Source organism: Phodopus roborovskii, unplaced genomic scaffold (genome assembly GCF_943737965.1).
Source record: "Phodopus roborovskii unplaced genomic scaffold, PHOROB, whole genome shotgun sequence".
NCBI classification, from domain to species: domain Eukaryota; kingdom Metazoa; phylum Chordata; class Mammalia; order Rodentia; family Cricetidae; genus Phodopus; species Phodopus roborovskii.
This window is the reverse complement of record NW_026126517.1, coordinates 4,992,959-5,281,316: the sequence shown is the minus strand read 5'-3', so window position 1 is coordinate 5,281,316 and position 288,358 is coordinate 4,992,959. Positions and strand designations below refer to the sequence as shown.

The 288,358-nt window shown below is 41.2% G+C and overlaps 2 protein-coding genes and 1 pseudogene across 2 annotated transcripts; 2 read left to right on the top strand and 1 right to left on the bottom strand.

The window, feature by feature from the left end:
• Positions 1-150,045: 150,045 nt before the first annotated feature.
• Positions 150,046-150,425, top strand: LOC127231389 (NADH dehydrogenase [ubiquinone] iron-sulfur protein 5-like). Its single transcript, XM_051196918.1, has one exon. It carries the CDS (start codon positions 150,046-150,048, stop codon positions 150,349-150,351), a length of 306 nt encoding a protein of 101 aa, XP_051052875.1. The 3' UTR covers positions 150,352-150,425.
• A 27,062-nt stretch (positions 150,426-177,487) lies between these two features.
• Eepd1 (endonuclease/exonuclease/phosphatase family domain containing 1) lies at positions 177,488-278,982 on the bottom strand. Its single transcript, XM_051196914.1, has 7 exons — positions 277,882-278,982; positions 221,152-221,203; positions 194,179-194,289; positions 190,538-190,672; positions 187,533-187,671; positions 183,082-183,276; positions 177,488-178,155 (listed from the first exon to the last, which is right to left on the bottom strand). The coding sequence occupies exons 1-7, from the start codon at positions 278,757-278,759 to the stop codon at positions 177,956-177,958; spliced, it is 1,710 nt and encodes a 569-aa protein (XP_051052871.1). The 5' UTR covers positions 278,760-278,982; the 3' UTR covers positions 177,488-177,955.
• On the top strand, positions 229,816-229,909 carry LOC127232056 (uncharacterized; annotated as a pseudogene).
• Positions 278,983-288,358: the final 9,376 nt, after the last annotated feature.

Genomic DNA, 288,358 nt, shown 5'->3' with positions numbered 1-288,358 from the left:
TACTCCACTGTGTAAATGGTACCACATTTTCTTTATCCAATTCTTCAGTTGAGGGGCATCTAAGTCATTTCCAGGTTCTTGCTATTACTAATAATTCTGCTATGAACATTGTTGAGCAAATTTTCTTGTGGTATAATTGAACTTTCTTTGGGCAAATACCCAAGAATGCTATTGCTGGGTCATGCGGTAATTTGATTCCCAATTTTCTTAGAAACCACAATAATACTGATTTCCATGATAGCTATACTGCACTTTTACCAGCACTGGAGGAGTGTTCACCTGACTCCATACTGTTCTCAGTATTTTTGATCTTAGCCATTCTGACAAGTATAAGATGGTGTCTCAGAGTCATTTTGATTTGTATTTCCATGATGATTAAGGATGTTGAGCACTTCCTTAAATGTCTTTTAGTCCTTTGCGATTCCTCTGGTGAGAATGTTCTGTTTAGTTTTTTACCACCTTATTCATTTGTGTTATTTTGTATTTTGATGTATAGTTTCTTGAGTTCTTTATAAATTTTGGAGATGAGGCCTTTGTCAAATATGGGGTTTTGGTGAAGGTCTTTTCTCATTCTGTAGGCTGACGTTTTTGTCTTATTGACAATGTCCTTTGCTTTACAGAAGTTTTTCAGTTTCAAGAGGTCCTATTTATTGAGTGTTGATTTCAGTGTCTGTACTACTGGTATTATATTTAGGAAGTGGTCTCCTGTGTCAATATCAGTAAATAGAAATATCTCCCATGCTCTTGGATAGGTAGGGTCGACATAATAAAAATTGTAATCCTGCCTAAAGCAATTTCCAGATTCAATGCAATCCCCACCAAAATCCCAATACAATTCTTCACAGACCTTAAAAGAATAATACTCAAGTTCATATTGAAAAACAAGAAATCCAGAATAGCTTACACAACCCTGTATAATAAAGGAACTTCTGGAGGACTCACCATCCCTAACTTCAAACTCTATTATAGTGCTAAAATAATGAAAACAGCTTGATATTGGCATAAAAACAGAGAGATGGATCAATGGAATCAAATCGAAGACCCTGGTATCAATCTAGACACTTATTAACAACACCTGATTTTTTTACAAGGAAGCCAAAATGGTACAATGGAAAAAGGGAAACCTCTTTAACAAATGGTACTGGCATAACTGGAGGTTAACATACAGAAGATTTTAAATAGATCCATATCTATCCTCATGCACAAAACTCAAATCCAAGTTGATCAAGGACCTCAACATAAATCCATCTACACTGAACCTGATAGAACAGAAAGTGGAAAGTAGACAGGAATGCATTTACCAGACTTTTAAAACTACTTGCATATTTGTTTATTTAATAAGCTGCAAGCCCATCTAATCAAGATGGAAATTGATGCATTGATCATACTCTGTGTCAAGGAAACTGTGTTCTTTTCGTTTAGCCACACTGAGTACCTTCTATTCACAGAAGTTGGCATGCCTCATAAATGTAAGACAATATAGTCTCCCAGTACCTTGCCCCATTAATTTGGAATATCAGTTCCACCTCATAATTTGCAGTTTGGTAAAATTCAGAAGTAACCATCTATAGCCTCATCTTCACCTAAGAGTAATGAAGATATGTCCCGTTTATTAAATATCTCTGTCAGAGGCTTCATGGGGATGCAGATGGCAAGCCTGGTAATTTTGAGGGCCCTGGCCTTTAATTTTGTCTGTACCTCCTAGTTCAATCTCCAGATCAAGCAGCTCTCCTTTGTCAAATCGTACAGACAGCAGCAGATGCTATATAGACCAGCACACACATGCTACTGGACTTCTGATTGGGAAGGGTTACAAGTATTTAACAGGTAAACTACATGTTGGCAAAGTAAGACAGCTTAGTTTCAGAGTCACCCAGACCTGGGTTAGAATATACTCAGTGTGTGACTCAAGGATAGCCTTGTGGTGTCTCTGAGTCTCTTATTATTAATATAAGATTGTTTCTATTTAGAGAATTGGATAATAAGATGTTTATCCAAAACATTTACAATGCATACTGTGAGCATTCATAATATTGCTGTCAATGCTGTTCTGCCACCACTCTCCAAGTAGAGGAACAAATTGTGTGTATACACATAGATACTAATATTGTTTGGAAACATCCAAGTAATATGCAAACTGGGACAGGAGTGCAGAATAGATAAATGTGTCAACACAGTCAACAAGGACAATTACTCTTAGAGAGGTGCTTGGGTGTCAGCATTTCAGCTCAAGAAGTGAGTAACATCATCCACTTCCGGGAACAACCTTTTGTGTTGCTTCCTTACCCTGTAAGCATAAGCAGGAAAGGATTTTTTATGTTTTCTTGCTGTCTTCTTTTCATACTTAACTCCTCTTCTAATGAGCAACTTTGTGAAAGCCAATCAGATATATAGCAACCTTATGTTAGAAGCCAAAGGGTATTCCTTTCATAATGGGCTGTGTGGTCTGAAATGGATATTGAACACTCAAATATGAGTCACCCACTTGTATCATGGAGACCCATCACATGGGCACTTCCCCAGTGACTGGAGGGAACCTCCCAAACACACATACAAGGGAAACCCACATAGTATAATCGAAGACTGGTGCAGGATCCATTCCTGGGGAGATGTAAATGAGCATCTACTCACTCCAGACAGAGCAGTAAAGTAAGGTCAAATCAGCAATCAAACCAAAGTCCAACTTGGAAAGCCAATGTATATATTGGGCTTGTTTACATAGCATAGACAGTGGTTTACTTACAGGATTCTGGGTAAGCCCAAAGCAGCCTCATCACAGAAGTCATACACCAGAATAGAAAAAAATTACTCCATAGCTGTTTAGATGAGGTCTTCCTCTTCTGTTGACCTTACACCCTCTCTATACTCTATTATATCTTCCTGGGAGCATGAACCCATGTGAAGCTAGGACACAACTCCGTAAAGTTGGGAAGTGCATGCCCACAGAAGATCCTGGAATATCAGGTGGAGGTCTATGAACCTCTCCACTGCTGTCTTCCATAAGAGAATACTAACTGGATGGATGTTGAATGCCTCTCCAAGTAGTCAGGGCTGCTCTGATGAAGATGGTAATAACAGCTGTGAGAGGATAACATTCTGAGTGGAAATTCCCTGAAGAGCTTCATTATGACATCATATTATTATTAAACCAGGAGACTAAAGCCTGAACCCCCCCCACACACACACACACTATTCATACTGTAAAGTCAGAGAAACCATTTAAAAGATTTGGAACATCACTAAAGAAGCTAGTTGTGTGTTCAGCTTGCAGTTTTTTGGAGGGGGTCCACCTATTTGCCTTGTTGGCATTGCATGGTGATTGAGGTAGGCACAGCAGGCTTGTCCCTATGACTTGGAGTACTGACAATCTCCATGTCCATGAGTGAATTAAGGGCTTCTTATGACCTCCTTCCTAAGGTTGGAGAACTCAGTGCTTAAGATAACTTGATTTTATAAGTGGGAAAATGCTTATATCATGAATAACCAATGTTGGCATCAAATACAGAAGCCACCAACATATCACCTATAACTATCTGAAACACACTATAAATTCACTATTTTGAAGTACTGTATAGTCACAGCCAGGCTTTGAAAATAGACTGCACTATCCCAGTCATGGAGAGGCTACAAAATGTTGATAGACTAGACATGTGATACTTCTTTTCCAGACTTAAGATGAAGTTGATTACTCAATTCATATTCAAGTTTAAACTTTAGTGTGGTCCACTGACTTCTGAATCTACAGAATAAATGGAAAATCTTAGTGAAAAGATGCCTGTCACTTGGAGAAATGTCTTAGTTAAATTATTAAACTACAATGAATAATATCTGAGAATCTTTTTCCATTCTGAGAAAATATTATTATTACAATATAACCTTTGCCCATCAGATATGAAAGAAAATATTTAAGCATTTATCCCACCTTTTGGGGAAATTTCGGTGTATTTCAGTTAATAATATACAGGTATCTATCTGAGATGCTAAATAGCCAATGTAAAGAAATTCTGGGTTTGGAAAATCGCTCAGTTATGTCATTCATGTGAAAGTTATTAGTATATTCAAAATAACATACAGAAAAATGTCTCCATAACTCCAAAGAAACATAGCCACAGACTGTCTTAAATGGACTATAGATGGACGTCACCATCTGGACAAACTGATCAAATTTAGTGTTGCTAGTGACAGAATATGTGCCTCCTGCTTCCAGAAATGATGCAGATTGAAATACCAAATGGAACACTTTTGCCAAGTAATAGCTAACCTCAGTCTACCTGATCATTAGAGTTAATTCTCAGTTTGTAGGACAGGGAATTTTCAAGGTACAACCAGGAAATGCTAGAAGGCAGGACAGCATATAACCAGGCTGATAAATGAATAAACAAATGAAACCACAAAAGAAGAAGGTAAAAAATCCTCAATGAGCCCCTTACCAGCAGGAAGTAGTTTGGAAAGAACGATGCCCAAATTCCCAAATATTGTGTATAAATGTTTGTTTTCATTTAATTGGACTTTGTTATATAAAATTAAATAAAAATAAATAAATAAATAAAAAATCCTCAATGAAAGAGATTAAAACACATCAGTCACACCAAACCAAACAAACGTTCAATTAAATTTTGATCTGAAAATGCTGCAAATGTCCCCAGGTGAAAGAGTTTGGAGCACAGATAGCTACCAACATTTCTAGTTTGAAAGAGGGACATCCACCATTGATTGGCTCATGTATTTGAAAACTTGATTCGCTGTAGGTGGCACTATGTGGGGTGTGTGGAACCTTTAAGATATGGGACCTTGCTGGAGGAAGGATGTCACTGGGGTTTAACAACCTCATACCACTTTCAGTTCTGGCTCTCTGCTTCATGTGTGTGATTGAGATGTGATCTCTCTATTTCCTGTTTCTGATACCATGACTTCCTGCTGTTCTATTGCTATACTTTATAGTCAATGAGTTTTAATAGAACTTAAACATTGTAAACATGTAACATTTCAAGATGCAAATTCACCTGGCATGAAGATCCAACTTGGCACAAAAGTAACCAGTGGTAACTATCTTTTAGTGGCCATTTGTATACACAGAGAGTGGGATATGGAAGCCTGAAATTCAACTGCCTCACAACTAAGTATTCCTTTGTTCATTTTGGAAGAGTTCTACACCTTCAGCCACAGCAAACAATGCAGAATCTCTAATGATCTGGCAGGCTTGAGGCCTTTGGGGGCTCCCTTATAGCCCCATCCTATACATGAAATATGGCTTAGACAAGATGTCCCATAAAACATGCAACGGTACAGTGGTGGCACTGAACCATCCAGTGAATGACTTCTAATAATTGCTTAAGTAGTGGTGTGGCACTTGACAAGTCATTTACTTAAAATATCTCAGCCTTGCCAAACTTTATTTTTGATAATGAACCCATATGATACTAAAGCTCAGTGAGTCAGTAGAATTAAACTGAATTAGGAATGTATCAACTAACCACAAAGATGAAACCATGTGTCTGTCTAGAGATCAAACTAATAGAAAAGCTAGAAAATCTTATTTCTGCATTAGCATTGCCAGTCAAAGTGTGACTAGTCAATAGATACCAGATGGTTTCTTGCTGAAAGAAAGTAAAATGAATTAATTTAAAACCCACTTTATTTTTCCTAGCTAGAAATACACAAAACCTCTCCTTGGCACAAAACACATTCGGGAAGATTGACCTATTTGGCTTTTAACCGCCTATTTCTGAAGCCAGGTTAGCATCTAAGTCTAGGGACAATGTAGGGCACTGGTGAAACAACAGCTCCTTGAACTTTGCTGGATCCTTATGAGCTTGACTACTTCTGCTTCATCTCAGCAAGCAGAGCCTCAGCCTGGGTATCATGGCGATGGTTAACCTTGATTGTTAACTTGACAGAATCCAGAATCACCTAGGAGAAACATCTCTAAGCATGTCTATCAAGTATCTTTTTTAACTGGGTTAATACAGGAAGACTCACTCTAAAATGGAATGACATCATTCCAGGGCTGGAATCCAAGACTGAATGAAATGAGAAAGTTAACTGAGACCACCATACATTTCCCTCTATATCCTGATGTGGGTGCAATGTGACTGGTTACATCACACTCCTAATGCCATGCTTTTCCCACCATGTCATAGACTCATGTAAAGAGTATGGTTTTTCTTCCCGCCGCCTGGTCTGGTCCTGCTGCCACGCCAGCCCCAAATAACACACAGAGATCTGTATATGATATAATTTTGTTGGCCAGTTATTAGTTTTTTTATAGGCTAGTTCTGTGTTAATTATTAACTCATTTTTATGTATTTCTACGTGGTCTTACCAGCCAGAGGCGGCTGGTGGTTCTAGTGTCTCCAGACTCTCCATGTTGATCCCTCCTTTCTCCTTCCTCTTTCCTCCTTGTTTCCTAGTCCCTCCTATCTTCCTTTCCTATTGGCCAACAGTGCTTTATTCATTAACCAGTATAAGAAACATATACAGAATGACATCTCAGGAAATAGGAAGAAATAAGGAGGGTGAAGATGGAGAGGCTGGGGAGACAAGACGCTGGTCCCTTTCCCCGATAAGAAGACCACGAGGAAATACATAAAAATGGGTTAATAATTAAGACAGAACTAGCCGATAAAAAACTAGCACCTGGCCAACAACATAATATCAAATACAGAGTCTCTGTATGTTAATTGGGACAGCTGCAGCAGCGGGACAAGAGTGGCAGCGGGCAGAAAAACCGTACTCCTTACACTCTACCCTTGAACTGTGAGTCAGGATAGACTTCTCTGTAGTATTTCAATAACAAGTAAATGTTCAATAAATTCTGAGTTACTTCTTGACTTTTATCTTTGCAGTGCTTATAATGGGTATACGCATTTTGCTTATTGATATGAAACTTTGTAGAACTTGTTTATTAGTTCTAATAATTTTCCTTTAAATATTTTCTATATGCATTATCATGTTGCCTACAGATTTTAGTACTTACTTTGACTTGAATATCTTTCATCATGTCTTCCTATCTAATTTATCTGGAGAAGACTTTAGATTCTATGTTGAGGAGAAATGGTGAAGGTGGGCATCTGAGTATTGCTCCTGATTCTAAAGGGAAGCACTGAGTATTTCACCATTGAATGTTATGTCCACTTTTGGTTTTCTGCCTATGGGCTTCATTATGCTAATGTAAGGGCCTTCCTTTCCTAAATTGTTGCAAGTTTTTATCCTGAAACAGGTTTGAATTTGCAAATGTTCCTTATCAATTGAGGTGATTGTGTAATTTTTCCTGTGTGCTATATTAATGAGATGTATGAGATTGATAGGGTTTTAACCCATGAATGATCCTACATGTCTTACAATATGTCTTACTTAGCCACAATATGTAAGTTTTTAATATAATGTTGAAGTTTTCACTTTGTTAAGAACTTCTATATTAAAATTCATAATGGGTGTTTAGTCATGTCTTTGGCTTTGATATTAATGTAACACTATCCTCAAAAGATGTTCTTCATCTTCATTAAAAAATTAGTTTAAAGATAAGTGATGCTAATTTTCCTTTCCATATTTGATAGAAATCACCAGTAAAGACATTGGAGTATTTTCTGTGTTAATATGATTTGATTAATGATTCAGTTTGTTTGCTGCTCAAGGATTTATTTGTAGTTTCTCTTTCTCAAGATTCAGTTTAGATACATATTCCTAGAAATTTTTCTTTTAAAATTTGGTTACTCAATATGTTGACGTGTCATTATCCATGGGGTGCTCATATAATTCTGTTTCTGTAAAATTAGTAAGAAGTCTCTCACTCTTATGATCTATTCAAATATTGTTATTTTCTTCTTAACCTAACTAAAGTTTCTGAATTTTGAAGAAAGTTTCCATTGAATTTTCTCTATTTTTTCTTATTGTATGTTTTTCAGTGTTGTCAGTTATGTAAGAATTGTAAGCAATGCATATCATCATATTGGTTCCATCCTCACTTCTCTTAGACATATTCCACCTTCCCTGCCTACCCAATTGTGTTTCTTCTTTTACATAAAAAATATGAAATACAATTTCTGCTGTCCATATACTCTCAGATGTGTGGGTTTCACTGGAGGATACTCTACAAAACAGGGATCTGCCCTTAGAAGAAAAACTTACTCTCCCCTTCCCAGAAGCTATGAACTGCCAATAGCTCATTAGCTATGAGTGTAACTTCTTACCCATCTCTCCTGTCCATGCTAGAATTTGTCTGGACTGAGCTTGGACAAATCTTCAGGATTCTATTTCAATTATTGTAAAAGTATATGTGTGATTGCCTTGCTGTATCCAGAAAACAATTTCCTTGTAGTCATTTACGATAGCTTTTGAACATTTCAAACTGCTCTTCTGACATGATTGCTGAGCTTGGGTAGACAGGGTATGCTATAGATGTCCTACATGGGGCTAGTCATTCTAAACTTTGCTATTTTTTGTTTCTTGATCAGCTGTGCATCTCTATGGTAAGCACCATACACTGAAAAGAGAAGTCACCTGAAGAAAACTGAGAGATGTACTGATCTGTGAGTGCAATAATACGGCCATTTCAGCAGAGTGATAATAGTACATTCTCCCCTAGAGTCTATGACCTGTCCAGTCACATGTTTTGGGGGATCCAACTTGTGGAGCAGACCTTATACCCAATCAGAAAATGGTTGGTTACTCCCATAATAATCGTGACATAATAATAATAATACCTTGCCATACTGGTCATTATTGTAACTCGCAAGGTTCATAGCTGAATAAGTTTGGTGATTCCTTTCCTAATCCAATAAATAGTGTGCATATTGACTTCCACAATTATGAAAGCAAGCTAGTAGGAATGAAACTTCCAGGTGAATACCATCATCTCCTTAAGTGTTTGGCAATAGCAAGTAATAGGAAACAACAGCAAATTGTACCCTCTGATATTACAGTCTCTGTGCTAGCCTTGAGTGCCAAAATTCTTAACTTCCTAAGTGCTGTGGTCCTTGAATAGGCCTTGGCTAATGGGACCCCTAGTCTTTTGCAGTAGTCAGTGTAATAGTTCTCTGCCTAGGGTCTCAGTCCTGACAGCTCTCAGGAATTCTGGTGACAAAGGCTTGTAGGTTATATCCTTTAGTTCCTCACAGCCTTTTAGCAGCGGTTGCTTTTCTTCTTGCCCTGGCTACTCTGAAACTGTACCCCTGCTCCATTAGTTTTCAGTGGACTCAGAATGACATTCACAAACTGGGCACTGGCCATGGCCAAGATGACACGAGCATATTCATTTCCTCCCACCAGTGTCTGGATTCTAGAAGGTGCACAGAATCTCAGGGTGCGATCAGTATGTAGTCTGCCAGAGGTGGAGCCACTAGGCGGGTTAGCAGTACCAGTGTGTGAGTCTAAGAACTCTGCAGGTGGCTCCTTCTTCAGCTGTCAGTTTGCAGTTGTCTGAGATTTTCTATGGGAAGCCAGGAACTGGGCTCAGAAACCAGATGGCACTAGTCTCTTTTGGTGTCTGGTGGTATCAGCTGTCAAGCTTCGGGGTGCTGCCCATCCTATCCTGTTCATAAGGTCCCATAGGAGCTTCAGTTGTCAAGCCTGTTCCAGCTGTCAAGCCATGGCTAAAGACCAGTGCTGAAGTGCTACTGTGGCCAGCACTTATCCAATTGTCAACCTGTGCCTGCAGCTGTCCTGCTGCTGCCTCACTTCCTTCTGCCACCATCCTTGACTCTGATGTTTCAGCTCAGCTGACACTAAGGAAAGGAAGACAGGAAAGGTCACTTGAGAGAAAAAGTCTATTGGATCTAATGTTGCTTCACCGGTGGATTTCGCATAGGAGATTGTCACCACCAGACTCAGTAAGTGGGCCTGGGCAACCTGCTTAAATAATCCAATTACAAGTATTTGGGGCAACCAAATTTTATATTAAACCATTTTATATCCAAGCAGAGCTGTTTGTTAGAGTCTTAAAAGCTTGGACTTTCATTCTGATTGCAGCCTTGCCACGTAATAGTGGTCCATTCACCAGAGAAATACTATCCTCCTAACCAAGGTGGAAAATGGCTTACTGAGGCTTATGATTAGAAAGGACTAGTCCAAAGAGTTTCAAATAACCCTGGCTGAGGCTGTGCCTTCAGGAGCTAGGCAATCAGCTGCAATATTTTGCTTAGTTGTCTCAAGGCATCCGTGGAGTGTCCAAGATGGCTAATGTTGGGATAGGAGTTGTCCAGCTGTCTGCTAGAATGACAGACGTTTTGTTTCAGAGATGCATTGGAAGATAAAATAGCTGTTATCACCAGCATATGTTAATTTCAATTTCTCCTCATCATTCTCTGTTACCAGTTATAGAGAAATTTACATGAATGTAAAATCAAGTGACCAAATATGAAATCCAAACCACCATAACCAATCATAACCCTGAACTATCACCACCTACAATCTGGTTTGTGTAGCAAGAAAAACTATAAACTCATCTGCATATTAGCTAGAAGTGGTATCCTCCTCAGTGCCATATGGAGCCCAGCATGGAGCAACAGGGCACTCCCTCACCATGATGGATTTTCAGAAGTGATTTTTCTCAGTCCTGTCTTTTTTTGTTTATTTTTTTATTTTACATATCAATCTCAGTTCCCTCTCCCTCCCTTCCATTCTCTCTCACTCCCTCCCTTCCTCCCTCCCATGCCCCCAAACAACCTCCCCTCCCATTTCCCCACACACACTCCACAGGAATGGTGATGCCTTACAGGAGGGATCAACACAATATCTGTCAAATCATTTGGAGGCAGGACTAGGCCCTCCCTCCTGCCTCTAGATTAAGGGGGTATACCTCCATGGGGAATGTGCTCCTAAAATCCTTTTGTGCACCAGGGATCCATCCTGGTTCCACTGTCAGAGGTCCCAGGCCTTTTTAACTGAGTCAGCCCAATGCTGGTTTCCCAGCTATCAGTCTGGGGGTCCATTAGCTCCTCCTTGTTCAAGTCAGCTGTCTATATGGGTTTCTGTAGCCTGGTCTTGTCCCCATTTTCTTATCACTCCTCCCTCTCTGCAACTGAATTCCACTTCAGCTCAGTGTTTAGCTGTGGATGTCTGCTTCTGTTTCTATCAGCTACTAGATGAGGGCTCCATGATGATAGATAAATTAGTCATCAATCTCATTATCAGATAAGGGCATTCATTCAAGGTAGCCCTTCCACTGTTGCTCAGATTGTTAGTTGGGGTCATCCTTGTAGGTCTCTGGGCATTTCTCTAAAGTCAGTTTTCTCTTCAAACCTATAATGGCTTCCTCTTTTATGTTCTCTCTCTCTCTCTCTCTCTCTCTCTCTCTCTCTCTCTCTCTCTGTCTGTCTTATTTTCTCTCGTCTAGTCCTCAATCTTCCTAGCCCCACATGCTTTCCTCTCCTCCCCTTCTCTTTCTCCTAGCTCCCTCTCCACTCACTGCCCCCCCACCCCACTCCCCACCTGCTCAGGAGATCTTGTTCCTTCCCCTTCTGTGAGGGACCTTGTATGAATCTCTTAGATTCCTCCTTGTATCCTAATTTCTCTTGTGGTGTGAATTATAGGCTGGTGATCCTTTGCTCTATGTCTAAAAATCCATATATGAGTAAGTACAAACCATGTTCCTGTTTTTGAGACTGGGTTACTTCATTCAGGATGGTTTCTTCAATTTCCATCCATTTGCCTGCGAATTTCAAGATTCCATTGTTTCTTGTTTTTTGTTTACTTTTTTTCCACAGAGTAGTATTCCATAGTCTAAATGTGTCACATCTTCTTTATCCATTCTTCAGATGAGGGCATCGGGGTTGCTTCCAGGTTCTTGCTATTACAAATAATGCTGCTATGAACATAGTTAAAACATAGTTGAAAGAGAACATGTCTTTGTTACATGGATGTGGATCATTTGGGTATATGCCAAAGAATGGGATTGCTGGGTCCTGTGGAAGACTGATTCCCTTTTTCCTGAGGAACAGCCATACTGATCTTCAAAATGGCTATACAAGTTTGCATTCCCACCAGCAGTGTAGGAGTGTTCTCCTTTCTCCACATTCTCCCCAACATAAGTTGTCATTGATGTTTCTAATTTTAGCCATTCTGGAAGGAATAAGATGGTATCTCAGAGTTGTTTTAATTTGCATTTCCCTGATGGCTAAGGATGTAGAGCACTATCTTAAGTGTCTTTCAGCCTTTTTGATTTCTAACTTTGAGAATTCTCTCTTCGGTTCTGAACATTTTTAATAGGGTTATTTGGTATTGTGGTGACTAGTTTCTTGAGTCCTTTGTATATTTTGGAGGTCAGCCCTTTGTCAGATGTAGGATTGATGAAAATCTTCTCCCAGTCTGTGGGCTGTCAACTGTACCCTTTGCCTTACAAAAGCTTCTCAGTTTGAGGAGGTCCCTTTTATTAATTGTCGACCTCAATGTCTGTGCTACTGGTGTTATGTTCAGGAAGCAGTCTCCTGTTCCAATTTGTTCAAGAGTACCTCCCACTTTCTCATCTAAGAGTTTCAGTGTGGCTGGATTTATGTTGAGGTTTTTGACCCATTTGGACTTGAGTTTTGTTCATGGCAATAGACATGGGTCTATCTGCAGTCTTCTACACACCAACATCCAGTTGTGCCAGCACCATTTGTTGAAGATGCTTTCCTCCTCCCATTGTATACTTTTAGGTGTTTAGTCAAAAAATCAGGTGTTCATAGATGTGTGGGTTAATATCAGGATTTTCATTTTGATTCCATTTGTCTACCTGTCTATTTTTGTGCCAATACAAGCTGTTTTCAGAACTACACCTCTATAGTAGAACTTGAAGTCAGGGATGGTGATGCCTCCTGAAGTTCCTTTATTGCACAGGGTTGTTTTGGCTATCCTGGTGAAAGACAAGAAAGTAAAGTTAAAGAAACCCCCCACTTGAAATGAAGGACAGACTAATCTGGAAAGCTAACCCAGACCAATATCTGTTCCTTGGAATTTGCTAACTTTCCCTCACAAGGCCCTGAGATAACAAGATACCAAGAATTCACACTGCCCCTCCTTTCTTGTGAGTCAGCAGGTGGTGAATAGCTAGTGTCCTTAAGAAATAAAGAGATAACTGTACCTCCAGTTTACCCAGACAAGATTAATTAGCACACCCTGAGGCCCTAAGGTCTGTTGACCCTAATAGCGAGACCATCCAGCCTCAAAGGGTCATGTACTCAATGGACAGAGGGTTGCACCCCCTCCCTAAACTTGTGGGTTTTACCTTTAAAAATACCTGTGCCTGGGGGATGGGGCATCTCTCTAGCCTGCATGCTAAGGGAGCCCGTTTGCGCAAACGTTTCCTGTCCATTAAAGCCTCTTGCATGTTGCAGCAACTGGACTGGACATTGAATTCTTGGAGGTACCAACCGAAACTGGGAGACTCCTCCTTCTGAGGGTCATACACTGGGCCTTTTGTTTTTCCATATAAAGTTGAGCATTATCCTTTCAAGGAATTCCTCCACACCCTTCCCTGGGAACTCCCTGGGTCAGTCCCAAATCTCTCTCTCAGTCCTGTCTTAAGAGATCTTTGACTCTGTGCCTCAAGCCTATTGGAGATACTGCATAAAACTGCTTGCTCTGCAGCTGCTGAGATACCATGCATCACCTCTCTGCTTCTCTCCATTTCATTTATGAAAATGAACATTGTCAGCTCTGTGATGTTTCAAAGAAAAAGACAATGAAATTGTCAACATCCATCCTTCTCTTGAATGTGGCACACTCTGATTGGCTAGTCAAATGGAGTTCCTTTCTTTGAGGTGAGAGGAAAGAGAAACAGGTGAGATCATGGGGTCACAGCAATGAAATTACTGTGCACAATATATAAGGGATGTGACATTATATATGTCTCAACACCTGTGTAATATACAAACCAAAGACTGAACTCTAAAAAGAACTATAGATTTTTAAGTAGTAGACGTGTATTCTTATTTTTTGTCAAGAATATTAAATTCATCTCACTGAGAAAATAGTAACAATAGGAAAAATGTAGGTGGGAATAGTTAGAATGCCTGACTGAGCTCAATTTTTGGTAAATTTAAAACTGCACATTGAGGTCTGGGGAAAGACTTAGTTGCAGGGTACTATTAAATCATAGAACTGTCCCTCTAAGTGTCAGGATGACAGACTGACAAAAATCAGGCCACACTCCCTTAAGTCTATCCCAAAAAAAAAAAAAAAAAAAACAGTCGGAAGCCTGCTAGAGAATTCAAGCCTGTGTAGGAAAAACAATCACAGCCCTCCACTGCAAAACTACAGACAGGGTAAGTTCATGAGTCTACCTGATGCCTGCTTCATGCCCCTTGACACATTAGCTAAGTCATGCTAAGTCATGTGGTAATGGAATTTTTTTATCACCCTCCCCAAAAGCTGAGAATCAGAAAGTCCCTTTGTTAAAGTTGGTTGAAGATCTTCCTTTCTGGCCCCCATAGTACTTACCATGGTGCTTTCTCTTCTAATAGGGCATCTTCCTAGGTTGTAAAGGGAAGGTGACCTCTCTCCCTCCCAGTCTCCATCGTCCTGTGTCCTAAGACTCACTCCATTCAAAACCTGACCATGGCTTCCTGTGATCATGAGACTCAATCTTCTTATAGAGATTTCTGAAGAGTAATACTTTTTTTGTTTTATTTTATTATTTTTTTAATTTTACATGTCGATCCCAGTTCACTCTCCCTCCCTCCCTCTATCCATCCATCCCTCCCTCCCTCTTACCCTCTCTCCTCCCTCACATGCACCCTGACCACCCTCCCCTCCTATCCCCCACCCCCATTCCACATGTAGGGCTATGCCATCCAGGTGGGGTCATGTAAATTTGTCAAGTCATTTGAAGTAGGGACTAGGACGTCTTTCCTGTCTCTAGGTCAAGGGATGTGCCCACAAGGTCCTTTTGTGCACCAGGAATACATCCTGATTCCACTGTCTGAGGTCCCTTAGACTGCTCAGTCCTTCTAGCTGAGACCCATATTCAGGGGTTCTGAGTCAGTCCCATGCTGGATTCCCAGCTATTAGTCTGGGGGCCCATTAGCTCCTCCTTGTTTGGGTCAGCTGTCTCTGTGTTTCTATAATCTGGCCTTGTCCTCTCTCTCTGCATCTGGATTCCAATTTGACTCAGTGTCCAGTTATGGGTGTCTGCCTCTGCCTCCAACAGGGACTAGATGAGGGCTCCATGATGGTGGATAAGTTAGTCGTTGATCTCACTCTCAGGGAAGGGCATTCATGGTTAGCCTTTCCACAGTTACTCAAATTGTTAGTTGGAGTCAGTCTTATAGACCTCTCCCTAGGTTCAGTTTTTTCTTCAAGCCAATAATGGCTCCCTCTTTTATGTTCTCTCTGTTCTCTCTCTCTCTCTCTCTCTCTCTCTCTCTCTCTCTCTCTCTCTCTCTCTCTCTCCTGTCTTCTATACCTACCCTGACTCAATCTTCCTAGTCGCACATGCTTTCCTCTCCTCCCCATCTCTTTCTCCTGTGCTCTGGGGGACTTGTCCCTTCCCCCTTTTGTGAAGGACCTTATAGGAATCTCTTAGAATACATCTTACATCCTAGTTCCTCTGGTGGTGTGAATTTTAGGCTGGTAATCCTTTGCTCTAGGTCTAAAATCCATATATGAGCGAGTACATACTATGTTCCTCTTTTTGTGACTGGGTTACCTCATTCAGGAAGGGTAATTTCATGTCAGATCCTTTCTCAGACCTGTTCTCCTTATTAATTCCTAACAAACACATACCTGGCATGCACAAGGTATTTAGAAAAATATGCATTGCATTTTAGTAGTGCAAAATTCTTTACATATCTGGCTGCATTAGGCAGAAATACATTACACCTGGAATCCCTAGTGCCCACACTTAAAAGGATCCCAGAAAATTTTCCTACCTGGCAATACATAGCCATCACATTCTCGTAAGAACCAGAGAGGAAACAAAAACCAAGGAACAAAACACCCACCCAAAAAAAAAAAAAACAAAAACAAAAACAAAAAACAAAACAATATATCAGGACCTAAAATTACAATCTTCCCAATCCCAGATGCCTAGATGTCAGCATAAAATCACAATCAATGACAGCCAGGAAATATATCTCCACTAGAACTCAACAATCATACCACAACATGCCATGGATATTCCAAAATTGCTGAAGCACAAGAAAAACACTTTAAAATCGTGTTTATAAACATGATAGAGCAACAGTTCTCAACCTGTGGGTCATGAACCCTTTAGGAATTGAATGACCATATCTTAGGTGTAGCATGAGACAATCTTGCATATCAGATATTTACATCATGATGCGTAACAGTAGCAAAATTACAGTTGTGAAGTAACTATGAAAATAACTTTATGTTTGTGGGTCACCATAACATGAGGGACTGGCTTTGTTAAAGACTCACAGCATTAGGAAAGTTGAGAATCACTGTGATATAGATTCTTAAAGAAGAAATGGATAAATCCCTTAAAGAAATCTATAAAAACACAAGCAATGAAATTAATTGAATGAAATTGTTTATGAACTGAAAATGGAAATAGAATCAATAAAGAAAACCCAAACTGAGGGAAATCAGGAAATGAAAATTTTAAGAATTTTAACAAGATCAACAGAAGTAAGCTTCACCCACAGAATACAAGGGTTGGCCATATTATAAAATGAAAGAAGTCATTCAGTCTTTCTTCCATTATGTTTTCAGAATCAAATTGAGTCAAACCTTTCTTTAAAAGAGAATTGCCCTTGGGAAAGCATGTTACTACTGAGAATAACCTAGGAATAAAGAGAGTGGGATCATATAAAGAGTCTGGCCCTTTATGTTCCCTCTTTCCTGAGGACTAGCTTTTATGGTACCAGAAGGGATGCTATGTAGGTTTCCAAATGAGGCAAGCATCCAACAGTCCTACCCAGATTTTGGTGCCTGTGAACCACAATAAAGATCAGCAAGGCAGAATAACCCTAAGGTGCACTAGTAGCAGTCATAGCTTGCCAATAGTCAACAACACACTAATTAGACTCAAGACTCACTCAACAAGAGGAAAATCATGCCTGGTTCTGGAAACCAAGCCAACTATCCATAGTTAGTGAAGTCATACATCATACATTCTATAAACACCAAAAACATAATCCCTAGTTGTTAGTTTGTGTTTTTATTTCTGTAAAGAGATACTATAACTCTTATAAGGAAAACATCCAATTGAGGGGGCTCACAGTTTCAGAGGTCCAGTCCATTATCTTCATGGCAGAGAGCATGATGGCATACAGGCAGATGTAGTGCTAGAGGAATGGCTGAGTCCTACATCTTGCAGGCAATAGGAAATCAGCTGCCACACTGAGCCTTATCCTGAGCATAAGAAACCTCAAAGCTGACCCCCACAGTAAACACTTCCTCAAACAAGGTCATACAAACTCTAACAGTGCTATACCTCCTACTAGAGCCACTCCCTATGAGGTTATTGGGGCAAGTTACATTCAAACCACCACAGTAATACATCCTAAATATATTTGTTCTTATGCACACAGATAAGTATAGACATTACCCCTTATAGAAGAAATTTCTCCCTGCAAGAATGGAGACCATTACAGAAAATCACAACCAATCAAAATGCAGAGTTGTAGAGTCCAGCCCCAAGTGATACATCTGCAGAACTGCCACACCTCAGACTCGGGTATCATTGCAGACCAAGGGGAAGTTTGCTTTGAGATTGTTTCCTAGTAATGTCAGAAGCTATATCCATAAAGTCTCACCAACATGATTGTCTGGACTTTGTAGCACAAATTCTAGTTGGTCTAATAATAAAAACCCAGAGATAGATATTGGGGTTCAAACTGAAGATCACAGAAGCAAAGCAGCCAGCCCATTAGGCTAAGACCAAAGAAGGATGGCAATGCTCTCCACCAAACCTCAGACTGTACTGAGACGGCACTGAGATCCTGCCTTATATTCCTCTCTATTAAAGGCATTCCTCTATTAAAGGCATGTCGTCCCAAGTGCTGAGATAAAAAGTGTGAGCTATATTTCTCTTTTAGACTGATTCATTCTCATGTACCTCAGGTTAGCCTTGAACTCACAGAGATCCATCTGCTTCTGTCTCCTGGGTGCTGGGATTAAAGGTGTGGCCACTACTGCCAGTCTTCTATGGCTAACTAGTGGTGTGTATGTGTGTGTGTGTGTGTGTGTGTGTGTGTGTGTGTGTGTGTGTGTGTGTGTGTGCAACTAGCTTAGGTCTTAACTAGGTAAGTGGCTAACAAGTGGCTTAATTCTGCACTCTGATCTTCAGGCAAACTTTATTTGCTATATTACAAACAAAATATCACTACAAGACTTAAAAAAGACAACAGCCAACAGATATGCTAAAGTGGATGGGGAAAGCCACAATGCCTCAGCACTACACAAAGAATTACAGGCAACCAGTTAATTCTGTGAACAGAAGACATAGTCTTCCCCAAGGAACAGCACATCCATTGGCTATTCACTACCACACGGTCTGCCTTGAAGGAGAGAATATATAGAAATGGTCAGCAAAAAAGTAACATTGTACAGACTGCACAGGCTGTGTTTGTTTATTTAGGAATATATGTATATCCATATACAAATGTATATGTAACAACAATTTTTTAAGCCATGAATTTGATAGAAAGCAGTGAGGGGTATATGGGAAGATTTGAAGGGTTGAAAGAGAAAAAGAAAATGAAATAATTATATAACATTCTCAAATGATAAAATAACTATTTTTTAAAAAGTTTTCTATGATGACTTCAGATCTGATAAAGTGCTTGTTTGATTAACTGTGTGATTCTAGCTTCATTATTTTCCTTTGGTATTTACAAGTTCTTTACAATAAAAGTTTTTTTTTGTTTTTGTTTTTGCTCTTTTGGAGGGGTTGTTTGGTTGGTTGCTTTTGGTTTTAATTTTTTTTTTTTTTTTGAGATAGGGTTTCTCTGTGAGTAGCTCAGGCTATTCCTGAACTCACTCTGTAGACCAGGCTAGCCTTTAACTCACATACAACAAAGTTTTAAACTTTTAAAAAATTTTTTGAAAAGAAAAAGTTAATGGCTTCATTCTTTCATGACTGAAATGCTTTCTGTGAAGGGTAAACTGTAAGGGAGACAAGAATCCTGAGCTTGTATATAATCAGAACTTGAAGGAGAATGCATGCCATGCAGAAAGAAAAAGGGGGAGTTTGCTTGGCTTTTTGAGCTTCTCTCTCCTAGAGCTGTTTTCTGAACTCCATTAAGCTGCAACAGGAATCCCTTTCCTTTTTTGGTTCTAAAAGCCTTTGTCTATGCTCAACATCCTAATCCTCAGGGCAGTGTGTACCAAAAGCACTAGTTCTCCCTCATACATGTTTAAAAACCTTATTAAAGACAAGGGCTAAGCAAAGCATCAGAGAAAAGGGAATGCTTACATACTGGTGGCTATATACAGTACAGTAATAAAGTTCTTCAAAAAGCTAAAAACAGAACTCCAGGATAATCCAGCTATACTACTGAGGTGGTGTGAATGGGAATGGCCCCCATAGGCTCATAATGTTTGCATGCTTGGTCCCCAAATGGTGGACTGTTTAGGAAGGATTAGGAGATGTTGCCTTATTGGGAAAGTGTGCCCCTCCTCTCCTGCCTGTGGATCAGATGTAAGCTTTTACTAACTACTCCAATGCCATGCCTTCCTGCTGGCTACCATTCTTCCTGCCATGATAGTCATGGATTCACCCTCTGAATCTGTAAGCAAGCCCCCAATTAAGTCCTTTGCTTTCTAAGTTGCCTCTGTCATGGTGTCTCTTCACAGGAATAGAACATTCCTTATATGTATGCAAATGGAATGAGATTAGTATGTTGAAGGACCAGCTGGATTCCTGCATTCATTTTGAGAACAGGGTATAAATACTATGGGATAGTTTAAGGACAGGAACCCTGATTCTTGTTACCTGGAAATGTCCTAGGTTTTGTCCTGGCATGGAGCCAGGAATTCCTAGATGGCTCCAGTTCCTCCTTTGACGTCTCATTATCATTCTTCTCTTTCTTGAGCTTCAAAGCTGATCACAAGGATGTAACTGAACCTGAAAGGAACCCAGACAAGAGTGGACAGCCCAACTGCAGTAAGCAGTCCATTTCCTCAGGTCTCACCCCAGTTTCTGCATCAGTCCTAACCAAATCCCTGGTCTAGTGGATCCAGGGTGTACCATTTCCATCCCCACTCCTGCTATTCAGGAGCTCTGCCTTCTTTCTCCTATGCTCCAGTTATGATCCTAGAATAAATCTTTCTGAAACTAACCTTTCTGTGGCCCATGAATTCCATTCTTGGAATTTGTGAAGCAAGAGATCAGAGTCACTGATTCTGTGGAAGTTTTGTGAGATTGTGAGCTTCTAGCACCATAACTACCAAGTTAAAGCTTACTTGAGTCCAGGAAGCCTCCATCACACCAAGGACTCCTTTCCATCATTTCAGTGCTAATTCTAATAGTTTAAGAGATTAAGATCAAGACAAATGTCCATCATTGGATTGATGGATAATGAAAATATGGTAAATACATACAATGGAATTTGACATTTTAATTTTTTATTTAAATGAAAACAAACATTTATACACAATATTTGGGAATTTGGGCATCATTCTTTCCAAACTACTTCCTGCTGGTAAGGGGCGCTGTCATGGGGGATTCTAAGAAGATTCAGAAATTCTGGCTGTAGTCTGTAAGGATGCTTTGTCCAGCTGTTTTGAATGTAGGATCACCTGGTACTCTGTTTCAGGTGGTCTGGCTTGATCAAACCACATTAGTCTGGAAGGAATCCACAACTTTTCATTTTCTCTGGAAACAAAAATAGAAATCCTTTTCCCCAGCAACATGTCCTTGAACTTAAATTTTGGAGTCAAAGCATTTTTTTAATTTAATTTATTATTTTACATGTCAATCCCAGTTCCCTCTCCCTCCCTCCCTTTTATGCTCTCTGCCCTCTCACATGCACTCTAACCACCCTTCCCTCACATCCCCTCACCCCAATTCCATATGTAGGGAAATGCCATCCAGTTGGGGTCATGTAGATCTGACAGGTCATGTGAAGTAGGGACTAGAGCTTCTCTCCTGCCTCTAGATTAAGGCAGTTATCCCTCCATGGGGGATGTGTTCGCAAAGTCCTTTTGTGCTTCAGGGATACATCCTGGCTCCACTGTCTGAGGTCCCTTAGACTGCTCAGTCCTTCTGGCTGAGACCCATATTCAGGGGGGCCTGAGTCAGTCCCATGCTGGCTTCCCAGCTATCAGTCTGGTGGCCCGTTAGCTCCTCCTTGTTCAGGTAAGCTGTCTGTATGTGTTTCTGCCACCTGGTACTGTCCTCTCCCTCTGCATCTGAGTTCTACTTCGACTCAGTGTTTATGTATGGGTCTTTGCTCCTGTTACCAACAGGCATTAGTTGAGGGCTCCATGGATAAGTTAGTTGTTGATCTCACTCTCCGGGAAGGGCATTTATGGTAGCCTTTCCACGGAAGCTCAAATTGTTAGTTGGCAGCAGTCTTGTAGTTCTCTAGACCTTTCTTTGTGTTCAATTTTATCTTCAAACCAATATTGGCTCCCTCTTTTATGTTCTCTCTCTCTCTCTCTCTCTCTCTCTCTCTCTCTCTCTCTCTCTTTCTCTCCTGTCTTCTATTCCTAAACAGGCTCAATCTTCCTGGTCGCACATGTTTTCCTTTCCTCCCCCTCCTTTTCTCCTACTTCTCTCTCCATTCACTGCCCCCCCCCCACTTCCCCTGAGCTCTGGGAGACTTGTCCCTTCCCGGTTCTGTGAGTGACTTTATATGACTCTCTTAGAATATGCCTTGCATCCTAGTTCCTCTGCTGGTGTGAATTATAGGCTGGTGATCCTTTGCTCTAGGTCTAAAATCCATATATGAGTGAGTACATACTGTGTTCCTCTTTTTGTGTCTGGGTTACCTCATTCGGGATGGTTTCTTCAAGTGCCATCCACTTGCCTGAAAATTTCAAGATACAATTATTTTTTTTCTGCAGAGTAGTATTCCATTGTGTAGATGTGCCACATCTTCATTTGACATTTTAAAAGTAGGAGACTCCTACCTGTGAGAAAACAGAGTGTAGTTTATTGACTTCAGAATAAAGAACCAGAGATGGGGCGAGATGTAAGGATGTTGGTCAAAGATTAGAAAACTCCAGACAAGAGGTGTGGTATTAATAGTGATATTAATAAATAATGCAACTTTTTAATTTCTTAAATAGTGGATTTTAAGTGTTTATGCATCTAATAGATGAAGAGTTGGATGTGTTAATTATCTCCATTAGTTTTTCCTATATTATATATATTTATCAAATAATCACACTCCACAGATACTTATAACTAATTCTCAGTTAAAAATAGAAGTAAAGTGAAAGCAAGCACATTGCTTATGAGAGATCGATTGTCAACCTGACATAATTAAGAATTGCCTGAAAGACAAACTTCTGAGAATGTCTGTGAGGGAGATTCTAAGAACAATGGTTCTCAACCTATAGGTCACGACCCCTTTGGAGGTCAAACTACCCTTTCACAGGGAAGGCATATAAGATATAGCAAAATACAGATATTAAGTAGCAACAAAGTAATTTTATAGTTGGTGGTCACCACAACATGAGGAACTGTATGAAATGGTCTCAGCATTAGGAAGGTTGGAAAACACTGGACTAGAATAAGTTAATTAAGGTTGAGACTTAACTTATATGGGGAGCACCAGGTAATGGATTGAGGTCCCAGACCAAATTGAAAAGAAAAAAGTGAGATAAATATCAGTATTCATTTTCTGCTGCCATGTCTTCCCGGCTAGAATGGGCTGTATCCTCACACTATAAGCAGAATAAACCTTCCTTATTGTTTTTGTTAGATATTTTGTTACAGCAAGAAGAAAGGCAAATCATACAGGAAAAGAGGATTGGAGGGGGTATTACTAGAATAAGCCTGGAATCGGGATTCTTTGGACTTGGGGATTTGTCTGAGGGAAGAATGTAGAAGGGCTTGGGACTTTGGGCCAAAAAAGACTTTGAAAGCTGCATGCAAGGTTTAACTAAAAATCTTGGTAAGAGCCCCAAATACTGGAAACCAAGAGAAACATGGACAGTGGAAGACAGTTCATTTCATCTCACAGAGGAACACAGATTGTCAGAAACTGGCCTAGATTTATGTTGAGGTCTTTGATCCATTTGGACTTGAGTTTTGTGCATGGCGACAGACATGGGTCTATCTGCAGTCTTCTACACACCCTCATCCAATTGTGCCAGCACCATTTGTTGAAGATGTTTTCCACCCCCACCCATTGAATTCTTTTATCTGTTTTGTCGAAAATCAGGTGTTCATAGGTGTGTGGGTTTATATCCGGATTTTCAATTCAATTCCCTTGGTCTACCTGCCTATTTTTGTGCCAATACCAGGGGCTGTTTTCAGAACTATAGCTCTATAGTAGAGCTTAAAGTCAGGGGTGGTGATGCCTCCTTTATTGTATAGGGTTGTTTTGGCTATCCTGGGTCTTTTGTTTTGCCATATAAAGTTGATTATTATCCTTTCAAGGTCAGTGAAGAATTGTGGTGGGATTTTAATGGGGATTGCATTGAATCTGTAGATTTCTTTTGCCAAGATTGTCATTTTTACTATATTTATCCTACCTATCCGAGAACATGGGAGTTCTTTCCATTTTCTGGTGTCTTCTTTTATTTCTTTCTTTAAAGACACAAAGTTCTTATTATATAGTTCTTTCACTTGTTTGGTAAGCGTTACAACAAGATACTTTATGTTGCTTGTGGCTATTGTAAAGGGTGATGTTTCTCTGATTTCTTTCTCAGCCTCTTTGTTATCTGAATAAAGTAGGGCTACTGATTTTTTTGAGTTTATCTTGTATCCTGCTAGTTTGCTGAAGGTGTTTATCAGCTGTAGGAATTCCCTAGTAGAGTTTATTGGGTTGCTTATATAAACTATCATATCATCTGCAAATAGGGACAGTTTGACTACTTTCTTTCCAATTTGGATGCCCTTGATCTCCTTTTGCTGTCTTATAGCTTTAGCTAGAACTTCAAGTACAATAATTAAGAGATATGGAGGGAGAGGGCAGCCTTGTCTTGTTCCTGACTTTAGAGGAATCGCCTTTAGCTTCTCTCCATTCAGTTTGATGTTGGCAGTTGGTGTGCTGTATGTTACTCTTATTATGTTTAGGTATGTTCTTGTTATCCCTGATCTCTGCAAGACTTTTATCATGAAAGGGTGTTGAATTTTGTCAAAGGCTCTAGGGAGATGATCATATGGTCTTTTTCAGTTTGTTTATGTGGTGGATCACATTGATAGATTGTCATATGTTAAACCATCCCTGCAATCCAGAGATGAAGCCTACTTACTTAGTCATGGTGGATGACTTCTCTGATGTGTTCTTGGATTCAGTTTGCCAGTATTTTATTGAGTATTTTTGCATCGATATTCATCAGGGATATTGGTCTGTAGTTTTCTTTCTTAACTACTTTGTGAGGCTTGGGTACCAAGGTTATTGTGGCCTTGTAAAAAGAGTTTGGCAATGGACCTTCTGTTTCTATTGTGTGGAACAATTTGAGGAGTATTGTTATTGGTTCTTCCTTTTATTTCTGGTAGAATTCTGCACTGAAGCCATCTGGCCCTGGGCTTCTTTTGGTTGGAAGGCTTTCAATGACTGCTTCCATTTCATTGCGTGTTATAGGTCTGTTTAAGTTGTTTAACTATTCCTGATTTAATTTTGGTAAGTGATAGTTATCCAGAAATTTGTCCATTTCCTTTGAGTTTTCAATTTTTGTGGAATACAGGTTTTCAAAGTATGACCTGGAAATTGTCTGGATTTCCTCTGTGTCCGTTGTTATGTTCCCTTTTTCATTACTGATTTTGTTAATTTGCATGTTCTCTCTCTGCTTTTTCATTAGTTTGGATAAAGGTTTGTCTGTCTTGTTGGGAGGGATACTCCCTTAACCTAGAGACAGGAGAGAATTCCTAGTCCCTACTTCAAATGATTACAGATTTACATGACCCCACCTGGATGGCATTGCACTACATGTGGAATTGGGTTGGGGGATGGGAGGGGAGGGGGGGTCAGGGTGCATGTGAGGGGGCAGAGAATGTAAGAGGGAGGGACGGAGGGAAGAAAGGAGGGAGGGAGAGGGAACTGGGATCAACATGTAAAATAAAAAATAAATAAATAAAATAAAAATAAAAATAAGGAAACTAGCCTAGAGCTCATGAACTTTACATTTTACAAAAGAATTTGGTAGTATTCTCCACTTCCTGAGAAATTTTTAAAATTTTTATTTATTTAAAAGGATTTTTTTTCATTTTACATACCAACCATAGTTCCCCTCCCTCCCCTTCACCCAATGCCCCCATCCCCCCCCCCCACTCAACCCCTACATCTACTCCTCAGTAAGAGTAAGGGTTCCCATGGAAGTCAACAAAGTCTGGCATACCAAATTGAAAGAGGACCAAGCAAGCTCCTCCTCTCTGTATCAAGGCTGAGCAATGTAGGTATCCTTCCACAGGGACTAGGCTCCAAAAAGTCAGTTCATGTACTAGGGATAAATCATGGTCTCACTGCCAGTGGCCCCACAAACTGCCAAAGTCACACAACTGTCACTCACATTCACATGGCCTAGTTCAGTCCTATGTAGGTTCCCTAGCTATTAGTCCAGATTCAGTGAACTCTTACTAGATCCTAGCTGGGGTGAGCTCTCTATGAGTTTCTCCATCATAATTTTGACCCCTTTGCTCATATAATCCCTCCTCCCTCTCTTCAACTGAACTCTTGGAGCTCGACCCAGTGCTTAGCTGTGGATCTCTGCATCTGCTCCCATCAGTAACTGGATGAAGGTTCTATGATGACAATTAAGGTAGTCACCAGTCTGTTTACAGGGGAAAGGCAGTTCAGGCACCCTCTCCACTTCTGCTAGGAGTCTTAGCTGCAGTCATTCTTGTGGATTCCTGTGAATTTCCTTAGTACCAGATTTCTCCCTAACCCCATAATGGCTCCATCTATCAAGATTTCTCTTCTCTTGCTCATCCTACAGAGATGTCCCTCCCAGTACTCAACCATCCCATTCCCTTATGTTCTCACTCCCCTTCCCCTTCACCCCTCTCTCCCCCCTTAGTAAATTACTAAGGAGACCTTATCTATTCCCCCTTCCCAGGGGTATCCATACATATCTCTCTTAGGGTCCTCCTTATTATCTAGTTCTCAGAGATTATGGATTATAGCCTAGTTATCCTTTCCTTTACAAACAATACCTACTTATGAGTGAGTTCATATCATGTTTTACTTTCTGGGTTACCTCCCTCAGAATCTGAATAGGGCTGAATTGAAAAAAAGGGGGTTGATTTATTTGATGGAAGAAAGTTCAGGATGGGATAGCATTAAGGTGATTCTCTGGGTAAAACATGATAGAAGGAGAAAATTTTGAAAAATGCACCATTCTGTAGGTAAAAGTTGCATACAAAGCAGATGCTGAGAAAGTAGCTGTAATTGTTAAGGGGATAAAAGCACTCAAGAGAAATCTCCTCCATTCTGAAGGAGTGGGGGCAGCAGGAAAGCTTACCCCCAGGGCAAGACCTAGAACACAGAGAAAGCTCCAACTGATGCAAATACAAATTAATGTATAAGGAGAAAGCCTGGAAGCCCTGAGGGTATCTAGGGAAGTAACTCATCTTCTGGAGATTTACAACTTGTCAGATGACCTTGCAGCAGAGGCTCATCTTGCAAAAGAGGACTGAAGCAGAGATCTTGGTGGGCAAGGGACAAAATATTATCAGGCATATGGGTATGTGGTATGTGTGCATCTCACAGCAGGACACAAGGAGGCAAACTTGGAGGATGCTGGATGTCTTTATCTTCCTTCCCAATATGGCCATATTGAATAAATCTCTTTTTACTTTCTACTTTTCACTATTAAAAACTAAACAAACAACAAAATAGGAGACAATACTGAGTAGATTCTTTGCTGCAAAGCAATCACTGAAGGAAGTATTTCCTAGAGTCAACACTGAAGGTGCACAGAGGCAGATGTAACACCAAAGGGGCAAAGAGTCAGGCTATTTCTGAGGCTGCCATCAGAGTTGACACCATCACCTAAGTAGTACTTGTTTTTTTAGGCCTTACAGAAATTATATTGAGGGATGGTGAAGGTTCACATCAAGTTTCCAGAAGGCCTCTGTGTCTAGAAATTGGATGAATGGATTAGGTTCACTTTAAGGAGGCCCCAAGAAGTCCTAAATTTCAATACAGACCAAATATCTTGGAAATGCTAGGACTATGCTATGTTCATCAAGGAAAGCATCAAGTGTGGAGGGTAACAAGCCTAATAGAGGCTATATGTGCTGTAGTAGCAGAGCTAGAGGGGAAGGACTACCTAGGATCTTTGAAGCCCAGATGATTCCATCAGTAGCAAAAAGTGATTAACTTTAGGACTTGGTGTTTATCTGTGTTTTGGCATTCCTTTGATCTGATAAATAATCCTTATTTGAATGAGAATGCTTATTCTGTGACATTGTACATTGGAATTGTGGATATATATATATATATATATATATATATATATGTATATATATATATATATGTGCATATATGTGTATGTAAATATATGTGCATGTGTGTGTGTGTGTGTGTGTGTGTGTGTGTAAGGAGTAGGTTTTTCCACCCGCTGCTGGTCTTGTCCTGCCTCACCAGCCCCAAATAACACACTGAGACTCTATATTTGATATAATGCTGTTGGCCAGTTACTTGTTTCTCATCAGCTACCTCTGTCGTAAGTATTAACCCATTTCTATTAATCTATGTATTACCACATGGTCTTATCTTACTGGAGAGAGAGGCTTCCGGTGTTCTGCTCTCTCCAACTTCCATCTTGACTCCTCCTTACTATTTCCTCTCTCCTCCTTGTCTCCTAGTCCCTCCTATCTTCCTTTCCTATTGGCCAACAGTGCTTTATTCATTATCCAATAAGAGAAACATATTTACAGAATGACATCTCCCATCATATATATATATATATATATATTTAAAAGATTTTCTTAACAGAGCCTTACACTTTTTGGCTTTTGGATGGTTTTGGAACAGTTAAATACTATGAGAACTTTGAAGTTGGGCTAGATGTGTTTTGCATTATGAGATAGCTGTGAACGTATGGAACAAGGAATGAAGTTATAATTTAAAAATTATATGGTTTGAGTGTCAAACTGACAAAGCATGGACTTGTGATGGTAATATTTTCAACTAGACAGGATCTAGAACCATTTGGGACAGTTCTCTGGACATGACTGGGAGGAATATTTTAGATAGTTAAATAACATGGTTGGCCCTGCTGGGCCCTCTGCTTGAGGTGAGTGTTTGACCAGCTCTTCTCCAACACTCACCTTCTTCTTGGAACTTCCTGGGTCAGCTCTGCACATAGTGGACACATCCCTCCACATGGGACCATGTGGAACCTCTATCACCTGACCCTTGCCCCCCCCCCTTTGCACTATGCTTGAGGTTAGTCTGGGACCAGTTCAGGACAAACCTCCCACATCCTTGCCCTGGAACTTCCTGGGTCAACTCTGCATCTTGACCCCACTGTGCCATCTGCTAGAGTGGTCCTGCCCTTGCACACTGGACCATCAAGAGCCTGCCCTCCCCTCATCCTTGGCCCTACTGCAGCCTCTGCTTGATAGACCTCCAAGAGATCTCCGACCATCCAGAGTTACTGACACTGAAGTCCTGACCCACCTTTACCCACCAGGAGAGGAGAGAAGGGAAACAGAGAGATGCCACCTGTACCCACTGAAGAAGAAATGGGAAGATGGAAGTACAAGATAATATTCAACAATAGAAAGACCAAGATGACACCACCAGAAACTAGGGACTCCACACCAACTATACCTGAACACACCAAAGCAGATGAAGCAGAGGAGAATGACCTAAAAATACAACTACATGAAAATGATAGAAGCCCTCAAAAATGATATGAGAAAATTTATTTAAAAATAGAATAAAAAACAAACAAAAAATGGAAGTAATAGAGGAAAAGACAAACCAAAAAAATGCAAGAAATCAACAAATCTCTTAAGAAAAGCCAAGAAAAAAACAATCAAACAGATGACAGAAACAATTCAAACAGTTCAAGACCTAAAAACTGAAATACAGATAATAAAGAAAACACAAACTGAGGGAATGCTGGAAATAGAAAAGCTGGTTAAATGATAAGGAACTACAGATACAAGCATAACCAACAGAATACAACAGATCAAAGAGAGGATCTCAGGCATTGAAGATAAACCAGAGGAAATAGACTCATCAACCAAAGAATATCTTAAATCCAACAGATCCTTAACACAAAATATCCAGGAAAATGTGGGACACCATGAAAAGACCAAACCTAACAATAATAGGTATAGAAGAATGCAAAGAAGCCCAGGTCAAAGGTGCAGAAAACATATTCAACAAAGTCAATGAAGAAAATTTTCCTAACCTGAAGAAGGACATGCCTATGAAAGTACAAGAATCATACTGAACACAAAATAGACTGGACAAAGAAAAGTTCCCATGCCACATAATAAGCAAAACACCAAATATACAGAATAAAGAAAGAATATTAGGAGAAAATATACAGAATAAAGAAAGAATATTAACACCAAATAATCCAATTAAAAAGTGGGGTACAGAACTAAATAGAGAATTCTCAATAGAGGAATCTAAAATGGCTGAAAGACACTCAACATCTTTAGCCATCAGGGAAATGCAAATCAAAACAACTCTGAGATACAATTTTATTCCTGCCAGAATGGCTAAAATCAGAAACACCAAAGACAGTTTGTGCTGGAGAGGATGTGGAGAAAGAGGTATACTCCTCCAATACTTGTACCGCCATTTTGGAAATCAGTATTGCAGTTCATCGGGAAAATGGGAATCAGTCTACCACAAATCCAGTAATTCCATTCTTAGGCATATACCCAAAAAAATGCACATTCATGCTCAACTATGTCCATAGCAGCATTATATGTAATAGCCAACACCTTGAAGCAACCTAGATGTCCCTTGACTAAAAAATGGATAAAGAAAATGTGGTAGCTATCTCTGCTGGTCCACTCTGAGTTCCTGCAGGCAAGATCCTCTGCTAAAGAAAGAGGCCTCACCTGGAGAATTCCAGTTTCCAGTGAGATCCGACTATCTATTTTTTCTAGTTTATCTTCTGTGCCTGAGATTCTCTCTTCCATCTCTTGAACTCTGTTGCTTATGCTTGTGTCTGTAGTTGCCGATTTTTTGCCCAGTTTTTCTATTTTCAGCATTCCTTCAGTTTGTGTTGCCTTTATTTTCTCTATTTCAGTTTTCAAGTCTTGAACTGTTTCCTTCACCTGCTTAATTGTTTTTTCTTGTCTTTCTGTAAGGTCCTTAAGGAATTTGTTCATTTCTTCCACTTTTTTGTTTGTTTTTTCCTCCATTTCTTTAAGGGATTTTCTTACATCTTCTTTGTAGGCCTCTATCATTTTCATGATGGTAATTTTTAAGTTGTTCCCTTCTGCTTCCTCTGCTTTGTTGTTGTGTTCCGTTCTAGTTGGTGTAGATTCCCTAGATTCTGGTGGTGTCATGCTTGTCTTTCTGTTGTTAGGTGTTTTCTTGTATTGCCTTCTTCCCATAGCTTCTTCCAGTAGGTATTGGTGGGGTCTCCCCCTCTCTCTATGGTACTTCCCCAATGGGGAACTAGTAGAAATAGATTCTTCGACCAAAGAAAATCATAAATCCATCAAATCCTTAACACAAAACATCCAGGAAATGTGGGACACCATGAAAAGGCCAAACCTAAGAATAATAGGCATAGAGGAAGGTGAGGAAGCCCAGCTCAAAGGTGCTGAAAACATATTCAACAAAATCATCGAGGAAAAATTTTCAAATCTGAAGAAGGACATGCCCATGAAAGTACAAGAAGCATACTGAACCCCAAATAGGCTGGACCAAAGAAAAAAGACCCCTCGACATATAATAATCAAAGCACCTAGCATACAGAATAAAGAAAGAATATTAAGAGCAGCGAAGGAAAAAGAACAGGTAACATATAAAAGCAGACCTATCAAAATTACACCTGACTTCTCCATGGAAACCCTCAAGGCCAGAAGGTCCTGGATAGATGTCCTAAAAGTTTTAAGAGAACACAGATGCCAGCCTAGGCTACTATATCCAGCAAAACTCTGAATCACTATAGATGGAGAAAACAAGATATTTAATGACAAAACCAGATTTTCCCAATAAATATCTACAAATCCAGCCCTACAGAAAGTATTGGAAGGAAAACTCCAACCCAGACTGGGAAAAGATTTTCACCAATCCTGTATCCGACAAAGGGCTGATCTCCAAAATATACAAAGAACTCAATAAAGTAGTCAACACAACACCAAATATCCCTATTAAAAATGGGGTACAGAACTGAAGAAAGAATTCTCAATAGAGGAAATCAAAAAGGCTGAAAGACACTTAAGAAAATGCTCCACATCCCTAGCTATCAGGGAAATGCAAATCAAAACAACTTTGAGATGCCATCTTACTCCTGCCAGAATGGCTAAAATTAGAAACACCAATGATGACTCATGTTGGAGAGGATTTGGAGAAAGTGGAACGCTCCTCCACTGCTGGTGGGAGTGCAAACCCATACAGCCATTTTGGAGATCAGTATGGCGGTTCCTCAGGAAAATGGGAATTAGTTTACCACAGGACCTGGCAATCTACCTCTTAGGCATATACCCAAAGGATTCACATCCATGCAACAAAGACATCTGTTCAACTATGTTCATAGCAGCACAATTTGTAATATCAAGAACCTGGAAGCAACCTAGATGCCCCTCAATTGAAGAATGGTTAATGAAGATGTATCTTCTATTAGGAATAGAAGACAGGAAAGAGAGAGAGAGAGAGAGAGAGAGAGAGAGAGAGAGAGAGAGAGAGAGAACATAAAAGAGGGAGCCAATATTGGTTTGAAGATAAAATTGAACACAAAGAAAGGTCTAGAGAACTACAAGACTGCTGCCAACTAACAATTTGAGCTTCCTTGGAAAGGCTACCATAAATGCCCTTCCAGAGAGTGAGATCAACAACTAACTTATCCATGGAGCCCTCAACTAATGCCTGTTGGAAACAGGCGCAAACACCCATACATAAACACTGAGTCGAAGTAGAACTCAGATGCAGAGGGAGAGTACAGGACCAGGCAGCAGAAACACATACAGACAGCTTACCTGAACAAGGAGGAGCTAACAGGCCACCAGACTGATAGCTGGGAAGCCAGCATGGGACTGACTCAGGCCCCCCTGATTATGGGTCTCAGCCAGAAGGACTGAGCAGTCTAAGGGACCTCAGACAGTGGAGCCAGGATGTATCCCTGAGGCACAAAAGGACCTTGCGAACACATCCCCCATGGAGGGATAACTGCCTTAATCTAGAGACAGGAGAGAAGCCCTAGTCCCTACTTCACATGACCTGTCAGACCTACATGACCCCTACTTGATGACATTCCCCTACATATGTAATTGGGGTGGGGGGATGGGAGGGGAGGGTGGTTAGAGTGCATATGAGAGGGTAGAGAGGGTAAAAGGGAGGGAGGGAGGGAGGGAATGAGGGAGGTTGGGAGGGAGGGAGGGAGGGTGGGAGGGAGGTTGGGAGGGAGGGAGGGTGGGAGGGAGGAAAGGAGGGAGAGGGAACTGGGATTGACATGTAAAATAATAAATTAAATTAAAAAAATGCTTTGACTCCAAAATTTAAGTTCAAGGACAAGTTACTGGGGAAAAGGATTTCTATTTTTGTTTCCACAGAAAATGAAAAGATGTGGATTCCTTCCAGACTAATGTGGTTTGATCAAGCCAGACCACCTGAAACAGAGTACCAGGTGATCCTACATTCAAAACAGCTGGACAAAGAAGCCTGACAGTCTACAGCCAGAATTTCTGAATCTTCTTCGAATCTCCATGACAGCGCCCCTTACCAGCAGGAAGTGGTTTGGAAAGAACGACACCCAAATTCCCAAATATTGTCTATAAATGTTTGTTTTCATTTAAATGGACTCGGTTATATAAAATAAATAAATAAAAAAAGAAAGAAAATGTGGTTCATTTACACAATGGAGTACACAGCAGGAAAAAAAAAAAATAATGGGATCTTGAAATTTGCAGGCAAATGGAGAAAACTAGAAGAAACCATTCTGAGTGAGTTAACCCAGTCCCAAAAGGCCCAACATGGTATGTACTCACACATATATGTGTTTTAGACATAGAGCAAAGGATCACCAGCCACTATCTTTCAATTGCTAGGATTGAAAGTATCCACACCATATCCACAACTGCTTCTTGCTAGATGAGTGAACTCAGGTAACCTCTGAGCCTTTAGTCAGTGATCAAGCAGGCTACATTATGCATATATGCCAGAAAAGCTTGTCTAGATTTAGGGAGAAGGAAACTCTCATAAACATCACTCATAATAATTTTGTTTATGTAATATGTGTGATGAACGAATCAAAATCAAGGACTTTCTCAGAACCTGTGTTTGCTCTCCTATCAGAGCATGTGAGAAGCCATATGGCTGTTTCCCAATCACCCAGGGTGAGAGAACTCAGATACGAGGAAACAGAACAGTAAAGAGAAGCCATTAATTCCTCCAAGATTATTTTCTCATGTGTTTATTTGTCCTTATGCACAGAAAGAAAGAAAAGATTTCATTACTGCTGAAAATGAATGCACTGATTACAAGGAAAACTGTAAATGCTGCCCGCAAATAGCCCATGGGTCCCAGCTTTTGTTTTTCTCCCCGAGCCCTCTAAAATTCTGGAGAAATTTGGGAACTAAAACCTGAGTCTGCAAATGGTCTGCTCTGAAGTCCCAATAAGGAAAACACACTGGGTCTCAAGTTCCCTCAGAAACCCAGTTTCCATACTCCATCCCAGAAAATCATTCTGCTCAGCATCACAGCTGCCACCCCTGCTGCCCACCAGGTGCTCCTCACCACAGCTGCCCACCAAGCTGCCTACCAGGTGCTAACATTTTGTCAGCAGTCAGCCATTTGTGGCTAGCAGATTGGCTCACTGCCTCCTTTGTATTGCTGTTGAACTTCTTCAGTTTGTCTGTAATGGAAAACAATTACAGTTTCCCAGGAATTGTTTTCTGAGTAGAGGGAAATGGATACATATGGGCTTTTCTGAAGAAGTTAATTAAAGACTCTATGTGATGCAGCAGATGATGCCACACTGGTTGGTCTGACACAGCAGGAACCTTAAGTGGTGGCACTGCAGTCACTTGCCCTGTATTACCAGTGCCTGTCAGGGTTTTCCCTGAACACCGTGTGGGGCATATTCCTTGGCTGAGGTTCCTCTAAGCTCTCTGAGTATGCAATGTTAGGAGCTAACACTGGGATAGCTGGACCAGAAGTGATGAATAGTCAACAAATTGCCAAACAGTAAGACCACTAAGCTGCCACAGATAATTCCAAACCTGTCTCCACACAGAATGTCCTGGTTAAAATGTGTGGATCAGAAAATGAAACCAAAGACATACCAGTAGGGAAGAAACACAACACATGCAATAGAGGAGGCATCTGATGGCTCAGATCAAGATTTTTTAAAAAGTGTAGGGTGAGAGTAAACAAAGTACTATATGCATTTATGAAATTCTCAAAGAACAAATAATTTTTTTAAATTTTTGTGTTTGGTTAAATGATTAGGATTCATTGTTTAATCTCTTCATATATTCTAATATGATAATATTGTTAAGCAATACTAGAAAACACAAAGACTTATCTGGAGGGAATAGGTCCCTGGAGGGTGTCCAGAAACAGAGATGGCTTTTTCCCAGTCTCTCCTGTCTCCTTTTGGCTTCATGACTGCATGATGTGAACAGCTTCCCTCCACCATGCCTCCTCCATGATGTATTTCCTTGTCATAGACATGACTCAAAATAAACTTGTCCCCCATTAAGGTATTTATACAGGGAATTTGTCACAACAGAAAAAAGAAAAAAAAAAAGCTAACCACCACCTCGTTCACTTTTCTACTGCTGAGATAAAACATTGATAAAAATCTATCTGGAGGAAAGAGTTTATTTGTTTTATAAGTTATAATCAGTACATCATTTGGTATGCAAGGTAGGAACTGAACCTGAGGCCATAGTAGAAATTGACTGGCTTGCTCTCCATAGCTTTTTCAGCCTTCTTTCTTATACAACTCAGGCCTATCTGCCAAGGGTATAGTTAGTAGGCTAGGCTCTCCCACACCAATCATAAATCAAGAAAAGTAACCAGAGACATGGTCCGGGTCAATCTGAAAAAGTCATTTACTCAGCATAAGTTCGCTGTTTCCAGATGACCCTAGTTTGTCAAAAAAAAAAAAAAAAAAAAAAAAAACAAGCACAATGACATTTCAAAGATTTTAGTTGATCCTGGAAACTTTTAAGACTTTTAACAATTACAAGGTTAGAATGAATGAATTTTGCTTGCAGTGAGACATGACTTACAATGTCAAGAATTGATTGAATGTTTGATCCCATTAAAATTCCTGTGTTGACTCCAGTCACACCACTGGACAGGTTTCCCAGACAGAAACTTAACAGAGAAACAAAGGAACTAACAGATGTTATGACTCAAATGGACCTAACAGACATCAATAGAACATTCCACTCAAACACAAAAGAATATACCTTCTTCTTAGCACCCCATGGAACCTTCTCGAAAATTGACCACATACTCAGTAACAAAGCAAGCATCAACAAATACTAAGAAAAAGAAAAAGAACAGAAATAACCCCTTGTATCTTATGATTAAAGTTAGAATTCAACAACAACTCTAATTGCAGAAAGCCCATAAACTCATGAAAATTGAACAATGCTCAACTGAACCATCACTGCGTCAAGGAAGAAATAAAGAAATAGACTTCCTAAAATTCAATGAAAATGGCAGCACAACATGCCCAAACTTATAGAACACAATGAAAGTAGTACTAAGAGGAAAGTTCCAAGTACCAAATGACTACCTGAAAATGGATTTCTTCCTACACCAGTAAATTAACAGAAAAACTATGAGCTCTAGAACAAAAAGAAGCAAACTCACCCAGAAGGAGTAGATGGCTCTGGAAATAATGAAATTGAGGACTGAAATCAAGGAAATAGAACAAAAGTAAACAATACAAAGAATCAATGAAACTAAAAGATGGTTCTTCCAGAGAATCAACAAAATAAGCAATCTTTATCCAAACTAACAAAAAGATAGAAAGAGAATGTCCAAATAATAAAACCAGAAAGAAAAAGAGGGACAGCCATAAAAACAGATACTGAGCAAATCCAGAGAATCATCAAGTCATACTTCAAAAACTTATATTCCACAAAATTAGAAAATTTAAAGGAAATGGACAATTTTCTGGGTAAGTACCACATACCAAAATTAAAGCAAGACTAGATAAACAAATTAAATAAACCTATAACCTCTAAGGAAATAGAAACAGTCATCAAAAGACTCTCAACCAAAAAAAAAAAAAAAAAAAAGAAAGAAAGAAAAAAGAAAGAAAAGAAAAAAAAAAAAAGAGCTAATGCCAATACTCCTCAAATTGTTCCACACAATAGAAATGGAAAGGACATTGCCAAACTCTTTTTATGAGGCTAAAGTCATCCTGATACCCAAACCACACAAAGACACTACTAAGATAGAGAATTACAAACCAATCTCCCTCATGAACATGAATGCAAAGAATACATGATAAAATACTGGCAAACAAAATCTAAGAACACATCAGAATAAAAACATCATCCATTAACAAGTAGGCTTTCATTTCAGATACGCAGAGATGGCTTAACATATGAAAATCCGTCAATGTAAACAAAAACATGATCATCTCATTAGCTGCTGAAAATTCCTTTGACAAAAACTAACACCTCTTCATGATAAAGGTCATTGAGAGATCAAGGATACAAGAAACATACCTAAACATAATGAAGGCAATATACAGCAAGTCAGAACAAGACACGGATGTCCACTCTCTATTCAATATAGTACTCAAAGTTCTAGCTAAAGCAGTAAGATAACAAAAAGGAAATCAAGAGGGTACAAATTGAAAAAAAAGTCAGACTTTCTCTAATTGCTGATGATATGATAGTATACATAAGTGATCCAAAAACTATTACAAGGTAACTCTTATACCTGATAAATACCTTCTGTAATGTAACAGGAAAAGTTTAACTCAAAAACATCAGTATTCCTCCTATATACAGATAATAAATGGGCTAAGGAAGAAATCAGAGCAACATAGTAAAAATTGCAATCTTAACAAAAGCAACGTATGGATTCAATGCAATCCCCATCAAAATTCTAACACAATTCTTCACAGACCTCTAAAGGACAACACTCAATTTCATATAGTAAAACAAAAAACTCAGGATAGCCAAAACAATCCTGTACAATAAAGAAACTTCTGGGGGCATCTCCATACCTACCTTCAAGCTCTACGATAAAGCTACAATAATGAAAACAGCTTGATATTGGCATAAAAACTGGCATGTGAACCAATGGAATTGAATCAAAGACACTTATATTAATCCACACACCTTTGAACACCTGATTTTTGACAAAGAAGCTAAGATTATATAAAAGAAAGCATATTCAACAAATGGTGCTGGTATAACTGGATGTTGACATGTAGAAGAATTCACATAGATCCATGTCTGTGACCATGCACAAAACTCAACTCTAAATGGATCAAAGACCTCAACATAAAACAACCATACTGCATAGAAGAGATAGTGGGAAGTACACTTGAATGCATTGGCACTTCTTTAATATAACAGCAGTAGCACAGACACTGAGAGAAACAATGAATAAATGGGACCTCCTGAAACTGAGAAGCTTCTGTGAAGCAAAGAACACAGTCAACAAGGCAAAACGACATCCCACAGAATGGGAAAAGGTCTTCCCCAACCCCACATGTGACAGAGGGCTTATCTCCAAAACACACAAAGAATTCAAGAAACTGAACATCAAAACATAAAATAATCCAATAAAAAATGGAGTGCAGGTCTAAAAAGAGAATTCTCAACAGAGGACTCTCAAATGGCCAAAGACACCCAAGGAAAAGCAGTGCAGGTATCACTGCCCCAATATTACAATACGGGAATGAAAATGAAAGGAGACAAACAGTATTTAAGGTAAAAATAAAACATGAATCTCTTAGGAAATGCCTGACTATTGCAGTGTACTTTATTATGCAAAGTTGCCCTTTCTGACAATCAGCAATGGAGATGGTAACAGAAGGCCTTCAGCGGGCAAACAAACACAACAGGGAACCTGCCCATAGCTCTTGTCTCTCTGCAAGATACATCATTAAGCCAGATACCTTATAGGGAATGTCCAAGCAGAATTCAGACTTCTGTGGCCTGTAGTCATCAGATCATGTTGTATGACCTTGAAAATTCAACTGCCAGTGCTGAAATCTTCATCATCTCTGAGAATGACAGCCACTTACATTGTTGGCCCAGTGCTTACTTTATGAAATAATGTATTACATGATTTATGGGTACAAGTTAAATGAAGGGATTTATTACACACACACACACACACACACACACATACACGGGGTGGGGGAGAGGCGATGAGGTAGAGATATTACTCTATGCTTCCTGTCCAATCAGCCCACACATGTAATGAGTATTATATGTTCATTTCCTTTTCAAGCCTCTAATTTCCTTCCTGTCAGATGTTTCATTTCCTGATGATTTTCTACCTTCCAAAAGGAGAAGGACCCTATGCCATGGCTTTTCTGAACTTACTGGTTTGGGAGTAACATAAATCATCTTGTCTGTGCAGATCCTTAACACCACTGATCTTGGGTCAGCTTTATCATCATTCAATATTCTATATCTCTTGCAATATTCCATGTCAACTGGATGAAAGAGGTGGCAGTAATGCAAAGGATTCACATGTGTTATAGAATCACAACCAAACTCTTCCAAGAGATGAGAGATACCACCCTCACCAAACCTGAATTATGAGGTGATACCATGACATACAGAAAATGTTTCCCGAATACTAGAGGCAAGAGTAAAGGACACACACATTAAAAGATATTGCTATAATGCCACACCCTCAGGAACTACACATTAGATTGTTGAATGAAGTTGGAATGTAAACCAGCGAGAACCACGACATGGACACCCACTTGACTCATGTCCAAGATGAGATTCAGGAGCAGAAAGGAATAAATAATACATGATTGAAAAATTACATAAGGGATAGTGTTATGTCTACCTTAAATAAAATATAATACATATAAGTATGTATATACATATAGAAAGAGTATAAATGACTCATGTCTCTTGGGGTAACAATATTGTCCCTCCAATGGGCTCCATACTCTTACCCACAACTCCAGCAGATTTACCAGAGGTCTGGCTGGATTTAGGAACCCAAGCAATCCCTCTACTGGGCTCCATACTCTGACACATAACTCTGGCAGCTTTACCAGAGACCAGGGTGGTCCTAGGAACCCTAAATAAAACACCATCCACCACATGTTAACATTCCTTAAAGCCTGCCCAACAACTGCATAATATACCTTCTCCCCCTGGAGTCCATATTCTGGCCTACAACTTCAGCAAAAGAGTTCTTCTTTTCCGGAGACCAGGCTGGATCTAGGGACCTAAGGTAAGACACTGCCCACAGCCAGCTAACACTTACTCAAGCCCAATCAATAGCTCACAAATGCACCCCATCCCCAGATGTCTATATTCCAGGCCACAATCTCAGCAGAAAACCAGAGGCCACACTAGGATTACCAGAGGCCAAGTAGGAGCCCAGAACTCCAGAGGCCACACAGGTATTGGGAACCACAGAGGCAAGTTTGGCACTTAAAACCAGAATCTTACAGGTTCCCAGTGAAGACATCCTACTGGACCTGAGGAATCAAAAGTCACTAGAACCCTTGGCCATTTAGGCCAGAAGGCCAGAGAGAAAATAGAAAACAAAGAACAAAACACCCATTCAACAAAGACAAACTCAGGGAGCAACACTTAGGCCTATAATCATCCCAAACCCATATACCTAAACACCATTGTAAAATCACAATAAACAACAGAAAGGACAATATGGCTCCATCAGAGCCCAGCTAACCTGAACTATCCAATGCAGCTGAAGCACAAAAACAAAAACAAACAAACAAACAAAAAACAAAAACAAAACAAACAAAAAAAATCCTTAACCTTAAAAACAACTGTATGCAGAAGATGGAGGCCCTTAAAAGGGTGGAAAAGATCATAAAGAAATTGATGAAAAGACAAACAAAAAATTGGAGGAAATCAATAAATCCATTAAAGAATGTCAAGAGAACTATAAAAAAAAATAAACAAGCAGGTGAAGCAAACTATTCAAGACCTGAAAAATAAATGGAAGCAATAAAGAAAACACAAACTAAGAGAAATCTGAAAATGGAAAATCTGGGTAAGTGATCAGGAACTACAAATGCAAGCATCTCCAATGGAATACAAAAAAATGGAAGAGAAAATCTCAGGTGTTCAAGACAATGGAAAAATAGGTTAATTTGTCAAAGAAAATGTTAAATATAAAAAATTCCTAACACAAAACATCCCAGAAATCAACAAAATTGTAGAAGAAAATTTCCACAAGTCAAAGAAGGACATGCCTAAAAAGGTACAAGAAACATATAAAACGCCAAATAAATTAGGTGAGAAAAAAGTCTTCACACTACATAGTAATCAAAACACTAACCATATAGAACAAAGAACAAATATTAAGAAGCTACAGAGGAAACGGGCTAAGAAACATATAAGGGCAGACCTTCTAGAATCACACCCCACTTTTTAATGGGGACTCTAAAAGTCAGAAGGGCCTGAACAAATGTCTTACAGAATTGAAGAGACCATGGATGCCAGCCCATACTACTATACCCATTAAAACTTTCATAGATGGAGAAACAAGATATTACATAACAAGGTCAAATTAGACAATATCTATCCACAAGTCCAACCCTACAGAAGGTACTAGAAGGATAATTCCAACCCAAGGACATGGTGTACTGCCATGAAAACACAGACAATAATCACATGGCACTGAAACACAAAGAAAGAAATTGCATACACACAAAAGCACCAGCAACAAAATAGCAGGAATTAACAATCAGTGGTTATTAATATCTAGCAATGTCATTGGACTCAATCCCCCAATAAAAAGACACAGACTAACAGAATGGATGCAAAAACAGGATTCATCCTTCTGATGATACAAGAAACCTCACACCTCATTATCAAAGATAGATATTACCTCAGAGTAAAGGACCTAAGGCCAACAATTAATAAAGGGATCTCATGAAACTTAAAGGTTCTATAAGGTAAAAGGATACTATCTAAAGGACAAAATGGAAGACATAAATCTTAACCAACCCCACATCAGATAGAGGGCTGATTTCTAAAATATATAAAGAGCTCAAGAAATTAGACATCAAAAAAAACAAATAGCACACTTAAAACATGGGGTATGGATCTAAACAGAATTTTCAACAGAAGAACCTCAAATGGCCAAGAAGCACTTAAAGAAATGTTCAACATTCTTAGCTACCATGAAAATGCAAATTAAAAGTACTCTGAGATTCCATCTTACACCTGTCAGAGTAGCTAAGGTCAAAAACACTTGTGGCAGCTCATTCTAGGGAAGTTATGAAGTAAGCAGAACACTGCTCCATTAATAGTGAGAGTACAAACCTACACAGCCACTATGGAAATCAATATGGAAGTTTGTCAGAAAATTGAGAATCAATCTACCTCAAGATCCTGCCATACCTGTCTTGGACACATACCCAAAGGACACCTGATCAACTATGTTCATAGCAGCTTCATAATAGCCAGGAACTCCAAACAACTTAGATGTACCTCAATGAAAGAATGGATAAAGAAAATGTGATACATTTACACAATGGAGTATTACTCAGCTGTTAAAAACAGTGACAGCATGAAATGTACCAGCAAATGGATGGATCTAGAAAAGATCATCCTGACTGAAGCAACCCAGACCCAGAAATACAAACATTTATAAGTGGATATTAGCCATAAAATAAATGATAATCATGTTATAATCCACAGAGCCAAATAAGCTAAGTAACAAGAGGGACCAAATAGGACATGTGTATTTCCCTGTGAAAGGAAACTGAAATAGACATCACACATGGATGGGTGGGGTGTCTGGATTGGGAGCAGACATGGGGACAGAACTGGATTAGGTGGAAGGAGGTGGAGAGAGAGAATATTGGGAAAAGACAATTGAAATCAGACATCTCTGGGATGAGCTAGAAACCTAGTGCAATGAAACCTCCCAGGAATCTATTAGGGTGACCACATCTAAGACTCCTAGCAATGGGGAATACAGAGCCTAGGTGGTTATTGCTTGTAACTAGGCAAGACTTCCAGTGGAGGGAGTGGGACACCAACTCAGCCACATAACCTTTGGTCTACAACATGCCCTATCTATAAGATATGCTGGGGTAAAGGTGGCACAGAAATTATGGGAATGACAAACCAATGACTGTTCCAACTTGAGACCCATGCCATGAGAGGGAGCCCTTCCATGGCAATCCCTGAAGGGCCAGAACTCAGAGGCTAGACAACCCAGGAACCTAGGATAGAACCAAACATGATTGACAAAACAAAAACTGCCAATGAAATGATTCCTAATGATTTCCTTCTACACTCATAGATGTTTCCTAGCCAAACTGGTATCAGAAAGACTTCATGCAGAAACTGATGGACACAAATTCAGAGACACAGCCAAACATTAGTTGGAACTCGGGGAATTCTGTGGAAGATGAGGGAGGAAGGATTGTGGGAGCAAGAAGGTCAAGGACACCAGAAAACAATGGACAGAATCAACCTGATCTCATAGCCCTCACAGAGACTGAACCAACAACGAGAGAGTTTGCATAGATCTGACCTAGGCTCTCTGCATCTGTTACAGATGTGTAGCTTGGTCTTCTTGTGGAAATCTTAACAGTGGGATTAGGGGCTGTCTCTGACTCTGTTACCTGCTTTTAAACCTTTTCCTCCTACTGGATTGCCTCTTCCATCCTTAATAAGAGAGGAGGTACCTAGTGTTACTGCAACTTAATGTACCAATGTTGGCTAATATGGGAGGCCTTTCTTTTCTGAAGAGAAAGGAGGAGGAGTGGACAGGGAGATTGAGGGAGAACAGACTGGTAGGAGGAGAAACAGGAGGGAGAGAAAACTGATCAGGCTAGAAAAATCATTAATTTTTAGAAATAATAAGAATAATACCCTTAACATCCATACCCTATCTAACAAAAACAAAAAACAAAAACAAAACAAAAAGCAATGCTGGGCATGAGAAACCTCCTTTTCATTTATTGATAAAGGGAAGGGAGCCCAAAAGACTCTTCAATACAATATAGGCTTTTGCCTTTGATTGACTCCTAGAAGCTAAAGGCAATGTCTATTATTAAAGGCACCATACATTTTGAACAAAGATACAAAGGACTCACAATGCATGACTTAAAAACCTCTCCTCTGAGGTTGAGCTTTCACAGTACCAGGAGGTGCAAGCTACCCAGGGAGAAAATCATTCAGTATTCATACTCAAATGTAAAGCTTATGGACCACAACAATGATCATGACAGCAAGATCTCCCTAAATGTAACAGTGGCACTTTTATCTTGAGTGGTAACCATCACTGTCTAATTGGACTTAAGGCCCACTGAATGGGAAGGAAACCATGGCTGGTACTATAAACCTAGCCACCAACCCATCACTAATGAGGTCATAGACCTCAAAGATTTTCCTAAGCCAGTAAAATTCCAAACTGCTTCTAAACTTTTGTCATCATGTGCACAAACAAGCATAGTCCTTACCCCTTACCAAAGAAGCTTCTTTTTGAAACAGACAGAAAAAGTTATGAAAATTGGTAACTGATCAAAATGCACAGAATAACTGACTGTGTTTACCCATCCCCAACTGACACATCTATAACTCAAAGTTAATGGAACATCACAGAGGAAGATTGATAATGCCAGAGGACCAGAAAGTCTGATGCAAGATTGAGTCTTCTAGACTCAATAGACAGGTTATACCCATGAAATCCCAGCAATATAACCAATTTAAAAAAAAATGTGTACAATGGGAACACCAGTATGGTTGTAGGGAATCACATGGGAGTATAAATAACCAAAAACTGCTGAGAGAAAGAATTAGTTTTCTCCAGAGATTAACATCCTAAGCAATTAAAGAATAAGAGGCCATTTCTGGCTATTACAAATAATGCTGCTATTAGCATTTGTTGAGCAAATGTCCTTATAGTATGATTGAACCACTCAACCAAAGAATGGGTAAGGAAAATGTGGTACATTTACACAATGGAGTACTACTCACTGGCAAAAAGAGATGACCTCATGAAATTTTCAGGCAAATGGGGGTGGGCGGTGGTAAGGGAGAACAGAGGTGGGATGAGAACAGGAGGGAACGAGATAGTCTAGGTGGGAAGGGATGCAGTGGAAGATCAATGGAAAAGGTAACTTAATAGAGAGAACCACTATGGGCTTAGGAAGAAACCTGGTACTAGGGTAACTCCCAAGAATCCACAAGGAGGGCCCCAGTTTAGACTCCTACCAATAGAGGAGAGGGTGCCTGAACTGTCCCACCCTTGTAATGAGACTGATGAACACCCTAACTTTCATCATGGAGTCATCATCCAGTAATTAATGGAACCAGATGCAGAGATCCACAACCAAGAACAAAGCTGAGCTCCAGGAATCCAGGTGAAGAGAGGGAGGAGGGAATATATGAGCAAGGGAGGTCAAGATCATGATGCACAAATCTATAGATACATATAGATACACTTGAACCAAGCTTGTAGAAATTCATGAACTTTAGACCTACAACTGTGAAAACTCCAGGGGACTGAACTAGACCCACTATATGTGGGAGAGAATTGTGAAGCTTGAACTGTCACAGGGGTCTCTGGCAGTAGGACCAACATAAAAACCTGGTCCATGAGCTAGCTTGTTGAAGTCCATTCCCTATGATGGGATGCCATGTTCAGACTTAATGCGTGGGAGAGGCACCTGGTCCTGCCCCAACCTATCGTGTCAGATTATGTTGACTCTCCATGGGACCCCTTATCTGTGAGGAGGAGTGGACTGGGGGTAGACTAGGGGGCAAGTAAGGGGGATTGCAAGAGGCCAGGAGTGGGAGGAGGAGTGGGAGAACTGTGGCTGGAATGTAAAATGAAATTTAAAACATTTAAAAATAGAAAAAATAAGACTAAGAGGCCATGAATTTAAAGGGAAACAGAGGGGACATAGGAGGGGTGAAGGGAGAAAGGGGTGAGGGTAGAAGCAATATGATTATATTTTATTTAAATATATATAATGCTCTATCAACACAGAACAAAGAATCACCACCCTATAATTCACACCTCCATAGAAACTGGGATACAAGGAGGAACCTAAGAGATTCATAAAAGACAAAAAGAACAAGATCTCCTGAGCATATTGGGAGTTGGGGGGGGGAGCTGGTGGCAGGGAGTGAAGAGGGAATTAGGATAAAGAGAAGGGGAGGAGAAGAGAACATGTGGGACCAGGAAGATTGAGTTGGGGGATGAATAGAGTGAAAAAATAGAGATACCATAATAGAGGGAGCCATTGTAGGTTTGAATAGAAAACTGACTGTAGAGAAATGTCCAGAGACCTACAAGGATGACCCCAACTAACAACCTGAGCAACAGTGGAGGGGCTGCCTTAAATGTCCTACCCTGATAATGAGATTGATAATTAATTTATATGCCATCATAGAGCCAGCCCTCAGCTCATAGCCAATGGAAACAGAAGCAGACACCCACAGCTAAACTCTGACTGAACTCCTAGAATCCAGTTGCAGTGAGGGACGAGTGGTGAGCAAAGGGGCCAAGACCAGGCTTCAGAAACCCACAGAGACAGCTGACCTGAACAAGGGGAGCTCATGGACCCCCTGACTGATAGCTGGGAAACCAGCATTATACCAACTCAGACCCCTGAACAGTTACAAGGCCTGGGGAGTCTAAGGGACCTCTGACAGTGGAATCAGGATGTATCCCTGGTGCAAGAAAGGACTTTGGGAGCACGTTCCCCATGGAGGGACATTCCCTTATCCTAGAGGCAGGAGGGAGGGCCTAGTTCCTACTCCAAATGACTTGACAGATTTTGATGATCCCTCTTGGAAGGCATCACTCTCCCTGTGGAATAGGGAGGGGTAAGATGGGAGGGAGTCTCAGGGGCATGGGAGGGAGGGAGAAAGACCTGGGATTGATATGTAAAATAAGGAAAAATAATAAATATATAATGCTAATTAAAAAGTAAGAAGCGAAAAATGAAATAAAGCAAACTTACATGTTTAAAAGAAAAAAGAGAGATACATATTTGTAGCTCTTAATTTGAGCTAACATTCTGAGTAAGTCACCCAAAAGTTATACGTTAGCATAACTGTAGTCTAGGATTATATGATTCTCTAAAAAAGTTATCCTCCAGCAAAGGTCCATTCTCCAGTCTTTTCTCTTGAACCCAGGCTCTCAGTTGATGCCACAGATGAGTGTCCTAAAATTCCTTCCTGGAGTCACATGTACCTCCACACATGGAGAACAGATATGAGCAGATGGTACTGAGGAAACATGGATAAAGACAAGAGTCCAAGAGCTCTTGTTTTATAGTGTTCTGGGATTCAAATGACCATTGGGTGTGGAAGCAATCTGGAGACACAAGATTTGTGCTCCCTTGCAACATAATTAGACCAGCTAGGTGAGAATCCTGGTGTATGTTGTACAAATATCGCTGGGCTCCATGTCAAAGCTAATAAAATCAGCCTTTGGAAGACAGCCAAAATTGTACTGTTCAAAACAAATGCGATTGATTATACATGAAATTAAACTTATGTGTTTAATATGTGCCTTCCTCCCCAAACACCCCCCACACACACACACACTGTGATTTTAGTTCCCTTTTAACAACTGCAGCAGAAAGAAATTCACCTAAGAGTTTGTACACCTAGGAGATATATGGTTTGCAAAGATTCTGTTAGTGCTTTGAGCTTCCTTTTCACTCAATTGATTGACTTCAGCCTTCAATTTGATTATTTCCTGGCATCTACTCATCTGGAATGATTTTGCTTCTTTTTGTTCTAGAGATTTCAGTTGTACTGTTAATTCTCTAATGTGACTATTCTCCAGTTTCTTCATGTGATTACTTGGTCCTATGAACTTTCCTCTTAGCATTGCTTTCACGGTGTCCCATAAGTTTTGGTATGTTGTGTCTTCAATCTCATTGAATTCTAGGAAGTCTTTAACTTCTTTATTTCTTCCTTGACCCAGGAATTGGGCAATTGAGCATTGTTCAATTACTATGAATTTGTAGGGTTTCTGTAATTTGTGTTGTTGTTGAATTCTAACTTTAAAGCATGGTAGTCTGATAAGATACAAGGTGTTTTCTTAGCTGTGAAAAATCTTTTTAGTTTTATGAGGTCTCATTTGTCAATTGCTGGCCTTACCTCCCTGGGCAAATGGAGTCCTGTTCAGAAGTTTTTCCCAAACCTGTAATTTTAGAGAACTGCCTGTGTTTCCTTCTAACTGCGTTGGTGTTTCAGGTTTCACATTAAGGTCTTTGATCAATCTGGGGTTAGATTTTATGTAAAGTAATAGATGTGGATCTAATTACATTCTTCTACATGTAGACATTGAGTTTTCCCACACAACTTGCTGAAGATGCTTGCCTTTCTGTTGTGTATGCTTTTGGCATCTTTGCCAAATATCAGATGGCCAGAGTAACATGTACTCCTGATTAGGTTTTCTATTTTGTTCTACTGGTCTCTATGTCTCTCTTTATGTCAGTCCCATTCTGTTTGTGTTCTATGGCTCTGCAATATATCTTGATATCTGGAATAGCAATCCCTCTTACCATTTCCTTTGGCTCAGGCTTTCTTTCACTTTCCTTGATCTTTTGTAGTTCCATGTGAATTTTTAGATAGTATTTTCTATTTGTGCATAGAATATTATGGTATTTTGATTGGGACTACATTGAATCTGTAAATTACTTTTGGTATAATTTTCAAAAACAAATCTGCATTTATTGAGATGATCATGTAATTTTATCTTTGAATTTATTTACATGTTTTTTTTTACTCAGTGGTAATTGCCCTTCCTAATGCTGCAACCCTTTAATACAGTTCCTCATGTTTTGGTGATCCCACAACCATGAAATCACTTCATTGCTACTTCATAACTGTATTTTGCTACAATTATGGATCATAATGTAAATATCTGATATTCAAGGTAACTGATATGTGACCTCCACTGTATTAAATCTGTTGACTTAAGTATGTTGTAGTAAAAATGAAATTATGACCTTTGAGGTGAAATGGGTGGAACTAGAAAATATTATATTGACTGAAGTAACTCAGATCCCAGGAAGACAAACATAACATGTTCTTTCCCACCTGAAGTTCATAGCTACAAAACCTCAAATGTGAACATAACCTAGAGTAACAAAAGAAACTGATAACATAAAAAGGGATTATTTGAGGAGCACTAATAGAAAGAGGAATGGGGAGATACAAGTGATATTAAGGAGAAAGTCACAAAAAATGGGGGGGGAACGGTAATTGAGAAAGAGAGAAGCAGGTCAACTTAGGAAGATGAGAAGGAAAAGGGAAAATACTTCAAAGATTGTAAAACTATAAAGGACCATATTATCTTTTATTTACCAAAATTTATATAAGATATATAAGTATGTATAAATACATTTTAATAAAGTTATGCCACTTATACTGGCAATTCCTCACAACAGCCATTGAATACGTAGCTAAAACCCCAATTCTAGGCATGTGAAACCCCCTTTTGGGTTTTTTTAATCAGAGAAATTCAAGAAAATCCCCAAATAATATAGGCTATTGCTGTTCCAATTAGTTGCTTCCCAAAGGCTGAAGGCAAGTGATCATCCATTTGTGCTGTTAGGAATTACCCCCACAAACACCTTGTGAGCCTGTGCTGAGTCTCAAACCTTTCAGGCTCATTGTAACTGTAAATCTTGATTAAAGTATTGGAAACATATCTCTTGCTGTTTCAAAACTTTGCGTTTTACCCTGCAGAACAGAAAGACAAATTGATAACCAGGAGTTCAAGTTTGCAAACATAGAGCAATCCCTTAGTACAGTGTGCTCAACTAAACCCATGAGGACCACAGTGCTGTTGACTAACGTGTTTCACCATAGACATTCAAAAAGTCCGTGGAAAACAAGCTTGATCTGTAATGATTTTAAGCCCATCCAAATCTTCTGTCATTTAAACCCATCCAACTCTACTCATCAATGCATGCAAACCAAACGGTCAATATGCACATATAATGTTGAATAAGTCCCAGATAGAACTAATAAATAAACAGACCCTGGCTTGTTGATAATTCACACTGTAATAAGACCCAGAAACTCCGTGTCTTGAAGTAAATTACACTCCTTAAAGCATTTTACTGTGCCTATAGGGGAAGAATTATGCAGGAATGAAGTGAGGACTTCTCTGAGACACTGCTTTGTGAGTTGGGAAAGTATATCCACACAGGTGTGGATGTGTAAGCATCTCCCCCGTGTCACTATGCCAGGGCTCTGGGTGTGTACCATGTGCTTTCTGATACACATATGGGCACTTCAGAATGGCTAATCCTTACCAAGCATTTATAATATTCTATGCCAAGTGCTATCCTGTCTTCCCTGAAGGTAACCCCAGTTTGTTCCCACCAGACTCTATCAGATAGATTCTAAAACTACAAAACTGACAATCATGGGTTAGTCATCTTTCCAATACTATTACAAAATACCTCTATAACTAAATTATAAGGAGAAAATTTTATTTTTACTTATGGTTTCACAGTCATCAGTCTATGATTGGTCACTTTCATTGCTTAAAGGTCACTGGTGGAGGTACCAGATGATTTGCTAGGGGGCATGTGTCAAAGCAAAATTTCTTACCTCAGAAGCCATATCCCATAAAGATATAAACAGCCCCCCCAACTAAAGTCTGCATCACCTTCTAACAGCACCACCATGACTACCAATGCTTTAACATAGATAGGGCTTTGTTTGGTGTGTGTACATCAAGATTCAAGCTATAGCTCCAGAAGGATTTGATTAGTATATTGGAAGTATCAGCTTACAGGTTGAGATGCATTTTGAAGGAACATACATAGTCTTGCTTCAGAATCCTGTTCTGCCTCCAGTGCTTACAAATAAAGAGACTGGTGTGCATATGTATTTTTTAAATTTTTAATAATTTCCTTCATATAATTACATATCAACCACAGTTTCCCCTACCTCCTCTCCTCCCCATTCCCTCCCCCCTGCCTCCCTTCTATCTCCCCACCTACTCCTCTTCTGTCTCCATTTAGATAGGGTAAGGACTCCCATGGGAATCAGCAAAGTATGGCATATCAAGTTAAGGAAGAACCAAGCTCCTCCATCCTTTATCAAAGCTGAATAAGGCATCCCATCATAGGAAATATGTTCCAAAGAGCCAGCTCATATATGAGGGCAGGACCTGGTCCCACTTCTAGGACCCATAAAAGACCAAGTTGCACAATTGTCACCCAGATGCAGAGGGTCAGTCTCATGCAGCCTCTCTACCTGTCTGTCCATAGTCTATGAGCTTTCACAAGCTCAGGTCAGCTGTCTGTGAGGGTTTCCCCATCATGATCTTGATATCTGTCCTTGCCTTGCTCATATAATCCCTCCTCCCTTGCTCATTTAAAACCCATCATCCCTCTCTTCAGCTGGACTCCAGGAATTCAGCCAAGTGCTTGGTTGTGGATCTCTGCATCTACTTTCATCAAGTACTGGATGAAGACTCTAGATGAGAATTATGGTAGTCATCAATTTAATTATAGGGGAAGGTTAGTTCAGGCACCCTCTCCACTATTTTAGAAGTCTTAGATGGGGTCATCTTTGAGGGTTCCTGGGAATTCCCCTGGCACCAGGTTTTTCCCTAACCCCATAATGGCCCCATCTATCAAGATGTCTCTTTCATTACTCTCTCCCTTGTTCCTTCCCCAACTTGACAATCCTGATCCTTCATGTTTCCATCCCCTATCCCCTCTGCTCTACTCCCCACCCTGTTTACACAGGATATCTCATCTATTTCCTCTTCCCATGGGGATCTATAAATCCTTCTTGGGCTCCTCCTTTTCTACCCACATTCACTGGGGCTGAGGACTGTAACCTGGTATCCTTTGCTTACATCTAATATCCACTTATAAGTAAGTACATACTTATAAGTATGGTTGTCTTTCTGTGCCCGGGTTACCTCACTCAGGATAGTTTTTGTTTGTACACCAGACATTCCACTTGCCCGGAGCTCAGCTTTCTTACTCTGTACCAGGATTTCGGTGTCTGCTGTGAAGCACATCACAGAAGCATTCTAAGCACAACTACGGATCAAAAGCCTTAGCAAAACTTCTGGTTTTATTTGTTGTTTTTATGAAATTGAATTAGGTATAATTATTTAAATGTTTAACACTCTGAATTATATTATGCTTTGCACAACAATTTTTTTCCTAAGCAGGAAAATGAAATCATTTCAGAAAGCAGGTCTTGTATTTAATAAATGTGATCCATCAAGGCCATGTTCTTATCACCACACTAAAGTAGAAAATAAAGGAGAATCTTTCCTACTGTACCCAAGACCAATAACATAAAGAACCCGGCCTCCTTTCAATGCACAGGACAAGCCACAACTGTGGCTGACACAGTAATTTCATCTACATCATCATCATCATTATCCCTAAAACTTGATAGCTTCATTTTTAGAACAGTAGGAAATTATATAAAACTTGGACAGAAGAGAGAGATGTTGCCCATGTCTTCCTAACTCCATAGAAAATGCCTTCTAATATTGCTAACATGTAGAATGCATGTAGTATGTTACAATTTAATCAATACATTGTTGTTAACTAAAAAGTCCATAGTATGCATTAAGGTTCACAGTATTGGTTTTAATTAAGCCATATGGCTCTTAAAATACTCTGTATTCTACTTGTTCACTGCACACATACACAAACACACACACACACACGCACACACACACACACACACACACACACACACACACACACACACACTCATACCCATGCACAGACACACACAATCATTCCCTCAAAGCCATGGTGTTAGAATCACAAAGTATGCCTTTAAGTTGGTCTTATCACTGGACAACATGTTCTATTAATTGGCTGGATCAACTGAGGACACAAACTCTTGTTCTCTATGGTGACCATTACCACTAAGAGGCTACCCAGATGTTCATCTCATTAGGTCCAGAGGGAAAAAAAATAAGAAAGATGGTTCTACTACATGAGGGACCTGAGGATTTAGATGTTGACACTGTAGAGTCATGGACAAAGGTCAATTTTGTTTACTTTTTTAGTCCAGAATTAATGCTGTGATTTTATTAAAACCTTTTTCTGTTTTCTATATTTCCACAGTATTTCTTCTTATTTGACTTCTAATTATATCAGGTTTTCCCATCTTAAACTTTTCCTAAGTTTTCAATTAATAAAAACAATTACACTTATTGATATTTTTCAGGGGATAAATCCACCACAAATTACTAAAACCCAGCCATTTTTACAACATAAACATAATTTTTATGACTCCAACTTAATAATATTCCCCTTACTATGTATTCTCTATTTTTATTTAAATTAGAAACAAGCATTTTTTACATGTCATTGTGAGTATCCTCTCACTCCCTTCCTCCCCTGCACCCCACCAAATCCCTATCCCATTCCCTTTCTGCTCTCCAGGGAAGGTGAGGCTTTCCATTGGGCAATCTTCCAAGTCTGTCCTGTTGGAACAGAGACTAGGCCCTCTCCTGTGTGTCTAGACTGAGAGAGTATTTGCTATATGGAATGGACTTCTAAAGTCCATTCATAAACTAGGGATAAATATTGATCTGCTTAAAGAGGCCCTATATATTGCCCAGGACTTCTGACACCCATATTTAGATGGGTCTGGGTCAGTCCTATGCTGGTTTCCCAGCTATCAGACTAGGTTCCATGAGGTCCCCCTTGTTCAGGTCAGCTGTTTCTGTGGGTTTCTCCAACCTTGTCTTGATGCCTTTGCTCATCACTCCTCCCTCTCTGCAACTGGATTCCAGGAGTTTGGCTCAGTGTTTAGCTGTGGATGTCTGCTTCTACTTCCATCAGATACTGGATGAAGCTCTAGGATTGCATATAAGACAATCATCAATCTCATTATCAGGGAAGAACATTTTAAAGTGGCCTCTCCCTATTACTTAGATTGTTAGTTGGAGTCATCTTTATAGGTCTCTGGTCATTTCCCTAGTGCCAGATTTCTCTTTAAACCTATACTGGCTCCCTCTATTATGGTATTTCTTTTCTTGATCTTCTCTATTCTTCCCCTGACTCAATCATCCTGCTCCCCCATGTCCACCTCTTCTCCCCTTCTCTTTCCCCAATCTCCCTCTCCACTCCCATCTCCACTCCCAATTTGCTCAGGAGCTCTTGTCCCTCCTTCTCATGGGGACCATGTATGTCTCTCTTAGGGTCTTCCTTGTTTCCTAGCTTCTCTTGAGGTGTGGACTGTAGGATAGTGATCCTTTGCTCTATGTCTAAAATTCATATATGAGTACACACCATGTTTGTCTTTTTATTACCTCACTCAGGATAGTTTCTTCTAGTTCCATCCATTTGCCTGTGAATTTCAAGATTCCATTGCTTTTGTTGTTGTTTTGTTTTGTTTATTTTGTTTTTGGTTTGGGTTTTTTGTTGTTGTTTTGTTTTCTGCTGAGTAGTACTCCACGTGTAAATGTACCACATTTTCTGTATCCATTTTTCAGTTGAGGAACATCTAGGTTGTTTGTAGGTTCTGGCTCTTACAAATAATTTTGCTATGAACATAGTTGAACCAATGTTCTTGTTGCATGAATGTACATCTTTTGGATATATGCCTAAGATTGCTGGATCTTGAGGTAGACTGATTCCCTCTTTCCTGAAGAACCGCCATACTGATCTCCAAAATGGCTTTATAAGTTTGCACTCCCACCAACATTGGAGGAGTGTACCCCTTTCTCCACATCCTCTCCAGCATAAACTGTCTATGGTGTTTTTTATTTTAGCCATTTTGACATGAGTAAAATGATATCTCAGAGTTGTTTTGATTTGCATTTCTCCCTATGGCTAAGGATGTTGAGCATTTTCTTGAGTGTCATTCGGCCATTTTAGATTCCTCTAGTAAGAATTCTCTATTTGGTTCTGTGCCCCATTTTTTAATTGGATTATTTGGTGTTTTGGTAACTAGCTTCTTGAGTTCTTTGTATAGTTTGAAAATCAGCACTCTGTAGCCCTACTATATACAGACAATAAAGGGGAGTAAAAAAGAAATCAGAGAAACATCACCCTTTACAATAGTTACAAACAAGATAAACTATTTTGGAGTAATGTTAACCAAACGAGTGAAAGACTTATATAAGAACTTTGAGTCTTTAAAGAAAGAAATTAAAGAAGATACCAGAAAATGGAAAGATCTCCCATGCTCATGGATAGGTAGGATAAAAATAATAAAAGTGGCAATCTTGCCAAAAAAAGCATTCTACAGATTCAATACAATCCCCATCAAAATCAATCCCAGCACAATTCTTCACAGACCTTGAAAGAACAATACTCAGCTTGATATGGATAAACAAAAGACCCGGGATAGCCAAAACAACCACTTACAATAAAAGAACTTCCAGAGGCATCAACATCCCTGACTTCAAGCTCTATTATAGAGCTACAGTCCTGGAAACAAATTAGTATTGGCACAAAAATAGACAGGTAGAGCAATGGAATTGAATTGGAAGCCCTGATATTAATCCACACACCTACAAACACCTGATTTTTGGCAAAGAAGCTAAAATTATACAATGGAAAAAAGAAAGCATCTTCAAAAATGATACTGGCATAACTGGATACTAGTGTGTAGAAGACTGCAGATAGATCCATATCTGTCACCATGCACAAAACTCAAGTCCAAATGGATCAAAGACCTCAACATAAATCCAGCTAAAATGAACCTCTTAGAAGAGAAAGTGAGAGGTACCCTTGAATGAACTGGTACAGGAGACCATTTCCTGAACATAACACCAGTAGCACAGACACTGAGCTCAAAGTTAATAAATGATACTTCCTGAAACTGAGAAGCTTCTGTAAGGCAGAGGACACAGTCAACAAGACAAAATGGTAACCCACAGAATGGGAAAAGATATTCACACTTCAATTTCTTTGGTTCTGGGGAGTAAAAAATAGACCTAACCATTGTCTGGAATGATCTGTTATGTGGGGATCACTTTGTACTTTGTTTTAGGTCATTTGTCTTTCTTCATCAAAGTGTCCATACTTACCTTCCTGAATCTGTTTAGAAGATCTAATGGCATTTATGTATCTAATAAAGGGACAACAGATATTTAGGCACATGTTTGCCCCTAATGCAGTATTCTTAACCTTCCTAATGCTTCAACTCTTTAAGACAGTTTCTCATGTTGTAGTGACCTCCAACCATAACATTATATTCATCGTTACGTCATAACTGCAATTTGTTGCTGCTATTATCTTAATGTATCTGTATTTTCTGATGGTCTTAGGCAATCCCTGTGAAAGAGTCACTTCAGCGCCAAAGGAATCATGACCCACAGGTTGAGAACCACCGCTCTAGGGTATTCACAGATTTTCTACCATGGTTCATGTCTTTACTCTACTGAAATCATATCTGCCCTATAATTCATATTCTGTCTACTGCCTTTTATTTTACTCATTTCATATTATTCTGAGTCCACTAGCTTCCATATTGAGGGATATGCTTAATGTACAGTCATCCTATTGGGGACATCCCAGAACCTCTGAAAACCAGTGCAGGTCTGTTGAGGATGGAAGGCACAACTCTTGAGATCTTCATAGGAAGGAGGAGGCCATCACTCTGAAGCATTTGACTGCACAGAAGAAATGCAAATATGATTGCTGAATGTAGTAGACAGTGTTCAGATGTAACCATGGGGGGAATGGTTGGATGATAAGCCCACTGGGCAGGGGCAATAATTGAATACTTTGAATATTACTGATCCCTGAAGTGTGTGGAATGGTACCTGGAATGTGGATGATATTTAAAAAAAAAAGTAATACCCTATTTATGTCAGTTTGGATCCTAGACATATAGACATAGAGAAATCAACTTTGAACTGACTAGAAAATGTCTTCTCTGTGTCTCTCTCCATTTCTCTGTGTGTCTGTCTCTCCCTCTCTCTCTTTCTCTTTGTCTCTTTTTCTCCCCTCTCTCTCTTTCTCTCTCTATCTCTTTGTATCTATTTATCATCGTCTTTCTCTAATTCTGTTTCTGTGCTTGTCTCTGTCTATCTCTTTCTGTCTCTCTATCATTTTCTATATCTCTGTCTTTTTCTGTGTCTGTCTCTCCCTTTATTTGTCTCTATATCTGTGTCTCTGTCTCTGTCTCTCTCTCTCTCTCTTTCCTGGCTTTCTTACATAGTAACAGACAGAAGGTGTTGCATAGGCAGATGGGAAAAAAATGAAAAGGAAAAAGACATCAATAATATTACTCATAGTTATTCCCTGCATGCTACAATGCTAATCTGCCTAGCAAGATGTACCCACTGTATAACAGTGGCATGATAGTTATAGGATTACCAACTGCTTTCTGATTGGATATGAAGCCCTCTGAACTGAAGACATCCTGCCCCAAAGACCATGACCATGGATATCATAAGCCCCCAGAGAAGACCCTACTAGTGTTGTCTTGCTATATATTCAAATTCTCAAACTGCTTTTGAATCATATGTTTTTACCTACACATTTATGTTACTTGCAACTGTGATCAGAGAAGCTTCAGTCAGTCAGGGACGTGAATGCAGTCTAATAACTTGTAAAAGTCCTGAGTATAAGTAACTATGTGTGCTCAGATGGGGATGAGTCATCTATATCAACCTTCCCCTTCCAATGCTCAGGGAACTTTGCAGATAAAAGGGTAGAAAGAATGTCAAAGCTGGTAGATAGGGAGAAGAGCTGTGAAATACTGATTTCATGATATGACATAGCTATTGAGTGCATCAACTCATAGCATCTGTGATTGCCTGCCTGAGACTTGCACAAAATCAAGCTATTCCCAATTCTATTATAGACTGGGAAGAGGCCACTGTTGATGGCTGCTGATGGATAACTGTTCTTTAGCAATGTGGCTGATGGATAACTCTTCTTTAGTAAATGACCCATGGTAGGTTACCTATGCCCCAGTCCATGATGCATACATGTGTGCACATTAGCATATGTAATTGGATTCATGTGGTCTTAAAAATAAATAAAATAGGATACAAAGTTGAGAGGAAGGGGAAATGGAGGAATTTAAAGGAATTAGTGGTACACAGATATAACCTAAAATCATCATATAAATATATGAAAGTTCCAAATAAAAATATACTATTTTTAAAAAAGAAAGGGAAAACACCCCCCCACCCAGGAGAATCAGAATGAAATTATCCTGAAAAGAGGACACGAGAGTAAGGGCATCCCAGAATTCAACAGGTAATCCATATTGACCTGGGGACATCGGGGGAATTATACTGCTAACCACACAGTCTGCCCCCAACAGTGGGTTTAAAGACTACTTCTTGAGGAATCATCTGAGTGAGACAGAAGGGCAGGAATTAAAAATCCCCAGCCCTTTCTGAGATGGTATTTCTAAGATAATTCTAATACTTTCTATGTACATCCCATATAGAAGGGTTGTAGATAACTGTTCACTTTACCATCTAACTCTGACCATTTGCTGTGTCCCTATGATAATGCTTTGATACTTGTGATTTTTTTTTATCCTTAGAAGCTCTGTTCATGATGCAAAGGGATGCCTTCTCTTTGCATCTGTCCATTCTGTCTGCCCAAACACAGAGAAGGGATTGCTATGGTTGTCTTCATTACACTCACAAACCTCAACACACATGACTTCCTATGGAGCAGTCTGTAATGCAGCTGAGGAGGCAGAAATGAAACAACCAACCCAGTACCTGCATCATTCTAAGCCATCTATTTATAAGTGAGACATCAGGCAGAACACATAATGTCTTTGACTTTCATGTTCTCTTTCACACAAAGAAGCAAAGTTTAGGAGGAATGTCTCCACTCCCTTTCTTATTTTGACAGAATTCCTGCTTAATCCTGCCATTTCTAAGGGACTAAGCTAACCATACAGACAGTAAAGGTTCAAAGGATAAAGATCTAATGATGTATATTAGGAAGTGATAGAAGGAAAGAATAAAGGGGGAAAAAAGAGAAGGGAGGGAAGAAGAGTAAATTTGGCTTCCGGGCCTCCAGAAAACCCCTCTAGTCAGTATACCACAAGGAAAGCACATGCCCAGTATCATTAAAAATAAGAAAGAAAGAAAGAAAAGAAAACTTAGAAAGATGAGGGTATGGAGGAAGAAAGCAACTTAGGGAGGTCTGCTTCCCATTGATTCTGCTAATCAGGGCTTGCTACTGCAGCTCTCTGACCTGGAAAGAGCATGCAGAGGAGAAGAGAGGTACCCTCCATCTGCCTGTTTCTCTCCAGTACCCCCTACTCTCTTGAACAACACACACACACACACACACACACACACACACACACACACACACACTCACATACTCACACACACAGAGGTGGGGGGTTGATTCAATAGACCAGATAGTAGTCCTTGTCCAGTCAATTCAGACTTCTCACTTTCTCTATGCCAAGTCCTCCCTTGCCCTCACCCAGTATCTGCAGGAGATAAGCCACATTTTAAATGAGCTGAGCATGAAAGGGCACCAGAAGGGATTATCCTGGATGCATTTACATGGAAAATTAGAGGCATCCTGCTTAGAAGGGAGTAGACATGGAGAAACTGCACAGCCAGCAACAGAGCTCCTAGTAAGACCTAAACTTTCACCTCTCAAGGGAGATACTGTTAAACCTTGTCCTTGGGCAATCTTGCACTCAGTCTCTGAGTCAGATTCTACTGGACCCTGTATCCAAACCCCAGCTGCTTCACCTGAAACATGATAATTGACAAGGTTTGATTCAGTTTCTTTGTTGGCGAAGTGGGAGGCAATAATACCTTTTGGATATTGTGACATAAAATATACATTTTGGATATTTTGGATATTGTGACATAAAAATCAATAGCATCAACCTGGTTACCTCTAAAATGATGCCAAAGAAAGACAATAACTTCCTCCTGCTACTAAGTAGAGATCAGAAGGTGACCCTAAAAGATAAATATAGGTGTATTGAAGAACATATCTTTACAGGGTAAGCACCCTTTGGTAATTCTCCTCACAATAAATCAGGTTATGATTGGTAGAAAGTAAATACAAAGCAAATGGGAATTTGGCCTAGCGAGCTATAAGGAGATACTATGAACTTGTAGGTTTCTAGCCTCCAAGGACAGTATATACTTTAGCACATGTTTCCAACCTGGCAAGTCTACATCATTCTAGCTATGGTAGCAGAGCAGGGGCAAGCCTCTCTAAACTGCTTGTGCTATTTCAAGCAGATGGAAAACAGAGTCCTGACACTGTTCCCAGAGTCTTGGCTATATGTTGCTCATAATCAGTCATCTTTGGATTGGCTGCTGATCATTGGTAAATACTTAATTCTGTACCAAGAGCTATCCCCTCACTCCTTTAAGGGGTCTTGTGTTCATTTAATCTGGAGAAAGCACCAGAAGGCAAGTTCATATGCTGAGTAGTCCCTTGATCTTCTCAAAGGCCTGTTTGGACAGATAGACTGCTGCCTTGGAATTTCCAGGTTAAGATCAACTTCCTGTATAGAGTGGGAAGGGAACAAAAGCTTCTTCCTTGGACCACTGAGTGTGTTTTCTCATTACTGCAATGTAACACCTGGCAAAAGCTACTTATGGAAGTGGGGGTTTATTTAGACTTGCAGCTCATCATGGTGGGGAAATCATGGCATCAGGTAATTAATTCAGCTAGCTCTTGATGCAACTATTCACACTGTGTCTGTTGTCAGGAAATGGGGCATTGACTACTCCTACTGAGATGGTTGTCTCCTTTTTGTTCAGTATAAGTCAACACAAATAATGGCACTCCCCATGTATTTGGTAGGTTGTCCCATCTCAGTTAACCTAATCAAAATAATCCTTCAAATGCATGTCTATAAGTTTATCTCTTTGATGATTTTAGATTCTGCCAAGCTAACACTGACTATTAACCAATGCACTGAATATCTATCTGCACAGAGAACTGCATTCCTATATCACCATGGTTATAATCAGACTCCTGAAAGTTGTCAAGGCTTCTGGGTCCTGAGCTGGGCCTCAGGCATGGTCTTCTTCAGTGAAGACTCAGATATTTTCTAGTAGTCATTCAAAACTCTTGGCCCATCTCATTCCAGGATATTTGCCAGAAAACAATAGCCCTGACCTTTCTACAAAAGCATCAATCAACCTTTCAAGGGCACTCCACCTGATCACACCTAGATTCACAGCCATCCTAAATGAGGGCTTACAGCCCAGTGAAACAAGACATGCTGGCATATGCCTGTAATTTTTCCATCCTCCAACGTGCCCAGAGCAGAATACCCTGACCCACAGGAGATGCCATGAAGGTTAATTCTGCCCTTGTCTTCTTTGCTGATATAAGATGCTGATGTGTGGCTTATAGGTGTGCTCTCAGCTCAAATTAGTCAGCCCTCTGCAGAGAGCCCGCCACTTTCCTCCCTTATCCCTTCCCTGATGATCTCACTACCCTGGCTTTTGAGGGTTTATTTATTCACCAAAGAACAAAACTCAGACCTTAGCATTTGCTCTATGCCAGTAAATACATGCTCAGATAGTGGTTCAGTGGCAGACAAGTTAGATAATTCGGCATTGTGATTCCTCTATCTGACAAAGTCACTTACTCTTATGAGTCACATTCCATAAAATGCGTTCATAAAACTCTCTGTGGACAGGACCTCCTGCAGGTAAATCTCTTTCTTGTTTTTCTACCACCCATCTTTGTATTACTTTTTCTTTTATCTTGGGTTTAAAGAGTAATGGTCGGAGTACTCATGCCATGGCCAGACCTGTTTGGCCTACTCTTTGTAAGACTCTCATTACCAGACTTACAAAGATAGAATCAGCAGCTGTGGAAAAAAAATGACATCATGAAATTTTCAGGCAAATGGATGGAACTAGAGAAAAATCATTCTGAGTGCAGTAACCCAGACTCAGAAAGACAAACACAGTGTTTACTCACTCATAAGTAGATATTAAGTGGAAAGCAAAGGAGAACCAGACAACAATCCACACATTCAGATAAGCTAGGTAACAAGTAGGATCCCAAGAGGTATGCATCTATCTTCCTGGGAAGGAGAAATAGATGAGATCTCCTGAGAAAACAAGGGTGCAATAGAGGGTAGGGGATGGGAGCTGACAAGAGGGAATGGGTGTTATGAGTAGTTTTTCCCTGCAGGTCTGGTCCCACCTCCATGCCTGCCCCAAATAACACACAGAGACGCTGTATTGGGTATAAAGCTGTAGGCCAGTTACTTGTTTCTTATCAGCTAGCTCTGTCTTAAATAATAACCCATTTCTATTAATCTAAGTATTTCCCATGTGGTCTTATCTTACCAGAGAGAGGGGCTGGCGTTGTTCTATCTCCATCTTCCATCTTAGATCTCCTCCCTACCACTTGCTCTTTTCTCCTAGTCTCCTAGTCCTGCCAATCTTGCTTTCTTATTGGCCAACAGTGCTTTATTCATTTAACAATAAGAGAAACATATTTACAGAATGACACCTCCCATCATCTCCTCTTTTCTGTCTAAATGAAAAGAAGGGTATTAACCTTAGCATAGTTCATTAAAACACTTAGTAAGATTTAAAGAAAATATTCTATCTCTACCCTACCTTTGTGGGTCTTATCTTTAATCCTAACTAAGGAAAACTATAACCATAACTATCTGTCTTCAACTCCATCAATGACCACAGAAGGATTATATATAAACTCTAGAAATGACAGAGACAACCCACTGCCTGGTCAGTCACCCGAAGTTTTCTGTAATCTTCCATCTGCAGCCCATAGGCCATAGTGTGACTGGCAGACTCTTCAGCAAAACAGGAAACTTTAAACTGTCTTCTTGTATTGGCAGTTTGTCAGTCACTTTTATCTGTGTCCTGCAGACTGTCTGGCAGACTCTTTCATGAAGCAGGAATCCTGTAGCAATGTCCATCTTGTATCAGCAGTCACTTTCCTGTGGGTCCTGCATGTCCAGTTTATACAACATAAAGTCAAACAGTATAGACAAGAGCAGTATCTTGTCCAAATGGCTAGTCTTGCCATTTTGAAGGCAAACTCCATAACGAGGTTCTTTGATGTCCATCTTCCTTTCTGATTGAGGAGCAATTGTGCCTCAATTAAGAAAAACCCTAAACCATTTTAAATGCCATATTCTGTAGATCTTGGAAAGGTTTGAAGAATATATCTTGAAAACCTAAGTAACTTAACTCTAAGTTTTGACTATCATAAGTAACTATCCATAATCTGTACTAATTTATACATTACATTTCTAAATGTGCTATATAAACACACTATCTAAACAAGAGGAGAAATAAATATACATATCACAAAATTGACCTTAAATTTGTATCAATAAATGAAAATCCATTCCAAAACAAAGTATTCATATCTATACCATAATTTCCTTTTTGCCTTTAAAAAGATTGGTTGTGGTCATTAACCATTTATAACCACCCATTTAAATAAAAACAAATATTTATAAATAATATTTGGGAATTTGGGCATCATTCTTTCCAAACTGCTTCCTGCTGGTAGGGGGCACTTTCATGGGGAGATGCAGAAATCCTGGTTGTAGTCTGTAAGGCTGCCTTGTCACAACTGTTTTGAATGTTGGATCACCTGGGACTCTGTTTCAGGGGGTCTGGCTTGATCAAACCACATTAGTCTGGAAGGAATCCACAGCTTTTCATTTTCTGTGGAAACAAAAATAGAAATCCTTTTCCCCAGTAACTTGTCCTTAGACTTAAATTTTGAAGTCAAAGCATTTTGAAAATATATAAATTGGATTGATCCAGCAGCATTTCTTTTACTAGCTGTTATTTCCTCAGCAGTCAAACGATACAAAGACACTATAAATCCATACAGTATCCAAATTCTCTCTGTGCTTTCCCTCTTTACATGGCTTTTTTATTACTCTATTTCTTCTACTTCTATTTTTTCATTTTTTGAGACAGGGTTTCCTTGTGTAACTTTTATCTGTCCTGGAATTCACTCTGCATACCAGGTTTATTTTGAAATCACAGAGATCTGCTTGCCTCTGTCTCCTGAGTGCCAGAATTAAAGATATGTGCCACCACACTCAGCTACTCTCTGTCTTTTTAAAACCATTTTATTCTTTTTCTCTCCCAAGCCTACGTATATTTTAAAATAACTGTAAAGCTTTAGTGTTTTTTTTCTTAATGTGGATCTATCTTTACTGTAAATCTTTATCTTTTTCTAGCCATGAGTCTTTATCTGGTAAACAACAACATTGCTAAAATGAAAGCCACAGCTGTATTAGCCACTGTCTATCCAAGATGGCAGCGGGTACTTTTACCACCAGAACTGAGAGCTGTGCTTACTGCCTTGGTCTATGCTACCATCCAGCAGCATGTTGCCAGCTTGGAGATGTGGTCACTGCCATTTTCAGCTCTCATACACATCATTCAGTTGCTATCAGAGCTCTTTAAAAGCCATGCAGTTTTTTTTTGCCACATATGCTTAGTCAGGAAACCTCCCTTAAAGAAGCTGTGCAAATCTCTGTTTGTCTCTTGCAAAGCAGAACCAAACTTAGAAAAATGCTGCTAACAAGAAGCCTTGCTTGTCTCTGATCTTTTGTTTCTAAAACCCTTTCTTAAGCTTTTTTTAAATTTTAAGAGAAAGTTCTTCAGTCCACGTTGGACATCATTATGTTATGAGTAAGGTTTTTCCTGCGGGTCCCACCGCCGCACCAGCCCCAAATAATACACAAAGACTCTGTATTTGATATAATTCTGTTGGCCAGTTACTAGTTTCTTATTGGCTAGCTCTGTCTTAATTATTAACCCATTTCTATTCTAAGGACTTCCATGTGGTCTTATCTTACTGGAGAGAGGGGCTGGCATTCCCTCTCTGTCTTGAATCTCTTCCCTACTCCTGCTTCTTTCTTCCTAGTTTCCTAGTCCTTCCTATCTTGCTTTCCTATTGGCCAACAGTGCTTTATTCATTAACCAATAAGAAAAATATATTTACAAAATGACATCTCCCATCAAATGGGTTGTTTGAGTTGGGGGAGGGAAGGAGTAGAAGAATAATGAAAGGGATATCTTGATAGAAAGCCATTATGGGGTTAGGGAGAAAGCTGGTGCTAGGAACATTCCCTGGAATCCACAGGTATAACCCAAGATATGACTCCTAGCATTAGTGAAGAGGGTACCTGAACTGGCCCTCCCCTGTAATCAAATTGGTGACTACCCTAATTGTCATCATAGAGCCTTCATCCAATACTTGATGGAACCAGATGCAGAGATCCACAGCCAAGCACCAGGCCAAGTCCAGGAGTCCAGCCAAAGAGAGGGAAGAAGGATTGTGTAGTATCCCATCTTTGTGGTGCCAGTCTGTATTAATCTGTGTTCACTGGAAGGGGGGGTGTGGATTGAGAAATTGAGGGGGGAAATGCTAAAAAGAGAGAGACACAGAATAGAGTCAGGAGGGAAATCCAATGAATACTGAATGTCCCGAGTTTATTCTTCAACATTCTTAAATGTCCCAACCAAAAAGGGGAACATGGCAAAAGACTTCTTTATCAAAATACAAGGAAGAAACAGACCTTCCTTAGTTATCCAAACATTTGGTAACCATGCCTTAGACTAAATTTCTCATATCTGGCCTTTAGGGTTAAGGGTAACCACACCTCAGAGTAAGTCTCTTGTTATTTAGATATGACTAAGACCAAAAATCCTATAGTTGCCACACCTTTGACATTGAGGTCTTACGACTTTAACCTTGGAAGAGTAAGGATAATTTTGAACTCTCTGACCTTAAGCCAAAATGAAGTGAAATCATTTTATGGGCCCCAACAATTCCCCCTTCTAAATTAAATTAATACCTGTGTTTCTGCCACCAGACAGATGACTGTAGTTTTGGCTGTTTCAAAATATAAATCTGCCTTTTTAAATTACATTGTATCTAAACACCCATAAGAATCAGGATTGTATGAGCAAAGAGGCACCAAGACCATGATGAGGCAATCTATAGAGACATCTGAACATAGTTTGTGGGATCTTGTGACCCCCTAGACCGACTTTTGTGGTCTATGTGGGATTGATCTGGGCCCTTTGTGTGTAGGTGAAAGTTGTGTGGCTTGATCTGTTTAGGGGGCCCCTGGCAATGGGACCAGGATCTGTTCCTGGTGTATGAACTGGCTTTTGGGGTCCCACTCCTATGGTGGGATGCCTTGCTGTGGGAAGAGGGGCTTGGACTTGTAGCAATTTAATGTATCAGGCTTTATTGACCCCCATGGGAGGCCTTACCATTTTGGAGAGGTGGATGGGGGCTTAGTTTCAGGGTAGGTGTGGGGAATGAGAGTAAGGGAGGGAGGGGAACTGGGGTTGGTATGTAAGATAAGAAATAAAATTTAAAACATAAAGGTGAGAGTCTGGTTCTTAGGTCAGCCACCATCTTCAATTATACCTAAATGTAACAGTGAGGAGAGGGGCAAAGATGTTTATTCAGGGTAGGTGCATTAAAAAAAGGAGCACTGCTAGAAAAAAAACAGGCAGTACCCTATGAGATATAGATCCAGTCCAAAAAAAAAAAATTCTGTACATAACTCCATTAGCTCAGGAACTGAGGCCAACAATTGACAAATGGGACTTCATAAAGCTAAAAAGCGTCTGTAACAGCAAAGGAAGCAATCAATCTAATGAAGAGGGATCACACAGAGTGAGAAAGAATCTTTGCCAGCTGTGCATCTGATAGAGAATTAATGTCTGGAATATACAAGAATCTAAAAAACAAAGAATCAGGAAAACAAATGACCAGGTTAATTAAAGCAGACCATGGATTTGAACAGAGTCCTTAAAATAAGAAATAAAAACCTCTAAGAAATACTTTTAACAGTGATCAGTAGCCTCAGCAATTACAGAAATCCAATTAAAACTATTTTGATATCTCACCTTCCCACAGTCAGAATGTAGGGGAAGAGAAACATTCATTCAATGTTGGTGGGATTGCAGTCCCTCTAAAAATTGGTATGGAGACTTCTTAAAAAACTGAAATAGATATACCATACGATCCAGCTATATAACTCCTGACAATATGATATATTCATTGCCATTCTATTCACAATAGTGGAAACAAACTTAATAGCCTTCAACAGATGAATGGATGATAAAAATATGATACATATGCACAATGGAATTTTATTCAGCTGTGAAGAACAATGTAATTATGAAATTTGCAGTTAAGTGGATGGAACTATGAAACAGAATAAGTAAGATAACCTGGACCCAGAAAAACAAATGCTGCCTGTTCTCACTTATTTGTGACCCTACTTCCAAATCTTTAGATTTGAGTATTTCACTCACACAGAAAAGTAAAATGGGACTATAAGGAGAGGGTAGAAAGAGTGACAATGAAGGGGATAATAGGACACAGCTGCTACTAAAGGCTATTAAAAACAAAGGGTGAAGATTTAATTAGGAAGAGGGATGAGAAGGCAATAAAAAGGGGGTGAGAGTAAGAAGAAATAAACAATAAAGATATTTGAAAAATTATAGGACAGTGTGTTGTTTCATATTTACTTAAAAGTACAGGGCTGACCATTTGGAATGGGATAGCCAGTTGGTTTGAATTTTCTTGAGAAAGATTATTCCTCAAACTCTCAGCACTCTTTGGTTGCCTGTAGTTCTTTGTTTAGGGTTTCCACATGTCTATCATGTTTATGCAATCATGATAATGAGTCCTTATGACATACAATTATCATCAGAGTGAACAGGTTGTAACTATGTATTTAGTAGTGTGTGTGTGTGTGTGTGTGTGTGTGTGTGTGTGTGTGTGTGTACATATTTAGCTTAGATGAAGTTAGTCCACTAAGTTTGATAATGTTCCCTCCAAAAGCCATAGACTATATAACAGGGAGAGAGGAGAGGATAGAGTCTTGGACCAATACCCATCTGTACCTACTGTACCGGCTGGAAGAAGAGATGGGAAGATGACAGTATAAGGACACATCCACAACGAAAGACTTATATGACATCACTAAAGTATAGAGATTCTACTCCAGCAAGACTTGAACATCCCAAGGTAGATGAATCAGAAGAGAATGGCCTTAAAAACAACTTCATAAAAATGATAGAGGCCCTCAAAGAACAGAAATGGAAGGCCCTTAAAGAAATGGAAGGAACAAACAAAAATGCAAGAAATCAACAAATCTCTTAAAGAAAGCAAGGAAAGCCAAGAGAAAATAATCAAACAGATGAAGGAAACAATTCAAACAGTTCAAGACCTGAAAACTGAAATAGAGACAATAAAGAAAACACAAACTGAGGGAATGCTGGAAATAGAAAAGTTGGGTAAACAATCCGAAACTACAGATCCAAGTATAAACAACAGAATACAAGAGATAGAAGAGAGAAACTCAGGCACTGAAGATAAACTAGAGGAAATAGATTTACTGACCAATGAAATATTTAAATCCAATAAATCCTTAACAAAAAAATATCTAGAAAATATGAAACACCATGAAGATACCAAACCCAAAAATAATGGGTATAGAAGAAGGCAAAGAAGCTCAGCTCAAAGATGAAGAAAACATACTCAACAAAGTCATTGAAGAAAACTTTCCCAACCTGAATAAGAACATGTCTATGAAAGTACAAGAAGCTTACAGAACACTAAAGAGAGTCTCCCAAAAAAGAAACTTCCCTTGCCACATAATAAACAAAATATACAGAACATACAGAAAACATACAGAAAAAAGAAAGAATATTAGGAACAGTGAAGGAAAAAGGCCAAGTAACATGTATCAGAATTATACCTGACTACTCCATGGAAACTCTGAAAGTTAGAAGGTCCTGGGTAGATGTTCTACAAACATCTGATCATGGATGTCAGCCCAGACTACTATACCCAGCAAAACTCTCAATCACTATAAATGGAGAAAACAAGATATTCCATGACAAAACCAGATTAACATAATACATGTCCATGAATCCAGCCCTATGGAAACTTCTGAAAGGAAAACTCCAACCCAAGGAAATTAACTATAACCACAAAAACACAGGCAATACATAATCCCAATTTACTGGAACCGCCCCCCCCCAAAAAAAAGCGAGACAAATATACTCACACTACCACCAACAACACCAAAGCCAAAACAAACAAGAATTAACACTCAATGGTCCTTAATTTCTCTCATGTTAATGGTCTTAATTCACCTATAAAAAGACACAAGTTAACATAATTGATACTAAGACAAAACCCATCCTTCTGCTGCATATAAGAAATACATCTCCACTTCAAAGACAGACACTACCTCAGAGTAATGGGTTGAAATAAGATTTTCAAATCAAATGGACCCAAGAAGTAACAGGTGTAGCTATCCTAATATGTAACAAACTAGACTTCAAACCAAAATCAATCAAAAGAGATAAGAAGGTCATTTCATATTCATCATAGGAAAAATCCATCAGTAAAAAGTCTCAATTCTGAACATCAATGCCCAAATACAAAGGCACCCACATTCCTAAAAGAAACATTACTAAAACTCAAAGCTTACATAAAACCTCACACACTTATAGTGGGAGACTTCAACATCCCACTCTCACCACTAGACAGGACCATCAGACAGAAACTTAACAAAGAAACAAAAGAACTAAATTTATGTTCCAATAGGGTTTATCAGACATCTATAGAACATCCCATGCAAACACAAAAGAATATGCCTTCTTCTCAACTCTACATGGAACATTCACCAAAATGAACCACATACTCAACAACATAGCAAACCTCAAAAGATACAAAAATTTGGAATAGACACCTGTATCTAATCAGACCACCATGCTTTAAAGGTGGAATTCAACAACAACACAAATTACAGAAACCCTACAAACTCATGGAAACTGAACAATCCCAACTGCAAGATTCCTGGGTCAAGGAAGAAATAAAAAAGAAATTAAAGACTTCCTAGAATTCAATGAGAATTAAGATAAAACATACTCAAATTTATGGGACACTTTGAAAGCAGTGCTAAGAAGAAATATCATTGCACTAAGTGCCCATATGAAGAGAAGAGAGGATAGTCACATTAGATATTTAACAGAACAACTGAAAGCTCTAGAACAAAAAAAGCAAACCCACCCTGGAGGAGTAGATGCCAGGAAATAATCAATTTGAGGGCTGAAATCAATAAGGTAGGAACAAAGAAAACAATACAAAGAATCAAAGTAAGAAAGATTGGTTCTACCTGTTGGAAACAGAAGCAAACACCCATAACTAAACACTGAGTCGAACTAGAATCCAGATGCAGAGGGAGAGGATAAAACCAGGTTGCAGAAACACATAGAGACAGCCGACCTGAACAAGGAGAAGCTAACGGACCCCTAGAGTGATACCTGGGAATCCAGCATGGAACTGACTCAGACCCCCTGAATATGGGTCTCCACTAGAAGGACTGAGCATTCTAAGTGACCTCAGGCAGTGGAACCAGGATGTATTCCTAGTGCACAAAAGGACCTTGCGGACACATCCCCCATGGAGGGATACTCCCTTAACCTAGAGACAGGAGAGAAGTCCTAGTCCATACTTCAAATGACTTAACAGATTTACATGACCCCACCTGGATGGCATTGCCCTACATGTGGAATTGGGGTTGGGGGATGGGAGGGGAGGGTGGTCAGGGTGCATGTGAGGGGGGAGAAAGGGTAATAGCAAGTGAGGGAGAGGGAGGGAAGGAGGGAAAGGGAGTGAGGGAGGAAGGGAGGGGGAACTGGGATCAACATGTAAAATAAAAGAAAGAAAGAAAGAAAGAAAAATCCCAAAAAACTGCCACAGCAGGTGAGCAAGTATGTATGTGTGTGTGTGTATATATATATATATATAAAGAAATTCAACAAGATAGATGAACCTTTATCCAAACTAACCAAAAAGCAGAGAGATGAAAATTAGCAAAATCAGAAATGAAAGGGGGGGGGGTAAAACAACAGACACTGAGGAAATCCAGAGAATCTTCAGGTCATACTTTGAAAACCAAAATATTCAAAAATTCAAAGGAAATGAACAAATTTCTGGATAGGTATCACCAAAATTAAAACAAGAACAGATAAGCTAGTTAAAGACCTATAACCCCTAGTGAAATAGAAGTAGTCATAAAAAGTCTCTACCCCCCCCCTCCAAAAAAAAAAGCCCAGGGCCAGAGAGTTTCAGTGCATAATTCAACCAGAAATTCAAAGAGCTAATAGCAATACTCCTCAAATTGTTCCAGACAGAAGCAGAAGGGTCATTGCCAAACACTTTTACAAGGCTACAATTACCATGGTACACAAGCCACATGAAGACACAACTAAAAAAGAGAACTACAGATCAACATCCCTCATGAACATTGATGCATAAATACTCCATAATATAATGGCAAATCAAATCAAAGAACACATCAGAGAAATCATCCACCATGAACAAGTTGGCTTTATCCCAGGGATGCAGGGCTTGTTCAACATATGAAAATCTATCAATGTAACCCACCATATAAACAAACTGAAAAAGAAAAACTATATGGTTACCTCTATAGATTCTGAAAAAATTCTTTCACAAAATCTAACACCCCTTCATGATAAAGGTCCTGAAGGGATCAGGGATAACAACATACCTAAATATAATAAAAGCAATATACAGTAAACCAACAACTCAAAGTGATTCCTCTAAAATTGGGAACAAGACAAAGTTGTCCACTCCATATCTCTTCAATACTGTACTTTGAGTTCTAGAGGAGCATTAAGACAAAAAAAGGATATCAAGGGAATACAAATTGAAAAGGAAGAAGTCAAACTTTCACTACTTGTAGATGATATGATAGTTTACATAAGTGACCAGGAAAATTCTACCAAGGAATGCCTACAGCTGATAAACACCTTCAGCAAAGTGGCAAGATACAAGATTAACTCAAAAAAAAAAAATCAGTAGACCTACTATATACAGATGTTAAAGGGGCTGAGAAAGAAATCAGAGAAACATCATCCTTTGCAATAGCCACAAACAACATAAATATCTTGAAGTAAGTCTTAAGTCTAACCAAACAAGTGAAAGACCTGTATAACAAGAACTTTGAGACTCTCAAGAAAGAAATTAAAGAAGATACCAGAAAAAGGAAAGATCTCCCATGCTCATGGATAGGCAGGATCAACATAGTAAAAAAATGGCAATCTTACCAAAAACAATCAACAGATTTAGTGCAATCCCCATTAACACATAGCTCATATATGGATTTTTAGATATAAAGCAAAGGATCACCATCTTACAATCCACCCTGCCAGAGAACCAAGGAAACAAGGAGGACCTTAAGAGAGATATACATGGTCCCTCACAGAAGAGGAAAGGGACATAACCTACTAAGCAAATTGAGAGCAGGCGGGGGGAGGAGGGGCATGGGGAGAAGAAGTTAGGAGAAACAGAAGGGGAGAAGAGGAGAACATGAGGGAGCAGGAAAATTGAATAGGGGAAAGAAAAGAGATACCATCATAGAGGGAAGCATTAGAGGTTTAAAGAGAAGTCTGGCACTAGGGAAATGTCCAGAGACCTAAAAGGATGACTACAACTAACAATCTAAGTAGAGAGGCTGCCTTAAATGCTATTCCCTGATAATAAGATTGATAACTACCTTATATGCCATCCTAGAGCCCTCATCCAGTAGCTAATGGAAGGAGAAGAAGATACCCACAGCTGAATACTGAGCCAAACTCTTGGAATCCAGGAGGGAGTAGACACTAGGAAATAATCAAATTGAGGGCTGAAATCAATAAAGAAAAAAACAAACAAAACAATACAAAGAACCAATGAAACAAAGAGTTGGTTCTTTGAGAAAATTAACAAGATAGACAAACGTTTATCCAACCTAGGGATACTCTCTCAGCCTAGACATACGGGGAAGTAAATAAGCCCTGCTCCAAAAATGACAGACTTTGATGGGGAGCAGAAACGGGATGGGCTGAGGGGTTAGTAGGGGGCATGGGAGGATGGGAGGGAGAGTGAACTGGGATTGATATGTAAAACAAGATTGTTTGTAATTTAAATTTTTTAAATAGAAAAAATAAAAGTAAATAAAATTTTAAAAAAATACTAATGAATCAAATCCAAGAACACATCAGAAAAATCATCTACCATGACCAAGTTGGCTTCATCCCAGAGATGCAGGAATGGCTCAACATAGGAAAATCCATCAATGTAATCTCGATTTTCATGTAGTTTTCTACTCAACTTTTAAAAATCTGTGTCTATATATTTTATTTTAAGCATACAAATAAAATTTTGTTCTGTAATGGACTCTGAAAAGTGATTACTAGTGCTAATGAAGACAGAAGAATTTAACAATGCAAAACCATGTGCCTAATGAGCTTAATGGTGTCATTCTTTTAAGCTGCTTAAAAGTTCTCATGAATATCATTTATCCTTTAGATATGTTTGGCAAATCTTTTTAAAACACATATAATGGAAAGAGAAAGATAGCATTGAATGAACTAAACTGCTAAATTAAGAGAGCCTGCATTACTGAAGGTGTGCCAACTTTTAGATTGTTTTCTATACCTGTATATTACTTGTGAGAGTACAGTGATGTGTAGTTCAGATTGAGTTGAAAGCAGCCTTGGAACCAAGTACTCAGAGGAGTCCAGTCAGTATGGTCTTTTAGGAATATGGTCCTTATGTGAGAGGTCTCTGAATGGGCTAGATTGGGAGAAATTCACTAAGGCAGCCACCAAGTATGAAGGCAACTTTCAATGCTGGCCTACTCCATAAACCCTCATAAGGTGTGTAAGAGATGCTTCACATCTGGAGACTACATGAAGTTCTTTGCTGCTTCTTGGTATATGGGTTCTTGTAGGATAAAATTATTAATAAGTGTAGGAAATTTTTTAAGAATCAGTGATCTTTATACAATGGAAAAATCACAGAATGCAATGAGACATCCACCTGTGCATCTGAGTATTCCAGGTCATGTTACATAGTATCATAGATAGAACAGTTGTAAGAACAGACATGACCTGAATGATATGTCCTTCCTAAGACCAAAGCACCACCATTTGATCTCTCATGAGTATCTTTGTGTGTTATACAAAAGCTATCTTCCTGCTGTTTGTGAGGAAAGGGGTGGGTATCTGAAGGCCCTGTAAGAAGAGAACTCATTACCATTTGGTCCCTGTCTTCATCAACACATCACCTGCCAAAGTCTTTGCCTCTTAATAGTATCATGTTGTGGATAAAGTTTCAATATATGAATTTAGAGGACACAAATCCTTCAGATACTAGCAAAACCCACAAACTTCTGCCCATCTCTCTTTCTAGAAAGACATTTTAGAAAGCCTCAATGTTCATACCTTATCTTAGGAAGACTGTCTTTGGTCTCTTTTGGAAAATAACATCTTAGGAAAATGTTCTGTTCCTATGAGATACAATTTCAATTGTCTGACTTCATGGTCAGACCTTGTGTAGATCACTCAAGCCCCTCTTAGCTGTGTGACAAAAGTAAGTACCTTTAACTCAGAGACGCCAGTGGTGTACTCTCACACTTATGGTGTAATGGAAAGAGCTGACTGCCCAAGTATGGCATCATTAGGCTATGCCTGATGTGGGATGGGTGTTCATCCACAGCAATGATAACTGTCAGTTCTCATTTTCTTCATAGCCATTATAGACTGCCTGTGGAGACAAACACCATAATTAAGAAGAAACATTTGTAATTTAAATAAATATCACAAGCAGCATTAGTTTAATTTTAAAGACATTTGACTTCTATTTCTAATTAATTGTTCATGTTACTGACAACAATTAACCATATACAACAGGACAAACAATTCGCTCTGTGAGGTCAAGGGCAGTGTGTATCAAGGATGCAGCTAGGATTTGTTAAAGTAGTATAGAAGCTATGAAAGTCTTTCAGTTGTAATTGCTATTTAAGGTTCCTTGGCTAGGAAGCAATTCAACATTGAAAAGAAGTGTGCTACTTTCATTATGATTTTTCTGTAGATAAGCATACATATTGAGCCCATGAAAATATGCCAAGTTCTATAGGTATGTGTATACTATTATGTATCAATAAGTAGCTTAAGGAGATTGTTTTAATCTTTAAAAAGAAGTGAAAAATCAGACCCCCTATTACTGTAACTCTCATTATGATGTTGGGTAATATAAAACAGCAAGACATATTTCATAAAATCAATTACAACAGTAAAGAGAAACTTCAGGATAAAACTCAGCTCAACCCTGAAAACAGCAAAGATAGCACAGGAATCATAGACAATGAACATTGGAGGTTAGTAGATGAAAATGACTAAGAAAACTCAATTAAACATCAAGGGATGAGGAATTATGGTTTAAATCATCTAATGAGAATTGCTATAATTAAATCTTTGTCTCTAGAGGGCCTGTGTATTAAAGTTATTGTCACTAGAGAAGCCATTTTGGAAACTGGTTAAATGTTAGGAGGTGGAATGTGGTGATAACTAAGCCTGTCTGAAGGTCAAAGAATGGAGCTTGTCACTAGCTAACTATAGAGGTCTGGAGATCTATATAGACAGGAAGTGAGATAGCTGGGCAGAATCAGGATATAAGCAGGGAAAACCAGGAACTCACTCTCTTGTCTGATGAAACACTTAGAATAAGGTATGGCGGTGGCTTGCTCCTTCTCTCTGAGCTCTCAGCGTTTTCCTCTATATCTGACTCTGGGATTTTGTTACTTAGACCAATTAAGAACTCCATTTACAGTGAGGTCATGAGATTATTGGATGTATGCTCTCAAATAGAACTATGGGTCATCAACCCCTTCTCCTGTCACTCAGCTCCAATTTCTGTTTCAAGATTGCTTTCTTCCCATTGAGCAAAGCAATTGAGCCAATGTAACAAAGATTAAGACCTCCAAAAAGGTAGCCAAAGTAAAACTTTTTTGTCTATATGTTAATTTATTTCAGCTATTTGTTATAATACATAATATATCACAGACAGAAACTTAGTTAATATAGGATACTTACTAAAGGCAAGACAGCAGTAAGGGGATTACTACTAATCAGGATTCTTAAATCTTCAAAGTAGAATTGACAGATCTTTGCCTGCTTGCCCTTGCCTTGCCAGCACTGGAATTAAAGCCTACTTCTTCAAGATTGCAGCATATACAAAAGGCCACCTAAGACACACAGCCTTGTGGAACTGAGCAACTACTGGATTTTTGGACATTCCACTCACAGTCAGCCATTGTTGGACTGCAGCCTCCAATGCCTTCCCAGTTCTTCACAGGCCCTGCTGCTGGGCTCTGCTGCATCACCACTCAGGCACAGACCATGATAGTCAGAAAAACAACTCACTAACCACTCTGCCCCTGGGCTCTGCCCACAAGCCCAGTGGACTTCCATCACTCAGATATAGGCCACATCAATCAGAACAAGTTCAGGCCACACCACCAAGAATAATAAAAATACCATGCTGAATCAAAGAACAAGCTAACTTCCAGAAGGAAGGCCAGCTACTAACTTGGACAGAGACTTCCACTAGATCAGAGCACATGCTGGCTACCACAAACCCAGGGCACAAAGACCAGAAAATCAAAGAGAAAACAGAAACTGCAGAACAAAACACCCATCCTACAAACTCAAACTCGGAAACCAGGGATTAGGCCACCTCATTCCAAACCAAGATGCTTAAATACCAGTGTAAAAATACAATAAACAATAGACTTTGAAGATCCCCCATGGAATGCCTCACTCTCCCTGGGGAGCAGAAAGGGCATGGTTTAGGGGAATGATGGGGTACAGGGGAGGGAGAAAGAATTGGGATTGACATGTAATAAAGCTTGTTTCTAATTTAAATTAAAAAAAAAGAATAGACCAAATAGACTGGATCAAAAAAGAAAGTTCCCACACTACATAATAATCAAAACACTTAACATACAGAAAAAAGAATATTAAAAGTTGCAAGGGAAAAAAGCCAAGTAACATATAAAAGAGGCCTATTCAAATTATGACCAACTTCTCAATAGAGAGTGAAAGCCAGAAGAACCTGCACAGACGTCTTGCAGACTCTAAGTGATCACAAATGCCAGCCCAGATTAATATATCCAACAAAAAATTCAATTACTATAGATGGAGGAAACAAGATATTTCATTACAAAGTCAAATTTAAACAATATCTACAGAAGGTACGAGAAGGAAAACTCTAATGCAAGGAAAGTAACTACACCCACAAAAACATAGGTAATAGTTAATCTCACATGAGCAAAATCCAAAGAAAGAAAATACACACACACACACACACACACACACACACACCACCACCACCACCACCACCACCACCACCACCACCATCACCACCAAACACAACAAAATAACAGAAATTAAAAATCTGTCGTCATTAATAATCTCTCAATATAAATGGACTCAATTCACTAAATTAAAAGACACAGGCTAATAGATGGATAAAAAAATGCTGGATCCATCCTACTGCTTCATAAAAGAAACACACCTCAACACCAAAGTTAGTTATTATTCAAAGTAAAAGGTTAGAAAAAGATTTTCCAATAAAATATACCTAAAAGAAAGCTGGTGTAGTTATCTTAGTATCTAACAAAATGACATCAAACCAAAATTAATCAAAAGAGATAGGACATTTCATGCACATCAAAGGAAAACTCCACCAAGATGATGTCTCAATTCAGAACATCTATGTCCCAAATGTACACCCATATTTTCTTTCTTTCTTTCTTTCTTTTTTTTTTTTTTTTTTTTTTTTTTTGACAATGTATTTAGCTTTATTGGGAAATTTTGCTGTTAGAATATTACATTTTTATGATAATATTTTTATTTAAATTTGAAACAAGCTTGTTCCCTCACTCTCCCCTCCTCCCTTGTCCCCCCAACACATATCCCATCCTCTTTCTACTCCCCATGGAGCTTGGGACCTTTCAAGAGGGAACTGTTATTTCATTTGGAGCAGAACCTAGGCCCTCCCCATGTGTCTAGGCTGAGTGAGTATCCCTCTATGTGGAATGGGCTCCCAAAGTCCATTCATATACTAGGGATAAATACTGATCCACTAACAGAGGCCCCATAGACTGCCCAGTCCTCCTAACTAACATTCATGTTCAGGGGGTCTGGGTTGGTCCTATGCTGGTTTCCCAGCTATCAGTCTGGGGTCCATGAGCTCCCCCTTGTTCAGGTCAGCTGTTTCTGTGGGTTTCTCCAGTCTGGTCTTGACCCCTTTGCTCATCACTCCTCCCTCCCTGTAACTGGATTCCAGTTCAGTTCAGTATTTAGCTGTGGGTGTCTGCTTCTGCTTCCATCAGCTACTAGATAAAGGCTCTAGGATGACATATAAGGTAGTCATCAATCAAGGTAGCCTCTCCACTATTGCTTAGATTGTTAGTTGGGGTCATCCTTGTAGATCTCTGAAAATTTTCCTAGTGCCAGATTTCTCTTTAAACCTATAACGGTTCCCTCTATTATGATATCTCTTTTCTTGCCTGACTCAATCTTCCCCTGACTCAATCTTCCTGCTCCCTCATTTCCTCCTCTCCCCTCCTCTTCTCCCCTTCTCTTTCTCTGAATTCCCTCTCCCCTGCCCCCATGCTCCCAATTTGCTTGGGAGATCATGTCCCTTTCCCCTTCTCTGGGGGACCATTGTTTCCTAGCTTTTCTGGCGGTGTGGATTGTATGCTGGTGATCCTTTGCTCTATGTCTAAAAGCCATATATGAGTGAATGGACACCATATTTGTCTTTTTGTGACAGGGTTACCTCACTCAGGATGGTTTCCTCTAGTTCCATCCATTTACCTACAATTTCAAGATTTCACATCTTTTTCCCACTGAGTAATACTCCATTGTGTAAATATACCACATTTTCTCCATCCATTCTTCAGTTGAAGGGCATCTAGGTTGTTTCCAGGTTCTGGCTATTACAAATAATGCTGCTATGAACGTAGTTGAACAGATGTCCTTATTGTATGAATGTGCAATTCTTATCAATAGACAGGTCATACAGACAGAAACTAAACAGAGAAAAAAACAGAACTAACAGACATTATAACTCAAATGAGCCTAACTGATATCTAAAGGACATTCTATCCAGACAAAAAAGAATGTACCTTTTCTTCAGCATGTCATGGATCATCTCCAAAATTGACATACTTGGTCACAAAGCAAATCTTAACAGATATAAGAAAATTAAAACAATCCTCTTTATCCTATCAGACCACCATTGTTTAAAGTGTGATTTCAACAACAGAAGCAACAGAAAGCCTACAAACTCATGGAAATGGAACAGCTCTCTGCTGAATTACAACTGAGTCAGTTTACAAATAAAGAAAGAAATTAAGAACTTCCTAGAATTCAATGAAAATGGGTGCACAATATACACAAACTTGTGGAACACAATGAAAGAGTTGCTTATTTCATAGCACTAAGTGCCTGAACAAAGGAATTAGAGAGATCTCATCCTAGTGACTTAACAGGATATTTGAAATCTCTAAAACCAAAAGAAGTGACCACATCTAAGAGCAGAGAAGTACACAACAGGAAATAATCAAACCGAGGGCTGAAATCAATAAAATAGAAACAAAGAGAACAAAACAAAGAGTCAATCAGACAAAGGGTTGGTTCTTTGAGAAAATCAACAAGATAGACAAACTTTTGTCCAACTTAACTAAAAGACATAGTGGGAATACCCAAAATCAGAAACAAAAGGAGGGGCACAAAAGAGACACGGAGGAATTGAAAGAATCATTAGGTCATTCTTCAAAAACTGAATATAAAAACATATCAAGATCACCCATCATGATCAAGGAGGCTTCACTCCAGAGATGAAGAGATGGTTCAACATATGAAAATCTGTCAGTACAATCTATAACAAACAATCTGGAAGAAAAGAGCCATATGAATCTAATTCAATGCTGAAAAATCCTTTGACAAAATCCAACACCCCTTCATGATAAAAGTCTTGCAGAGATCAGGGATACAAGGGACATACCTAAACATAATGAAGGTAATATATGGCAAACCAATAGTCAACATCAAATTAAATGTAGAGAAATTTGAAACAATTCCACTAAAATCATGAACAATATAAGGCTGTCACTCTCTCCATATCTATTCAATATATTACTTGAAGTTCTAGCTAGAACAATAAGATATCCAAAGAAGATCAAGAGGGATACACAATGGAAAGGAGGAAGGCAAAATATCACTATTTGGAGATGATAACTATACTACAATCCACACACCCAGAGAAGATAAGTAACAAGGAGGGCTCAAGGGGGAATGCATGAATCTCACTGAGAAGGAGAAATAGAATAAATAGTGGATATGGGGAAAATCTGAATCAGTGGTGGTAGGAATAGGAGGATTCATGTGGGGGAGGATGAAGTGAGAGAGTACTGGGAATGTCAACTGGAATCTGAGGGTACCTCTGGGATTAGCTAGAAACTCAGTGCAATAAAAAATTCCAGGAATCTATAAGGATGGCACTATGACGCCTAGCAATGAGGAATATAGAGCCTGATTTGACCATCCTCTGTAATCAGGCAAGACTTACAGTGGAGGAACTGGGACACCAACACAGTCACAAACCCTTTGACCTACAATTTGCCCTGCCTACAAGATGTGCTTGGGTAAAGATGGTGCAGAAATTGTGGAAGCGACCAACCAATGACTGGCCCATAAGAAGGAACTCATCCCTGAGGACCAGGACCCATAGGCAAGATAGCCCAGAGACTTGTGATAGAACCAAACATTATTGGCAAAAAGAAAAAAGAAAAAAAGGAAAGAAGAAAGAAGTCAGTAAAATGAGTCCTAGTCCTAGTGATATTCTATTGTCATAGAATGGTGCTTAGCCAAATTGTAATCAGAGAGGCTTCTCACAGCAACTATTGGAAACAGATGCAGAGACTCACAGCCACATGTTAGGCAGAGCTTAGAATCCTGTGGAACAAGGGGAAGAAGGATTGTAGGAGCCATAGGGTCAAGGGCACCACAAGAAAACCCACAGAACCAACTAACATGGGCTCAGAGGCTCACAGAGACTGAACCTGCAACCAGGAACACATGGGACTTAGGCACTCTGCATATATATATATTACAGTTATGTAACCTTGGCCTTCTTGTGTAACTCCTAACAGTGGGAGAAGGAGCTGTCTCTGACTCCATTACCTGTTTTTGGAACCCGTTCCTCCTGCCGGATTGCTTCATCCAGCCTTAATGTAAGATGAGATACCTAGCCTCACTGCAGCGTGATGTACCATGGCTGGCTGATGTCTGTGGGTGGCCCATCCTTTTCTGAAGTGAAACAGAAGGTAAGGAGTCAGAAGGGTGAGGGTAGGGTGTGGATTAGAAGGAGAGGAGGGAGGGGAAACTTTGCTTGGGATACAAAACCAAAATAAATAAATAAACAAAACAACAACAACAAAGTAGACTTGGCAAGGATAGGCAAAAATCCAAATACAGGCCTACCTGAAAATAGGCTTTAGAAATCTGACTAGACCTGGGTCAAGAGGCCAGTTGTTAGTGCTACTAGTGTAGATTCTATTGTCCTGTTGAGCTTTCCCTGGGAAAGGTCCCTGAATGAAATATGTTGGGGGGGGGGCATGGTATAGTGGTCTGAGCTTATAGGTGAAGCTTGACAGTTTGGGATGTGGATCTGAAGAGTTAAAACATACTAAAGGCCCTTCAAGTGTAAAGTTAGCTAACTTCTTGCCAAGAAGCAGGGGCAAGAGTGGTTATCTTCCAATGAGGAGTGCAATAGCCTGATCAGGTGTGGTAGATTCAGAAAGCAGCCAGTCTCAAGAGTTAGTCCACATAGCATGGCAGTATGGAGCTCAAATCCTGGAGTCACAGTCTGATGCAGCTGTTTCCAAAATCCACACTGACTTAGAGATCTTAGAAAGGCACTTCCCCTCAGAAAGACTCTGACCCTTGTCAGTGAAAACATGGAAATTGGCTGAGGGCAATTAAAAGGCTTGTATACAAATCCCTTTGTGTAGTATATATATATAGTCTACCAACATGTACCACTGAAGCAACAGGTCCTCCTTCAATGATACACAGCCATGTCCTCATGCCAGCCAAACCAGACACCATATTGTATGTGTTAATTAAGTGTACAGCTAGCTTGTTGGAGAATCAAGTATGCTTTGCTATGAAGGAATTTAGGATGAATCCCAGCATAACACAATAGGTTTGACCAATCATCTGAGGCTAAAGTGATCACAGTAGACAAGATTATGGAGAGAAAACATTGGGGTCTATAGAATATTCCTAGAACCTTGCTATCTTGAGTAAAGGAAACTTGAATCACATTCATATATGCTTCTGTTAAGTGATAATGACTCAGGGATTCTAATTCAGAAGCCAAATCTAGGAGGGAAGAGTGATGTAAAATGCAATAGAGGATGAGGATGTCCCATACATGGCAAAACTGCTACTTTGTTATGACTTCTTGGAACCCACCATCATTACATAACACTCATTGTCTCTCAGTTCCAGTTCTCTTGAGGGGTGTTGCTGGGGAATATCATTTTAAGGTGTGTTACTTTTGTTTATGCTGCACTTGTTTAGCTCTGTGAAGATGTGTTACTATACCTGTCTAAAATGCCTGATGGTCTAATAAAGAGCTGAATGACAAATAGCAAAGCAGGGAAAGGAATAGGTGGAGCTGGCAGGCAAAGAGGATAAATATGAGGTGAAATCTGGGGAAGAAAGAATCTGGGAATGAGAGAGGAAAGAGGAGGACTTCAGGGGCCAACCACCCAGCTACACAGCATACATGGAGTAAGAAGGAAAGAAAAGGTATACGGGAATGGAGAAAGAGAAATACCCCAGGCCAAAGATAGATGGGGTAATTTAAGAAAAGGTGGCAAGAAACAAGCCAATCTAAGGCCAGGTATTCATAACTAAGAATAAGCCTCCGCATGTGATTTATTTGGGAGCTGGACAAAAAAGTCAAAAAAGTAAAACATTGCACAATAGAGAATAGAAAAAGGTTGCCACAAAGGCACTGCCCTGGCTAAGGTCCTGAAGGTGGTGGCTACCCTCACAATGGCTTATCCCCTGGGCCCATTTTGGCAGCTTCAGAAGTTCATGACTAGTTTACAGCTGCAGCATTGTGGGACAGGAAGATCTCGGGTTGTCTGAAGAACTGGGGAACATGTGTAAAGACCCTTCCCGAGGTGCTATGTACACAACCCTTGTACTTTACAAAACAAAATGAGGGGTCTGTGCTGAGGATATGAAAAGAGGTATATCCTACTCTGATAACTGGCAGTGCCAGAAGGGATAGGGTGTCAGGGATGACTGATATAGGCTCTCAGTAGCTTATGTGAGCAGCCTTCACAGAACCCATTAACTATAGCAGGTAATGATTTCCTTAGTATTTTATCCCACAGTTCCAATAAAGTAGAGGCCTCTGATATCTGAATCTGAAGATTGTTTTAAAATGATGAATGGCTTCACCTGTTCTCATTACTTTGTAGCCCAGGGAGAAGAGACAGATGTGGCTGCTTCCAAGGGACAAAATTCCCAGCCAAAGAAGTAGCCCAGTAGACCTGAATTCAGAGGTGGATGAATCTGGTTTCAAGGACTGGGAATGCTGAGAACCTGGCAAATGCCTTACACCGATCTGAGGGGCTCAGCAGAAGAATGAGAGCTTGGCTTAAAAAGTCCTCCTTCTCAGCAGCTCCTTTGGCTGAAAAGGATCAGTGCTTAGAGCTTCCTGCCTGACTCTGCCTGACCTGTGATCTGCAATACTAGGGGAGTCATCTCCACCCCCTCCCCTGCTTCTGTAAGCCTCAGGTTCTACGAGATACTAAATGTTATTCTTCTCTTAAAAAGAACAGATGGTTCAATCTTTCCAAAGTCTGTGATGGGCTAGCCACACAATTATGAGTGAAAATAAATTTTGCAACATGGTTATTCAAAAGGCTGTTGTACATAGACATCAAGGAATATAGAATACAGCCCAGGAATGGCTGTGTGTCTGTCTACTCACTTGTTTTATAGCTGATGAATAACAGAGATCATGGGTCAACACCGCATCCTCTATGAAAAAACAGTTGCCTTTCTTTCCCCTTGATGCACACCCTCGTTTGGCACTACAAAGACTGTTTGCCAACTTTTGCAATGCTTTCTGTACATATGTAGCATGCCACTTCTGAGCATGGCATAGTCATTAATACTAGGCTTCACTTCCTGCCATTAAAAAAACACACATAAAACTGGATAAAAATGAGTCAGTTGTTTTCTGGAATTCATTACCTGAAAGCAGAGAACAGTGGTCACAAACAAGAGACACATGGCTGTGATCAGCTATGTCCTGCTTTTAGTCAGTCCACACTTGCCTTGTCCTAGATGTTTTCATTATACAAAGCAACTTTGGTTCCATTTTGAATACAGACAAGAGGACATGATGACTGTATCTTCTTGTGCAAATAAATACAACCACCTGTCCAGGACCAATCAATTCACAGACACACCATATTCATAAACATAAAAGGTACCACCCTATTTATTTATCAATTCATTAGGGCCATCTGAATGTATGTCCATATTTAAACCATATAAAAAAAGAACAGCCATGAGACTAATTGAATACACCAGACAGACTATGGAAGCAGTTCAGCCCTTTCAATTAGATTCAGAAAAGCTGTGTCTTATAGACTAGTATGTTACATATGAAGGCTCCACCCTGGAGTAAGCTATGAAGAATACCCAGAAATACACCATAAAAGGAAGTAATCCAAGCCTGATAGGTCCAACATAACTGCCATTAAACTGCCTCTATAACATACCTGAATGGAATCATTCCAAAAAGGCCTTCCATAATTCCTAATGCTGCCATTTTATGCAACACCCACATCTAGACCTCGCCAAACAGAGGAGCACAACTCATGTTGCCATTGTGATGGCCCCAACAACTAGCCAGCTGAGACTCATCAAAGACTAATAATTTCTAACTGTACCTGATGTTTCAGATAATCTTGCCCCTTGCTGATGTTGCAGCACACCCAAATTGTTACCCATCTACCCATCCATTTGTATGCCCATACCCAGTTTTGTACCCTTTTCATAGGGTCACCATGGTTCCACACCTTGCCTCTTATGGTGGACTCAACCCCAGAGCCCAACTCAATCTGCAACCCTAAAGCCACACACACACACACACACACACACACACACACACACACACACACACCAGCCCTGAATCTTGACTGAACCTCCAGCAACTCTCCATCTGGGTTCCTTAGTAGTGTTCCTAACTACTTCAATGACTTACTTTGAATGTGTGTCTGCTCCAGTAAAATCTATTTTGGACACCTTGATCTCTGCTGATGCCCCTTTAGCTCTTTTGTAGCCATTTTGTAACCCATATATACATATATACTCATGCAAATAAATAATTGTATAGTATTTGGTGGGTAATAGATAACCTGTAAGTTAATTTTACAATCAAAATAAAAGAATAAATGTATGATGGTTAGTTTTAATTGTCAATTTGACAAAATCTAGAGTCACCCAGGGAGGCCATCTCAAGGAAGATATGTGCCTATGGTCCTATAGACATGTGTCTTTAGAGGATTGTCTTAGTTATGATCATTGAGATGAGAAGACCCTTAAACAATGGGTGTCACTATTTCCTGGATTGTTAAAGATTAAAAAGTGAGCTGAGCAGAACCACATATTTATTCATTCACTGCCTTTGCCTTCACTGATGGACATGACCTAATCAGTTTCTTCAAACTACTGCCTTCTTGATTTCCCAAAATTGATGGACTGTAACTGGGAACTGAGTCAAATAAACCTTTTCCTTTTTCTTCATTATGTTTCTTTTTCAGGGATTTTTTTTCAAGAAACAAAGACACTATGCTTGCCAACAACCATCAATAGAGAGAAATTAAGACAACTACCAAGATTCAGCCAGTAAAGTAAATATACTCTGTGAATTTACTGATACTTAATTAGTTTTGACATTCATTCCAGAAAGACACAAATATGCCAACATATGTTCCTGGCATAGAATGTACAGACACAAAAGGCAAACCTCATAGCCACTAGGCTATCCACCTTATGGTAAATGTCTAACCTACTGAAAAAGTAGGGAAGCCTTCTCACTAATCCCAAGGAATAAAGCTCCATCAGAATTTGTCACCTGTGCAGTATGAACAATAATGCATTGCTGATTCACAACCTGCTTATATAATTAAAAAGTATCCCAGAGAAGTTAATCAAAGTATTGGGAACACATGGGCACATAGGCCTCTTACAAGCATACCAGACTTCTTAATGTAGCCAAAATATCACACCAACAAAGGGGGTAACACCCTTACCTGGACCCTAAAAAGGAAGGAAAATTGTGGTGGAAAAGGCTCCACTTGCCTGTCATCATGTCATAAAACTATGTGGTCATGTCAATTCCCAGTAGTCCCCTGGGCTTTACCTCATCTTACTTATCCTACTGATGTCATCATCTCTCCATCCATTTGTTTGTCTGGTTGTCTATCTGGGCCAGATCACCTGTCTCATTCTAACTTGTCTTGTGTTACTAATAACTAACATACTAACGTGAAATTCCAGAAGTGTTTCAACCTGTCTCTTTGCTATCTCTTACCTAACACTTCTCTTGTGTCAATCCTATCTCTGCTATCAGTAAGGCCTCTTTGAACTCTGTAACCTCTTTAACTTTATTGTAGTCATTGAATAACACACTCACACACATACACGCATGATTACTATGTGAAGTAGAATGTGTGGTCTAATAGTTAATATTACTAGTTGAGTTTGAAATAGAAGATCATTGATTAATAATGGTCATAGTATCAAGAGAAATGATAATTACTGGGTACAAATGAACCAATGAAAACCAACTTATTTTACAAAATAATTATTACACAATTAATTCCAATACTTTGGAAAGACACAAACATGTCCAGCCATGATTTATGACAGAGCACACTCATAATAGCTCCCTTTACTCAAGCCTGAGCCTCTACATGTCTTAATCTGAGACTTTTATGCCATAAAGTACCAGCAACTGTCAGTATTTTATTGCTTTCTGTGTGTGGCTCGTCTCATGAGCCAAGCCTCCACATCCACATTTCTCCTGGCATTCTTGTCTTCCTAGTTCCCTTCAGAATGGCTCTGTAAGCTCTGATTATAGTACTTGAAGGCCTTTTCAGCCTAAAGTCCAGTTCCAAAGGCTCAAGACATACATGCTAAGGCTTATCACAGTAACAATTTTACTCCAGTATCAATTTTATGTATTGTGTACTTTCCACATTGGTGGAGCAAGTTACCTACGGAAGCAACTTAGAGAGGCAGATTTTTCTGGCTCTCATTTCCAGGGTACACTTCGTCATGGCAGCAGAAGCCTGAGGCAGATGGTCACATTGTGTACACAGTCAGGAAGCAGTGACAGTTAAATTCTTGTGTTTGGTTCACTTCTCCATTTCACTGAGTCCAAGACCCCAGTCCATGGGAGAGAAGTGCTTTTGTTTACAATGAAACTTGCCACCACAATTAAGCTAATTGAAAGAATCCCTCACAGATGTGCTCTAAGATTTGTTTACATGGTGATTCAACATCCAATATAGTTATCAGTGAAGACTAACTATTATGTATACTTTAGTGACTTTTTTCTTATTTATTTCTTCTTTGTCTTCAAGGCTCATCTGGGCCATATTTGCAGGCAGCCTCCAGTAACCGTCAAACCTTTTCCACTTCTAATCTTGACTGAATTCCTCCTCCTTGGGTCACTTGAGACAGAGACAGGCTACTTGTATCTGTGTGTCAGAAGCCTATGTCCTGACAGCAGGTTTTTTGTTCTCAGCATGTGATCTATCTGTGTCTAGTGCCACATGTCAAACCTCACTTTCTGATTTTGCTAAACAATATGATTTCTGGTCGTTCTTGGTAACATTAGACTTCTTTTAAAAAATATCAAATCTCCCCATTAAGATGTGGACTTTACAATGTATTTGTTGCAAGCCCCTGTTTACTCCAGCATGAAATTGTTTCCCAGGTACTAATTAGTCCTGTCAACACTTCCTTTCATAGCTGGATAATTTGCAGTTTGGGGAAGGAGGACGCTGCCTGCACAGGCATGTTACTAAAGGTATCACAGTTTCTCAGACATTATAGCCTCTGCTGTCTTCTGTCACTCTACCTAACTTACCTTTTGTGCACTTTCATTGGCTGCTCTTTCCCATTAGGATAAGCTGTGTCTTTCCTAATTGTCTTTCCAATGTAACTGCCCTACAGAAATGAAGATATTTGAAGGAGACATTTGTGTTCCACATTTTGACTATCATACTATGGAAACAGTGGATTCCAAGACACAGGAATTTTCCCAGGAATCTCATGCTTGGAGAGAAAAAAAAAGCCTGAAGCCTGGATCAGCTTGTGAGAACTTTTCTCCCAAAAGAGATTACAAATTGACAGACCACTTTGCAGGGAAAGTGGACCAAACAGTGGATCAATGATGGGTTGGACCACAACTTCACTAGACTGTTTAGACATCCATATCTCAGACCCTCTATTTAAACTAAGCATTAACCTAATGACAGGATCTAGGATATGGGCTTGGGCAGGTAACATTAGATATCCTTTCCCTCTTATTAATATGGCCAAATTGGATAAATATCCTTTTCCCACCTTTCACTATTAACTTCGCTCTTTTTATTGGTTTATTAATGATGGATGGCTGAATCTGGCTTGTTGGACAAGGATAGGAGTGTAAGTCTGGTTACACTAAGTAAGATTACCAGCTTGGTTGTAAAAATGAGAAACAAAACAAATGTCAGTTTAAACTTAGATCACTAGCAGCACTATTTACAGTTTCTTCGTCTTAGGTCTCCTCTGAAGACCCATCTGTGACTTTGCTGTGACTATCAACAAATTGATGTGGCTAGACAAGAAAACACTGGTGCTCTCAACCATGACGTAAGTGGCCCATACAAGTATAGGGAGACGAGGCCCATAGTGACTCCTTTGCATGAAACAGGGCCCCTGCCATCAAATTAGGTAGAGGGCTGGTCCTCAGAAAGGGTTAGTGATTGGAACTCAAAACAGCTTTTGGATATTTATATATCCAATAAATCAATATCTAGTTGAAGACCAGAGGGTGAATAGACTTTGGGGACAAGTCAGATTATAAACACTGGGTCTAGACAAAAAATTAAGAGTCCTTAATATCAAGTCTGGTAATTTGGCATTAGAAATTGAAGTTTCCCTATGAGGACATCTCTCAGGAATATAATCCCTTTTTTAGATAGAAATCAAATGGTTGTTTGAGGATAACACTATATATAGACACTGGAAACTGTAGATCAGTACTTTGACGATTCCATGGTACGTGGTCATATTATGTATCTGTATACATTCACAGAATCCCCATGAAGTTGTAAATGCTACCTATATTTTTGTAATCAGGATATTGAGCCTCAGAGAGATAAACTATTAAAGAATCTCTCAGAACTTTGACTTATGAAATATGAAACATAGTAGGGTGAGAATGGCTCTGTTAGATACCCATGGAATTTAGTTCCCTAGAAATATGATTTCATATAGGAAGTCGGTATTAATGGCTTTTATATTATCCAGCAAAGGAGTTTTTCTCTGTAGGCAAGCTTGGGCGCCAGGAGACACTGAGAACAGAATTTGAGCCTATGGGGTGTGTTTGAAACAGGAAGGGAAATGCAATAATTATAGTCATATCAAAGGAATGCTTCAAAAGAAATTGGAAGACTGCAAAATCTCACAAGTAGAAGCCAGGAAGAATTTAACTATGCCTACAAGAGTGACCACCCAAGAGTGACCACATGTCTGAGGAATGTGAACATGAAAGGCTGGACTTCTAACAATTACTCTGAGACTTCAGACTTAACCCAGGATCTTCTACAGCAAACCAGTACCAGTGACATCATAAATATAGAGATATCAATATCACAGTGGTCTGGAATCAAGGATTCCCAGTATACAATAGCTAAGGCCAAATGAGAGAGTGTTGTGGACCAACACTAGCCTCTATAGAGGATCCAGACCCTTGGAAAACTGTGAAGAAATAGTAAAAAGGAAACACTAAGTTAAACAGGCACAAGAAAAGATGTCTCAGGGTTTTATAACTAAAGCTAGCCATATGACCTATTGTGAGTCTCACTTCCATCATCTTCAACATAGAAATAAATATTTCAGGCCTGGCAACCTAAATTCAATCTCTGGGTCCTACAGTTGATAGAGAAAGCTGACTCCCAAATGTTGTCCTCTCATCTCATTGCATGTGCTAACAATCATCAGAGAGGGAGGGGGAGAAAGAGGAGAAGGAGAAGAAAAGGGAGGGATGGAGGGGGGAAGAATGAAGGGGAGGAAGAAGAAATTTGAATGTATCTATTAGGAGACTGTCTTTATATTTAAATAAAGAACAATGTTATTTGAGTGAATTATTTAGTACATGGAGAAATGTAATTTTGAAGTAACACTTATTTCTGGCATTGTGATTATATAGGAAAGTGGAAGGGATCTGTATTTCTTTATAGAAGACAGATTTCTGTGAAAGAAATAGCAATCTGAAAGATTTGTCAGGTAGAGCTGTGACAGAGAAAGGGGTTTTAGAGCAGTGAATGCTATCACTGCACTAGGATTCTGAAGTTCTTGAGATGGGGTGATGGAGGAAAGGAGAGAGAGAGAGAGAGAGAGAGAGAGAGAGAGAGAGAGAGAGAGATGTGAGATGTTGTAGGAGCTACATCAGGAGTTGGAGTTGAATCTCAGCTTGTTCTGCCTGGATGCAGGCATCCACACAATACATCCTCAAGAATACACTTTCCTAAACTGGGTTTAGCTTACGTGAAATGCCTTTCTATATTTCTAATTGCATCCTCTTCTAGCCCTGTTCCCCACCACAGATTTCATTATTAAACAGAAACTTTCTCAGCTCAGATCAACAAGCAAAGCATAACTAGCTGCTCCTTTATCCCCTGATGTTTCCACTCCTGTATCATCTCCAAACTAGTCTCTCTTCACATCAGAATCTCACACCCCTTTGAAGTTTCTGTTGCACTCTGCATCCCACTGAAACATCCAAGGGCACACACCAAAGGCAGTATTTGTTGGGGCTGCTTGACTGAATGAATGAGTTTCTCCCACAGAAAAGTGCCAGCTCCTGCTCACAGGGTCCATCACTCAGCAATGTTCTGAGCCTCTCTACAGCACAAGGTCACACAATTGTTGAGGCTCTGCTCTGTGAGACCTACTCCAGGGTTTCTCTAATCCTGTGGCCACGTGGCATCCCTGACTGCCTCCAACTGCCCTATGAAAGGCAGGAAACATTATATTCTGTATTATAGTGCCACATCCTTGGATTTTTTTCCTCCTAGGTCACTATTCAGACAATGCTTCTCCTGGTACAGCTGCAAGGCTAGGATCACAAGAGAACACAAGGACAAACAAAGGCCAGAGGACCAATACTTTATTGTTCAATCACATTGAGATTATCCTTTGGCAAGGCCTTTGGATATTTGATTCTTTCTAGTTGGCTGCAAAGGTAATATGTATACCACCTGGAAGCTACTTAACCCAGCTTAAAAGTTGAATGAATTTCAAGTGAAGCTAGATTCTGTCTTCACAAACACCTGGCTGGCCTATGCTGAAGACAGGCCATAGTCCATGATAGGCTCTGAAGGCTCAGAAGCATGTAGTTGATTAAAGTTGGAGAACAGTACAGACATTGACTGGTCAAAACAGGTCCTCCAAGCCCTGTGGTACATCCCCACCCCCCAGAACAGCTTCACACAGATCATCACTTGAAGTGAAGGACTTCAGTACTAGAACAGCTCTTTCAAATCAAATTTTTTTGTTCATAGATTCTCATGCAGCAAGGACAAATCAGACCTGAGGTATATAGATGGTTGCCCATACATCATATGCACCAAACTGAACTGCTGTGGTTCTAAATCCCATTGTACTTTCTATGCCATCACATGTTCACTTTTCCTCATCATCCCTTCCCCAGTCTCCCCTTCTTCTTCCTTCGTTTTCTGCTCAGTCATCTTGGGAAGGTGAAGAGAAAGAGAATGGTCCCCTTGTTCCTTTGGCTGCCTCTTCTAGCATTTCTTCCTTCCTGGAATTTCCCTCCTCTCTGCTTCTCCATTGTCTCTCTTCTCTCTCTACCCTGGCAAATGACTCGGAGAATAAGCCCCACAGGGTACACATAGATACTTCCCTTCTTCTGCTGTGTGGCATATGGCCCTGAATGTTCTTCAGAGACAGAGGCCTGATTAACTAATCTCCAGGAGCAGAAGTGGCAGCCAGAGCTGAGTAGGGAGAAACCCTCCCTCTCTCATTGTTTTGCCCACCTCCCAGGTCTTACTTCCTCAAATGAAAGAAAAGAAGCAGCATGTGGATATGATTGTTTTTAATGTGCACACTACACTATTTATATTGGTAAAATGCTCAAACTTGATACATGACTTACACTTTTGGAAACAGCAAAAAATAACTCAGTAGGCTGCTCTTTTCACTGCATTGTTAAAATATGACTCTGTTTGAAATTGCAATATTATTTAGACTAGCATGACATATTATACTCATCCCTATGATGGCTTTTGTAACAGGTTAAACAATTGTGGAAGCTGAAAACAACACAAGAGCCCCAGATGTCAGCCATGTCAGGTACAGCTCAATGCACTACACCACAGTGTGAGCAGGCCTGGCTGCTTTGAAGACAACTCATCCTCAGCTCCATCTCTCCCCTTTACCTTCTGTGTCAACAGCATAGTATCTTCAGAGACCTCTTTCCTATCCCACCTTATTATTCCACCTTACTCTGATTTTTAAGAACTACGTGATGACACTAGGTCTACCTGGATACTTGGAAGTTATCTTCCCATCCTGGTGTCATTTAATTAATCGTATATTTTCTGCAAAGCCCCTTTTATGTTCACAAGTTCTGGAGAAAAGAATTTGGGGATCTTTGAGGGCAATTACTTTGCTTATTTTGCATACCCCCTCTCTCTCTGTAGCATGAATTCTAATTGGTTTCAATAATGAAAACCTGGAATCAGATATAGGGGTAAATGCTGAAAGGCTGGAGTAGCAGAGAAGCCAGCCTCTAGTTCTTACTTCTACTGAATCCTCAGACCAAAGGTGTGATCCTATCCCTAGGAATCCTCAGACTGAATGCCATCTCTACAAAACCTCAGCTGGAATTCAATGAGCTTTTGTCTCCTCCCACCTTATATTCCTCTCCCCTCCCAGCCATATCATGCCAGTCTCCACCTCCCTAGTGCTGGGATTAAAGGTGGATTACTCCAAAATACTGGGATTAAAAGTATGAGCCACCACCATCTGTTTCTCATTTAGGTCAGGATGGCCTTGAAGTCACAGAGATCCACCTATCTCTACCTCCCAAATGCTGGGATTAAAGGTGTGTGCCACCACTGCCTGACCTCTATGACTAACTAGTATGGCTAGCTCTGCACTCTGATCTTCAGGCAAGATTTATTTGTTACAGCACAAACAAAATATCACCACATCTTTCAGCCCTTGAAACATGGAGAAAATGTACTCATCATCATGTAAAAGTAAACCCAGGCTGGGCTTTAAGACATTTCAAATTATTTGTGGTTTTGCATTTGTTTTCTGTAGGACTCTTGGGCCATAGGTTAGGAATGGGACAACTACTATGGTTTAATATATCAGACCCAGAAGCCAACAGTTGGTCATTTTTTCTGTCCTTCCTGGTCCTACAGGCCCACTTAGTCCTAAATAAACACACAGTGTCTTTATTAATTATAAACTGATTGGCTAATGGCTTAGGCTTCTTATTTTCTAGCTCTATCTTAATTATTAACCCATTTCTATTAAACTATGTACTGCCACAGGCTGTAGCTTACCCATAATGCTCTGCCATGTCCTTTGGAGGCTACATGGCATCTCTCTGGTGACTCGCTCTTTGCATTTTTTTCCCCAGAATTCTCTTACTCTGGTAGTCCTGCCTATATTTCCAGCCTGGCTACTGGCCAATCAGCATTTAGTCCCCAACCAATAAGGGAAACATATATTCACACCATAAAGGACATCCCCCATCAGTCATTTTTATTATTTGGCTACTATTTATGGGCTGAAGTAGTGTGGGTAGCAAACAGCTCACCATAGAATAAAATGTCACTACAAATTTAATATGACCAATTCCTGTGATCTGTGCAACATCCAGGAAAAAAAAATGGTGGCATGGAAAGTCTTCCTGTTTTTTTTAATGCCTAAAAAGCACTCTTGTGAGGGATGTCCTTGATCAGATTAGTTAAAGCAGAAAGACCCACCTTAAATATAGGCTACACCTTCTTGTGGTAGCCCATATAAAATGACACAGAAGAAAACAAGGCATGAAGAATGCTTGTACTCAGCTTGCTTTCTACATTTTAAACAGTTCAGAACCCCAGTGACTGGAAGGATACAGCAATAATCCACATTCAGGTTAGTTCTTACCACTCAACTAACCTAATCTAGATGATCCCTCAGAGACACACCTTTTGTGTCTCCATGGAAATTATAAATCCCATCAAGTTGACAAGGAAGATACAATGAAGTTGGGCTATCATTTCTATTGAGTCAGCTTCTAAAAGAAATAAAATCAGTATTTAAAGAAACACTTACATACACTTAAAAGTTTATCACAATACTAGTCACCATTGCCAAGGTATCCAATCAAACTCAGTGTTCATCATCTGGTGAATAAAGAAAATGTGATGTTTGTTTACAATGGAATATTATTCAGTTATTAAAATAATGAAACCTGTCCAGGATATTTGAACAAATGGTGTAAAGATGTGTCATTGTTTAACTTGTCTGCCTAAGGCATCTGACTGGCTTAATAAAGAGGTGAATGGTCAATAGCTAGGCACGAGTGAATACACAGGACTTTCAGGGAGAGCAATGAACTTTGGAGGAAAGAATCTAGGTACATGAGAGACACCAGCAAGACACTAAGAAAGAAGATGTATAGAATGGAAGAGAGGTAAAAAGCCATGTGGTAGAACGTGGATTAATAGAAACTGATTAACTTAAATTATAAGAGCTAGTTGGAAACAAGCCAAACTTTCATAATTAATAAGAAGTCTTTGTGTCATTATGTGGAGCTGGTGGGCCAAGGAAATCCACTATATTTGCCACTCCAACACATGGCATGACCACACAGATGGAGAAGTCACACCAACTAGCACCACCGAAGTTGCCACCTGGGCCTCTCTGTGAGCACTCACAGAATTTGGCTACCACTCACAGGGAATCCAGAAAGCAGGCACAATTTACCAGAGCTGGGATGGTTAAGTGCAGCTGGGGCAGTTTACACACACCTGGGGCAGTTAGGCACAGCTCCTGCTGCTGCCTATAGACCTGAAGGGGGCAGAGCCAGCCACCAGTGCCATGGGCTAAGCAGAGCCATGCCATTTAATATTTGGCTCATGACACTAGAAAAGGATACAGACACACAAAACTTCAGGGCCAGACTTAGACCAATAAGGACAAGTAGTCCAAGTGATCCAACCTCTCAGGATACCTCTGTCATAGTGTCCTCAAAAGTCTCCTATAAGAGTAGTTTTTCAGGCAGCCAGGAGCTACCGCAGCACCAGCCCCAAATACAGACACGATGTATTTGACACAATCCTGTTGGCCAGGTACTAGTTTCTTGTCAGCTAGCTCTGTCTTAAATATTAGCCCATTTCTATTAATCTAAGTATTTCCACGTGGTCTCATCTTACCAGAGAGTGGGCCCAGACCTCTGTTCTCTCCAGTCTCTACATGCTGACTCCTCCCTACTACGTCCTGGAATCCTCCTTGTCTCCTAGTCCCGCCTATCTTGTTTTCCTATTGGCCAAAAATGCTTCATTCATTAACCAGTATGAGAAACATATTTACAGAATGACATCTCCCATCAGTCTCCATTCAAAACAACTTCAAAAGCTGCTAGCTGAGATGGTCCAGCATCACAGACTGCTCCAGCCAGGAGTTCATGTAAGTCCTGCACTTTCCCATTACATAGAGACTGAGCAACAAATGATACAACTAGCTCTCTCTGAACTTGACCATTATCCCAATTTTCTCAAGGTCCTCTAAAGATACCATTACCCCCAGACAAAGGAAACAGTCTAGAGAACATGATGACCACATCCCAAGAGGTGCAGTAGGTGTTTTTTTCTTTTGGTTTGTTTTGGTTTGTTGTTTTTTTGTTTGTTTGTTTGTTTGTTTTTCAATAAGTTATGGATGTTCGTCGGAAGGGCATTTAAGGTACCCTCTTCACTATTGCTTAGATTCTTAGCTGAGTCAATTTTGTGGATTCCTGGGACTATCTCTAGTGCCAGGTTTCTCATTAACCCCGTATGACTCCCTCTATCAAGGTATTTCTTTCCTTGCTCTCCTCTGTCCTTCCCCCAATGCCTTCCTGATCCCTCATGTTCTCCAATCTGTTCCCCTTCTCCCTCAAGTCCAGTTGTAGAAAAAGAGGAGTGATGACCAAAGGGGTCAAAACCATGTTAGGGAAACCCACAGAAACAGCTGACCTAAGCAATCAGGAGCTCAAGGACTCCAGTCTGACAGCTGGGGCATCTGCATAATACCAAATTAGGTCCCCTGAACATGGGTGTCATCTAGGGGGGGCTTGGGCAGTCTAGGGGGCCACTGGCAGTGGAATTAGTATTTATCCGTAGAGTATGAACTGGATTTTTGGAGCCCATTCCCTATAGAGGGATACTCTCTTGACCTAGATACAGTGGGGAGGGCCTCAGTCCTGCCCCAAATGATATGATAGACTTTGATTATTCCCCATAGGAGGCCTCACCATCTCTGAGGAATGGATGGGGGGTGGGTCGGGGAGATAGTAGGGGGAAGAGGGGATGGGAGGCACAAGAAACTGGGGTTGATAAATAAAATAAGATTGTGTTTAATTTAAATTTTAAAAATTAAAAATAAATAAAATTTCCTGCTTCACAGAAACATCTGTCAGATATTCTAGGGTTGTAGATGGATGTCCCAGATTTGCAGAGGAACCTTGAGTGACTGTCCAGGCCATCTATCTTTGTCAATTCTATCGTTTTGGAAGTTGTTTCCTCTGCACTTCCTGTTTACTCAGATAAACTTTTACCCTTCTCAGTTCTCTCATGAGGATTGAAGACTAGATAGTTATACAATTTTTTGTTACCAAGTCTAGAAAAGAATTTACAAAGGATATGTAAAGTTTATAAGGTTGAGAGATATAAAAGCTTAAGCTGTTTATCTAAGAAAATGTTTTATGATCTGAAATTATACTTTTAAGATGGTAATACAGGTTATGATAGAAAGTGATTTAGGTATAAATCTTTGGACTCATCAAGATAGGATTATAGAGTAGTAATTTCTCCAAATTTGCCATTGGACATTGGAAATGTAACTCTTGCCTGATAATTGTTCTTATTGTATATTAGTTTTACTGTGTTAAATTTAAAGCCTTTCCTTCTTATTTAGACAAAATGGGGGAAATGTCACAGGCTCTTAGGACAAGCTGTACTTCACCAGCCTAAGGCATTTGGTTGGTTTAATAAAGGGCTGAATTGTCAATAGATGGGCAGGAAAGAATAGGCAGGACTTCGAGGGAGAGACAAACTTTGGGGAGAAGAATCTAAATACACAAGAGACATCACCAAGACACTGAAGAAGTTGACATACAGAATGGAAGAGAAGTAAAAAGCCACATGGTAGAACACAGATTAATAGAAACTGATTGATTTAAGTTATAAGAGCTAGTTGTGTATAAGCCTAAGATAAAAGCAAAGCTTTCATAATTAATAAGAAGTCTTTGTGTCATTATTTGGGGGCTGGTGGTCCCAAAAGAAAGTCTGACAAGAAAAACCAACTGCAGAATCCCTACTATTTGTGATAACTGGGGCAAAACTATTTTATGAGGAATAAGCTATGAAAATGAAGACAAATGGTACAGGAGATCGTATATTTAGAATATTAAAAGATAATCTCACATAAATGAAAGGAAGAATGGTGATTCCCAGGTGCTAGTGAGAGTTAGAAGAAATGGAGGGTACAGAAAACTTTAAACAATGAGTATTAAGTTGCAATTACATAATAAGTAATTTGGATATGGTGTATTCTGTAGAATTACTAGAGATTTTTATGATAATGATTGAGGAGATATATAACTATCTTGGTTTGAACATTTTACACATATATTTACAGATCACATAGTATCCTAGTATTATATGTACTCATGTATGTTCTATGTTTCAGTTAAAATAAAATATAATAAATGTATAAATAACAGAAATAATGGTGCTATTCACTTTTCATCCTCTTGCCTTTGGTTTATGCAGTTGAGCTCTACATGTCTTCCCTATTGGAATATTCTCAAATATAACCTTTCTTGCCTTTTAATTGTATGGTGCAATCTTTTCTTGAAAGTCTCACCACAAACCACTCAAACTTGACCAAACATTTGAAAGAAATGCTTTCATGTATTGAAAAATAAATAGAACAGGACCAATGTCCTCAGGAGAAGTGAAGCACACAAGCATACAGGTCTTACTCTCAATTGATGATATAAAGAGACTAGCAATGTGGTTTGAAATAGTAGAATTGTCTTATAGCCATTATTTCCTGAAGAAGTCAGATATCTGGAATTGTTAAAAATAAAATCAAGCAGTCAGAAATTTTGTGTTCCCTGTAGAGGCTCTTAGAGACTTTCTCTCTTTTGACCCCTTTGTATATTTTTCCTTGATCGTGGTCCAACTCCATCCTTAAATCTCACACTGCAGTGTTTTCAAATGTCCTGACAGACCACATTCAGCTTCTAAACACTTAAAGGATCCTTTATTCAGCAATCCTACTTGGATAGTGCAGGGTAATCTCCTTAAAGCTGTCCAATTAGCTATAATTCTATCTGTAACTTTAATCCCTGTTCCCATCAAAGAACATATTCACGCTTTCCAAGGATTACTGACTTCTGAGGTTAGGGGTTGTATTAGTCAGCCTGCTATGCCATGGCTCTGATTCAAAAAAGTAAATTGCTATGCTCCCAAGTGTTTGCTGTTTTAGGAGACACACAACAAAACCAATGTGCAAGTGCTAACAGGTGAAGCCTTTTGGAAGTGGTTAGATCAAAGAGTAAATACTTCACCAATGGAGTTAAAGCCATAACAAAGAATCTAAAAACAGGTCCTTGACTCCCTTCATTATTTAAGGGTAAGCATAAAAGTAGAGTTAGTCATTTCTTCTATTACAATGACCTAGAACTTCCCTACTTTCAGAACTATAAGTAAAATGACTGTTGTCTATAAGCCAGTACAATAATTTTGTTATAATAACTAAAACAAAGATCACAACCATCTCCCTGAGAAGTAAAAACACTTGGAAATACAACATAGTAGTCATGTGCTTACTTGTAAAGAAGTTGACTTAGAGACAAAGGAAATATATGGAAAAGGTGACAGAGAAATCCACATCCATATGTTTTTAGCAATTACAAATTGGGACTGAAGGGAACAAAAATTCACACAGGACCATTTATGAATAGAAAGTATAGCACCAAGATTGATATCCATATGGGTCAAGATGACTAAGGCTGGACTTACAGGAGGCTTTATGTTAGCAAAAATCAGATATCTGGGGTATCCAAAAATAAAGAGTGTAGCATGTGTGCTAATGCCAGCCTGTGTATGGCCTACATATGCTAGCTTGTGCCTGGTACCTACCAAGGTCTTCCTGCTTAGCAGCCTATGTGTATTTAAAAAAAAAAAAAAGCATGTCTTACAGGTGTTACTGGGCTATGATTCCTCACATTCACTTTAGCCTCATGCCCCTCCCTTCGCTCCCCTTGTTTCCTAGGTGGGAGCTCAGACTATGCCCTCATCTGGCATAGTCAGTAGGATGCACATATAAGGTTATAGTCTAGAAGAAGTAGACAGGACTCCTGGATTGATGGGAAAACTCTCAAGGCTCAGTGGCCACCCAGCCAGGAAAGGAAGGAAGTAGCTAAACAAACTGGTATTGACTCTGCTAAAGGCTGACATGGGGACAATATGTGAGAATGGAGAGAGCCATCAAAATCTCAGGAATGTGATAAAAGGATGAGATTATTAACTCCTTTATCAAAAATGAGACCAGCTATCAGAAGTCACCAGCCTGTGCTGTAAGCCAAGCCAATAGGATAGAAATACCTTGAGTCCAGATTGGGTCTATAGACAGAACAGCTGCAGAGTCTACAACATTCCTTAGACGAAGCTAAAATTACAGAGCTGACAACGCTATACCAAGGGACGTATAGGTTCTAGTCGATAGGGAGGAGATAATAAAATTAGCCTCCATTACCACCTACTCATAATTAAGGGAATGCCTGAAGGGGCTGAAGCCATAAAAACAGGGAGAACACTAGATAATGAAATGGGTGATGGGCAGGATGTGTCTATTATGGACCTTTGCTGATGACTTACCAAGAACTGGGTAAATGGATTTCCTACATAGACTTAATACAGATATTTGGAGAGTAAAAACTGTGCCAGATGACCCAAGTGTAAGCAATTCCTCCCTCAGCATGCTTGAGAAACAGTACACATTCTATGCTCCCTCCATCCTGTGGTTAGGTACATTTCCAGTGCTAAAGCTGCCAGGGTGCAGCAGGCAGCTTGGACATGCAGAATTCACCGATGTAAGCAAGCTCTGTGGACCTCAGTGCTCAGGGCTCCTGCCATGCTGCTGCTGGTGAATGTCTCTCAGTGGCCAAGTAAATCCTAGAGGTGGCTATTTTCTGAGGGGGTGTGCTGATGTACATGTATGCTCATGCCTGTCTGTATGTGGCAGGTATGTGCCAGTGTCAGTGTCTGCCTACCTAGGGTCCTGAGTGTCTGCAAATAAAGTCTTATCTGCCTGTGACTCTTTCTACTATTTTCAACATCATGACCTCCCACAACCATCTTCCCGTCCTTGCCTCAGAGCTCAGAACTCACAAGGACCTCTCAAGGATTGCCAGAAAACTGGCCTTTTGAGGCCTGTAAAGTGAACGGATGGTCATACTGAAAAAGAGGTTAGACACAGTGATATACACAAGTAATCCCAGCACTGGAGTTGTGGAGATGGGCACATTCCTGGGGCTTGCTAACCAGCAAGTCTATCCTACTTAGTGATCACTAGGCTAGCAAAATACAGGGGGGGGGGGAGGGTAGTCACTAAGAAATGAGAAATAGCACCTCACATTGTCCTTTGACCTCCACACAGACACCACACACACACACACACACACACACACACACACGTACACAAACACACAAAACATTCTTTGGTGTGTGTGTGTGTGTGTGTGTGTGTGTGTGTGTGTGTGTGTGTGTGTGTGTGTTCATGTGAGCTATTACTGCTACCTCTACCTTTTCTCTTGACAATTTGTCAATTTTTCACCCACAACAACGCACACTGGATCATTTTCCTGTATGCCCCACATTTACACACTGGGCATAGAACTGATAAAAAATGAGGGTGGCTGCTTTTAGATTTCTCTTGACAAAGAAAAGCTTAAACTATATTTTAGGATGAATAATGGTCAAGAGGATAGAATGTGTATTTTCAAACTAATTTACCAAGTTTCCACTTAAAGCTTTTCTTCACAAATAGACATCCGTAACCAGGTTTATTTGGACGTTTCAGTGACAGTAAATGTGATTATGGATTAGTCACACTGTAGGTGCTTGTGATGCTTCATGGCCACATAAACGGTAAAATGGCAACTGCCATGGGCATGATCTTTTGTCTTGCATTAATAGCCTCTGGGGGATAAATCCATAATGTTTACAGGCCCTCCTACTGAACATACTATCCATCACCCAGCAGGAAGCTTGGCATTATTTGTACAGCCTGGTTCTAATTTACCCTGGTGAGTCAGTGGGATTAGCTTTACAAGGTTCCAGAAATACACATTATTACCATTCAGTATGTTTGTGCTTTTATTTCACTTTGCATTTCACTGTAACATCAGAAATAAAACTACTGCTCCTTTAGGGAAGTAGATTGTATAGACTGCTCAGTTGGGGTAGGATAGACAAACCATCTTGCTCCAGATCTGCCTGCGTAGCCTGGCTCTGCTGCACACCTGCCTGTGCACTCAGGTCTTTGTTCCTTAATGCTACTCAGACAGCTTCCACTTAGTTTCTAAGGCAGCAGGGAGTTCTGCCAACATTTGGACAGGACACTCCAGCCCTAGTGGCAGATGAGGCGGGGAGCTGTGCCCTGGTCAGAGCATTCCTCACCAGACATGTCGTGTGTTCACCATTCACAAAGGCTTTCACTGCATCCACCAATGTCTGCTATGCCTTCGGTGGGCAAATCACTGTGCTGTGGTCTGGTTTTGAGACTGATGGGTGGAAATTGCTCCTGTAACTCTATCACACATTCAGGCACTGACAAATGAACAGTTTGCATGCTTGAGCACATTTCTCCCTCACAATAGCTTTATAAGGTCAGTATTACTGTCATTTCTATTTACTAGATGAGAAACACTGCGACAGAAGTTGCCTGCATCTCATAAATGGACAAAACTCTTATGTATCAGTGCCCAAGGCTCATGCTTTCACCTGCTGCTGGCATGTTCAAATCTTTCTGCCTGCTTCCAAACCACCCAATCCTATGGCAACTATGTGTCATGAAACCAAAGACAACGGAACAAAGAGACTACAGTTAATTCAGGGGCTTACTGGGGAAATGTGGTCCTGGCTGGCAGAGAGAGCAGTTAAATATCTGAAGTTGATGGCAGAAAGGGAGACAACCACCTAGGTTAGAACAAAAGCGACTGCATCCCGCTGGGAATGTACTTGTCTTAAACTAAGGACAGGGTGACAGTTTCTCTGGCAGTAAAGCTTCACTGTAACTTTGATGTTTATTTGTTTGTTTGTAATTGGCTGAGAAAGTCTGTAGTAAAAACAAGCCAAGAATACTCAGGGACAATGGTGGAATCAAGCTGAATCCATGCAAGTTCCTCTCTACATCTCCACAATTACCTCAGCCTACAGTGACTTTTCATACACTGTCCACTTCTGAGTGTACAGCAGGGACTGTTTATCTCCAAAACACCTTCCTCTAGTGTCCTTCACCTTCCACTTGGTATTCAAGACCTACCTCCCTACCATCTTGGAGACAATGTTCCGATTATCAAGCCCTTGAAATACCATGCTCAAGTACCCTGATGGTTACAACACACATTAAAGCTGCTTGCCCTCAGCCACCATTTTACTGTCTCACACATAAGATCTCAATGTTAGAAGACATTAGCTCCTCTGCCCATTTTGATTTCTGGCTACACACACTCACACACATGCACATGCACAAACACCTAATTACACACACTCATGCAAGTGGTGTGCTCACGCGCACGCACACACACACACACACACACACACACACACACACACACACACCATTGCTATAGGATGAAGAGTTGAGGACTTCACTAATAGCTGAAGGGTGATTGTTGTGCTGGAGCCAGACTGTTTTCAGTTCAAGTCCTAGTTCTGCCCCTCAGTAAACTCAGATATTGGGTTTTCTAAGAAACCAGATAAATATGAGCAGAATTGAAGGTCACTGAGGATGAGCTGACCCTTCCCTCACAGTCAACAACTTGTAAACCAGAACTAAACCTATAGGACTCTGATAAGCAGTTAAAAAAACAGGATTTGAGTCCTGTCTCTGATATTAGAAGGAAACACGGTCTCACTCATTCTTCCCACTAGAAGAAACAAGGGGGATTTCTGTTTTGCTCCCATTGCAAACACAATATACTCATAACAGAAGATGTGTGCAATATGGATAAGCAAGGAGGAAACCAAAGTGATACATGTTTCAGTCACTCAGAGACACTAATATATCTTACCTATATGCTTTTCATGGCTGTCCTGGAACTAAAATTCTTGTGATCAACTAAGATTAGGAAATGCTAAAAATATTGTTGTAACTATTGACAAAGTCCATTAATGTATGTTCCTCCTCAATTATGTCAACTTAATTGGTTGGTAGGGAGACCATTCTGTTGGGGTCCAAACATTACTAGGAGATAGTATGACAGCAAATGCCCTGGTCCTCTGGTTCTTACAACCTTTCCATCTCCACTTCCTCAATGTTCCCTGAGCTTTAGGTGTTGGACTAGGCTCTACAACCCCACATTTTGATTGGTTGTGGTTTTCTTCCTTGTACTAGAAACCTAGCCAACTACTCAGGGCTAGTAAATTCACTAATTTTAAAGAAAAACCTACAACCACTATGTTACTCAACCAGCATGATCCCTAACTACACTCTAAATATTTGTCCTTATAACCACAGATAAACTTCTCTTGCAGCAATTAGGCTTTTAGTCGCTTTTTAAAGTTTCTGCCAATAGACTCTTGTTTCTACAATGTGAGAGATTATCTGTTTTGATCTGTCCTCTTGTATGTAATAGATAATTCAATAACTATATGGTGAATGGATCAATATTTATTTACTATAGAGAAACAACTATACCCTGAAGGGCCTTTGAATAAAACTTAAAGCAATGCATTGTCTTTTCGGATTCACACTGGCAAATGAGAATGGATTCTGAATTGGGTAATTTTAAGAATCTCCTATTATTTGAGGCCTTCTGTGTTTACCTCTGTTCTCTGGTGGATCCTTTGTTTGGACAAAACACAAAGGATGTACTTTCAATGTAGATACTTATAGCTGACAAGATAGCACTGGCAAGTTGATTCCTCTCTACAGGGTCTCTCCATGGACTGCTTCAGTGCCTTGGTTCTGCTGAGAGATGAATCCAAAAGGGGGTAATGACAGTACTTGTATAAACTAGCTTTAAAAATCATCTCCACACACAATATTGGTCACAGAACTGTGATTGTCTGTTAGGAAAAGGACTATACAAAGGCATGGACACCAGGAAGAATCACGGAGGGCCAGCTTAGACCAGAAAAAGTCAAAATAGTTGTGAGTGCCCTCACAGAACAATAAGAAAATGCAATATTAACACTTCATTTTTATTTGATTCACATATAATGCTACAGTGCAAATAATAGGAAAATAATAAAATAGGAAATACCAGACCCACCAGTAGAATTGCATCACTCCTAGTGCTGACTGGGATATGCACTGCCAGCTATGTGTTACAGTTACTCTAGCTTTTATTCCTTCCAGCACAATCAGCACTGGGAAAAATAATTCTGCCATTATATGGAATCCAAGGAGGTCTTTATAGAAAGGACATTTCCCTCCTGGTCTGAGACACTTCAAACATCCTCAGATATTCTCACTAGTCTCAAACACAGCAATTGCACTTGGTGACAGAGACACAGAAACAGCTGGACTCTTTATGATGAGCAAAAAGAGAATAAAAGAGATCAAGACTATGGGGGAGTCAGGGAAAGGTCAAGAGAGATGAGATAAAGAAAGAGGAGAAAGGATCAGAAAGGGAAGAAAAGAAAGCACATTTCTGTTCTAAAGCCTATAGTTTGCATCGCCATGAAAAATTAGGCTGAAGCAAATAAAATCAATTAAACCCTTTTATGAATCTATTAATTCTCTAAGCGGAACACACATTTATAAATGAATTAACCAATTCATTGTCAATCTATAAACACAGAGATTATAACAGGGCTGGATGTGGGGCTTTCTACAAAAGGGGACTTTCCTCTCCCTTTTTGATCCTTAACAGCCAAAAAAAAAAGTTATCTTTTCCTGAAAGGACTTCTTGTCCTCATTCCTTTCTTGTAGTTTTTAATCTTAATAAATCCATAATTTCCATGTCTTGCTGTGTGAAATTTTGCCACCAATTAGAATCGTCAATCATGCTATTCTGAGTATACTAGATGGCCCCCGATTCCGCAGCCCTCACTCCTTGCCCTCTCCCATGTGTAACAATGGTTCTTTCCTGCATTCCTGTGAGGCATTGCCATTCCTTTTATTCCCAGTACATTCCAATCACAATCCTTTGAGTTGATATATCTTATTTGTCACCCAATATATTAGGATATCATTAGAACTGTTTTCTGTGTGGTATTCCATATCACACATAATATGCAGTGTCTCAGTATCTGTGGAGATTGAATCCAGAACTTCCTGCACACCAAAATCTATGAACATTCAAGTCCTATATATGAAATGTGCAGTATTCTCATATAGCATCCTCCAAATTGTAATATCTAGTGTGATGCAAATATTATTAAATAGTTGTTATGCCACATTGTTTATGAAAGAAACAAGTATACATTACTGATGCAATTGTTTTTCTCGGTGTTTTCAATAATCAATTGATGTAATGGATAGATGCAGAACTGAAGGACAAAGGGCTGTGTAAAGACTAGGAACACTCTTTGTAACCATTTTGGGTTTTGGTTTACAATGTGTATAAAGTGCATCTGAAGTGGTTTGAATAGGAATGGCCCCCACGGACTCACAAGTGTTTGTAAGCTTAGCTTATAGGGAGCAGCACTACTAGGAGGGGTGGCCTTGTTGAAGTGGTGTGGCTTTGTTGGAGGCAATATGCCACTGTGGGAGTGGGCTTTGAGTTCTCAGATGCTCAAGCCAGATACAGTGTGACTTTTTCTCTTCCTGCTCCCTACTGATCCTGATGTAGAACTCTCAACTCTTACTCCAGCACCATGTCTGCCTTCATGCCGCCATGTTTTCCACCATGACAATAATGTACTAAAGTGTAAGGCAGACCCAATTAAATGTTTTTCTTTGTAAGAGTTGCTGTGGTCTCCTACCTCCCTCCCCCTCCCCGCCCCATGATCCCAATTTACTCAGGAGGTCTTGTCTCTTTCCCCTTCTCCCAGCAGTCCATGTATATCTCTCTTATGGTCCTCCTTGTTAGGAGGAAAACATGAGGGATCAGGGAGGTCAAGTTGGGGGAAGAACAAAGAAAGAAAGCAAGGAAAGATGTACCTTAATAGAGGGAAGTATTGTGTGCTTAATGAGAAATCTGGCACTAGGAAAATCTCCAGGGATCCACAAGAATGACCCTAACTAAAAATCAAAGCAATAGTGGGGAGGCTACCTTAAATGGCCTTCCCCTATAATGAGATTGATGACTACCTTAAATGCCATCATAGAGCCTTCATGTAGTAGCTGATGAAAGCAGAAGCAGAAGCGGAAGAAGAGATTTAGAGTTAAGCACTGAGCGGAACTCCTGGAATCCAGTTATAGAAAGGGGGGAGTGATGAGAAAAGGGGTCAAGACCGGCTGGAGAAACCCACAGAAACAGCTGACCTGAGCAAGTGGGAGCTCATGGATGTCAGTCTGACAGCTGGGGAACCAGCATAGGAGGGGTGCAATTGGGGGGTTTGGGCAGTCTATGGGGCCTCTTTCAACAGAACCAGCATTTATCCCTAGTGCATGAATGGACTTTGGGAGCCCATTCCCTATGGATGGTTACTCTCTCAGCCTAGATACATGGGGGAGGGCCTAAGTCCTGCCCAAATGATGACAGACTTGATGCTCACCCAAGGCAGGCCTCACCCTCCCTGAGGAGTGAATGTGGGGTGGAATGGGAGGACAAGAGGGAGAGGAAACTGGGATTGGTATGTAAAATAAGATTGTTTTAATTTAAATAAAATTTAATTTTAAAAATTAAACAAGAAAAGTTGCTGTGGTCATGTCTCTTCACAGCAATAGAAACTCTAGTTAAGACAGCTTCACAGACCTTTCAATATTATCACTGAAATTTCCTACACATTTACTATTCATCATGATCTGTTTTATGTTATACATTGTACTCCTCTATCCTCTTCTGCACACTCAGGTCTCCCAACTTTCCCAGGGCTGAGCATGTTTAAAATGTGTCATCATCTTTTATGACTCACCTGTTCCAACAAATAGAAGTTTTTTTTGTTTGTTTGTTTGTTTTTTGTTTTGTTTTGTTTTGTTTTTTATTTTTTTTTTAACCTTAGAAAAGTACCAGAGACATTAGTGAACCTGGTTAGGTGGGCCTGATAGAGCTGTCTTCTACTAGGCAGGGGCACCCCAATGTACCACCACTGTGAGAAAGCAATCCCTTTACCAGAACCCTGTTGTTAGAGCTACTGCTGTGGGACCAGTGTTTTCAGATTCAGGCAGGACTTCCGAGGAGGGATCGGAGTTCTTCATTTGAATTTTAAACTCCCTGGTGTAAGACTCTTCCTGTCTATATCTCTACTGGTAGGGGCAGTTGGGTAGGGACAATCGAGTGTTTCCCTGTAGAGACTGACTGAGGGCACAATACGAAAGAAATGTGACTGAAAATTCTATGTGAATGTAGTCTGTGGGCCCCAAGTTATTGTAAAAGTGTGTATGTACATCCTAACACGTGTAACTGACTATAAAGTTACTTAAACATATATAAGGAAATTGTTGGAGTAGGCAAAAAAATGGGTATATGAAATGCAATGAATACCAAGATAATTTCCTACTCTAATGAACTGACAATGGTTATAAAATTATCATCTGGATAGTTTTTATTAAAATCATTTGGGGGTGGAAGGTTGATATAGGGTTCAGGGAGTTCTGATTGATAGACTTCAAACTCACAGTGGTCTTCTTATCTCAGCATTCCAAGTACTGGGATCAGACATATGCATCACCATACATGGCTTCTTAAAGACATTTTCAATGATATCCACATATTTTCAGACATCATGTTAGCCATATTACTATTATCTCAACCAGTGTTGCTCACATGTGGCCTCCCAGAGGAGCTCATTGTAAATCTCATAAAATCCTGTATGATGAGAATAATATGGACATTTACTCCAATTTTATTGAAAAAGCTAAAGCCATGGAAAAAAGAAAAAACATGGAAATTGCATCCAGATCTGACTTAAATCTGTGTCTCATAACTTATGGAACCATCACACATTTCAATAACGTAAGTCTATAGCAATCACATATTCAGGTAAGCTTTTCCATGGAAGACACTTTTTATGGAGTAGTAGATGTGCTTCAGAGAGTAAGCCATGGAGGTCATAGGAGGAGGTTGTTTTTTTGTTCTTGTTTTTGAAAAATCTCAGTGTGCATTATCCGAGATTCCAGTTCCATGTTCTATTGTTCTGAAAACAATGTTCATTGCCTATTCCAGAAGGAATTCTTGGATGTATTTTATTACCTGTAATTTACTATTGAAAATAGAAACTCAAATCTCTTTCTCAGTTTGGATATAAAAGTGGTCATATGATTGGTTTGTAAAAGAATATTTCTTTTCCTAATAAAAGAAAAAGTTGCAATAGAAGCCTCCACTTCTTTTCCCTTCTGTGAATGTAAGTGAACTATCTGGAGCTACAGTTGCCACATACAAGAAGGAAAGGCCAATCAAATCACAAACCCACTAAAACTGACATTTCAACCAAATCCCAGCAGCTTCTGAGAAAGATGAAAGCACACTTCTTTAGGCCTCTATAATCAAATATTTCTTTTACATTCTGCTGAGTACATATATAACTGGCAGGACCTTTAGTGACAATGTGAGACCATAAATATCATGACTGGGCTAAGAAAGTTATAAGACTGTCTAACCACAAGTAGTGTGAAGATTATTCACTGGGGAAACATGGAGGGTGACTGCAAGACTTACTGGACTTTTCCTTCATTATCAACTACCTCCTTTCACTGCTTTCTTTTCTGCTTTTTTTTTTTTTTTGAGATGTTTATAAGCTAGCAAATGTGAGATTCAGTACAGCAATCTTTTCTAGTATATTTCAAGGTCAAGTATAAACTTAGTAAATACATAGGTGAATGAATAGATGAATATTGTGAAGGTGGTAAATTTATGGATGGGTGGATATAGATGTGGATGGACAATTGATTACGTAGATTGATGGTTGACTCAGTTGATGGATAGCAGATTAGGTAGATAGATAGATAGATAGATAGATAGATAGATAGATAGATAGATAGATATAGATAGATAGATGATAGATACATAGATAGATAGACTTCCTGTAGTTAATGTTATATGGTGAAACTGTTGATATTTATCTTGGAATTATACTTTCCATAACTTAACTATTCAAGAGAAATACAAATAAATGAATTGAGCATGTTTTAAAATATTCCATAAAAGTAAAAATAAACAGGTGAATTTTAACAAGTATTCAACATAAACCACTAGTGTGACACTTTCTATTCTTCTATCCTAAGAGATCTTCAAAAGATAGTCTATATTTTATAGGTAGATGAGACTTATAAGCATCTACACATCAAGGGAAACTATTGGCAAAGTGAAGAGACAATATATAAAATAGAGAAAAAAACTCAGCTTTACTTCAGTTAGGAGGTTAATATAGGCTATATTTCTTTATATTATATGAAGATTGCAAAAAATTAAACACCCAAAGCTATCAATCAACAAATAGATGAATAAAACCAAACGAAACTTATCAAAAGAAGAAGCACAAATGGCCAATAAATATTTTTCCAATATGGAAAACAGTCTAGACAATGAGGGAATTGCAATTAAAACTGTTTTGAGAGTCCACCTTACACCAGTAAAAATGACTTTACCAAGAAAACAAATGTCAAAAACTGCTAGTGAGGACATGAGTCAAAAGGAGCCTGTTAGTAGAGGAACAAAATCATGCAGCTCTTATGGAAAGTAGTGACATGGCTCAGCTACCTCGTCATCTTCTATGCAAAAAACATTATATCCAACTGTAGAGACAAAGAAGTCAAAAATAAAAAAGCAAAATTCTCCACTCTCTATAGATGGATCATAAGGGCTAGAAGTCTGATGCACAATGCACTGACTTTTAATGTATCTGTAATGCATCTAGAGTATAATTCTTAATGCCTGGATACCTCACCCCAAGTAGCCAGTCTCAGGTAAAGCTAATGGCATTATAAGGCTTTCTACTTCAAGATAGTGAACTTCTCAAACTCTATTCAGTATAACCCCACTGAAATGGCCCAGGAGTCAAGTCCAAACAGCTTTTTAAACTGCTATAAAATACCATCTTTCTCAGAGGTATTAGTTTCTTTTTCTGAGGATTTACCTTCTTTTTTTCTGCCCATAATGTCTATTATTTATTAAAACTTATCAATTCTTGTCTGGTAAATTATTTTATCTGTGTACTGTAGTAAGATTTTTCTTTGGACTATCTTTGGATCACTAGCCCCCAAATAATGACGTGGAGATTTATAACTAATTATGAAAGCTTGGCCCTTAGCTTAGGCCTGTTTTTAACTAGCTCTTATAACTTAAATTAACCATATTTTTATTATGGTTATGTTCTGTCATGAGGCTATTACCTCTATCCCATTCTGTGTTTCTGACTCATTCCACATTTGGCTGGTATCTGTTAGGGCCTAGGTTCATCTCAAGTTTCCTCTCTCTGCGCAAACCTAGTTAGATATTTGACCATTTACCTCTTTATTAAAACAATCAAAAGGCACTTTACACATTTTTACACTGCAAGCAATTATTCCACGATGGTGATAGTTTTCTGTTTTTGCTTTTGTTTTTTTGTTTTTTTGTTTTTTTTACTATTGTACCTACCACAGAGATATTTATACATCCATGTTTCTTATTACACTATTCACAATCACAAACATATGAAATTATCCTAAATTTCAATCAGCAAAAGAATGGATAATTGAAATATGGTATATATAAAGAATTGAATTTTACTCATCTATTTAAAAGATGAAATTATAAAATTTGTAGGAAAATCAATAAATCTGCAATTGTAATAGTAAGCAAAGTGATCCAAACTGAGAAAGACAAGTCCTACACATTCTCTTACATATGCAGATCCTTATTTTAATACTTACACACACACACAGAGAGAGAGAGAGAGAGAGAGAGAGAGAGAGAGAGAGAGAGAGAGAGATTATGGGTACACATCATGAGCCATGAAAGAAGACTGTAAGAAGAGAAAAAGTAGTGAAGAGTCAAGAGCAGTATAATATACATGACATGAAATCAGAAAGGAGACTGGGGATGGAATAGTGCAAAGGGGTCCAGAAGGGCAAGGAAGGGGGGGGGGCGAGAGGAGGATGAGCAACAAAACTAAATTGTACATACAACTTTTCAAGATGGGGTTTTCTGTGTAGCCCTGGTTGTCTTGCAACTCGATCTGTAAAGCAAGCTAGCCTTGAACTCACAGAGATTCTTCTGCCTCTGCCTCTGCCTCTGCCTCCTGAGTTCTGGCATTGAGGCATGAGTCACCCCTGCCTAGCATTAAATTATACTTTTAATCCTATAATGAAAACTAATAGTTTATATGCTAATTCTAAACATAGTTTTTCATTTATTGAGGATTTTAAACAAGATCACATTGTATTTACATCATTTAACCACTCCAACTCCTCCCACCTACCCCCAAATTTAGCATTATCTATATGTACATATACATAGAGCTGGTCACCTCGGAATGAAAAAGTTATCAGAGGTGTTGTCCCTGAAGAAAATAGAAAACTCAATATCCATTGACACCCTGCTGTTCTTCATCTAGGGGTGGGTTCTTGTAGAGTTTTCTGTTCTTATTGGCATGTTGACTCATGTAGTCGTTATTTAAGTCCTGTTTAGGCAAACATGTTTTTGAGATTTCATGGTTGAAGCATTTCTATCATGTCTGAAAGACAGTATCTGAGAGCAGACTAAGGTCATCTGGTTCATACAATCTTTCTTTACCCCCTTCCATGATGTTTCCCAAATGTTAGGGCTTGTGTTATAGAGGTACCAGTTGAGACTTGACATCCTACAACCAATTGTTCTCTGCATTTTACCAGTCATGGGACTCTCTGATAATCATCCCTGTTGCAAAATAAAGAAGCTTTTTTGTTGAGGGTGTAAAAGTTGCACTTACTTGTGGGTATTAGGATGGATATATATAATATATATCCATCCTAATGACCCTTTCAACCATGGGTAGTTGGCTAATTGTATAGTACCGAGCATGAGTTCCCTCCTAATGAGGGAAAATAGATTATTGGTTACCTATTTGTTTCTTCCAAGAAATAGGAGGCACTAGTGCACTATTAGCAGTAGTTTTCTGAGCCTGTAGTTGTTCTCAGGCTTTATAGCTCATATAGGACTATTGACTACATTTCTTCCTTGTCAGCTTGCATAGCTCCTTCAAATACCTTAAGATGTTCAAATACTTTAAGATGCTCAGGGAGAAGGTTTTCATGTCAGGTCTAGGTCCATTATTCCCAGTCCTGTGTCTAAAGTGTGTGGTATCTTCAGCAATAGAGTCATACCTTTAAATTCTAGGAATAACAAGGGGAATTGCTGTGGAATAATCCTTTTCTATACTATGAATACGTATTACTCTCACTGGCTAATAAAAAGCTGACAGGCTGATAGCTGGGCAGGCAGGAAAGCCAAACTGAGAATGATGGGAGGAAGGAAGGTGGAATCAGGATGCCAGCCAACCACCCAGGAAGCAAGACATGCTAAAGAACAGGTAAAGCCATGAATCATGTGACAATATATATAGATTTAAAAAAAATAGTTAATTTAAGTTGGAAGAGCTAGTTAGTAATAAGCTTGAGCTATTGGCTGAATATTTGTAATTCATATTCAACATCTCAGTCAGTTATTTGGGACTGAGTAGTTGGGACAGGAAACACCCATTTACAGGGAATGGCAATAGCCTATTTTTAAGAGTCCTTTGACCCCTTCTGGCCCATACTCAAGGGAGCATTGTCTTGCCAAACACTAAAGTATTTTTTTAGATAAGTAACAGTTCCTAAGGAGAGAATTATCATCCCATGTGGCATAATTTCATTTAAACTGCATATATATATATATACATATATATATATATGTATAAATGTATGCATGTGTTTTAAATAAATATAAAATAATGTGTTTCCTTATGGCTTTTTCAAATATTCTTAATGTTATGCCTCTCCTTCCCTGTCTTTTTGTGTTACCCTCTATCTCCAGTTAAGTATTCCCCCATGCTGTTTTCCCCCTTCCTGGCCCATTTTACCACCTGTGTTCTGTTACCTCTTTAGAACTCCTTCTGCCTTTTTACTTTGCTGGCTTCAACAGTTAATCCACTTATTATTCAAATCTAAGGATTCAGAGCTAGGATCCACAAATCAGAGAGAACATGTCTTTCTGTGTCTGGATTATCTCACTCAATATATTTTTTTTTCCAGTTCCATTCATTTACCTACAAATTTAACAATTTTACTTTTTGTCACAGATACAAAGAACTCCTATGTGTATATGTACCACATTTCTAGTCTCCATTTATAATAGGTGGACATCTAGGCTGCTTCCATATCCTAACTATCATGAATAAACAAGCTATGAACAAGACAGAGCAAGTATATGTAGTAAGGTATTGAATCCTTTGGGGCTATGCCAAGCGGTATAGTGGTTAGAGTAATCAAAATAGCACGATAATGATGAAAAGACATGAAGATCAATGAGGCAAAATAGAAAACACAAATGTGAATGCAAATAATTATAATTAGATAAAGTTGCAAAAGTACACACAAGATGAAAGACAGAATCTTCAACAAATGGTGCTAGGAAAACTGGATGACTGTATGTAGAAGAATGCATTGTGTACAATCCCACCAACAGTGAATAAGGGTGCCCTTTTCTCCACATCCTTGCCAGAATTTGGTGGCAGTTGATTTCTTGATCTTAGTCAATCAGACTGATGTAAAATGAAATCTCAAATTCATTTTAATTTGCATTTCTATTACTGTAAAGGATTTCAAGCACTTTTAAAAAATACTTCTTAGCCATTTTTTATTCTTCTTATTCGAGCTCTATGTTTAGGTCTGTAGTCCCTTTTATTGTGCAGTTTGTTTTCTTGAGTCTTTATTTTGGTGTGTTTGGTTTTTGTTTTTTTAGTATATTGTAGACATCAATCCTTTATCAGCTGTATAACTGGCCAACATTCTTTCCCACTCTTTTGGCTCCTTCTTTATGAAACTGGTATTTTATTTTTTTGCTGTGGAGAATCTTTTTAATTTTATGAGGTTCCATTTGCCACTTCTTCTTAAATCCTTAGTTAATGTAGTTCTGCTAGAATGTTTTTTTTCCTGAATCTGCATTTTATAGGGTACTTCCTATGGTTTCTTCTAGAAATTTCAGTATTTCAGATATTACATTGAGATAGTTGATCCATTTGGAGTTTATTTGTGTTCAGGATGATAGATATGGATCTAATTGCATTTTCTACATGTGGACATCCAGTTTTCCCAGCACCATTTATTAAAGACACTGCCTTTCCTCTAATGAGTATATTTTTGCATCTCTGTATGACATATTATGGCTATAATTACTTGAATTCATATTTTCATTTTCTACTTTGTTTCACTGATATGTTTCACTGATATTAATTTTTGCAGTATCATGTTATTTTGATTGCCATAGCTCTGCAATTAAAAAGAAAACTAACAAAAAAATAAGTCAGTTCAGTGCAGCCATATTGCAAGTGCTGAATGGCAGCAGTGTAATAGGGATTACCTTGAGAAGCATAATTTAATATTCTTCCTGTGACATTGTCCTTGTTAGATCTTCTTCATGCCTTATATGTGAAATATGTTCTCTTGGCTTCATGGCACAATTCTGCATCATTCCTCCATCATATGCTCCTATTTTAGACTTGATCTACAAAGAAATGAAATATAATCTTTATATAGGAATTTAGATATAAGAAGGAAGCCAGAAAACCCAAATCTATGCCCAAAAGAATAAATATGCATTAGTTATTTCTTAGTAGTTGTAACCAAAACACCCAATGTAAATGGGGATGTATTGGGGTTCATCATTTCAGAGGTTTGGTGCACAGTAACTTGTTCCAAAGCACTTGAGTAGAGTATCATGGCATAGCAAATATGTGTAGAAAACTAGGATATTCCTCTCATTGTCATCAAGAATCATATTGAGAAAAACCAGCCCATATCATGGTAAATAGGAAGCAAAATAGAGCTTTAACAGAGGGGTCCAGGGCTCAATATAGTCACCAATCACACACTCTTCAATCACATACTTCCTTCAACAAAACCCCACTATCTACTATCTCTCTGTGGCCTACTTAGATTCTAAATCTATCCATAATTTAAACATTTCATGAAGTCAGAGACATTATGATCTATTTATCTCTGGAAAGATTCTTATAAAATCATGCAGAGGTGTCCACCACTAATGGTTTTGGGTTTCTTAACACAGCCAACTTGGCAGCAAGATTAACCCTCACAATATCCAAAGGATTTCCTTCCATAGTGATGGATACCTTTCAGTGGCATTATTTGAGATGAAAAAGGAAATCACATCCATTCTAAGGTCTCCAGGGATCTAACCTAATTTAGGGCAAAACTCAAACAAGCTGCCAACATCTCCAGTAAACACTCAAAATGATGGATACACATTACAGTCTAATTCTTGGTTCTTTCCCAACACTCATTTTCTCTAGTTCATCTCTGGTGATTACTTGTCAACCCACATCAAGGAGATTTGAAATGATGTTGACAGCATCGCCTCTTTCCAAATTTCTTTTCCTTGATTGTTTATAGGTGTATGAGGACAGTGATGTTTAAAACTGAGTAAAAGAATGGTGTGAAGTTGAGAGCCAATCTCATTTGCTGATTTATGCAAGGTGGATCTTACCACTAAAGGTTAAAAGGCCATTTTCACCATCAAACATTAGTCAGTAGAATAAGACACATGAAGCCAAAAGGAACACCTGAACTCAAGACAAGTAGACAGATACGACTTCATGAAGAAGGTAGAAAAAAAGTGAAAAGTAGGTCAAACCACTCTACACCTTGAGAACTTCAAGTGAGATTTTCTTCTCATCTTGATCTTTCATTTTCCTCATTACAACCACAACACACTGAGTCCTCCTTCATAAGTGCTCATCATTTTACTATTTTGCTGATAACAAGTCCTCTGTCTTCAAATCCCTCTGAACTCTACCTTTCTCACTTAATGTTTTCGTAGGAAGCTGGTGCTAACGTATAATTTTCTGTGTGTTCCAGTTTAGCCTCAGATTCACAATTGTCTTGCTTCTGCCCTCAGAGTGCCATGATTTTAGATATGCATCCTCATGCTTCCTTAAATTATTTTGGTGCTTTCTTTGTTGTAGTTAATTTCATGTTTCAATTTGGCTAAGTTACCATGGCCAGGTATTTGGTCAACACTAGACTACATGTAACTGTGAAGGAACTTATAGAAAGTAAGCAGACAACAGACAGCTGTTTGGGGCTCTGGTATTTTTCACTTCTGCTCCCACTGTTCCCTGAATCATGTGACACCCTGACAATAAGTTCCAAGGCCCTAACATGGGACTGCCCCTTGGGTAGTCCTGATATTACAGAATAATTCCTATAGAAGTCATCTTTAAATAAACATCCAAAGCAAAATGTCACTTCAAACTCAAAGGACTATTGACAAGATGCCTGCTAAGAATCCAGCCAATGGTTAAAGGAATTTTGTTTTAATAAAGATGGGTATGGCAGTAAAGAGGGTAAATTGTTTGAAAATAAGTTGAATACATTTGGACCACTGTGGTTGAATCTTTAATATAAACGCATTAGGTGAAAGAGGTAACACATAGGTTCAGTTCTGTGACAAATAAGGATTTCTTGTTAAACATTTACGGAAAATTGTTTCATGCAAATATTTTGTTGGTTTATAATAGCTATAAATATAATAAAATAATATATAATAGCTATATGTTATTTTATTCTGCCCCTTGACCTCACTTACAGACTCAGAGAGTCAAGTCATGGACTGCACTAAAAGGCCTCCTCCCTGAGGAGCTTATCATTCAGGTCAGACTGGACCTTGCGAACAAACGTACCACAGGCTGTGAGGCCAGTTTCCAGTCTGCATCTAGAGTTGCAGAAAAGAATGCCCTCAGAGCAGCAGGAACTTAGGAAAATGTTCTGTCTGTCTGAGGAATAAGACCCAGCTACATAATCTGAGGGTCAAGTTCCTTTTATTTCCAGCCCTCATTCTCTTTTCTAATGCCACCTGCTCTAATTCTTCTCTCTCACACCTTTAGCTCCTATGTTCACACATTTATATACACATTCAACAGCAAACTTACGGGCAATTATAATAATAAAAAATAAGGTTACAAAAGTTGCTTCTCAGAGTCATAATGCATTCCTTGAGTAAATGATAAGGGACAGAGTCATTTATCATGGCAATGCATAGGTTGGGGGCAAAGAGCCAGAGCGCTGGGAGTTTCAGCAGTCTTCAACAAGGGCTGGCATTTGGAAGGCATCCCAAGCCTAAAGATACATTTTCTTATCCTGCATGAAGTGCCAGAGCACACAGAGGAAAGATTGTAACTTTCTTATTTAAGGATGTGAGTCCAGACCATTCTCTGTAGCTCTGTCTATCAAAGCTATGAGACCAGACCATCTTCTGTAGCCCCAGCTATCTGTGAAACGTTTTACCACATAAAGCTGTTTTTGTCTGGATTTGGTTGTTATTCTTGTCATTCGTATAAATTTCAGGACTAAAACATAAGCAGTTTGTTAACTGAGCCTAGGATTCTGTACCATAAACTAAGATTAGAAGTTTGTGCAGAGTGTAAGTCGCTAAGTAATTTAGTAGGGAGTGGGTATTGGTCTCTGTTATCAGTCAGATCTGGTTAGAGAAACTGGAATAGTAATTTCAGCCAATGTTTGTGTCTAAAACACCTTGATTTAACAAACAAGACATCTGCAATTCTGTCCTTGTGTATAAACTGTGAAAGCTTAACTTATGGTCCATTCACAGAGACATTCAGTCTAGTTTGAATTTGTTCTTGAGGTTTTGAATCAATTAATTGTATGTGGCTTGTCTTAGACCTGAGAAAAATTTGTTGTTTTCTTTATGTCTGTCTGAGTTAATGATTAAAATCAGGGTCTAAAAGTATCTTAAGTCATCATGGAAAAAATAGATCTGGTTATGAAGCATGTCCTAGTATATATCAAAATTATACAGATCAGTAATCTGTATAATTTTGATATATACAGTCATCTTCTTGACTATCCAAAAATATACACACCCATAAGATTGAGATGTAATCATGAGATTATATATACACATCCCATGAGACTATACACTACATTGCAGACATTGGGGAAGTACCATAGCTGCCTTTGCATATGTAAATTTATAGACAGAAGCACTCAGTTTCCAGAGTTTGTGGCCCCACAAGCCTTGCCTCAACAGGGTTCTCCTCCATCAGAGAATTAGTCATCTGGTGGATTGATGTCTGAATTATCAACTGCCGTCTGTTGTATTTGCGTCATTGACCATAACAGCTTGTGACACAAATGGTAATATATTTTGAACTGAATATAGAGAGAAGTGAAAGCTAACATCTAGCCAATCTTTTACAATTTTACTGTTGGAGGAAGGGATGGTGTCTCTGCTGAAGGGACTGTACAACACATAGAGTCCTGTCACACAGAGTAATTTTAAATATTTACTTTAGGACTCATTCCAAGTAATCTATTGTAGTGCAGAAGAATGGCTCAGTTGAGATCAGCTGCATTTTAACAGTGTTTCCCTAGTGTTGTTAATTGAAATGGGAATAGCCATTTGTTTAAAAACAATTTAAAGAAAAACAATATCCCATTTTTTTGAAGTGCTGTTTTTGTCAGACCCAATGTTTACTTTTTCTTGGTATATTTTTGCTAACCTGTGTAAAAGGATTGAATTTCAATGTGGTTGTAAAAACTACCATTTTCTGTGAATTTAAGTGCAGTACACGGTGTTTCAAAACCATATTTTAACACTAATTTTCCAAATGTACAATAAAATCCTAAAAGTTTAAGTGATTCTTCTAGATGAGATCAATGTTTAAATGAGCAGACTTTAGGTAAACAGATAACATTTAATAATGGAAGTGAATCATGTTTCATATGTGAAAGGTTTAAGAGAGAAGACTAAGGCCAGGAGAGAGAGAGAGAGAGAGAGAGAGAGAGAGAGAGAGAGAGAGAGAGAGAGAGAGAGAGAGAGAGAGACTTTCAGTAGACAGCCTCTACTTTCAACTCTTCCAGGGACCTCTCATTACCTGTCTACCCAGATTTCAGATTTTACTAACACCACAATTATGTGTCCATTCCATAAGATAAACATCACTCTTGTTCCATTCTATGTATCTCTGTCCCTCTCTTTCTCTCTAAACAAGCATACACATATACATGCAACACACCCATGCACACACACATACACACACACACACACACACACACACACACACACACACACACTTATTCTGTTCTCTTTTACTGTACTCATTTCATGAAAATCAGAGTAAATTCTCTCCTTCCTCTTCCTGGTGTCACAGAATGCTGATCTCGTGCTGGAATCCACTTCCCTGAAGAAAAATCCAGCTGAGCTCAAAGGGCAGCCCCAGAGGTTGAGAAGGTGGTGCCTCTCCTCACTGTCTCTAGGGCTCTCTGCTTGAAGCTGTCTAGATCCGGTCGTCATTGAGAATGCTGTTGGAATGAAAACCTTCCTCTCAGAATGCATTTAGCTTGCTGTGAAATCATTGTCATCACTACAATGTAAGTGTCAATTGTGCTTTCCCCTTGCAAAGAGCCTTGGTAGTCAGTATATAAACCAGAATCTTGACTGACATCCGCAAGCAGAGCTCTGAGAAAAGCAACAATGTAAGATCAGAATGAACTTACACAGTCTTGTATATAAACATGGGCAAAAATAAAATAGCAATTATACCTAATTTAAATTATTTGTACCGGCTTATATTTACACCCTACTTTGTCTCCCAAAGAGTTTGATTGAGGTCATAATGACTATGACCTGATAATTATAATTCCTATGCTCCTTACGAAAACAGAAAAAAAAAAAGGAAGGAAAGAGAACCGTATGCTGCCATGAGTTTCAGTATTTACTGCATTTCACTGGGAATAGATTTCTCTGATTAAGGCCAAAAGAGATAATCATCTATGGGTATGAATATATTTAATTATAAGGTAACCTGATGTTATGTTAAGCTAGCTAAACAACAAATGTAAGTTGCCCCTTAGGGCCAATGGTCTCCACGGCCATGGACTTTTGAGAACGTTTAGAGTACTAGCTTTATATTTCTTCCTGTGGAGTAGACTTCAAATACAATCAGAGAGCAATGGTTACTGCCATAATAACCATGCCACTATTGTAGAAGTGGGTATATCTTTCCCAGAAAGTTGATATCATAGTCTGCAGGGTTCATATCTGGGTAAGACAGTTACTGTCTTCCCCATGCCAGAAGCCTGCATGACATGTTCCAGCACCATGAAAGCTAGCTGGATTTCTTCATTTCCTACAAACAAGTTGTGTATATGGTTTCTATAATAGGATGTTATCATTTAGCATTGGTAGGCAACCAAGAAGAATGGCAAAAGTCTTTATTGTTGGAAGACCTTTAAGGCCTCACTGACCAATAACTCATAAGAAGTCAGGCCACACCTAGAACTTGAGTTTTTGTTTGATAATATATAGTTTGTAGAACTATATTTTTTCCACTCTGCAGAGAATTTCCTTTTCAACTTAGTTTGGTTACAAAATAGTAGGTTTTCATGTGGATCTATCATACTCCCTTGTTTTGATTAACCCGTTTCTCTACCCCTTCTTCTCCCCTATTATTTTTTTTATTTTTACTCATTTTTTATTTTATATTTAGTTTCCCCTTCATCCTCTCCTCCAAGTCCCTCATCCCCTGACCCATACCTGCAGATAAGCCCTCTCTATTTTCATATTAGCCTCATTTTACTATTCATCCTCCCTTGAGGTATCAAGAACTAAATACCCTCTTTCTAGATTTCTGACCTCTACAGAAACTCTAAGGTGAACACACAAAATTAGATATTCAAATTTTGACCCACATAAGAAAGTTGGCATTTGTTTTTCTGTGCCTGAGTTTCCTCACTCAGTGTAGTTCCTGCCAGTTTTATATATTTACCTGAAATTTTTATAATTTAATTTCTTTTTCAGCTGGAAGAATTTTATTGCGTAAATGTACCACATTAGCACTTTCCATTTATCAGTTGAATGACATGTAGGCCAATTCCACCTTCTAGGTATTATAAACAAACTGGCAAAAAACAGCAACCTTGGAAGTAGGATATAAAGTCTTTTGAGTGTATGTCTAGGCCTGGAATGGATGGTTCACATCATAGTTCTGATCTAGTTATTTGAAGAATCTCCACACTGATTTCCATTGTGACAACATAACTCTGAACTTCCATCAACAATGCATAAATATTTTTCTTTTCCCTCTTCCTCAACGGGATTTGTTATCAATTAATTTCCTGATAATAGCCATTATGACAAGGGTAAGACAGCATCCCAAAGTAGCTTTAAATTAAACTTCCCTGAAGGCTAATGATATTGAGCACATTTTAAACTGTTGCCCATTCTCACTTCTTTTGTGAATTCTCTGTTCAGATCTATAGTCAGTTTTGATTGGTCATTTGTTTCCTTGATTGGTTTGGGGTTTTTATACATTCTAGATATTAATCGTCCATTTGATCTATAGCTGGCAAAGGTTTTCTCCTATTATGTAAGCTAGCTCTTCATTTGTTTGTTACCTTTGCTGTACAAACCCTTTCCAATTTCTTGAGATCCCATTTGTCGAGTGGCAGGCTTACTTCTTAAGCAACCGAGTCCTATTTAGAAAGTTCTTACCTATGCATCAGTGCTGTAGCATTTTCTCTACCTCCTCTTCCATCTGTTTCTGAGTTTCAGATTTTATACTGAAGTCCTGATATATCTGGAGTTGATTTAGTTCAAAAGATAAAGGTCCAGTTTTTGTTTTGTGTATGTACACATTCAGTTTACCCAAAACTGTTTGTCGAAGATGCTTTCTTTCCTCTACTGTGTATTGTTGGTGCCTTTGTAAAATTCAAGCGGCTGTGACTGCATCAGCTTAAGTCTGGGTCTTTTCTCCCATTGATCTACCTGTTTTGTTTTGTTTTGCATTGTTTTACCAATATCAGGCCATTTTTATCTATGGTTCTCTCACATAACTTAATATCTGGGTGTAGAAATCACACCAGCATTATTCTTTTTACCCAGGTTTGTTTGGACTACACAGGGTCTTTTTCATTTCTGCATAAATTTTAAGGTTGGTTATTTTTCTGATCAAAACTACCATCATGATTTTTATCAAGCTGGATCTGTAAACTGCTTTTGTAAGATGGTGATTCTTACTAAAATTAATTTTACCAATCCATGATTATGGGAGGTTTTTCCCTCTTCCAAGGTCTTCCTTGATTTCTTTCTCCATAATTTTAAAGCTGTCACTGTAGACATCATTTATCTCCTGACTAGGTTCATGCCAGGTTTTTGTTGGTGGCTGAATGGTTGCTTTTGTTGTTGTTGTTTTGCTTTTGTTTTCTAGTGGTTTTTCTAAACTTACTCTTGTAAATGGGACTGTTATCTCTGCTTTCTTTATCAATGTATCATTTATATGTAGCAAGATTACTGTTTTTTATGTTTGATTTATATGTTTTATATGTTGATTCTTTGCTGAAATTGTTAATCAATTCTAGGAGATTACTGGTAAATTCCTTAGGCTCTCTTCTGTAAAGTTTCATATCTTCAAACAAAGATACTTATACCTCTTCTTGTCTGTGTCATTTTGTTTTCTTTTCTTGTCTTATTTCTGTAGCAAAGGCTTCAAATACTATATTGAATAGAAGCTGAAATAATGGATATCTTGTCTTGTTACTGATCCTTTTAAACTTTTAAAAATATGCCTTTAATGGAAATAAAATTACATTCCTTTACCACCATCCTTTCTTCCCTTCAACCACTCCCATATTCCCCCTTTCTCAAATTGATAGCTTTTATTTCACTTTATTATTTTTAGGTATATATTGTTAATTCCAAAGTCAGAAGGAGAAAGGCCACTGACCCAAATCATCACAGCCAAATTAATTAAAACAAGATTTTGTATTTATGTACACAGGCTGCCTCCCCTTAAGGTGGGGTTTGAGAGGTCAGCATTGGATGTGAGGAAGGCAAGGTTTTTATATCACAGAAGTATGGGGGTCTTCCAAAGGGGGGATTTGACAGGCAAAATAGGTAGGGTTACAGGAGCAGAACATAACTATAACAAATTAGTCATCACATGACCTCCTGAAATAAAGACATGATTACAAGGTGGTTGTAACAACAGGTAGTCTTAACAAGGTTGCCATAGTAACCCCTTTGAAACAAAGATGAGTTGCAAGATGGTTATTAAGTTTTTGAAACAAAGACATGATTGCCATTTCTGGGACATGCAGTACAGACCCACTCATAGTTAAGGTTACAGGTGGAGCATAGAACAATCCTTGAGAAAAAGGTTTAATCATAAATAGGAATGAACCTAGTTTGTCTTTACTATAAGATGGCTTTTGAGCCTAAGATGCAGGCAGACTGGTTCTTCAATACACATATGTACGTGTGTGTACCTGTGTGTGTGTGTGTGTGTGTGTGTGTGTGTGTGTGTGTGCATATAAACACCATCTGGGAGCCCATTTTGTTGTTTATGTGTATGTGGTTTCAGGGCTGACCATTCTGTATCACACCACCAATAAAGAAGCTCATCCTAGAACAGGACAATTGGGAAATATTCTGGTTTTATTGAAGATATGTTCTGTGCCTTTGGCCTGGAAGTCTTCACTTTCTCATTTCATAATGCTCAAATTGTATCTTTTCATGGCCAAAGTTCATGCATATTCTTTTCACAAGGCTTTTTGTTTTGTTTTTCTTTTGTATTTCTTTGAGGGAGGGAAAATTTGTAGTGCCTTCTAATTGCTTTTTTTTTTATTTCATTTTTTATTATTGCTTTTTTTTTCTCTTCTTATTTTACATATCGATCCCAGTTCCCTGTCCCTCCCATGGCCCATGACACATACACCCACCCCACTCCCATCCCATTCCCCACAAGGCCTATTTTATGATAATTTTATTTACATTTGAAACAGGCTTGTTTTACATGTCAAACACAGTTCCCTCACCCTCCCTTCCTCCCCTGTCCCCTTCCCAACCCCTATCCCATCCCCTTTCTGCTCCCCAGGGAGGGTGATGCCTTCCATGGATGATCTTTAAAGTCTGTCATAACATTTAGAGCATGGCCTAGGCCCTTGCCCATATGTCTAGGCTGAGAGAGCATCCCTCTATGTGGAATGGGCTCCCAAAGTCCATTTGTACACTAGGGATAAATACTGATCCACACCAGAGGCCCCATAGACTGCCTAACTAAGGCCCCTTTGCTCATCTCTCCTCCCTCTCTGCAACTGGAGTCCAGGAGTTCGGATCAGTGTTTAGCTTTGGGTGTCTGCTTCTGTTTCCATCAGCTGCTGGATGAAGGCTCTAGGATGGCATAAAAGGTAGTCCTCAATCTCATTATAGGGGAAGGGCATTTAAGGGAGCCTCTCCACTATTGCTCAGATTGTTAGTTGGGGTCCTCCCGGATTTCTCTTTATACCTGCAATGGCTCCCTCTATTATGGTATCTCTTTTCTTGCTCTCCTCTAATTTTTCCCTCACTCAATCTTCCTGCTCCCTCATGTCCTCCTCTGCCCTCTTCTTCTTCCCTTCTCTTTCTCCTAACTCCCTCTCCCCTTCCCTTCCCCCATGCTCCCAATTTGCTTGGAAGGTCTTGTCCCTTTCCCCTTCTCCAGGAAACCATGTACATTTCCCATAGAGTCTTCCTTGTTTTCCTAGCTTTTCTGGCAGTGTGGACTGTAGGCTGGTGATCCTTTGCTCTATGTCTAAAATCCATATATGAGTGAGTACATACCATGCTTGTCTTTTTTGTGACTGGGTTACCTCATTCAGGATGGTTTCTTCCAGTTCCATCCATTTGCCTGTGAGTTTCACTAGTCCATTTTTTTTCCCCCACTGAGTAGTATTTGTGTAAATGTACCACATTTTCTCCATCCATTCTTCAGTTGAGGGGCATTTAGGTTGTTTCCAAGTTCTGGCTACTACAAATAATACTGCTATGAACATAGTTGAACAGATGTCCTTGTTCAATGAATGTGCATCTTTTGGGTATATGCCTAAGAGTGGAATTGCTGGATCCTATGGTAGACTGATTCCCATTTTCCTGAGGAACAGCCATACTGATTTCCAAAATAGCTGTACAAGTTTGCACTCCCACCAGCAGTGGAGGAATGTGCCCCTTTCTCCATGTCCTGTCCAGCATAAACTGTCTTTGGTGGTTTTGATTTTAGCCATTCTGACAGGAGTAAGATGGTAGCTCAGAGTTGTTTTGATTTGCATTTCCCTGATGGCTAAGGATGTTGAGCCCTTTCTTAAGTGTTTTTCAGCCATTTTAGATTCCTCTATTGAGAATTCTCTATTTAGTTCTGTACCCCACTTTTTAATTTGGTGTTTTGGTGAGTAGCTTCTTGAGTTCTTTGTATATTTTGGAAATCATCCCTCTGTCAGATGTAGGGTTGGTGAAGATCTTTTCCCAGTCTATGGGCTGCTATTTGGTCTTGTTGACTGTGTCCTTTGCTTATAGAAACTTTTTAATTTCAGGAGTTCCCATTTATTAATTGTTGATCTCAAACAGGGCCTTTTTTAAATTTCTTGGGTTTTTTTTTTGTTTTTGTTTTTGTTTTGTTTTGTTTTGTTTTTTTTGATTGAATAGTCCAGTTCCTCTACTTTGACTTCAAGCTTTGCTATTCGTTTTCCACATGATTCACTGTTGGTGAGGCTTTTCCACTGAGATTTTTAGTAGAGTTATTGACCTTTTCATTTCCATTCATTTCAGTTTGGGTTCTCTTACACATTTCTATCTTTTCATTGAATTCAATTGTCATAGCTTGCATTGTCTTCATTATTTCACTTAGTCATTCATTTATTTCTTCAGTTGATTGACCGTCTGACCTTCTGTAACCCAGTAGTTGATGCTGCAATGACTCAAGATGTTTGCTCCAGTTCATACTGTCTCTGAAACATTAGGGGTGAACTTGGATCACTTCATGACAGAGGAACAATTAGACAGTTGGTGTTAGGTGTGGCAGAGACCATAGGAAACATGTGTGCCATTCAGAGTCAGCACACCGTCCATCATTGGGTGAGTACACAGCCTGAGGCTGATTTGATTGTCAAGCAGTTGTTGCAACACTTAGAATCCAGGGCTTGGGCACAGAAATCCTGTTCTGGATAAACGGTGACCTGTTCATGAGCCAAGCATCAGGACAGAAATCATGGGTACGCACCAGGGAAACTTCAGAGGCTGCAGAGACCTCTCCAGAAGCCAAAAGTATGCTCCCTCACTCTCTGATGCTTTCCTCCTGCTACCAGTTCAACCCACAATCCTGAAAATAGGTAAGAGAAAACATGGGGGAATAGTTTAAGTCAGATGCCAATTTGAACCATATACAAGTTCATTGAGTTGTATAAAATTTGAGTCTGGGGGCTGGAGAGATGACTCAGAGGTTAAGAGCACTGGTTGTTCTTCCAGAGGTCCTGAGTTCAATTCCCAGCAACCACATGATGGCTCAAAACCATCCATAATGAGATCTGGTGCCCTCTTCTGGCCTGAAGAGAAACATGCAAACAGAACAATGTGTACATAATAAATAAATAAATCTATAAAAAAAATTGAGTCTGGTTAATTTTAGTGTAATGTTTTTATTTACGTTTACCATTCCTTTTATAATACAGGTTATAAAATTAAAATAAATTTAAAAAACTAGAGAAGAATCTCTTTTTTTTTCTTCTTTTTTATTTATTTTATATAACCAAGTCCATTTAAATGAAAACAAATATTTATAGACAATATTTGGGAATTTGGGCGTCGTTCATTCCAAACTACTTCCTGCTGGTAAGGGGCCCTGTCATGGGGGACTCAGATTCAGATATCCTGGCTGTAGTCTGTAAGGCTGCTTTTGTCCAGCTGTTTTGAATGTAGAATCACCTGGTACTCTGTTTCAGGTGTCTGGCTTGATCAAACCACATTAGTCTGGAAGGAATCCACATCTTTTCATTTTATGTGGAACAAAAATAGAAATCCTTTTCCCCAGTAACTTGTCCTTCAACTTAAATTTTGGAGTCAAAGCATTTTTTTAATTTAATTTATTATTTTACATGTCGATCCCAGTTCCCTCTCCCTCCCTTTCTCCCTCCCTCCTTCCCTCCCTTTTACCCTCTCTGCCCTCTCACATGCACTCTAAACACCCTCCCCTCCCATCCCTCCACCCCAATTCCATATGCAGGGAAATGCCATCCAGTTGGGGTCATGTAGATCTGAAAGGTCATGTAAAGTAGGGACTAGGGCTTCTCTCCTGTCTCTAGATTAAGGCAGTTATCCCTCCATGGGGGATGTGTTCACAAAGTCCTTTTGTGCACCAGGGATACATCCTGGCTCCACTGTCTGAGGTCTCTTAGACTGCTCAGTCCTTCTGGCTGAGACCCATATTCAGGGGGGCCTGAGTCAGTCCCATGCTGGCTTCCCAGCTATCAGTCTAGTGGCCCGTTAGCTCCTCCTTGTTCAGGTAAGCTGTCTCTTTGTGTTTCTGCCACCTGGTCTTGTCCTCTCCATCTGCATCTGAGTTCTAGTTCGACTCAGTGTTTATGTATGGGTCTTTGCTCCTGTTTCCAACAAACATTAGTTGAGGGCTCCATGGATAAGTTAGTTGTTGATCTCACTCTCCGGGAAGGGCATTTATGGTAGCCTTTCCACGGAAGCTCAAATTGTTAGTTGGCAGCAGTCTTGTAGTTCTCTAGACCTTTCTTTGTGTTCAATTTTATCTTCAAATCAATATTGGCTCCCTCTTTCATGTTCTCTCTCTCTCTCTCTCTCTCTCTCTCTCTCTCTCTCTCTCTCTCTCTCTCTCTCTCTCTCTCTCTCTCTTTCCTGTCTTCTATTCCTAACCAGGCTCAATATTCCTGGTCGCACATGTTTTCCTTTCCTCCCCCTCCTTTTCTCCTACTTCTCTCTCCATTTGCTGCCCCCCACTTCCCCTAAGCTATGGGGGACATGTCCCTTCCCCATTCTGTGAGGAACTTTATATGAATCTCTTAGAATACTCCTTGAATCCTAGTTCCTCTGCTGGTGTGAATTATAGGCTGGTGATCCTTTGATCTAGGTCTAAAATCCATATATGAGTGAGTACATACTGTGTTCCTCTTTTTGTGACTGGGTTACCTCATTCAGGATGGTTTCTTCAAGAGCCTGTGAATTTCAAGATATCATTATTTTTTTTTCTGCAGAATAGTATTCCATTGTGTAGATGTGCCACATCTTCATTTGAGGGGCATCTAGGTTGCTTCCAGGTTCTTGCTATTACAAATAGTGCTTCTATGAACATAGGTGAACAGATGTTTTTGTTGCATGCATGTGGATCCTTTGGGTATATGCCTAAGAGTGGGATTGCCGGGTCCTGTGGTAAACTAATTCCCATTTTCCTGAGGAACCGCCATACTGATCTCCAAAATTGCTGTATGAGCTTGCACTCCCACCAGCAGTGGAGGAGTGTTCCCCTTTCTCCACATCCTTTCCAACATGATTCATTGGTGTTCCTAATTTTAGCCATTCTGGCAGGAGTAAGATGTTATCTCAAGGTTGTTTTGATTTGCATTTCCCTGATAGCTAAGGATGTGGAGCATTTTAAGTGTCTTTTAGCCTTTTTGATTTCCTCTATTGAGAATTCTTTCTTCAGTTCTGTACCCCATTTTTTATAGGGTTATTTGGTGTTGTGTTGACTAGTTTCTTAAGTTCCTTATATATTTTGGAGATCAGCCCTTTGTCGGATATAGGATTGGTGAGAATCTTTTCCCAGTCTGTGGGCTGCCGTTTGGTCTTGTCGACTGTGTCCTTTGCCTTACAGAAGCTTCTAAGTTTGAAGAGGTTCCATTTACTAATAGTTTCTCTCAGTGTCTGTGCCCCTGGAGTTATGTTCAGGAAGCAGTCTCCTATACCAATTTGTTCAAGGGTACCTCCTACTTTCTCTTCTAAGAGGTTCAATGTGGCTGGATTGATGTTTAGGTCTTTGATCCATTTGGACTTGAGTTTTGTGCATGGTGACACACATGGGTCTATCTGCAGTCTTCTACACACCCTCATCCAATTGTGCCAGCACCATTTGTTGAAGATGCTATCCTCGACCCATTGTATAAGTTTAGCTGTTTTGTCGAGAATCAGGTGTTCATAGGTGTGTGTGTTAATATCAAGATTTTCAATTCGATTCCATTGGTCTACCTGTCTATTTTTATGCCAATACCAGGCTTTTTTCAGAACTATAGCTCTGTAGTAGAGCTTAAAGTCAGGAATGGTGATGCCTCCTGAAGTTCTTTTATTGTGTAGGGTCGTCTTGGCTCTCTGGGTCTTTTGTTTTTCCATATAAAGTTGATTATTATCCTTTCAAGGTCGGTGAAGAATTGTGGTGGGATTTTAATGGGGATTGCATTGAATCTGTAGATTGCTTTTGGCAAGATTGCCTTTTTTACTATGTTTATCATACCTATCCAAGAGCATGGGAGATCTTTCCATTTTCTGGTATCTTCTTTAATTTCTTTCCTTAGAGTCACAAAATTCTTATTATATAGGTCTTTCACTTGTTTGGTAAGCATTACAACAAGATATTTTATGTTGCTTGTGGCTATTGTAAAGGGTGATGTTTCTCTGATTTCTTTCTCTGTCTCTTTGTCGTCTGAAAAAAGTAGGGCTACTGATTTTTTGAGTTTATCTTGTATCCTGCTAGTTTGCTGAAGGTGTTTATCAGCTGTAGGAGTTCCCTGGTAGAGTTTATTGGGTCGCTTATGTAAACTATCATATCATCTGCAAATAGAGACAGTTTGACTTCTTCCTTTCCAATTTGGATCCCCTTGATCTCCTTTTGTTGTTTTATAGCATTAGCTAGAACTTCTAGTACGATATTGAAGAGATATGCAGAGAGAGGACAGCCTTGTCTTGTTCCTGATTTTAGAGGAATTGGCTTAAGTTTCTCTCCATTCAGTTTGATGTTGGCAGTTGGTTTGCTGTATATTGCCCTTATTATGTTTAGGTACGTTCCTGTTATCCCTGACCTCTCCAAGACCTTTATCATAAAAGGATGTTGAATTTTGTCAAAGGCTTTTTCAGCATCTAGGGAGATAATCATATGGTTTTTCTTTTTCAGTTTATTTATATGGTGGATCACATTGATAGATTTTCATATGTTAAACCATCCCTGCATTCCAGGGATGAAGCCTATTTGGTCATGGTGGATGATTTCTCGGTTGTATTCTTGAATTCAGTTGGCCAGTATTTTATTGAGTATTTTTGCATCAATGTTCATCAGGGATATTGGTCTGTAGTTTTCTTTCTTAGTTGTGTCTTTGTGAGGCTTGGGTACCAAGGTTATTGTGGCCTCATAAAAAGAGTTTGGCAATGAACCTTCTGTTTCTACCTTGTGGAACAGTTTGAGGAGTAGTGGTATTAGTTCTTCCTTGAATGTCTGGTAGAATTCTGCATTGAATCCATCTGGCCCTGGACTTTTTTTGGTTGGAAGGCTTTCGATGACTGCTTCTATTTCATTGCGGGTTATAGGTCTATTTAAGTTGTTTGTCTGTTCTTGATTTAATTTTGGTAAGTGATAGTTATCCAGAATCTTGTCCATTTCCTATGAATTTTCAATTTTTGTGGAATACAGATTTTCAAAGTATGACCTGAAAATTGTCTGGATTTCCTCTGTATCCATTGTTATGTTCCCCTTTTTGTTTCTGATTTTGTTAATTGGCATGTTCTCTCTGTGCTTTTTCGTTAATTTGGATAAAGGTTTGTCTATCTTGTTGATTTTCTCAAAAAACCAACTCTTTGTTGCATTGATTTTTTTGTATTGATTTCCTGGTTTCTATTTTGTTGATTTCAGCCCTCAAGTTGATTATTTCCTGGTGTCTACTCCTGCAGGGTGAATTCGCTTCTCTCTGTTCTAAGGCTTTCAGTTGCGCTGTTAATTCTCTTATGTGACTATCCTCTGTTTTCTTCATATGGGCACTTAGTGCAATGAACTTCCCTCGTAGCACTGCTTTCAAGGTGTCCCATAAGTTCGGGTATGTTGTGTCCTCATTCCCGTTGAATATCAGAAAGTCCTTAATTTCTTCTTTGACCCAGGAGTGGTACAATTGCACATTGTTCAGTTTTCATGAGTTTTCAGGTTTTCTGCTATTTGTGTTGTTATTGAATTCCAATTTTTTAAAGCATGGTGGTCTGATAAGATACAGGGGACTATTCCTATTCTCTTGTATCTGTTGAGGTTTGTTATGCTACCTAGTATGTGGTTGATTTTAGAGAATGTTCCATGTGGAACAGAGAAGAAAGTATATTCTTTTGCCTTTGGATGGAATGTTCTATAGATGTCTGTTAACCCCAGTTGAGACATAACTTCTGTTAGTTCTTTTGTTTCTTTGTTGAGTTTCTGATTTGTGGTCCTGTCTAGTGTTGAGAGTGGTGTATTGAAGTCTCCCACTATAAATGTGTGAGGTTTTATATGAGCTTTGAGTTTTAGTAGTGTTTCTTTTACGAATGTTGGTGCCTTTGTATTCGGGGCATAGATGTTCAGAACTGAGACTGTGTTGATGGATTTCTCCTGCAATGAATACGAAATGACCGTCTTCATCTCTTTTGATTAATTTTGGTTTGAAGTCTAAAAAGAAGCATACCAAACCCCAAATAGGCTGGACCAAAGAAAAAAGACCTCTCGACATATAATAAAACACCTAGCATACAGAATAAAGAAAGAATATTAAGAGCAGCCAAGGAAAAAGGACAAACCTATCAAAATTACACCTGACTTCTCCATGGAATCCCTCAAGGCCAGAAGGTCCTGGATAGATGTTCTAAAAGTATTAAGAGAACATGGATGCCAGCCTAGACTACTATATCCAGCAAAACTGTCAATCAATATAGATGGAGAAAACAAGATATTTAATGACAAAACCAGATTTTCCCAATACGTATCTACAAATCTAGCCCTACAGAAAGTATTGGAAGGAAAACTCAAACTCAAGGAAGGTAACTATGCCCACAAAAATGTATGCAACAGATAATCCAACTACACCAGAAACCAAGGGTAAAGCAGAACTAATATATTCACAATACCACTGCCAACAACAAGCCTAAAACAAACAAGCATCAACAATCAATGTTCCTTACTCAACATTAATGGTCTTAACTCACCTATAAAAAGACACAGGCTAACAGAATGGATACGAACAAAGAATCCATCCTTCTGTTGCATACAAGAAACACATCTAAGCTTCAAAGATAGACATTACCTCAGGGTAAAGGGCTGGGAAAAGATATTCCAATCAAATGGAATCAAGAAGGAAGCAGGCGTGGCTATCCTAATATAGAGAAGAATCTTACCGGAACTCAAATTACAGCCCCAGGGGTAGTAGCACAGTGGAGGGTGTCCCAGTAAACTCCCTGAGTGAACCTAAACCCCTGCTTATGTAACCCAATAAAGGGTGTTTGGACAAGTCAATCAGCTTCTGTTACCATCAACCACAAACAGGGGCTCTGGAACTTTCCTACTACCACCAGCAGTCCTTAGTATTTGTGGAGTGCTATGTGGCTGAGGGGGGCGGGGACATGTACATGAATGCTGGGTGGCAAGTGCTGCAGCATCCCATGGGGCTCCAGCATTGTTTTTAGGATAATACACCCACCGAGCACAAACCAAGGTGGCCAGATGGTGAGATGGTAGTGAACCAGACTCATTTGGCCCGCCACACAGTACCAGTCAGCAAAATGACAAGTTTGGCAAGAGTTTACTCATAAGGCAGCCAAGCACAAGGAGAGAGTGAAGGGACACTCAAGCCTCTGTCCTATCTCACTGATGATAGGGTTTGGATGTTTCTAGAATGAGGCAAGGGGAAAAGTGAGCAGAGGTAACTGAGATCAGGTAAAGCAACTGAAATATAGAGGTTTCAAGACTTTCTCTTGATTTTGAGGGGCAGGGAAACCATGGTGAAGAGGGAGCAGATCTGAGGACACAAAGTTCAGAGAAGTGATTTTTAGGCAGATGATGAGAAAGAGTAAATGAGGCTTTCCGATTTAAGTCAGGTAACGGAACACTGGGGAGATTGTCCTTAGAAAACACTCTAAACAGCAGCTGTTGCTTTTAGCAAAAGTCCCCAACCCCATTCACTGCTGGGTGTAACAGCTCAAACCAAACCACAGCTATGGCAGGAAGGACAAAAACACACCTTCAACAAGAGAGAGCCCTGGCTGAAGCAAGTTCTTCTTGTTTTGCTATGTGGGTTTACTTTTTATTTAAATTTTTATTTATTTATTTATTTTACATATTGATCCCAGTTCCCTCTTCCTCCCTTCCTCCCTCTTTCCTTCTCTCCCCCCTATTTAAATTTTTTTATACAACATATTTTGATCATATTCTTTCCTCCAACTCCTCCCAGGTTGTTTTCTAACTCCCCCCCCATACCTTCATGTTTTCTCTTTTCTCAAAAATAAAACAAAAACAAAAACTACAAATTAAACAAGCAAAAAAGGATGCACACACGTATACACACACACACACACATACACACACACACACAGTTGTATGTTGGCCAATCACTCCGGGCCTAGAGCTTTCCTTGGAGTGTGGTTGCTATCACCAGTTTCTCTTTCCCAGCAGATATTAACTGCAAAGACTTCCTAGTGTGAGACTGTGTCCACTGCTCAGTGCTCAGACCCTGTCAGAGTGAACCCTGTGAGGCCTTCTGCATGTCTCACAGTCTTTATGAGTTCATATGTGAAGCAGCTCTGTCATTTCTCCATTTCCTTGCTGTCCTTCATCAGCTCTGGCTCTTGGAATCTTTCCACCTCCTCCTCCACATAGCTCTTTGAGCCTTAAGGAAAGGCATTTGATGGAGACATCCCAGTTAGGGCTCAAGTGTTCCAAAGTCTCTCACTTTCTGCACAAGATCCAGCTGTGGGTCTCTGTTAATTTCCATCGTTTGCAAGAAGATGCTTTCCTGTTGAGGGCTGACAAGTGCCCTAATCTATGGGTAAGCACTATGTCACTAGGAATCATCCCTCTTGGTGAGTGGGACTTAAGGTCCCTTAGAGACCTATTGGTTACTGCCAAGGTATATGTGCTCCTGCTCCAGCCTGAGGAATATTGCCATAGCTGGGCAGGACTGTTGGTTGCCTCTTTCTACTGGAAGCTTGCATGGAGCCTTCTAGAACCAGGAAATCTAGTCCTCACAGAGAGAACATTCAGTTGAGTTCAGCTCATGGGACTCTAGGTCCTAGGTCTAAAATGCATGGTATCTTCAGCAATAGCGGCTTCACCATCCACCTCTGGAGACCCACCAAGGACAATAGCAAAAGCCTTTGTGTTTTGGAAGTCTCTGGGATAGTCTTGGACAACCACTCAAAAGAAGGATTCTCATGTGTGGTATTGCGAGTTTTGTTAGGTGGGTCTTTGGCTCTTATTATGGGCACCATCTACCCAGATAAGAAAAGTTCATTAAAATTGCATATTCTTACACATGGAGTATGTATATAATTGGGGTCCTATTTTAGGTACATAGTTAATAGTATGATTCTTGTTGCTTTTTTCAAACAGCCTTACTGTTATTTTGCCTCCCTCCTTCCTCCTTTTTTATTTACCAATCTCCCTCCTATTTTTCTCCTGGGGGAAAAAAAAAAGGTCCCTTGTTTCCCAGTGTTTCCTATCAGATCACTATATCCTGCTATTCCCCTTTACCCTTTCCCTATGTTCTTCTATATTTATCTCCTTCCCTCTGAAGAGCCCCCCCTTTCCATTCCCCTGATCAGATCACTCGAGTCCTGCTATTCCCCTCTCTATTGCTCCCCAACTCCCCCATCCTGGCAATGGTACCATTTTACTTTCCTGTTATATGTAGTTCCTACAGTCTACATACTTACATCTGGAGATTTTGAGCTAGGAACCCCAATAGGAGAAAACATGGATCAATCTTTGTCCTTCTGAATCTTGGTCTTCCATGTCTTTTAATATGTTAGTGAGTCATATCTCTGAGCTCTTTGTTCAACTGCTTGAGCTTTTCATTCCAAATTTTACTTTAGTTTTTTGTTTTTTTTTTTTTTTTTTTTTTTTTTAGTGAATCCAGCTCTTCTGTACATTCTATTTTCATATCTTGAATGGTTTTTGTTATTCCATTCAACTGTTTATGTTTTTAGTCTTATTAAGACATTTATTCATATCCTCTTCAAGGTCCTTGAACATATTCATAATTGCTATTTTGAAGTCCTTGTCTTGGGCGTCAGCCAAATTGATTTTCTAAGGGCTTATTGCTGGTTTCTGAAGGAAGCATATTATCTTGGTTGCTCACATTTGTGCTTTTGCACTGGGATTGAGGCATCTGGAGTAATGACTATGACATTTGAAATGTTCGTGATGTAGATGTCTGGTCTCATTTTTGATGGGTGGATGTTCAGGTCTTTGGTTGATGTTACCCAACCTGAGTCCTGAGCTAAGTGTGATGTCTCATGGTCCCTAGTGGAGAGTATTTCTGTGGGTCAGCAGGGAGTCACTAAGAGATGCAGAAGGGCTAAAAGGAATGGCTAGAGTCTGATCAATTGTGATGAATGTGGGATCCCTGATGGAGAGTAGTTCTGTGGGGCAACAGGGATCAGAAAGGGTGGAGATGGGCTAGAAGAGAAGGCTGGAAAGGAGAAGGCTGGAAAGGCTGGGGCAGGGGGCAGCTGGGTCTGCACCAAGAGACTGGTGGAAGGAGTCAAGCAAATCTGTGAGAAGCTATGTTTTCTTTTGGCACTAATGTGTCAGTAGCATCCACCTCTCTAGCATCCTCAGCATTGGATTGGTGGTCCCTATATCTTTCTGCCCCTCTGAGTGACAGAGAGCCTATTGAGCCCCCATTTCTCTTCAATGGTGAACCTGAAACAGTGAAGAAGGAGGGGTGTGCATTCAAAGGTGCTCAGAGGATAGAAGCTGGGGTGAACCCTAAGGGGCACAGGGACAGGTTCCTTGGAAGGAGAAAATCAGCCCTAAGTTCAGTCCAAAATGCCCCTGAGATAAGGCATAGCCCTGGACACTGACAGATACTTGTCATCATTACAAGCATCTCTCACCCAGGATAATGTCAAGTAAAAGAAACCATCTGTGCTCCCTTTGCCAGGAAAAGAAACCTAGAAGGGGCGGTGGAGGGGCACTTGAAAGATTAAAATTAGCCAGCTGTGCATGGGCAGGACAAAGGGGAAGTTGTGTCCTTGACTGATATTCTCCAAGTCTTCACATATGATATGACCAGGAAATAAACAAATGCCCACTGTGTGCCCACCACCTGCAAGATATTCTTGGAGTTGCTCCTCTCCAGTCTCCTCACACTCCTGAAAGATCAACTGCTGTTAGCTAGAGAAGCCTGAAGGCCTGTGGTCCACTTTGTACTGCTGTCCATTTCCAGTCTATGGCTGAGGAACTAGAGGAAGAATAAGCTGGAGATCAAGCAGAACATCTGAAACCACCTGTCCTTGTCTACCCCAGTCCATCTCCCCCCAACACACACACAGAGAGAGAGAAAGAGACAGAGACAGAGAAAGAGAGAGAGAGAGAGAGAGATCCTGGAACAATCCTGAGCATTAGATAATGAATTCTTCCCTCGTGTGGGTCTCCATCTTTCAAGGGACATGCATGAAAATCCAAGCTGAGGGATGGCTTTGCATCCTCCAAACTCCTCACCTGGGAGACAGAGAAGCTGCCAATCTTTATGCTGCTGCTGACCTTTGCACAAGAGCCTGAATCACAAGGACAGCAAGCAGACCAGAGAAGTATGGACACAATACCCACTCACTCTAACAGTGATAGGACATGCCTTGGGGGTTGCCTACCTATGGTTAAAATGTCGGAGCCCAGAATACACAAGAGAATGTGTGTTCACCAAATCTGGTCCTTGAATTTTATCTCAGTTTGTAAGATATCCATCGTGGCCTTGGCAGGTTACTTGTAATTGCTGATATTCTGTGTCCTCCACTGCAAAGTGGGGGCATTAATGAACACTCTCCGGAAAGCTTTTGTGCTGATGAAATGGAAATGGGAGAGGAAGGAGGAGTAGAAGTTTGCATTTAAGCAGTCAGTACAGTGCCTGGTAAGCATTTGGTAAGTGTTAGGTGTAATTTGTTACTAACATCCTTGAAGACTCATCTTAGTCAATTGTGCTGGGATTTCTAGGCCTCAAAGGTTTCTTCTTGTTGCAACAGTGCCCTCTTGTGGCCACATAGTTAATTGCAATGAGACTGAAGTAAGAGATCCTGCACTTTCAGATTCCTCTTAATTCCTCACTATACAAAATCTCAAAACACAAACTTTTCAAAAGTTTAAAAAACACACTTTTAAAGGTGTACTTCTTTTTCTAGGCTTTATATAAAATAGGAGGTTCCTTTGGTCTGAGGCTTAGGAAAGTGTGTGTTTCTACATAAAGCCAGAATTAAGATAAACTATATGTAAAAACACTTTGTATGTGTCATGTACTTTTTGGGAGTGCTCAATTATTTTTTTCAGGTCCATTAGACAAAGACAACAAATTCTCCCCACAAAGCAGAATGACTACTAAATAACACACAGCTCTTGCTTTCATGAGGAGTATGGTGAAATGTGTGTGACCAAATACATTTTGATCTCCTCTTCTTGAGTATTCTGAGGTCATATATTTGTTACAATGATGTGCTGTGGACCATTTGGAGACATCTTTGTGTGGGCTGGCTAGTGGCCCCAATGACATTTTGATTCCTACAGCTTTAGCTAGAAACACTGCTATCGATGTGATTAAGTTAAGGATCGAGAACAGAAACATTTAACCCGACTTACCTTAGCGCATCTCACATGTGCCCTTACAAGAGAGACGCAGAGGACAGCTGGACTCACAGGGAAAGGACAGATCTATGGAAACAACCGTGTGGAGACAGACGCCAAGTATGGAGCAATGCAGCCACAGGTCTACAAACACCATGAGAGGCTGGAGAAGTGCAGCGTGGGGTTCTCTGTGGGCCTGGAAAGGAGCAAGACTCTGCCAGATTTCTGATCTCTTGATTCTAGTTTGGAAAAGAATAAGTTTCTGCTGCCTGAGACACCAGATTTTCAGTAATTTCTTAGAGCAGTAACACGAACCTAACCTTCACCGCCACGGTGGGTTGAATGGTGCTCCGAATGGACCTTCGTTCTGTGTTCTAGGTGGTGCCAAAACTTTGTCTTTTTGGTTTGTTTGTTTGTTTGTTTGTTTGTTTGTTTGTTTGTTTGTTTTTTCAAGACAGGGTTTCTCTGTATTGCTTTGGAGCCTGTCCTGGAACTAGCTCTGTAGACCAGGCTGGCCTCAAACTCACAGAGATCCGCCTGCCTCTGTCTCTCAAGTGCTGGGATTAACGATGTGTGCCAACAACGCCAGGCAAAGCTTTGTCTTTTAATAGGAAAGTGCTGATTCTGGAAGATATAGCCAGTGGCTCATCTGGTGATGAACAGGGAAGTCTGTCTCCCTGTCCAATGGGCAGTTATACAGCATTGTTAGAACACTGTCAAAATCTTTTCAAATAGCTATTTGTGTTAATGATAAGTTCTCCAAGTTTACATGGGAAGCTCACCATCTGCTGTTCATTTTCCTGTAAATGAGACACTGGAGACCTGGAGATGAATTGAGTGGACTCCCTAATTAGCTGCTAGTAAACCCTTTCTTTGCCTGGGCTGACTTGCGAAGCCAGCCAGATGACCCTCATGCCTATACCAGCCATGGCAAACACCCCATAGACACCTTAAGATGACTTTGCAGAAGACTGTAGTTGATTTCCCTGGTTCCTGAAGGTACAGCCCCAGCTGTAGTTGTTGAAACCATCTGTACCAGGCTTTTTGCAATCACAAGCCTGAAACCACTTTACCTCCTCAAAAGAGGAGTACTTCTGCTGGTAGGAAGGCTACACTTGGTGTGAATCAAAAGTCCTAATGACTGGGAGTGGTGCTAGAGGCAAGGCTGTGATTAGCCAAACAAATGTCTGAATGGTTCAAGCAACCCTTCTTGTGCTGCATACATACACAGACTGCTTTAGGGCCAATGGGATGGACTCTCCTGGGCCACCTCCTCTGGTGATATGACATCAGGCCAAGTAAAGAGTACCCAGAAGTGAGCTTTCCTTGCCTGACTTCAGTGGTATAGGTGCACAGGAAACAAAGGAATCAGAAGTGAACATACAGCAGTAAGGAAGCGATTTGGCAACACGGACAGCTGGATAAGCTCCAACCTCCTGCAGTGGCATGCACCCTCCTGCAGGTGCTTGATCCTGTGAGTATCCCCAGAGCCTGATTTTGCAGGTGCCACCCTGACAGCTGAAGATCTACAAGTGCATGGGAGTCCCTCCCCCTGCTGGGCATTGCCTAAATGCCTTAATGCCACTTCCTTTCCTAGTGTGTGCTCCTGAGCTTCCCAAGGCCTTCTGAGTGTAAATGTGTTTGCAATTGTTTGACAGCTGCAGGAAAAGGCAGGGGCTGCTTTCTGATAGCTGTCCCCCAGGCTCCAGGTTAGCCCTGCTTGTAACCAGGCCCTGCTTTATGAGTCATAAGCCCTTGCTTTTCATGGCCAAGTGCAACTGCTCATCACCTGATATTTGAAGAAGCCAGAAGGAGGAAGCCTTGGCACAGCTACTTGCTAGCTGAAGTGGCTGCTTGTGGAATCTCCAGAGCCTGCCCCTGACAACTTCCACAGGTCTGAACCTACCCAGTGGTGCCTGTGATGCACAAGGCCTCAGGATGCCAGCTAACCCCACCAGGACATCCCATCTGCATGTCAGCTGGACTCCAGCCTCACAGTAGGAAGGACTGATTGCCTGGTCAATCGGGCCTACCCCCAGTGGCAATGCCTGAACCACCCCCCAATGTGAACAGTTTGACAGTGGACAGTATATGCATTACAGCTAGGATGGAAAGGTGTTCTGGCAGTCTGGCGCTAAGCAATACTGCAAAGTCACACCTCACAACAAACTCCCCAAAAGAGAATTTATTGAGAGGAAAAAAACCAGGAGGTGGCTGTCTCTGGAGAAATAGCAGAGAACTGAACAGGACACAGGGCTTATACAGAGCTTCTTAAGAGAGGGGTGGAACTTTTCAGGGTAGAACTTTCCAGAGTGGAGACTGATGGGATTTCATGTCCAGAGATGGGGCTATTTACACTGTGTGTGTGGGGGGGGGGGCTGGGTCCAGTGGTTCTGTGGGTGGAACCTGGCAGTAGAAGGCCCTGGGGTAGGACCCAGTCACTTATGTGGCTTAAGATACGTATAGCCAGGGCAGGGAAAAGGGAAGTAGAAGCAGAAGCAACAATACAGCAGAGACAGGAAGACTGTAGAGAGTGAGGGAGGAGGGCCTGCTATCTGTGTTCTCTAGGAGAGTCACAGAGCCCTCCCCAGCTCCAAGCTGAAGATTCGAGATAGCAGATCAAGAGCTATAATGCTGGCTGCCAAGGCTCAGGGTCCCAATACCTACTGCTTGAGGCCTGCTTGGGAACTCTAACACTTAACACTCAAGAGTCCCAACCCTGACACCCAAGATGAGCAGAGGACTATAACAATACTAGAGTGCCACTTGCCATTGCTTGCGCCTGACTACTGCTGCAACTCATTGCTGAGGCCAGAGACAAACACTGTAAGTGCTTCTTGCCGACCATGGTTTCTATTCAGGTAGAGCACAAGAGCTCTACCTGAGTGGTGCCGAGTGGCCAACACCAATGTGCTTCAAAGTGTAGGGGTGGCCTTAAATTTATAAAGCCGTGTCTGTGTGGCCCTTAATCAGAGGCTGGCCTGGAAAGAAACTTCTGCCATAAGAAGAACAGAGCACATGGTGGGGCAGGACACTGAAGGTCTTAAGTCTGTTTTCTCTTGCTATAGGAGGATACCGAAGATGGACCGTGTAGGAAAACTATTTCTTTTGGCTATTGACTCTAGATGCTGAAGTCCAGGGTCAGACAGCACACCTGATGAAGGTCCCTTGCTAACTCACAGGATCAAATATGGGAGAAACGCACACACAGAAAGAAAAGTGACGCAAACAGCTGTGCTAACTAATCTACTCAAATTAGTAAGCTACATTATCCAGTTAGCAATGCTCTGACTGTGATTCGAACACCTCCCAAGAGACCTGCCTCTTATCACTTGCTAGCTGAGGAATTAGCATTTCAGTTTGTGGGGTTTAGGCAACTGATGGATGTTTGTAGCTTTGGGGAATGTACTCAGCTTCTTTAAAGAGAGCACAATACCTACTGCTCCTCTTCCCTCCCCTTCCCTCCTCTGCCCTCCTCTCCTCTGCCCTGCCCTCCCCTCCCCTCTTCTGCCATAATAGGACTTTTTCATCGGGACTGCCAGCCCACAAACAATGGCATGGAAATTTCTACACTAATTATAAAAGTTCAGCCCTCCTTAGTTAGGCTTGTTCCTAACTAGCTCTTATAACTCAAACTAACCTATATTTTTTTTAATCTGCTTTTTCATGGGGCTTATCTCCACTCTATCCACCTTGTTTCCTCCTTGTCTGTTTAGTAACTCCTTTTTTCCAGAGTCCTCTCTGTTCCTCTTCTCTTTTCCTCTTTGTATTTCTCTCTGCCAGACAGGATCAATTTTGATTTGGGGTAAATCACCATTTCTAATCGACCTCCTACAGAGGTCTGGGTATCTCTTTCAGGTCAAGGCCTTTTCTGGGTCAAAGACAACCCCCATCCAGGGATATTTTGCCAAGCCAAGCCTGATCCATTACAGGAGCAAGAACCGTCTTTATTCCAAGGGACCTTTGTAGAGGAGATGCCCTACCCAAATGCTAACCATCCTTCCTGCCTGATCCCAGGCTATTGTGGGAGACAAGTCACCCTAGTCTTCTTTTTTAAAATAAATTTTATTTAATTTAGAAACAATCTTATTTTACATATTAGTCCCAGATCCCTCTCACTCCCATCCTCCCATGCCCCCCACCAACCCCCATCCCCCACCTACTCCCCAGGGAGGGTGAGGCCTTCCATAAGGAGTCTTCAAAGTCTGTCAAGTCATTTGGGGCAGGGCCTAGGTCCTCTCCTGTGTATCTAGGCTAAGAGAGTATCCCTCCATGGAGAATGTGTTCCCAAAGTCCATTAGAGCACTAGGGATAAATACTGGTTCCACTGCCAGAGACCCTATAGACTGCCCAGGCCTCCTAGCTGATACCCACTTTCAGGGAGCCAAATAATCTGGTTAAAAAGTGGGGTACAGAACTGAATAGAGAAGTCACAACAGAGGAATCCAAAAAGGCTGAAAGACACTTAAGAAAGTGCTCAACATCCTTAGCCATCAGGAAAATGCAAATCAAAACTCTGAGATACCATCTTATACCCATCAGAATGGCTAAAATCAAAAATACCAAAGACAGATTATGCTGGAGAAGATGTAGAGAAAGGGGAACACTCCTCCACTGCTGGTGGGAGTGCAAACTTGTACAGCTATTTTGGAAATCAGTATGGTGGTTCCTCAGGAAAATGGGAATCAGTCTACCTCAAGATCCAGCAATTCTACTCAGGCATATAGCCAAAGGATGCCCATTAATACAATAAGGACATCTGTTCAGCTATGTTCATAGCAGCATTACTTGTAATAGCCAGAACCTGGAAGCAACCTAGATGTCCCTCAGCTGAAGAATGGATGGAGAAAATGTGACTCTAGAATTTGGAATCAAATTTATAGGCAAATGGCCCATACATACTTTATTAAGGGTCAGACTGGTAAACCCTGTAAAGGAGAACAGGCTTGTGCTGGGCATGAGGCAGCTGGCCTCTTGAGCTCTTACTCCCACTTTGTGACAAACGTGAGGTTGGGGGCATTTAGGGTGGGAGAGCAGATATCTGACTTCACTGCCATCCTGATTGAAGTGACCACATGGAATGGCCCTACCAAGGAGACAATAGGTTTTTTCAGATTAGGATGAATTTCCATGTGATAATTCCTGTCCTGTCCTGAAAATAAGATTTGTAAAAGATGGGATTTAAAATAACGTTAGTTTAATGAGGTATGAAAGCTGTACCTCCATGCATTCATGTAAAGGGATGTATCTTGCTGGCAGCCAGATTTTGTAATGTAAGGGTAAGCCCCTTGGTAGTGATTTTAGAGACACTAAATTATTTACACTATTTTGCCTTCTACAAATTATGGTTGTGCTCTATTCTTCATTCTTGAAATAAGAATTTAGGACTACAGCTGGACACTAGAAACTTAGATACTCCTATCTTACAATGCAGCAAGACAGTGACCTAAGCAGTCTGGCAAAGGGTCTCTCTACCTCAAACTAACAAAGACCAATTTAGGAATGTATGTCTAACCTCCTTGCTTTTACTACCATTTGGTAAACTAAGTCATACAGAAAAATGTTGTGTTTTATAATAGTATGTTATAAAAGGTTCAGGAAAGACCCCAGTCTCTTTATGGACTGTTTACACGAGTTAAAAGACTTGTGCTGATATGAAAAGAATTTCAATTCAAAAGTTATTATTTTTTAATGGTAAAGTTAACAGGAATAAAACTATAAAATACTAACCTTATAAGACATACAAGTTAGCTGACAGTCACCTCATAAAGAATTCTTTGATATGTTCAGACTTAGCTTATATTTGTGTTCTCAAAGTTAAGCCCAAAACAAGTAACTAGAAACAAACAATATTTGTCTACTTTAGATAAACCTAACAGATAATGATCCTCAAAAGCTTCCTAGATTGAGAATATGACATTTAAAATGTTTAATGTAAAAGCTTTTCATGGGCATCACCCCTCTCTCCTCCAAAGAAGATGGATGGGAGCAGAAGAGCCTCTACCTGGCATTTGCTTTAATGTAACAAATCCAGTCAGAGAGATGAAAAAAACTACCTTTCACCTCAGCTGCTGCCAAGACCCTATCCAGACTGTGGACAAGATGGCACTGGGGAACTGATTGCCCCACTTTGCCCCAGCAGGTTCTGTAAGGAAGTCTGTCAGATCCTCTGGGACTGGAAGCTGAAGACTGACACTGCCCTGGGACCTCTGTGCCCAGTGACCATGGAGGAACCTGGGTTAGGTATGTAGGTTAGCGGAAGCTGCTCCACTTCTGCTCACTCACTCGGGTGAAATGTATCCTTCTCAGATATGATGGTGTTTGATAACTAGGCTAGTGATAGCTTTGCCAGTTAAACAGTCAGCTCTCCCCCCCCCCCGCACCCAGCTATAACCACTTTAGTAATTCATTATTTAATTTTCTTACTTCCCCCCCCCAAAAAAAAACAAAAAAAAATCATGGCAAGTTTTACACACACACACAGAGATGGAGAGAGAGAGAGAGAGAGAGAGAGAGAGAGAGAGAGAGAGAGAGAGAGAGAGAATGAATTGTACAATTAGACCTCGATCTCTTAGTCTACTTATTTCATCTTTCCTTAGCATTGCATGTCAGGCTGTCAGCATCAACTCAATGCCTCCAGCATCCGCCCCCCCCCCAGTCATGTTCCTCTAGTCATTTGCTTCCTCCCACCTCTAATAAAATCTTTAGTGATTCAAAAAAAAAAAAAATACAGACAGGTTTTCCTTGTTCACAGGCTTCATAGTAAAGGATAAACAGGCTTCAAATGCAACTTTCCATTAAAACAGAAAATTATTTAAGATGTGTAAATGCAGGTTGTAAAGGTATAAGTAGAGAATTTGAGGTTTATAAAGATGGTTTTGGACTTCTCTTTCTATGCTGTTGTTACACTGTAATTTCAGAAGTTCAGAGTTTTAGCATTGATAAATGGAGTTCTGATAAACTGACAGATCACTGATTACTTACTATTCAGTCACAAGATAAGATTTTAAATTTCCTCTAGTTGTCTTCTAAGTATACACTTAAAGGTATGCTTCATTGAGCTACACCCAGGCTCTCTAGACGTAAGAAAACTGTTCATGCTTTTTAATCCAAAGTCATAGCCTTTGCTATGACACCAAGGTTTAAATCTGTTCCAGCTGTTTTACAGATACCTGCATGTTCCTGGGGAAAGAGCTCTCCTACTGTATCAATGAATCTGGCCTGGTAGAAAGTAATATCAAGTCACTCCACAAATTGTCTGAAGAACTTGGTCAAAACCAAGTCACATCTCCATTCCATTCTCTCTGGCAGTCTTCACTCTTCCCATGGCTAGCCCCACTCATAGAGTTGGTGATAATAATCTATTTTTTCTTCTCCTAGAAGCTTGCACTCTCTGCTTCCTCCAGAAACAAATTCCCGAGATCTCCAGGACGGCAGTTAGAATGCTTCTTCACCCACACCTCCTACTGAGCACAAGCCCACCAACATCACCCCATCTCCACATCATCCCATGCCAACAGGAAGTAGCCAGATTTGAATTGATGCCCATATACCAAAAAGGCCTGGACATTCAGCTGGAACCTCCAGCTCACTTGACCCAGGAAGTCTCCCCCAACCCAGTTCCTCTCTCTCCAAAGCCCACCTTCTCAGAGAATCTCCAACAAAAGGAAGGCACCAAGTTCTGCATTCTTGACACCCATGGCAGCTTCTTCCTTGAAGTTGCCTTCAGCCCAAGTCCCCACCCAAAGTGTTATAATTGGCCACAAACCCAGCCTATGGAGGACACCTCATCACTCCTCACCTACAGGGTATTTAAACTCCCTAATCTAGTTCTGGCACCTGATTTCTTCTGCCCCTTCTCCTGCCTCGGTACCTGGGTCTAAAGGACTCACCCAGGAATTGATTTGCTCAAAATAAACCTGTTCTTTTACTTTTTACTTTTTCAGTTTGGTTTGTCCTGGCTTTCTGTATCAGCCTGCTATTAAGGTACAAAAATCCTATTACCTATCACTTTCCCAACTTTGTTCCAAAAGTAATATATAATATACAACAACTCACAAAGCAAGTCAACTCTTTATCCTCTTGGATTTTCATGCTAGAGAAAAAGAAGCAGGAACTGTAGCAAAGACTATGCTAGTTACTGGCTGGCTTACTCCACGGCTTACTCCACCCTCTTCTTATACCTCCCAGGACCTCCTGCCCAGCAGTGGCACCACCACCTGTTGACTGAGCCCTCCCACATCAATCATTGATCAAGAAAATGCCCTACATACTTGCCTCCAGGAAATCTCACTGAAGGAGTTTTTTCTCAATTAAGGTTCCGTCTTCCAAGAGGCAACTCTAGCTTGTGTCAAGTTGACAAAAAACAAACCAGCCCATTACCCAAAGGCCTTCTAGTCAACATATCATGGAGATATCCACACATTAATGTTTATTGCAGTACTCTTCAAAATAGCAATGTTATACAACCAACAGCAGTGTCCAATAATAATGAAATGTGTAAAGAAAACATCTTATGCATACACAATGGCTTTTTCAATCATAAAGAATGAAGTTATGTCATTTGCAGGAAAGCAGATGCAAATAAAAACAGTTAAGCCAATTCATTAAGAAAAAAAATACAGTTTGTTTTTTCTTGCAGTTAGCTTCAACACTTTATGATTTATCATACAATCCTTAGTGTCTCAGAACTCTGTATTGACCATACGAAAAGAGGTGTTTTAAGTTGCCAATGAGGAAGACTCTCAGAAGCCTAAAGTCGTGTTTTCTTCTTCTACACAGTGTAGAAAGAATGTGCTGAATCTTGATTCCTGCATCAACACATTCCTGCTTTAAGCACATGTTTCTTAGTGCTTATAAAGGCTTTATTCACTAAGTGAAAAAACAAACAAACACTAGAACATTTGGAAAGCAAGAAGGTCAGAAGAAGCCTGTGTGTTTGCTTCTTGAACCCCTTGAGAGAACTTGGCATGTGATAAATTAACACAATAATCACTATATGAAATCACTATACTTTTGAGTGCCTGTCTGAATAAATGCATCCATTTGTGTATGATTACATATATGTGTGTGCATGCAATTGTGTGATCTATGTCTTCAAGTGTGAATTTATGCATTTGTATCTCTTCTGTACATGTTCAATATTTTGTGTGTGCTTGTGTGTATGTACATGTTTATTCTTTCATGATAGTGTACATCTGTGCATGCGAATGCCATGCATTTGCCTACATTCATGATCATGTCTGTGTGTGTATGTGTCAGTGAGTGTCTATATGTCTGTGTGTGTCCATGTGTTAGTGTGCACATACATAGCCCTATTTACATGCATACAAGGGAGTATCAGAGTGTGACTGTGCATAAGCATATGTAATTATGTGTTTGTGAAAGTGTATAATTGTGTACTTGCGCATTTTTGCATGTGTGTATATGTGTGCATCTTTTGCATGTCTTTCTGTATATTCATGTATTTATCTGTGAATTCATATATGTATTTATATTTTGTTTTGGTTTTCTGAAACAGGGTTTCTCTGTAGCTTTGGAGTGTATTTATGTTTTAGTGTACATATATGTGCATCTTTGTGTTCATTCACATGTGTGTGGCTGTTTTTTTCTGTGCAAATGTACATAATGCATAGTTATATTTATGTATGTGTGTACATCTATGACTTGCTTGTATGCACATGTATGCATGTGTGTGCACACATATGTGGTTTTATTTCAGTCTATATACATTTTCAGCCCTTGTACAATTGTATATATGCATTTATGCAAGCATGTGTATCCACATGTAAATGAGTATGAGTGTATGTATATACATATGTTCAAGTGTTTTGTGCATGTTTATGTATATACCTGTTTATGTGTGTGTATGAATTGATGTGGTATGTACTTGAGATTTATGTTTATATTGTGTATGTCTGTACATTTGAATGTATGTACATGTGAAAGTATGGCATGTGTCTGTGCTATTTTGCCTATGAGCTGTTGGTAAAGCACCAGTTTTTATGATCATGTGCACTTGTGTGGTTATGTAAATGTGTTTGTATGTCTATTGTGTGCATGTATGGTAGTTTGGGTGTGTATATACAAACACATACACACACAAACTACTACAACAGTTGTACATAATACACACACATACACATGCCCACAGACACACAAGTGAGTATATATATTTATATATAACTCTGCTAAACTACTTACACATGTAAAGGCAGATACTCATAAACAAACATACACATAAGGATATGTATGCACGCATAAATACACATGCATGCATAGATATGTTAACACAAGCACATCAAAATACAGGTGTATATGAAGATATATGAAGACATGTGCACACAGCCACATGCATACTCACACAAAAGCACACACAGTTATACACTAACACAGATACAAAATCCCAAATGTATTGTAATAGAGTCAGTGGTCCCTTTAGCCTTGCTTGAACAGGATTCTCCTCCATCAGAAAATCATTCCTCTGGTGGGTTGACATCTGAACACTAGTTGTCACCTGCTGTATACTCGCACAGCCTTCAACATTTGTGTGTAGTCACATACATAGCCTCATGGACATATACATACAAACATATGTAGTCATTAATGAACAAATTTGCATGCATTCATAAGGATGCACACACAAATATGGGCATGTACATAAGTACAACTGTATGCACATATATAAGTGTAAACAAATGCATGAACATAGATATAAATATGTACATGTATGTATGCAAATGCATTCAAAATATGCAAACATAAATACATGATCACATGTTTACAAAACAACAATGCACAAATAAGCATAGACTTATATGCACACACATGAACAAAAAAATTTGTTTCTCTGTACTCTCCTGCTGCACATACAGATGCACACATAATCACACAATCTTCTCAAAAACATTTGTATGCCCAAATGCACCAAGCACATATCTCCATATAATCATGAAAACTGAACATTTACATTCATGGACATAGAGACACATGATCATATAAGCACACAAATAATCAATAGACAACAAATTTTATGGAAATATACATGAATATAACTGAATATATGTGAACATACCAAAGACATACACATGCATACAGACACAAACACATATCACATCTGCATAAATAAGCACATGCCAAAATACATTTAACAGCATGAATTCACATGCATTGCACACATGAACTTGTATGTGTAAACAGATTCCCACAACTGCATACATATGTATGCAGGTATATCTATACACAAAGATATACATATGAACATATAAAAAGAAATGAATACATTATGCACAAATAACCACATATGCACAGACATGCAAATTATCATATAAGATATACATCCATGCATTCTAAAACATACATTCACATGCATGCAAACATATAAGACAACCAAACAAATGTGCACAAAGAGGCAGAAATAAACAGAAAGAAATATAAGCACACATAGACACATGTACAAAAGACTCACTCATAGCTGTGTGCATATATGTTCAGATACACAACACAAAGGTGCACACTATTTATACACAGGAATATGTGTACCCATGTATTCATAAATAGACAAACACACAGCACACATGTATACACACACTCATGGCTTCTCATGTCTGCACAGTATAACAGGGACACAATTAGGTATATACACACATGAATTTATACATACACAAGCATACCAATGCATTTACATGACTGAACATATACAACAGAATTATCTATTTCTACAGATATGCACATGTAAACATCCATTCTCACACAGCCACAAAAGATAGATACATCCAGTCACTGATGTGCACACATATAAGCAAAGACACAATCATATATTATCATATGTGCATTTATACACAAAAATATAAGTACATACAATTAATTGTGACTATATACAAAATATCAACTGAACATGAATGAAATCACACAGACATTTGTGAGTTCTTACATACACATGTACATACCACATATCACACAGGTGTATATGACTATATATCTGTGTGTGTGTGTGTGTGTATTCTCAGGAACATACACAAATACATACAAATGTTCACAAGCACACACATAGATTATTCACGAGTATGCAGAAAAAGCTAGGCATTAGCCTAGATCGTCATTTCACATTCCAGAGTGTTGAACAGCCCTACAAAATTCCCGCTCGGTGCCATGCTTTTGAAAAAGAATGGATAGAATGTTTGCATGGAATTGGTACTACCCGGGCTAAAAAAGAGTGCAAGATAGAGTATGACGATTTCAAGGAATGTTATCTTCAATTCAAAATGACGAAGCGCCTGAATGAAATCAAACGACAGCGGGATAAGCTGATCAAAGAGGAGAAATACACCCCTCCACCTCACTTTGTGGGCGAGGGGGAGCCCAGGCCTTGAACAGAGCAGCTGGAGGCTGCTTTTCATGCTGTTTTCCCCTGGGAAGACAGTTTCACAAAAGCGTCTTCATCAAGTATATAAAATAAAGAATTTAAAGAATTAAAAAAAAAAAGAAATGTATGTTTCATTGCACATCAAAAAAAATGACTTATACTGACAAATTTTTACTGTACCAAAATGCTATATCCACATTGCAAATAACAGCTTCTTTGTATTTATATATAAAAAAAACTACTGGATTACTAACATGATTTATTCTTCCCTGCCAGGAGACACCTCATATGAAATGTTTTTCACTGAGCACCACCTGTTTTATAACTATAAATTTATTAATGATTATAAATGCTTTGCATAAGAGGGGGACTTCTTTGAGACACTTTTTAAATCAAGCATTTTCAAAGCCTGGGGTTATTTTTAATTATTTGAGAATTTCTTCTTTGAGAACTTCATAAAATGTATTTGAATCATACTCACTTCCCTACCCTGACTCCCCCCAGATCCACCAACCCTATCCCATACCCACCCAACTTTGTGTCCTGAGTTTTATAAACCAATCTATTCCAATTTGTGCTGTCCATATGCTCTTGCATATGTAGTCATTCACTTGAATGTAATATGACATGTGGCTAACCCCTTAAAGAGAACCAATTCTCCTTTTACCTACCATTTATCAATTGTCAGTAGCTCCCTCAGCTAGGCATGGGACTTCATGCCCACCTCCCCTCTCTAGGCTGTGACTTTGTTTCTCAGGCTTGAGCTTGCATGCTGTCACAACACTGAGTTCATACATGCAACTGTCCTGATGTGTCCAGAAAACACTAGTAGTCTTTCCTTGTAGTCTTCCAGTAGCTCTGGCTCTTACAATCTTTCTCCCTCTTTTTCTGCAATGATCTTCAGACTTGTTAGAAGGAGGTGTGATATAAATGTCTCATTTAAAGCTAAGCATTCTACACGCTCTTATTCCCTGGACCTTAACTGGGAGATAATTTAGTGTTTTGTGCTTCTTTAATTCCAGACCAAAAAGCTTAATAAACCTGCATTATTTCATGCTTTGAAACATTGCATCCTTTGTGCCTTTGAAAAAAGAGACTGTCCTGCACCTGGCAATATGGCTTTTTTCTTTCTTTCATGAGAAGACTTTAGTTTCATCCAACTTCAAAACAAACTGGTTAATAAGCACACTCTTATTAGTGCCCATAGATGCTATGCTAACTGTAGAGGAAGCTTCTCGTTTGCATCTTTAACACGAGAAGGCTATTAGATGCCCAACGATGTGTTTTTCTTCCCTCTGTGAGCTCATTTAGTTTGTGGATCATTATTCATGCACAATCAAGTCAAACTGTTTTGCAAAACACACTCTTCAGTGCTCATAATTGCTGTATTTACTGTGAAAGATGAGCCTTGGGAAAAAAGCAAGACTGTCCAAGATATAAGAATGTGTTTTCTACTTCCATTCCCTGAGACTACTTACTACATAACTTTTTTTGTCAAGCACTCCCACAAACTCTTTGGTAATAACACATTCCTTACCGCTGGCTAAACTTGGATTTGGAATGTGAGAAGCCTCTTGCTTTTGATCTTAAAGGGAGGAATGCAGGGTATCTGACACTGTGTGTTCTCTTCCATTGCCGAAATTGATTGGTGTACAGTGCATATTTCATTCAGTGTCAATGTGAGCTCTTTAGTGTTCACAAATGCTGTGTTTACTCTGTCAAAGCACCTTGTTGCTGTGTGTGAGCAGGAAGACAGTCAGATGCCTGACAATGCATGTTCTACCTCCCTTCACGACAGTGCCCAGCATACAGTCCTGCTTTCATCTAGCAACAACACTGTTTTAAAAGTGCACATTCCTTAGTGTACATAATTCTGTATTCCCTATCTCAAAAGAACCTTATTGGAGCCTTGTAAAGCAAAATGAAAGAAAGAAAAAGATCTGCTTCTATTCAATGAGGAAAGTGTGAGGTCTTTTTTCCTCAGAACCAACAAAAACTGTTTTATGAAGACATGAATATCACATTAGATACATGAAAAACATCTTGTTTGTGCCTTTGAGGAAGAAATGTGTCAGGTACCTGATAACGAGATGTCTTCTTTGTTTCCATGGGAGCACACAGTTGGTGGGAACTGTCATAAAGAGGTATCCCTCCCTGCTCATAAGCACAGCACATGAAAAGCAACTTGTCTTTGCCTCTGTAAGAGATGGCTGCTCTCACAGCACTCACTCTATGAAGGAAGCTAACTGGTGCCTTTGAATCAGTGAGGCTTCTTGTGGTAAGAGAGTATGACTATTCTTTCTTCCTTCCCATGATCTAACTCAATGTGTAGTGCATATTTGATGGAGCATCATGTACTATTTCCTAGGCCTACAATACTTCTTGCTCATGGCTTATTTAGTGTGAAAAGCATCTTGTATCTGTCTGCAAAGTAAAGAAGAGTGCAGGCTGGAGAGATTGTTCAGGAGTTAAGAGTGTTTGCTGCTCTACCAAGAGGTCCAGAGATCAGATCCCAGCATCCATGTTGGATTGTTCACAATGTCTTGTAACTCCAGCTCCAAGGCATCTGACACTTTCTTCTGTTTCTTCTGGATTCTGTGGATATTCATGTACACACACATACACACACACACACACACACACACACACACAATTTTTTCATCTAATGTAAATTTAGTGTGTGGTACATTATTCATCCAACATCAAAGCAAAACTGTTCATAAGGACACATTCTATATTCTATATATATGCTCATAAGCATTCTGTTTATTAGACGAAAGCACTCTGGATGTGACTTTTTAAAAATGAATGCCAGATACCTGGTAGTATTCTCTTCCATTCTGATAGTACACTTAGCATGTCCACCTCTTTCATCCAGCAGCAACAAAAACTGATTCATAAGCACACATTTCCTAGTGCTCAAAAGCACTACATTGCTTTTTGAAAAGCTTTAGGGGGCCTTGGAAAACAGAATTTTATCTCCCCTGGTGAGCACAGCACGCTCTTGAAGCTCCAGGCTCACACATTTCCCAGAGAAGCACAACTTGTCTTGCAGACTCCAGCACTGCCCATCGCCCAGGGGAAATGTCCCAGCCCCAATCATTCCAGTCAGAGCCACACTCTGGGGAGACTCTGGCTCTACAAATTGCCCCAAAGATTACATGGTTCCCAGGAGGCTCCAGCCCCTTTGGGTGGCCTGGTGAGCACAGCCTGGTGAGGAGGCTCCAGTCTTGCCTGTCACTCTGGTAGAAATTATGTGATCAAGAGATGCCAGCCACACTCATTGCCCAAGGGAAGACTTCAGCCAGTCCTTTCAACATAGTTAACACTTTCCCAGGAAGCTTCAGCCACACCCACTGCCCAGGGCAGGGCTATGACTCTGGGAAGATTCAGCCATACACGTTGTCCTGATGAGCATCAATGCCCAGCTCCTCCATTGTCCCAGCGAGGAATGAATGCCTAAGAGTTTCCAATCCCAGTCATTACTCTAGCAAGCATAGAATGTCCAGTCACTCAAGTCCTTCACAATGCCCCAATGAGATCAAGAAATCCATACAGCTTAGTTTTTATTCCATCACTCCAGAAAATGCAGTGTACCCAGTAAATTTCAGTCACTGTCTATTACTCCAGTAAGGTCAGCACATCTATGAGACCCAGTGTTCAAAGGAGACCCAGGCCTGCCAGTCACCTGATGATACCAGCATATTCATGAGGGGTAAGCTCCAGCCATTGTGCTTGTGTGACCAGCATGCTCAAGAGAATATAGCTTTACCTTTCACTTGGGTGAGGTCAAAATCTCCACTGAATCTCCAGCCACATCCTTCAGGTGATAACAATCAGGTACCTCAGGAAGAGTGTAAACACTCATTCTGGAACAGTAAGGTTGAGTTAGGTTATAGTAACCCAACATTATACTAAGTGGGAAACACTCAAAGCATTTTCACTATAATCAGGCACATGACAAAGATATTCTCTTAACTCTGGTCTTGTTCAGTACAGAGCCAGAAATCTTAGCCAAAGCATAAAGATGCAAGAAGCGAATTACAAGGTGTAAACAGGAAAGGAAGAAGCAAGGTATCTTTATTTGCCAATGACACAATTCTATCATAATAGACCTTAAAGGCTCTACCAGAAAGCTTTTAGAGCTGAGAGATACATTCATCAAACTGGCAGCATACAAATTCTGGAGCATCCTTATATACCAGTGCAGTCATGCTGTGAAAGAAATCAGAGAAACAATTGCCTCAAAATAAATAAATAAACAAAACCTTTATAACAAACCTGGACAATCTCTATAACAAGAAGTTTAAAATGTTCAAAAGAGAAATTGAAGATGACACTAAAAAAGGAAAGACATACCAAGTTCATGGATTAGAGGAATTTATACTCTTGGATGGTGGTGTCTCATGCCTTTAATCCCAGAATTCAGGTGGCAGAGGCAAGCAGATCTCTGGAAGTTTGAGGCCAGCCTGGTCTACAGAGAGAGTTCTAAAACAGCAAGGGATACACAGAGAACTAACTCCTGTCTCAAAAAGAAAGAAAAGAAAAGAGAAAGAGGAGAGAGACTTTATACTGTAAAAACGGCTGTCTTACCAAACACAATAAACAGATTCAACACAATCCCCTTCAAAATAACGGTATCATTTTTTACCAACTTAAAGGAAACTTAAAGGAAGCACAAAAGACTTCGGATAGCCAAAACAATCCTGAGCAAAAGTAATAATATTGGAGTTATCACAATCTCAGATTTGAAGTTATACTGTAGAGGTATAGGCGTCATGGTATGGGCGCAAAAGTCGACACTTAAACCAATGAAAAAAATGAAGCACCCCTATCCCAACACACACACACACACACACACACACACACACACACACACACACACACACACACATGCAGTCATAGACACTGATTTTTTTATAACAATGCAGAAAATACTCATTGGATAAGACAATATTACCCAGTGTAATTGAAAACTCTGGAAAGAAGCCATGTGGCAGAGACTGAGGGGTCATTATGATGTCAATAACTATGGAGAGATGGGATGTGGGATGCTGTAGTCTCAGGACCAAGTTACATTTCGTCTTGAGTGATATTTAGACTACCAAACAGCTGTTACTTGCCTGTCTCCATGTCAGACCCAACACTGTACACCTAGTAGACAAAGCTGAATTTAACATCCTGACAAACAGATAAAACCTTTACAATATATTAACTCAACAAAACTCTATTCTCCAACAATGAGAAGGCTAAGAATGCAGTCAGATAGCATCTGGGGCTTACAGTTGAGATTCTTCTGTCTGCTATAACCTCCCACTTAATGTTCTCACCAATGTATTGTTAAAACACCTTGATTTACAACTATTCTTTGTTCTGTTACTGTGAAAACTACTTTCATGTTAAAACGTGTTTGGGGAGAGCTATTTCTATCCTGGCACTCAAATTTGATCCCAAAATAAACCAACTCTCTTATTCCCTTTCAGGTGAGAGTTGATTTTTGCATCAGCACCAGCTATATCACTCTTGGCAATATGTCCAAAAAACTATAGCCTTCTACAGAAAAACTTGCCAACCCATGCTTATTGCTATTCTGATCGCAGTAACAAGGAAATGGCTTCAGCCTCTCTGTCCTGCAATAGATGAACAGATTATGAACACTCTGGAATTTCATCTGGCCACGAAGGAAAATTTAATTATGTGACTTTCATTAATGGGTGGAATTTGAAAATATTGAACTAAGTGAGGTAAACCCAAGCTCAGAAAGATAAACACAGCATATTCCCCCATATGCAGAGTTCATCTTCTAAGCATTACATATGCATGAAAGAAGATACTAGGAAACTAGTATCCCACCCATGAGGGAGGGTGTATTTTCAGCATAAAATACTCAGAATTTAAAACTCAGAAAAATGCCACCTATGCTTAAAATGTCACTGAGAGATAGCTCAGTGATTAGGAGACAATCCTGCTCTTAAAGAGAACCTGAGTTCAGTTCAGTTCTTAGCACTCACATCTGGTGGCTCACAACAACCTGTTACTCCAAGAATGCAGGTATACACACACACACACACACACACACACACACACACACACACACACACACACACACGACAAAATGAAAACCCTCAAAGGCACGATTTATTGAATTAGAGTTTGGCCACTTTGAGCTATTTTAAATCTTTTATTTTGTTCTGTTCTAATCGCTCTTCTAATTTACTTGCAATTATATTTTCTTTTCTGATTGTTAATGGTGGTGAAATGTTGTGGTGTTCTGTTTTTGCACATTTCACATGTTCTGCTATTTCCACTTAGTTTTGATTTTATTTTGAAGCCTTATATCTTTTATTAGTTCCCATTATATAAATCTTCTCATCAAAACAATACATAAATTAAAAAAGAAAAAGTAGAAGCCATTCACAGATTAAAAATAACACCAATTTGGACTCCAAAACTTCTCAAATTTAGTATATTCAGTTAAGTATAGAGATATAACATTTTCCATGAAGGCAAATAAATTTATCCTAAACAAGAGGTATGGGACTAAAATAGTTGTTGCTAATTTACAGTGGGGAATTGGTGATTTATGATTTCCCCTTTGACTCAGTTTCCCCAACTGACAAGAAACAAAAAGAAAATGAAAAAGTACTGAAGGTGAAGAAGAGAAGATTTATTTGGTGTTTTGGTGACTGACTAGCTTCTTGACTTCTTTGTATATTTGGGACATCAGATGTGAGGTTGGTGAATACCTTTTACCATTCTGTGAGCTGCCATTTTGTCTTGTTGACTATCTGCTTTACAGAAGCTTTTCAATTTCAGGAGGTCCCATTTATTAATTGTTGATCTCAGTGTCTGTGCTACTGGAGTTATGTTCAGGAAGCAGCAGTCTCCTATACCAATTTGTTCAAAGGTACCTCCCACTTTCTCTTCTAAGATTCAGTGTGACTTGATTTATGTTGAAGTCTTTGATCTATTTGGACTTAAGTTTTGTGCATGGCGATAGACGTGGGTCTATCTTCAGTCTTCTACACACTAGTATCGAGTTATACGGCACAATTTTTTGAAGATGCTTTCTTTTTTCCATTGTATAGTTTTAGCTTCTTCATCAAAATTCAGGTGTTCATAGGTGTGTGGGTTGATATCAGGGTTTTCAATTCAATTTCACTGGTCTACCAATTTTATTCCACTATCAAGCTGTTTTCAGGATTATAGATCTATAGTAGAGCTTGAAGTCAGGGATGGTGATGCCTCTGGAAGTTTCTTTATTTTACAGGGTTGTTTTGTCTATCCTAGGTCTTTTGTTTTTTCATACAAAGTTGAGGATTGTTCTTTCGAGGTCTGTGAAGAATCGTGCTTGGATTTTGATGGGGATTGCATTGAATCTGTAGATGGCTTTTGGCAAGATTGTCATTTTTACTATGTTGATCCTACCTACTTAAGAGCATGGGAGAGCTTTCCATTTTCTGGTATCTTCTTTAATTTCTTTATTTAGAAACTCAAAGTTCTTATTATAGAGGTAATTAAAAAGTTGGGTATACAACTAAATAGAGAATTCTCAATAGAGGAATCTAAAATAGCTAAAAGACACTTAAGAAAGTACTCAACATCTTTAACCATCAGGGAAATAAAAATCAAAACAACTCTGAGATACCATCTTACTCCTGTCAGAATGGCTAAAATAAAAAACACCAATGACAGTTTATGCTGGAGAGGATATAGAGAAAGGGGAACACTCCTCTACTGCTGGTGGGAGTGCAAACTCATACAGCCATTCTGGAAATCAGTATAGAGGTTCCTCAGAAAAATGGTAATCAGTCTACCATAGGATCCAGCAATTCTACTCTTAGGCATATAGCCAAAAGATGCACATTCATACAACAAGGACATCTGTTCAACTATGTTCATAGCAGCATTATTTGTAATAGCCAGAACCTGGAAGCAACCTATATTCCCCTCAATTGGAGAAAATGTGGGAAAAAAACAATGGAATCTTAAAATTCACAGGCAAATGGATAGAACTAGAAGAAACCATCCTGAGTGAGGTAATCCAATCACTAAAAAACAAACATGGTATGTATTCACTCATATATGGATGTTAGACATAGAGCAAAGAATTACCAGCCTACACTCCACAGCACCAGAGAAGCTAGGAAACAAGGAGAACCCTGTGAGAGACATACCTGATCCCCTGGAGAATGGGAAAGGAACAAGATCTCCTAAGCAAATTGGAAACATTGTGGGAGGGGAGAGGAAGTTAGGAGAAGGAAGAGGAAGAGGGTAGAGCAGGATATGAGTGAGTAGGAAGATTGAGTTGGGGACAGAATAGAGAAGAACAAGAAAAGAGATACCATAATAAAGGAAGCCATTATAGTTTTATAGAGAAATCTGACACTAGGGATGACCCTCAACTAAAAATCTAAGCAATAGTGGAGAGGCTACCTTAAATGCCCTTCACCAATAATGAAATTGATGACTACCTTATATGCCATCCTAAAGCCCTCATCCAGCAGCTGATGGAAGCAGAAGGAGACACCCATAGCTAAACACTGGAATCCAGTGGCAAAGATGGAGGAATGATAAGCAAAGAGGTAAAGACAGGCTGGAGAAACCCACAGAAACAGTTAACCTGAACTAGGGGGAGCTCATAGACACCAGTCTGATAGCTGGGAAACCAGCATAGGACCAACCCAGACACCCTGAATAGTGGGTGTCAGTTAGGAGGCCTGAGCAATCTTTGGGGCTTCTGGTAGTGGATCAGTATTTATCTCTAGTATAGGAATGGACTTTGGGAGCCCATTCCACATAGAGGGATACTTTTTCAGCCTAGACACATGGGGGGAGGGCCTAGGCCCTGCTCCAAATGATATGACAGACTTTTAATATCCCCCAAGTAAGGCCTCACCCTCCCTGTGGAGCAGAAAGGGGATGGGATAGGGGGTTGGGTGGCAGGGGAGAGGGAACTGGGAGAAGATGGTTTCAGGCATTTGGGATTATTTTTAAAATTCAGTTTTATTTTATGTTTTGCCTACATATATGTGTGTGCACCATGTATGTGCCTGGTGTTCTGGAGTCTGGAAGAGTGCAATTACAGTTAATCTGGAGTTACAGATTGTTGTGAAGCACTGTGTGATTGCTGGGAATTGAAACTACATCCTCTACAAGAGCAGCCAGTGCTCTCCAACACCCATGTCTTTGATTCTTCATTTTAAAGTTGGTCACATTAATTTCTCAGCATGCATGTGTGTACACATGCCAGGGCACACATGTTGAGGGCAGAGGGCATCTTTCAAGTCAGTTCACTTCTACTATGTATGTCCGTCCTAGGGACCAAACTCAGGTTATCAGGCTTGGCAGCAGATGAACATTTTTTTGGTAAGCACACACTCCTGGGTGCTCACAAATGCCACCTCCACTCTATGACAAGAAGCTCTTTGAAGAAGCGAGGGCCCAAGTTCTAAGTGTGTACTTGCTTCTTCCCTTCTATGAGAGTCCTTAGTGCATCATACATTGTCTATGCAGCACCAACTGAAACATTATGCCCACACAGCCCTCAGTTCCCAGAGATGCTTTGCTGTATAAGAAAGAAGCTTCCTTGAACTTCTAGAAAAGGCAGCCTCTCTGTTGCCTGAGGTTGTGTGTGATTTATCTTTCAAACAGCATTGATGAGATTGTTTTATAAGCACACACTCTGTCGTGCTCATAATCACTCTGTTCATAAGAAAACACCTTGGTTATGTCTGAAAAAAGAAAAGAGAATGCTGGATATCTTACAATGTATGTGATGTGCCTTTCATGCCACATAAAACCATGTTACAAGCAAAAGCTGTGTTATAAGCAGACCTTTCATAAAGCTCATAAACAGTTTGTTCTGCTCCCTCACCTTGTGACAAGCAATGTTATGTGTGTTTGGAAAACATGCACAGTCAGAAGCATGTTTGCCCCTTACACATCATAAATATGCTGCAACTGTCACCCAGCATCCACACAGACTAAGCGTCTGTTCCTGAGAGCTCATAGTGGACACAGTTGGTATTTGAAATGATGTTGTTTGTTTGAGCCAATGGAAAAATAAAACCTGCCAGCAACCTAACACTGTTTTGTATTTCCATCCAAGGAACAACTTCAAGTGCTGTTATCTCTCTTCTGCATCACTCAGCTGTTTAGAAGCAGGAATTCCTTTGTTCACTTAGCATCACACTCACTATGTGAACATAGGCTCATATGTGTTTCTGACAGGATGCTGTTGGAAACAATTCAGTTCTTTTGCGTGAGATCACTTAGCATTCAATGCATCTTTCATGCAGCATCAGCATGCATGGATTGTGTTATAGGGACACATTTTTCAGGCCTTCCAAATATTGTATTTACTACTGACAGGCAGCATGCTTGGGTCGTTTGGGTCATTGAACAGTAAAGGTTTTCAAATTCCTCACCATGTGTTTTCTTCTTCCCTTCTGTGAGATACCTTAGTGTATAGTGCACCTTGTAACATCAACACATGTGTTTTATAAAGACACACTTCTTAGTTCTCAGCAACTTGCTATTCACTTTGTGAAAATATGCTTTTTTGTGTCTTTAAAAAGGTGATCTATCCTGTGACTAATATGATGGAAGCTGAAGCAGAGGTTCACAGCTAAGCACTGAGCTGGACTCCTGGAGTCTGGAGTCCAGTTATAGAGAGGGAGGAGTGATGAGCAAAGGGGTCAAGACCATGCCAGGGAAACTCACAGAAACAGCTGACCTGAGCAAGCGGGAGCTCACTGACTCCAGACTGACAGCTGGGGAACCTGTATAAACACCGAATTAGGCCACCTCAATGTGGGTGACAGGAGGCCTGGACAGTCTATGGGGCCTCTGGCAGTGGAACCAGTATTTATTCCTAGTGCACAAATGGACTTTGGGGGCCCATTCCCTATGGAGGGATACACTCTCAGCCTAGATACATGGGGGAGATGATGTGGCAGACTTTGTCGATCCCCCATGAAAGGCCTCACCCTCTCTGAGTAGTGGATGAGGAGTGGGATGGCGGGGGGCAATGGAAGGACTGGAGGGACAGGAAACTGGGATTGGAATGTAAAATAAAATTGTTTTTTAATTTAAATAAAAACTAATTTGAAAAAATGATCTATGGAGGCTGATGCTGGGCTGGAAGAGCCATGCAGGTAGAAGCTGGGCTGGCTTGGGGCTGACCAGCTCAGTTGCCATCTGGGCTCTGATCCAGCACTTTGAGTCAGTAAGCCCCAACATCTGTCTGTTCCACCTGTGAGCTGTGGAGCAGTGAAGAAGCAGGCCCTGCAGGACCAGATGTCATTGCTGAATAGGGTCAGTCCTAGCTTACACCCAACATGGAGCCGCTGCTTCTTCAGCCTATGCTTTGCAGCTACTATGGAACCTGTCCCCAGACACCCTGCCTAGCCACAAGATCACCATGACTCTGGGAAACAGCAGGGTATCTGAGATGAGTTTCTGTAATGGTCTAGTATTTAAGGTGTGCCAGAAACCAGAAACTTTAAACCAGACCAATGAATATGCACATGTAAAGGTGTGTGTGAGATATATATATATATATATATATATATATATATATATATATATATATCTGCGTGACACTCTGTAGTAGTTTCCAGTTTCCAATGCCACTACAGTGAATGAATATGTGATGGAAAAGAGGGAAACATGGAGAGTGGTGAGTGGGTGGTGGTAGAGAGGCAGAGGTAAAAATGCAACTGCAGGGACAAGTATAAGAGAAGGCTGCAGTGGACGGGGAGCGTGCCGTTGCTGAATAGGGTGATGTGCAACAGCCTGAGTCTTATATAGACCCAGCCCATGAACATGCCCCCCAGCCACACAATCACTTTGTCTCTGAGCAATGACAGGGTGTCTGAAAGGAAAGCTCATTTTTCTGGATTGGACCTCCTGGAAAGATTTCCATGTTCTCTGCTGCCCAGAGGCCATATTGACATCGGGGTACCTGCTGTTGCCTCAGGCCATGTTGAAGACCAAGGTTCCGTAGATGTGATGGGAGATGTCATTCTGTAAATATGTTTCTCTTATTGGTTAATGAATAAAGCACTGTTGGGCAATAGGAAAGCAAGATTGATGGAACTAGAAGACTAGGAGGAGAAAGGAAAAAGGAGGGAGGAGATTCAAGATGGAGGACTTACACGGTAGTACGCTGAGCTCTCTCTCCGGTAAGATAAGACCATGTGGAAATACTTAGATTAATAGAAATGGGTTAATATTTAAGACAGAGCTAGACAATAAGAAATACTAGTAACAAGCTAATAGCTTTATATCTAATGCAGCGGCTCTGTGTGTTATTTGGTGCTGGTGCGGCTGTGGGTCCAAACCAGCAGGGAAACATACTCTTAACATATAGATGTCTGTGGTCTGGGCTGCTGTTGAAAGCCATGTCAATATCCAAGGCCCATGCTACCACCAGAGGCAAGGTGGACATCCATAGCCTGTGCAATGGCAGGAGGCTATGTTAGTGTTTATGGTCTGGGTTGCCACAAGAGGCCATGTTGAAGTGAGTGTCCTGTATTGCTACCTGAGGCCATGTTTATGTCCGTGGTCCATGCTGGCACAAAGAGCCAAATTGGAGGTCCATGGTGCTGCTGTGGCCAGGAGCTGTGTTGATGTCTGCACTAAACCACCAAGGCCATGTGGATGTCCATGGTCTGTGCTACCACTTGAGCCATGTAGATGTCCATGGGATGGACTGCTGCCAGGGACTGTCTGTCTATGTGGCCCATGCTGTAACGACTATGTTGATGTCTGTGGCCTGTGCTGCCACCAAGGGCCATGATGGTGTCTGTGTTGACTGATTCTGTGTCAACCTGATACAAGTTAGAGTCATCAGAGAAGAAGAAACCTCATTTAAGGAATGCCTCCATGAGATCCAGTTGTAAGGCATCTTCTTAATTAGTGATTGATGGGGGATACCCAAGCCCATGGTGAGTGGTACCATCCCTGGGCTAGTAGTGCTAGATTCTATAAGAAAGCAGGCTGAGAAAGCCATGTGGAGCAAGCCAGTAAGCAGTGCTCCTCCATGGATTCTGCATTAGCTCCTGCCTCCAGGATTCTGCCCTTTTTGAGTACCTGTCCTGACTTCCTTCAATAATGAATAGCAATGTTGAAATATGAGCCAAATGAACCCCTTCTCTCTCCAACTTGCTTTTTTGGTCATGGTGTTTCATTGCAGCAATAAACGTTCTGAGACAGTGTCCATGGCCCGTGATGATGCTGAAGGTCATGTAGATGTCTTTGGTCTATGCTGTCACCAGAAACCATGTGGAAGTCATGGTCTATGTTCCCACTGACTATAAAGAGCAAGAAAACTGCCTTTGCAATTGTATGGATAACTGCAGACTCACAGTTGAGAAAGTCATAAAAGGCTTCTGCGACAGTCTCTAACCCCCATCACCACCCCCCAAAAATAACAGCCTAGATAGGAAGCCATCAAAGAGAGCTCTTAAAAACTGTGATGGGGATGCTGAAATGTAGCTCACCACAGTTGATGGATTCTGATGGGGTATGGGTAGGAAAGGACTCAGTTTTCTTTAAGTGGCTGGCCATTGGGAGTTTGGCCATGCTTCAGTGAGTACATGAGCAACACAAATTGAACTTGCAATTTTTTGTGGGGCTCAAAAGGGGTCATCTTGGAGGACTGGGATGAGGATACATTATGCAAAATTCCCAAATAATCAGTAAAAACATTATGTTAGAACAAACAAAAACAAGCTGGGCATGGTGGCTGTGCTGGCTGGTCTTATATCAACTTGACACAAGCTAGAATTATCTGAAAGGAGGGAACCTAAACTGAGAAGAGGTCTCCATAATATTCAGTTGTAAGTCAGGCGGTGGTGGTGCACGCCTTTAATCCCAGCACTGGGGAAGCAGAGGCAAGTGGATATCTATGAGTTTAAAACTAGTCTGGTCTTCATAGCAGGTTCCAGGGTAGCCAGAGCTACATGGTGAGACTCTATGTTAAATATTTAAACAAAGAGGAAAAAAAGTATAGATTCTGACAATTATCTAATGACAGTGTTCCCGTTACTGTAATAATAATAATAATACCTGACGAAAGCAACTTGGGTAAGAAGTTTATTTTGGATCATGATTCCAGGTCATACAGTCCATCATATCAGGGATGTCAAGGTGGCAGGAACTTGAAGCAGCTGATCATGTTATATCTACAGTCAGGAGCAGAGAGAAAAGCAATTATGTGCATGCTGTGTTCAGCTCACTAACCACTCCGGTACAGTCTAGAGCACAGCCCACGAAATGATGTCACCCACATTCAGGATGAGTCTTCCTACCTCAACCAATGTAGTCAAGGTAAACTCCACAGACCTGCCCTCAGGCCAAGCTGACCTAGACTCCTTCTTTAAGACTCTCAAGTTGATTCTCCATTGTCTCATGTTAATGACAAAAGTAACTACCACAGTAGTATCATACAGGATATTTGCACAGTCTTTGAAAAAATGTCTGGTCTCTGGGCATACCAGGAGTCCAGGCTAGAGGTTAGACAGCTGGAGATGGAAAATAGGCAATCTTAACTAAAGCCAAGCTAAGGAAACTCTGACACAAGAGCACCCTGCCAACCAAAGAAACCAATGAGCAGAAAGAGCAGAATGAAATTTCCCAAAAGCCTAGATTGGATGAATTACCTCTACCCACAAACATATGTAATATCATCTCCAAGAACCCCTCATGTTGGGAAGGAAGAGTCCCCTCCAAGATAGATGAGAGCCACACACTGCACTGTGAAGCCAGGCATTCTGCATCATCTTGCTCTCTGAAGGGACCTCTCCCCCAAACAGCCTGCCACGCCCATTTGCCCTAGAATCATATAGAAAATTATTTGTATAATTGGAATTAGACACACCTTGTGTGAAAAAATGGTAATCTCTTGGGTGACTGCTGAGATGGTTATCACTAAAGTCTCATGCCATGTATGTGTCAAGACTACATCCAGTTCAGATTCCCAAACTAAGTAAAAGCTGGGCATGATGGTACATGCCTATAATCTTGCACTGGAGAGGCAGATACAGAAAGATACTCAGGGGTCGCTGGCCAGCCAGTCTAACCAAAATGGTGACCTTCAGATTCAGTGAAAGATCCTGTTTCAAAAACAAAGGTGATAGCCAATATCAACATATGGGTTCCACACATGCACACACACACATGCGTGCCACTGCTATGTCACAAGTTTTCTTATTTTCTTCTCTTATGGCACTTGGTTTGTGATGCACAGCTCACCTAGAATCAACCAACATTTTGCATCCTGAGAGTTGAGTCATTGTCCCGTGACATGAGCTGTATGACCAGGGACTTTCTTTGTTTTACTCTTGGTAGTAGGAGGATTTGAATTCACAGGTTGCATATGCCATGCAAGTGCTCTGCCTTTGAGCTCCCTTAAGAGTCTCTTGCAGTTTCAATTTTTAATATTTGGTTCTAAGTTGAGCTAGTTCTGTTGCTATATTAGTTACTTTATCACTCTGAAAAGACACCTGAAAGAAGTAAAATGCAGGAGGATTTCATTGTGTAGGAGAGCCCAGTCCATCGTAGCAGGGAAGCCATGGTGGAGATCATGGCAGCTTGTTAGGAGGATGATTACACAGTGGATCAGGAAAGAGAGAGGTTGGGTCACAACTAGGTCTGAGCTACAGTGAAAAATCCTATTCCTCCAGCAAGGCCCACCTTCTAAAGGTTCCCTCCTGAAATAGCATCACCAGCTGCTTTCCGTTTCTCTGCATTTAGTACATTGGACTGTAATGTTACCATGTGGCTTTTATTATGCAGAGATACATTCTCTCAAATACTAGTCTCTGGTTTTTGGTTTTGTTTGTTGTTTTTACTTTTTTTGTATTATGGAGGGATGCTGGATTTTGTCAAAGGCTTTTTCTGTATCTACTAAAATGACAACATTAGTTCTGTTCTTGAGTCTGTTTCTGTTCTATGTTTATTGATTTGCATACCTCAAGACAGCTCTGGAATGCAGCCAACTTCATCATGAACAGTGACTGTTTTTATGTGTTCTAAAATTCTATGTTTAAGTATTTTATTGAGAATTCTTGTATCTATGTTCAATAGTATCTCTAATTTTCTTTTTTTTTTGTACCTTAATCTGGTTTTAGTGTCAGGGTAATAGTGGCGTCTTGAAGAGTTTAGAGGCATCTATTCATTTTCAATTTTGTGGAATAGTTTGAGAATTATTGGTGCCATCTCTTTGTCTCTGCTGACATTCCACTGTGGGCTTGGAATTTTTATATTTGGGAGACATTTTTTTTAATCATTGCATCAATGCCATTGCTCTTATAGATCTGTTAAAATATTTATCTTGTGGTCCAACTTTGGTAGGTCATATGTATCTAGAAATTCATTCATTTTGAAATTTAGTAGAATTTAAGTTTTAAAGGTATGTTTATATGACCTTCTGAATTTTACTGGGATCTGTTTTATTGTTTTCCTTTTCTTTAAAATTGTGTTAATTAATACATTTTTCCCCCTCTGTCTTTCAGTTAGTTTGGCTAAGGGTTTATTTAAAAAAAAAAAAAAAACTAACTCCTTTTTATTAGTTCTTTGAGTTTTGTACATGTATCAATTATACCTAATCATCTCCCCAAAACCCTTTTCCCAGCCATCTTGATTTAATGTCCTTTAAAAAAATCAAGGTCAATCTATACTACTCAAATATTTTTGATGTTTGGTCTCCACTGGAACATGGTCAACGAAGTAGAGATTACACTGTTAGAGAAATCTGATGTTGACTCTCAGAGCAGCTAACAACAGACAATGGCTCTCAGGTACTGGTAAGACTTAGTGCTCATCTCCCTTCTCCATGCCAAGATTTGACCTTTCTTTAGCTTGCACATGTCTTGTCCATATTGTCATAATTACTATTGTGCTCATGTGCACAGCCTCCCTGTTATGTCCAAATGACACCATCTCCTTTTAGTCACCCGCTATCTCAGGCTCTTACCCTCCCTCCTACCTCTTCTTCTACCACTGAGCCTTGGAAGTAAGGGTTGTGGTATAGATATGCCACTTAGGCTGAAAACTCTGAAGTCCCTTATTCTCTTTATCTTGGTGACTTGTGGATCTCTGTGTTAATCGATGTCTACTGTAAATAGAAACTTCTCTGATGACAGTTGAGAGATGTATTGATCTATGGATATAATGCTAAATCATTTGGAGTTACTTGAATACCATGTCCATTAGCAAAAAAAAAAAAAAAAAAAAAATTACTAGTAGATTCTCCTCTAGGGCATATGTCCAGCCTAGCCATGGGTTCTTGGAGTAACAATGGTGCTAGGAATAGATTTCACCTTGAAAGGTGGGACTAAAATCCATCCAGAAAATATTTGGCTATACCCATGATATCCATGCCATTACTTTGAACCATTCATTATTGTAGCTTTTAAGGTTCAAAGCTGGGTAAGAATGATGACTACTCTTCTTCATTTGTAGTATGCATAGTACCTTCCAGCACTATGACAGCTATCCAGTACAGATAAAGCTTCCAGGTTAGTTTTGGTTTCATTTCTCCATCTTCTATGATTTAAAAACACAGTGAGAGAGAGGGAGGACAAGACCAGGCTACAGAAACCCACAGATACAACTGACCTGAACAAGGAGGAGTTATGGGCCTCCAGACTGATAGCTGGGAATCCAGCATTGGACTGACTCAGACCCCCTGTACATGGATCTCAGTTAGAAGGCCTGGGCAGTCTAAGGGACCTCTGACAGTGGTCCAGGATGTATTCCTGGTACACAAAAGGATTTTGGGAGCACATTCCCCATGGAGGGATACTCCCTTAGCCTAGAGGCGGGGGAAGGGCCTAGTCCCTATTCCAAATGACTTGGCAGATTTAGATGACTCCTCCTGTAAGGCACCACCCTACATGTGGAGTGGGGAGGAATGGGATGAGAGGGTGGTCGGGGGGCATTGGAGGGTGTGAGGGAGGGAAGAAGGCAGGGAGGGAGAGGAAAGTGGGATTGATATGTAAAATGTAAATTTATGTTAAAAAAAAACACAGTGACTCCAGCAAAAGATTCAATTTCTATCTAGAAGGTAACCCAGAGCCTTGATAATAGCTTGTATTATATGAGATATGAGAATCTTTGGAACATTACTGGCCAATAATTCCAAAAGAAGTAACCTATTCCTAGAAGTAAACTTTTTATTTGTTAGCCTGTAGTGTCTATTAGTGACATTGTTAACTCCATTTTAACATGTGTGACTGTGTGACATTGTTAACTCCATTTTAACATGGGTGACTGTGTGTGTGGGGGGGGGGGAGAGAGAGAGATGAGAGATACAGTTTCTATAGCAGTAGGATTCCATATGATATTTTTGAGAGGTCTTATGTGTTATTTATCACTTCCTGTATTCTATCTTCTACCTTGCCCCTCCCCCAAATTAACACTTCTTGTGTCATTATTCCCTTGTCCTTTATACCAGTGCATTCTAGTTCCCTCCCTATAAAGATCCTTGCCATATTACATGTGTATTTTCTTGACTCTGTTGGGATTCCAGATGAAACCACATATCTGAAAATTCAAAGCTAACATCCACAAATGAAAGAAAATATGTAATATCTAGCTTTCTGGGTCTGGGTTTACCAGCATGATTATTTCCAGGTCTATCCATTTACCTATAATTTTATTTTTTCTTAACAGCTAAATAATAATCATATATATTTGTGTGTGTATGTGTGTATATATATGTGTGTGTGTGTGTGTGTGTGTGTGTGTGTGTATACACATTTTCATTATCCATTCATGAGTTGATGATAATTTATGATGCTTCCATTTCCTGGTTATTGTGGAAGAACAGAAATAAACATTTCTGAACAGAACCCTAATAGTATATGCATGAAGATAAACAATTAGTAAACTGAAAGGTTTTCACATAGCTAAAGACATCATTGCTTGAGTAAAGATACAACCCACAGAATGAAGATATAAACTTTACTAGATATAACAGATAAAGTGTTATCTAAAATATCCAAAAAAAAAACCTTGAAAATTAAATACCAAGAAAACAAACAATCCAATTTAATAAGTGGGCCATGGAACTAACCAGGAAGTTCTCAAAAGATAAAATACAAATAGTTTAGGGAAAAAAAAAAAAAAAAGATTTTCAATATCTTTGACCCACCAGGGAAGTATAAATTAAATTTGTTTTGAAATTTTATCCCAACCATGACTAAGATAATGATGATGATAATGACTGGAGATAAAGGGAAAGGGGATTATTTATTCACTGCTTGTGGGGGTGCAAATAGCCACTCTGAAAATCCAGGTGAAAATTCCTCAAAAGCTAAAAATAGATTCACTACATGAACACACTTGAACATATACATAAAGGAATCCATATCCTACTTTACAGTTACCAGCTCTTCATTTTATTGAATCTTTGTATTTTTTTTATTTCCATTTTATTATCTGTACTGATTATATTTATTTCTTTCTTTCTACCTATTGTATTTTGTGTTTGGTTTGTTGTTACCCAAGACCCTAGGTTGTATCACTGAACTACTCTTCTATTTTTTTTTTTTAATGGAAGTTTATCTATACATGAATTTCCTGTTTAGGCCTGCCTTCATTGTATGCCATGATTTTGTATGTTTTCACTTGAGTCTAATAATTTTTAAATTTATTTCTTGATAGCATCAATGACATATTTATCATTCAGTAGTGTGTTGTTTAATCTCCATGAGCTCATGTATTTCCTGTGGTCTTTATGTTGTTTTGTTGTTGTTGTTGTTAATCTCTCCACACTGGTGAGATAGAATACAAGATGTTATTTAAATTTTCCTATATTCACTGAGACCTATTTTGTGCCCTAGTATATGAGTATTTTATTAATATTTCATGAGCTGCTGAAAATAAATACCAACGTATATTTTGCAGTGCTTGAACAAAATGTTCTCTTAAGTCCATTTGCTCTATGATGTTATTTAATACAGATTTTTCTATTAACTTTCTGTATGAGATAACCTGTCAGTTAATGAGAGTAGGATACTGAAGCCACCCACCATTATTGTGCTGGGGTCATCTGTGACTTTGCATCTAGTTATATTTATTTTATATTTATATTTCTTTTAGATGCATTCCTGTTTGACATGTACATGTTTGGAATTATAATGCCCTCTTGATGGATTATTCCCTCAATTAGTATGAAGTGGTCTTCTTTATATCTTCTAATTTTGGTCTGAAGTCCCTGTTAGATCAACAATGTCTGCTTGCTTCCTTATTTTGTTTAGAACTCTCTTTTCCATCCTTCCATTCTAACAGTGTCTGTCTTGATGGGGAAATATGTATCATGGAGGCAACTGTAGATGGAGCCTGTTTTTAATCCAGTCTGCTTGTAGGTATCTTTTGGTTGGGGAAATTGAGACCACTGTCAATTGGTTATTATTATTATTTATTTTTTTTCTTTGAGATAGGGTTTCTCTGTATTGCTTTGGAACCTGTCCTGGAACTCACTCTATAGACTAGGCTAGTGTCTCAAACTCACAGAGATCCACCTGCCTCTGCCTCCTGAGTGCTGGGGTTAAAGGTATACCCAAATAATGCCTGGTCTTATTTTTAATTCTAATTTTATGACTTCTATTTTCTTGGTTTTCATTGGATTTATTCTATCCTGCAGCCTATTCAGTGTGTTTATCTTTCTCTTTAGTCTGAATAATTCCTTCCAGTATCTTCTTTAGAGCTACTGTAGGGATTACAAATCCCCTTATCTAACTTTAATCATGGTAAAAAAAAAAAAAAATTCTTTCAATTATGACTATTTTGCTTGTTTCCCTGTCTAGTCTAGAACTCCATATGTAGGTTAAGGCTGGCTTAGAACTCCTGGGGATCCACCTTCTGTCTTCTGTGCTAGGATTAAAGACAAGCACCAGCACACGTCTGGTTTTAAGGTTTCTGCTGAAAAGCCACCAGTAATTCTGGGGATCCTGCCTCTATGTGTGGTTTCCCTTATAACTTTCAGTACACCTTCGGTATACTATGATCTGGACAGTTTGCTTGTTATGTCCTATTTGGTGTTCTATATACTTATATCTTGATTCTAATAATATCTTTCTTTGGGTTTAAATTTTTGGTACTCTTAATTGAAAAATAGTTCCTATACATTTAATATAGAATTATTGTCATCCTCTTCTTTCTCTCCACTCTCCTCCTACTACTACATAAGTCATACACTTGGGCCAAGTAGTAGTAGTAGTATTGTTTTCTCTTAAGCAGCAATTACTTTAAAGGGCAACAGAACATGGATTGTAACCAATATATTAGTTACTGTATTTTTTAAAAGAAAAAGCAAACAAGCAAGTAGAGTTAGACGGGTGATTAGTGTTGTGTTGATAGAGAGTAGAGGAAGGAGAAGGAGAAGGAGGGATTTTACTTAAAGGTGGACTGAATATGGGGTAAATAAATGCTACCAAATACAACAAGGTTTCTGATCTCTAAGAAGTCTGAGCCACAGGCCAGTCTATATTCTTTTGGGTGAGAAAATGAAAAAGACAAAGGAGGAGTAAAAAAATAAAAAAACCAGGGCAGGACCAAGTTAGCATGCTAAATTTACACGGGGCATAAACAAATGGTGATGAAATGGATGCTAAGGAGAGATGGAGGGGGATGTGAGATAGGAAAAAAGATCAGCCCGATTGCCGGGTTCAGTCTCAGATCTCTCAGCTCTCCTTTCTTGGCTCTCAGGGTTCTGTGTCACCCCTGAGAGCACCTCTGTGATGAGTGGTCCCTCATCAGGATCAGATTATAGGTGCTGGTCTGGTTCTCTTAGGCCAACTGCATGTGATTGGTGTTCATGTCTCTGCATTCCTGCAGGGTTCCGGTTGCAAATCAAGTCGTCATTTCTTAGGAAATGCTGCTCAGGTAAAAGCAGATCCCTGGTTTTACCTCAGAAAAGCATTTCAAATGGAGGAAGCAGAAAGCAAGTAGGTGTAGGAGCTTATTGGATGTGTTCTTAATGGGTTAGGACCAGAAGCTGATTGCAAGAGCTGCACTCAGAAGAAAAGGAAGACATACCCAAGAACATGGGTGTGGGCATTTCAGAGGGATTTCTGCTCAGTTGCCTTTATCATAACTAGGATGTGTTTTGTTTTTGTTTTTGTTTTTTTACAGGTCATTGTGTTGCTAAGCAATTCAAATGAGATAGTTGACAATATTAAATTGATAGGGAAAACTTAAGCCTCTGGGGATGAAGGCTTTATCAGACTTTTAGGGTATGTGGGTTGGACTCCTGCTTGGCTCACCAAAATAGTTACTGGAGTTGCTAGGGTCAGAACCTGAGCCCTGGAAGTCCTAACCACATGGGCTTGGCAACTGCCCTCAATGGGCCTCTTACAGAGACAAAGTAACAGCAAAAAGAAGACAATTTAATGTGACAACACTGGAAAAAGAAGGAAGAAGGCTAGTGGCCTCCCCTACCCCCAGTGCATTTTAGGACCCATGCGTGAGATTTAAGCAGTGGGGAAGGGGTTTTCACAAGCTGAGGAACCTCCTATTGTCTCTGCCCCAGTCTCTGCAAGCTGGCAAGCCATGTAAATCTCTTCTGGGAGAAAAGCTCGCCAGTGAGCTGGCACCAGGCTTCAGCCTTTTCCTCCTCCTAGCATGAGACTGCTGGGGAAGTTTTTATTTTGAGGAGTCCATTGTTTCAATAGTCCAATAGCCCCCTCCCCCACCCCAAAAAAAGGCACAGGCGGCTCCTTAGATTGTCTTCATTCCCGGTAGAATGCTTACGTGAGAAACATGGGCAGTTAGGATAGTTTCATTGTTTAAGAACAAAAAAAGTTAATAGTTTTGTTGAGCTTCCCAGAAAATATTTAGGAGAGTTAAGGCCCTACTCAACATCATACATATTCATGTCTTAAAACTTGACTTATTACTATGTTACTAATTTCATTAGAACTTTTTCTGTGTTGGTAGCCTTCATAGCAATTGTTAATTGTGCAGAAATCCTTGATTCTCAGGAAGGAAGATGCTTCAAATGAGACTCCAGTGTGAGAGGCTCCTTCCCTTACCCATGGCTGAGTAGTTTTCTGTCTTTCCATTCTCCCCTGTCTACACACAAGAGAAGGAAAGAGCCCAAACCAACTGAACTCACAAAAGTATGCCTTAGGGGCTCAGGTTGCTTTTGCTTTTCTTTGTATCCCCAGAGCAGCAGTGAGGGAACCATCTCATCGGCCAGTAGGGCATCTGGTTGTCCTCAGAGTCATTCTTGCTGTTTCTTGACAGGGTAAATTCTGCCTAAAACAAGTAGCATTGCTGTGGTTGTGGGCTGCAAAACACCTAACACAAGTGAAGCTGGCTTGGCTCACCAGACAATGGGCAGGGAGGGTCACAGGCCACTGCGGTTCACCTATAGAGGGGAGAGTTGGGAAACTCAGGAGGTTTCCACTCAGCGCTCACTGCTCACTGGCTTTAAGAGCTCCTCTTGGGTTAGGGTCCACAGACTCCTATTAGCTTCTCCGATAAAATCTTTCAGTTAGGCTCATTCTCTGACTATCTATCAATGGTGGGAGGCATGAGAAGGAAATGACCAAGAGGAGAGGAGGTGTAATTACAGACGAAGCTGAGGCTGAGCTGGGAGGACATTGGAGAGGGAAAGGCTTAGAAGGGGTCAATTCAAGGAAAAGCAGGTCAGTTCCATACTGAGGGATATATTACAGGAAAAGGGAAAGGAGATAGAGGAGAATAAGAGAGGGAGAGGGGAGAGAGGAAGAGAAGGGGAGAAGAGAGAGAGGACAGAATTCTCTCCCCCCCCCCCTCTCTCTCACACACACACACACACACCACAACAAAAATCTCAAATGCATTTGGCTAGGTGAAAAAGTTCCTCTGAAAGATTTTTTTGGTTTTTTTTTTGGGGGGGGGGGTTGTTGTTGTTGTTGTTTTTTTTTGTTTTTGTTTTTTTTTTTTTTGCATGTGATTCCAAATATATGAAGTGTTGAGAAAGATGAAACTGTGAAAACGGAAGGATGGTTTTCACAAGCTACAAAGTGTGTGTGCTGGTTAGTCTTATGTCAGCTTTTTACACACGCTAGAGTTATCTGAAAGGAGGGAATCTCAATTGAGAAATGCCTCCATAATATACCACTGTAAGGCATTTTCATAATTACTGACTGACAGGGATGGGGGAGGGCCCAGCCCATTGTAGTGGTACCATCCCTGGGCTGGTGGTCCTAGGTTCTGTAAGAAAGCTGACTAAACAAGCCAGGAAGCAATAGTCCTGTGTGGCCTCTGGATCAGCTCCTGCACCCAAGCTCCTGTCCTGACTTCCTTCAGAGATGAATAATGCTGTGGAAGTGTAAGCCAAATAAACCTTTTCCTCCCCAACTTGCTTTTGGGTCACGGTGTTTCATCACAGCAATAGAAACCCTAAGGAAGACAGTGTGGAAAAGTATTGTTTGTGAAACTGTAATGTGAAGTGTGCCATTTTACAAATGGTCCCAACTTACCACTTATGATTCAACTTCACGATAGTCTAAGAATGATTTGCATTCAGTGGAGATGGAAAGTGCTCTACCTTCAGCCCCACCTGCTGAAATATAATGGCTTGAAGTGGATTTAATGGACTCACTCACATAGTCTCATCTGGCTTTATCTCCTTCCTTCTGAGCACTGGGGCACCCACCTCTCTAGTGCATCTCCTCTTCCAGAGTTTTCTCTCCTGCTTACTTTGGATCACAGCAACTAAAGTCCTGACAGATAAACTTCTTAAGACAAAGAGTCAACCCCTCCCCTCAGCCTCCATCAGGCAACAGAGTCATTGGTGCTGCACAAAGGGGACAGGGGACCCTGAGGCAGGGCCCAATGAGATCAGGGCCAGACTACAACAATCGGACAGTCAGGACTGCTGCTATGGAAGTGTGGTCCTCACCTTGGCCGCTTTCCTTCAGAGCTTTTGAGACTGCAGTGAGCACTGGAAAACCAGGTTTCAGGTCATTACTCTGTTCTTCCCACTGTGCTACACTGAGAATACATCTCTTGCCTGCTTTCAGCACCGTGACTCTGTGGCTGTTTTTCTGGGATGCATACCTGAGCCTAGAGCATTGGGATGCTTTAGAACTGAGACTTTTGCCTTCATTTTGGCACCAGAAAAAGTGCTTTGGAATCTGAGCTGCCGGTGATATGCATCTAGTCCTCTCAGAGAGGCTGGGCAGGCCCAGCCCATTGTGGGTCATGCCACTCAGCGCTGGTGGTCCTGGGTACTGTAAGAAAGCAGGCTGAGCAAACCATGAGGAGCAAGCCAGTAGTGACACTCTTCCATGCCCTCTGCATCAGCTCCTGCCTTCAGGCTCCTGCCCTTTTTGAGTTCCTGTCCTGACTTCTTCAGTGATGGACTATGTACGACCTGAAAGTTGCAAGCTGAAATAAACTCTTTCTTTTCCAAATTACTTCTGGTTATGAAGTTTTATGACTCTAACTAAAATGACAGCTACTTCTGTTATACTTGGAGTTTAACTGGAACATAATCTTACAGTAAACTGAGGAACATTTGTATGCATATCAAAGTCATGGGATGCACAACAGAGTGGGTTTGTAAATGTAAACTGTGGGCTTTAGACAACAGTCATGTGCCAGTGTTAGCACAACAATTGTAACACATTGCCTGTGGTAAAAACATGTTAATAAAACATTGAGGATGAAATTAAATTGTCCTCTGTGTCAATTTTCCTATATCCCCAAAATAGCTCTTAAAATTGAAGGACACTAATTTAAAAAATTAGAACAAAAGTCAAAATCAGAACCAAAACCAAAAGAGACTAGAATAAAAACAATGGCCTGCAGGCCAAGCTTCTGGGGGCCTGCCATCAGAAGCAAAAAAAACAGTGATGTGGCTGCAGGTTAGCACCTGTCACATCAGGCCTGATGTGGAACACTGTCACAACATGGTCAATGCTACTCTGAAATCATAGTACTATGATTACTTACACCAGGTCCTCATAAGACTGGACACACTAACTTTCCCTAATGAGGGTTCACAAGCTACACAAGGTAGTGCACAAGGAACTTGCTGGGAGGAGGCTCCACAATTCCTAAAGAAAAAGTTAACAATGGCTGGAAAGGAGGCTTTTCTTCAGTGGTGTAGCTGCCTATACATTTCCCATGCTCCTGTAACTAAATTAAAGCCACTGGTTCACCAAGCTAGACTTGGGTAGAATCGTTCTTTGGTCTGTTATTATTGGTAAGCACACATTTGTTCACAACTCTCCAGAAAAAGTTGAAATAACAGGGATGAAGACACAACTGCTTGGAGACAGGGACAGATTCTCTGTCTTGGGTCATGCTGTACTTGGAGACTAGAATGACCTAGAGAATGTATGACTAACACTTATGTTTTATTTTTATTACTACTTTACATAAATGTTAAACATGGAGTTGACATTGTGAGTGTGTTTTAGATTCAGAAAAAAACCTGGGCTTTATTTACTTACTGGTTGAGAGATTGTCAGGAGCTGTGAAATGGGCAGTGTAACCCTGGAGTATAACCTTGAAGTCACTGCAGTAGTCAGATGATGTGCCTAAAGATAAACTTAACCAGGCTCAAGCTCAGAGAAGGGTGTTCTGGGATGTTACTAACTAAACCGTCCAACGATATAAAGATATCCAAGACAATTAAAATCCTATCATACAGTTCCGCTGTATGGTTTAGGGAATGATAACAAGGAACTATGTTTGTTCAGCACAGACACAATTTAAAAGATATGTTTTCATCTATGGTTGACTGGATCTGTAAGAGCAGAATCTGCTGATACAAAGACCTTGTATTCCTCAGAATCAGCAGAGGAAGGCTCCTTCAACACAAATGTATGGGAAATGGGAGGAAATGAATGTTTCTGCTAGGATTCATGTCCTACACTAAAGGCCCAGAAGCTAAATGGTCGTCCAAGGAGAAAATCTGACAAAGTGTAGATGAAGGAGAAACTGAGAGGGGAGAGATAATGGGGAGGGACAATAGGCATGTGAAAGGTACCTTTGTAGGATCTCAGGTAGGGACATAAAAGGAACTGGGTAGAAAAAGGCATTTGGGAGTGGGTGGCCTTGACCCACAGGGAGGATCAGACTAAGGTGCCAGAGTAAGGCAACCCATCCCACATCCTTACTGCAGCCAGTCAGATTAATCTGTTTATTATTACTTTTTCAAAAGAAAACTAAAAATCTTTGAGAAGTGCATTCATCACAGTTAAGCGCTTCCTGGAATTTGTCCGTGGTGAGGCAGAAGTGAGAGCTGTGGTATGGCTTGTCAGCCTAAGCCACTTCTGCATTCCTGCTTTATCTCTGTTGCTGCCCTCATGCTGCCATGCGATGCAGTCAGCAGCACAGCCCCTGCCCCAAGCCTGAACTCAGCTGTCCAGCATCAAGACGTTCCAGCCCCAGCCAGCTTCGCCGTGGTGCCCAGCATAGCCAGTGCCTGACCGGCTCCCCTCGCGAGAGGTTCTAAAGTGTTCACACAGTAGGCAGTGTTCCAGGGTCCAAGACTAAGGTCCTCAGGACGCTGATTCAAAGGCTGGATCTTCTCAGCCTGTAGTGCCAGCTCCTTCCTTTGCCCTCCTGAGCAGAGGGTAGAAACAGTGAGGCCGTCATCGCTCATGCTTAGTGTTGGCCTCACTTCGCTCTAGGGTGACTCCATTGCCATTCCTGGGGACTTCCTTCTTGCTCCAGTCCCTTTCCATGTATAACTCAGCAAGCACAGGACAGTGTTCAGAAGCAACTCCACCCCAGGACCAGTTATCTGGAATCCAAGGGTTTGTGAGACCTTCTCTCACAACAGCCCAGTGACCTGGAAAGAGAAGACACCTAGAATCAGGACAAGGGGTGGTCAGCACTGCTCATCTGTAAGTCGAGGCGCCTTGGTAAGCTAGCCTGCACAAACAACAGCTCAGGGCCAAATTTTATTTTTTATTTATTTTTCTTATAATGTAAAGAGGGCAGTTTACTCACACAGGTATTGAAGGCACCCAGAGACCAGGCGCCTTGTCCAGTTAAACAGTGCTCAGGAGGACCTACTCCTTGCTGATACAGTGATGTTAATATGGCTAACAAAACTAAGTGATACACTTTTTTTGTTTTTTTTGAGACAGGGTTTCTCTGTGTAGCTTTGTAGACCAGGCTACCTCAAACTCACAGAGATCTGCCTGCCTCTGCCTCTGCTTCTGTCTCCTGAGTGCTGGGATTAAAGGTGTGTGCCACCACCACCCAACTTCTAAGTGATATTTTTACTATTCTTTTTTGTTAATATTTTAGCTTATTCTTAAATGTTTTACACATATATACAATGTGTCTTGTTCCTATCTATCCCACTCTCTCCAACTCTCCCCTCCCAACTTCTTGCCCTCTTTTTTTTAATTATAACCTGACTCAAATTAGTATTTTAAATTTTCTTTTCAGTGCTCACATATGCTAGCCAAGCAGTCCACTATCCTCTTAATAACAAATGCATATTTGACAGTCAGTGGAGAACTTGCTTTCACAAAGCAAAACAAATCACCTAAGAGGTGCTAGGGGACAACTTCTTCCTATAGAAAGCATGGAAAAGGGGAAACTTACAGTGGTTATTGAGAAAGTAATAATACCTTTGAAGTAAAAACAGAACATACAGACTAGAATTACATATGAAAACAAGTGATTAGAACACAATTACAAGGCACTGTTGCAGTCCTCTGTGATATGTGACATCAGATCAGGGTTAATGTAGGTCTGAAGGGCCTGACTCTGGTTTTGGCCTGGGCTGAAAGCTGTAGTGGGGGAACTTGTCCCTATACCTCAGCTTCCACACCTGAGGGTGGGGTGGAGCAGATCCACTATTCCTGATACACGTTCCTCCCATAAGTGTCCACCAGGGAATCTAGTAGGCCCGGGCCTCCAAAGCACTTCTGCAAATTACATCTTTGCCTCAGATGAGACAGTCAGTGGCCACTTGAGGCTAGTAGGAAACCAGTGTGCAGAGAGAAGAAAGTGCTGGCAACACAATCATTCCAAGGAACTGAGCCCTGACTGTGTGGTGGTGTCTTGCAGTGGGACCCAGGAATTTCTTCTTTCCCTGTTTAAGTCCCTCACAGAGGGACATGACATGATGCATCCACTGTGTTTCTGCAAAGCAGCAAGAGGCTGAGAATGCCATGCTTGTCTTTTATCAAAAATCCCACTGCAGGTCAGGGGGTGGTGCTTGGTCTCCTGAGCATCTAAAGGCCCTGCGGTTCCTTCCGGTTCCTCTCATCTGTAGCACTGCACTCACACACACAGAAGAAACTCCTGGTCTTCCACACTGCTTTCTGTCTCCAGGCTCTGTGGGTCAAAGGCTGGGAAAGGGTGCCATATCCATCATACTGTGTTTGTTCCTTGCGGGGCTCTGAGCATTTCTCTCATCTTGCTGTGATATTATGTGCTATGATTTGGTGCCAGAAAGGAGAGGGAAGGATCCTAGGAGGGGCTGGAGTCCACAAAGGGCATGTACAATTTAATTTTCCCCATCTCCTCAACCTTCAATCACCTCCCACTAGTACCATCATCTGGGGACTAAGCCTACAACATGTGAGCTTTCAGGGAACATTTAGGAACATTCCCTCTCCTTTCTGGCTGCTTTCAGAAGTATGTGAGGGGAGGGGACAGATGACAGAATGGTTCAAATTCATGATTCCTGACACAGGTGCCTTCCAGGGTGCCACATATCTCACTAGAGGTCTAAAAGCAACCTGGCCAGGTGACCATGGACTGAAGCTTTTGAAACTATGAGTCAAAGTAAACCTTTCTTCCTTATGAGTTGATTACCTTGGGTATATTTGTCACAGTGACAGAAACATTAACAGTGACATGTCTCCTTGCTCCTCCAAGTGTGTAGTATACCTCATTCCACAGCACAGCATTTGAATACTTGATAGAAGCTCTTGGATGACTAAGTGCCCTTAAAATTCAGGTATGGAGGAGAAGATTCAAAATGTAGGACTGAGAGAGAACTCCAGACCCTCTCCAGTAAGCTAAGACCACATGGACATACTTAGATTAATAGAAACAGGTCAATATTTAAGACAGAGCTAGCAAATAAGAAATGCTAGTAACAGGCCAACAGCATTATATCTAATACAGCATCTCTGTGTGTTATTTGGGGCTGGCGCAGCTCTGGGACCAAGCGGGCGGAAAAACCTGCTAGTAACAAAATGGCACCACAACATGGCTACCGAGAACTTCCATTTAAAACTTAACAAAAGCTTATAAAGGGTTTTATAAACAAAAGAACAAAACAAGCAAGGCTTCTTGGTATCAACATTTTTCTCAGTTGAGCTCTATTTTGCTAGAAACAAGCAGAAATTTGGGCGGCTCCTTTAAGGGAAATTTCCTGACTCATCATAAGTGGCAAAACAAAAAACAAAAAAAAAAACTGCAAGGCTTTTAAGAAGCACTGCTAACAATTCAATGGTGTGTATGAGCAGCTGGTTTAAAAAAAAAAAATAGAAAGAGAGTAGCTGGGGCATTGGTGGCACATGCCTTTAATTCCAGCACTCAGGAGGCAGAGGAAAACAGATCTCTTTGATTTCAAAGCAAACCTGGTGTATGGAGTAAATTCCAGGGCAGCCAAAGTTACACAGAGAAACCCTGTCTCAATAAATAAATAAATAAAAACAGAAATAAAAGAAAGAATAATAAAAAAGCCACATGAAGATGGAAAGCAGACAAAGAGTCTGGATACCGTATGCTATGATATCTTTAAATTGCTCAATTGCTAAGGAAGAAATAATTGCTACAAAACACTTGATTATCAATGCTGCTGAATTAATTCAATTTATGTATTTCAAAAATGCTTTGACTTCAAAATTTAAGTCCAAGGACAGGTTACTGGGGAAAAGGATTTCTATTTTTGTTTCCAGAGAAAATGAAAAGCTGTGGATTCCTTCCAGATTAACATGGTTTGATCAAGCAAGACCCCTCTGAAACAGTGTCCCAGGTGATCCAACATTTAAAACAGCTGAGACAAGGCAGCCTTGAAGACCCTACAGCCAGGATTTCCATGTCTTCTTAGGATCCTCATGACAACACCCCCTACCAGCAGGAAGCAGTTTGGAAAGAACGACGCCCAAATTCCCAAATATTGTTTATAAATGTTTGTTTTCATTTAAATGGTCTTGGTTATAAATGTTAATAATCACAACCAATCTCTTTTTAAAGTAAAAAGGGGTTATGGTCTAGAAATGAATACTTTGTTTTGGAATGGATTTTCGATTATTGATACAAATTTAAGGTCAATTTTATGATATGTATATTTCTCTTCCTGTTTAGGTATTAGGTTTATATAGCTCATTTAAAACTGTGTAATTCAGTACAGATTATAGATAGTTGCCTATACTAGTCAAAACTTATAGTTAAGTTAGTTAGAATTTCAAAATATACAGAGATGTATTTGAGATGAATAGACATTCTTCAAACCTTTCAAAGGCCTACAGAATATGGCATTTAAAATGGTTTAGGGTTTTTCTTGACAGTGAGATATAACTGCTCTTGGCAATACCACCTGCGTCAGAAAAGAAGATGAACATTGAAGAAACTCATTATGGAGTTTACATTCAATATGGCAAAACTAGCCATTTGGGCAAGATACTGCTCTTGTCTGGACTGTTTGACTTTATGTTGTATAAACCGGACATGCAGGACCCACAGGAAAGTGACTGCTGATATAAGATGGACAGTGCTACAGAGTTCCTGCTTCATGGAAGAGTCTGCCACAGTCTGCAGGACACAGAGAAAAGTGGCTGACAAACTGCCAACACAGGTGGGACATTTTGAAAATTCTTGCTTTGCTGAGAAGTCTGCCAGACACACTATGGCCTATAGATTGAAGATGGAACATGACAGAAGAACTTCAGGTGACTGACCAGGCAGTGAGATGTCTCTGCCATTTCTAGAGTTTATATATTTTCCTTCTGTGGTCTCTGATGGATTTGAAGACAGATAGTTACAGTTATAGCTTTCCTTACTTAGGATTAAAGATAAGTTTTGTTTAAATCTTGCTAAATGTTAATGGACTAAACATTGTTAACTGTGGTTCATATTTGATAACTATTTTGTTATATATTTTGCTATGTCTTTTTATTTTAGATGGAAAAGAGGAGATGATTGGAGATGTCATTCTGTAAATATGTTTCTCGTATTGGTTAATGAATAAAGCACTGTTGACCAATAGGAAAGCAAGATAGGCAGAACTAGGAGACAAGGAGAATTCAGGAGGAGGTAAGAGAAGATTCAAAATGTAGGACCAAGAGAGAATTCTGGACCCTCTCTCTGGTAAGATAAGACCACATGGAAATACTTAGATTAATAGAAATGGGTTAATATTTAAGATAGAGCTAGCCAATAAGTAATGCTAGTAACAGGTCAACAGCATTATATCCAAAAAAAAAAAAGTTCAGGTATGATATCAGTTCACCTCTGATTCATGACTCCAGTGACCTTCAGAGGTAACTACAGCTGGCTGGGTTTAGGTGTAAAATGCTTACATGGACTTAACAGTTAACTTTAAATTATTTGTTATGTGGCCTTCCCTCTTAGATGTGTCTCTGACCAATGACACAGTCTTCTTTTTTATCATAACCCTGTCAGTATCTGTAGAAGAGGGAAAATAACGTCAGTCACCTCAGATGCTTACAGAGCCATGGCCCACAAGTGAACACAGACAGCATGGGGCCCAGGGATGGGGTTGGGGTGGGAAAGCCCCTACCTGTGAATACTTTCTTTAAGCTTTTGCTGATCCAGATGTTGTCCACAGACTTGGAGCCTTGGGGATTCCTGGTGCTGATGTTGGTGAAGGTGTGAGCCGGGATCAGGTGATGGAATTTTTCTCTCCTTAGGATATCATAGTCACTGCTATCTGGCCCTTGGCCAAAATCCCCTAAAATAACAACATCTTTTTCTCCTGGAAATGGAAGAAAGAAAATCATGAAGTAAAGAAAAGGTGAGAAGGAAAACCCAATGCTAGCCCCACCAACTTGAGGGGACAGGGATTCCCTGGTTTGTCCACTCAGGGTTAGGGCCACAGGTCTTGTTCTTGTTCTCCTGGTATTTTTGTGCACCCACTGGCATTAAGCATAGGATAATTTGAAAATGAAGGGTAATATGAGACAGGAACACCCCATTCAGTCTCTCTGGACCCTAAACTTACAGTTAGAAAAGGGAAAAAAGGCCTTGCTTAGATAGCTAACAAAAATTTAGCAAACTTGTAAGTTCCTCACAACCTGCCCATGTGGAAGTCAGGGATGAAGAAAACGCAATTACTTTGAGACAAGATGTTCCTAAGTTGCCCCGATGGTCTTAATCACCCTTCAACCCCAGCAGGCCTTGAATATGCATTGCCCTGTCTAGGCTTCCCATGAGAGCTAGAAGAGAGGTTGTGCATATAAACTCTACAGAGTAGCATTTCTGTGAACACTGCTTCCTATCCCTGTCCTAGGAGAAGGCAGCTGGGTGACTCTGGGCATGGCCACCTCTCAGCTTGGTGGCCTTAGGCAGGGCTTTGGTTCATCACATGGAGAGAACAATCCATTTCCTGATAGCTATTGTTAGATGTGGAAGACCCAAGTTCCAGGGAATGCCTGGAACAGGACCTCCCAAGCAGCACAAGCCTCCTTCCTCCTCTCCTGAGCCACACAAACCAGAGTCCCACAGAGAAATGAGAGCAGAAACACACTTGTGTATAAGGGAGGGCTACAAAGGGAGGGTGGAAGGGTTGCCTCTTTGAAGTATTTTAGACATTTCTCTCACAGCCTGCAGGAAATGGAATGGTTATGAAGTATTTCCCAAGTAACGTGACTAGGAATTTGAAAAGAACAATGGCCCCCAGCCAGGCTCTGCTAGATTCCCATGGACAGGGCTGACCCTTGTGGGGAATTCACTGCAGGGGAGCCATGGGCCCTAGGTAATGAGGTTTCTGTTGCACTCTGTGAGAGGCACTTTAGAGAATGCAGTTCATAAGCAAAATAGCATATCCAAGACCTTCAGCAAATTCCTTTTCTTCAGTAAGAGTATGCAGTATTAATAACAGCTAAAGGGAATGAAATATAAAGTGAAATGACACAGGAGGCCAGCAGGGGGCACTTGTATGCTGCAAATGATGCTCTCCTCCAGGAGGACCCAATAGAAGCCTCTTGTGCTGCTCAGCTTCCTCAAGTGTAGCTCACATCTGCAATACAATTCAGAGTGAGCCCAGGCTCTTTGGGGAGTCAATGCCAGTTTCTAACAGGAAAACCAAGTTGAGGGCATTGCTGATCACAATCCATACCTGACCAGGGGCAATGACCAGTCACAGAGCCCTTAAGATGTATCAGCCACTACACTGACCACGTCTTAGACAGCATGCCACTTAACTGCCACTGCTCCCACGAGGCAGGAATGTCACCTTCTCCTCTTTGCAAGCAGAAATCACAGACTTTGAAAACTGAATAATTTGCCCAAAATCATGGCGGTGGCCCTCAAACCCAGAGTTTTTCGCAAAGAGCAGCCCAGGGCTGCTGTTCCCTTCAACACATGAAGAACTCAGATCAGGGCCTCCTGCACAGCAGACAATGAAGCTGTGCTGAATGAACGAGTGTGGTAGGAGGAAGATCTCTGAATGAAGGCAAAAGCTGAGGTTCTGGGAAATCGAGGCAGGCAATTCCCATACAAATGAAGAAGGCTATCATTGGGGTGCAGACCTGCGTATTTGTGGGAAAGGGCAACTTGGCTAGCATGAGGGAAGCTGGTGTCAGGGGTCAGTCAGCCAGTTCTGTGTAGCTTCACAAATGAAAACAAAGGCTCTTTTTTAACAGGCACATCCATATTTCTCACAACTTGTTCTTCCAGCAAAATGTGTGTCAGAGGAGACATGGCAGTAGCTTGGCCCCTGAGAATGGGCAGTCACAGAAGCCCAAGTTCTCTTATTCACATGCCTCCATGGGCTCCCTAGTCACTGCTCTCTGCGTTCCTAGGAGGGAAAAAAGCTCTGGGCCAATTCCCCCAGAGATTCCCTCGGTTAAGAAAAGGCCAGTAACCGCTCTGAATGTGGGTGACAGCTGTGTGGCTTGGGAAGCTTATGGGGTCACTGGCAGTGCAACGAGGATTTACCACTAGTGCTTGAACTGGCTTTTTGGAGTCCATTCTCTCTGGAGGGAAACCTTGCTCAGCCTAGATATAGGGGGCAGAGCCTTGGCCCTGCCTCAAAGTAAGGTGCCAGAGTTCACTGACTCCCCATGGGAAGCCTTACCCTCTCTGAGGAGTGGACAGGGGTGGGGTGGGGGGAAGGAGAGGGTAGCAGAAGGAGGGGAGGGAGTGGGAACTGCGATTGATATATAAAATGAAAACATTGTTTTTAAAGTTAAAAAATTATTTTAAGAAGGGGGGGCAGTGACAACAACTGAAATGGGTCTCCAAAGGTGCACTCCTATCTGAGGGCCTTCTTACCAGACGCTATGAACAGTGCACTCTACTTTATACTTACTGGGCTCACAGAGGGAGACCCTGTCCTCAAGCCCTGTTAAGTTGAAAGAAAGTTCTGTGAAATGACAAGCTAGGATCCCTGGTGCCAATTGGGATTCACCCTACAGACAAAGGCAGAAAGGGCTGGAGTTTGCATATCAGATGTTCTGTCTCTTTGTGGAAAGGCAGCTTTATCTTCCTTTGAGCAGAACCCTGCGCTCATCGATTTTTCTTTGCCGTAGGCTGGAACACTTCCTGAATTCCCTGGGTCACCAGTTAACCTTTAACTGGGTATTAGTTACAAGCAGGGACATGGGGGGCATGAGTCATTGTCCCTACCTGGATGTGTCAAGGCTGAGTCATACTGTGGGTCAATCAGTAGTCCCTTGGAAATGTGGAACCTGTCTGAAGTTTTATGACAAAATCTTGAGCTCACCCTGGAGACCAGGGGGCAAATGGTGTCTGCTTAAGGCTATCAGAACAATTATGAACCAGCATCTTTCCTTTCTGCATCTATGAGATAGAGACAAATAGAAATGTTCACCAATATGAAAAGGTCTCAAGTCATCCTTTTAATAAATGAGAGACTAGCTGTGTGGGTGAAGAATTTCCCATACAACTACTTGTTGGATGGGGTATCTCAGTTTGAACTGTTTTCCAACTGTTTGCTCAATGGTTTTTCAGCCTGAAGATTCATCATTTAAGTAGAATGCTGGTCAGAGCACGTCCTGACTTAAAACATAAACCTGTACGTTCATATTCATAGTACACAAAAGTAAAAGCAACCCAAGAGTCTACCAACAGATGTGTGGATAAACAATAAAATGTGTCACACACAAACAATAGAATATTATTCAGCCACAAAAAATGCAATGTCTAATATGCTATACAACGCACTAATCTGGAAAATACTAAGCTAAGTGAGAAAAGCCAGGTACAGAGGGGAAAAAAATACCACATGATTCTCCTTATATGAAACACAATGTCAAATTCATACATACAAAGAGATCATATGGCAGTTGCTGGACACTGAAGGCACAGGGGATCAGGATTCAGTAGGTGCAGGATTTCGGAAGGAAAATGACAGTGTTCTGGAAGGCGGTGACAGAAGCACAATTGTGCGAGTGTACTGAATGCCACTGAACTACAGACTTACCAATCATCACAATGGCAAATTTTATGTTGATTTTACTACAATAAAAATGCTTTCAAAATGCAAAGTTATAACTAGTCTGTAGTCACTTATTTACTGACTCTCCCACTGTGATGGGACAAATTTATAAAAAAAAAAAAAAAAATCTAGGAAGCTTGGAGAACAATCAAGACTCAAGATTATGGGAGTGATGTCAGGTCCTCAGGAGCAATTCTTTCACCTTTCACAAGAACATGTTCAGATCTGCAGATGGTGTTACCAGAGTAGACGCAGGATGTGCTGTCACAGGGGAGGAATATCACCACTTATGTTTGCTCTAGTTCTTTCTGTCCAAGAGGCTGACAGACTACATTGCTGACAACTTGGCACCCACTGAAGAGGCCCTCAGACACAAAAGTGGATTACAGAGAAAGGTCAGCCAGGCTCCATGAAAGCAGGGAGTGTGGTTGCCCCTGGGTCCATGACTGTTAGCAAGTGGCTGGGCTAAGAGGTCAGAGAGATGTCTGGAAAGAGGCACCACTTCCTGCCCCGGAGAAGTGTTGCCAGCCACAGAGAAAGAGAATCCCTACCTTTCAGAGTTTCCTGTAGAGTTAGTGCAAAGTTCAATAACCGGTGGCCATCACCATGATTCTTGCTGGGATTCTCAACTCCTGGGAGGGCCAGGGCTGTCAGCTGAAGGTTAACCAGGGTCAAGTCATTACTGCCCACCTAGGTTGCAGGAAACGAAGTAAGAGGAGAAATCTTAGATATTCATGGTTCTTTTACCTTTTACAACTGATTCATAAATAGCTCTGTGTATATAGCTGATAATGGTAAACAGAAGCAAAGCTAGCTCACATGCATAGGAGGCAACACGAGGTATTTTATTTTAGATTCCTTTACTCTATAAAGTTCCCCATTAATACTCTTCCAGGCTCCTACCTACTCCTTCAGATCTAAAAACCTTCTCACATCTGGAAATGTTAGGATTTTTTGTAAACCTTTTGAGCAATCATATGTAAGAAAAGGTGTCTCTAGCATCTAGATATAACAGACCCAAGGCTGTTATCTACAAGGCTAGATTGAATTTCCCCACCCAGTTTTCTTTGTTCCTTTAGAACCAACTGTGTGCTAAAATCCACTTTAACCTGGTTTCCTCTGTAAAAACCACAATTCACCAATACTGGGCAGAAGATTCTGGGCCCCAAGGTGGCTCTCGTGGTCTTAAAAGTGTGTACATATAAGGGCAGTTTATCTCCTGGGTGATCTTAACATTCATTGCTCAGCTGCCCAAGTTTAGCAATTCTGCCTTTTCAATTGTTATGGCAACAAACAGTAAACACTTCTGAGAAAGGATGAGTGTAGGGGCCCCAAGAAGTGCAGAGTACCAGTCTTGTCTTGTAGGTGTGTCCCCAGATCACCCTCATCACACCCGAGAAATACCTTGACACTCGGACTGGGACATACTGCCTGTAAAGATAAGCTCTCTGTGTCCCAGACAATTATCCTTGCCTTGAACACACACGACTTAAAAAACAAGAAGTCATGGTCTGGGCTGGGTAACTACTTCGGATGATATGAAGGCATGCATCATCCTGATGCCACAGCTAGTATACTTTTTTTAATTAGTCTATTTAAAATAGCTTGTCTTTTCATGTTAACTAAAATCAGTGCTTTACAAGTTGTTCTCATAAGGTTCTGGGTAACTCACTCTGTAATGCCAGCACTAGGGAAGCAGAGGGAGTAGGACTGGGAGGTTCACTATGTAGCCCACATAGAGAGATTCTTTCTCAAAAAATAGTAATAGCACCCCCCCTACAAAAAAAAATGCCAGTTTGCCTTTTAGCTACATGAGCTGGTTGTGGCTACTGTACCAATAAGCCAGGGCCAGGACAACTCTCTTACCATTAAAAGTTAAATAGTGTTAGGTTTAAAGACAATCCTGGCCAACTCAAGCATCAGAACCACAGGTGCCATGTGTGCAGACAGAACCTCATCAATACAGCAGGGAGGGCAGGAAGAGGGCACTGAGTACAACAGGCATATCTGCGTGTGAGGATACACCAATCCCATCACCTCAAAGCTAAAAATGTAAGAAATGATGCACAGGCTTATACATCCCATGTCACAAGCTGTCCCCAAGCCCCATCTCCATCTAGAGATAAATGATGAGGGGCTTACTGGTAAACTCTAGAGTTGATAAGGAGCACACAGAAAGAAAGGGTCTCAATGCCCAATAGAGAATGGGCTTCCAGGGCTCTTGCAAGGGGTCAAGACCTAGAATCCACTGTTAATAGAGATGAGTTTCATTGTCTCTGTAGTGACCTTCTGGCTTCCTTTCTCTTGTCCTGTCCAGCATCAAAGCATTCTGCTATTCAAAACACTCCCAGAGGCATGCTGACCACAGCAGGGTGGCACTCAGATCCACCTGCCTATCTGCTCCCAGACATGGCTGACATGATTCTTCATGGGCAAGGTTGTATATGGAGATGCCAGTGACAGAGGTCTCTTCAGCTCAGAGCTCCTTCTGGATTCCACCTCCAATCCAACAAGCCCTCAGCGGGCCCCTTCTTCCTGACATCTAAACAATGAGGCCCTAGAAGCAGTTGAAAAGAAGGGGCTTCTTAGGGGAGCTCTGCCAAATGTGGCCATTCTGAAACTCCCCACTAACTAGTGCCAGGCAGGTAGGACCACTGCAAACACACATACTAACTAGTGCCAGGCAGGTAGGATGACAGAACACACTAACTAGTACCAGGCAGGTAGGACCATGGAACATACTTTTTGATAACAGCCTGGACCATATTCCAGAAGGGAAAGGCTTCAGGAATGCCTGATTTTAAGAAAGGTGATTTTTGGTCAGGTGGTAGTGGTGCATGCCTTTAATCCCAGCACCTGGTAAGCAGAGGCAAAAGGATCTCTGTAAGTCTGAGGCTAGACTAGTCTACAGATCTAGTTCAAGAATAAGCTCCAAAGATACACAGAGAAGCCCTGTCTTGAAACAAAATGAAAGAAAAGAAGGAAGAAAGGGAGAGAGGGAGGCAGGAAGGGAGGGAGGCAGGAAGGGAGGGAGGCAGGAAGAGAGGGAGACAGAGAGGGAGGGAGAGAAGGAGGAAGGGAGGGAGGAAGGGAGGGAGGGAGGGAGGGAAGAAGGGAGGGAGGGAGGAAGAGAGAGAGAAAGGTGATTCTTCTGTATATCATTTGGGAATAGCCATATAAATTTGTTTTCCACTTTTCTTCTTTCTCTTCTGCCTGTCTGTCCATCTACCACTACCTGTTTTTGAGAAGGAGCTTTGCTATGTTGCTTAGGATGGTCTTGAACTCCTGGACTCAAGCTATCCTTCTGCTGAGACAAGGGTATGCCATTTCTCCCAGGTTACTGTCTTCCTTTTTGCCATGGGTTAGATTTTTGGAGGGCTAAGATTCCCTCAAAATTCCATTCATTCCTGTCCTGCACAAGGTCACCTACCAGGGAAGCTTCCAGAATAGGTACTGATCCTACTCTAAGAGAAAAAAATATCAACTGATAAAGATGTGACTTTTCTGGGTCTTAGTGTTATAAGGACTTCCCCTTTGGAAATGACAGAACAAGTACCTTGAACCTGGCAAGGAACGGACTCGGACCCACAGCCTTCCCATGACCGTTGCTAGGTGAACTCTCTTGTCCAGGGATGTCCCTCAGTTCCACACTGGCTGCCGTGTCCCACAAGAATCCAGAGTAGCAGGGGCCCTGCAGTACAGACAGAAGAAACAGGGTCTTGATATGAGGTTCCTAATTCCAAGAGGCACACAGCACAGGAAGGGCAGATACACAGCAGCAGGCTCTGCTTCTCAAGGTCACCCACACAGAGTGTTTCTGTGATGAAGAAAACACTTCCAAGTCACAGTGCACCCAGCACCAATGCCCACTGCAGAGTTTTACTCATGGCCAAAGGTTGCCTGGCTCTTCCCTTTATGGGAGGAGGTGAGGGAAGCACAGATCAGGCCCAGAATCACTTATTAAACCATCCCATGCCGTGAGGCAACAGGTCACATCTCTATTTGTCAGAGGAAGCCACTGGTGCTAAGAGAGGTTGAGTAACTTCCCTAAAATCCCTCAGCATAAGTGACAATATGAGGGCTCAAAGATAAGACTCTGGGGCAGGCACTACTTGTTGCTAAGTCACTGCGTAGCCCCTAGTCCTTCTCAATCAGTATCTGCACGATGAACTGAAGTCAGTGTTTATGGTTCTAGTGACTTCAAACTGAACATGGGCCCTCTTCAGACAGACAGGGATGCACACAGGTATGAAGCCTGGGTTGGAGACCCTGATGGGGATGCAGACATAACAGGATATAGTGGGCACAGTTCTGGGCCCCCTTCTGACTCTAAGAATCAGAGAAGGAGCTTCCATGCTTTCTGCTTCCGCCATTGCCTCTGGGGCCTTGCAGATCAAGACAGATGTTAGTCTGCCTATTCCAGCTAAACCACTGCTGGCCACCAGGCCATTCTTAAGTGTCTGACACCAAGGACAGATCAACAGGCCAGAAGCACTTGCCACTGCTCCTCTTTGTTGAAGTAACTCTGGCTACCTCTGGGCAGCTGCTGTCACACATACAACGTCAGCTCACATCCCAGATGGACATTTGACCTACTTCCCTGAACAGGTTTGTTTAGGACATTAGTGGGAACAAGAATGTGAGCCTGTTATGTTGTGCACATCTCCTTGCCCACCACTAGTTTAAGCATGATCACACCTGGGTCTCAGTCCAGCCATGTCTGGGAATGGTGGGACCCAGGCAAGCCCCTCAGGGTGTCTAAGACTCATAAAGACAGAGAGAATGAAGTCAGTATGGTGGGCTGTGGAGTTGAGGCTGTTATTTTGTTACTGTTCCCTTCCCAGGAGAGAAGTTCCAGAGCAAGCTTCCTCAGGCGTCACACACCACATCTGCCTGAAAATCAGCCCAGCTCCACAATTCTCCAGGACATGGGAGTGGGGGTCTTCTGGGAGGACTGCTTTCCAGTGCTGCTGCTCAGACCTGTCTAACCCACATCCCTACATTTCTTCCCACTCACTGTGGCTCTGACCCTGTCCCAGGCACCCATCTCACATGTGACTTAGGTGGCCAGCACAGCCACAGACACTGAAAAGCACTTATGCCAGAGATAGTTCACTGGACTCAGGGTGAATTGCCACTTCCAATCACAGGGCCCTGCTTCGGGGGAAATCATCTCTTCCTACATCTCTCTGCTTTCTCATTTTAAACTGCCCCTCCAGTTGGTACCTCGATACCACTCCAAGGCTCAGAGACACAAAAGCTATTCAGCATATAGAAAGGTTCATGGCTATGGGTATATGATGTTTAACTTACATTGTGCTTAAAAATAATTTTGAGATCTGTGTATCTTTAAAATTTAAGAAACTGCACATCATAATCTGGGTGACTCAGACCCACTGAACTCATAATATTCCATGATAGCAGGTGGCCAGGCAGGGATCCTAGTCCAAAGCCACTATCACCTGAGGGACTGGTCTATGCACCCCAACACTCACTATCTTCTCCTTTACTAGGAATGGCCTATGAGCTGAGCAAGGGGCTACTGCTCCCATGGTACAGATGACATAACTAAGGCAAAGAGCCCTCACTGACTATACTCTGATAGCCTCGGCTCCTTCCTAAAGGAACATGAGCTCACTTGTTCCCCTAAATGGCTGTAAACTTAATGGAAGGGGCTGGGATACCCAGTAGTAGTTCTTATAAAGAGTGGTCACAGACAGGGCTGGGTTGCTGGTCTGTTTTTCTCACATATACATGAATAACCTCTCACAAATGATTTACTGAATAAATGAATGAATGAATTAGGATGAATGGACTCTTAAGAATCACATGAATTTTCACACACTGATATCCATGGAAAATGCTTAAATTAAGAAAAATAAAGTGGCATTGTTTTTTGTGTGGCGTAAAAGGAAGGGCCCTGGGCTACATTCGGAAAAGCAGATGCATCCCACACAAGCTCCTTTCGGCCCACTGTGATTCGGTGTCCACTGCAAGGCTGTTTCCACACCAAACAGCAAACACAGAGAAAGAAGTTACATTCACAGCTTTCAGTAGTCAATGAGAAGAGGGGTTTACAGTCAATACTAATAAATGGATAACTTTAATCCAGTCTACATTGATAATTTAAGAGCCCAAATTGCAACTACCCATGTAAATATACTATATTATTCATAATGTTGTAAGCAGAGGAGGCATAGTAGAACCTTGAAAACATGCATTTGTACAAAAATTATAAAGATGCTTTTTCAACTCAAGTGATTACCAAAAAAAAAAAAAAAAAAAATATTCTTAAACATCTAAGAACCTAGGCTACAGAGATGGCTCAGTCAGAGTACCTGTCACACAGGCATAAGGACCTGAGTTCAGAGCCCAGAGTCCATCTAAAAAGCTGAAGGCAGTGGCCTATGCCTGTAACCCCAGCTCTGGAGGAGAAGGTAGATAGTTGATCCCTGAAGCTCACTGACTGCCAGTTTGAATCTGTGAGCTTCTAGTTCATTGAGAAATCTTGTCTCAAGAAAATAAAAGGTAGAGAGCAATGGAAGAAGACACTTGATGGTAACTCCAACTTCCCACTCCCTAAAACAAACAAACAAACAAAAAACAAAACAAACAAAAAACCAAAAAAAAAAAAAAAAACCCTCAAACCTAAGAGCCTGATGATATTGGGTATGTTTGGGTGTGGATATATGTGGGAATGAAAATGCTCATATGTAGACTCACCCATATTTTCAAGAACTATAGAGAAGGAAATTTCAACAGAGCACTTCCTGCTGCCTAAGTTCTTCCACAGAAAGCAATGCTTCATGTGTGAACTACAGTGGCCATGAATTCTCAGCCAGTGAATAATGAGCTTCTTCAGACTTAGCAGGGGACAGAACTGTGACCCAGGGGATACAAGGGCAAAGGACAGACATGTAGACAAATGCAGAGATGCTTTGGCCCCAGACAGGATTTCTTTGGCCCCAGACAGGATTTTTCCTCCCAAGATGCTAAGCTCCAACTTCTATCTGGGCAGAAATAAATCCCTGATCAAAAATATGAAGTACAGCCTACGGTATTAGAATGATTAAAAGTTAGGGTAGATATGCAAAATTGGACCAAGAATATTGAAAAAGTAAAATATAAATTGTCCTTTATTTGGGGAAAATACTGTGTTTAAATACAAAAGCACGCAGGGCTGTTGCGCAGGCATACCTTCTGGAGCTGACTTGAAGGCTTCTCAGCAACAACGGACCTCCAGCATCCTCGGGACCCCTTCCACTTTCGGATGTTGGGCAGGATCGGCTGATTTAGCTCTGTACAGAACTAAAAAGAGAGAACACAGGTTAGTGGATGATCCTGAGTCACCACACAAGAGTTAAAGAACCCTGACCTTCATCACTGTGTTCTCAAAGACCAGGGATGACACTGCATAGTCTGTCTACTGTAAAATAAATACATAAAAATTTAACAAAGCAAAAAGGAGTTTGCAAAGATCCACACAACTAAACTAACATCACAAACTAGAAAAAGGAGGTTTGCAAAGAACTAACATCACAAACAAGAAAGCAAGTCATCATCACCTGAGGAGAAATGGATTTCAGAAGATCTCTCTACACACTGTGTCACCAGTGGATTCAAGGTTCCCGGGAGCACCTGCATGCAGATCAACCCCAAAAGAGTGCCTTTGCTCCCAAGTGCTCAGCTTAGAGGGGCAAAAATGATCCCGGCTTAATTCTGAACAAATAAACTATTCCGTCTTTTCCTCCTCTGTCCTGGGTGGCTACCAGAGCCTGCAAACATGACAATGATATGCATGGCTACTTTTATTTCTTTTCTCTTCTTTTGAGATAAAAAATTCACCATGTGGCCTACACCAGCTTCAAATTCACAGTATTCCTGCCACAGCCTCCTAAGAGCTATAGATTACAAGTGTCCACCACAGCATCTGGTTCAGAGGGAAACAGCATGTCTTATCATTGAGGCAAAACAAAACCCCACAGATGAGCTGGAAAGTTACTGACTTCACTACAAAGACCAGCAACTCTAACACCCTCCTCTGGGGGGGGGGGGAGTGGTACTTTCAAGGAATCCCCAGTATTTGTCAGGTTTGGGGCCAGTTTCCAAGATGCTCCTTCATTTGGTATTGCCCCTTCCTGATGATACCCTTTGGTCCCTTGACACACCATGCAGCACACCACTCACTTCTCTCTGTTCCCCATGCAAAAAGTGTTCTTGTCTGGCTTTTCTGTGGGGGGGGGGGTATGGGAGTGCACACGTCCATGCATATTCATATTCATGAGTTCAAAGCAGAGCATCTGGGCATCTGGTCATATTCCTCTGAGACAGGGTCTCTCATTGAGCCCCAAGCTAGGCTAGCAACCAACAAGACTCAGTGATCCTCCTGCCTCTGGCCTGCACAGTGCTGGGTTACAGGCACACACATGGGCATGGCCACCTTTTAGTGTGGATGCTGATCTGAACTCAGATCTTCATGCTTACACAACAAGTACTCCCACCCACCAAGTCATCTCTCCAGCCCAGTTCCTGCCTTCTTCCGAGTACCATATGCTTCTGTTCTACTGAACTGCTCTTCATCAGGCCGGCCTAGCCCCGTAGTGTCAGCTTAAACCACTGTCTGGAAGGCACCAAAATCTGTAACTCTGGTTCAAAATTATCTCCTAGGGTTTTCTGTTATTGCTGATAGCTCTTCATTTTGAGACATGGTCTTATGATACATCCAAGGCTGGCCTGAAACTTACCACCCTTCTGCATCTGCCTCTCAGTGTTGGGATTACAGGTGAGTGGCATCACTCCAGGCCTTGCCTGAGCTCTGGGTCATACTGCTAACTTTAGCCTTTTTAACATTCATGCAGAATCCTCCGTCCTGCTTAAGCATCTACTTTTTCTTATCCCAAAGGGCTGCCTTCTTCTCCTCCCCAGCCTGTGTCTCACTGTGTTCTTTGTAATTTCTCCTTAGCCTCTCTTATCCGGTCTCTCCCCAAGACCAGTCAGTGACTCTGCTGTCACCTGGGTATGAATTCTCCTTTGCTTTCCAGTCCCACTGTTGGGGCCCCTCTCCATTCTCCCACATGGGGACACTGTGGCTTCTAAGGAGCTTCTGAGACCATCCTCACCATCTCAATCCATCCACCAGATGCATGCAACAGAGCACATCCAGGCCCCACCCCATGGTTCTCCTGAGTGGTCTGAGGAACAGCAATATCGCCATGGCCTGGAAATTATTAGAAATTCTCTGACCACATTGTAGGTATGCATGGTGATCCACCTTGTAACAAGCTCTTTGGATAATTAGGTTTGAGAGCAGCTATGGCTGCCTAAGTTGGCCTAAACATTGACCCTAGACTCTGCAGTGCTACAGACAATCCTACGGAATGCCTCAGCTGGGGAAAGCTTTTACACCCTCTGGGCAGCACACAACTGATGGGCATGAGGCAAACTTTAAAGTTCTGGATGCTGCATACACTGTAGCAGAGACAATGAGGCACAAGCAAGGACTCTGTCAAACACTTCACAGGACGTGCTTACAGAGAAAATGAACCAGGTGATGGGCGATAACCCAGGAATCGACGTTAGAAAGGAGTGTTTTTCCAGTCATTTAAATGTCTGTGTTTCTCCAACAGTGGACTCTTTCACGACAAGTCTGTGCCTTTATAAACCTCCCCTGGCACAGAAGCCAGTTTGCTAGTGAGTGGAAAATTTAAGTGGACACTAATCTTCAAATCCATGCCAGACAAACAGGATTCTTCCTGCAAGTTCTTACCTCAGTAACTGCCTCAATTTTAACCTTGTATTTAGCACACAGGTGTATTCTGTATTGTGGGCTGTCTGGGAAATGTCCATCCAGGAGTTTTATGCCAGCAACTTTCATCGGTTTCACTGTCAATACTACCTTCTGCACAGTAGTGGAGGGTAGTACTATTCTTGACTAGTGGGGAGGAGAGATGGTGTGAATCCCCTTGGCTAAAACCCATCCTCTGTTGGTGTGCTATAACTGTAAACTTGACAGGTTCTCGAATCACCAGAGAGATAAACTCCTGGGCACATCTGTTGGAACTTCAAGGGCAGATTAACTGAGGTGGGAAAACCCACCCCAAATGTAAATGGCATCATTCACCGGCCTGGCTGGGGTTCTAGGCAAAATGCAGAAGAACACAAGCTGAGCATGGGCATTCATCACTCTAACTCTCAATTCCAGACACAATGTGTCCAGCTGCTGCCATGCCTTCCCTGCCATGATGTGTGCAAAGAACACAGTGAAGCATGGGCTGGGGAGGGGAGGAAGGAACTCCCCTGGGGCAATAGAATAATCACAGTGGACTAGTTAACCTCCCATGACAATATTAAAGAAGGACTCATCAATACAACTCAAGGTTCAGGCAAGACATGGTCTGGTGGCACATACCTGTAATCCCTGCACTCAGGGGCAGAAGGACACTGATTTTCAGGCCAACCTATGCTATAGAGCAATTGTTTATCCTCAAGTCATGAGCCAAATGTAATCCTTCCTTCTTCAAATTGTTTCTGTCAGGTAATATCGTAAGAATGAGAGACAAGTAACTAATTCATACTCCTAAAAATGCAGCTGTGGTCTGTGGATAGATATTACATTTTTGTTAGTTAATATTTAAAACTCTGATTCCTTGGCAAACCTTAGAAGCCCTAAAGGAAGCACAGTCACTATGAGCCAACTTCATTTAAAACATCTCTAGCTTGGCCCCTGTCACTTGTCACTCTTTTAGCCCATGCAGCACACTATTCCTTGCTCTGCCCTCTTCAGTATTTCTTATGCTATTGAAGACAAATAATAACTTAAGAATCGAGGAGATATGTTGAGACTTCCTGATTTTCAGGACCAGCGTCAAGTAATAGGTAGCAGTCTCTTCTTGTTTCTTGGACTGGAAAAAGGAACTACCTGTTTATAAGGCAGATGACTCTATACTCAGAGTTCACAGCTAACCTACACACCAGGACTCCTCTTAGGTCCTCACTGATCAAAGTGAGATCCATGGACCAGCAGCATGATCCTTAGCAGGCTCCTGAGATACACTGTGCACAGGTTCCCAGGATGAGTTGTGAGCTGGGAAAGCTGTAAGAAATCAGCATGCCTCACTCCGGCAGATGCCCCAGGAGAGAGCATCCCTGCTGTCTCCACACAGCCCACAGTTGTTCATGAGCAAAGCATCCACAGACAGGGGACACAACTGGCAAGTGTTGGCAGGAGGGTCTAGAAATATGTCTTCTCTGCTACATCTCTTGCCTGAATGGGGGCAGCAGGGGTTGGGGGGAGTCTCAGTGTGTCAAGGTCAGAGGGGCTGAGGTCAGGCCCTCTCTACAGAGTCCTTGGATCCCAGCAATGCAATGGGAAGTAAAAACATCTTCAGAAAGTTTCTAAAGACGCAGGATGGAGATCTTTTCATTTATAAAGAACAAAATTCTATAATTTTCAGGAAAATGGTCACAACTGGACCTAACCACATTAAGTAAAATAAGTCAGTCTTGGGAAGACACCTATCACATGTTTGTTTGTTTGTTTTCACATTTGTGGCTCCCAAATTTTACAGATGTAAAATCATGTATGTATATAGGATATTAAAGTAGAATCAAAACTATCTAGGGGAGTAAGGAGCCTAACAGGAAAGCAAAGGCATGGGTATGGGACAAGAATATGCTCAAGGCACATTATATATTTATATGAAAATGTCTTTATGTAACCCGGGGCCATGCATAATGAATATATACCAGTGGAATGAGAAACATCTTATAAGTACTCTCAACCTGGCCTGTGCCTAAAACTGTTTTATTTAAGTCAGTTGATCCTTAAATATTCTGTTTTACCCACCCAACCAAAAAGAAGAAATAATAGCCTCAGGAGCTACAACCGGGTCACCAAAACAGAAAGGACAAAATGGCAGGGATGGCAGAAGAAAGGTGTGTGTTATAGCAAAAGGAAAAAAAAAGTGTCCCTGTAATTCTGATTTGATCGGCACTAATACCAATGCACTACTTTCCTTCATAGTTCTCAAACTCTGACGGCTAACTGGTTATCAACCTTTATCAGAATTAAGCTGGCTTCTGTTAGCTGTTTGTATTACTATGGGGGCAGGGTGGGGGTATGCCAGGGCACACGTGTGGAGGCTGGAAGACAACTCTCAGAGTTGAATCTCTTTCATGTTCACCTATCATGTTCAGGTGTCTCTCCAAGCTTCTACCGCCACTTGTCCCTCTTGTCCTTAATATAGTTAATTTAAAAACCCTACCCCTAACTGACTGAATCTCTGAGGTTAAGTTGGAGGTTGAAAGTTGTGACAAATCTCCCTGTGAAATTCTTGAGTTTGAGAAGGTCAGACAAGCTGGCCAGCTGCTGTGGGGTTCAACCTTCCTACTTCTATTACTCACTGTCTGGGAAAACGGCTTTCATTGTTGAAAACAAAAACCACTTCAGCTTTGCAGCCCTCCACCCCTACACACACACACCTTGAAGGCAGCTGATGTGTGGTTCTCTCTGCAGCTGATCCATGGGATAACAACATGGGAGTCAGCAAGGCACACAGCACGCAGCAGCCGCCAGCAGCAGCAGCAGCAGCGCTGCTGGTGAGGAGTAAGTCAGTGGGGCTCTGCCCCTCTACTCTCCCAGCATGAGTTACAAAGATGACTAGGGACAGAACTTGTTTCTCTAGCACCAGCCCAAAAGGGGCAAATCATTTTTAACACTTGTTCCACAGCCAATGACCAGAAAGACTAGCAGTGTTATAGTCTGGATACAAAATGTCCCCCAAAACCTGTGTACCAAAGCCATAGTCTACCCCCCACCCCTAAGGTGGCTCTATGGGGACTATGGGGAGGTGGCAGGATATTCAAATTGTGGGGACTAACAGGAGGATAGCGGGTTCCCTTGGCCATGTTTCTGAAGATTATTGGAACTGTGGCCCCTTCTCCCTGTAGTTGCTTCCTAGCTCCCAGGAGGTGAGTAGCTTCCTCCACCACCAGGTTCTACCTTGTATAGGCCCAAAGGCAACATAGCTAACTGACCCCAGAATGAAGTGTCTAAAACCATGAGTCAAAATATGTGTCACAGAAAACTGACTAATATAACTAATAAGGAAGAAATGATAGCAATTACTTGATCACCACCCCACCCTAGGTCTTGCCAACAGGAATTCTCCAAGTAAACCATCTTAACGGCAATCTATAAGATGCCCAGGACACTGAGGTTGGAAAATGCTTCATAAAAGACAAGTGTGGTTTCCACCTCAGTGATTGCTGCACGCTGGGTCTGCCCTGGACCAGGGACTGCTGATCTCCACAGTGACCAAAGGGCCTAAAGCTTGAAACAACTACTTTTGCTTTCTTTACTTTGACCTCTTCCCCTTTCTAAAAAGAATATTCCTTAATTCAACTGGCCATGACCGAGACATAGAAATGACAACTCTCTTCCAACCCTCCTAGGTTTCAAGCTTCTCTTTCTAGCCAAGTTGAAGAAAGGCCTGGCTCTGTGATCAGTTTATAAAGATGTATTACTCATGGTGACTGCACAATTAATTAAAGGCAGACCTAGAGTATTGGTAGGTATTTTAAAGTCAACACCACATGGCCATTCCATCCTGCTTCCTGGAAGGATAGGGAGGGCCGGCTCCAGGATGAAACCTCAGGGTCAGATTTCCAGATGAGGTTGCTTCGCTGGGTTGGTATTTCATTTGCTTTCCTCATTTTGGACGTGACTTCCCTTTGACAATGAGTTTCCCATATGATGAGAGTGATTTCCTCTGTGTTTTCGGTGTGGCCACTGAAAATCCAGTCTACTTCAGTGGGTGCAGTAGGTGGGGTGTTTTCTCCTTATAAAGATGTATTCCCACCACAAAGGGAAGAAGCCCAATCTCAGGTCACACAAGGGCAAGGGACTCAGCTGTCATCTGAACATGATACAATATGGCAAAAAATAGAGACAAGGCTTGTAGAAATATCAGTGGGTAGTAAGGGTTTATCCTTATCAACATGTTTTGAGTGATGGACATGATAGATGATATTAGAAACCAGTAGCCCTCAACTGTGGGCAAAAGGAATATATGGCCTAGCTGCATAAAAAGCATCAATCAGCCTCTTGCAGAAGAAAACTAAGCAAACTGCATTATGTAAAAACTAAATAGTAGCCATGTTTGACTCTCTAAATACAACAAGCCTATCATAAACTTTCTCTCAATTATCAAGACTTTGAAAGACCATATTTCCTGGGAGACAGAAATACTCTTCCTTTGCTCAGTTCTACTGGAGCTACATCTTAGGTGGTGATTTGCAGCCTTGACAGCTCAGACAGAATGCAAGCAACACTGTCAGCAAAGCAACGAACAGCTCCAACCCCCCCCCCACACCCCTTTTCCCAAAACCTTTACAAAAGGAAAGAGTCCTTGGCCTATGCTGTTTAAGAATGCGCACTGTGTGCTCCTACACAGCCAAACTCCACAGCTCAAATGCAGACAGGGGTGCTGGGCTCCAAAGCCTCTCTGAAACCCTCACACGGTACTCCCGAAGCACTGCCTCTAGGACCTGTGCCCAGAGACCTTGGGGCCTGTGGAGAGGGCAGGGGGGTCCATTTCAGTCCTTACTAGTCAGAGGCCCAGTATGCAACTAGCTTTTTCCAATAGCAAAGAAAGACCCTAGGAAGAAGTTAATGGCACAGTCAGAACACTGGACTCAATTTTCCAGTGGCTTGGTTCCCCCCCCAAAAAAAGGGTCAACACCAGCTTTCCTCAATGCCCCCTAAACCCCATCAAGTCCCCTTACTAAAGTGCTTAAAATAAAAACTTACTAAATCTAAGTAAATCTAATAATAAGAACACTCAAATACCTAATTATCTACAACCAGGTATGCTCCTGTTTTTTTTTTTTTTTTTTTAAATAGAGAGAGCCAGAAGGAAGAGGCACAGGAAGGGAAGGGGGATTTCCTAAGAGGCTCACACAGGGCAGGCACTTGACACACAGCCGAACATTCACAGAACATGTCACAGCAACAGTCCCTCTAGGTGGACAATGATGTTCCCATTTGGCTCAGAGGGATGACATGACTGGGTCAATCACTTCCAGTGAGAGGGTCAAGATGAAAAACCATGATTGGCCAACTCTGCTGCTCTAAAGTACTCAGAAAACATTAGCCCAGGTGACAGTGTATGCCCGCCTTCCTGCAATGTCCATTCAGACTGCCAATTGTTAGTTCTCTGACACTGTAGCCTGAAAAGAAACCACCCTGCTGAAGTCAGCTTTCCAGTGATAGCCAGCTCACATGAATGCCATGCCACAGGTCACCCTTCCCTATGGTGGGAACTATAACCATCCTGTGTTACCTGGCCAAGGGTTCACGGCATAGTAAGGGACCCTTCTCTAAAGGTTTTGGCCTGCCCTCCTTTGTCCAGAGAAACCTTGGCTGTCAGATCCTTCATTATCACATGCCACTACGAGGGCAACTCCTCAACCTCCTTTCCACAGGGACAAAAGGAAGTTCTCGATGGATGTCCATCCTTGTGTACACATCCTTACTCCACAGAGGAAGATAAGGAACAAGCAGCCCTACAACCATTTAATTATTATCTGCTTGCACACAACCTGTCTCCAGTGGCTGTTGGCTGGAAATCTGTGCTCCCAAGAGACACCAGACATGAGACAGTAACAGTGACTGAGGAAGGACTACACACACACACACACACACACACACACACACACACACACACACACACACACTACATAAGCCTTCTAAGGGCAATTTTTCTAAAGTAAGAGATTTCATAGAGATTGAAGTAAAGTTAGGGATGTAATAAGAACACTCCTTATGGATGTTACATTTCAAACTGCTAGCTTAGCATGATGTCACTGTCATCATTTATTTCTACCTTTCAGAAACAAGTTTTAAAACTTCCTTTCTTCTCCCAAGGTTCTTGGGAGCTATGACTCCATCTTATATGGTAGCTAAGATCTTGTGCTCATTTGCTTTGTTTTGTTTTTATTAAATTGAGGTTAAATAATATACGTTCCGGTAGTTATAAAGCAAAGACAGAAAAAAATAAGTGCAACACTACCATACAAAGCCCACCAATGAAACCATTTCTAGTAAATTCTTTCTAGGCTCTTTCCTGTGAATTTCATCAATAGACTTCATATCTATCTATCTATCTATCTATCTATCTATCTATCTATCTATCTATCTATCTATCTATCTCTCTTATCTATCTATCTATCTATCTCACACACACATACAATCTACTTTTCAGTATCTATGGTCCTCTCATCCCTTTTCTGAGACAATTCATCATGTAGCTCAGCAGGCTAGCCTCAAACATATGAACTTCCTGTCTTACCTCCCCAGAGGGGTTATGGGTAACCACCCACCTGCCTAGATTTTATGTGCTACACTTGTAGAAACTACCCAGAAACCACTTAATGGGCTCTGCAAAACTCGGTCATCTACACTGCATCCCCCAATAGTGAAAGTTTTATTGCCTGGAGGACATGTCTGACTTTTGGAGGCTTATTTCACTATAGTCATAACTAAAGTCACCTCACAGGCTGGCAAGAGACCCTCAACCACTTGACCCTAACACACTCACAGTGCTTTTTTATCCACATGTTTAAAATAAGAATTTAAAAGTATACTGTCTCTGTTTCTGAGAGTAAATCAAGTGGTTTCATTTTGTTTGAACATGCACCTGTGGCAGATGACAACACAGAGACCTGGAGAGTACACGGCCAGAGACATACTCCATCTCCCAGAATCTGTGACCATAAAAAATGTGACACTTGCTCTTTTTTAAATGTCCGATGGGCATAAAATAGAGACTATTCACAAACAAACCTTTCTTTCACCTGGAGACAGACAATACTCAACCCCTCCTCTGCTCCCTGCACTTTTACTTATAATAAAACACCTCTGTGGTGAATTTCTCCTGATGCCAATCTATTTCTGTATTTGCTAGGGCCCTCAGGTTAGACTAAGGCCCTAAAGCAGCTAAGTAGTTCAGGGGTTTTTGAGTTTGAAAGTGTCATCTGATCACCTGACTAGAACTTTGTGGAAATGCCTGTTGTCAACTCAGGTGCCTTCCACAAATCCACCAGATCACACCACTGCCACCACTAGCATTCTCTTCCTGGATGTGTCCTTCTGCAGAGTCGAGTTCATTATTTAGCTCCAAGGTCTGCACTCTGGTCCCCTTCATTCTATCTCAGAGCCCCACCTCCCTGCAGGGATTAAAGCTGCAGTGAACAAAGGCTGGAGGATACAAACATTTGGTCCAGAGCAGTTCTGAACCTCCAGCTGTTGGGAAAGAGCATGCTGCCTGCCCAGCCTAAGGTGGCTAGCAACAAAGGCTAGAGAATGGAGGTAGTGATGCACAATCAATCAAATAAGCCTAAAGTGAAACTGGACCTGTGACTCATGCTATGAAGACATGACTGGGAAACCTGTGTGCATTATGCTGCTGGTGGGTTATCTGCCTTGGTCAGAGGAGGGTTCTATAGAGGTAATGTCTGAACTCCTAATCAAGGGGAGTTGACTACAGGAAAAAGAGAGGGGAGCACTTCAGAAGCAAAGAAAGCATGTAGAAAACTACAGTAGGGAAAGCATGGACAGCTATTTAACTGCAGCCAAGACAGCACAGGCAGTAAGGGCTTGCAGAGTCCTAGCCTGGGGAGGAAGGAATCAGTCCCTTGCCCAGAGCACCCCATCACCAAAGACTGTGAAGAAGGGCCCTGCAGTCTCAAGGGCCACTCAGCTGCAGTGCAAAATGCAGGCTAATCTAATGGGAACAGAGAGGTCAGAGCCCACAGTGGGGAAGTAACTCCAGACTTCTCTCATGCACTTAGCAGACGACTGCATGGCCCAGTAATTCTTCGAAAACTGGCTCTTTGAAGTGAGTGGGAGTGGGGACAGATCAGTTTTAGGGCAAATAAAATAAGCTCTTCCTTCCCAATTAGGCACTAAACTTGTGAGTAATGATTGAAACTAATTATTCTAAGTGGAAGCAAGTCTAAAAATAGCAATGCGTTTTGAAGGGTTTTGCAGCTATTTTGGGAGAGCGTGGGGGAAGTTGCAGGCTGACTGAAGCCCATCCCACATCACAGCAAAAAATACTGGGATGGTCATGGTATACACCGTACATGCTCGCCCACAGAATCCAAAGTTTAAATAGCCCGAGAAACACACTGGTAGTGAAGGCTGAGGGAGCAGAGCTGTCCTGATAGTTCCTACTCTAATGCTGAGCCCCAATTCAGCAAGAGCTGCCAGGCTGTGTGTTCCAGCATGGAACTGTGATCAAATGCACTTGCCCTGACCTTGCATCACATGGCGATGCATTTCCTAAGATAGGCCTTGTTAACCTAACCAAGCACACCCCTTCCCTTTCCAGAGTCTTCTTTCCTGTCAGATGGACAGACTGAAAGAATGGGTAATGGATGGAAGGGGGAGGCTGTCCCCAACTTTCCCCAAAACCACCCTGCACCCAAGTGACCAACAAGACCGTGATGAAAATCATTTCTAAGGTTTTCTTGTTTTACTTATGTGAATGAATGCATGTGTGTCCTTGTGAACATCTGCCATGTGTGTGGATATGGGTATCATGGAGGCCTGAAAGAGATCAGCTCCCCTAGAGCTGCAGTTATGGGTAGTTGTGAGCCACCTGATGTGGGGACTGGGATCCAAACTCAGATCCTCTAGGAGAGTAGAAAGTGCTCTTAACCTGTGTGGCTAATCTTGATCATCCACTTGGACTGAGAAATGCCTGGGAAATTAGCAAAGTGGGCCTCAGGGTGTATCTGAACACATTTCTAAAAGTGCATTAACTAAGAGAGCTGCTGGAGTAGAATGGGAAAACGAGATCCAGGCATACCAGCATCTTCTGCATCCACTTCCTGGCTGCCACAAGGTGAGAGCCTCTTGTCACCATAATGAATGGAGCCAAGGACTGTGGGTTGAAACCTCAGGACCCATGAGGGTAAGTCCTGCCTTAAAAGCTGTAAGTCTGGAATTTGTCAGAGAAATATAAAAATAACTACTGGGGCATTTTCACTCCAGAGGATTCAAGGGTCAGAGATGGCGAGAGAAAGGGTAAGGATGGAGAAGGAGAAGAAGAAACGCAAGAATGCAGCAGTCACGAGGGAGGACCAATGCTCAGGTGCTTCAGTACAAGGACAACCCCTTTGGAGCAGAGCAGAGCTGCTATTCACACTAGCTCCCAGGCCGCGTATGTGAACAACCAAACATTTTTTAAGTCCCCTGGTGGTACTTTCTTGGTTTGCACATGCTGATGTCTAGCTTCCTTTGTGACTCTCTCTAGCCTGCCGAGCCCCAACACCAACTACACATGCTTCTGTGAGGGACCCAGAGTTGTTTAGGAACTGTCACATTAAACAGAATTAGCACTTACGAGGCCTCAGGGAAAGGCTCCAGCTGCCATTTTCCTTATGAAATGCTGGCTTCCAACTTTTCTAAACTGTATTTATACGACTTGCTTTCCTCAGCAATAATCATAACACAAAGACTTCAGCACTGTGGGTGAGCACACTCCCAGTTCACAACATTTTCTACTTAGATTTGCATTATACCAAATCCTACTCTCTAATGCCTTTACCTTTCCTATTTTCTTCCCAGTAGACGCCACAGCTTTAGGTTCTTTCCTGTGTGTAGAGAGACCTACAATTTTTTACTTCCCAGGGGCTTGGTGGCAGCAAGAAGTGGAAAATGTCTGAGATCCATTAATTCTTAATTTTTCTAGGCTAATGGGGAAACAGAGAGCCAAATCCCCATAGTATCTTTCAGTCAAGTTGTTTTCTCACTAAATTTCTGGCCAGATGCAACACCAAACTGTGTGATATTAGTTTCACAGGCTTTTCTAGATCCTTCCAGGATATAAGCAGAAGGTGGGCTAAGTGCAAACTGGACAGAGAGGGTCAAAAAAAAAAAAAGGGTGCTGGGACCAAGCCAAACAATGGACAAGGTTTGTGTTGTGGCCACCGTGGCAGTGCCATGGGACAGGGAAGCCACATCACACTAATGTGTCAGACACAGACACCAGCATGTCTGTCCAAGTCCACATGCCTCTCAGCTCCCTTCTGAAGCAAACACAGTTAGTCTTCAATACCCATGAGTCCCTGCAGATTAAAATTACTCACAAAGAAGTACCTTTGTGCATACTGAGCATTTGCAGACATTCTCTAGCATCATTCCCTAAGCAACACAGACAACAACTATTTGCACTATGTTTGCATTGTACTGAGTACTATAAAGTAAATATAATTAAATAGGAAGAGAGGATGCATATAAGATACATGCACATAGTTTGTTATTTGGGGAACTGGTGTAGAGGGGTGCTGGAAGAATGCCCTGCAGTTACCAAAGGACTTGTGTACAATTACTAGGATGGAAGGGTTACTCTGATAATAATATAACAGCTTTCCAATTTCTAGAAATTTCATCTACCCATGATTAAAAAAAAAATCACTGAATTGCCTTTAATGACACCCATGTAGAAGATACATGGGTGTCTTTTCCACTCTCAGCCCCTTCTTTTCCACATACCAAAACCTCAAAAATACCCCTGCCTCACCCTGAAATGAAGCATAAACATGTTGCATCTTTGATTCACAAAGATATTTATACAAACTAAGGGATAAAAGGAGAAAGAAAGCAAACTAACACTCTAGTGAGAGCTACTTCCCCACCTGGGGAAGAGAGGGGGGCGGGGAACTACAGTCCTACCCGTCAGAAGCCTTGGGAGTTTGACTACCTCTCCCCAGCAGCTGGTGCAAATATCAGCATTTAGGCAAAGCCCTGGAACTTCCTCAGTTTTGGTGCTTTGTATCATACATGCTGGGATCTGCGTTAGTCCTGAGGACTTCTGGTCCCTCGAGTTCTGCAGCTCTAGAAGAGTCACACTGGAAAGTGGCATGGGGAATCATCTGTGCTACTGCAGAGCCACTTAAGATCCACTGACTGTCCTCTATATGGAGAGCCACTGGCAAATAAAACCAGGAGGGTAGAGGACTTCAGAACGGCTCATAGTCAAAGAGCTGTTTGGCTTGCTTTGGCTCTCTGCCGCCACCCTTGTTAATTCTGTATGATAAATGTGTCTGTATTTCATGGGCAAAGTTTAGGTGGAGGAGGCTTAGAGATGGGCAGGAGTGAGTGGAAAAGCCAAATCTAGGACCCAGACTCAAGTCTTCCATCCTGGTATCAGTGCACACTTCTGAATCACTACCCAGGTTGTGTAGAGTCTTAGGGCCCAAACTCACCATTTCAATGTCTTTGGAGGTCAACAAAAACATTTTATCAGCTATAGGAGTTACTCATCCTAAATGCAGAATTGACAATTTGTTGTTAGGATGCTCCTGTGAACTATTTCTGTCAAAGCAAACTTCAAGGACCAGCTCCATCAGGATATTTCACTGCTGAGAACATCCGCAGTGGCATGTCTAACAACTCAGCAAAACCCATTTCACCTGTGTGCCCTGTTTCTTTTCAATGACCGACTACCCCAAGCTTTGCTGAATACAAAGTCACTCCAGAAACCAATGAATGAATGATATAGGAAAAGCCTAAGAATTTTCTAAAAAGACGAATTGAAAGTCCTTTCCAGGATTAACCCAATGTTTGAATTCCCTGATAAGCACTAAAGAAGTCAGGAAACTGTAGAATACCTGCCACATGGCTGTCTCAGCATTTACAGGTGCTGTTGGCTATGTGCAGCCATTGTGAGAGTCAGCGCTTACCTGAGTATGATTTTCTTTTTGTTAAAAAGTTAAGTAAAGACAAACAGAAGCCTCACAATACTGAAAAATCCCATAGCAACCATCTTCCAAGCCAACACAGCAGAAACATTTTTCACCACAGCTTCGACCAACAGAGACAATTTTATGTAGCAGTCTGATATATTTTATTTCTCCTGTCTTCCTGTCATTTAGCTATTCATCCCTCTACCTCCTCACCCACCTACCCATGTATACATTCATGCACCCATGTACACATATACTGAAACAAATGCTAGGACAGAAAACTAAACTGATTTGAGTCAAACTTGATGTCTGCTCACTATGAAGTCCTTGATGTTCCTAGAATATCTTGATACTTTGTCATTTTTGTTTTCCCTTTGTCCAAACCAGGTGAAACTTTTTTTGTAGTTTTTGCAGACAATGCCTTAAAGCTCATCTCAAACAAAACAAAGTGTGTTACAGGCAGAACCAGCTTTAGAGCACTAAGGAAATATGCATGAGCCACTCTTAAGTAAGCTAATAGATCAAATAATACTTCACTTGGTTAGCATGGCAATGGGCACCCCAGAAATATATCCAGCTGTCAAAAGTTCCCAGTGACAGTGAATACTAAACTTACACAAAAACAATGGAGGCCAAAGGCAGTAAAACAACATATGATAAACATCTATAATTCCAGTATTGAAAGATGAAGGCAGGCAGGTGAGACTGTAAAGATCATCCTTGGCTATACATTCAGTTCAAGGCTAGCCTGGGCTACATGAGATCCTGACCTAAAAGAAAATGAGAAAGGAAGGAAGGAAGGGATGGAGGGGAGGGAAGAAACAGTGTGTTCAAAGTGCTGAAAGCAAATGAATGCCAACCAGTTTTACAAACAGGAAAACTGCTTTTCAAAAGCTAGGATAGTATAAAATGGTAGACAAACAAAAGCCAAGTCAATTTTTGATAAGAGACTTATCTGATGAGAAATACTTTAAAGCTATAACCAGTATAGCAATGTATTACTCCTTAAAGGCACTCATGTGTTGGTAGTAACAACTGCTCTCTAATTGTATCAAAGGCTCAACAGAAGGAAAAGCAGGACTGGTACTGGAAACCTAGCCAATTACTTTCAGTTAGTGAAGTCATGGATCTTAGAGGATAACCTACTCTGGCCACATTATTCGACCATCATAATTCCTAACTCCATTCTAAAATGTATCCTTCTATCTACATATAAGTGTAGCTATTAGCCCTTACCAAAGAAGCTTCTCTTTGCAACAGATGGATACCATTATAGAAAACCACAATTGGTTAAAACATAAAGATGGTTTCCATGAGTCATGATCTCACAGTATGGCTACTTAAACAACCCTGAACAATGACAAGACCAATAAATGTGCTATCATATAAGATGTAAATCTCATGGAACCCCAGCCCCAGACAAAGAACTACTGAAAACTAATGACCACTGAGAGAAGGAGAATTAGTCTTTTCCAAGGATGAGCCCTCTAATTGGTCATCCAATAACAAGTGATCAGCCCTAAAATCATAAACATACAAGCAACACTGAACTAAATGACCATGTTGTATTTATTTATGCAATTATAGAAAATACACATATATAAGAAACTATAATATATGTATATATATATATATTTACATATATATATTTATATATATATATATATATATATATATATATATATATCAATAATAACCAAAGAAAAAGAAGCCATGAATTTAAGAAACAGGGGATGGGCAGAATTAGAGGAAGGGAAGAGAAAGGTGGTAATGATATAATTATATTTTAATAATTTAAAAATAAATTATTTCGGTTTAAAGCAAGTGTCATCACACTAATTGGAAACCTTAAGAAAAAAGAGCAACACTATTAAAAGCAAGTGTATTGCTGTTATGGGCGCCTATTTTCTCTCTTTCATTAGCTCATTTAGTAAGCAATTGTAGGGATCAGGGTTGTGGCTCAGCTGTACAGGACACTCAGCATGTACAGGGTCAAAATTTCAATTCCAGAGTCACAGGGGTGGGGACTATATAAAACAGCATATACAAACTAAATTGTTAGGCCTAGACTATTTAAAAATGCAATACATTTCTATCAAGTAGAAAGGAGCTAGGGAGAAATAATGATGTTTTGGAGTAAGGAAACCACACCAAGTGGTAACTCAAATCCACAGGCATAAAAAAAAAAAAAAAAATCAGGTGTGGTTATAAGTGAGGGTTCTCAGAGCTACCTCTTGCCTTCCTTAAAAGACACATAAAAAAGAATTATAACAATGTCAATGTAGAGTCAGTATGTAAAATAAATATTAATATGTGTAACACTAGCATAAAAGGAGGAGGAAAGGGTGGATTTCTAGAACGCAAATGTTCCCACAGCTTACTGAAATTGGCAGCATAAATCTGAGACAGCAGACATGTGAATGCAGTTATTATAACCTTGCAAATTAAGGTTTTATGATAAATCCTGAAACAACCACTAAGAAAAGAACACCAGAATGCATGTGAAAAGGAGATAAATAAGTTAAACTGCACTATAAGTATTTACTGAAACCAGGTGTAGTGGCTTATGCCTATAATCCTTTCATTCAGGAGGCTGGAGCAGGAGGATTGCCACAAGTTCAAGGCTAGTCTGGGCTACACAATGAGACCCTGTCTCAAAACATCAGTAAGAAATAGAGATAAAATATTTGCTTAACATTTAAGAGTAAAGTAGTGAGAAACAAAACAAAAAGAGTAAGTACAAGAAAACCAAGGATGAAATGGTGTCCACACATTCAACCATGGCATTCATAATATTAAATGTAAATGGATTAAATGTGGACACAATGGAGCTATACAAAAATCAAGACTCAACTACATACAGCATATAAGAGTTACTCAAAGACACAAGTTGAAAGTGATAACCAGAAAAGTGTATTTTAAAAAGTATATGAAGTGTCTACAAAGAGGAACTATATTAAAGTCAGAGAAATGGACTGCAGCCAAGTGTGGTCGTGCACACCTTTAGTCCCCTAGCACTCAAGAGACAGAGGCAGGCAGATCTCTGAGTAAGAGGTCACTGTGGTCTACAGAGAGAGTTCCTGAACAGCAGGGGCTATACAAAGAAACCCTGTCTTGAAAAACCAAAAAAAAAGAAAAAAGAAAAAAGAAAAGAAATATTGTCTTTAAAACAAACAAACAAAAAAAATCATTACTAAAGAGTAGAAAAAAGGCCAAGTGATTAGAATGATAAAATCATTATAAGTCTAATAACAGAGCCCCAAATACTTGCACCAAGTCCTGACAGAATTAAAGGAACAGGTAAATCACCAACAGCAGTTACATTGATGGTTTGACTAGACTGGTGATTGACTAGGACATAACATAATTAAAAAACATGAACCAACAAGGCCTACAGTCACTGCAAACATCTAGTAATACATTCCTCCTGGTGTGTACTAGGAGCTCTCCAGACAAATCACACACTGGGCCAAGAAACATGCATCACACATTTACATAGATAGACATCAAAGAAGATATATTCCCTGATCACAACAAGATGAAATAGAGTGAGAAATTAATAAGAAAAATAAGTTTAGAGAATTTACAAATGTGTGGAAATTAAACAATTCCCCTGGAAATACTAGAAGGTTAAAAATAAAGTCACAAGGGAATGTAATGATGCTTGGTATGGATAAAAAAAGATGTGATATGCTAAGGTATTAGAAACTCGGTTTTGCCAATATTAGATATATTAACAATTGGGGGCCTTTTTTATTTACATTTACAACAAGCTTGTTTTACATGTCAATCCCAGTTCCCTCACCCTACCCTCCTCCCTTGTTTCCCCCACCAACTCCCATCCCATTCCCTTTCTGCTCCCCTGGGAGGGTGAGGCCTTCCATGGGGGATCTTCAAAGTCTGTCATATCATTTGGAGCAGGGCCTAGGCCCTCCCCCATATGTCTAGGCTGAGAGAGTATCCCTCTATATGGTATGGGCCCAAGTCCATTAGTATACTACAGATAAATACTGATCCACTAACAGAGGCCCCATAGACTGCCCAGTCCTCCTAACTAACACCCACGTTCAGGGGTCTGGGTTGGTCCTATGCTGGTTTCCCAGCTATCAGACTGGGGTCCATGAGCTAATTGGGGGCCTTTATATACCAGCAAATAAAAATGAGTTGAAATCAAGAATCTAAGCTTCCAAACAAGGATAAGGTAAAGCAAATGCAGGGAGTAGAAAGCAATAATATCAGAAGACAGAAAACAACAGAGAAAATCAGAGAAGTTGCAAACTCTCCCAGAACATTCCCTACTCTCGCTGCCCCCCAAACCTCACCCTTCTGCAAGGGCTGTGGCTTCCCATTTCTGGAGAGCGAAGACAAGTCCCATGGAAAGAACCTTATTCAGTGCAGATTCTACCCTGGCTCACCTGTAGCTCCTGCAATTTCTGCCTGCTTTGATTGCGCTTTGGAACCTTTGCAATTCTTGAGTGCATCTTACTCCATTTATATTGCTAGCTGAGGGAAGGTTATTCTGATATAAGCTACACAAGCATGATCAGAAGTGCAGACTGAAGACAGCAGAGAGGGGAAGGCATCTCAAGGTGGGCAAGCCAGCACAGAAAAGCTGTAACCAGTACATGGGCTAAGAACTTCTCAAAGTCAAGAACCACAGTGACAGGCCACCAAAAACTCTCTCAAAGGAATGGCTTCTCAAGGCAAAAACTCTCTCAGAGGAATGGCTTCTCAAGGCAAATGTAAAACTAGTTCCTCTGCACACACTCAGTCCTGAACAGCTTCCAATGGGCCAGGCCTCTCTGATCTTGAGACATGGCTGAATTGCCCTCTGTACCTTTTTTTGCAGACCCAGCCATGGCCTCTGCACGCATCTATGATCCACATGTACATGATCTCTGTTCATTTCCTCTATAAATCTAGAATCTACTGAAAGCTAAGATGTAGTGATGGAACTCTTAGAGTATGTAGGAAACCAAATTAGGCCATCAGAGGAGTACCCCCAAAACAGTCACACAGACAAAAGATAACAGCCATGGAACTCCCCAAAGGGGCTGAACTGACAGGCCACATTTGCTCCAAGGATGACTGATTTCCTTTTTTTGCCAATTCATACTTCTGTGACTTCAAAACATTTTTAAAGGCAGATGTGGTGGTACATGACTCTAATCCTAGCACTTGGGAGATAGATGTAGGGGATTAGGAGTCTGAAGCCAGCCTAAGCTACATGAGATCCTGTCTCAGAATACCCCAAGTAAAAACAATTAAAAGATATTCTTAAAGCTAAATCAATTGATTTTCAATATCAAAATATAGGTATAAAAAAAATCACCCAAGGTATTACATATAAAAATTTTAACACAATAAGTTTAATAACCTTTAATAATAGAAAGTAAAATTTATTGTATACCAGGCTAAATGTTTTCCCATTTATGGTAGTCACATACCCATCCTTGGAGCCTATCTACCACAGTCCTTTTTAAAAGCAAGCCTTCTTCACCACTGACCTGCCTTCCAACTGTTCACAATTGAGCTTACTGTCCATCTATCTTCATGAACTGTTTCTTTAAGAGACATGCCCAGGAACCCCACTCCCAACACACACACACACACATACACACACACACACACACACACACACACACACACACACACACACACACACGGAGGTCAAATTCTTCGCCCCCACTCTTTTGCTGCTACTAGGGATTAAAGCCAGATGTTGCCTATGCATGCTATAGGCAAGCACTCTGCCACTGAGCTGCACTCCCAGCCCCACCTCTTTTAAACAGACAAAGCCTGGCCCACAATTCACCAAGATGCTCCAAGGCCCAGCAGTGAGATTCTTGGGCAGACCCCAGGATGCCCTCCGGAAAATGGAGTTCCTGGTGGCTGGAAGCAGCAGCAAGCCTCTGTGAGAGTCAGACTCTACTCCCAAACTGTATCCTCCTCAGGGAGCCACATTTCTGCTCACCTGTCCTTTTAAAGAGAAGTGGCCAGCTTCCTGCCAGGCAAAGGATGGCAATGAGATTAATTATGACCACATACAGCTCCACTCAACGCAGTGAGAAAACAAACAACCTTCTATGAATACCAGCCACTCAACATGATCTTCACATTAAGCTCCAACTAATGAGGATCTAAGTGAGAGGGGAAGATGAGAGGGGATAACACTAAAAGCTGAAGGATCTCATGCTGGCATTTTTAAAGGACATATTTCCAGAAAGTACTTTAGCCCAAATGCAGGGTGTGTCTACCCCATGATCACTCTATACATTCTTCACTGGTTATGTGGCCATCTGGATATGGAAGCTGAGCCACTAGGTGGAAAGGTCCTTGCCTGACCAACAAACCAGCGATGGCCCCAGGAGGAAGGAACACCTCAATACCCTTGGTCTTTTCTTAAAAATGTATAGGGTTGGTTTACATGGTTTTAAAAGTATCCCTCGGTTGAAACATTTTGTGATTCTATACAGACCATTCAAGTGTAAAGTTTTATAACTTTACCATCTTTGGAATAAAGTACAATTGGAGACAGAACAGCCACTGCACTGTCATGGAAGCTAAATGAACTGGAAATCCAAATCACAACACAACACAAATCACCATGAAGGCGTGCAACAAAGACAAGCCTTTATCTAGTACATTTCAGTGAGTTTGAAACAGCAATTACTGTCAGGAGCCTAGCACGCATCTTTAGCTTAGTCATGCACATCCTATGAAAATGGTTTGCCTCCTATTCCTTCTGAAAATCTCCAGGGAACTCTTCTAATTCCAATGTTGCTCAGCACTAGGGTCTCGCTGGAAGAGCAACTATTGCATTATGTTTAATTTTTATTAACATTCACCATGCTGTCTGGTGAAATGAATATACACTTATCACACATAGAAACACCAAAGAGGGACTTAGAAAACTAAACAAAGAGCTGCATTTCAAAGCCAGTGTTTTAAGAGAAACCCCTCATGGCAGCAGTAGCAGAGAGGGGCAAAGGGCACCTTGCTATCTAAGTTTGGCAAATGGAGGCAGGGGGGCAAGGGAGTATGACCTTTTCTTTAACATCTTCTAATGGCAACAGTAAAGCTCAAGTTAAGCTTCTCAAGTACTGATTTTGGGATGATGAACAGCAGCTCACTGGCAGTGGTAGGGTAATGCTGACACACTGGTTGCTTACTAATAAATGGTCTCTTTTGCTTCATAGTTATTCCAGTTAGTTCTCACAAAATTCCAGTGATGTAGTCACAACTGTAATTTTGCATGCTGGGGGGAAAAAACCCTGATGTTTGTGGGTGACCTGCCCAGTAGGCCTCTCACTGGTAAATAACCAACCTGGATTCTCAGAGCTGGACTCAAGAAAACAGGGTATGACATCACTGATCTAGGGCTGATTACTGAGTGATACCCTGGAGGACTTGAAGCAGAGCAGGAAGCAGTTGTGAGCTGGGTGGCCTGTGTCCTTGGAGGCTGAGCCCAAGTTGGGCACTGATCACAGTAGGTCAGCTGGTGGCTGCCCTCCACACTGCCAGGGTGAAGGTTATCTATAGCCACAATGGCTAGCGAAACTATTGTCTGCAGCCTTGCAGGAAGCAATTTGAAAGGGTCATTGAAAAACGATCTTTCTAAATCAAGCTGTACCAGTACCTTTATTTCCTTTCATGTAACAGCACATTTAAACACATTTGATGAGTCTGTTTTTAAATCCTGGCAAACAACTCCCAGTGACTTGAGTTCAGGAAAACAAAAGGTCCTATACTCAGAGCAAAGAACACAGACAGGTAATTGACAAGCATCCTTCTTATTGCTTTTGGGACCTAACCATTGGTTCTAACAAGTTTTTAAAATAAAAACTTGACAAGTCAACTTAGACTGTTAATTTTATAGTTTTTAACTTATTTCTAAAATAACTGACAAATTGTTGTGGCTAATATGGAACTAATGTTCATAAGAAAGAAAAATCCAGGCCCATGACTTGCCAGATGTCCTTCGATTTCTCCCCAACCCACAGCCCTAATTTGAGGCTGTGACACAAGCTGGTAATCCCAGCACTGGGGTGGTAGGAGCAGGCTGATCACTGTACATCTAGGGACAGCTTGGTCTACACAGTAGTGCCAGGGCATCTACTGCTACACAGTAAAACCTTAACTCCAGAAAAGCAAACCAAATACAGAAAGGGGGTTGGGGGGAGAGTCAAGAAGTCAAAACGGGAACTCTTCTTAACTTTCCTAATGCTGTCACCCTTTAATACAGTTCCTCATGTTGTAATGACCTCCAACTATAAAATGATTTCATAACTATTTCATAACTGTAATTTTACTACTGTTGTGAATCATAACATAAATACCTGACATGCAGGGTATCTGATATGCAGCCCCAAAGAGGTCACAACCCACAGGCTGAGAAGCACTATTCTATCAGCATGCCGATTTTGATGCTAAAGAGACTAGGTAAGTCACAAGAGCCCCAAAGCTGGTAAGGAACACTGGGGAAAGTAGAGAAAATGGAAGAGAGAGTAAAAAGATAAAATGTCTCCTCAGTACAGTGTGGTCAGGGATCAGTCTGACAAGCAGGGCTCTAGAGTGTGACTGGAAGGCAACATGTAGAGCAAAATCAGAGGTGAGACAGGGGATCCAGGCCTCTAGGAGGGTCTTCTGACAGCCTCCAGAGCCACAGGGAGCCACAGTGTGGCTGAAGCTGCCCTGCTCTGGGTTCTACAGGTAGCGGGGAAACCTCAGCCAAAATACTAAGATCATGATAACAATGGCTGATAGCAAGGGAAAGAGCATTGGAAACCTCATTTTCTGATACCTCCAAACACTGCCAATCCTTCCTGTCATGTCTTGCACAACTCAAGTCTTTACTGTTCAGTTCTAACTTACCAGTGCCTGTGGGAGAAAACACCTCAGAATCACTACCACCCTCCAAGATGGAGGTTACAGGACCCTACTATTAGGACTGAAATCACAGGTTCTGCCATGGTGAAGTCTCAGCAATTCAGCAACTATAAACTCCAAAGGCGGGTTTCCATTCAAAGCCAGCAGGATGATAGTGGAAGAGGTTTGAGGACCTCTCCTCCTGACTCTGACTATCAGTAGCAGAACAAGCAAGAAGTTATAAAAGAGGCTTGAAGAGGCTCGGGAGAGGGCTCTGTGGGTAAGAATGCTGCTTTGCCAACATGAAGACCTGAGTTCAAATTCCAGCACGCACATAGAAAGCCAAGTATGGTTGCACATGTCTGTAAGCCCTGGCCCTGCAGACAGGCAGATCCCAGGAGCTTGTTGGGTAACTGGCCAGCCTGGCAGGAATAGTCAGCTTCTGTTTCAGTAAGAACCTGTCCCAAGGCAGTAAGGCAGACAGCAATGGAGAGGACCCCACCCCTTATCCTGCTCTGGCTTCTAAACAAGTATGTGTGCTTACATACTCATGTGTGTGCCACACACACACAATGGGGGATTTACAAAGAAATGGGTCTGTTTCTTTTTACTTGCCCTGCCACACACACACCTCCTAAAGGAGCTTCATTGGACATAAAAGCAAAATTTTTGCCACCTGATAGGGTTCTGACTATCACAGGCTAGTCAATAATCACTGGGGCAACAGTAAATGATCTTCTCCTGAACAGTTCTGGGACTTTGATGCACACCAGCAGGATGTGGCTCTGATTGAATGGGTCTGAGCTAAGGGTCAAAGTTCCACATTTCTAGTGATCTTCCAGAGCTACTGGTGCAGGGACAATACTTTTGAATAGCAAAGGTACTTTTCTCTGTGCTTCTCTAACCTTGACCTAGTAGAAAGAAATCTACCACCCATGATGTTCTTCAAGGAACGTATCTTATTCCAACAAATCACTGAACTAATCTTACTGCAAAAATAAAAAGAAGGACTTATCCAGGCAATATATCATGTACCACTCAAAATATAACTGGATACCGAGTGCACAACTGCTGGCTACTTCTGGGATTTTCTTTAAAATGTTTACTACTTGCCCAGCACACACACACACACACACACACACACACACACACACACACAAACAAAAACAAAAAAAAACCTCCCCAAACACCTGCAGAATGAATGAGCGGAGAATCAGACAACTACACAGAAGAGAGACGCAAACTCCAAGAATGTGGCTCCCAATATGTCCCTGCATATATTTCAATGGTCTTGTAAAGTTTTCTGCCAGTCATCTATGGAGATGGGGTGACGCAGACCCACCATCAGGCTTACTGAATGGGGGGGGGGCACAAGGATGGCAGCTAGAGGTGGAGATGAGGGAAGCAGTACATACAGAAGCTAACTAACTTCTAGAGATCTCTCAGACCCAGATGTTCTACTAAGCACTTTCATCTAGACTGCCCACTTAATTCTCTCAAACCTTTGCGAATTAGGGATTATGATTTTCATCTTACAGCTGGGAACCTGAGACACAGAGGATAAGTGACACAACATAGTTCAGAGAGGAAGGAGAAGGCAGGCTTTGGAGACGAGCCATAGAAGCTTGGTTCTCAGGGCAGCACAATGGCTCACTGGCTGGCAGGCAGCCACAGCAAGCCTGACACCACCTCTCTGATCCATTTTGCAGCTTTGGTCCCTGAATTGGCCTGGCTATGTGGCCTCTCTAAATTGGTCAGTAACCACTTCAAAGATATAACTGGTATTTTTGGTGCCTGTATTTTTACTATACTGATGTATTGCATAAGGAAGCTCTATGTGTGGCGAGGGTTTTTTTTTTTTTTTTTCTAACTTCAAATTGAGGAAGTAATGCAAATAACTTCAATGGATACTACTACAAAGAAAAAAATGGTGTAAGGCTTTTAAATCATTTCAAGAACACACAAAGAACCCTTCTATGCCTGTTTACATAGAAGGTTCAATGGTTTGTATTCTACCCCCATCTGCATATCTCCTCTACATAGATGGATGGATTGATGGATGGATGGATGGATGGATGGATGAATGGATGGATGGATGGATACATACATACATACATACACACACACACACACAGACAGACAGACAGATATAGATATGGACAGCTATCCCTCTCCCTTTCCCTCCTTTCCCCTCCCCTCTCCTCCTCTCCCTCTTTCCATCTACTATCTCTGGAATCTTTTCAGAATGATTGGTAAGATCTGTTCCTATATTCCTTCCTGTGGTTCCTTAGAACCAGGCCTTTCTCTTCCATGATCACAAACAAGTCATCAGCTTCAGGAAAAGTTATCATTAATGTATTCCCTTTATCTAATCTACCATCTACAACCAAGGCTGCCATTTGGCCCACTCATAGCTTTTATAGTCGATCATCACAGACTATTTTAATAGCTGGAAATATATGAAGACTTGATACAAATAATTAAGAATTAATATGAGCAGAGTGCTTAGGCATCCAGAGAACCATCTGGCTACATTAACTCACTTGCCTGGCACCTTGCCTTTCTGAGGTCCACTGGAAGCACTGTCCTTGCTTCCCGCAACAGAGGTCAAGTGGAGCCACAGAGCTGGGGCCACTCCCTCCCCTTCATAGCGCTGCTTAGTGCTGACTTTAAAGGCTTCCTTCATTTTAGTACCAAGAGACTGAGCACTAACCCAAACATTTTCAATTCCTAAAATAAATGCCATTGGATGTTTCTCTCTCTAACCACTTACTCTATGTCAACCTACAGATTACAATCAACACCCGCAGCTACATTTGTAGGCAGAGACCTGAGCTAGCCCAGGGGAGTGTACTGTATGAGTACAACAGTTCCCACAATGGCATGTAGGGCCTGGCCTCCTCAGCCGCTGCCTAACCTACACTGTTGAGCCCATTCCTCCTCACACCTAGACTCGAACCCACAAGCAAAACGCTACCAGCTCCAAGATTGACTCAAACAGGGAAGGCAGAAAAGAACCAATATCACTTCCCAGGTGAGGTAGTGATTTCCCAGTCTTCACTAACAGCCTAAAAAGGATGTACTCTACCAGAAACGTGTCTATTGAACAGTGAAACCATCATTTCAGAAATGGAACTATGGAGTTCAAACCCTCCTCACTATTCCACTGAGTTCCCAGGTGTGGCTGCACCTCAATCCCTTCATCCCCACACTCAGATAGTCAAGCAGGGAGCAGATAGGAGGGGAGAGCAAGCTTGAAGGCTAGCATGTGGAAAGCCTCTTTCTTGCTCCTGGTGCTTAGAAAATCACAGGAAACATTTAAAGTGTGGCCTGGCTTGTGAGAAGTGCTCCTCTGCTTTTGCAGAGCTTGGAAGGACCAGAGCAATTTTGGGTCTGCAAGAATGAACAGAATACAGCTGGGAGCTGTGAAAGTCTGCAAGGCTCACACTGCCTATAGAGTACAAAGAAGCAGACCCCTTCTGCAGTAATTAATGCCTCTGGTCAGGGAGCAGAATTCTTCCTGTGTGGTAGGAAGAACAAAACATTTACCTTTTCCAGGGCCTCTTTGTCAAGCAGTTCTTGCACAGCTAGAAGTTTGATGCTGTAAGACAAAAATTAAAACAGTATGTAAAACAAGTCATTTCATGTCACCAAGGATCATCACACAGGTTGCAAAAAATTAAAACCATGAATTCTCATCCCATCTTTCTATGTCACATGCTACTTTCGGTGACTTTTTGTCCTTTTGTTTGATTCAAAATGACCGTTTCAAATATATTTAAAATGTTTCTAAACTTTAAAAGTAACTTCACAAGATTAAACACTCCTATTTTCAGTAGAAGTTAACATCGTTGGTACTTGAAAAGGAATTTGCACACCAATGTTCACACTATTCCTCGTAACCCGAAGATGGAAAGAACCCAACTAATCAGCAGCAGCAGATTAAGTAAACAAATGCAAAATGGAGTGAATGTGCATACGTGCGTGTGTGTGCATGTATGTGTATGTGTGTGCATATGTGTGTGTGTGTGCACGTGTGTGTGTATGTGTGTTACTTATCCTTAAAGGGAAGGATATTCTAATATATACAACATAGATCATAGATTACCTTGAAGACATGATAAGTGAAAAAAGTCCGTGACAAAAAGATAACTGAGTGATTTCGCTAACATGAGGTACCAAATTGATAAAAGCAGTGGTTCTTTCCTAGGGCTGGGGCTGAAAGGAGTGGGGAGCTATCATTCAAGTGATATGGCATTTATGTGTAGGATGAAAAAAAAGTCCCAGAGTTGGATGTGGTGATGGTACACAACAATGCTAATGTGCTGGTGCCACCAAAGTGTGTGCTTAATGATGGTTAAAATGGTAAATTCTGTTATATACATTTTATCACAAAGCACTCTTAAAATGACTGATAATTGTTTCGTGCAAAGAACTTGGGTAAATTCTAAGTAAGAATTCAACAGTTACTCGCGTTCAGTATTAATCTTCACTCACAATCCTTTTTGTGATAATGGGCAAATAGTAAACATCATATATTATTCATCAGGCACTGATGACACTTCACTGGATGCATGTGGTTCGAAATGTGCAAAACTTTAGGACATATTGCCTGCCTGTGAGCTAAGGGCTGTTTGGAAGCCAAGGTCAAATCAGGATATAAAGGGGGTCCTGGCTCCACAGACAGCATAGGGGACTTTCTGAAGGGACCAAACAGCCTTGTTAGGTGAGAGTTAGGATAAAGGCTGTTTGTAGAGGCTCAAAACTTCTATCACCAAAAGTATTTACAGTTCATAACAGTAGTCATGAAGTAACAGAGAAAATAATTTAATAGTTGGGTCTTATCACAACATGAGGAACTGTATTAAATGGTCACAGCATTAGGAAGGTTGAGAACCACGCTATAGAGGGTTATCCAAAGGCATCAAGAGAAGTGGGCAATATCCCATTTTCCAGGTCAGGGCCTGGAGCCAGTGACTGAGGTGACAGAATCCAGCAGCAGGTGTAGATTATAGGACAATGCTTTCTTTAATAGACTTAGTTGCTTCTAAAGCATTTGTGGAATGTGAGCAGATATTATCAAGGATACAGGCAAGGCCTGGGCTAGGCAGAAGCATGAGAATTCAGACATGGTTTGGAAAACAGTTAGCTGTAAAATGGGTGATAACACTCCATCCCCAAGGCTGATGTACGTATTTGTGGTCACTGGTCACTGTAGTTCACACTTAACAGAGGGAACCCTGCTGGTCATAGCTGCCTACAGGAATAATGCCATTAAAGGCTCACCAGCCCTTATAAACTTCTTCACACTCCTGAAACAACTAAGCAAGTATAACCCACCAAATGCAATGAGTTATCTAATTAGCAGGTCCAGGTGCCTTCAAGGCCGATAAGAAGCCTACCACTACCTCCATACACAACTTGGCAAAGGTGGGTGCTAACAGATTGCCTCAGGGCACCCTCGCCACTTGCCACTTAATTATCTTCCATCTACTGGACAGATTTGCTTCAGCTGTTTTTCAGACTTAGGGGACACTGTGTGACTGTTCCCAAGCAGCTTCTCTGATGAACCATAGTGGAGGTTTTTACTTATAATTTTCCCCCTCAGGAAATCTTGGGTTTTCATTTATCTTCTCTCAACTACTGAAGCACTCTAAGGCTGAAGGCTTAGATGTTTTGCCCATAGCTACACTTGTAATGTCTACAATTGATGTGTAAAACATTCAAGGAGTATTTGCTAACTTTATGGGCCAAGAGGCCCAAGGGCCAAATTGCTTTAAAAGCTCCTAAGTTCCAGTGTGGATGAGCCAAATGCCAAGTCATGCCTCGGTTTCTCCATAAGAAAAAACAAAAAACAATACTTTATAGGTGGAGATTGGACAAATTCACCCTGGGCAAAAGCTACTAAACATGATTATATAATTGACTGTCACTATGAAACAGACAGTGGCAGCTCACAGCCATTGGTCCCTCATCAGCAACTTCTAACTCCCAAAAGTAAGATTCTAGGTTAGCAATGTAGGCAGCACTTTATATGTTACAGCTTGAGTTACAGAAGCTTACATTGCCTCTGAAATAACTACTGGAAAACATTTACTGTGGAGGGATGTGGTAAACAGTCTCCTGTTCCTGCTTGCTTGTGATCACAGGGTCTGATCTAATGTCAAATATCAGATGTCAACAGGTTAGAGGTGGAAGCCTTTCAACTCTTTCTCTCCCCACCCACAAAGATACCACATTCAACAAGGTACTATATTCAATCTCCTGAAGGGCACCAAGGTAAATCTCTGGAGGAAAACTGAAATTAAAATAGCCTCTACCCACTCTCAGCTACTACTCCCCACTATGTAGTACAAGGTGGCATCCACATGGCTCCTCTCCACCCACCCCAGCCCCTTGCTACCTCTTTCCACAGAGCTTCCCTCCATTGAACTTTAATTGAACTTCAGAATCCTTCTCAACACCCTAGCAAGCCATAGACAAACTATTAAAGATAATAGCAGACTCAACCCCACTTAACATCTGCTCTAAAAACAATACTAGTAATAATGTCATTGGGAAAGGGTAGAGAGAAACAGACATTCTCACACTTAAAAACTCAACCCAAGATGGAAGGGCTTCAGGGACTGGGAGTGATGATGAAGAAGCATGCAATCTAGAGACAGTCTGTGCCTCTAGATCAGGAGCAGGGCAAGTGTGCAGGTGGCTACTGCATCAGAACCCTTCAGCCACTGTGACTCTTCCTCCTGAAACCTGCAGGCACTGAGGGTACCCTCAGATGTCCCTTTAGATGACTACCCCACTGTTATGTCTAATGTTGGGTGCTCCTCAAGTCTCAGACACGTCATCAGTACTGATGACATCCAATCTTCTAACTCACCAGGTACGCCCAGGGAAGTGATTTCCACTCATGTTTAGGGGCAGCAAACCTATTTACCAAATCTTTCATTTGATACCATCTCACTTCTTTCTCCAGAACATCATGTTCTGTTATGTTGCTTTCAATTCTGCTCCTTCTCCATCCCTCCCTCCTTCTGCTAATTTCACAAATATATACTGAACATCTGCAGTAAAACTACATAATGTGTGGGGATGGGAAGCATGTGTAAACACACATTTGTGTCTGCCTTCAAGAGCTGAAAGAAATGAACAAAGGTGCTACTTAGGTGCATACTCAGGGGCAGGAGTGTGTGGTATTTAGACCCTCCCAGGTTCCAAATTGGATCAGGCCTGAAAGCATGCATCTGTGGGTGGCCTGATACCTAGTCAGCATTCTCTGAGATCGCAGAGGCCAGGCAGATGAACAGGACACAATGAACAGTCTTTCCCTTTTCTGCATTCCACTTAGAGAAGAGAAGGAAAACATAAAGTCAGCAGCGGCACTGATTTGATTCGAAGAAGACAACCTTAATGGCAAATTCTGAAGATAACCAACAAGCACCTAGAATACACACAATTAACTTTTGCCCCATAAGCCTCAAGGAGGCTGGGGGTGGGAGCAATGCCATTTTAGCAGGGCAACATCTGGCACAAAGAGGTCTCTAAGAGGATTAGAAGAGGCAGTGGGGAAGAGAGCTGAGCATTCTCGGGGGGTGGGGGGATGGGGGGGTGGGGGGGGGAGTACCACCATGCCAAAGATACGCCAAAGGGCAGCTGCAATATGGGTGGATTGGAACCACAGACTGAACAGACCTCAGTTGCCTGAGAGCACGGACAAGAGAACCAGATAGAGAGAGCCTACAACAGTTTGTTTTTTCAATTGTTCTGAGAATTTCAAACATAAGTAGTATATTTACATCATTTCTAACCCTCCCTCCTCCCCATCCTCCCCATCCAACTTCTTCCAAGTCCCCACCCAACTCCCTTATGACATATATGTGTACATATAAATACATAATGAGTCCATTGAGTGCTGGCCATATGTATATGCATGTAGGGCAGACCACTTAAGAGTGGATAATCTATCAGGAAAAAGGCTCTCTCTCAGCAGCCATTAATCTCATCTAGGGGTGGTTACTATGAGATTTTCCCCATAGGCATTGCAGTCTCAATTGATGCGATCACTGTGCTGCTCTTGCATAAGCAACCATATTGTTGGGATTCCATGGGCACAGCTTCCTGTCATATATAACAGACAGACACTCTGGTCCTCTGGATCTTACAGTCTTTCTGCCTCCTTTTCTACAATGTTCTCTGAACCTCAAGTGTAAAGCTTGTATGGGGTACAATACATTTAAACACAAAACTCCCAACTCCAGAGACATACATACGTTCAGGGAGATTACACCCTAGTAATGGAAGGCTAGAGTCAAGAACCACAGTGTGTGAGATAGAATGGCATATGATAAATCCATGAGTATCATATGATAACACACTATTCATCACATGAACAAAACACATTTAAGATGCCTGTTTTACACACCAGTTACTCCTGGAAGACACTGAGAACAGGAAAGCCTTTGTCTTAAAGCACCTAAGTCTGATTTAAAAAAAAAAAAGGCAAACATTCTCCAGGCCCACTAGAAGGACATCAAAGCCAGGAGGATCCTTTTTTGTTTTGTTTGAGACAGGGTCTCACTATGTAACTTAGGCTGGCTTGAACTCATGATCCCCCTGCCTCAGTCTCCTGAGTATGAACCATCTCAGCAGGGATTTTGGATGAATATGAGAAATGAATGGATAAGAGAAAGCCAAGAGAAACCTTGCCTCAATTTGTAATTAAGACTGGGAACTGGAGGGAATGTGAAGTTAGGGAGGAACGTGGAGACAGAGAATGGTGACTTATGTCTGGAATACTCTGACACTTGGGTCTTGGTGCCTTGGAGAACAGTATGAGATAGTACCTGGCTATGACTCAGCAAGTTCTAGGCTTGGACAATAAGGTAGGAAGATGGTGCCAAAGGAGTTAGCTTCCTCAGGAGGATAAACAGAGCAGATGTCCCAAGCCATAACCACTTTTAATATTCATTTATTTTATATGTATGCCTGAGTGTGTCTGTGTCTACCATACATGCATATGGGAGCCCAAGGAGGTCTGAAGAGGTGCCATATCTTTTGTGACCTCTTGTGAGGTTCCATGTGAGTGCTGGGAAAGGAACCCAGCTACTCTGCCAGGATAGTAAGCACCCATAACTGCTAAGCATCCCCTGCTCCAGGCCCCTAAGCCATGGCTACTTAAGAGTCAAAAAGAAACCCAGTATGGTAATACACACTGTTGGTATGATCATGGCATTTGAAAGGATGAAGCAGAAGGAATGTTGTCTCTGGGCTAGCCAATGCTACATGGTAAGATATTAAGTGTCTAGGACAGCCTGAACTACAAAATGAGAACTTGTCAAAACTCAAATATAAAACAAAACAAAAAAAAAAAAAAAACCCACTTCTTTTTCAGAACAGAGAGAACTTCCAGGAGAGTGGAAGGAAGGCCTAGAGTCCGATACCCAGGCCACAGTTTGAAGAACAAAGGCTGATACCCAAAGTGAGAGAGACTCCAGAGAGTAATGTATGATGTAATTCAGTGGATCAGAAGTAGACAGAGTTAAGAAGAAGCAGGTTAAAATCTAGGCAAGTATACATCCTGTCTTCTCATAATATAGCTGGCCTTGTCCAAGAGTTGAGCTCAGGGCTCTGAACATCCTTTTTTTGTCTCTATCCTACCCCAACCCTTTTTGGTTATTTTAAAGTTTTTCTTTTTGTTTGTTTTGTTGCTGCTATTGTTTGATTTCTTTTTAGATAGTATTTCACTTTATAGCCTAAACTGTACTATGTTATTTAGCCTCACTTGTTTATTAGCAATCGTCCAGGCTCAGCCTCCCAAGTGCAGGGATGACAAGAGTAAGACACCATGCTCAGCCCCTTCCTTGATAAACTCTAAGAATTCAGTTTTTCTTAGAATATGTGATCAGCATTTGCACATTAGGGCAGAGTACAAAGATTCCAGAGAGTTCCAAAGAGTACCCAGGGAAGTTTTGCATCATAATACAACATCCCCACAGTCTCCTCTACAAGGACTCTCCACTTTAAGAGCCTTTGCCAAACCCTTCAGAGATCCTGGGAAGGCAAACTGTAGGCTCAGTTCATCTGTTGTGTTCACCTTGGGACCCCGAGGAAGAGAGCCCATGCCTTAGCAGAGGGAAGCTACAGTAGATGGAAGCGGGTGAAGGTGAAATCACAGCCAGTCCTGGTGGCCACAGGCCACTCTATTCAAAGTCCCTGTGTAGTACTTAGGAAGTTGAATAAGTCAAGGTCAGAAATGGTGCCAACTCAACCTCCCAAGCTCTCCTCCCTTTCCTTTAAAGGAGGTTCTACATGAAGCTTCAGAAGAGGTCCTGAATGTCACAGGCAGACTTTTTTCCCTAATGTTTAGCTTTCTCCCACCACAGGCAAACAGAGATCTCAGCCTCTGCTGGACAGTAGACTTCTCTGAGGGAAGACACAGGTCCTGCTGTGCTCAGACACATCTGTTGCCACTGCCAACAAACACATGGACATCTCATCTCCCCCAAAGCTGAGTACTACTGCGTATGTCAACTCAAGAACAATCTGCACGCAATTCAACCTGCAGTCGCTGCCCTTAGGGAGTCCACAGAACAGTCTGGAAAAAGACTTTTAAGGAGAGTCCCTGAGGTTTTGTTTCATTTTCAGGTTTTCAAACATTTGGGTTCATTACCATAATTTCCATGTATTCGGTTTATTCATATTTCCAAGTTTTGAGCCAACAACCCTACTAGAATAATTTCTTTATCTAAATTTGTGCCCCCTTCTTCACTCTTTCATTTCTGAAAATATTTTTCTTTCATCTTAAGAACTGGGTTTAGGGTTAGCAATATGGCTTAGTGAGGAAAGGGGCTTGCCTTAGAAGTGCATCAATTTGAGTTTGAATGCCAGAACCCGCATAGGTAGGAAAAGCTGACTCCACAGGGTTGCCTTCTGACTCTACACAAATACCGTACTAAAGGCAGAACCCTACCCATGCACACACACAAATAGTAAATAAATATATTTTTGTTTTGTTTTGTTTAAAGAACTAAGTTCGAGAAGGTGCAGTCTACTTGGTCAGCCTTCTGAAAACCGATCAACTCTTCCCAAGTTATTAAGGTAATTCCTTCCTCCACCTCTGCATTTGTTACTTTCTCTGACTACTTTCTTAAGTTGGAAACCATGTATTTAAATGCTTTCTTACATATACAGCCACATGCCTCTATTCACCTTAGTCCTCTGTGGAAGGGTTGGTTATGGAATTTTTGGGTTGCTTTTGTTTACTGTTGTTGGTGGTGGTGGTAGTGGTGGTATGTGCGTGCATGCCTGCGTGCATATGTGTGTGTGTGTGTGTGTGTGTTTCCATTCACATAATTTAAAATTTTTAATTTTGGGGGAATTTCATGAGTACTGTATTTGTATCACTTCTACTCCTTCTCGTCTCTCCCTTCAACTCCTCCATGTTTCCCTCACTCCTTCTCAAATTCATGACCTCTTCTTTAGTTATTATTTTTACATATATGTGCACATATAAAAGCTAGGCAATCATTGAGTGTCACTCATGTATACATGTGTTTAGGGCTGACCACATAGGACTACACATTCTGTCAAGGGACTTGACTCTGAAAAAAACTTATTCTCCCTCTCTTGGCAGTCACTAATAACCTGTAGCTCTTCATCTAGGGCTGGGGCCTTGTGAATCTCCCCCCATGCAAATTGGTGCATTGACTAGAATTATCACTATGTAGGACTTGCTTAGGCAACTGTATCCTTGAGATTTCGTGGGTACAGCATCCCCATCACATCTAAAAACATAATCTCAGAGTTCTTATAGTCTTTTCAGACGCTCTTCCTAGATGTGTGTGAGTGTGTGTGTGTGTGTGTGTGTGTGTGTGTGTGTGTGTGTATACGCGCCAGCACAATGACACGCATGTGTACATGCTTATTGCATTTAAAAGTTACTTGGACTGTTTATACTTTAGTCAAGGATGGCCTGCATATGCAGTGGTGCTTCCATTATGATTTTATTTTCAGTGCTTTTGGAGCCTTCTTAATCTGTATGGGGGCATTTCTATGATGCATGTACAATAATGAAATCACCTAATGACTCACTTCTCTGAACGTATGCATGCTGCTAAGTGATACATGTCTATAATTGGGTTTGAGGGGTGTTTTTCTATAATTCTAATACACTATAAAGGATGTACCCTGTATATTTTTCACTTTAAAAATATATTGTTCAATGAGCAATGGCTGCAAACAGCAAGCTCTTAGGTGCTATCTGCAGCTTGCTGTTTATACGAGTTGTCCTAGGACCCTGGAGATAGGCCTTTCCAATGACTACAAATGTCACTCACCTTTTGTTGTTCCTTATTTAGGTTCTGGGTGGGTATATATGAGACCATTGACAGAAAGCAGGGCAAGATGGCCAGGATTCACGCTGTCTTTATCTCTAAAGTCAAGTTCTCTGGCTGCTGGAAGTTCCACATCTCAAGCAAGTAGGGCTTTATTGAGTATTGATTTGTATTGATAAATACAAAGACATAGCAGACAAGAATCGGCTCATCCTGAAGGACTGAGTTAATGCATCCACAGTTGTGGTTCCATAGGTCAAGCAGTGGGTCCCCCATGTGTGAAGGTTTCCACCATGCTTTCCAAGCACTAAAAATCCTATTTCCTATCCAATAAAAAGATAAAGTAGTTAGGCTAGCTGATAGGCATGTAATCATAGCACTAGTGGGGAAAAAGTAGGACTGTGAGTTAGGGTCAGCAGGGGCTGAATAGCAAGATAGTGTTTTAGAGCATTTGTTCTGATCTCCTTTACAGTGGGTTTTTGCTTTTATTTCCCAAAGGTGTGAGCAGTTCAAAGACCTGTTTGGAGATTGACAAGTGCTTACCACTAAGTTTCTTCATAGTGGTACAGGGAGTAAGATTTGAGGGCTAGTCAGTGTGAGCTGTACTGACGGCCACCTGCTTGTACTGTTTTAGGACCATCAGGAGCTCCGGAGAAGGTAAAGAGAGGCCAGCACATACTTCAATAGTCCTGAGCAGAGACATAGGTAAACTATGCATATTGCTCTGCTCATAGGAAACATCTGCAGAGGTTGGTATAAGCATCACGCTACTCTGAGGCTTTCTTTAGTCATTAACACTTTTTTGAAGATGAGAAAGAACTACTTGAGGGAAAACATAGTATTTCAGACAGACAGCATAAAAAGTTTTCTCTCCTCTCTCCTTTTGGACTTCCATTAAGACTTGTGATTGTCTTTAAAACTTGATTGTGCGACCAAGGACTCTACAGATGACATTATGCTGCAATGTTAGAAGGCTGGATATGCCTGTGGACAGCACTCCCATACTGAAAAACTCACTGAGATATTTTTTCACTATAGAGGAAAAAAAAATGCTTCTGATGTTAGTAACTGCTTGATGGAGAAATGTTAGCAGTGCTCTCAAGGGCTACTGATGTTAGTGCTTATAATAGCCATATAATAGCCATTCTCATTGTGACCAGTTTCAAGCTGGGAAAAGATGTGATCAGCTGGCTCTTACAAACCCTCAATGCCCTAGCAGCAGAACTCTTTAGGGAAAAGGGACTAGAGCCTAGATGTATATGGCCCTTCAGATTTGTACATTAAAACCCAGTACCCTCAGTGTGATAGAGTTGGGAGGTGGTTGATCACGAGGGGTAGAACCTTCACACAGGCTTACCTTATTCTGCTGTACTGTGGAGATTCTGTACTTAGTAGATGATGGGTCTGTAGAAACCCTTTACTGAACAAACCTATTGACAACCATATAATCACTTTGCATCTCTGTCACATTCTTGGGGTGTTTCAAATTTCTGCATTATTATTATATCAGTGACCAGTGATCCATGATGTTACTACTGCAATTGTTTTGGATGCCATACAAGTACCAATTAACACAAGAAGCTTAATTAGTATATGGGCTGTTCACCATCTCTCTCCTCAGATCACCTTAGCCTCTGAGACACAATATTGAAATCAGGCCAGTCACTCACTTTACAGGTATCTGTTAATGTCCATGTAAAAGGAAAAGTATGCATCCTCTCACTATAAATCAGTGGTTCTCAACCTTCCTAGTGTTATGATCCTATAATACAATTACTCATGTTGTGGTGACCCTCCCAACCATAAAATCATTTTCAGTGTTACTCCATAACTATAATTTTGCTACTGTTATGAATCATAATGCAAATATTTATATTTTCCAGTGACCTTAGCTGATCCCTGTATAAGGGGACATCTCCAATGGGTCGTAACCCACAGGTTGAGAACTGCTGCTTTTAATTAAAAACTGGACATGAGCAAGCATAGTAGAAAAGAATAAGCAAGCAAGACAGGACACTCACTGCACCTTTTGAGCCTGACACTTAGCCAAGTTATGTATGCAGAGAAAAAGTTCTTTTTAAATTTTTATTAATTAACTAATTAATCCATGCTGGTGGTTGCAGGAAGGATTCTTGTGAAAAATGAGAAGTGCTAACTCAGTGAACAAAGAAGAGATAGGGAAATAAAACAGTCTCACTGTTGGATTGGACAGATCAAACCAGCCACAACAGATGCAAAGTCTAATCCAGTGCAAGGTCCTGCACTCTGTAACTATGATGCTTAGAGAGCTGAGGAAGCTGTACAAGGCAAGGCTGGAGCTTAGGGAAGGAGTCATGTCCAGAACACAAAGCGCAGGGGAAACAGCAAGCACTGATGAGGGAACCATGGGAAGCACACAGCGCTCCTGTGACCACTGGTGCAGGCTGCTGAAAGTCTCCAGGACTTCAGAGCCAGAGACATCAAAGCTTGGCTTTAGAGCATTACAGACAGGCTGTCTCTCTTGAGAAGAGTGACTTTGAGTGGAGGCCAATGTTCACTAACTGTTCCCAAACTCCTAGTGCCCCTGAGAATGACAATGAAATCTACTCTGCCTGCACTCAATAAATGAAAGAGCAGAGGACAGCAGTGTACCTGTTTGCAACATGGCTAACCAGATATCTGCAGCTGATTGTTATGAACTACTTCCCAGGAAAGGTTCCTTTCACAAATAACTGAACACCCACAAAACACCTGGCCACCCATGAGCTCTGGTAGACATAGCCAACAAGATTAATGCTGCTTTTAACCTGCCAACATGGCTGTCCATTATGAAGGTGTCATGTCAACAGCATACATAGGCTTATTACTTAAGATATGCATTTATAAGACTTGAACTGCCATAGATTTCTCTAATGGATGTGGATGACATGACTGGGGACCTGCTGGAAAGGATTTACCATTCTAGATGCCATTAAGGATATTTGAAATTTATGAGAGATAAAGACATCAGTGTTAACGAGAGTTTGAAAGAACTTAGATTCCAATCCTCATGAATGATTAAGGGGTTCAAGGCTTGAGTGGAAGAAGTAACTGTACAAGTGAGAGATGATGTAAAGAGCAGAAAGTAACTGTAGAAGTCAGGAAAACATTCTAATTTAATAGGCTCATTGAGAAAATTAAACAAAAAGTCATATGCTTGCAGCAGATAGTAGGTACGCAATAAATATACCTAATGATATTTTTGTGCATTGAAATGAACATAGTTCTTACCTTCTTTAGAACTGGAAAGTACACAGAGAGCTGTCACTAACCAAAATAAAACTGGCATTTTACAACTTTAAAAAAAAATGCTGCAAATGACAATCAACAAATGGAAAAGGACCTGTGAAGGTGGAGTTGCTAAGCTGGCATTTCACAGTACCAGAACTTTTAATAGTGACATCAGGGATTGCAGTGTGCCTGCAATCACCACTGAATCACTTAATAGTGAACATTCTCTTCCTGATCCCCTCAGGCATGTCCCTTCAGAGAAGTACATGACTAGTATAAGTTTGCTGAAGCTGAATAGGCAACACATTTTTGTTCATCATCCCTAAGATTTAAAAGAAAAAGTATGCAGACAATAGACAAACATATAAAGATCCACTATTATTTATCTTAATGCTTAAGGCCTGAAAGACATACATAAAGGAAACTCGAATTTCATAAAGACCACATATGTATGTATGTATATATGTACATATGCATGTATGTATATATGTACAGTAGCCCTGTTCTATGTATAACATATTTCATGAGGTCAGGATTGGAATATTTGTGATTTTAAATGTTTCAGATTTCAAGCTAGAGGTTGTCAGCCTGTACAATAGACCTGTTTCTTCCATACTACCAAGTCTGTATATAGGATGGGAAAAAAATTCAAAATCCAAGTCCTTTTACAAAAAAAAAAAAATGAGGGTAAAATTCCAGAAACTAAAATAAAAGATGTTGGAAGGGAATTAAATATCAGGTCATTTTAAAGTGAGAAGTGAAACACTTCCCTTAAACAAGAGGAAAAAAGAAAAAAAAAAAAACCTGCTACTTTAAGAATGCTGTGTAGCTATAAGTTTCAAATTAAGGGGAAAGGAAGAAGAACCAGCATTTTCTTCCAGCATACAACTCTTCTTTGCAGAACATCGAAGTCACTGTCATCAGATCTACATGAAAGATAAGGACAGCACCACGGCCCAGGAGGACTGTGAGAACAAAGCCTTCCTTCACACTCAGGGCCTAGGACATCAGACCTCCTCTCATCCTAGACTTCCTTCCAGTGTCACATCCAAGAAGGGGAACCCGAAGCTGCAGAGCACCCAGGACGTTCTTGGTGGCCATTTTTAATCCAAGTAGTGATGACACAAGCCAGATGTGCCTACACCAAGCTCTCAACTCAGCATTATTCACCCCAAATCCAAGTGCACTGGGGACTTCTAACAGAGAGACAGACTTCTCCCAGGCCTTTCTCAGTTCTGGCCTCTACTTCTATAGACTTAAGTCTTTCCCAAGCTGGATAAGGTGGCCATTCCTCCTACCCGTTCCTTCTGTTGTCCTCACCCACGCTCTAGCACCTCTGTCTGATGTTGGAATGACCTCTGAAGTCCTGCTTTATATATGGCCATGTTTTCAGACAGGAAGGCATACCATGCTTTCTACACAGAAATTAGTGTAACAAATACATCCATGCCGAAATGACTTCTGAAGTCCAACTTTACACCTGCTGACATTTTCTGACAGGAAACATGATACTGTGTTTTCCACGTAGGAGCCAATGTGAACAATCACCTTGTGGCACTTTAAAACAAAAGAAGCCATCACACAATGCTTCTGAGCAACCAGGGTGCCCCCTATTCCCAGCTAAGTTTACTACTGGTCTTTTCAGACCATTGCCAACATCTTAAGAGCACTGTTCCTCATTTTATTTTTGTAAGAAAATGTGAGAGGACTTAGCAGGGCATGCAAGGAAAGAGGAACTTCCTGCTTTCAGAGCATACTGGGAATTAGCAAGTTATCTAACACAGCACAGGCAAGGTGGTTCCAAATTAATGCTCCTGCCAGCATTCATCTGACTTCCAAAGCTGACCTTTTACCTCTTCACAACACTGTTCTTCCTTTAGGACCTGATGAAATCCACCCTGCTTTCCTTCATCAACAAAAAGCAAACCTTCCCCCTCCCTGTAATGCAAACCAGTCAGTTGAATTTTCTGCTCAAAGAGCCGTGTAAAGCATTGACTTATAGGGTCACATTCCAAAGAAGTCTTTTTGTTATGTTTTAGGAATAAGTTTGCTACAAAGCTTTTCTTTTGTGGAATACTTCGGAAATATAGAGAAAATAAAGGGACCATGAATCATAATCCTGCTACCTGGGAATTACCATGAGGGTCTTAATTATACCATCAGGGTCAAAAGGTCTACAGATAATTGTTCGGCCATGCCATGATCACTGCTGCTCTATTCACCATAGCTGGGAAATGAAAATAACCTAAATGTCCTTGAAAAACCTGAGACAATGAAAATCCAGAACATAAATGGAGCATTGAAATACTATTCAGCTGTAAAACAGAAGAGAAGAAGGAAGGGAAGGAGAAGGAAGAGGATGGCAGTCATGGAATCATGAACTCTTTCCTGGAAAAACATGGATGGGACTAGAAAAGATCATGTTAGATGAGGTAACCCAGACCCTGAAAGACAAATGTCACAGTTCTCTCTCATCAGCATCTCCTAACTCTGAATCTTTGGATGTAAGTATCCTGCAGTAACCGCGGACACCAGGCAAGCAAAAAGGGACCACTGTGGGGGTGGGGGTGGGGGCAATAGAGAGGGAAAAGCAGGGTCCAAGTGATCTAATGGGTGGAGTGGAGAAAATGGGTGGGCTCTAATTAGGGAGGGGGAAGGAGATGATTACAGAAGGGAGAGGATGGTAAAGTAACAGTAAGGATGTCTAAAAAGTCATAAGGAACCATACTATTAACTATCTATCTAAAAAATGTATAATACATATAAATCTGTGTATAAATGCACATCTAGTCTGAAAATGCTCCCTCAAGAACCTCAATAATAGGTACAAGAAGCCTGCTTGAGGTTGTCATTCAGGACTGTCCAAGAGACTCTCAAAACATACAGCCTTCTGCTATTTCCCTTAGTGCCCACCAGATGTAGACAGTAAGTCCCTTCCCTGCTGCTGAAAACCATGCCCTTCAGACCCAGGACTCAGAGGACCCTGAGCTGGAACTGACTTGAGGACCAGCTTTCACAGAACCAGAAGACACCATGCAAGCTTCCAAATGAGGGAGGCAACCAACAGTTCTACCCAGCTGTGACATCTATAAACCAAAACAATGACCAGCATAGAATGGTAACACTAAGGGCACAATAGTGTTAGTGGCACTAATATATTGGCAGCAACCCAACATCTTTCTTATTGAACTTAAGATTCCCTCAAAAGGAAAAGCACACCTTGGTTCTGGGAACTTAGTCAACTACCCAGGGTTAGTGAAGTCATATAACCACCACTTTACTAAACCAGCATAAGATCTAACTACATCCTAAGTATTTGTCCTTATATCCAGAGATAAGTGTAGTCTTCAGCCCTCATCCAGGAAACTTCCTTTTGCAACAGACAGAGGCCATTACAGGAAGCCACAATCAATCGAAATGTAGAATTGTAGAGCCCAGCCTCAATAATCTACAAAGCACTGAAAAGGCTCTGCAGAAAAGGGGGCAGAAAGACTGGAAGAGTCACACTTTCCAGTGGGGAAGAATATTTACTCTTTAAGCTTCCTGTTATATAGTACTGTATGGAATCAAAAACAATTACAATAGTAGCATCATAGATCACTGGTCACAGATATAATAATAATGCAGAAATGCGAGACACTCTAAGAATGTGACAGAGATGCAAAGTTCACACAGAGTTCTCAGTAGATTTGTTCAGTAAAAAGTTTCTATAAACATGTCATCTGGACTAAATACAGAATTTGCTGTGAGATTGTATCTCATAGGTATGTCAGAAGCTACACCCTTAACATCTCATCAATATGATTGTCTAAACATAAGATGAACAAGAACAACAACAATGCTAACATGAACAGAGAAAGCCAGTGAGGCTTCAAACCTCCACAGGCAACTCAACAATGTTAAGAGCAGGAGAAATAGTCTTCCCCAGGGAAGAGTATACCCATTGGTTATCCAATACCAACTGAAAACTTCTGTAACAAGTAATATTATACTATTATACAAACTAAGCAGGTTGTATTTATGCATTTGTGTGTGTGTGTGTGTGTGTGTGTGTGTAGATACATGTAACAATAATCAATGAAAAAAAAAAGGCAATGAATTTGAAAGAGAGGAAGGAGTGGTCTTTAGGAGGTGTAGAGGGATGAAAGGAAAAGGGGGAAATAATGTAATTATACTAACCTCAAAAAATAGATTTTTTTTTAAATAAAAAGAAGCAAAAGGTGAAATAAATATAAATAAATAAATAAATACTTTTAAGGCCGAATGTAGCTGCATAAGTCTCTAACCCCAGTGCTGGTTTGGGGGGTAAGAGAGAAGGAGGGCAGACAAGTAGATCGTGGAGCTCACTAGCAAAAATCAATGAGCTCCAGGTGCACTTTATAAAATTGGAATATAATCTACACTGTTTTCTATCATTTGCAATTATTAGAGCAATATAAATAATAATTGACATATTATGTCAACTGATATTCTTAGGAATATTTACAAATATACCCGGCTTTTAATGTTTCACTGTTCTCATTAGTGTTTGGGTGAAGCACTTTAAACATCATGCTTTTTTTTCTTCATGACTCCAACTGCTTCCAAGAGTAAATTCCTGGGAGTACAGGGTCAAGGGATATGTAAATTTCTGTGGTTTTAATAACTTCTGCAAAATTGCTCTTCTGATTCTATAAGAATTTGCTAGGATTCCACTACCTGTTTCACAATCTACTCTCTCGCATGGGGTAATTAAAAACTCCTTATCATTGATGTAGTGGAGAAGGAGACTGTGCTGTTTAAAGTCACATTTGTTTGATCATTGGCCAGTCTCTATTCTTCTTTCATCTGAAACAAGGGAGCAGCCCCAGGGATCTGCTTCCACCCCATAAGCTATGCTGGAAGAGGGTCCAGTGAGCCCAGCTCCTCTGCGCAGACCAACCAATAGACACCAGGGTCTGATCAGGAGCTCATGTGCCTCTGATTCAGATCTATTTCCATGGATAAGACAAAATGCTATTAGGAGCTTTATAAATTTCCAACCACCCCTTATGAGAATCTTCTGATATTTAGTTCAAAAAGTTTTGCATGGGTCCCATCAGTTGAAATAAGTAGGACTAAAGTCTACTCACTGGACAGGAGTGTTTAGAAAGATTTGTTTATTGGCTCAAAATCATTTTGTAGAAGAGATCCCAAAGCTGAGCTCACTGCACCCTCCCTGTGGCTTTGGAAATAGCAAAGACTCACCTACAGGACAGCCATGAAAGAATGCAGTTGTAGTGGACATATGTCTGTATGGAAGCCTAGAGTTTTTTTCAGAAGAGAAGGGGTACACATACCCCAGGGAATGTAGCAGGCACTAACCTGCTAGCACTTGCCATCTAGGAGCAGACTCACCTGCCATCAGGACCTTGCTCCCAAGATCTACCCACAACACTGTAGTCAACAATGAAGAACTTGGACCAAACCCCCAGGCATCAAAGAAGGCCATAAACACCACAGGAATAGGTCTTCAGAATGTGAGTGAGCATCCACGAAGGGACCAAGGAACTCCTGTTGTGTGTCCAGAGCCTGGGACATGAAACTGCATGCCCTGGTTTCTAAGTCATCTTCAAATACAGGAACCTGCCTGGTCTCTAGCTCTGTGACCCTCTCTCCCCATTACCAAACACTGTACCCACCTCTCCTGCAGTTAGCATATGTTGCTAAGTCTCCATGCTGAGAGCTGCAGCTGAGAGGTCTGGCCCCTTAAAAGCAACTGCTAAGCCAGTTTTGGTTTTTTTTTTTTTTTTTTTTTTTTTTAAATATCTGAGAGCTGGGGGAAGGTGGGGGAGCAGAGTGCAGTTAAGGGCTCAATGACTTGCTGTGGGTAGAGTCATATCACGGTGAGGACTGGAGCCAGGGGCCTGGGTCTGGTTTCTGTTAGGCAACAGCCTCTCACCAGTCTTCAAAGGCATGAGTCCCAGACACCAGAGCTATGAATTCCAGCTGCCATGTATGAAACCTTATCCTCCAGCCTGCAATTCAGTTCCCTTTGGTACCTCAGTCTGCAATTTAAAATACCAAATTCAGGGGGCCCATAAGCCCCCTCTCTGGCTCAGAAACTTATTCGCAAATCACAGCCAGGCCTGGAACACTGCCTGGGATCCAGCAGAAGATGTAGACCCTGTAAAATAGAATAATCACATGACAGGGGCCTCTAATTTTATCAGCCCAGTTCCCCTAGCTAAGGGAATTCAGAAGCAGGTTTCAAGTAGACAACTTCAAAAGCACTTTCAAGAAGGTGGGGGAGGGGATGGGAGGTCTGGGGAGAGCCCCAGTTAGGGGCTCCTGCACAAAGGTCAGCCAGAACTGAATTAATTCATGGCATCTGCTTTCTGTGCTTTCAGAACATTGCAGCAGTTTTCCAAATATGGAGATCAACTTCTTAAGTAGGTCCCAGGTGCAGCTTTGGAATTCCCATTGCTAAAATAAACTGAAGGATGGGATGGTGCTCCATACTGGAATACCTTGAAGGACTTATCATTTGAGAACTTCATGAGGGTGTAACATCAGACTCACAGTAGGCTTTTATGAGAATTCAACACTGGTAACTGGAGGTGGGGGCACTGAGAGCCTCTCCTGGGGACATCCAGTGGCTCTGAGGACAGATATGGGGCAAGACAAGTCAGCTGTACTTCATTTCCTAAACAGGGTGTCCATTTCCTATAGACGATGTGAATTATCAGTTACCACAGTCTGAGGGTCAATCCAGTGAAGCATAAGACCCAATTTGTTATATGACCACCGTTTCCTTCTTACACATTTATCCCATCCATCACTGTTTGAGGTCCATTCCACTCAGAAGCTTTCTGCAGCTTTTATCTGATCAGTCCACTTGTGTTCTTAACTCAATCACATTCATTTCCCCAGCCCTGCTTGTATTCTTGATCACCTAGAGCCCATCTTTCTCAACACTAACAGACTGGTGCCTATCTATCCTTGAAACTCTACTGATACTTTCATGGATCCTGACATCTGTAGTCTTCTCCTCCATCTCATAGAGCCACATATCTTCCCAGAGAACCCATGCCAAGCAGTGTGCTGAGCACCACTGATTAAGAGCAGAGAATAAGATGACTACCAGCTCCCATAGAATTGACAGTCTGGTAGAGAACATGCCCATCAATCAGCTAATGACACAAGTATTAATGGAATTACAAATGGGTCAAGTGGTCCAAATGAGAGATGCAGGATGCTGAGGATGTATCAGATGAAATAAACTGGGACTTAGGGTAGCAACAGCACTATAAGTACAGCAGCAATCTAGAGCAGGCATTTTCCTGACTCTTCTTCCTGCCTTGAACCTCAGTGAATACAGGGCCTATCTTCTGCCATCTTTCCATCCCTCCCAGTCCAATTGCAGAGCACTGTCTCTCTCACAATGGTTACTAATATTCAAGAACTAACTCTTCCTCCCTTCCTTCCTCCCTCCCACTCCCCTAAACCCTCCCTCTCTCTCTCCTAAAACTTTGCCTTTATTATTTCTACTGCCCCATGTATCTCCAACTACAGAGCTTCAGAGGAATCTCAAAGTCAATATATTAAACTAGATTTTTGCAAGCAAAGTTACCCACAGCCCTCTTCCCCTTCTTAGGCACCATTAAATCAAAACTATATTATTCTTGAACCAACCTCATTTCCACCTCATGCACCATATCTAAAAAATCCCCACATTGGCTAATTCTATCTACCCAACCACCTCCCAAATGCATCCATTATTATATTAAATGTTCCAAACACAGAACCTCCTTACTTCAAGGAAAACATTGTGCTTATTATTACAAAAAAATGCTTATTATAATAACTTTTAACAACAAACAGAATAATAAATTAAAGAACAACAACTGATAAAATACTTGTATATCTCCATGTGCTTGTAAACACGTGTGCCTGTATCTCGTTTATGAGCTATAATCATGCTATAAACATATATAGTAGAGGGCTGTACTAGCCAATTACTGCACTTCTGCTGCATCTGACTTGATTTAAGCAATGAAGTATCGGCAAGCAGGACTCAATAGAGGTTAAGAATGGCTCCATTAAATATTCTTTAAAATTATTTTAAAAGTCATTTAATATTCCATATGTGTATGTACAATTTATGATTCTCTGTTGCTGGTCACTTCTTTTAACATTTCCATAATTTATGATAAATATATGTGCACATATTGAAGACATTTTAGATATTTCTTTAATCTGAATTTAGAGAGTTGAGCTTATTATCTTTAAAAAAAAAAAAAAGTGTATGTAGTTAAGCCTCTTTAAAGTCTGTGCCAGAAAAGCAATTTCTAACCTATCTCCCACCAGAAATTTGGGAAGTGTCTTAAGGCAAGCCCTGCTGCAATAGCTGATAAGCAAAAAATGTTCTCTCCTTTTTCTTCGAATTTCTCCAGTTGTCAACACACTGAAAGCTTCTCCTGTGTGGCCTGGCTGCTTATAAATCTTCCACACAGATCTCTATCTGTTCTTGGGATGATTTTTCTATTAGGATAGAAATGGTAGGGCTAGAGAAAAGGTTCAGTGGCTAAGAGCACTGGCTGCTCCTCCAGAATAAACAGATTCCCATCATCCAGTGGTGACTCACAACCATCTATAACTGCAGTTTCAGGGGATTTAACGCCTTCCTCTGGCCTCCCTGGGCACAAGGCATATGGTACATAGATATACATGTCGGCAAAACATCCATATATATATATAAGTGTTTTAAAGATAGGAATGATTTCCCTCTTGATTTATATGACTAAATATTAAAATATTATAGAAGATATTATATAAAAATAAACTTTTTTATACTTAAGTCAAGTTTTCAACACTGACATCAAATTTTGCTTCTAATGCTTGTGATATACAAAAGTTGATTTTAAAGGTCATGCAATCCACTACTCTTTGTCTTTTCTCATATTTTCCCTAGTGTTCTGTCCTTTAAAAGTCAGCTCTTTTCTTGAACTTCAAGTTAATTTGAAAGATGCAGTTTTAATTCTTTAATGTACACTGTAAGGGAAGGATGGAATTCTTTCTCATGGGTCACTTGCACACTCAACCACCCTGCTGATCTGCAATGCTTCTGAGACGCTACTCTGCTCCTGTACTCTGTCCCTGCTTGTACTCTAACTTTTGTTTTAATTATTGTTCACTTACTGTATGTTCTGTTCTCATGCTTTTATATAGTCACTCAACAAGCATTAACAGAGACACAATATGTGCCATGCACAAGTGTAGGCATGGGGTACACCACACTAAATCAGGAGAAACACTTCTCTCTGTTCTCCTTTCTAGTGGGTGGTGGGGAGGGAGACTGAGTGCTGAAAAAGCAACATTTATTGTCTGCCTACTCCATGTGCCAGGCTCTGCTAGGCACCTTCTGTGTCACTTTAATCTCTACAGCAGCCCTAATTCTGTCTTCCCAGCACTCCCCCATCCCTACCTCCCCACTCTCAGCTCCCTCTGTCCCATCCATCCTCACTACCTATGGGACCTACAAACCGGCTCAACACCCTTGATCCTCCGCCAAGCTCTCCCAGAACCCCTAGTGTGGCTTGTCCTCCCCTGGAACTGAGAGAACCATCACCTCAAGTGTCATTCATGGCAAAGCAGCTACCCTTAGGTCAGATGCCATGCAATGAATTGTGCCAAGATATGAGCCATTAGTCTCTGAAGCCTCTCAGAACCCAGTTCATGTGAAGCCATGGAGGAAAGAAACCACTGTTCTGGAGTGCCTCTGATGCTATCTACAAGGAAACTTGCATACACAAGTGAAGGGGTGTCCCCAGGAGGCTCCAAAGAGATTCCAAAGGTGGTCCCATTGAAGGAATGCCAGATACAGTATGACAAGCTGACACTTCCCAAACCACCTCCAGAAAAGCAGAACTATATACTAGAAGTGATGCCTCTTCAGGTAGGAGACACCGACCTGCCCACCAAGCAAGAGTAAACAGCATGAGCTCCTTCTACCAGGAAGTCGTCTGACTAGAAGTATGGGTCAGTTGGGTAAGGAAGGCCTCAAGAGCCACAGAAAGCAAAGCAAGCAGCTGCCTGGGTGAAGAGCCACAGAGGAGCACTAAGTGCTGGCCTATGTTTCCACAGAAAGCTGTCCTCTGACTAAAAGAAAAGAAGGGGCAAAATGGTGGTACACGGAGGCCCATGAATGTGTGGTTGTTGAACAGGAATCAGTGACGGTCAGATATGATCACAGAGACCAAACATGGAGGAAGAGAGGCAGAAGGAAGGAGAAATTAATGTTGTCAAAAACAGTATGGTGAACATGAGAATGGGAGGGAACCGAAGCTGTTACCAATGTACCCAGATGACTTCTGATGGGACACAATACTCCTCCAGGCTCGGGGCTGAAACTGGGTAACAAGACAGAGGGACCTTATGAGTGCAGGATCCAGCCCCACCCCAACAGACAGACACAAGTGAATGGAAGCTGGCCTTGGGAGGGGTTGTAGTCCTAAGAAAATTAGCTCTTAATGACCTTGAACCAATAACCTCTGCTCATTTCCCAGAGCCTGAACTGGAATGTCCATTCAGAACTGATCACTTCCTCCAATAAATACAAGGTCACAGCTGCTGTGACAGAAGGAGCTAATACTAATGGGAGAAACTACATCCATCCAAGAGTCTGGTGCCAAGTGGACATTGACTGCTCATTGGGGTCATGAGAACATTAGAACTGGTGCTTTCTGGGAAAAGAACCTTCAGGATGCAGAGGTTGGCTCAAATATTACTAAGCCACATGAGTGGGTTCCAGGCAGTCAGACAGACACAGCCCTGCTTCTACCCAAGCTACACAAAGACACAAGTTCTATCATACTGTGAGCTTCTCCCCCTGTGGCCATGGCTAAGCACTAGAAAAGAACACTTGGCCTTTTCTGAGTCTTATTTTCCCTATCAGCAAAATGGGGCTCAAAGTTCCTGATGGTCATGAGATGGATAGATGCTTGGCTAGGCGTCTCAACATCTGTATTCTCACTCAGCACTTTACTGCATCCACAGACAGCTATATGTCCTGCAGGAGATGGAATGGACCCAGAAATCACATTAATTACTAGCTCAGGAGCTTCCCACAAACCACATGGAATGCCCAGCAGATTTGCCCCAAACATGTATTCCATATGATTCTTTCAGCCTAAAGAATTCAGGAGAGACGTTAAAGCTCTTCCCATTAAACCCACTCACAGAAAAATATCAGAAACCTACACCAAGTTCACAGCAGGAAGAGAGAATATACAACATCCCACATATCTATGACAAACATAATAACAATAAGAGCCCAACACGGCAAACTTGGGCCAGAAAATCCTTCTCTGGGGCAATTCAAACACAAACCAGAGCTGGCACTAAGAGAAAACCACATTGCTAGCCTTGGTCTATAGACATCCCTCATTACTGTTGGAAAATGAGATGCCTTAAGCTAAGTAAATTAGGCTTCTAACAGACAATCAGTATAATACAGTGAGTAAACAGCCTTGAAATCAAACACACTCAAGATCAAAGCTGACTATATTTAAGTGTGTTAGAGCAGTGCTTACCATATGCCTACCACATGCCCAACACTGTTGCTACATGACTCAGAAGCCCATGACACCCTAAAAGACAAGTGCTGTTACCAGCCTTTATCTACAGATGGGAGCACTAAGACACAGTATACTTACTCCAATCATCCAAAGACATACGACTAAAAGAGGAGCCTAGCCTACTCTTTCTTGCTAACTTGAGTCCCTAGGACTTTCTAGACACCAGGCTCACCTGGGGTATGGTTGGGGCATTCATTAAAACATCCAGAGTCCCATTCCCTTGACTTGGGTGGTGCCTGAAAATATGTAATCCTAAAACTCCCCATCCAGCTGATGACTACACAAGTCTAGGGAACTACAGCCTTATGGAAAGCTGTCATTCACTCAAAGGATGAATGTACAGATGGTTGCAAAGAACCCTTGGAGCTACACATGAAAAGTACTTACCTCAGTTCCTGGTGGGGTCAAGGGATTCCAGCTAGCTTAGTCAGTAGAGCATGAGACTCTTAATCTCAGGGTCATGGGTTTGAGCCCCATGTTGGGCACCATAATATTCCAAGTAAGGTGTCATTGTCCCCCCACCCCACCCCACCCCCAACCTGCATGGACCCAGAGCTGCTGCACCAGCCCCAAATATCACACCAAGACTCTGTATTTGATATAATGCTGTTGGCCAGTTACTAGTTTCTTATCAGCTAGCTCTGTGTTAAGTATTAACCCATTTCTATTAATCTAAGTATTTCCATGTGGTCTCATCTTACCGGAGAGTGGGCCCAGACTTCTGCTCTCTCCAGTTTCTCCATGTTGACTCCTCCCTACTACTTCCTCAAATCCTCCTTGTCTCCTAGTCCCACCTATCTTGCTTTCCTATTGACCAGCAGTGCTTTATTCATTAACCAGTGTGAGAAACATATTTACAGAATGACATCTCCCATCATTCCACAAATATTCTTTTAACTGATTCTGAATCAGGTATTTGGGGGCTTTCTATATCTAATATTCTATGGCCTATCTCATCCCCTGTATTGTCCCATCCTGTAACCACACACACACACACACACACACACACACACACACACACACACACACACACACCTCCTCCTTAGTACCAGGGATTCAGACCTCATAGTCACAGGACTGAACCTGTTCCCAGATCCTAACACACACACACACACACACACACACACACACACACACACACACACACACACGTCCTATTCTGAAGCACCAGCACACAGTAAACCACAGGCAAACGTGAAAGTAGAAGGAGATGAATGCTGCCCTGCCAGACACTGACAGGTACACTTACTTGATTCTGCAATTCGAAATGCTAAAATCTAACTTGCATCAAACTGTGTCTGCTCTTACTGAAGAGCTACTATGAAAGGGATGTGGGAGGAAAAATGCAGCCTGGCAGCCACCTGTTTCTGGCCATGGCAAGGCTGCCCTGCAAGGCCCCTGCTCAACCATACAGGAGCCAGCAACCCTGCTTCCAAGATCCATGGGGTACCTCTAAACTCTAATAACCTGGTCCCACTGGCCCAGGCCCAGGCAGACTGCTCATTCGGGTCACTGGGATTCACACTTCAAAAGCAGGAACAAGCTGATGAGATAAAAATAAACTGCTGAGACAGAGGGGGTGCACTGTTCCTGGAGGGCAGCAGGGTTCAGGCTGGTGCGCTCTCTGCTCTGCCATAGGGGTGAATGAGGACCTAGAGCAGACACAAGCAAGTACCCAGCTCTTTGTCTAGGTTTTAAAAACTTGCAGTGGGATTCCAGAAGAGAAGTCTGTTCACAATGGTTCCACAGTGTACTGGCTGGCTTTGTGTGTCAACTTGACACAAGCTAGAGTCATAAGAAAGAAAGGAGCCTCAGCTGAGGAAATGCCTCCATGAGATCCAGCTGTAAAGCATTTTCTCAATTAGTGATCAATGGAGGAGGGCCCAGGCCATGGTGGGTGGTGCCATCCCTGACTGTTGGTCCTGGTTCTATAAGGTGGGCTGAGCAAGCCAAGTGAAGCAAGCCAATAAAGCAGTTCCCTCCACAGCCTCTGCATCAGGTCATGTCGCCAGGATTCTGCCCTGTTTAAGTTTCTGTCCTGACTTCCTTCAGTGATGAACAATATGGAGTTGTAAGCTAAATAAACCCTTTCTTCCCAAACATTTTATGGTCATGGTATTTTGTCACAGCAACAGAAATCCTAGGTAAGACACACAGCATCCAAAAACAGGGTAAAGACAAAGCATTTAATACATACACTTTCAAGGGATCTACATGATAACTACACAGAACTGTTTGAACAACATTCTAATTCCAGATCCCAAACAAAAACTATGGTAGCTACAGGCAAAAATAAATAAATCAATCAATCAATCAATAAATAAATAAATAAAAATCCAACTTAGAATTGAGGCCATCCACTTAGCAGTTTCCAGCACTAGCCACCTCCTACACCTGTACCCTTGTGAAGACCATGCCCAAGCCCAAAAAGCCTTTCTATATGAATAGCTGCTAGAGAGTGGCCAGCCCACACTCCTGGGCTCCTGACCTTTCCTGTGAACACCTAGCGGGGTTTCAAGCAGGGGCCCTAACCTGTCTAGGCTCTCAAGAAGACAGGCCAAGCTGAGTCCTCACTGAACAGTGTTCAGGACTCACTGCCCATCTCTTCCCACTTACTACCACAGATCTCTCATCTATAACTTCTACTCAGATCTTGCCCTTAGAAGAGCCTTGTGTCCTGAGCAGACCAAGGCCTTTCTCTTATGCTACTCAGATAAAATAGACACAAGATTTCAAAGGGTCACAAGAGAATAGCAGACACTTCTGCAAAAATTTTATATTGACTCTGTGCATATATATATGTATGTATATACATATATATATGATATAGTAGATTAAACAATTACTAAAGTGAATGTTGCCTATTTCTTCTGAACTTTTAAAAATGTGCTACCAGACTGTTTTAAAAGGCACGTATGGCTCTTATTGTATTTGGCTGGCAGTGAAACTGTAGAAGCCCCTCCCAGCAGTATTCTCTGACCAAGGCAGGTCCCTTGAGTCTAAGATTCTTAGGACAGAATGTGTTTCTTGGCTACTGTCAGTCTTTTGACAGTAGAGCTAGCATAGTCTGACTGGTGAGAGACAAGGACCTCCATGTCACTCAGGATCTGGCTACACACAGGGCCAGCACGTGAATGGAAGACAGAGCAATCTCAATTCAATCCTGACTCAGCCATGCTGGCAAATGGAACCTGTTAAACTCCTGCCCTTATTTAGTTCTATGGCCCAATTACCCCAGAGTCCAGAGTGAATTTAAGGAGTTTTGTCTGCACTACTCTTTGCTACTCATGTCCCTTTGGAGAAAAGGTCACTTTGGTAGGCCATTCTCCTGTCATGTGTGAGGTCCTAGGTTCATCTCCAGGAACATGCATGCACACACACACACAGAGACACAGAAAGACAGACAGATACATACACAACACATAACACAGACACACACACCACAGACATGCTCACACACGCTCATGCCACTTCATCCGAGCAGAAACAATCACTAGTCATGCTGCAGCTGTTTTCTAGATCATACTCAGGACCCTGATTTTACTCTTTCCTAACACATCCCTGCAGAGGCAAGGAAACTAGAAATCTCTGTTCATGGATTCTTTGCAAGTAATGATCTATGGACAAAAGAGAAAAAAATACTCTTTTTTCATACAATACATCCTGATTATAGTTTCCCCCTCCCTCTGCTCCTCCCAGTTTCTCTCCAGATCCACTCCCTTTCTGTCTTAGAAAAACAGGCTTCCAAGAGATAACAACCAAACATGACAAAATAAAATATCATACGATAAAGCAAAAACTATCATATCAAAGTCAGGCACAGCAACCCAACAGGAGGAAAACATATTTGCAAGCAAATGGGTGAAACTAGAAAAAAACATCCTGAGTGAGGTAACCTAGACCCAGGAAAGACAATACGCTATGTATTATAGATACATTGTATCTATATTATGTATTATAGATATATTATAGATGTATTATAGATATATTGTCTTATAGATAGATATTAGCCATTAAGTAAATATGATAACCAAGCTACAATCTGTAGACCAGAGAGGTTAAGTAAAGAAAGGGGGGAGGGAGGGAGGCATGGCTCTCCCAGGGAAAGAGACAGACGATAGATTTTTCTAGTGGAGTGAGGCCAGGTGGGGAAGAAGCAGGAAAAATCAGGTGTTGAGGGAAGAAATAAGATAAAGGGAGAGAGAGAACAGGTAAAGACCACAGAAATATCTTAAATGCCACTCTAACAGCCTAAAATATAGGATGATTTCCTTGTCACCAAACAATCAAATTGTAATGATTTAGACATTTAGGTTAGCCTTTGTACAAAAGACTAATTATTTCTTCTAGTTTTGTATTAATATTTTATTTACATGAAAATCCCTAGCCATGATCTGCTTGTGAAGAAACGCCCACAGCATGGAAAGGAGTAAGTGACAAGCTCAAACCATTGCCACCTCCAGGTGGTAATGCCTACTTGTATTCTGGCTGAAAAATGACAAGGATGTCAGTAGCCTCACTTCCCTCACCCTGTCTACCTCACTCTGCCTGGAGGAACAGGGGCCCAAGCACACCTACAACTCCCCTCCCCACTGAAAGTCAGCACATTTGGGGGATTTGAATGACCTTACATTTAGACCAGAGTGAAGAAGGGAAATAAGCCTGGGCCACTGCTTTGTGCTTATCTAACCTCTCACGATTTAAAGACAGGGTCTCCCTCACCAACAGGCCACAATTGACTCATCCACACACCACAATGTCAAGCATAGATCCAGTACCTAAGAAGCCTACATCTGCAACACTATCCCAAGTAGTCTTGAAATCCACTGACACACTGTAAAGTCTAGTTCTTTCAGACACTCCAGAGAGCTCACACACAAGATACTGAAGAGGGGGGAGAAGCACACGCCAGGAAAGTGGCAACCCAGGTGAGAGCCATCTGCTTTCCTGGCTCATGACACCTGCAGACACACATTCCCATGGTTACCAGTCTGTTCTAGATGCAGCAAAGATGTCAGAGGCCCACTCAGCTGTGACTCTCAGAAACCTAGAGCTTCAGATAGGGGTGTAGGTGACCCTCATTCATATAACAAAAGGGCCTTCTGGAAGGGAGTTAGATGGTTCAGTTCCTACCCTCTCTGAAATCTGCTTCAACTACTTGCAAACCCCACAAACCAAAACAGTTTCCCCCCTTTCTGCTATGCCAATAAAAACAGAACTTGTGCTCAGGGCACCACACTCAGCTATAAGAGGGCACATGAGAAGTGGTTACTGCCCACAGGGAATTTCACTCTGAAAGACACTAAATCAAGAAACTGGATTAACCATCAATATGAGGATTAACCATCAATAAAGGCCAAGAAAGTAATCTGGTACAGCTGGTCCTGCAGAACAATGGAACTAAAGACCAGCTCCTCCTAGATTCCTAGGTCACACAAAGTAATCCAAGGCATAGAGCAAGGATCAGGGACAGCAACTCTGTCCATAACCACAGCTCAACACTTCACAATGGCATATTTTTTAACCCATACCTGGCTAGAGTGTGTCTTAGTGGGAGAGCATCTGTCTAGCATGCTGGAGACCTGAGCATATGTTTGGTCCTAGTGCATGTATAAACACACACATACACACACACATACACACACACACACACACACACACACACAAAGAGAGAGAGAGAGGGAGGGTGGGCGGCATTAAATGGAAATAACAATACTTATCTCATAAGTTCATGTGGTACTAAATCAAATAAAACATAGAACAGGACCTCACACAGATCAAGTTCTAAACAGAAGTTACTCATCAAGCCAGGCACAGTAGCAAAGGCTGACCATCTCAGAACTGGGGAGGCTGAGGCAAGGTGGGCCCCCTGAACTTGAGGCTAGTCTAAGATACATAGTGGGTTAAGGGTCACACTAGATTCTGTTTCTAAATACAAGTTACTTATCTATCATCATCACTGAGGCTGCTGTTCCTAGATCAACTATAATGCCAGTAAACCTAGTGTGAACATTTTCAGTACCACCAAACAGGGGATCTAACGACTTGGGAAAGGACTAAACTACTGAATTAAATGCTGGTCTATAAAAGTACTCAGATAACATTTAACTGTGAACACAGAAAGGAGACTAACAGGAACGTTTGCTGGGGCCTGAAAACAACTGTTCTGTGTAAGTATTGAAGTGATTTTTCTTCATTAGCTTTGCTTTTCTGAACACTAAATTTTCATAGTCAGATATAGCTTTTTCCTAATTAAGAAGAGAGCATACAATAACTCTGGGCTCACTGCCTGATTTTATTACTCCATTTGGCCAGTGTCCTTCAGCCCCTAAGATGAGGGCCAGGGTCTGCTGTTTGTTTGTTTTGGGCCATGTTCCTATCCAAGCACAGCTAATGATTACTCCTCAAGGCTGCTTTGTAAATTGTTGCTACAGTCTTTCTTCAACAGCTAAGCATGTCTGAACAATTTTAAAGACACATTCTGGGCTGGGGAGTCATGGTAAGAATATATCAAATTTGCAGGCGTGAATTTATTTCCCAGTGGTTTTCCAATTCCCTCTGTTGACCTGTTGGTAAGGAAGAAAGTACAGAAACTGGCCACAGACCAGAAATGCTACTGAAAGTACTTGAGACAAATGACAGTGCTTTCCTGAGCCACTTCTCCCATATGCAACCTACTCTGTGACCACAATGAGCCACACTTCAAAACTGGGTGAAAGCAACACAAGAACCCCAGACTGCCCTGAGGAGCCGAGCTACGGTGAACCATCAGTAAAGGGGGTTCTGCCTGAGGCACGCCAAAACTCTTCCCTCTCTGGACCTAGGGACTCAAACTCAAGATGTCAAAAACAAACAATGTCCCCAACATGTCAAGAGTGGGTACCAGCCATAGGCAGCCCCTTCAGAAGGCCCTGCCTGCAGGTATGTGGCCAGAACAAGCGTAAGAGTTCAGAAGGAGAACACAGGACAGCCTCTGACCTTGCCTTTGAGAAACAACAGCTTGACCAGCCTGCTTCAGACATGAAAGAAAAGCTGAGTTCACTGCAGCATGGGGCTCAAGAGCCAGGCACTAGACTGGGGAACTGTAGGTTCAAACCCCAGTTACATATGCAGCTTTCCTAAAGCCAGGCTCAGGGTTATTTAATGGTAGTTCCACTCTGTAGGGTTGTGTCACAAAAAGCAAATGGCTCAGTCCTCAGATACACTGAGTCATCCAAGAAACATTGGCTCGGTTTAAGAACAGCCTGTTCAGCACCTGAATCAAGCTGAGAGTTCTTAGGACTCGCCACTGGCAGGCAATCTGTGCTGTTCATTTTCCAGATACCCTTTCAGGCCTGGACACCAGCCCTGTCACCCTGAGAACCAGGTGACAGTCCCAGTTATAAGGTGGTCTGATAACAAACATTTCCTGCCAGCAGCCACCGGCATACTTGGCACAGGCAGTAAATGGGGCAGGAAACACATATCTAGGCCAGAAAATAAAGAGCACCCCGAACTCTGACAAAATCCTGGCCAGGCAACCCCTATGCAAAGGCCTTGACAGAAATTCCAAGCTGTCTCCAGGGAGAGAATTCCACACAAAGGCCTGGCTGGAATGATCTATGTCCTCAAGTCCTTTCTTACCCAAGGACCTGTTTCCCAGCTCTCATATAGACTGCTCCAGCCCTCCTCTGTAGAGGCATCCAACAGAAGGCAAATTGTCCTCTCAGCTTTGGAATCAATTCCTGCATCCAGTTGTCAAGCAGAGGACATCTCACACTTGAATCACAGATCGCCCGAGAGCCCTGGAAAACAGCCAACTCTGCACACTTGAGTCTGTGGCTCTAACAAGCTCTCACACAATGCTAACTTTGCTGCTCCGGGGCACCGTGGTTAGAATGGCAGTATTCTAAAGGAAGAAGAGCTAGAAAAATGGTCCCTATGAACCAGCACAGGTTTCTAGAAATACCACAGGGCTGGGTACACAGTGGCAAGAGCTGGGAGAGAAGCAAGTCAGAGGAAAGACCCCGAGTGGGGAAAATGGCAAAGTGACAGTTTGCGATTGAAGAAGGGAAGCGCAGAGATCAAAGCCACCTACTGTAGCTTATTTAAAGTGTCCCACGTGTTTCATAATTGCACCAGGTAGGCAGCTTATGTTTTCAGAGAAAAAAAAAAAAAAGTCAAACTCAAATAGGTCATAGAATTTGTCCACAGCAATTAGCTAATAGTAGCTGGAAATACGGCAAAGCCAATCAAGGCCTAACTGGTTTCAAAAAAAAACAAAAAACAAACAAACAAAAAAGAGCACTTTTTTCCCACATTACAGTATGAGGAAAAAATGTGTTAACCTTTCACCCAGCACCCCCAAACACTTGTCAAACCCAGCACATGGAATGGTGATGTCAGGAACCACAGCTGGCGTGGTTAAGTACTCTATCTCCTGCGCTAACATTCTGCAAGCTACCACTGGAAGTTCCTCTCCTGGTCCAAGACCATCCCAGAACTCCAGAGTACACTTAGTTACTGGGCCTCCTCTAATTGCCCTCCAGTTAAGACTTGATACATATACAAAGAGTTCTTGCAGGTCAGTGATTAGGATATCCCCCTGTTTGGGTTTCTTGGCTGTTTCCTTGTGCTTATGTCCTTGTTATAAATTTGGGGGTGGGGGGAAGCAGAGGTTGCAGTCAGTCAGGACACAATGGTGATTAACAATACAAATAAATATTAACTCTGGTCACCTGGTAAAGTGGCATCTACCATCTACCAAAACCAGATACCCTCACTGTCAACATGTCATCATTCCTTTACTCTCTTGAAGGCATTGAACTGAAAAATATTCTAGCTTGTTGTGTGTGTGTGTGTGTGGTACTAGAGATGAGACCCATACTCCACCACCGAGCACAGGCCCAGCCGACCAGCTCTTGAACTGTAAGTACTTCATCATCTGATAAATAAAAAGGCATGTGAGCAGCACTGTTCAGGACCCCCTTTTTTCCAGAAAGAGATACAGATTAATAAGGAAAAGCCCTTACAATGGGAGTTGGCTAGTGAGCTATAGAAAGGCACTGAGGATACTTTTTGATGTGACAGGCAAGCTCTGTCATATGACTTAACAATGGTCAGAGTGGATCTGAATCTTTGCATTGCTCCCTGGAGCACAGCCAGGCACACTCCGTCCTCCCTCCTTAGCTTACAGTCTCATGGGTCTCAATTTCCCTCTTCCGGGAACCAGGAACATAACTTTTTGTGCACCTGAGAAGTTGGGATTCCCCCGCACTGATTGACAAAATCAGTGTAAATCAGTGAAACATCCAAGGCCCAGTGCTCCTTAAACAGTCTCCCTCGGTCCTTGGGGTAACTCCACCCTCTGGGTGATGCTGAGGCCTACCTATAGTGCCCCCTTTCCTCCTGAACCTTGCACCATATCCTAACCTTAATTCATGTCTCTCTCTTCTCTAGTCACACCGTTTCCCTATTTCACCACTCTGATGCAACCCTCTGTCTCCTGACTTCAAGTCTTTGTCCATTCTCTCTGCCCAGACCTCTGTTCTCTGAGCCACCTTATCTAACTTGTAGACAGTGTTTCCAATCTTGCCATTCACCATCTGTCCTTCTGGGATTCTTCCTGAAACCCCACCCACTCAAGACTGATTTTATATCCCAGCTATAAACATCTATGGGATCCCACACTCCACCACAGCACCCACTCTTTGCCCTTTTTGCTTCCCTTGTTGGAACAGGCATCCCTTCTGTGTAGACTCCGACAAGGGCTCTAGAAGATCCAGATGAGACCCTGAAGAGAGCAGGGACCAGTCCAGACCTAGGATGCCCTCCCATCTCACCTCCATTCAATGACCCACGGAAAAGAAGGAACACTGGCAGTCTTGCCTTTTGGTTGAGAGACTACTGGACATTATTCCTCTTCACAAGAAGCAAGCAGCCCAACCAGGGCCCCTGGACTGGGGACAGGGAAGACAGCAGAATGCTGCTGCTTTTACAATGTGTATTTCTGGATCTCATCCATGAAAATACAATTCTATGCTGTGGTCCTGTGAGTGCCAACTGTATTCCTGTTTACATTCTAATGTCACTCTAAAATATAAGAGGAGTTGAGTTATGGAATAAGCTATGACATCTACAACCCACAACTATGCCCACTCTTAGTGTTTGAGATAGACCTCAAGTGGATGTACAGATCACAATACTGGAGTTTGAAGCATGGGAGGCTGTAACCACTGAGCTACATCTCCACTCCTTCTATGGGATATGAATTGATATAAAGCAATACAAAGATCTGAGATACAAATATGACAACATGATACAATCATTATGTTTGAGGACCCAGGCAAAGTAGTTATCACCTCCTTCTCAAACATTTAATATTTCTTTCTGTCCAGAAGTCTCAAACCCCTCTCTTTTATCTCCTCACAACATATACAACAAATTACTGTAGAGTATGTAATATGCATCCTATGAGTCTCCTCTGTCCCCCGCCCCCGCCCCATAGCTTCTATTTCTATGAGATCAATTTGTTTAGTTTCTACATTAATAAGGGACAAGTAAGGCTGCACTGTTCAAGTTGCTACATGGTCCTGGTCACCTTTCTTTTCTGTATACACAAAGAAATCTGAGAAAGAGAAAGAAGTGCACACAGAGATGGACAGCATGGTCAGCTCCTCCAAGAAGCAAGCTGTCCCCTTCCTGCCTGTTCCTTCCAGGATGGTCTGACCTCTGCCACTGCTCAGCAAGCCTCTGGCAGTGCTTTGCCCTCCCTTCACGTGACCTGGGGAGCTGGCTGCATCTGTTCCTCTGCCTTCTCCTCTTTTAAAAATAATTTGTGGTTTGTGTGTTTTTGCACAATACAGATTAGCTGGCTGTGGATGCGTCACTGCTCACACGCCATCACTCAGGGAGTTTAAAAATAAAAATCACATCTGCAATGCAAAGCTCACATGCTCCCCTTTTAGAGCAGGGTGAAAGGCTTTGGCGCCCAGTGCATCCTTTCAAACTCAATTCAGGCCTCCATGTGCCAGGGCAGGGCAGAAAAAGATGAGCAAGTTTGACCTGTGAGATTCAGCATCCTGGAAAGAGCAGCAATGTTACTAAACCTTGACCTCTCCAGGCCTACAACTAGAAACTCAAGGGCATGTGACAGGAGTCGTAAATAATCTCCTTCTCCTAGACTTCCAAATCAGAAGATCACAGTCTCTGGTCACAAACTGCCCCTGTGGTGAGCACCCTCAAAACAAAAGAGCAACTTCCTAAAATAAAATGTATCCTATCAGACACCTGGGGTTGCAATAGACAGGCATGAGCCTACATTTGGTAGCCATCCAAAGTGCCTGAAGACTTGTGCCAATACGGGTGGCTCAGTCTGACCAGGCAACAAATATATTCCTTGGTCACCATAGTCCTCTCACTTCTTCAGTACCAGGTGAAAATCTTACAGGAGAAAAACAAAGGATATTTTTCTCCAGCCAGCCAGAATTCTGTCCTTACCCATAACTCCAAAGAGACTGGGTAGCAGTCCCGTGAAAGCTGCCAGTACCAGGGTGGCATCAAATGACTTCAGCATTTGCCCCTCTCTTGTGCCTCTCTCCAGGCCTGCAGCGTGAGGCATACCTCACTCCCTGTCCACCTGGGAGCTGTGCTGAACTATTGATTTCCAGATATAACAAAAAGACATCCCTGACTTTTGGAACGGCTTGAGCTAACCTAACCCTGTCTCCTTTCCCACAATCTCCCTTTTACACTTTGAGCACATTCTCAGTATTAGAACCACTGGCAGAAATAGCCAAGATAACAATACGAACCAATACTTCTCAGAATGTTCCCTTGATAGAAGCCTTAGTTACAATATCACCTGGTACCAATATAACTTCCAAGGACAGTTCAGTTTTCTATCACTCAGTCCAAGAGTAATTCTAAAATTGCAGAGTAAATGCAAATGTAGAAGTTATTTCAGTTCAGTGGCCTCCTAAGTATTTTTCTGGAGAAGAGGTCAGTGGCCGGCAGTGACTTGAGGGAAGACAGATGGTAAAAGACCAGAATAAGGAAGTTGGAGCATTCCGGTTGTGGTGTCTAAAAACCTTGCACTAACCAGCCCTAGGATACAACCTCAAGAAAGACTCGTGGTTCCCTGAGAATCCAAGGACTGCCAGGCTGTAAACTGTTGCCACCCTACTGCTGTCAACTAAAACAGAAACAGGGCTTACAAGAGATGTGGTAAGTAGTCCCAGGGTCCTCCTAACAGCACAGCAAACAAGCAGGGCCACACACAAAGGGCACGGAATAAACAACCAAGGCTGCTTTGCAACTATTCAAAGAATGGGTAGGATTCTCCTTAAAATGAGTCATTTCAAATCCAGGAGCATAGGGTACAAAGGGCATCTTTCCAAATGCAACAGACCACAGCGATGGCTTGTGGTGATGGACACAGCAACGGGAGTTAGGGCAAGCGATCTGGGGAGCCACAAGCTTGGGACATGGTTATGTGTTCAATAAATAAAATTTCAGATGCTAAACATTCTACTTTTTAATCTAGTCCCAAGAGAAATGTGTGCTGACATACATCACACATATGTACGAGAATGTTCCCAACAGTACAGCTTGTAATAAAAAAAAAAAAAAAAAATCCTGAAAACAAACTAAATGTTCAACAACACAACATATAAGTACATCATGGTACACCCACCCAATGGAATAGAGTACTAAGGTAAAACTGAATTGATTTCAGCCAAAGGCAAAAGACAGGCGGACCCTCAGGAACAGGTCCATTCAGCAATGAAACAAAAGCATGCTGCAGGGGAGTGCATGTACTATTACTCCAGCTGTGCACAGCACAACTCATCTGCTTAGGGATAAGAAGAAGTTCTGTGTAAAAGCACAGGAAAGTGCTGAAACAATAGGCACACATTTCTTGCAAGTAGTTACAGCTGCACAAGAAGAGCATAAATGGAAGGTCAGAGTAGTGAGGCTCTCTTGCTGGAGCTGCATGGGCGGCACACGTTTTACTCACTGCAGCATTAGTTCTGTCTTTCACAGGTCCTTGGAATGTTTGTTTGTCTTGCCGTTTTGAGACACAGACTTGTTGCCCAGGCTGGTTTTGAACTCTTGGGCTCAAATGATCCTCCAACTTCAGACCCCATATAGCCGCAACACAGGTATTGCCACTGTGGGGAGGCCCAAGGCTGACCCTGGGAACTCCCATCAATTGTTCTCTGTCGTATGTATGGAAGCAGGGTCTCTCAGTTGAAGGCCAGAGCTCAGCAACAAAGCTGGTCCAGCTAACCAGCATGTTGCAGAGTTCCCCTATCTCTACCTTCTGAGAGATGGAACTACAGATATGAGACACCAGATTCCATTTTAACAAACATATTTCTCCAAGACAAAGAGTCAGTTAATATGCTACAGGTTCTGAGAGAAATGTGTGTACTCTTTCAGGCCCAAACTGAAAATGCTACCAATCTTCAAGGGAAGGAACAAAAGGAAACTTGCTGTTTCAAACCTCTGCCCTATCCTCCATGACCCTAGGTCTCATATTCAAATGTACATGCAAACATTTATGTGCATATGTGTGAATGCCCAAGGTTGATAGCAGGCCTCCTCCTCAATCACTCTCTGCCTTATTTATCAAGGCACGATCTCTCAGTACAATCCAGGCCTCAACAATAATGCAGGTGTAGCTAGCCAACTTGCTAGATTTCTCCCGCATCTCCAACGTACAAGTACTGGACTTGCAACACAACTGGCATCTCTATGGGCTCAGGCGATGGTCCCCGGCACTCACATTTGCAGAACTTTAACCACTGAACTATCTCTCAAGACTGCTTTTGGCATATTTGAAATTAAATTTGTCCTTTGACAATTTCATACATGGATATCATACAGTCTATTTACTCCTGTCCCCATCATCTCTCCCCCTCACCCTCGTTTTAGTATTTTAATAGTTTAAAAACATCAAAAGGAAAATACCCATTCATAACATAATTCAAACATTAGTGCTAACAAAGTTCTGCTGGCAAACTGTCCTATTTGTGTATGCCCTGTCTGGGGAACTGCAGGAGACAAGATAGCCTACCTAAAAGAAGACAGACAAACAAACAAAAAGCCTGAAATATTTACTTTATACCTGATCCTTGACAGAAAAGGCTAGCTGACCCCCTACACTAGAAAGAAAAAAGTTTTTAAAACCATCAGATCAAGTATAAAAGAACAAAATGATATAGCTTGCTTCTTTGCTTAAACTGTTTATATGATTACATACACTTTATAAAATATACTTTTAAAAAAGCTGAAGTCCAGGGCCAAGGAAGTAACTCAGTGGGAGAGTGCTTGCTTTGCACACACAAGACCCTGGGTTCAATCCCCAGGACCACAAAAACCAAGCAAAGCAAACACTTAGGGCCTTATGGCCGGGAATCATCTGGAAACAGCAAAAGGATGGGCCCAGGGAAGGTCCATCAGGCCCACAGAGCACATCATTACCAGTCCCGGAACCCACGTCCGTCATGAGTAGCTAAAGTGGGAAAGTACACAAATGTGGAAAATTTTTAGACTGAAGAAAGCAAGCAAGACCACAATAGCTGCTCAAAGCAAAGCTGTTCTGCCTATTCAGGTGCAAAGCAGGCTTGCAGTCAGGCCATGTTTTGACAACATCCTCAGTGCCAAAGCAATAGCAGGTTCCAGGCTTCCTGAGAGCAGCTGAGGGTGCAGTTCTGAGCTATTAGAGAAGCAAAGCTGTTCTGAGAGCATCTATCAGGCTAGATGCAAAGGCCAGCGTGCCACACAGAACCCATGCTCTGGGCCACTGTGTACTCTGATCTCTGAGGAGCATAGATTTGCATCAGCCAACTACAGCACTTGTGCCAAGTGAAGCAGGTTTCTGAGTCCCCGTGGAGAACATGACAATGTGTGTGCCATCTGCACATCACAAGATATGCAGGGATGGCCCAGGGCCACTGCTCAGAGTAGGTGAGTAAACAGAACAAATGAGTGAGCCCTGAGTTAGCTTGGACACAGACTGCCATGGCCCTGGCCTCCTCGCTAAGGCCTGCCTCACACCAGCCACCTGGAGGTCCCTTCTCTGATGTGTGGCTCCTACTTTTCATGAAGGAAGAAGAAAGAGCCACGGGACAAGAGACATAGACAGCAAGGGTCTAGTTGAATATGACATGCCGCAGACTAGGAAGGCAGCAGGCAAAATTTAAAATGTGAAAACACAGGTGAAGAATTTAAGCTCGCATTGCTGCTTCTGTGCCTGAGCCCGTGTGCTGATCTGCATCAGCAGTGGTAACTCTGCTGCTGTCAGGGTACAGAGACCCTGATGGAGCTTGACAGGGATCAGGGGTTCCACACTGGCTCAAACTCAGGGGACGAGGAAAGCCCACAGCCTTCCCCCAAAGACAGACTGAAAGGTCTGTGGTGCTATGGGAATTCAAGTGGGCAAGTACCATTGGTGGATAGTTGGGTTTTAATTACAAAAAAAAAAAAAAAAAAAAAAAAAAATCAGTCTATTTATATGCCTTTAAATTGATGCTAGGTATTGTTCTTATTTATGTCACAGAGTTCAATATAAACAATACTATAAAGAGAGATACTGTGAAAGTTTGGGCTCCCACCCTGTCTTCTCTTCCCTTGTCATTTTATTGACTACTGTCTAACCAGGATCTCTTAACGCAGCAATAGATATGAATAAGTATGTAATCTCATTCCTCCCTTTCTTACATGAAAGTATGAAGAAGATATATACCACTCGTTCTCAACCTACGGGTCATGACCTCTTTGGGGGTCAAATGACCCTTTCACACTAAGACCATCGGAAAACACAGATACTTACATTATGATTCATAACAGCAACAGGATGACAGCAATGAAAATAATTTTATGGTTGGGGGTCAGCACATCATGAGGAACTGTTTAAAGGGTCACAGTATTAGGAAGGTTGAGAACCATTGGTCTATACTGTTCTGCCCTCTACCCTCTGAACAATGTAGAATAGGAGATTTTCCATGTGTCCTCCTCTGTCACCTTCTGTCACAGTTATAATCTTTTCTCAGTGGCTAGAGCAGTTAGTTTCAGATGACACACAGGTTGTCACACAAAGTACACCACAACATGTAACTCTCCCCACTAGTTTGTAAGATAAACCCCCAGCAGTGATAGCACAGATTTTAATGTCCCCTCACACTACAAATCATCTCCAATTTTGTGCAATGTCTTGGTTCCTGGTGAAAAAGAGAAGAGATAGGAAGCAAGGCCAACGAAAGTCTCAGGAACCCTTATTTTTTTGCTGGTGCTGTTAGCAGTATTAGAAAAGGAAGAACAGATGGGCAAGGCTGAGCTGCCCGTCTGCAGTTTCTCCTACTCCTGATAAAAAGTGGAAGAAAGGACAAACGAACACAAGACACAGAAATAAAGGCACTTAACAATTCCACAATGAAGAAAGCCTGGAACCCATTTAATCTGAGCATGCCCTAACTCCGTTGCCACGTGTGTCTTTCATACAATCCTATCCTCATGAGTTTACATCTTCCTCAACCTAAGGAGATGGCTCCCTGTGGGAATGCAGGTATCCTGGATACAGCCAAGCAAGGCTTTGCAGATTAACAAGTGGCTCCTGATGCTCTTTCTTAGCTCCGTGCAAAGAAAGCATTTCTACGGTGGGACCAGGAGATGTCAAGATCAGAGGCAGAAAGACTCTTCCCCGTGACAAGCACCATCCACTTCATGCAAAGACCAAGAGCCCTTTCCCAGGCACAGGCAAACACTAGAAGCCAGAAAGGAGTTTTCTCTTGAGTAAAGAGCCATAGAGAGAAGGGCTCTAGACCTTGGCTTTCTCTTTTGCTTTGGATTTGCATATGTTCATTGTACATGGTACTGACTTTCATAAAGATATTTTTATATGAGTAGATAATTTAGGGAGACACAGGGAGAGGTATAAATTTATTCATCCATTCTAAATGAATAAATCACACCCCGGACCAACCAAGTCTTCTCTTTGAGGGCCTCTGAAACAGGTCCCTCCCTTCAGAAATGGTTGACTTTCCTGGTTGCTGGATACTTTGCCTGGTACTACGGGTGCTGCCACTCTTGCACAGAATGTGGATCATTATGGTAATGACAATACGTAAGGACTTGGGGGCAGGGGTACAAAACTGACAAAACTGGGAGGGTCTAACATGGGCCCGGGCTATAAGGAAAGACTGGGATTGGCGGGAGAAAGGCAATTAAGGAAGCGGGAGAAGTCTGACTGACAATCACAGACAGCTCAGTGACGGGGTACAGTGAAGGAAGGGGTCAGTATCAAAGTGGTCCTCCCCATCGGCACAGGGCATTTGAAACACACACACAAACACAGAGAGGGGGGTGAGAGCGAGAGGGAGACAGAGGCAGAGGGAGAGAGAAAGACAGACAGACAAACAGAGGGAGAGGGAAACAGACAGAGAGAGAGGGAGAGAGATAGACAGACACAGAGAGAGGGAGAGAGAGAGGGAGGGAGAGAGAGAGAGAGCATACAAGGACCTTCCTAAAACAATGCTTTCAGGTACATCGGGGTTTTCATTTTGGAAGTCCCACTCTGATGGCAGTGTGTGGATACGTGAGTAAGACTCCACAGTAAGCCTGAACTAGGAAACTAGGAAACAGGGACAGGGAGGAAAGCCACAATAGCAATGGATGATGACCATGGACCACGAGTGTCCCATGTGCTTTACAATTAATTCCTTGAATTGACACAACACCATCTTGTTTTCCTAAAGATGATCCCTGGGAGCTAAAATGACACAGCACCTGCTCAAAAGGCTAATCAAACAAGGAAATGGAAAAATAGCTAACTTGTAGTAGATTCCATTAAAGCACACAGCAATAACTTTACATAGCAGAGAACCCACCCACTGCAGTGTATAAGCGACAGCAGTGTGACCTTTACCAGTCCTCCCCAACCTTCCTTGTGCCCATCTGCAGCTGAATCCTGCTCTCACTGCCAGCCCGAATCTCTGACCCACCCTCTGTCTATAAAAACATGCAATAACAGTTTAAGTGAAAGCCCATTAAATCATGCTTAGACTTTCTTTTTCTCTCCCATTAAAGAAATTCAAAGTACCTAAGTGCTACTTCGGACTAGGCAGCACTATTTTTAGCATGTACAACTTCATACCATATGCCATCTCCCACCCATCTTTTTCCTCACTGACAATGATTCATTTGGTGTTTTGGCATTAGGAATTCAATTTAGATCATATTTATAATAAGAGTCAAACACATATCAAATTAATATGATCCAAAGTCAAATAGAGTATCTTTTAAATTTTAGGTGTTCCTCTACTCACCAAACAGTGGAAACATTATTCCAAAAACACCTTGGTTGTTATAATCCTGCAGAGGCTTACAAATACTAATTCTTCAGTAGTTCAATGCCTACAAACACTTTGCTGTTGAAAACTACAACAGAGATGGCTCATAGCATCTAAACTGAGGTCATTTTGCTCAGACATTCACTGGACCTCCATAAGCTAATGTTTCCTACCTTAAAAGGTAGCAGAGAGGGAGAAGGAAAAAAAGGGGAGGTTCTTCCAAACTCCTGCCCTTTCTCAAAGGAAAAAGATTATCTCCAGGTTTCTCCTCTCAAATACTCACTTACTTCCTCCCACAAAATTTGGAAAGTCTTGCATTACTTTTCCTAGGAAGCTTTCTTTTTTCAAGCCTTTGCTTAGTTTCCTTGCCTCCTCATATCCCTATCCCAGCCCAACCTCATAATCAGTAGGGTAGACCAGTAGTTCTCAGTTCCTCCTCTACAGACTAAGTACCAGTGATTGTCTAGGATAGCTGAGGCACCCTGGGCCTTGCCTCCTCATTCCTACTTTCCACTGTGCCTATGTCTCTGGCACCATCCCCATTTCCATCCTTGTCACATACCCATGTCCCCAAAACACAAGAGCCCACTGCTATTGCCTCCTTGATCTCCCTGTAAGAGGCTGCCCACATGCACTGGTCAATGTCACAGAGACATAGCAGGCACTCCCTCAGAATATCTCCCCTGACTCCTCCTCCCCTGTCCAGTTGAGGTCCCAGGTCCATAACCTCTACACTGGGTTTCCTTTGCCTTTTGATTGCCTTCCCTGTCCTGCAGCCAGGGAAACATCACAGGTAGTGTTAGAGTTCTCATACCACTGCTTGTGCTGTTAAAACGGTTCTAAAGCACTGGCATGGACCAGTGCTGCCCCAAGAGACATTGATTTGGAGATTTCTCTCTAGAAATCTTTGTGTAATCACATGTGGGTCCTTGTGGTATCTAGTGAATAGAAGCCAAGGCTTCACTGAATATCTTATAAAACATGGGCCAGTCCTACCACAAATAATGAGCTGCCCCAAAATATCAATAGAATGTGAATTGCAATCATTTCAATATGAAAGGTAAAATTTAAAAATCCAAAGCTGATAGAACTGAGGCCAAGAAAGCCTGCCATAAATGCCCAGCTTTCTTTATCTGCAAGGGCCAATGTTGCCCCCTACCAATTAGTTCAATATTAGTATTTGCTTTTTTTTTTTTTTAACCCAAATGTCAAGAACGTATTTGTATTTTGAGGAAGACTGTGACCTCCAATACAAGTGGTCCCACCTGTGCAGGCACATGGGAATGCATACATGCATTTATGCTTGTGAAAGCAATCACCCGATAAAGAGAAGGCCAACATGTAGGACATAAATAGTACTTAGAAGGCCCTGAAAACAAACTGATGAACCAGCAGCAAACAGTCCCATGACCATCCATGGGTTGTTGGCAGTGAACAGAGCCCAGTAATGGGAGCAGGGAGACAGGCTGACATTGAGCCAGATGATAAAAAGTGTTCACACAGGATTTTGCTTGTGTTTCTTTTCATGGTGAGCCTCCCTTGCCCCCATGTACTCCCTGAGCTCTAGCCAGGAGCATCGCATCTTTTAACAGTGTGATGTGTTGTGTCTCCTCATAAGTTGGTGGTTCTCAACCTTACTAATACTTGACCCTTTAATACAGTTTCGCATGTTGTGGTGACAACCAATCATCAAACTATTTCATTGCTACTTCATAACTATAATTTTTCTATTGTTATGAATAGTAATGTAAATCTCTGACATTCAGGATATCTGATGTGTGACCCCTGTGAAAGAGTCACTTGACCCCCAATGGGGTCGAGACCCACAGGTTGAGAACCACTGCCATAATTTTTCATTTAAGGAAAGGTGTCTTTGACTAAAGAGAGTTTTAAAAGTGTTGTCTAGGGTCTAGACCTTCAGCTCAGGGATGGAGTGCTTGCCTGGCACACAGAAGACCCTGGGTTCAGCCTCTAATACCATAAATAAATGCATTGCCCACGGTCCATGGATCAGGGTACATCCACCAAGAGTTGCAACTGCACAGAACCCTTCGAGGGCAGTTCTATAGGCAGCAGCCCTTGACACCACCACTCCCTGCCACCAGATATGTAGTCTCTGCTGTCTGCCTAAGACCTCCATGCTATGTCAACTGTCCCCACAGCCAAAAGGAGCTCTTCATATTCCCTGTGCTTTCGGATAGGTGCTACTGTCCCTCAATCTAAGATCAGCAGGGACACACTCACTGTGCTGGGCAAAGGAGCTAACCTCAGTGGGCAGCGGGCACTGCTGTCCACCAAGTCTCATTAGAAAGGGGATTTCTCAAGTTCTGAAGGAACTCAAAAGAACAACACCGAGGTAGAAGGCACCATGACCTCAAGAGCAGAAGCCCCAGCATTGTTTACATGGTTTTTGGTTTTGAAAGTTTCACACAGAACTCAAGTAAGACAAAAAGAAGAAAACTGCATTACACTGTCTGGCCTTGAACTACACAAAAAGCCAAAGTCAAAGTTCCTGGTTCTGGCAGCTACCAGGCCACTAGACAGCAAGAGACAATCCCAGTTTCCACCTGGGTTGCATCAATAGTAAATCGGATGCCAAGTGCCACTGGGCTTGTCTAAAAGGAGCTGGAGAGGAGGGCCTGTAAACAATTAGTCAGGAGGCAGGATCCTGCCAACTGCACAAGGGTTCTCCCAACTACACTTACTCAGTGAGAAAGTGAAGGAAGCAGAAATGCAATTAACACTAAAGATAAAGATATATTTTTAAAGATGGATATATTTATAGCTCTCACATAGCCAGACACTGGGTAGAGACATATACAAACATAGATCCACGATCAGACACATACAAACCTATGGACACATGAAACACAAAACAGGTTTATAAAAGTAAGACTCCATTAACTGATCCTATTTGAACCATGAAAGATCATTTCAAGGTTGCTGATCTCAAGTTTGACCTGTAATAAAGTCTGATTCACTGCTATATTTATTTTGCACAAATAAAATTGTTTTAAACTTAAGTATTTGTAATTCAGATTCATTGTTTTGGGTCTCTGCTTTTAAACCAGTAGCATATGCCTTGGCTTTTCTGCTAGGTCCATTAGTATCTGTGCATCTGTTCACACCAAAATATACCTGGAAAATCTAAGGTTTAGAGCACAGACAAAAATAAATAAACTCGTTTGATTTTTAAAGATAGCATGCACGGGAGGCTAGGAAGACAGCTCAGTCAATAAAGTTCGAGGCAGACATGAGGACCTGAGTTCAAACCCACAGCACCCATGTAATAAAGTAATAAAGCTGAGCATGGTGGCACACACCTGTAGTCACAGCACTGCAAATGAGGGGAGGGGGCACAGAACCCTTGAGCTTCAGTCTTGGTGAGAGGTTTCATCTAAATAAATAAAAGTAGAGAGCAACCATGGAAAGAAACCAAACATCCATCTCTGGCTTGCACATGCACATAAGTATGCACAACTACACTAACAAGCACATACACCTCACATAAAATTAAAATTAGAGCTTTTAGAAACATAAAGCATGGGGAAGGGTAAAATTAACTAAAATGAATGGGAACAGTGTACGAGATAAATACGAAGAACTGAGACTTCCAACTGTATTAGAGAACTTCCAAGAAGTTGTGATCAACTGGTCTTTATTTCTAATTAGGAGGGCTTTAGAAAACTAGTCCTGAGTTACAAATGATTTGAATCTGTCCCCACAAGGCCATATGTCAAGAACTTCACACTTAGTCAAAGGTGTTGGGTCAAATAACAGGTGATTAGGCTAAAAAGTTTTGCCCTCACAAATGGATTGCTGTAGTTACTGTGGAAGTGGAAGTTCATTGTTATCAAGAGAGCAAGGTTCTTTTTATTTTTTTTTTTCAATTATGTATATGTGTGATTGTGTTAGTTGTTGGAACCCCATGCAGCTCAAGTCACAGGCATTAAGAGCCACCAGGGTTTTCCCACATGGAGGTTTAATTCAGTGGGATGATCAGTACTTTTTCCTACCAAAGAAATTATTCCAGATTATGCCCTGATGCAATGACTCCATGGTTATATAGCAAGAAGGAGGGGAAATAGAGCAATCGGGGCAATATCTTTTTTTTTTTTTTTCTTCCAACTTAGCAGTAAGTTTGAAAATGTGTGCTCCTAACCCTGAGCCATCTCAGCAAAAGCAAGTTGGCCCTCTACTCTCTTGCCTTTCAACCTTCCACCATGGGATGCTGCAGCCCCAAGGGTCCTCACTAGCTGCTGGCACTGTATTCCTGGTCATCTCCCAGCCTCTAGAACCATGAGCAAGATAAATTTCTATTCCGATAAATTACCCAGGTTAAGGTGTTTTGTTAACCACCACAGAAGGCAGGCTACTCCGTAAAGGACATACATTAGATCACTGGGATGATAAGGACAATTAGCACCAGGACAGATCTCCATGAGAGATGGGAGTGGGAGCTGCATAAATGTGGCAGGTGCAGAGTGAACTAACTGCTTCTGAGTGCAAATCCTTCAGAAGAGCGCACTTTTGTGATTTAGGAATACCATAATTCCCACTGATGTGACTGAGGACATATAAGTAACTCTTTACACTGAGAGTCTATGGAGCAGCATGAAGAAGAAATATCATTCTAAATACAAAAGCAAGTAGAGCCCTGCTGGTGACAGGGTCCCAGGAAATAAAGGGTATGACTCAGCTTGTCACAGCTGGGGTTCAGAGGGATCAGGAAATAAACACGTTGTGTGTAATTTCATCTGTGCATGATGGCTTTGCCAGTATCCTGTAGCAAGTATTCCCTCAAGGCACTTGCCTGGGCTGGGGCCCTGGGAACAGCAGGTCCTATAGTGAGAATCCAGAAGTTCACTTCTGACCACAGTCCCTGGCACACTGTGCATTACATTCTGGCTTCAGATAAACGCATTAAACTCCCATCCAAAACACGTAACTTCAATGTGAAGTTGGAGGACACTCAGAACCTCTGAAGGACTCTGCTCCAAGTCCAACTCAGACACACTACTCCAGCCAGAATCCCCAAGCACTCCAACCTGACTCTGTCAAGATCTTCCCAGGTTCTAAACAACAGACAGACACTAAACCCTACCTGAAGTGAGGGAAGAGGGACTGGTAAGAAGGCCACTGCTGAAGAGTGGAGGTGGAACACAAAGCTTCAGGGCAGTGATGTATTTCCAGGAGGATATCCAGGCTGGCACCTCTGAAGGGCAGCATAGAGAAAACTAACCCCAGTTCCCAAAAGCTAGGCCACACCTACTGTGGCTCATAAGAAACTGTCCTCCCAAACTAGACCCTCTGAATGTAGGTGACAGTTAGGAGACTTGATCTGCTGGGGGAGGGGCTGGTAGTGGCACAAGGATCTACCCCATGAACATGAACTGGCTTTTTGGAGCCCACATCCTATGGTGGGATACCCTGCTCAGCCTTGATACAGCAGGGAGGGGCTTGGTCCTACCTCAACTTGATATGTCAGACTTTGCTGACTACCGGAGGAAGGCTGTACTTCTCTGAGGAGTAAGAAGGGAGGGAGGGGAGAGAGGAAGTGGGGTTGGTTTGTAAAATGAAAAATAAATTAAAAAAAAAAAAAAAAAAGAAAGCTGTCCTCATCTCAGAGGACAAGTGTCACCCACCCCAGAAACTGGACACTAGCTTCAATCTGCTCATTGAATACCGTGAAATTTTTCACCAGAAAAAATCAGAGATGTGTGTTCCTCACCAATGGCCAAGGAGGGACACAATGGTCAGTTCTTCCTAAATTATTTTCATATACTGAATGGTGTCCCCTTAAACCTCAAAAGTTAAGTCCTAACCCATAGGACCTCAGAATATGACTATTTGAAGTTAAGTCTGTAAAGAGGTAAAAGCAAAAGGAACCATCATCCAATATGACTGGTGTCCTCATAAGGAGAGGACACTTCGATTTGGATAGGTAGAAGGGCCATGTGAAAAAACAGAGGGATGAAGGTCAGCTACAAGGCAGGGTCCCAGCCACAGACAAAACATAAAACAAAGACAACAGCTAAATCATGGGCTGTGGTTTCTTGACTCTAGCATTAAAACAACGAATTCAGCTATCTAGGCCTCCTGGTTCACAGTATTTTATATCATAGCAACCCTCTTGACTAGTATATACCCCATCTACAGAAGCATTGCTCCCCCTTCCCAGAACTCCAGGTACTTGGCAGAAAAAAGAGTTCACTTTTCTTCCTAGTGAAAAAACCTGCAGAATAGAAGGGACTTCTGAAATTTAGAAGAAATGTATACATCTAAGTATATAATGCTTATAAACAAAATTGACCAATCAAAATATCATACACAGACACCCTTCAGCCCTCCTCCTTTCCTTCCTTATTAATATTTAACAGTGGCTTATATTTTTATTATAAATGTGGAATCATCAAAACTACCTCAATACCAGATCATGAATAATCATCACTTTGCCTGCTGTTTGACTGTGTTCAGTCATGTACACTGAAATGCTCCCCTAGGTCCCTGAGAGATTACAATATTCTCCATTTTAAAACGTTAAACTTTAAAGTTCAATTCAGAACAATTTTAAAAGTCTGTGTGAACTTTAAAATTTGGAAAAATATTTTATAAGGCATCAAATCCAGCCTTCCTTCTTAAGAATCCATCCCATCTCAGAGTAATTCACAGGTTTCATAAGCAGTACATTTTAAAACGGTGGTTCTTTTTAATGGTGACTTTTTAATGGAGTTCCTTATGCTTTGCTGACCCCAAACCATAAAATTATACTGTTGTTACTTCTTACAATAATTTTGCTACTATTATTAGTCATAATGTAAATATCTGATATGTGGCCCCTGTGAAAGGGTCATTTGACCCCTTCCAAAGGGGATCATGAGCCATAGGTTGAGAACCAGTTTTTTTTTAATATGTTGACAAATACAAGTTCTAAGTCAAAGAATAGAAATAAATAAAAGTTTATTGCTATTTACCTTTCTTAAAGCTGAAATAATGTGCTTAGGGAGAACTGGTTCTCTGGAACAAACAACTTGTGAGTTTAGAACTAGTCACATCCTTTGAGTTAACCTTTAAGGGGAAATGATACTGAGTGAATAACTTCAGTTACTACTGAAGAGTCTGCAATCTCCATACCCGGTAACACTCTAAACTAAATAACTTGGGCACAGATAACAGTGTTTGACTGGGATTGTGGAACTCACACTGAAATCAAATTCACAATTCTCTTGCCTCTGCTTCCCAAATGTTGAGATGAGAGGAATGTGATACCATACCTGGCTAGTGTGTTTTAAGGTTCATCTGTAGGTACTAGCAGTTTCACACAAAACAGATGTGGGGTTGTGTGTGTGTGTGTGTGTGTGTGTGTGTGTGTGTGTGTGTGTGTGTTTTGCTTTTCTGTTGTTGTTTTTCATCAACTTCAAGTCTAAGACCCACCAGACTGTCCCTGTCCTTTGTCAAAGCAGACTCAGGAGACCCATCACACACTGATCAGTCACCCCTATGGAATTCTGTGCTTACCAGGAGCCAATTATATCTGTCCCTAGACTATTAACACCAGTTGTACACATTCCTAAGAAAATGAAGATGAATATTTGGAAGGCTCTATAAAAGCAAATTATATAAGAAAATGCTTTCAAAAAGGGTGTGGGCAAGATAACTCAAAAGGCATTAACACACACACACACACACACACACACAATATCCTACACCCAGTTTGCTGAAGAAGCAAAGGCCAGAGCAAACATATGCACTCACACACATGATGGCTTTACTAAGTAACCACACACTGAGAGAACTCAGAACTGAGTGGTTAGCTGCCCTGCTAATCCAGAAGCAGGCTGACATAAGAAGGTCTGAACTTACAGGCACTTTCTAACTACCAAGCTCAGACACTAAGTGCTGAGACCATCATTCAGTCCACTATTAAAAGCCATGAGACCCTAGCAGGTCTCAGCTTCCCTGAGAAACCATTTATGTCCATCAGACGGGGCAAAGATGATGGCCACTGGTGACATTGGCTGGGCTCAGGTCTCAGCCCCAGCAAGCCCAATGTTAATTATCTAGTTTTGTTCTTGGCATATGTAGTGCTACCAAACAGATCAAAGCCCCAGCCCCATGAGGTTGGGAGTTAGGCCTGGAGTATTTTGCTGTTTATAGTGAGACTTGAAGGATTCAGATTGGAGATCACTTGGTTAACAAGAACAAATGGCAAAATGACACCTAGATCTGTTGCTGCAGTGACTCCCACCAAGAAAGGAAAAGAGGAAACGGAGTTGACAGCAAGAAGGTTAAGAAAGTCAATCACTGTTCTAGACCACAGTTGTTTTGCTTCTTCTTCTACTTAAAATAACGAAAAACAAAATTGTGCCATTTGCAGAAAAATAGATGGAACTGGAAATCGGTGTGTGGAGAGAAACAAACCAACTCGCAAAAACGAACATGTCATGTTTCCTCTCAAATATGGGCTCTAGATCAATCTTTAAAGAAGTGAGTTTGTAGGAAAGAATTGGCAAGAGCAACGGAAGCAGTAGTGGACAAGGGAACGGTGGCAGGAGGTGACCATGAACATGCACAGTGCACATGCATGAAAGCACCGTGGTGTAACTGGTTGTTATAGAAATAACCATTAGTTTCTTTAAAGGGGGTTTTTAAAATGTAAGTCAGACTGAATTAACTCAAACAGCTTCAGGAAAGGTTTCCTTTAACCAGTTATTGGAACAATACAATCTACCTTAAATGGCCCTCTTAGACTCCAGGCTTTCAACCTGAATTGAGAAAGACAAAGTCCTGATGTGACCCTCAGCAAAGATTGCAGATCTGAGAACACAGGGATGTGGGAGACACAGACAAGCAGGGCAGCATTCCCCTGGTGAAGCTCTCCATTTCAGGATTTCACAGCAGCCTGGCAATCAGAGGCCCAACCTCACAGTTTAATCAGGTAATGGCTGGACCAAAATAGAACCCTCAGGAAACAAGGGCTGGTTGGGAATAAGCACAAACCAACGTTAGTTAGAGAACTATAGCCAGGAAAAAAAAAAGCACAGGGTTTCTTTATATGGGACTTTGAAGGACTGCAGACTTCTTTTACATGACAGTTTATTTTAGGATCCTGTCTATAGGTTCCTAGCCACCAGGATCCATGTGTGTGGCCACTATCAATCACCATCCAATAACCAGAATAAGGTCTGAGTGCCTTACACAAGCAAGGCAAGGAAGCCTTTGCCTGGCATTCTTGTGGCATCTCCTTAGTTCTGATGGGAAGAGGGAGAGTTTGAGTTTCAGATCCTACCTTCTGCCCCTGCAGCACACAGACAAGGTAACTGTGATGAGCAAATGGAACTTCAGTGAAATGCATCATTTTATTTGCAGAAATTGTTAAGGAATTGTGGACTAAGACACTGTTGTTATTGCTTATTTTTTGTTTGTTTTGCATTTTCAAAGATGGGGGGGGGTCTCTCTATGTAGGCCTGATGTCCTGGAACTCACTCTGTAGAGCAGGTTTTCATTGAATTCACAGAGATCTGCCTGCCTCTGCCCCCCAGTGCTGGGACTAAAGACGTGCATCACCACAAAAGCTTCAAAGAATTATGGTAAAGGCATACTCCTTGTGTTAATTATCGTATGCTATTCTAGCAGAAACCTTCTGTGTTTCTAAGTATTATACATACACATGAGTAGATAGCCCAGCTTGGCCCTTTCAGTCCTTTGCTCTATCAAAAGGGGAAGGCATAGAGGGGCTGCTAACTAGTAGCCCCAACTGTTGCCACATCTCTGTCAAATGCTAGTCTCCCTCCCAATGAGCTTGCTCCCAAGTTGGTCCTGACTGTCCAATAAGGCTGAGGTTTACACATACCCTGCAGAACAAAGTAGACTGGTATCCTGTGCTCTCTGGCCTCTCGGCAATATTCACTTCCTCTCTCATATTGTACATTGCCTTGATGACTATTTGCCAGATTCCTGTCTCCTTTCAAGACAGTCAGTCACCACCTAATCCTCACACCAGCCCAGACACACACAAATCCCTTCAGGTTTTACCTCTAGTAGGTCCTTTATTTCCATCCATTTCATCTTCTCAATCACTACACCTGAAGCAACAACAGCCTTGTATTCTACCCCCAGATTTTTCACACTTGGTTCCTTGCCATCCTCCAGCATCTGGACAAGGCCTCCTCTGATCTCCAATTATCTAAACAAGGTTCCCTTTGCCTCATCTCCAACATCCTAGGCCTTTGCACCTATCTGCAGTTAGTTACCATGTGCTGATACGCACCTCTCCCTGCCCAGAAGGGAAGTTTCAGCAAAGCACTGGCTTTGCCTGCAAAAGCCTGGTACCCAAAGAAAGCTTAAAAAAAAAAAAAAAAAAAAAAAAAGTTTGAATGAATGTTTAATCACCTGAAAAGATCAACAGTATCAGGACCTTGACATTAGACCCCAAAGAAACTCAACCTTGATGAAAAACAAACATAACCCCTTTCCTTTCTATGCCATAGCCCTGAGTGGTTGATACCCACCTTCCACCTTGAAATCTCCCTCACTCACCCCACCTTCTTACAAATCCAAGACAGTCTTCGTGCTGACCACCATTCTGTCTGGAAATGACCCAGAATTCCTTGGCTCTGCAAACCGGAACTCCACATTGGAATGGAGCCCAAGGTCTCAAACTCACACTTAGGGCCAAGCAGGGAGTCCTTGACATCCTCTGAATTTGCTCCACACATCTGGCTACCACCCCATCCTTTGGAGGAACAAAAACAGGAAAGGCATGGAGGCCGGCTGAGGCTGAGACAGTTTCGGGGATTTGGGTGAAGCCATCCTTCTCCCAAAGCCTTGATGTTTGACCCACTACAGGGAGGAAAACAACGGACTGTGGGCAAGCTGGAGCAAGAAACAGGACATGGAAGGACATACTGAATTTGGTAAAATATGCCCCTAGTCCCAGCTTTGAAATCAGACAAATGCCTAGCTTCAAATCCAGGCTCTAACATCTACATTTCTAAAGTCCACTGGAATGGTACCACAACCCTCTGAGGCTGTTTCCACAGCTATCAAAAGAGATGTCACTGTGTCTATTTTAAGAGGATTGTTGAGCAGTTTTGCCCCTGGATATTATATTCGGTTCATCTACCTACTCTCTAATTCCCCAACACGAGCCGATTATTCATATGGAAAAAATACAATCAGATGCCAAATCAGTCTTTGTGAGTTAGTAAAAAAGAAAAGAAATCAAATCTGGTTTACCACACTGTTTTGACACTGAACCATACAAACTGACTGACATTTACTTAGTTCTGCCATGGAGGTAAGCCAAACTGGTCCCTGAGTTGTGTTTATACATGTACACAGCAAGTGAACAGTCAATATGTATTTTCCAATGAATGAATGAAATGGCAAGATGAATTGTATCTATGTTGATCAGACTAAAATCTGTTGATGGTGGGTTTTGTTTTCATTACTCCACTGCATCTACCTATGCTTTGCCTGTGAAGACTTAAATAAGATTGAAGCCATCAAAAAGCTAACTACTTCAGCACTAGAGTTTCCCTCTGATATAGAATATAGTATTGGGGGGGAGGGGAAGGACCGGCAACTGGGATGTTAAATCTCCTTTTTTTTTTTTTTTTTTTTTTTTTTTGGAGATTATCTGTCAGCTCTTCCTTGTGTTTGTCTCAGAAACCAAAGGAACTCTTTAAGATAGAATGATTACTCGGCAATAAACAAACAGTAAAGGATCATTCCTCAGGTTGACTGTCACCGAACTTTACAAGGATATTTAAGCAGAAGTATTCCTCTTAGTCTCACTCCATAAATACCAAGGGAGGAAGAACATTGCCTAAGACCAAAGTTTGGCAAATCACGCTGATGAAACCATCAGTGCATGGACACATGCCACAGCATGGTGTCCCTGAAGGCTCCTAGTGACTATCATTATCAAGCTCTGAGAGAGCCTACGTCAGAGGTCAGGGTTCACATGCAAAACAGTTTCTTGTGGCTTAAACACATCCACCTATCAAATCCACAGTACATCAGAGCAATAAAGATCCTAATTCCCATACAGGTACTTTTCCTCTAAGAAAATGCACATACTTGAGCAAATTCACAGAAAGGAAGCTAAGAGACATCCCGCTACAAAAGTGCCCAAGGCTTGCTTTATAATGCCTTTATTATGGATTTAATGTCTGTGACTGGCAAGGGAATTGGCAAATACTGAACCTCTGGTTCAGTACTACAGGGTACCTAACCAAGAAGCAGTGTGCAGGTGCTATGCCTAAGCAAACATCACACTTATAAAGAGCATGGAATAAATTCAGCTGGTCTTGGTCCCTGTCCCGGGTTAGTCACAAATGAGCTGTTTGGGAAGCAAGTGTTGTAACGCCTGTCTCTTGTTTCCTAACCCAAAAATGGATAATATCTAACAAAACCAAATAAACACTCCTTACTTTCTATAGTTATTAGGTGATCAAATGGATGTAGAAGCTGTCAGAAAATTCAAAGACACACCTACTCTTCTATTGCATGCATATATGAAAATAAGAACCATTGGAAACTCCCTGTACCCACTCTTGCTCACACTAAATATGCTTCCTGTTATGAATGAAGGGAGTTCCTGGGATGTTGAGAAACTGCTGTGAATCAGTATGAACACACAGTTCTTGGAGCACAGGCACCTGTCCTTAAGTACTCTGTGACAGCTTTTGGTGCCCTAGGACAGCCACACAGGCAAATGCACCCACCCCAGCTTTTCGAGGATCAAGCTCTAAGCCTATTACTTAGGTTTTACCAGACACTAACTATGTGCTAATATTCCTCAGAATACTGGTTGTACTGTGATCAAGCCAAGGGAGTCACTAACTCATAGGACACACAAGCAGCCTTGCCTGAGAACACAAAGGGAATAGAGATCACCTTCTCAGTGCTTATTACAAGTGCTCCCTTCAATACCTTGGGTTTGGGTAATCTTGCCTGAAGTCAGCAGTTAAATGTCTTTAATATTGTAAGAAATAAAAAAAAAAAAAAAAAAAAAAAAAAAAAAAAGGACAAAAACCCCAAGGACTCCAAGCTGGACAAGAAGAACTGTTACTATCCCTCTCTAAGCAGCCCCTGTTGGCTCCATGCTTGAGACAGAGCCAGGCCAGCTGCCTGAGTGGCTCCTGAGTATCTGGGACTACAGGCCCATGTCCAGTTCTCGCCCTCCCATCTTCTACTCTCCACATTCACAAGTCCTAGAAACGGATAAGGTCCTCAATTCCTAACCAGACTGAATATTATGGGAACAAATAACTTCAGGGATGCCCAAGACAATCAATGGCAGGGGTGAAGTAAGAGAAATGCTTAACACAAATGCCAGTACATGAGGAGGGTCTTTAAAAAGAAACTCAGGAGTACAGAGATGGCCCAACACAGAGCACTGTGCTTAGCAAGCTCTAGAATACACCACAAGCACTTGGGGAGGGAGGAGGCTGACACCCAGGGCTTTCTAGGCAGTGGTCCAGGGGCCACACTCCAGAGAACCCCTGATGCAATAAGTGGACAAGGACTGCCCAGGCTGCTGTCCCTATAGAGACTTCAGATCCTGACTCGCTCCTCTCTCTACTTCACACTGGGCCTTATGAAGGCCCCCAATGGGAATTAAGCAACTGTGCTGCTGGCCACTACCCCCCTCCAGCAGCTGTGGAAGAGTGCTATTATCAGTCCCATCCTGGTGGGCCTGAGAAGATAAACTTGCAGAATGAATGAGTCGGGGTGGCCATCAGACAATACGACAGGGGAGGAGCACTCAGTGGTCTCCTGGTCCTGAGGACTGCACCATGCAATCTTCTCTCTCCTGAAAAGACTGTGCCATGGGACAGTGCCAAGAAAATGTTGTGACCTGCTTCCCCCCTCCCTAATTAGTCCTGATGACCTGCCACAATACACTGATTTCCCTCCAACAGTCAGTCCACTTCTCAATTCCAGACACCAAGATACCACCTTGCCAAGCAGATCAACCTCCCCAAAGGAGGAAGGCGGCAAGGAAACCCGGGTACTGTATCCCAAGATCCCTGAAGATCGTGATCTGAGGATTTCTGACCCAGAAAGGAGCTAATGGTATTACACTGCACACTATTCTAGCAATAGCAGGAGTTCCTGCCATGCTGTATTGTTCCGCTGTGTGGGGAGCTAGCAGATGTTCCTAACAGGCAGCGATTGTGTGGCTATCAGAAACAATCTCTCCCATTGGCCCCACCTGCCAGTTTTTTCTCCTCTAGTTTAGAAGAAACAATCTGCCCAGTATCCATGCCCAACTGGCCTTTTCTGACTATGGGACAGGCGAAATAGTATACTAAAAGCCAAGTTCAGGTTCAACAAGTAAAGGGAAGTACTAAGTTCTTTGTTCACAGCACCCTGGCAAACACAGCGAATGTGTTTGCAAATATGATGATTCTCTGCAGGCAAATAGGTATATTTGATGGGAAAACATGAGTTTCCTTCCCATTAATATAACTTTTAAAAACTCAAGTTTTTGCTTACATGCAAAACTACACCTCAGCTCCCAAGCTGATTCAGTTTAAACCCTGTGAAGCCCTGTGAGCCCAAAACCTTCCAAAGCAGAACCCACATTCACACAGCCTCCTCTTGGGTGGGGTCCAAGGCATAGCAATCAGCTCTAGGTGAGAATACTGGCTGGGACCTCAGAAGTATGGATTAAACTAACCCTTGCCCCCAAAGGAACCGCTCATTTGTGACCTTGGATGAGGCCATGCCAGCACCCTTGGTGGTTCCTGTCCTCACCTGTTTTCCAGAAGTGTCATGCAGACCACCTCTCGAACTCCAGGGTTGTTGGCCTTCTCCACAGAGCAGCCCTGCAAGTTCCAGGTGGCCAACCTAAACACAGGCCGCCCATCCCGCATACCTCCAAAGGCCTCCACTGAGGGCCGCATGGAGATAATCTGTGTGGGTCCCCCTGGGGGCAGGTCCAAGTCCTCACTCTGCAGGCTCAGAGAGGTGGGGCTGGGATGAGGCTTGGCAGTGAAGGTAAGACCCCCGTTGGTGTGGGTAGATGGGGGCCTGGACCTCTCTGCGAACACCTGGTGTCTTATTCTGTCCAGGAAGGCTGCATTGATTCCATCCATCCTCACCAGGTCCTCAACACTTCGAAAAGGACCGTGCTCCCGGCGATAGTCCACGATGCTGACAGCCATCTTCTCGGTGAGGCCTCGGACACTCATGAGCTGAGCTAGAGTGGCTGTGTTAATATTGACTCGTGGAGTGAGGGGCACAGAGGTGGCCAGGTGATGAGGCTGCTGCTCAGACAGCAGGTCCCGCCTCAGGGAACTGGGAGAGTGCTGTGCAGAATTACCCTTGCTGCTCACACAAATCTCAAACTTGACCTGTTCCAGTTTGGTGGCCCCTACACCGCTGACCAGTGCTAGATCTTCCACCTTCTTGAAGCCACCAATATATTCTCGGTACTCCACGATGCTTCTGGCCACTGCACGTGTCACCCCAGGCAGGGTCATCAGTTCCTCCTCAGTGGCTGTGTTGATGTTCAGCCGCTCCTGATTCACCAGAATGTTGCTGAAGTTGCAGGCTGCACTGAATTTACGGTTATGTGACAGGTCTGAGGGGTCTCTGGGGATAGAGCGATGGCAGCCTAGGGTGCTCCCCATGGCCAACCAACACAGAACTACTCTGGATAGAGAAGCCCAGAAGCCTTTATAAGCACAAAAGAATGGAAGGTTGCAGGACTTATGGGTCGAGGAAGTTGCTACAGACAAACATCAAATCGTCCATGGCTAGTGTTCAAAATTTTGCTGGGCCACCTAGAAATTGACATGAAAATTGACTGAAATTCATCAGTCAACCCTTAGCACTCCTGTAGTGTTAGAAGTCCATAAGTAGTGAAGGACAGGTCAACTTCTGAAAATGCAGACGCAGTGAGGCTGCCCTTTATCGGTTTTCCTCGGATTATTTACCACACAGGGTCCAAAAAGGGAAGAGAGCTATCCCCACTAGCCTCAAGCCTCTCCGCTCTGGCAACACCGCGCCACCTTCTCACTTCGGACACCCCCACTGGAGCTCCAGCACACAGACAAGGAGCCCCAATAGCGAGCAAGGCACGGTAACTTGGGAACTCAAAGCTGAGCGTGCGGAGACAGACACCCAGCAGGGGCTCAGAGATCCACCCCGGCCCTCCGATCCCGGCCCCACCTCTCGGTCGCTCTGCTGGGGTCAGCCCCCAGTTCCCCGTGGCTCGCCGCGCGCGTTCCAGCTCTTTCTGCGGGGGAAACTCTGCGCCGCTCTCCTGGGGCAGGCAGGGCTGCTCAGGAAAGGCAGGAGCAGTGGCGAAATTCGGCCCCCGAAGCTGCACCAGGACTTGCGGCGTCGCCTCTGCGTTGATCCAGGCAAAGTCCGGCGCCCAACTCGGACGCGAGATACGGTGGAGCGCGTCCCAAGCCCCGCGCCGCGCACCCGCCGCTGCTCGACGTGGGTGTCACAGCTAAAGTCGGGTCGCACTGCCCGCCCGCCCGGCCGCCCGCGCCTCCGCCGGTACAGCCACGCCTCCTCCGCGCCAACTCCTCCTCCCGCCTCCCCGCGGCACATAGAGGCGGGCCGCGAGCGCCAGGAGGTGGGACATTGTAGTCTAGGTGGGGCGGGGTCGAGGGCGGGGCTTAGGCTCTGGGAGGGCAGTAGGGATGGCTCACTGGAACTTGTGAGCCTGTCTGCTTTTCTGGAACCTATGCACCAACCCAGCTCTGTTTTTGTTGGGTGGGGCTGTTTAAGGCCGCCTGGGGCAAGCTGGAATCTTTCAGGTGAGGTAGGCTTGCCCTGCAAGTCCAGGGCTCCTGAAAGTCTCAGATGGGACCAAAGGGGATCTACCTTAGTTCTCTCTGCTGTCCGGCCTTCCCTCTACTCAGAGAGACCTCATTCATCCAGGAATGCCTGGGAACCATGTGTCACTGGAAGAGGGTTCATCTCCTGTGTGTTCACAAAGGTTGTACATATGCTGCCATTTGCAAATTTAGCGCTCTGACAAAATAAGGACATGTTTCTGTTAAGTATTAAATCTAATCGCTAAAATGGAAGGAAATGATACTGGGAAGTGAAGGCTACTTTCCAAAAAGTTTTTGCATCACATTGTGAAACGATAACTTAGTTAAAGATTAAAGGGCCTGATGTGTTACAAGTGGATACCTGAAGCAGGAGTATTTGATCAAACAAATCCAGCAGTGTGGCAGTGATATGGTGATATGATACAATACGCTGGATACTTTGACCCAGGGTTAGTGACCCCTAAAAGAATAGATCTTAACCCAACCATCTGGCCAAAGCTTCTGATTTGAACAATCAGATGTGAAATGTTAGGGCTGTTAGGAGCCTCACTACTACAAGTCAGAGGAGCTCAAACAAAAAAAGGCAGGGGGACTGGTCCCTGGGGAATAGTTGTGGAATTCACCTTGCCTCAATTAGGCCTACATTCTCACCAAGGAAGGCATGGCTGAGCTGAGTCCCTCCAACCCGCTACCAACTTTCTATCCATCAGCTTTATTCTCAGGCATGCTGATCTCACTTGACAAGAATGCCCAGAGAAAAAAATAAGAAGGTAGAGAGGGGAAAAAAAAAAAAAAAGAAATAAAAACAGCATGCAGCATGTAGGTAAACAGCAGTGCACTGGATACCCGTGGACAAGTGCACACATCCCACAATGATCAAACTGGTGAAAATACAAAACAAATAAAGTGTCCACATATCACTAGTGGGAGCTGAAGTCCGCCCAGCCACTGCAGACTAGCTTGACAGTTCCTTGAAAGTTAGAAGTGTGCTTCCCATACAACGTAGCCATTCCACTTGCAGGTACTTACCAAAAAGAAAAGAAAGCACAAAGCCTCAGATCCTCTACATGGGTGTTTGTAGATTTGTTGTAGTCAAAGACTGATAACCTCAAGTCCATCAGTTTGGGTTTGGTCTGAGTCTGTTCCCTAGTGGTTCAAGTGTTGGGAGCTCAGCCCTCAGGGGAGTGATACTAGAAGATGGTGGATTTTAAATTTTAGGTGCCACTTCTTGGGAAGTCACTGAGGTGCCACCTGTTGAGGGAAGTAAGGGGATGTTTAAAGGACGCTGAATTAGTCATTGGGAATGGTTATTACAATAAAATCAATTCTAGTTCTTTCTCTTGCTGTGGCTCCCAGTCCCCCAATTATCTCATTCTGCTATGGACGACATGTGCCATGAAGTTTTCAGGCGAGGACATCCATGTCATCATTATTCCTTGATGACTCCAAAACTGTGTGCCAAATAAACCTCTTCTTCATGAGTACCTTGCTCCAGATATTTATTTCATTATAGCAACAGAAAACAAGTAGTGCAATAAAAAAACATTTCTGGAATATTGTTGAGCAATAAAGGCAAACTATTTAACAGAAGTAACAACAGAAAAGAGACTCAAAATTGGCTCTTGCCTAAAATAAGCCAGGCAAAAAGAACATGCTGCATGATTCATATATGCTCTAGAAAATAGAAACTGTCTATGTGCAAGGTACCAGTGAGTGTGTGGAGATGGAGGGGGAGGAACAAACTAAAAAGGAAACCTACTCTCAAGGTGGGTGCTTGAAATAGTGCTTGCAATGTACTGGTTGCATATGTCAAAAGCAATAAAATGGTATGTTTTAAGTACACAATTTAGTGTAGCTAAACTTTATATTAATAAACAGACAAATCTTCAAAAATTAATTCTGAATGAATACCTTTTTAACTTAAAAGAGGAGATAAAAATGGGGTAGGGCAAGGTAAGTCACAATTGAGAGAAGGCTGGCAGTTGAAAAGGCTGAAAGGGGACAAGAAGTTAAGTCAACAGCTAGCAGAAGAGCAGTATATACTACTCAGAAAGGTTCAAGAAACAGGAAACCAGCCTGATAGATAACCAAAAACATATTAGACTTCTCAGAATCAACACTAACATGGAGAAGTTGGTTAAGGGCTTATTATAAAAGGAACAAAAGTTTAGATGAATTTTCTTCATTCTCCAAGGATATTAAATTCTAGATGACTATTGAATGACATGAAGATGGCAGAGGTTGTATCATTCCAGCCAAATGCCACATGTAGTGCCCTTTGCCCCTTATAACACAGTTTTCATTTAAGGCCTAGTCAGAGAGGACCAGGTCAGTGACCTCTCACTTTTTAGTCAGCAGTTGCAAAGATAAAGAGTGACAAGGGAGAAGTAGTGGCAGTTAGGGGGTAAAGCATTTGTCAATCTCCAGTTTCAATGCCATTTGGCAGGCACTATAAAACAGTAATGAGTCAGATTCTGATTTCTTCTATTCCCAGAGCACTTTGGTATCAGGGATGTAGAAATTAGAAAGAGTATTATATGTTAAAATAAAGGTGAGAAAATGGAACTTGGCTATAAAATGATAACTTTTTCTAAAGGACATCCCAGGGAAGTGAGGCTTAATGTAAGTCTTGAAAGTAATGAGGAAATGAGGTCTTAATCCACAAACTCTGGGTTCCTTCAAAGCAAAGGCAATTCCCACTTCCCAAATCAATATTGTCCAAGCAGGCTGCTGACAAGGACCTTGGCACCAACCTTATGCATTGGCCAAGATGGGTGTTGTTCTGAAGAGCAGTGTGTCAAAGCAATGACTCCTGTTTGTGTGACCTCGACAGTAGATCTGTCCCTGTGTACTAAAGTGTTCCCTGTGTTTGGAACTGATGAAAGTCCAGGTATCATCAGGGCTCTGGAACATTCTGTATCGGGCCTGCCTCAATGCAAGTCATGCCATGGGGTGGCAGAGAATGACCACTGATAGACACCTGGGCAGTGTCAACAGAAGCTCCTGTGGCCTTCACACCTGGTTGTGGAATCTGCATGTGGACATTCAGCTTAAGTTCACCTAGCAACAAAGGCCCTGTACTGGCTGGTTTTGTGTGTCAACTTGTCATAAGCTAGAGTCACCAGAGAGGAAGGAGCCTCGGTTCAGGAAATGCCTCCATGAGACCCAGCTGTAAGGCATTTTCACAATTAATGATCAGTGGGGGAGGACACAGCCCACTGTGGGTGGTGCCATCCCTGCAGTGAAAGTCATGGGTTCTATAAGAAAGCAGGATAAGCAAGCCAGTAAGCAACATCCCTGCATGCTCTCTGCATCAGCTCCTGATTCCAGGCTCCTGCCCTGTTAGAATTCCTGTCCTGGCTTCCTTTGGTGATGAACAGCAATGTGGAAGGGTAAACTGAATAAAGCACCTCCTCCCCAGCTTGCTCTTTGGCCATGGTGCTTCATTGCAGCAATAGAAACCTTAACTAAGAGGAGCCCCCACATCTCTGAGTGTCTAGTGCTCTGCCACAGCCCAACCTGAGAGACTGTGCCTGCTGCCCCAGTAAGCCAGCCCTCCCCCCAGTCCTCCTCACCACATACCTCTCCCCATATTGTGGAACCTAGCTGCTGTACTGGAGGCATCCAGCTCACCTGCAAAGAGAAGCCACGTGGAGGAGAATCAAAGCAGCCCAGCCTACTCCCCTCCCAGGCCCAGCTCTGCAAGGGAGGCCTCTGGAACCTTCACCCAGACCAGACACAGCAGATGTGCCAGAGGAGAATCCAGTAGAGACTCAAGGGCAGAGAAGCTACCCAGCAATGCCCAGGGTACCCATAGACTATGAAAGAGGTCAGAGGTCAGTGCATATCACCATGGCCCCTCACAGCAGGCTCATCATATATCATACAGTCTATGGCCTGGGCTTGTTTCCCAGCAAGAAGAGAGCAGCACGGCTCCCAGTTCAGCCCTGTTCACACACATTAGCATCCATCCCCTTCTCTCCAGGTACTGGTTTCCCTTAGGGGTATTTTTGTTTGTTTTTCCATTTGGTCACAAGATGATTTTCAAGACCTCAGGGACTTCCCCTTGAGAAGTTGCATATGATGGTTCAGTGACAACTGTATCTGTCCAAGTAATGTGTCAACTCTGAGACAAGAACCGGGAACTTGTTCACCACTGTGTGTATTGTATGTTCCACAGGACACAGACATGGAACAGAATATGGAGAGGATGTGAGGGCAGGAGGAGAAACAGAGGCAGTTCATTCTCTGAAGTCCTCAGGCCAAGCAGCCTCTCTCCTCTGGCCCTGGGCAGCTCCTTGCAGCTGAGCATGTACCTTGAGGCAATAGTTCTGAGGGCCACGGAGCAGCTGGGCATCCAGACCTGACTGAACTAAGCCCTGGCCATTTGTACACTTCCCAGCCCACTGTGTTGAGCAGTGGCAGCTGCATAGGTCAAGGGTGTGTCACACTGTGAGTTTCCTGCCCTCTCACCCCAGCTGTCATTATATAATCCACACTGTTGTTTGTACCATCTTCAGATGAGTTTTGTCCACATCTTTTAGTCCTATGCAGATTACAGAGGGCGTTGCTTGACCTTCCCACCAGCTTTTGTGTTCACCATGGTCTCACTGTTCAACACCCCCTCTGCATCTGTCTTTATTCCCCTTCATAGCTGAGCTGAAATGCAACTCTTCTCGGAGAAGGTGACAAAAACTCTTAATGACCCCTGTGGCCCTAGCTATGGCCAGAGGAAGAGCCTAGGGTCACCATGAAGAGTATATTCTTCTGGTCCCAGCTACTCAGAATGAAGGGAAGATATCCATCTTTAGGAAATGGGTCCATCTGTGTTTCTACCATTGGTGGTGGTGTGTGGTTGTGGGGAGGCCATAAAGCCAGTGTGGCTAGACTCAGTGGAGAGCTAGCAGATGTTTTAGATGTCCTTCTGACCTTCTGCTGAGTTTTGGCTCAGGCTCTGGTTTTCTGTATTGCATTGTTGTTGTTATTGTTGTTATTGTTTTTGTTGTAACACCTCTCAAGAAGAACTGAGGTGAGAATTACACTTTCTTGCAGTGTCAGGGAGGAGCACAGATAACTGGAATTAGTGTCAGGTGGGTACTTCAAGGTGAGGACAGCATGGTCTCCAACTCAGACCTCTTGGAGTCCAAGAGCAGATGAGTGGGCAGCACCTCTCCTATTTGTAAATGCTGAAAATTCTCTTTTATATAAACCACAGACACCACTAACTCAATTTTACCAGTTTCTTTACTGTTCCTATATGGAGTGACTATATATGTGACACTTCTTCCTCCAAGCCATGTCACCCATAGATCCCTCTTGCCTTCCTCCAAAAGCCACTCCTGATGGCTAAGCATGAGGCAGTTTTTAGGATGACTGAACACTCCCTGGACAAAGAATAAAAACACTGGTGAAATTGCTAAATCTCATATTAAGCACGTCTTCAGTTTTATGAACACTACCAAACTACTTTTCAAAGTGGCTTCACAGCTTCATATTTCAACCAGCTGTAAGTGAGAGTTCCTGTTGTTTAATGGTGACATCAAGGAGTTTGGCTGTTCTAGTAATATGTAGTGACATCTCAGTGTCATTTTAATTTGTAGCTTGTCTTATTGTTGCCATTGTACCTCTTCCTGGGTTGAACTTTGAGCTTTTTCAAAACCCTGGCACATATGAAAGCCATGGGTCAGCCTCAGTGTCCTTCTTTGCCCAACTTTTTGTTTTTCTGACATCACCTCTCACCAGGACCACAGTCTTGCTGATTCAGTTAGACTGTCTGGTCAGCCAGTACCAAGATGGGCCTGCCCAAGATTACAAGCACATGTCACCATGCTTTTCTAGTGGATGCTGGGAATGAAGCTAGAATCTTCATGCTTGTGTGGCAGGCTCTTTACTGATTGAACAAGTTCCTCAGGCCCTGAAAAAAAAAATTCAATCAACTTTTACATTTCCTTTGGCCAAGTTGTAAGAGTTCTTTGTACATTTTACCTTTATCAGACATGCCTTTTGCAAATAGATTTTCCAGCCTGTGTCTTGTCTTGTCATTCTGTTGTTAGTGCTTTTTGCAGGGTTTTTAATCTTAAACAAACCCAACTTATCATTTGTTTCCTACAGAGATTGTACCTAAAAGGTCACCACCAATCCCCAAATCCGTTAGATGTCTCTTTCAGTATTAGTTTATAGAGCTTCAGTATTATTTTATAAAGCTTATATTCATGTCTCTCACAGATTTTGAATTTTGTGGTGAGGCTAAGGTGGGAAGGTTGTGACTTAAAATGTATAACAAGACCAAGGGTCAAAAAAAAAAAAAAAATCAGTTGCCTGTATTTATGAGTCTACGCCTGGGTTTTCTGAGATGGTATTAATAGGCACATTTGTTGGTGCTGGGAGTTGAACCCTTCACTTCATATAAGCAAGTGGTAGGTAAGTACCCAACATTTTGTCTACACTGCCTTGATTAACATTTTACCAACATTTCAGGTAGTATCAGTTAAATTAGTGATTCTCCCTCAGTATGAAGTTGGTGACTGTGTAGAATCTATTTTGGTTGTTGTCCTGTTCTAGTTTGGGTGTGGTTTTTTGGGCTTTTGCTTTATTGTTTTACCATCTAAAGATAACATGCTGGCATTTTGACTGGGATTGTATCAGATCTGTAGGTCAGATTTGAAATAACTTGACGATGTTGTCTTCCTCTCAGTGAACATGGGATTCTTTCCATTTATCTAGTTCTTTTAATTTACTTACTAAACATTTGTTTTCTTAGGGTGGGAGGTAGCATGCATGTCATGGCACATGTGTGGAGGTCTGAGGATAACTTGTGGGAGTCAGTTCTCTCTTTCCACCATGTGGATCCCAAGGACCAAACACAGGTTTGCAGGAAAGTACCTTAACCTGCTGAGCCACCATATGGCCCAGGGGTTTACATTTTTATCAGCATTTTATGCACTGTGTGACAGGGATTCTTAAACTTGTCTTGTTAGATCTCTACCTAAGTATTTCATTTTTGAGGATACTAATATAGACAGTATAGTTTCTATTTTAATTTCCCTGTATACATTGCTGACATGAAGGAACACAACTGAGTTATTTACATTAACCTTTTATCTGGAAACCCTGTTATAATTGTTTATAAGCTATAGTATAGTATGTGTCAATTATCTTAGATCAGCATATTTCCTATGAACACTTAACAGTAAGTGTGATATTACCTGTAGGCTTTATATAGAAGTCTTTGATAATTTGAGGAAACTTCCTGTGTTCCTAGTTTGATAAGCTTATATCATTAACAGCTATTGAATTTTTATTAAATATTTTAACTCCACCTATTGATATAATCATGTGATTTTTTTTTCCTCCTTTAGCTTGTTGATGTGACAAAGGACATTCTTTGGTTTTCAAATGTTGAAATTACTTTGTATAAATCCCACTAGGTTGTCATATAGAATTCTTTCTATCCATTGCAATACCATGTTTATTAATATTCCAGTGAGGATTTTTGTATCTATGTTCTTGAGTGATAATTGATTTGTAGTTTTCTCTTTTATGATGCCTTTATCTGGCTTTGACATTAAAGAAATGAAGGTTTTAAAGAAAAATCAATACACTTCCATACTTGACCACTAAATTAAAAAGACTGTGAAAATAATCAGGCAGTGGTGTTGTACATCTTTAATCCCAGCACAGGGAAGGCAGAGACAGGCAGGTCTTTTTGAGTTCCAGGCCAGCCTGGTCTACAGAGAGAGTTCCAGGAAATCCTGGGCTACACAGAGAAACCCTGTCTCAAAAAACAAAAACAAACAAACAAAAAATGATTGTGACAATAATCCCTATTTAGAACCTCCTTGCTTATTTGTAGATGTGCCATCCTACTTTCCAGGCAATCACATATGCTAATAGAAATGGAGAAGGCAGTTTCTCCCCATCAGATACATGAGTAATGAAAAAGAAAGAGAATCTACACACTCTGCTTTTTGAAAACCAGCATCACTTTTTAATAATAAAGAAAGTGCCAAAACTATATGATGCTTGGTATACATGTTTAAAAAAGAGAAAAGCTGTTTCATAAACACTATAGTTGAATAAAGAATATACATATATGATAAATTTTATTTTACAATATGAGTAAAAAAGTCACTTCCTATAAATGATAGCAGAGATTAATTTTTCAGCACTGTTTAATTTGTATCCCTACCCACAGAATATTTCCCCACCATGAGGACAAAATGACTGTCCTCTGGTTCAGAGGAAAGTGGCCTTGCAATCTTTTTCCTAACCTGATTCCAGCTTCAGAATTCCAAATATGTGCTGTTGGTCCCTGAGACTTTGAAAATGGACCAGCACTTCTAGCACTTAAATGCCACCACCCACTGGAGAGAAGAGGATCTATACTTATTAGATTCTAAACCTATTAAATTATGTTTCCTTTTTGTATGCTTATT

What these genes read in the sequence shown, in the direction of transcription:
- LOC127231389 (XM_051196918.1), top strand. Translation starts at nt 150,046, where the DNA reads ATGCAGAAAAAGCTAGGCATTAGCCTAGATCGTCATTTCACATTCCAG.
- Eepd1 (XM_051196914.1), bottom strand. Translation starts at nt 278,759, where the DNA reads ATGGGGAGCACCCTAGGCTGCCATCGCTCTATCCCCAGAGACCCCTCA. An exon ending in CGTTCCTTGCCAGGTTCAAG is followed by an intron (nt 187,672 to 190,537) that starts GTACTTGTTCTG and finishes CCTGCAACCTAG; the next exon opens with GTGGGCAGTAATGACTTGAC. An exon ending in TCTACAGGAAACTCTGAAAG is followed by an intron (nt 183,277 to 187,532) that starts GTAGGGATTCTC and finishes TTCCATTTCCAG; the next exon opens with GAGAAAAAGATGTTGTTATT.